At 50.3% G+C, this 286,400-nt stretch overlaps 6 protein-coding genes across 11 annotated transcripts in view; all 6 read right to left on the reverse strand.

The window, feature by feature from the left end:
* Positions 1-10,097, reverse strand: part of LACTBL1 (lactamase beta like 1) — a 15,877-nt gene extending 5,780 nt beyond the window's left edge. The window contains exons 1-5 of the mRNA XM_068415187.1: positions 10,065-10,097; positions 6,654-6,798; positions 4,834-4,943; positions 1,914-2,071; positions 57-304 (exon numbers count right to left, since the gene is read on the reverse strand). Coding sequence (XP_068271288.1) covers positions 57-304; positions 1,914-2,071; positions 4,834-4,943; positions 6,654-6,798; positions 10,065-10,085 — 682 coding nt within the window. The 5' untranslated portion in view covers positions 10,086-10,097. The remainder of the gene's footprint in view (positions 1-56; positions 305-1,913; positions 2,072-4,833; positions 4,944-6,653; positions 6,799-10,064) is intronic.
* A 4,291-nt stretch (positions 10,098-14,388) lies between these two features.
* LOC137671473 (uncharacterized) lies at positions 14,389-16,710 on the reverse strand. The gene is made up of 4 exons (XM_068415073.1): positions 16,420-16,710; positions 15,432-16,378; positions 15,210-15,397; positions 14,389-14,396 (listed from the first exon to the last, which is right to left on the reverse strand). The coding sequence occupies exons 1-4, from the start codon at positions 16,708-16,710 to the stop codon at positions 14,389-14,391; spliced, it is 1,434 nt and encodes a 477-aa protein (XP_068271174.1).
* A 77,070-nt stretch (positions 16,711-93,780) lies between these two features.
* On the reverse strand, positions 93,781-229,442 carry EPHB2 (EPH receptor B2). Of its 5 annotated transcripts, none has more exons than XM_068414792.1 (16): positions 229,358-229,442; positions 190,907-190,971; positions 186,116-186,800; positions 146,050-146,205; positions 145,117-145,452; positions 120,613-120,737; positions 112,521-112,683; positions 111,746-111,854; positions 111,488-111,555; positions 108,530-108,652; positions 107,858-108,105; positions 106,941-107,156; positions 102,454-102,603; positions 98,260-98,453; positions 97,402-97,557; positions 93,781-94,501 (listed from the first exon to the last, which is right to left on the reverse strand). In XM_068414792.1, exons 1-16 carry the CDS (start codon positions 229,440-229,442, stop codon positions 94,393-94,395), a joined length of 2,988 nt encoding a protein of 995 aa, XP_068270893.1. In that variant the 3' UTR covers positions 93,781-94,392. The 5 variants fall into 5 exon arrangements, with proteins under 5 accessions (XP_068270893.1, XP_068270894.1, XP_068270891.1 ...); XM_068414793.1 differs by having other exon boundaries at positions 111,488-111,552; positions 229,358-229,421; XM_068414790.1 differs by having other exon boundaries at positions 111,440-111,555; positions 229,358-229,421.
* Positions 229,443-257,463: 28,021 nt separating this feature from the next.
* On the reverse strand, positions 257,464-260,701 carry C1QB (complement C1q B chain). The gene is made up of 3 exons (XM_068415014.1): positions 260,623-260,701; positions 259,222-259,381; positions 257,464-258,115 (listed from the first exon to the last, which is right to left on the reverse strand). The coding sequence occupies exons 2-3, from the start codon at positions 259,379-259,381 to the stop codon at positions 257,526-257,528; spliced, it is 750 nt and encodes a 249-aa protein (XP_068271115.1). The 5' UTR covers positions 260,623-260,701; the 3' UTR covers positions 257,464-257,525.
* A 1,166-nt stretch (positions 260,702-261,867) lies between these two features.
* C1QC (complement C1q C chain) lies at positions 261,868-263,936 on the reverse strand. 2 transcript variants are annotated; one of them, XM_068414971.1, is made up of 3 exons: positions 263,871-263,936; positions 263,016-263,205; positions 261,868-262,784 (listed from the first exon to the last, which is right to left on the reverse strand). In XM_068414971.1, the coding sequence occupies exons 2-3, from the start codon at positions 263,194-263,196 to the stop codon at positions 262,228-262,230; spliced, it is 738 nt and encodes a 245-aa protein (XP_068271072.1). In that variant the 5' UTR covers positions 263,197-263,205; positions 263,871-263,936; the 3' UTR covers positions 261,868-262,227. The 2 variants fall into 2 exon arrangements, with proteins under 2 accessions (XP_068271072.1, XP_068271070.1); XM_068414969.1 differs by lacking the exon at positions 263,871-263,936 and having other exon boundaries at positions 263,016-263,214.
* Positions 263,937-265,097: 1,161 nt separating this feature from the next.
* On the reverse strand, positions 265,098-267,316 carry C1QA (complement C1q A chain). The gene is made up of 3 exons (XM_068415038.1): positions 267,257-267,316; positions 266,296-266,467; positions 265,098-266,158 (listed from the first exon to the last, which is right to left on the reverse strand). The coding sequence occupies exons 2-3, from the start codon at positions 266,456-266,458 to the stop codon at positions 265,590-265,592; spliced, it is 732 nt and encodes a 243-aa protein (XP_068271139.1). The 5' UTR covers positions 266,459-266,467; positions 267,257-267,316; the 3' UTR covers positions 265,098-265,589.
* Between the last annotated feature and the right edge of the window lie 19,084 nt (positions 267,317-286,400).

The raw sequence follows: 286,400 nt of genomic DNA on the forward strand, positions 1-286,400 counted from the left end.
CTGTGGTCTCTTTCAAGTTGCATAGTGGTGGGCAGAGGGTAGCAGTGTTGCCTCACCTGAGAGTTGGCTGGCCATTCTGCGCAAGGTGACAAGTGATGGCTTAAGTGGCATTGAGCCTTTTTCCGAAAAAATCAGCCCATCTGCTGTGTATCTCTGTTCTGATTCCTTGAGCCTTCCCAGAGGGTTCTTGATAACAAAGTTCTGGGCGTAACGTTCCAATGGGTCATCAAGAGACGTGACTTTTCCTTCTTCCCACAACTTGTACAACATAATGGTCGGAAAGATCTTGGAGACACTGGCAATTCTGTTAAGGAAGAAACATTTATGGAAATTAAGCATTAAGAAACCCATGAATCAAGAGGAAAGATGCTCAGTACATGACATCACCCAACTGACCCACTGCCTGTAGTTTTACATGCAACACCTTTGCTAATTCAGAAGGGAATTGCTAAAATGCAGGTAAGAAGCTTGAATTAATATCCTTAATTCTGGCCTTTATGGACTGCAACATAACCTGCAGTAGTATCTGCCCAATAGTGCAGTGGGCTACAGAACTTCTTCCATTCAGTTAGTATTCATAAGATGACATATTTTGTAAATTATTGCTTAGTAAATACCATAACAAGTTTCAAATAGTTTACTGGAATTTTAAGGTTCAAATGCCATAAAGTTCTACATATCAAATTTAGTGTTGATATTTGGGTGGCTTCAGAACAGAGTCAAATTTACATAAGGTCTTCTTGAATAGACTCCGGTTCTATTTTGTTAGTTTTTGGAAACTGGGCCATCATTAAGAGGGACAGTCGAGGGCATTCATATTGTGCCACTAGAGGTGAAATTCTTGGACTGGCACATGACAGCCTAGAGTGAAAGCATTTGCCAAGAATGTTTTCATTAATCAGGAATGAAAGTCAGAGGTTCGAAGACGATCAAATATTGTCATAGTTTCGACCATAACTTATGCTTACTGGCAATAAATTTTTTGGGGGGAGTCTCTGTGGCGCAATCGTTAGCGCGTTCGGCTGTTAACTGAAAGGTTCGTGGTTTGAGCCCACCCAGGGATGGGTTCCCCTTTCCCTGCCGATGACCTTTAAGGTTCCTTCCAACCCAAACCATTCTATGATTCTGGAAGAAATAGCATGAGGCATCTGTGCAGGTATTTTACCATGATACAGAGGGGAAAAAAACATGTAATCACAGCTGCTGAAACTTTTCAGAATTGTTTATTCTGAGGACAACATTTGATAGTCAGACTGCAGCTCATATGTTTCATATATAGCACAATTACAAATCACTGAAAATAAATCTTTAAATGAAGTTAAAACTGCCTGTTTGTTTTTGTTTTTTAACACATACTAAGAGCTTGATTTTGTCTTCATCTAAAAAATAATGGCCATTATGGCTTTGACTTCACTGGGAGAATGATTAAGCCTATAGGTCTACTTTATATGTTCAGTAGGTACTCTTCCCAAACCCTATTTTTTGCTAGATTGAACTTTATTTTTTTTTAATCCAATGGCACTGCCTCCTTCCTACTCACAAAATCTGTGCTAGCTCTCAGTCTTCAGATTTATGCCCCAGGCCTCCTCAAAGCATGGAGACATTCTTATGTAAGGAGTAGTATGTTTTCAGGATGGTCACTACTATTCCAACTTAAAATACTGTAAGATCAAATTAAAAATTAAAAAAAGCCAAAGTAAACAACTTGGTAAGCCACAAGCATATGATGATTTAGGGACTAGCTGAAGCATTGTCTCACAAAGTTTCAGTGTAACCCAGAAGAGGTTTCTGCACTTGGATGTAAGCCAGTAGAAGATGTCGTTTCTGACAGTGGCGCTATTCCCAGATATCAGACCTTCATATATGTATCTGCTCTTTTTCTAGCTCTCATGCCTGCAATACATCTGTCTCACCTGTAAATAGTGTATTCATTGGGCACCACTGAGGAGGGGTCCGAACCATTCTTCTTTCCGAAGTTGCCTGTCCAGAGCACAGTGTCATTGTAGATAACAATGGCAGACATGGCAGGGAGACCAGAGCTATGAATCTTTTGGCGCAGCATCATATCTACCTGGAGAATGATGGGAAATCAGGAATGTCCAAATGAAGAGTCTTGTAACTCATCTAGTCTGTAATAGGCAGCAGAAGACCCAGATAATCAGCCCTCCTTACTTCTAAGCACTTGAGAGCTATTTTTTCAAATGCATTTTGGCAAAAGAAAATACTTTAACCATACTATTCTTTTGAATTGCTTATGCTGAATTATGCAGCATCTTTCTTCCAGTCTACACATCCACCATGTAGAAGAATGTGGTGTTTATCCTTGTGATACTTGTGATGCTTACATGATTAAAAAAAATGCTAAAACTTAATAATTGTAATTTCTTCCTTTTTAAATTGTACTTTGCACATCTGTTCTTTGTACTAGTATTTTAGGTTCAAAGATGTATGCGAAAAAGATCCAGACTTTTCAAATATCCCATGACACTTTTCCTGCCATGAAGCATGCTAGAGCCAGGACTCCTGTTTAAACTGCAATCTGAGAAACAGCACTGAACAGCTAGAGGGCTGTGATTGCTCTTTGCTCCTTGTTGTGCCAGGGTTGTGTAGACCTAATCAGCCAGCTGTGCTCCACTCACCTCCTGCATTGGTCTTGCTCTTTTATGACTTTTTTCAAAGCCATGACATCATCATGTATAAGTTATCTATCTTTTGCACAGAAACGTTAAGATAAGTAATGGCCTTCCAAGCCCAGAATTTGAGACAAGAAAGGCCAAGCCAAGTCACTTCCTCAGGACCTCTTCACTGGATGGACTGGTGAGGTGCACTGACAGCCAGCAGTGGAAACATCCAACTTACACCAAGTCCTTCTGTAGTGGTCCTTTGCCCTCCTCTCCCCATGTGCCAGTGGTCTATCTAGTATGGTTAACTACATCAGCACCTCCAGAGAACAGACTGGTCTCATGCCAGCAAGCATGGTCCTCCTTAGAGTTTTCTCAGAGAGAGTCTGGCGTGTGGACCTACCTGGACCCGCAGAAAGTTGACAGAAATATGTGATGCTCTTCTAGACTCAAGTGTCTGAATCCAATACTCAGTGTTTGAATTTGGCCACTAGCAAGACTCTTCTGAGGAAAACATAGGCCTTTCTGACAAGCAAAAGTATTCGCCCTTAGAATAGAAATGTTTCCTTAAGCCTCACGCATGAGTGAATGTCACTGTCCTGTTTCAAGCTGCCATGGGCTAGGAAAAAGTCTCTCCTGTATGCAATATAATCACATCTGGTACTGTCCAGAGTCACAGTTCCGGGGCCCCTGGCCTGGCATAGGATTGTAGTTTGTCTCAGGTAGTGCAAGATCTTTAGTGTGGGTTCGAGTGTCCACGGACTTAGGCAGAACCTAAGGGCAATTGAAAATACACTTTTGAGGTGCTGGTGCCTAAGCCCCATTCAAATACCTATGTCTTCCTACGTATCTAGTGTTCAGGTTCTCTGTACCTTATTCCATCTGCAACACAGGAATAATTTCACCAGCCTACTTCAAAAAAGTGCTTGGATACTTCATTTCTGAGGAGCACAAAGAAGGGAGGTTAGATGACTCTCTGATGGACACTCAGTGTTCTGCACATTCCCCCAACTCTCTGACTTATCCTAATTGGATAATAAAATACCTATCTACAGTAACCCCAGAGACAGCAGCAGAGACTTCATAAAAATGAATGCGAAGTGATAGCAATTGAAATTCTGTGTAGATAAAAGTGATGTGTATGCAGGAAAACAACCTTAACTTCACAACACATACACACAGATGGGCAGTGAGCTGGTCATTAGCACTCAGGAACAAGACCTTGGGGCTATGATGGATGCTGCTATGTAAACATTTGCTCAGTGCCCTATGGCAGAAAAAAAAGTATATCAAATATGAGGGATTATTAGAGAAGTAACACAAAATAAACCAGAAAACACCATTTTATCACTGTATAAATCCCTGATTCACTTGCACCTTGAATACTCTACACAGCACTGATTTCCCACACCTCCACAAGAGTATCCCAGAGCTGGAAAAAAATTAAAGAAGGGTAAAAAGAATGATCAGAGCTGTGGGACAGCTTCTAGTATGACTAATTAAGCTACTCATGAGAAAGAGACAAATGAGAGGGTAAATTATATGATAGGGGTCTACAAAATCAGGAGTATCATGTCAGAGCATCACTGTCCTTATGGTCCATACAGTTAAGGCAATGCTGCAATATTTCCTCATTGCAAATATACCCTACCAGAATTTCAGACAGTGCTAAAATTTCAGAGACAGTATATCATATTGAGGAAAACTGGCCTCTCTTTTGTTTCAGATGCAGGTCCCCTTTCTCTTACCCTTCCCCTCCATTCCCTTCCTTGAAGTTACCTCAAGTAGCTTTTTAATTTTTAAATGGCAGCTTGGGGAAAGCCAGCAAAGCAATAAAATAAGGAATTGGCAGTAGGACCTAGTTGCATGAGTCATCTGCTTTCCAGGACATGAGGGCTGCCTAATAGTGGACAACATGCCAAGAGCCATCATTTTGTGCTGATGTGTGCTCACCAGACCTTCTGATGGACAAGCAATAATGTTTCTTCATCATAGCTTACCCTTTGGACAAGATAACTGCTTATTGACCTGCTCTGTATGTACAGTGAAGGGATTTTATATACCCATTTCTAGATTCACATGTTCTTCACCTCCTCGATTCCCCACCTCCTTCCCCAGAGACGCTCAGGGACAAAATACATATTCTCCCCTTTACACCTTCAGAGAAGCAGTCGTGAGCTCTGTCTCACTCTGTTCCCTTCTCCTCACAGACCTTCTCCAATGCATCCTTCAGAATGGGGATTGGGTGGTCCAGCGGTACTGGTTCAGGATAGCGGGGGCACATCTGCACAGCTTCTGATCTCACTGCCATCACAGATGGGCCTGGAAAACATTTCAAAGATAGCATATGTGACTTGAGTAGACACACTAACAAGCTTTGACCTCATCCAGCAGTCAGCACTAGCTTTCTTGCTTGTGTTGTCCAAAGCTGAAGGACACTTCTGCATAGGCAAAGAGACAGAACCACAGAATCCCAGACTGGTTGGGGTTGGAAGGGACCTCTGGAGATCATCTAGTCCAACCCCCTGCCAAAGCAGGTTACCCTAGAGCACATTGCACAGGGTCACATCCAGGTGGGTTTTGAGTATCTCCAGAGAAGGAGACCCCACAACCTCCCTGGGCAGCTTGTTCCAGTGTTCTGTCACCCTCAAAGTAAAGATGTTTTTTCTCCTATTTAGATGGGAATTGACAATGACAATCTTGAATTGTTTCTGTTTCACATAACGATCTTGAATTGTTCCTATCTCACATAAAACAGGACTTGAAGAGGGCACTGTGCTCTGCTATTGCTTATTCCAAGACAGTATAGCACACAGGATGGACAGGAGCTGCAATAGGCTCCAACTGACTCTGCACCCTGGGAGAGTAAGGAACTTGGACTATAGAAGACTCTGTAGGGTACCTGATAGTGGGTTTAGACCCCATGAAAGTGCCCTGCCCATGTCTAGGGAAAAGTATGAGTTGGAGTTCAGGAGGACAGAGTTGTCCTATGCTTATTGTAACCTCAGAAAATGTATGTAGACGTCAATTGTGAGTGCCATCTGAAATCTAACACTGTAACAACAGTTGATAGGCTGCATATCTAGTATATTAGCTGTCTTCTGAATTAGCTGTAGCCTGCATATGCCAGAGACATATCTTAAATTTCTGTGGCAAGCAAAGACCTTGAAACTCAGTGAGAGATGGGAACTTTCTTACTTGGAGGCACTATTTTCCCAGTTGATCACAAGGTGTTCATAAACACAGCTCCTCTGCTCTGTAAGCTGTAACAAAATGTTTATTCATCTTGTCGCTTACCAACTGAGCATGAAGCATTAGAAATACAGATGAGAAGAGAAATAGCAGTATTAAAACTTTGAGATGAGTGGGGATGGATACACAGGAGCCTACAGGCAGCCTCTGATATTCTGTAATAAAAATGTAGGGTCTGAAATCTTTTCAGACATTGGTCTATGAAGTAACTCCAGCACCTTCACCATGGATTTTATGCAACCTTTGGGCTACTTAAAATTCTGATCCAGTTACACTGTATATATTTCATCCTCGCACATACAGTGCCTTGGGTCTATCTGTTGAGTTTTCTATAATCAACATAAGGGAATTCTAGTGTGAACTGGGGGCTCGAGCTGGTTCAAGATCTAAGATTAGGGGAACAGGAAAGGAAGCAAACCCATAAGCTGGAGTACATGGTGAGGTGTAAAACAAAACCAGTTCTAAACTGGAGTTGCTTTTACAACAGAATGCTAAAGAAAAAGATAGAGAATGTAAAATAAAATTTCTCCTTGGTATATCAATTAACCTAGGTTAGCACCAGAAGTAATGTAGCTTCTCTGGACACCAGCAGTTACATGGTACTCCATCAACCCAGTGTTCATCTCCTCTGTGTCCTTGCACCAGCTAGGAGGAGGTAAATTTGTGTGCTGTTTGGGGAAATGCTATTTGGGGAAAAATGTCCACATAGGGAGAAAGGCGTTTATTGGTCTCATAAATTTCTGTGCCAAACCACAGCCAAGCTTAAAGATGACTACTCACTGGTCTCCACCTTGGGGAGGCTGTACTGCCACAGAAAGCAGCCTGTCATTGCAACTGACAACAGGAAGAAGATGATGACCAACACGTGAATCCACTTCACTTCCATAACGCTGAGCTTGAGAAGGCTCCGGCTTTTGGAAGCCTGCTGTAAGCAGAAAAGATATGATCTCAGAGAGTGAAAAACTGCCTCTCATGCATACCAGCTAGGTAAAAGAGGCAAACTACATCACAGAATAAAGTTACTGCAGGGACATGGACTAATACCAGTACTATTGCAGCACCAGAGCTGAGCATACCAGACCACATTGAAAAAACTGGAACCAGAGATGACTCTTGTCTTCCAATGAGGTTTGCAAGATATTACTCTCCTTACCTTGGTGGTCTTGTTTGTTCTTGTAGAAGAAAACCATCCACTCCTTTTGCCTCTTCCTCTCCCTGCAGGTGAACCTCATCAGCCCAGGCTGGCAGGATTCTCTGTTACAGCTCTCATTTCCTCCCTTCCCAACTGTCATGACTTATTCCTGTATATTTTTCCAGCCCCCTTTTTCCAGAGTCCAGCATCTGTTCATCGAAGCCACCAGCCAGATTGTCTGAGCAGATCCACCTTTTACAGATGAATGGTGTTTTTTTTCACCATGTACTGCCCTTACCCTTCTATTTTGTGCCTGTAATTCCCATTATATCATGTACCATCTGTAAGTTCGGCATTTACAGATGCCATGTTTTGGAAAACTGGCTAATATTTTGGGTTTGTGCAGCTCTCAAAACACTGCGAGACCATCCAGGTTGGTGATACTACCATATAAATGTTGAATAAAAACAAAGAACAGATGACATGATTAGGTGCCTAAGGATGAGCTGTGCTCTTTCACTGTCTGTAGGAGGTCAATAGGGTGCTTTTGAAAGTTTGGCAATTGATGTTATAAAACATATGGCCTGCCATTTGCACCCAATATGGTCCACATTCCAAAGCTGTTTCAGGTTGTCTGGACTCACTTGTAGGATAGACAGACTAAAATACTCCCTTTAGATTTCCACAGGGCCCCGTTTTTCTTTTTTGAGATACAGGATAGTTCATGGAAAAGCTTCTGCAAGTCAACTGAGTCTTGTCACTCACAACAAGGGAATCTGCAGATCCACTTCTAGACTTGCACATGGCTCTGTGGCTCTGTAAGGATCCAGCTGGGGAATCTAGCCCCTGCTGAAACTCCAGGTTGCAATTCCACTTTCTGTATAATAACAGAAATAAGTCACAATTCTTTCTGAGGCCCTTTAGACTGTTCAGGCATTCCCACATAAATTTCTGAAGGCAGATTTATTCAGGTTCTTCTATAACATAATTAAGACCTCAGGGATGGCTTAAGACCATGCAGGTGCCTGCAGACCCACTCAGACCTGAGCCTGCCAGTCCACATTCCAGCTATCAGACTAAGTGACACGTGTTCCTAAATAGGGGAATGACATTTTGACATCAAAATCAGCTTGGTTTAGATATACACAACCTCATATGGTGCCTTAGTAGGCAGGAGATCATATCCATACAGGAAGAAGCCTGTGTATTGAGATCCCTTTAATCATCCCCATGCCAGCAGGCTTCAGTTTATGCTGAAGGATGTTGCCTAGAGCTGCAATGAGCTGCAGTTTTCCTGCAGCAAGGAGTGGGATAGGGCCCTCTTTGCCCTGGGGTAGTCATGGGGTGACTTGCTTGGATTTAGTCACATCATAATAAGGTGACTCCCCCACCAGCCTGCAGTCCCTCTGAACATTTTTCTGCCTCTTCCCTTGTTTCACTGAGAAACTCTGATTCCTGGATCCCTAAAAGCAGGGTGAAAGGAAAAGATTTTCTGGTATATGGCTCATCTCATGAACTCCAGACTTCCTAGACCACTAACCGAGGACCCAGACATACCAACACTGAACTCTCATCCTTTAGTCCAAACTCCCCTTTACCTCTTGTGGATGATGAGTGCCCTGAATGTCTCTCTCATTCTCTGACCCATAATCTAGTAGCAATGCAATGAAACTGTGGCAATGATATGAAACTAGAGACATGGATCTCTCTCTCATTGACGGGGCACCAAATATGCAAAAGTGTGAGGAATATTCATCACCCTGCAGAGATGTCTACCCTCTAAGCTTCCTTTCAGGAAAAATACCACTATTTCTCTGTACCTGGGAGACTGTCAGACAAACAGATGGATAGATACCTATAAACAGACTCCTCACAATTCCCACTCCAGGACCTGTCTGGTCTCACCTCCCTTTCAGCTGCTTTCTCCGTCTCATGTACATTGCTCAATGACAGTCACTGCTAACAGCATAAACACAGCAAGGCAGGTGGAGGGAGGCTACCAAGCACTTAGATGCATGCAAATGAATGCAAACACATGCAGGAACAAGTGAACACAGCTTCCCATGGGTAGGTTAGCTATATGCTATTTTTTTTCCCCTGAGCTTTGAAAAATTATGATGGTGGGGGCGGGGGGGGGGGGAAGAAATAGGGATTTCACATAGAACACCTAGGTACATTGTCCTGCCCTCCCCCCCGCCCCCCCATGCTCATCTAGGCAGACTACCACAGACCCTGCAAGACGCTCAGTCAGAGACACATCTCAACACCAGTTAGGGAGAGCCAGAAAGAGCCCCAGTCCCCTGCACATACCATTGCCAGAAGCTGTCTCAGTCCCAGAGGCCATTGTCAGGCACCTCAGCGTGTGCGTGCCATAACAAAACCACACCGTCTGATCTCAGCCCCAGTAAGCAGGGAGCAGAGCACCTTGCCATGCTTCTAAATGCAGCTGCTTATCATGAGCAGGTGCTGCTCAGTCACTCTGGCTGAAGTGGTTGTTTTTATCTCCCTGACAGTCCTGCTCCAGGTTTCCCTGTCCGTTTGACCCATTTAGACCCTCCAGAAAGTGCTGCTGACCTCCCCTGGGCAAGGAGATTAAGTGACAGGGACAGAATGGCATTTGCTCTCAGGAAAGTGCCTAAGCAATTGAATGTTAATTCTTCCTAATGCTTCTCTTCCATGTGTGTGAATCACAGCTGAAACCATGAGGGCTTCACAATCTATTTATAGCAGCTTCATCTCCTCCTGACATCTGAACAGAAGGTGATTAACTCATGAGATGGACAGGCCCTGCATGCCTCCAGCTGCCATCCCTGGACTTGGGAGGGGGCGGGCTGGGCTGTTTGCAGGAAGGGGAGATGGGGAGTTTAAGCCTGATGCTCAGGCACTCTCTGGGCTTAATCCTGAACAGCCTCCTGGAGTTCCCTGCAGTGATAGGCAAGGGAGTCATTTACAGCTAACAGCTCACTAGACATAGATGGAGATGGTAATTTCTTTCCCTTTAGCTGTTGGGGACTCTGAAGGATGGTGGAAGGTTGTGAATTGCGTGAGGCGATCCTTACCCGCAGCTGTAACCCATCCATGGTGGCTCAGAAGTCTCTTATCCCCTGTGCAGCCTGTGTCCACAAACAAAAGGCTCATAAAACCCTGTGATGAAGAGAAACAAAAAGTGCAGGAAAAAAAATGAGTCAAAGCAAGGAGAGAAGCCCAGAGTAACAAAGCCCAGCTCAGATAAGCAGACCAGCAGGGAGGGACATGAGATTATAAGTCTCCAGTAACACCTTCCCTCTCTCTACTTCTGGTTTGACATCACCTTGTGTTTACTGCAAGGTCTGGACCCAAGCTCCGGGATTTGCCAGGGCCGGCTATCCTCATCCCACCTCCCAAGCACAAGGAACTGGAGCTTTGAGACTTTCAGGGCTGACACATTTCCGTTGTGCCTGCTCTGCAGGGTCCTTCCAGCCCTCTCCCTGGCTTCTCAGCCTTGCTCCCTCTACACAGCCAATACCACCCTCCTTAGTCTTGAAAATCACAGACACAGCCAAGAAACTGTATGATAGATTTGGAAGTGCCAAGATAATGGCACGGCTGCCACCTCTCCCATAAAATCTCCCTCTTGTCTTACTACCTGGCAGTGGCAATTCAATAGACAAAACCCCCCAAAAGAGCTCTTACCCGCCTTGCTGCTACCCTCCAGCTTCCAGTGCTGATGAATTTGGGGCTGTCCTGGAGCTGCAGATGTTAAGAGCATCTGAAGCACTAATCCCAACAGTGAGCCTCTCCGAGCACAGATTAATCAGCCATGCCTCACCCCTCCTCAAGCAATGCAGCATCTGTCCAGGGATGCAGCCAAAAAGGAGTATTGCTGGAGATTTCATGTCTCAAACAATACAGCAGAGTGGAAAATAAGGGGCTGGGGAGAAGGGTATCCTTAACACACAGTGAGCTGGAAATGTTAATAATGAATTGCCATTACAGAATCACAGAATCACAGAATGTTAGGGATTGGAAGGGACCTCGAAAGATCATCTAGTCCAATCCCCCTGCCGGGGCAGGATTGCCTAGACCATATCACACAGGAATGCGTCCAGGCGGTTTTTGAATGTCTCCAGAGAAGGAGACTCCACAACCTCTCTGGGCAGCCTGTTCCAGTGTTCAGTCACCCTCACCGTAAAGAAGTTTTTCCTCATATTTAAGTGGAACCTCCTGTGTTCCAGCTTGCACCCATTGCCCCTTGTCCTGTCAAGGGATGTCACTGAGAAGAGCCTGGCTCCATCCTCTTGACACTTGCCCTTTACATATTTATAAACATTAATGAGGTCACCCCTCAGTCTCCTCTTCTCTAAGCTAAAGAGACCCAGCTCCCTCAGCCTCTCCTCAGAAGGGAGATGTTCCACTCCCTTAATCATCTTCGTGGCTCTGCGCTGGACTCTCTCTAGCAGTTCCCTGTCCTTCTTGAACTGAGGGGCCCAGAACTGGACACAATATTCCAGATGCGGCCTCACCAGGGCAGAGTAGAGGGGGAGGAGAACCTCTCTCGACCTGCTGACCACACCCCTTCTAATACACCCCAGGATGCCATTGGCCTTCTTGGCCACAAGGGCACACTGCTGGCTCATGGTCATCCTGTTGTCCACTAGGACCCCCAGGTCCCTTTCCCCTACGCTGGTCTCCAACAGCTCTGCCCCCAACTTGTACTGGTACATGGGGTTGTTCTTGCCCAGATGCAGGACTCTACACTTGCCCTTGTTATATTTCATTAAATTTCTCCCCGCCCAACTCTCCAGCCTGTCCAGGTCTCTCTGAATGGCTGCGCAGCCTTCCGGCGCGTCAGCCACTCCTCCCAGTTTTGTGTCATCAGCGAACTTGCTGACAGCGCACTCTAATCCCTCATCCAAGTCATTAATGAATATATTGAATAGAACTGGTCCCAGAACCGATCCTTGCGGAACTCCGCTAGACACAGACCTCCAACTGGACTCTGTCCCACTGACCACTACTCTCTGGCTTCTTTCCTTCAGCCAGTTCACAATCCACCTCACTACCCGATCATCCAGACCACACTTCCCCAGTTTAGCTGCGAGGATGCTGTGGGAGACCGTGTCAAACGCTTTACTGAAATCGAGATAGACCACATCCACAGCTTTACCATCATCTATCCACCGGGTAACATCCTCATAAAAGGCTATCAAGTTGGTTGAGCAAGACTTCCCGTTGGTGAAGCCATGCTGAGTGCCCCTAATGATCCCCCTGTCCTTGATGTGCCTAGAGACAGCGCCAAGAACAAGTTGCTCCATCACCTTTCCGGGGATGGAGGTGAGGCTGACCGGTCTATAGTTACCCGGGTCCTCCTTCTTGCCCTTTTTGAAGACTGGAGTGACATTCGCATGTAAAGTACACTATTAATGCTCTCCAAAGAGGAGTGCATGGTCATGCTCCAGTTAAGCACCAAGTCCAGGGGAATTATGCATCTCAGGGGTCCTGCCATGCTATTGCCTTCTTCAGATATTCACAGGAAAGGGTATCCTCTTCAAAACCATCCCCTCATTTCAGTATCTCCAGTAGTGGCCCAATCTCTGACAGTGCTCAAAATATTCAAGTGGAGTTTAGGCAGCCATGTGCCTGTGCCCCAGAGTTGGGCCCAAATTTTGGTGAATGGGGCTGCAGATGACCTCCTTATTAATTAGAGTAGAACCATCTCCTCAGTTTTGTTGCTCCTTGTTTCTGGGAGCTTCTATTTCCTTCTGTCCCTGCTACCAGCCTTCCCAGGCTTTCCTTCACAGTCTTTACACTGATCTCCCCTCAAAGACAAAGAGAAGAAGTGCACATGTAGGTAACTCATGCTCTTTACATGTTACACATTGTCATCCCATTCCTTCTTCATTTTCACTCCATTTTTGCAGAGTTCATTACAAAAAATTGAGTTTTTCAGTCTCCAGCTCAATGTGATTTGCAGCAATTCACTCATTATCCCTGTATTTCTTGACCTCTCTGAGCCGTTGGCTCTGTGCTTTCCCTCAAAAAAAGGACCTCCATACCCACAACCATGATGGAGTCTCAGTCTTTGTGTTTCATAAGTGTTTCGTAAGCTTCAGTTCCATGTTTTTCAGTGCCTCCTTGCAAATGAATGGCCTTCCACTGGCTCAGAGAAGGGTCCCATCTTAGAGAAAACTCAAAAGTGGCAGAAGCAGGGTAAGAAGAGCTCGTGCCCGCTCTGTCCTGTGCGGGTTTCCAGGGCAGTCTCTCCCCTCTGTCCTGCTCTCTCAGAGCATCCCTCTGACTCAGAGAGCCACAACCAGGAAGGTAAAGAGCAGTTGTCCTCCCTGCTGCCTGATCGAACACATACTGCACATAAGTGACTGCATACAAAAGATTTTGTGTTTCATAACACCAGACACAGCAAAGCAACACAACCCCAGGCTGCGAAGGTCAATCCATGAAATAGCTTTGACCTGGAAGCACCCAGGAGCCCAGCAGGATAGGGAAGGACCAAAACAGACAGCTGTGAGAGGGCTTCTCTACCCCACCAGCTGCAGATCCATGCAAAGACCTGTGCGTGTCCCGGTCCGCCCTGGCAGACGGTCTGGCTGCATCCCTCTCCGTTTCCAGCTTGTTTGGAGCCAGCCAAGCACCACTGCAATCACAGGCACTTTGCACAGGGCAAGCTGTTCCTGGAGCAGTGAGCCAGAACGCCCAGCAGGCTCTCTGCAGCTGAATCAGTTGGCCATCCCTGCCCAGAAACAATCTTTGTCACTGGCACTAACAGGGCTAACACAAAGACATTGGAAATCAGTAGCGTGAGATATGACCCCCACACACAACCCCTTCCCACCTGCAGCATCCTGCTGGGCACCTGTCAGGGCCCGAGTTAGATTCTGGGCTCTGAGAACGTTCTTTGCAATCCCAGAGAGCGACATTAAGACACAAACGAGGTCAGAAGCTGCCACTCAGACTGCTTTGTTGAACAAGAGGGCAGAGAGAAAACAACAATTTGTCAGACAGAAATAAACTAAAACAAAATTAGTCTTCAGACATTAGTTTAAAATACTGCTTATTGCTTTTTCAAACAGAAAGTTGTAGGCAAACATAGTATTTATCTATCTCTCTCATGAAAGTTAGTATTGAAAAATGTGGCAGCCGTCATATGGAAATTTGTATTTGAACAATAAAGCAAACTTAAAAATACTGTTCCACACAACAAATAAAATAGGACATGCTTACATCACAGGTGGATATCTTCGTCCACCATCTTGATATGTATCTTAACAATCTTGCCAAATATTTAACAATATCTTAACAATCTAAACAATCTAAAAAGAACAGAAACTTAACAATAGCTCAACAATTGAAAGAGAATAGAAACGTATCCCAGGCCATGTTGGGGGCTTATGGCTCTGGGAGATCAGAAGAAGGAGGTGTTTGTCCACAATTGCAAACATAAGGCCAATGACAATTACAGAATAAATCATAACCATAAAAATCCAGAAGGTTAAGTATTCCAATAATGATTAAAGTAATACCTAAAAGGAAGAGTGAGATCAAAAACACAATTGCAGCTACCAGTGCCAACCACATTCTGTCCCTTTTTCAGTTCTTGTGATTCGTTTGGTTATTCGCAGATGAGTTCGCCACCTGCGCTGCGACAGGGAGACTGGTGGCTACGCTGTCCTGGTCTGCTGGAGTTGGTGTCTCCATACGCAGTAGGAAAATGGATTTCCACACCCCCAGCCCAATAAGGAATGTTCCAGCACCTTCTCCTGGAGGGGCTGGAAGGCGCATGTGTGGTTTGGGGAAAAAAATCTGTGCAATGAGACCTAACAGATATATTCTTTAGATTTGTCTTTTATGTCTAGCAATGTTACTTTGATCACCAAGGATACTTGCAAGTAAGTATAGGACCCTGACAATCAGGAGGATCTGTATTTTACTAATGTATTCATTTCACTCAAAGCTGTCAACTTGTGGTGCATTTCTTGGTTGGTTTAGCAACACAACAAACAAAAAAAGAAAAACCAAACAATTTGATGAGGTAGTTGATGTTTTTCATTGGAGAATTAAGCTTCAACATTCACCATTACTAGAAAGTTCAATAATTCCTTGTTTTGATGACAAACTAAAAATTGCCCATAAAGCCGAAGGGTCTTCACAATTATGATGATTCTGCCAATGGTTACAAAGATCCTCTTCTCTTTCAAATAACTGTTTACCTAAGATGCAGTTATAGCCTGCTTTGGTTGCCAGTTTTTTGGGCCACCCTGAGACCAATTCCTCCAGACTGTCTGTGGGTAACCCGTCCATGAGGTCCCTAGGGACACCTTCCTTCTGTCCCAGAGACCATAAGGTGTTTTGCCTATTTGGTATGTTTCTCCCACTAGGAGATCTAGGGGGAGGGAGCCTTGTGCTGCTGCCAGGGGATTTTATCTCAGTACTGCAAGCTCTTTGGTTCCGATCTCGCCAACGAGGTATTAACTGGGCCATATTTCCACCCATAGTTAATTAATTCCTGGGCAACCTCCCCCCATGTCCACACTTTTTGTCTCAGGGTATAGCAATGTGGGCTTACAGCTCTGGTTAAAGCAGCTGTCACCTGTGCAGTCTGAGGGGTATTTCTGATAGTGCCTTGTAATTGAATTCCTAAGGGTTTCAATGAATCAGGCAAACCTCTAATCAGGGGAGTCATCCTCTCAGGATCTACCGGTATCATCATTGGGGATTCCTGCCTAAACTTCAATTCCTGATCATACATCATCTGCAAACAAGCCGCCTTTTGCACATTCTCCACAAGCTGATCCACCGAGCCTGTAAGTGCAAGAGGATCTCCCCTTTCCAAGGGATTTAAACCTCCAGCCCAATAAGTTGCTCGCTGGGTGAGAGACCAAGGGGCTCTATGATCACCAGTAGTCAAGAACACTCCAGGTCCCCAATATCCCTCAGCTTCTCTTTCACTCAACATAATCTGATCTCTGCCAGGTAACGACACTCTCCACACATACTCTGTTTCAGACTCCCTCGGATTGCGTGAATATTCTTTTTTCAACTTAGCCAATTCAGTTGCTGTATACGGCACCTCCTTAGTGACCATTCTAGGGTTATCGTCCTCACTATCCTCATAAGCATATTCTACTTTGACCAGCAGTTGAAGGGGTTGCAGAGGACCCTGCAGTAAATCATATCGCGTCCTTGCTTCCTCTAGTTCCCTGTTGGGATACAAAACATCCCTTTTGTGACAATCACAATGGGACAGGGCTGAGTCAGTTCTCTGTTGACAATTCCATCCCCCCTTGCAGTCACAAACAAGTAACTTTTCTACCAAAGCCTCCTGCAAACACCTTACATTCTCTTGTTCGTTCCCTACTTCACTTTGCAGAGATTTAACCTGTTCCTCCAATTCCCAGTGTTTTTCTTTAAATCTGTCACCTGCTCCTGCAACGACTGCACCAAAAGCTTTAGTGCCTGTGGTGTGTGTGTCAGGTCTTCTAGTTCCTGATTTCTAGTTTCAACAGCCACAGCGAGACTTGCACCCAAGATGGCGCAAATCAGGGCTTCCCCCTTCCCAGACCGACATCTCGCGTCCTTAAACAAGACGTGGATTCGGTCGGTGACCGCCTGCAAATTGCACCAATTCTCGTGCACACACTCGGTACCGGGTACCAAGTGGCGTGCCTCATACCCCTTCAAAAAGTCAAACAATACATTAGTCTCCTCCATGCTTAGCGCGTGGCTCTCGATAACAAAAGGAAAAAAAATCGGTAAGCGGTTTTCCAATACACAAACGGTTTCACTACAAAACCCCAATCCACACGCAAGCTTCCAAAAAAAAATCCTAATGCACAAACAGGTTTCACACAAGATCCTAGTTACCAAGCAATTTTTCCACACAGAATTCGGATGCACAAGTTACAAAGTTCTGATAAAGTTCTGGTCTACAAACACAACAAGCCGGGGCGGGGGGTAATCGTCTCAGGGAGGCGGCATGTAAATCTTCACAAGGCTCTGGTTAAACAGGGATTTTCGTCACACAACCCCCACCCCAATCGTCCCTGAGAGGCACACACAGAAACCAGAACTCTACACACAAGAACTCCCATCCCTTACGTCCCTGAGAGGTGAACACGTGATACAGACACGTGATACAGATCAGACCAACCCAAGGTACACAGGAGAAACGAGGCAAAGTTAAAGCAGATTAGAAGTGTGTAAGCCAAAGTTAAAGCAGGCGAAGGGTGCAAGCTGAAGTCTAATGCGGGCTGGAGGGTGACCGACTACGACATTTAGTGTCAGGGCCCGAGTTAGATTCTGGGCTCTGAGAAGGTTCTTTGCGATCCCAGAGAGCGACATTAAGACACAAATGAGGTCAGATGCTGCCACTCAGACCACTTTGTTGAACAAGAGGGCAGAGAGAAAACGAAGCGATAGGAAAGGTAGGAAGTGAGAGGAGAAAACTAAGCAGGAGAGCGGAGAGAGCAGCAGGGTTAGTCACCACCACGGACCCAGCGGTGTTCCGTCGGTCCTCGTTGACTCTTGACACTCGGGGATGGGCCGCGCGTGGTGGGACAAAACAGCTTCTTTTATAGAGAATTTTTGCAGAATTATGTGACGTGGAGCCGCCAGTCACAGTTCTGGTTCCCGTGCTGTAGGATTGGCCCATTGCCAGGCTGTCGCCCGATATCCCGGATGGGTCTCTCCGGAGGAGGTAGCGGGCTGCAGGGCGGAGATGTCACTCACCCCTAGTCAGCGACTAACTTCTTGCCTCAGAAAATGTCATCAAGGTCAGGTAGTCATGTACACGATTGCAAACTTTGAGACATTCATCTGCCGTTTTGTGGTCCCCCACAAATTCTGGTTCTTCCAGAATCACAATCTTCTCCTCCTTCTTGAGTTCCTCTCCCATCTCCATTTCCCTAGCTGAATTTGGGGGATATAGCTTGACATACTGTATGGGGTATACGCAGAAAGGATTTAGTAGTGAAGGGTTGCAGACATGGTCTCTGGGGGCTGCCTCGTGCTGGTTCCAGTCAGCTCTGTAAGGGATCCACCGCAGGCCAAAGCTGAGCCCATCAATGAAGCTGGTGATGCATTTATGAAAACATATTTAAGAAAGGGCAGAAAACTCCAGAAGGAGAGGAGAAAGGAACAAAGTGAGAAACAAAAGAGAAACAGCAAGGTCAGAGGAGGAGGTGCTCCATGGTAGTGCAGATATTCTCTGCAGCCCATGGAGGACTCACACCAGAGGAGATATTCCCTGCAGCCTGTGGAAGGGACCATGCTGCAGTAGATACTCACACAGCAGCCATGGAGGAACACTCCAGGGCAAATAGATATTCCTGAAGAAAATGCAGCCCATGAAGGTTCCACACTGGAGATGATTTTCCTGGAGGACTGTAGCCTGTGGGGATCCCATGCTGGAGCACAGGAAAGGTGAGGAAGGAACGGCAGGGAGAAACCACTTTGTACTGACCTTAACCCCCTGGCCCCAATCCCCCCTGCCCCACTTTTGGGGGGTGGGTAGGGGAGTTTGGAGTGCAGGAGTGAAATTGAGTCTGGAAAGGAGAGGAGGGGGGGAAGGTGCTGGTTTAATGTTTGTCTTTTTGTTTCCCACTACCATAATTTCTAATTACATTATATTTTAATTTGCATTAAAGAAGTTACTTTTCCCCGAATTGTGTCTGCTTTGCCTGCAACAGTAATTGGTAAGTTTATCTCAACCCATGAGCTTTCTCACTCCTGTTTTTTTTCTATTTTCTCCCCCTTTCCTGCTGAGGGAGGAGAATGGGTGGGCAGCTCGGTGGGAGTTTTGCCGTTAGCCAAGGCTAACTCACTACGTGTGCATAAGGAAAAGCTCTCCCATCTGACGTTCTGCAAGATCTCTGCCTTGAAGGGTATTCCTGACATTTTCCTGCCACAGGCAGGAGAAAAAGATGCACCAAGACGTCTTCAGGAAGGTCCCAGCTGCTGCCCAGGCCACTGGTTCAGAGCAGATCCCTATACAGACAACTTGTCAAGGTTAGGTTTTGCTAGCTAGCAGGAACTGGTGTGAATTTTTGCCCTCAGAGGTGTGCTGGCTCCTAGACTGGGAGAAAAAGCACCTCTGAGCTATTCCTTTATCTACAAAGTAAACAGGCCCAGTGACTAAGTGGTGAATAATCATGTCTCCGTGAAATATGGCAGTGAAATGCACACAGAAGCTTGGGTTTAAGCAGACCCTGTCCCACTCTGGGAATGTATTTTTTCCTGCTTCTTGTGTCTGACCATTCAAAACCAACAGAAGTTGTCTGAGTGAAATTTTACCCAAAATACTTACATAATCTCAAATGAAACAGCCTGAGTGGATGAATCAGGTCCTGATGTGTGAGTAGCTTAAAGAGAAAAGGAATTAGAAAATGAACGGAGGCAGGCTCTTGAATGAATGGTCCGGGCACTTTCTGTGTGCAGGGGAGAGCAGTGAGCATGTTTCAGGGACATGGGCTCAGCCGCACTATCATCTCGTTACTGGGCTGTCAGTCTTTTAGCAGTGACAAAGGGGAAGCCGCAGCAGGAAAAGCAATTGGCAGCTCTAATTGCCTTCCTCTCAATGCCAGCCTTTGAACTAGCGTGGGGGTGAAGGGGGATTTTCCCCCTTCCGCAGTCCCACATTGCAGAGCTCAGCCAGGGACTCTGTTGTCCCCCTGGCTGTCCTTTGTGTCCTACTGGGCACCATTGTCAGCCTTTGTGTCCTGTTACCAGCTGGTTCATTTTCTTGATACGTTTGCATGGTTGAAGAGAGCTTTGAAAGTCAAAAGATAGAGCAGAGTGCCAAATGGGCTCCAGCTGCATATTCCTGTATCCAGGCATGTTAGCAATGGTGCAGACTCAGATAGCGATGGAGGGGGTGGCCCCCACTGCCATTTGCTGGCATTGCCCAACTCAGGAATTCAGAAAGCAAGAGTCAGAAGCCTCTGAAGAGATATTCAATATTGGAGACAGCTGGGACATGTTTTCAAAGGTTTTTCCAAAATAAGTAGTACAGAGGCACACTGTTTTTACTCTTGTTTAACGTGTCATGATCCCATGACCCTAGGATTTGGGAATTTATTGAAAAAATATTTATCAACAGATTTGTGATAAAATCAAACAAAAGTCTACAGAAATGGAGAATGCTACTCCATGCTACAGTATGGGTTATACTACATTATGTTCCATGAGGATTTGTTAGGGCCCTGGAAGCATTAATGGCCCAGACTAACCTCACCTGGAACCTCCACCTACATGCCTTGCCTGTTGGCCCAAAGGGCTGCATTTAAGCTCCAGACCTGAGCCTTTAGTCCTTGACTGAGATATGTTGTAAGACTGATGGTCCCCAGAGCAGCCATGCCCATTCCCATCCCTGGCCATGGACTCCACTGACCCTGATCCTGACCCTGACCCTGACATGTGGATTGACATTGGACCTGCCTCATCAACACCAGCTCCCCTGATGATGGAGAGTCTTGATTGAACCTGACCACAATGTCTGGTGCTGCCCTGGTACTGTGGGGCTGGGTCCTAGCTGGTGAGGTCCCTGCCTTGCTGGCTGGGATCCTGACTCCCTGTCCCCTAGGAAGCAGACAGCCCTCTTACTCCCTGACAGAGTAAACTCCTTTCAATACGTTTGATTTATTTAACTCATTTACAGAAAATGCATTTTTTTCTTCCTCAAATTGCCAAGATGTTGAGGCAAAAATATCCTGCTCCTGGAATTGTACACAGACAGCAAACATACTAGATGTCACAACCTTACTGAGTATCTGCAGGTTGTTAACACACATGAGGCAGTCCAATCTTTCTGCCACTGAAAAATCACAGACTGCCTACTGTGCATTATGAGATTTTTGACAGTTGCCTCAATCTGCAGGTCATGGAGTCATGTGATCAGTATCCACCATTTAAATGAAAACCTGTATTTCTAATCCTCTTGGTTACAACATGAAAATGCCATGCTAAAGGCTGATTCTAGAAAATAAATGAAAAGTCAGAAACTATTACTTCCGACCCCGAAGCGTCATCCATTTCTTTTATGTTTTAGATATGCTGATGGTTAAATTGTTTTTTTAAACGCTGGGAAATTCCCTCCACTTTCTGGAGCATAACTATGGCAACCGGCCACATCCCATTGTCTTCTCTATCTAAAGCTGTACCAAGTTACCCTGCATTTAGACTTTGCAATTCCAGGTATATAAAGAAGTTCAGCATCCCAAGCAGGGATCTTTAGCATGTCTGCTTCAGGGAGAATTTCATGCAGCCAGAAGGACCACTGCTAGCATGGGGTCTGTAATGCACAGTGTGTTTGCACTGTTAGTAGGACCTTGTGTGAGAGTGAGATGCTCAGAGGCATTCATTCACGGTGGCAGTGCCTGTCACAGCCTGTGCAATCCCTCCAGGCTCTGCCAGGAAGAAGCAGAGCCCTGGTGTTTTGGGTTTCCTCTCTTTTTCCCTCATTTACAAAGCAAGATGAAGACTTTCTCATCTCAGAAAAGGAAGGATGAATGTGAATTCCCATCAGTGCTCTCACCACACAAACAGAAAGGAAGAAAAACAGTAAAACTGAAAGCGTGATAGTTGCCTTATTTAATCCAGCTGCTTTGAGCCTCGGAGCAACTGTTTGTCCCTGAGGATTAGGCTTGACCACATGCCTCTGTGCAAGGACCTGTGCTATATCTACTGCAAGTTTAGTTCAGTGGAGAGGAATAGGAGGACCATGGCGTTTCCCTTGCTTCCCTTTTGCAGTCTGGTGAGATGTTTTTGTGCTGCCAAGAGATGCTGGTTGGTGTGTGGGTGTGCAGCTCCTCCATCCAGGCAGCAGCTGCATCCAGCTGGATTTGCTGCTCTCCCAGCTCCTCTCTGCTGCTGGGAAGACATGGTGAAGAGACCAAAACCAAGTAGACTAAAACCAAGCAAGTAGAAGAATGACTCTGTGATGCAAGAACTCCTTCACACCCTGTGCCCCGGCTCTCATGTGTGCTCTCTCATGGCTTAAAGACATCTTTGCATTTTCTTGTCTCAGCAGGATGCTGGTGTTGGCTTAGGCCACAGGGCAGAGCGCCTTGACCTGCCACAGGCCATCAGAGCCCCTAAAGCTCTGCAAAAAGCCTCCTGTGCTGGGTCGGAAAGGGGCTTCTCTCAGTCCATGGAGCAATGGTGAAGCCGCCACCACCCCACGTCTGTGCAGATCACAGCTGGATCCAGCTTTGGCTCTCTTTATTCTTTCATACACGTCTCAGAAATCTGCAGGGAAGCTGGAGTTTTACTGAGCTGTTTCAAAGCTCTCTCATTAACTGCTTGGCAGCAGCCAGTTCTCTGATAATGGGTATCGCCTCTGGAAATTGCAGCCCCATAGCAACAAGGAGTTTAATGGCTATTATTCCTAAATGAAGGACACAGGTCTAGTAATCCACATCTTGCCTCTAGCAAAGTCCCTTAGAAATGATGATTTCCCTTCGCAGGTAAGTCAGAAAAATACACACAATCACAAGTATGTTAAAAAGACACAACCTGGCCTGGCAGTGCAATTTTTAACATTTTGAAATACTGCTTTTTTTTTTTTTTCCAAGGAGTGTCAAGTGAAGCTACAAGAATCCTGCAGGCATTTTGAAAATTGAAAGGTGCTAATCTTCCTTAGGAGAAATGACAGAAAACCTGATTTCAAGGGTAGGACTCATTTCATCTGGTTCCCAACAGATACTTTTGGGACCCTGTTCCAGTGCTTGTCCACTTTCAAGTTGAAGAAATTTTCCTGTATGTCCCATCATACAGCAACATGTGCCCATTGCCACTGTCCTTTCTCTGTGCACCTGAATCTGGCTCTGTCCTTTCTCCAGCCCCTTCAGGCAGTGGAAGATGCTATTAGATCCCCCTCAGCCTCTTCTCCTCCCGTCAGACAAAATCCAGCTCTCAGTTCTCCTCATATGTCCTGTGCTCCAGCTCCAACCATCTCAGAGACCCTCCTCTGGACCCATTATAGTTCATCAACATCTCTCCCATACCAGGGTGTCCCAAAAGTGGACATGGTACTCCAGATGGGTCTTCATGAGTGTTGAGTAAATGGGAAGAATCACTTCTTTTGACTTGCCAACTATGCATGTGTTAATACAGCCCAGCATTAAGTTAGCCTCCAGTGACAGAGGGGCACATTCAAGGCAATGACAGAAAAAGCTGGAAAGATCATGTACAGCTCTTTGGCACCACCTTCATCCAGGCAGGCAGTGATGGGCAGGCAGCATGCATGACAGTGACAAAGATGCTTCGAGGCATCCTGAGGGGCTCTGGGCCTCATCAGGCACTCAGGGTATTTTTCTGTCCTCAGTAAGTCCAAGATGACAACTTCCCTCTCCACAAGACAGACACACAGACCATCCTCCCCTGCTGCAGGGACCCCTGGTGCAACTGTGCTCAACCCTGTCCCCGTGATGTCCATGCCACTGGGTCTCACAGATAAATTCCCTTCCCCATCGATTTCTACCCACACAGCAGCTCCATCACCCCTGACACGGCCAGCAGGGCTTTTTTAGCTTCCTCAGACAAGATAAGACTGAGCTTGGCAAGATGAATATCCTGACTGGCTCCAGCCAGAATGAGTTAAAACCATAGGTGGTCCCAGAAGTCCCTAAAATAGGTAGTGGCCTCACCCTGCACATGCCCAGGACCACTCCATTACCCTCCTTCCATGTGCCACCTTCCCCATTCTGTCACCAATGGGGAGAGAAATCAGAATAGTTTGAAGCTATGGAGAGGGCTGGTAAAATGGGAATATCAGCTTGCTTGGGTGGAGAGGAAGGGTTTGGAGAAGCTACAAGGTGGGAGAGAGTTGGTAGCCTGAACTGAAGGCATGCATGGATAAGCAGCAACCCTGGAGAGGGCTGAGAGCAACCAGCAGAGAAGATACTGGCTGGATGCAGTATCCAGTGTACAGTCTCCAACCAACCTTCTTCATCAACAGGGAAATCACAACACCCCAGGGGCATCCTTTTTCCAAAGTACAACTCCACCAGTGAAAGCACTGTCATCCTGCAGGCTGGGCCTGGCACAGGGGCACCTTGCACACGTGAGTCTCTGCCTGCCTGTGATGCCCCGTGCAGGACTGGGTGCGTGTGGGGATGGAGGAGCAGGTGACTGGAAGTACCTTCATGCAACCCTTGTCCTGAGGTGCACCAGCTCTGGCAGAGAGGACAGGATGCACAGCAGCAGTGCCTGATCCCTGTGGCCACCTGCACTCACCGATGGCACTGCGTGTCCTAAGAAATTTGCAGCTTGGAGGCTTAGAAATATGAATTTTCTAAGAATGTTTCTCTCTGCAGCTGACTTTTGGAGCTCTCAAGATTGCATGGCCTGCCTTTTTTTTCTGTGCCAATGGGGCTGCAAAAGTTTTCCAAATTTTTTAATGAGAGCAGAATTTCTCCCACAGTCATCATGGGACTTCAAGAGCTAGGAAACACTGAATATAAGAGGCATAATAACCTTTTAATATCCTTGTATATCCTCTGTAGGGTGGACAGAAGGCTTGAGCTCTGTGTTTCCCTGAAGAGCAGAGCCTAACCCAGCCAGGCAACTCCTGCTAGGTACCAGTGTGACCCCAGGGAGGGGGTTCATAAAAGCTGTGCATCCCTTCTCAACAGAGCAATATCATGTGGCGTATTACAGGATGCTGGAGCTGGTTTCTGGATGCCTCCAAGACTGACTTTCATGCCAATTAAATACCAGCATATAGTTAACCACTACAGCCAATTTCCATGGTTGTGCAAACCAAGACACTGCAAGTAAGAGGAGTTTATCCAAGTCTTAAAAGCAGAGCTTGAAAAGCTGCAGATTCAGTGGCAGCTAATGCAGGGAAGCTTCCCCTTCCCCAGCCCAATGAGAGTGGCGGGGAACTTGGACAGGTGCTGAGGAAGGATGCGCAGGGCTCCCCATAGCCTGAGTGCGCAGGCTGGGCTCTCTGTGCTGGGGAGCGATCCCCTAGCCTGGGTGCAGCTGGTGGTGGCCGGGCTCATGCAGCCCCATCACTCACCAGGCACTCCATCCTCTGCCAAGCACCACACTCACGGCACAGAGCCTGCCCAGGGGCAGGGGCAGAGCGATGCCGCCAAAAGCACCAGCTTGCCTGCTTGCACTGCTCAGGCTGAGAAGAAGGTGTGGGCATCCTGTTCCCTGATGAAGTGGCACCATGATGCCTTACCTGCAGCCTGACCCTGGCTGCTGCGGGCTGAATCAGCAGTGACCTGCTCTGCCCTGCCTCCGGGTACTTTAAATAGGTCAGCAGCAGGTGACTGGATGAAATTACCCTTCATTTTATTGTAAGGGAGCTGCAGACAAGGTCCTTCCCTGCAGCTAACAGCAGGGTTTTTCAGTGACAATGTAACGATTTTAATACAGCAGTTTTTATTAACTCCTCACATGCTGTGTGACTGTGCCAGTTCAGCCTTGCCCCGAAGCACCACTAGCCAGGTCAGGAAGATGTTGTCACTGCTTGTAAATGTGCACAGGGACACATCATGGTGGGCCACAGTGGTACAAACCCATCACTGGGGAGCTGGTGAAAAGCCTTTCTCTGTGCTCCCCTGGCTCACTGCAGACACCAGCAGCCACTGTGCAGGTCTGTAACAGTGAACTGCCAGTCTAGCCTGGAGATCAAAATTCCTCCATTTCTGCAGGTAAAAAGAGAACAAGACTGGTTTTCATGTGTCACTAGGTGCCAGTAGACTTTCATTACGGCAGAGAGCAAATGGAGCCACAGTAAAGGGCATGACTTGAGCATCAGGGTAGGGACACTGAGGAGGGCAGCAGGACACCAGGGGAGGCAAGGGTAGGGGTTGACTGGTGTACAAAACTAGGTCTGATGGTGGGTGAACATGAGGACAGGGACACCTCGCTGAGGAAAAAGATCAGGATGAGGACTGAGAATGAGCATAGAGCTGGAGCAGGCTTGTGGTGTCAGGTGCTCAGTGAGCTGCATGGGGCAGAAAGACAGTAAATCATGATAGTGTGAATCAAAGAGGATTGACTTGTCTTTATAACCCATGTTCTGATGTTGAATCTGCCTTCTTATTTTCCCAGTCTACTGGAGACCTCTAGGAGAAGCAGGGCTGACTTACCACCTGAGATGAGATAGCCCTGAACAGTGCTGCTGGGAACCATCTCTGGCTGTGGTCTTGGCTGTGGTCACTTCTGCTCCTACAGGAGCTAACACTCCAGTGGGAACCTCTTTCCTTTGCTTTCTCAATAGACCAGGTGATGGCTGAGAAGAATGGGGTCAATGGGGAAGATTCCATGTAGTTTCTTCCAGATATCTGCACCCAGTTGTTTCCACATGGCCTTGTCACTCAAAGTTCCTTTAGCAGCCAGCAGCGATCAAATAAGCAAACCCAGGGGAGTCCAGGGCACCATTTCCATGTTTCAAGGTAGACATTTATAGCAGGCATCTGAGTGATACGTTATGACTGGCCATAGTACTTAGAGGGATGGTCTCAAACTTAAAAACCTGTCTTCCTAAGAAGACAAAGAAGAGGGGCCTGTGGTTCCCACTGTGCCTACCAGGAAGGGTGGAAAGTACCCCTGAGGACAGCAGTGGCAAAGCCTTGAACTGTCAACTCCAGTTTTCGCCTTTGGATTTGTCAGTCAAAAGCAACATAAGTGAAATTCCCAAGGAGGTGCTCCAGCCTCTCATACTGCCCACTGTTGAGGCTGAGATTCATGCAACTCTCATCTCAACATTGAATGCTTGGCCTTGGCAAGTGCAGTCAATAAATGCTGTAAAAACACTCCCTCTCTGCAGCGAACATGTAGGATTTCCAGCAGAGACAGCAACATGAGGATTTCCAGCAGACAGCAACACGAGGGCCCCTGGTTTCGCAAGTGTGGCAAAGAGACAGGAGACTGTCTCTGAGATGGGCAGATCTATAGAGGAGAGTTACGGCATCCAAAAAATTGAGTTTATCGTGTCAGAAGCCGTCCCTGGCAAGATACTTAGAGACCCAGCACAGCTATCCTTTCACAACCATGGGCACAGGAGGCTGAGCTGACTGAAAGGTGAACAAAGAGCACTGTTACTGGTGAAGGTAAAGCCAAACTAGTTGACATGCAGAAGTGACCCTATGGGAGAAGTGCTCTGTTCTGGACAGGTCAGAATCAGCTGGTTTGGCCTGAAGACACTGGGAATGATAATGTCTGGGGCAGCAACTGGCAATTAGAAGGGTTAACTGACATTTTTGTCATCCTCCAGCATGCAGTGCTAAATTGCTCCTCTCATTGGGTTGAGGACCCCCTACACTTCTCCAGAGAAGTGTGGAAGCACCTTCAGCCATGATAGTTTATTTGAGACTAGAAGATATAAAACTGCCCAGGAGTATCTTGGTCATTGAGTGTGTACAGAGGCACAACCTTGTGCCCAGGGGATTTGCTCTGGATCTCACCTTGTACATTGTCTCCCTGAGTACCACCATGGCATGTTTTTACCATAGAAGTTAGCTTCTGGCTACTCTGACACACAACCTTTCAGCCTTGCTCAATTCCCTGGTCTCAGAAGAGGCATCTGCATTTTAATCTTTGATGCTGAGAATAAATAAGGTCCATAGCGACTGTGCAGGGCTACTGTATGGCAGCCCGCCTTGGACTGGAAACAGAAGCAGGCAAAGGAGTGACAGTACCTTCAGCTGAGGTGGCCCCAGTGTCAGACCAGACCATAAGAGCAGCTGTGTTGCGACAGTCCAGCACCTGTTTCTGAAATTGGGACACTCCCAGATCCCAACAGCTAGCCCATGAGACAGAGATGAAAGAGGATGTAACAGGGACAATTCAGCCAGTCTAGTGGCTTCTGCCACCAAAAAGAGGAGGCGTCCTCTCCTCTTGTTCCTCCTTCTGCCTCCCTGACTCTTTCTTGACCCTAGTCCCTCTTCCCTCCCTTGCAGTATCTCATGTGCTTCTCAACCTTTCTGCAAGGGTGTTAAACTCACAAACCTACTCTAGGAGAGCCCAGGACCACTGAGGTGTCTGCTGAGCACCTCTGGAGGAGTGGAAGGTAAAGTAAGACCTCCCCCTTGTGCTGAACTGTCACATCACCACATCTTTTAAAACTGCAGCCTTGGACAAATGCTGTAGATGTCAAATTAATAAAGGAATAGTCTTGCAGAATCCAAAGAAGAAAATTACTTTTGCTTCAACAGTTGGGACAAACTAATTCAGGTCCTGCACCCACTACCTTAGCACGGCTGTCTCCCCTCTGCAAAGACAGTCATGGTGTTGATACCACATCCAAACCTATGGAAACAGCGTATTGAGTGTTAGGTTTAGCCTTAGTAAGACTCCCACTAATTTCTTGTGCTTCACTGGTCAAACAGGTGTGTCAACTTAAAACTGGCGACACTAAGCTGTTTATCATTTGCACATGATAAAAATATTAATCACCAAGCAAACTGGGTGCAGAGGAAACAGGAGCCCAGTCATGGGCTCAATGTGTATTGCAAAATGGCTTTAGCTCTTCTTCAGCAATGGTGGACAGGTCTTAGGTTTTCTGACAACCCTGTGCAAAGTTCAGAGCTGGGACTTACAACTAGGTCTGGCCTGGGATCATTGAATCACAGAACAGTTTGAGTTAGGAGGGACCTTCAAAGATCATCTAGTCCAACCCCCTGCTGTGGACAGGGACATCTTCCACTAGACCAGGTTTCTCAAAGCCCCATCCAACCTGACCTTGAACACTTCCAGGATTTGGCCATCCATAGCTTCTCTGGGCAACCTGCTCCAATGTCTCATATGCCATTTCCAGAATATGGTTTTACTCTTTTTGCAGGATCAATACAGTTAACAGAGAGTTCTGTCTCAGATCAGAGAGATATTCACTCAGCAGGCTACAAAATGAAAGGAGCAGAGAATAAACTCAGAAAGTGAGCTGAGTTCCCTCAGATTAAGGAGGGGGGAAAGGCGGATGTGGGAGGAAATAGCATCCCAGAGGCTACCGGAGGAAAAAATTTGAACAAAGAGTCTTAAATGAAAGCTATGCAATTCTGAACAAAAGCAGCACAGGGGAAGGTGAGGTGAAAGAGCAGGACCCTTTAAAATTACTTTGAAAATAGCTGATACATTAGGAACCCTCTATCATCTAAAAATAGCTTTATCTGGATCATATATATGCAGTGGAGCTGGCTCTGGACTCCGCTTCCACTGCTTGCCTTCTAGGCACAGGTAAGGCATATCTAGATATTCAGGGCCAGGGCAAGAGCAGCAAGGCTTGTCGTTCTTGATTTGGACACTCACATGCATTTCCAAAGATGGGGCAGATTTAAAAATAATTTGGTCCAAGCCAGGTGTGTGCCACCAGAAGAACCTGGCTGACACCTTCTCTTCACATTCTTGCTTGTGTGAGCTGGTAAGCAGCATCAAGTCCCCCTGTACTCGGCACTGGTGAGGCCGCACCTCGAATCCTGTGTTCAGTTTTGGTCCCCTCACTACAAGAAAGACCTTGAGGTGCTGGAGCAAGTCCAGAGGAGGGCAACGAAGCTAGTGAAGGGTCTGGAGCACTAGTCTTATAAGGAGTGACTGAGGGAACTGGGGGTGTTTAGTCTGGAGAAAAGGAGGCTGAGGGGAGACCTTATCGCTCTCTACAACTACCTGAAAGGAGGTTGTAGTGAGGTGGAGGGGTGGGTCTCTTCCAGGTAACAAGCAATAGGACGAGAGGAAATGGCCTCAAGTTGTGCCAGGGGAGGTTTAGATTGGATAGCAGGAAAAATTTTTTCACTGAAAGGGTTGTCAAGCAGTGGAACAGACTGCCCAGGGAAGCGGTGGAGTCACCATCCCTGGAGGTATTTAAAAGCCGTGAAGATGTGGTACTAGAGACACGGTTTAGTGGTGGACTTGGCAGTGTTAGGTTAACAGTTGGACTCGATGATTTTAAAGGTCCTTTCCAAACAAAACAATTCCATGATTCTATTCTATAAATGTGTCTAGAGACACAAGACTGTGGCTCATGCCAGTGCTACCCAATGCAGACATATGCATACACGTGCCCATTGAAGCACAAAGCCTCTGCAAAACCTAGACTTTTACCTTTTGTTGTCCTAGCCCTACTAAGATTTTGGGGTGATTGAGATTTTGGGGTCCATTGGGATTTTTGAAAGTGATTGTCCATTAACTTGTGGCAGAGGAATGTTCTTGTGCCGAGAGCATGGGAGACAGATCTTCAAAACAGACATTGCCATATGCTGAAAGTACAGTTTGCCTGTGGAAACATTCCAATTCACAAATTCATAGGATAATTTGGGTTGGAAGGGACCTCAGGAGGTCTCTGCTTGAGCCTTCTGCTCAAAGCAGGGTCAGCTGTGAGGTCAAACAGGTCTTCTCAGGGCTTTTTCCAGTCAGGTCTTGAAAACCTCCAAGGACAGAGACTGGACAACCTCTCTGGACAACCTCTTTCATCACTTGATTGTACATATAAAAACAGATGCACATTATTCCTTTATCTGTGGAGCTTTTAAATGCATGCCAATCTATTTATTAAAAAAAAAAAAAAAGCCCTTAAAAAAAGTGCTTACTATTTTATAGGCAATTACAAATACTAGTTTCTTCCCCGTGGTGCTTCCAGTCCCTTCTCGTATCCTAACAGACAAAAATCTACACGTGAGAATCACAAGAGGTAAGGATAGGATGGTGAAAGGAATCAGGAAGATGTTCAGATGGTTGCTCAGTCCTCAAAGCTGAGTGTTGGTACTGACATACACTTTCCAAGCAGATGCATCCTGGTGGAGTTTATTGGTGTCCTCAGATGAGTAGCTTTACACATTTTAATACTTTGATCTCCCAGAACAATTCATACAAAGCTGTTTCAACAAACCAGAAGGAAGAAAAAAAATTAAACAAAACAAAACAAAACATCCCAAAACTCACAATAAGTTGCTATACTCCATTATAAGACAGGGAGAGAATTTTGTCCTATTGGATGTCACATGTAAGGACCACTGGTCTCAGGAGATAAGGGTGAAGCCCATAGTGATGAACATTCATAAATGTTTTATTCTGAGAGAATATTTAAAAATAAGTGCTTTGGAAAGAAAAGCAAAGTATAAACAACTATTAGTATTTCTTTATGTGGGTGTAAGGAATTATGTTGACAAATACAAGAGTTGAATCCTTAAATACAGAGAGTCCATAATACAGGAGAAACATGCATGGGAGGGTACAAGCACAGACACTTCTGAACGGGTCTTGGAGAAGCCAAAATATAGAACATCTCTGTTCACACAATGGTAAAACTACTGGAGGAAGAAGGAGTTGTAATGACCAGCAAATTCAACTGTACATATTAGTCCCCTGACTTGTTTCTCTGCCCTGTGTACCTGGCTTTCCCATGCTGTCAGTGGACAAAGTGAGGATATGCTGTTAATTTTGGAGTGAGAAAAGGGCAGCAGAAATATAGCCCCAGCCTTTTCTGTGTAAATGCAGTCTATCAGCTCCTGTCCCAGGGCTGTGGATCTTCACTGTAATGTACTGCAACACTTATATTGTTGCTCACTTTTAACTTCCTACTTAGTCATATACAGTCACTAAGGCACAGAGACATTGGGTAACTTGCCAAGAGACTGATGGTATGTGCTAATTTTCATGTAAATTTACGTGACTTTGCATACATCTCCCTCTCAGTTTGCATTCATTCCCTATGATGCCTTTAAGAACAAGTAAAATATTGTCATCTGAATGAGTCAAAATTTCCACTTCTCTTAACGTTTTCTTTTTTGCTGATACTCATTTTTCAGCTACTAGTTGATTTTCTTCCGTTTATACTGAATTTTCCACCCACCTTCCACCTTTAGCTACCATAGTGATCTATTCTCTTTTTACATTCTATGAATATTTTTATCAAAAATTATTCTATCAGTTGCTCACAAAGTAGGTGTATCCCAAACTGTGGCATTGACTATCTGATTTACACAGCAGATTGTTCGCAGACTAATTTACATATATTGCTTCATTTTTCATTTCCTTTCTTGTATAAGCAGGTCTCAAGTACGTGTCTGAAATTTGCTTGGTGAAATGTTTCAGGTGTGTAGAATTCCACACAAACAAATATTGAAGAAAGTTGATTCTAGTAGGCATTTGCAGATGAGAGTGCCGTATGCAAGATCGTAGACTGGGCATGTCCATTGTGCGTGGAGCAGTGTGGGCCTGGGGAAAAGCAGATGTTTTGGCAAGTGTCTTAGAGCTGGGACCTGACTGAGCAAGAGCTAATGCTATGTTGACATTTTTTCCTCGTATCCTACCTGAACCTTTGTTGTCTCTGTGGCCCTTGTTTTATTGTTTGATATCACTAAGTGTTTGCCTTCACTTGCGCTGTAATTGCCCTTCAAGTACTTGTGGGCTCTGATTACCAGCCCCTCAGCATCCTCTTTGTCTAACAACACAAAACAGCTCTTTCTACCTGTCCTCAGGTGGTGTGTCTGAGACCCCTGACGTCTCAGCCACCCTCTGCTAGACCTTTTCTGTTCTTTTTTTCATACCCTTCTTGTTCTGGGTGGAGGGAGGGGGCTTGGGGTGATGGGCAAACAGAGTATTCAAGACAAAAAAGAAGCACTGAGTAGAGGGATATGATAACTCCTCCCTTCTGGTCGCAGTTCTAATGTAGCCCGGTTTGTGGTTTCCCTTATTTGCCATGAGAGTGCACTGTTGACTCATGTTCAATTTGTCCTCCTCTTGGTCTTTCTCAGCAGGGCTGATCCATTGCTTCCCAGACTGCACTGATGCCTGGGGTTATCCCGCCCCGGGTTCAGAGCTTGGCCCTCCTAGCAGCTGAACTTTGTGAGGTTCCTGGTGGCTCAGGCCTGAAGTTTGTTGAGGTCCCTCTGGACTGAAGATCTGCCATTCATGTGCCAGCTGCTTTCTCATATTTAGTGTTGTCTACAAATTTGGTGTGGGTGCATCTGAATTATTGTCCAGAAAGCATATGAAAATACTGAACTACATCAGTCCGCTGCTTGACCCTGGGATGCTTTGATTGTTACTTGAAGTCAATCATACTTCAGTCTAATTGTACCCACTGATTCCTGCCCTTTGATATCATAGAATCATAGAACGGTTTGAATTGCCAGGGACCTTAAAGACCATCTAGTTCCAACCCCCCTGCCATGGGCAGGGATACCTTCCACTAGATCAGGTTGCTCAAGGCCCCATCAAGCCTGGCCTTGAACACTGCCAGGGAGGGGGCAGACACAGCTTCTCTGCGCAACGTGGGCCAGGGTCTCACCACCCTCACAGGAAAGAATTTCTTCCTAAGATCTCATCTAAATCTACCCTCTTTCAGTTTAAAAGTGTTACCCCTTGTCCTATCACTACTTGCCTTTGTAAAAAGTCCCTTTCCAGCTTTCCTGTAGGCCCCCTTCAGGTACTGGAAGGCTGCTAGAAGATCTCCCCAGAGCCTTCTCCAGGCTGAACAGCACCAACACTCTCAGCCTGTCTTCAAAGGAGAGGGGCTCCAGCCCTCTGATCATCTTTGTGGCCCTCCTCTGGACTCACTTCAACAGCTCCATATCCTTCTTATGTTGGGGGCCCCAGAGCTGGATGCAGTGCTGCAGGTGGGGTCTCACAAGAGCAGAGTAGGGGGGGAGAATCACCTTTCTCAACGTGCTGGTCATGCTTCTTTTGATGCAGCCCAGGATACGGCTGGTCCATTACTGCGGCCTTTAACTCAAGACTTTTCATTGTATTATCTCAAAGGTGTTCAGTCTTTCCTGAAACTAGTCTTCTATCCTACTACCTTCATGCTACCTCCAGTGCCTCCCATCCCACTCCCTCCACTTACCACCTCAGCTAACTCGACACCTGTGGGATGAACCTCTTGGCTTGAGTCTGACTCTTCCTGTCCTGGGATCACTGCCACATTGTCTGCGTCTCCGGGATCACTGCCTCTTCCTGTGATTTGTGATTGTTTGTCCTGGCAGGAGATGATGTTGATAACACCCCCCATAGCCTTCCCTCCTAGGAGCCCCCAGGTACAGTCAGGTTTGGTGAGACATGCATTACCCAGCCATGTTCTGGGGTGCATAGCTGAGGTTTGGGAAGCCTGAATGCATTCCCATGTGGGCCTGTTTTCTCCGGCCAGGTATTATCCCAGCTACTTGCCATCTCAGTGGAGGGTAGCATGTGCCTTACACTACACCTGTGCACTGATTCATATGCTTCAGGGGAAAGGCAGGAGCCTTTACAAAGGTATCTGTACATGGCCTATTTAGCTAATCTTGACAAACAATAAGAGGGAAAATCTATTTCAGTGACCAGGAAGGGACTATTTATACTGAGTGGGACAGAGGAAAAGAGATGGTTATATTCTCAGACTTTTCCCTTTATATAAGATTGTTGTCACGCTAAGAGACAGTCTTTTCCTGTTTTCAAGTCACAGGTGAAATACATGCTTATTTGTACATATACTCACTATTAACTATAAAGCACAAATCTAATCAAGTACCTAAATTGTATAATCAAACCCCTAAGTAAAACCTAAACATTACTTCAAGCTTGGCGTATAAATTGATGCCAACAGAAACAGGTGAGGCCCTCTAAGACAGGACTTCCTTCTGATGCAGGGGACTTTGCACAGGGAGTTTTGCAAAAGGTGTCATCTGGGGAGCTCAGACTCTAGCAGAAGTGAAGTTGTTCCATTGCCACAGAGGGAGAGCAGATTGGGAATGATCCTGAAGGATGTGAAGCTGGAAGAGGACCTCTTTAGCCAACCCCCATGGAGGGGAGTGAACAAGTGCATTTCATCTGTGATTAAAGAATGAGAAGGATATTCTTCAAGTTAACTTTCGTTACTCTCATGGGATAATATCCAGACAAGGGGAACAGTGAGCTTTTACTGACAGTACTAGCAAAGCATATGTTACAGCCAGGACATGATGTTCAGGAAGCCCAGCATCAGCCACCTGTGTGATAAAGAAATATCTTTGACTTTAATTAAACCAACTGAATTGAGAAAGAAAAACAGAGAAATTTGTTAGCATGTAAATACAGCTACACTTAACTATGCAAGCTTCAGCTACAAACAATATTTAACAGATATTTAGAGTTAGTTTTTCAAGCTATGTACCTTTTAATTAGCAATTTGCTCTGCTAACTGGTTTTAAAACTCTAGGAGAGCAAATTCTAAATGTGATCTCTATCTAAGAAGAAAACATTATTTATAGCCCTACTCGGTCCTCAAAATCCATTCCTCCTCCTTGTTTGGAATCAGACTTTTTTGGTTTAGGTCAGTTCACTGCCTTTTTTCCTGTTTCACCTGCAGAATTGCTCAGGTTATTAGCAATTTAGTGTCTTCCCTCATGCATATTATAGCAGGCAATGTACCAAGAAGGGTTGAACAAAGCCTGCAAGTGTGCAGGGAACATGCTTGATTTTCATTACTGGTTATGGCACGTAAGACAGAGAACCCAGCATGTCCTCTTCAAAGCAAAATTGTGTTCCTCTGCCTGCTTTAAGTGTGTCAGCAAACCAGTTGTGAAGGATGCAATTTACTTAGTCTTTCAAAAGCCTTTGTCAAAGTTCCTCACTGAAGTCACAGAGAACCGAAGGCATCTCATAACACTCAGTCATACGACAAACTCCAGCTAGCCAGGGACTACAATCAGGGGGTCCCCTGACGTGGTGCTGTGGACTCACATGTGAACCTAGAAAATGGGAGCCCGCTCTTCAAATCAAATGCTTTCTTCCAAATGCTACTGTCTGTAGTATCCATCCTGCCTTTGCTCACAGAAGAATTGTATGAGTTGTCCTCAGGTACGCACAGACTGATTAAAAGGACATGACTGACAACAGTAAAAGAGAAGAGTGTTGCTTGCACAAAGACCAATGGCTCAGGTGACTTTTCAGCAAAAAGCCTGTCCTCTGGCAGCTCTGGCAGCCATACACCACAATGTATGTGCCATTTCTCCTCCTGTTACCCCAACAAAGAGACCAGATTGACAACAGGCCCAAAATGAGGAAACACAGGCAATGAAATCAATCTCACTTGAGACTTACAGAGGGTGAAGAAAGCAAAATTATAAAGCAAAAGATCAAATTGCAATAAATCTTGACTCAGGGGTCAGAACTACTGTCCGAAAAACACTTTTCCTTGCCAATCAAGAGCATCCAGGGAGGCACTGTAAGGACACAGTAGCTGACATCTTTTGTCCTCATGATGCAAACAGGTGATCTTGTTGAGATCACCTGGGCACAAGTGTCCTGGTGTTTGTAAATATGCATGTGAGGATCCAGGTGGACAGAATCAATTTCTTTGGAAAGATAAATTAAATCAAATCCTTTTCTGCTTCCTTACAATATCTCATTGAGTTTCGGTACACTCACAACATACAGACAGCACCAAGCTCCTTCCTAGGCTCTGCATTAGCTTGCAGGACAGAGCCTTTCTTTTGCATTCCTGCAAAGGTATGATGCTCCTTGGGGCTAGTTTGCATGGCTGAATGGAGATATTTTCTCCACAAAGGTCTCTGTCCCTCTTCCCTGAACCACAGGGTGCTTGTTCCAGCTTGCATGAAATCTCAAGAAAGATGTATTTCTGCAGATGTTTTCTGTGAAAAGCTGAGAGGCGAGCAGGCCCTGTGCCTCCCAAGGGGTTAGGAAAAGGCCAGCCTGTCTAGTCTGAAGATACCTGACAGCACAGGATGAAGTAGTAGGTCTATAGGGAAAAAATAAAGCCTCCTGCTTCCGAACTCCTATTTGCCTTTCTCTGCTTGTAGACAGCAAGCATCTGATGGGAGAGATGAGAGACAAGGACTTGGAGAGCAGGAAGAGAGACAGAGGGCTTGGGTAGGGTTGGAGACACTGCCAAAAATCTGTTTCTCCAGGCAGCAGGAAGGGAGTAGTTTAGGCCTAAGACACATATTTTTCTATGATAAGGTGGCAGATTGTCAGGGGGCCAATCAATGTAAGTCACAGACCCAGTGGTATTTAATTGCACTTCCCAAAGTGCCTGCAGTGTTCACTTCCTCAGAGCACTTGGTCTGCTTACCCCAAGCCACCTAGCACTAGGGGTTTACACGTGCCCTTACCACAAGCTGCACACAGTGTCCATCACTGAAGAAGACTTTTTCTTGGAATTCCATGATGACTAACCGGGGCTGTGGGTATCCACATGACCACTCCATCTGCATCTCTGGACATTTGGACTCTCTTTCCTACAAGATCCTGCATGTTCCGCCTTTGTTTTACTCATATAGAAAGGGCATGGGACCTGTTGCACAGTAAGAAAAGTCAACAGCAGTGATAAGGTTAAATTACTGGTCACATCCAGGTTTGCTTCCTCCTCTCCTCTCCCTTCCTTCAGGCCATCACATGCTTCAAGGTCAGAGGGAACCGAGTCAATGTAGTTCGGCTTTGTACTAGTACAGACTATTGCATTTCACCCAAATGTCATGCCCAGAGGCTTCAGCTATGCCTCATCTTCTCCAGAGAGCAAACTTCTGTGCATCACAGATGGTGAGGGGCAGAGACCAATGTGCAACCAACAGCCAGGCCTTGTTACATCAGAGGGTAGCTAAGAGAGACATTCCTGGTTGAACCCAGTGGCTGCATGGAAAGAGGTAGCCCATGAGGACCTGGCAGGGAAAATACCTTCCTCAGATCAACACTGATTACAAGGAAGTCCTTCCCTCCCTCCCTTCCTCACTGCGGTAGCACTGGCTTATGGAGTAATCCCAGAAGCCAGAACAAGGTACACAGTGCTCTTTGAAGGAGAAGAAAGCTGCTGTCCAAAGCCCCAAACACAACCCTCGTAGGGGATGGTGGTAATTAAAACAGCTGAGCCCCAGTTATCCCTTCAGATCTTCTTCCACTAAATCCTCACACAGTTGTGCAAAGGATGCAGAGCACTGAGGAGGCTGGAGGAGACAATCAGAGATGGTCAGTCATTTTAGTTCTGGCTGCACCCCAGTGCAGTGAATGTCACCTTGAATGTCCCCCCTCATGCTTCAGCACAAAGATAGGCCTTTTCTCATTGCTGGGTAATGTTGTCTTTGGCATACAGTGATGGTTGACCATAGCTGGTCACCAGCTGCTACCCAGTTTACTGGGGAGCTAACGCTGACATTTGTCTTCATGCTGAGCTTCACCACTGACACAGGAAAACACCAGCTTTACCTTTTCACATGGAAATCGGTGCTTTCATCTTGGTCTGACGGAACTAGGAGCTTCAGGACAGGTCATAATACTCTGATAAAGGCCACCTCAGCCTTTCCCTCTGACACAGATACTCTTAATTGTGAAACACTTAACTCTTGTACAATACTGCAGACCCTGCCAAGATGATCCTGCAAGTGCCAGGGGAAGACAAGGAGAAAAAAAGGGTGTAAATTAGTTTGTCTAAACAAGTTCCCATCACGAAATCCTGATCCTTCAATTCAGCACCAGTGGAAAAAAAAAGATACAATTCCCTCCAGAGTAAAAACTGATACGGTGAGCGGCTGCAGCAGAGAGAACAAATCCCTTTAGGGTGGAAGAACAATGGTCAACAGATCAAAATTCAGCAATTACCAAGGATGAGGAGACTCAGAACGATGACCTGCAATTCAGAACAGAGGCACATCTTACCGCGCTGCAATCACTGTTGCCAGAGAGGGCTCAGAAGCAGAGATCAGGAGAGAAAAATCATTCTTATATACAGCAATAAAGAGCTCTGTCTTGAGAAAGTAACTGCATTCATCCACACCGTGGGCTTAAACCAAATGCTCCACTTGGGCCAGCTGACTGCTCAGGTACAGGCGATTTGCTTCCTAGCCAGCCCAGGGAATCTGCTTGGAAATATTTTGATGTGTTCTCAATTACTTTTCAAGTAAGTCATTGAAGACCCTATGTCAGCTCAAAACTTGTGTGAATTTTAACAGCACCACTAAAGACATCAGTGGAGCTGCAGTGATGTGCACCCACAGAGTCTCCACCGTTTGCTAGTGCCTCTGCTCCTCCTGACCCCTTTCTGGTTCACTGTAAGGCTATATTGTCTTTCCACAGGTGTTCAGGAACAGCTTTAGTTTGAGATACTTTTCCTCTGGTATAGGTCCTTTTTAATCTTCATTTAATCCAAAATACCTTTCTGGGCCTGACTCTGCTTCTTACATAGAGTTTGTCTCACCTCAATTGTATACCTGTGCTGCATGGACACTAATATTCATCACAGAGCTTAGAAGTGCCTTTGAGCAACCTGGTCTAGTGGAAAGGTGTCCCTACCCATGGCAGGGGGGTTGGAACTAGATGATCTTTAAGGTCTTTAATGGCCTTCCAACCCAAACTGTTCTATGATTCTATGATTTTATGGCTTAAGAAAATCTGTCTCAGTCAAGGGAAAAGATTTAGACAAGAGCCAGCTCACACAGCAGAGGAAACTGTTCTTCTAAAGCACCAAACTCATCAAGCCATTTCCCATAGGAAACCATTTTCAAAAGCATGTTTGCAAGCAGTAGGCTAAGACAAAAGTAGACCAATTTGTTGGATAAATTGCACACTGTGGACAGTAGGATGACATAATTCTGTGTTTTCTTCTTGTGATAGGCAAATTTAAGACCCAGGTTACTTCAGATCATGTACAAGTATTTGTTAATGAAATAAAGTTTTATCCTGGCTTAATGAGTCCTAAACAACATGGAAAAGGGGAAGGATTCAGTGTCAGATGTCTCAGAGCTGTAAGGAGTTAATATATTTATAAGCACACTCTCTAAAAGGCACTCAGTAAGGATGTGTGAGGTACCTCACGAATAATTCAACGTGTATTCTGAGCCTGAAGCTGCCCAACACATCCATTTCCCCCGAGAAGCACTGAAGACGGTAAGGATGGACGAGGTGGGGGAAGCAATGCTCTCATGGGGAACATGCCGGAGCTATGATAGCTGAGAAGCAGAGATTTAGCCAGCTGATCGACAGCCAGCTAAACATGAGCCAGCAGTGTGCCCAGGTGGCCAAGAAAGCCAATGGCATCCTGGCCTCTATTAAGAATAGTGTAGCCAGCCGGTCCAGGGAAGTGATCGTCCCTCTCTACTCGGCACTGGTGAGGCTGCACCTTGAATCCTGTGTCCAGTTCTGGGCCCCTCACTTCAAGAAAGATGTTGAGGTTTTGGATCGAGTCCGGAGAAGGGTGACCAAGCTGGTGAAGGGTCTGGAGGGTCTGACCTACAAGGAACAGCTGAGGGAGCTGGGGTTGTTTAGCCTGGAGAAGACGAGACTCAGAGGTGACCTTATTGCAGTCTACAACTACCTGAAGGGAGGTTGTAGCACAGTGGGAGTTGGCCTCTTCTCCCAGGCAACCAGCAACAGGACTAGAGGGTACAGCCTCAAGCTTCACCAGGGGAGGTTCAGGTTAGACATTAGGAAGCATTTCTTCTCAGAAAGGGTCATTAGACATTGGAACGTGTTGCCCAGGGAGATGATAGAGTCACCATCTCTGGATGTGTTTAAGAAAAGACTGGACAAGGCACTTAGTGCCATGGTCTAGTTGACATGGTGGTGTCAGGGCAATGATTGGACTCGATGATCCCAGAGAGCTCTTCCAACCTGATTGATTCTGTGATTTTACCAGCACTGGACTTCAGCCCATGTCCTTTGGTAGTTTGTAAAACAGTAATCAAAATTAATGCTTACTGATGCAACACTGCTTTCTGTGAGCAGAGAGAATGATGAACCATCAGACCACTCTGTGGTCCTTCTCATGGCACAGTATAAAGGTCCTGGCTCTGCTTGGTTGGTGCAGAGATTTGCTGTTCATTGGTGAAGCTCAGGACAATTCTGTATTTGGCATAGATTATTTCCTTGATTTTACTTTTACAAAGAGTAAAAGGAATAGATTCACCTTGTTCACTCACAAAGGAGCACCAATGAGTGGGGCTGGCATCTGACATAAACAGTTAACAGCACAATAGTATGAACAAAAATGCAATAAATCCGTGGAAGGTGAGTTTCATGAAAAGAATTCCTTTTAATTGGCTCATGCAAATAATGCTCAATTTGATGAACCTGCCATTAACTCCCCTGTGTAACGCTGTGGCCCGTTGTGTTAACTCCTTGACTGGGACACACAATTCACGATGAGAGTGCAGTTAGTCTCAGATCTGCCTCCCAAGTCATGTGTAAGAAATAAAGTCAAACTTCACAATACTTTGTTTCCAGCCTTGCTGGCCCTCACATAATCAAACTGTAAGTTAAAGTCGCTGCTAGAGGCATCACTGAAGGTCTGCATAAGTACCTGCAAATCAGGCACTTAAATTTCCCTTGTGGATTCCTGCTCCTGATCCACCAGTGAAATCTTCTATGCCTGCATTTCTCTGAAACACTTGCATGCACAGCTTCTGCTACATGCTTTTCCTCTGGAGGTATACCTGCAGGCCCAGAGGACTTTCAGCCCAAAATGACTGAGTAGGGGCGTTTTACTGGAGAGATGGACCTTACAGCCTTGGCTGTCAGTGCTCCTGCTCGCTGCCCTGCTGCCAAACCTGCTCACACAGTCACCAGCACCAGCCTATGCTCAGTGTGTCATTTTAGCAACTGAGGCACTAACAATGGCAGGGTCAGAAATGGTCACTGTAATTAAGGTCTGTATTTTCCAACACGTTTCACTGTCAGGCATGCTCCTGAACTTTTGAACTTCCCTGTCATTGGGCTGGGACTCCTGGGGATATCTTTGCACCACATTTTTATCCTCCTGTTATTTCCACTTGTCCCCATCACCTTGGTGCTAATGGATATCCAAAACCCACAGCTCGCAGCTGTGGGCAGTGAGATGGAAGCTCCGAGACTGATGTCACACACACATTCCTGGAGCTGACTGTGACTGGATGGCTGTGCCTATGACTTCATATTACTGGGGCTGCCCTCAGCTGTAAGTACCTACATGATACACGTTCAATCTAACACACTGTACTTCATCCTTCAGTTTAAATGCCCCCATCACACAGATGGTGGAGTCATCCCTGTGTACACCTGACATTTCTAAACACATTTTTTTCACTAATAGCATCAAGGACTTTGCTGTTTTGACTGAATACCTGACTCTGGCACAGGTTGTCCAGAGAGGTTGTGGAGTCTGCATCCTTGGTGATATCCAAAAGTCATCTGGACATGGTCCTGGGCACCAGCTCTAGGTGGCCCTGCTTTAGCAGTGAGGGTTGGACCAAATGACCTCCAAAGATCCCTTCCAGCCTCAACCAGTCTGTGATTCTGTGATTTTCTGATGGATTCACTAAAACTTGTCAGCCCAACTCAGTGTACAGATGTGCTAGTTGAGACTCACATCAGTAAGCCTGAATGGCCCAGTACAACATGTAATTAAGCTGCAGAAGTAATCACCACAGGGTGCCTTTGATGCTGAAAGTTGTCATGGGTTCAAAAAGCAATTAGATGGATTAATAAAAGCAAAAATACCATCTCTGTTTTTAAAAAATCCATAAGCTGCAGGTGCTGAGAGAATACACTGAGGAAGTTTGAAGAATAATTTAGTTCTATTCTTGCATCTACCCTAAGGTATCCACTACTAGTCTTGGTGGGAGTTGTGTGGCCAGCTGGAGTGTTCCTGCAGAACAGCATGGTTGGAAGCCAGACTGAAGGGTATTTGCATATATGATTCATATTAAAATTAAACTTCTCAGGAAAGGCTAGAAATAAGAGATTACCTTCCAAGTCAAGACTCAAGCTCCAGCAGAGCAAGTTGAAACTTGCAGGTTCTGTTGAGATTACCCAGCACTCCACTTGTTGCCTAGGGGTCTTTTTGGACACTTCTGTTCTTTGACTTGGTCTCACCCTCAGAGCACTGCTCAAGCGGGATGCTCTCAGTTCATCTCATTCATGTTCTGGATTTTCTTCCACCCACCCCCACTTTTTAAAATCAGGTGCACCAAGTTGCATGCAAAAAAAAACAGGAATTGAAGCCCTTACTGGAAAATTATCTCTGCTGATTCAAGGTTTAAAGCAACCATTAAGCAGTGCTTTCCCTTCATCCCAGATCCAAAACAAGATAGGAAGCACCAGAATTTGCATGATCATCTAGGACAGTAAGAAATACAACCAGACATGTCCAGAGGACATTACCTGAATGAACAGTCAGACTGAGGCTCCACCCAGGTCTGCACAGCATCATGGGGTTCACCTATTTTGTTTCAGGTGGAATAACCTGCAGGTGACATTCAGTCTAGAACTGAGGTGGAATCCATGAGCCCATGTGCCAGAAATGGCTTCAGCTGTCCCTGACCCATGGCAGGAGAGGTGGTGGCTTTCCCCCCTGTGGGAGCAGGTCATCATGGGGGGTGTAACAGGTCATTGGTTTCTGCAGTTTCCCCTGTTCCTGATATCACTCCCTTGCCACCCAGCAGTGCAAGTTTCTGTGCTTACCTCTCTGTTCTTAGTCTACTGCATACTCTTCTGTTGCCCTCTATTCCCACTTATTTCACAGCTATGGATATGCCTGGAGACAGACCAGGCTCAAGAGCTCTCCATGGGATCACCTGACTTAAAAGCAGTGCCCAGCTGTGATGGTGGAGGTTGGGCGGGTGCCACTGGATTTCCTGTTTGGCAGGGGCCATCAGTATGGTTCGCAGAGTGAGGATGTACTTGTGGAGTCTGGGGATCTGAGTCAGCAGTGGGAGGAAGGGGAGCAATGATGGGAGGTCATGAGGGTGGGGTGCTGCAAGCGACTGGAGTGTGCTGTATGGGGGTTGAGGTCTGTCACTGTCCTCCAAGCACTCCTGTCTACGGAGACTTCCCCTACCTCCACTCCTGTAAAGCACACACTGCCACCCAAACTAATCCTCATATGGCTCACAGATCCCTCATCTGCTGGAATAAGCTGCCTCTAAGATTGCAATGAGATTAATCTGTGGCTACCACAAGGCTCCCAGCTAAGTTTGTATTTGGCTTGTGAAGACTGTCTTATCTGTCTAACTGGTACCTTCTCCCTGAGTGCTGGTTTCCTGCACCATTAGCCACTAGCAGAGTACATGGTTAGTTTAATCTTCAAAGATTCATGAGTGAGGACTCAAGCCAAGAAAAATGCTTTCCCAAATGGTCTTTGAGACATTTTGTCATGAACCCCTTGCTGGAAGGATTACATTTACTTTCTGGAAATGTTCCCACCTCTCATGTAGGTGAAGCTATCATAAATTGCTGCTGTGATGTGTCAGAGCAAAGACTTCACAGACTTTGTACATCTTCCCCAAGTCTGTGCCCAGAGCTTATTGGAATAGCATGACCTAAAGCTGATGTATCGTAATCATAGAATCACAGAATCACAGAATCATAGAATCACAGACTGGTTGAGGTTGGCAGGGACCTCTGGAGGTCATCTTGTCCAACCCGTCTGCTCAAGCAGGGCCACCTAGGGTTGGTTGCCCAGGAACATGTCCAGATGACTTTTGAGTATCTCCAAGGATGGAGACTCCACAACCTCTCTGGGCAACCTCAGATAATCCTCACAATGAAAAACTGTTTCCTGATGTTCAGACAGAGCCTCCTTTTTTCAGTTTTTTTCCATTGCCTCTTGTTTTGGCACTGGGCACCACTGAGAACAGCCTGGCTATGTCCTCTTTGCAACCTCCTTTTGGGCATTTATATACACTGATAAGATCCCCTCAGAGCCTTCTCTTCTCCAGGCTGGACAGTCCCAGCTCTCTCAGCCTTCCTTCACGTGAGAGATGCTCCAGTCCCTTCATCATCTTCATGGCCCTTTGCTGGACTCTCTCCAGTATGTCCACGTCTCTTTTGGGTTTGTCAGTAAGTAGATGGGCTGAGATGATGTGAAGAAGGGACAGTACTCACCAGGGGATATGATAGTGACCTCTGTTGTTACTCCCTCCTGTGACAGACCCCAGCCACAGGTTTCATACCACACAGCCATCACTGGTTTCAAAGGACCTGGTAATCACCTCTCAGAGCCCCAGTGTTCACCCACAGTGGGTTTCTGCCCTCTCACTGCATGCAGTGCATCCTACAAGCAATGCATCTTAATGCATGCAATGCATCCTGTGAGCAATGCATCCCACTGTGTGCAAGGCATCCTGCAAGCCTGCAGGGCTCTTCAGATGAAGCAGGAGCATTCTCAGCAGCTCCATCGTTAGTGGAGGCTGACTGCAGCCTTGCAAAACCAAGCAGCTCTTCTCTGCCTCTCATGCACACCAGTAATCCAATCCTGATTCCCTGCCAGAAATACACAGTATGAAGAGGGGAGGTGGCTCCTGCAGCTCTCTGCTCCTCACACACCTTGGTGTGCAGAGAAGCAGCAGCCATGCAGCAGCCTCTCCTCCAGCCCGTCCTCCCCGCTTGCTCCAGGCCTCTGACTGGATTGAAATAGGCCTTGAATACAGCCAGTCTGACACTGAGTGTCAGCAAAACCATGTTTGTACCTGGCACCTTCATGTGATTTCAACAGACAGAGACCTGGCTTCGGCATGACAAGTCCTGCTCTTCCCTTTCATCAGGACATGTGTGGGTCAGGGCTGTTTCTCACTGCTCAGGTTTTTCAAAGGCTCTACATCAAAGCCAGCCCTTGGTTTCCTCTGTTTCTTTAATATATCCCACAATGGCCTTGTTAAATCACGGAAACCTTTTCAGCTTTTTTCCTTTCTTTTTTTTTTTTTTCCCAAATAATCTTTTCATTTGGGGTGAAATAGATAAGGGAAAGGGGTTGTTCGGGGAAGGAAATTTCTTCCATGACATTTCTTTAGTGTCTTGCTTATCAAAGCAATGGAAAAGAAGCACCAAAGAAAATGCAAGCAGACGGATGAAATGTTTTCATTTTCTTTTTTTTTTCTTTTTTTTTTTGAATGTAGCTTTGGAGATGCACCTTTGATTTTCTCACTCTCCTGGTATTTGCCCCCATCTTCAATCTTCAAATCTGCAGCTGGGGAACTGGCCAGAATTGCCCCAGTTGCCCATGGAATATCCCTGTCATTTTTCTTGCCTCAAATTCCCAGCTCAGAGAAATTGCTAAAACCAAAAATTTCCCATATTTGTGCCAAGTTCCCTTGAGCCTACAGGAACCTGACGTGGCTCTAAGAAAGCCAAACTATCCTAGTGCTCACACTTCTGGTGTGAAAGCTATGAGTAAGTTGGGCAAAATTGGGCACGTCGGGTTGTGTTAAGTCATCGGGTGCCTATCAATAAATCCCGTCAGCTCCCACCCACTCACGGCAACCCAGCCCAGGACATCTCTCCAGGGTATCACCTGCTTCCAGGCAGCTGTCTTCTGAAATAGCCATCCTTTTTCATTTGGTTCACCTTCTCTGAAGTTTTCTCCCACCTGACACAAAGCTGGAAGTTTTCGCCAGAGTGCTATAACCACTGCACCTTGTACCACCTGAAGTTTCCAGCCTAAACTTAGATGGCCCGTGAATTCATCCCTATCTTTCCTTGAGCCACCACTATCCAAATGCTTAAAACATCTCCTTCCCAGGTAGTCTGGGTCATCCAAAATATCTACAGATAGTGGTCCTATCTCCTTCAGACCACAATTTTGTTTCTGGGTGAAGCATGTCTTCTAGTCTGCTCTCCTAGCAGTCATTCTCCTGTGATAGCCCTCCTAAGGGATGTATCTTAGGTAAGACATGCAGTAGGTGTGCTGATGCACTGGGTAGGTGTCCTCACCACATGCCAATGTAGACCAAAAAGACAGATGGACATGCACCAACGCTGACTCTTTCCCCCGTGTCCCAAATGGCAGCACATCCCCAGCCCAGACAGGGCTGGAGGGATGGAGGAGATGGATTGTTCCCCTCTGCTCAGCAGTCCTGGGACTCCATCTGGAGAACTGTGGACAGTTTGAGGGAATTCCAGTACAAGGGGGATGCCAAAAAAGCCTGCAGAGTCCAGTGGAGGGTCACTAAAATACCCAAGGGTATTGAGTACATGGTGTATGAGAGAACTGTGTCTGTTTGGTTTGGTTGAAGAAGGATCTATAGCAAAGGCATGGTCAAAAATCTCTGGCACTGGAGATTTTCAAAACTTGACTGGACAAGGCCATGAACAATCTGATTTGACTTTGAAGTTAGCCCTGGGGAGGGATCAGGAAGATAGGCTAGAGGCCCCAGAGGGATTTTCCACCTTTCTGTGACTCCATGAAAGTAAAAGCCAAGGTGTAGGGCAGACTGCACTCATTAGCCCATGCAGATGCCATCTTCACAGCTCTTCTTCATAGCTGTTTCAGCTACATTCGTCACCCAGAGCATGCCTGACTGGAGCTGTAACGTCATACTGCTTGAGAGGTTTCTAGTTCGTTACATGTATATTTCCCTGGATTGGTAGGAAATGCTTCCTGTTACACATTGCAAGGATGACACCAGTCTTTCGTGGTCATTTCTCATACAAGTTCAGCCAAATGAAAGCACCAGGTAATCACTCTCTGGGAGCACGATTCACAAATTTCCTACAGGATGTGCTGTTTGTATTCCTCTCCTGAACAGCACCAAGCTGTTCCTGCCAAGGATGACAAAGCTGTGCCAGCAGGAATTGCCATATCATGCAGGGACCATCTCCAGTTCTGCCTACACACCTCACCTCTGCCAGGGGCTCTGCCTGACCCTGTTTTCCTACCTGATAAAGGAGGCCAGGCTGGGAAAAGCATCTGTTTCTTCTTCTGATTCCTATAGGCAAGCCTTTATAGAAATGTAGTCCTAGAGAAGGAGCAGAGTGAAGAGCAAAAATTGGAGGGTGAGATGACAAGAATTTACGGTCTTTCTATGCCACCTCAGCGTTAGAGAACTATTTATCGGATCAGTTTTTGGATCTGCAGGAAAGAAGACAGCTGCTGGGCATTTAGGGCTGTGTAGTTATCAGGATGGGTTGGCTGAAGGAGGTCCTCAGCAGAGTCTGTGTGAAGTAGCTGAGTTTAAGACCTGGAGTACTGCATCCAGCTCTGGGACCCCCAACATAAGAAGGACATGGAGCTGTTGGAGTGAGTCCAGAGGAGGGCCATGAAGATGATCAGAGGGCTGGAGCACCTCTGCTATGGAGACAGGCTGAGAGAGTTGGGGCTGTTCAGCCTGGAGAAGACAAGGCTCTGGGGAGACCTTCTAGCACCTTCCAGTACCTGAAGGGGCTACAGGAAAGCTGGAGAGGGACTTTTTACAAGGACATGGAGTGATAGGACGAGGGGGAAAGGTTTTAAACTGAAAGGGGGTAGATTTAGATTAGATATTAGGAAGAAATTCTTTGCTGTGAGGGTGGTGAGACACTGGCCCAGGTTGCCCAGAGAAGCTGTGGCTGTCCCCTCCCTGGCAGTGTTCAAGGCCAAGTTGGATGGGGCTTGGAGCAACCTGGTCTGGTGGAAGGTGTCCCTGCCTGTGGCACAGGGGGGTGGAACAAGATGGTCTTTAAGGTCCCTTCCAACCCAAACCATTCTGTGATTCTATGATTAAAATCAGGCATATTTCTAAAGCAGTGAGACATTCCTGGATGTAGAGTGATGAGAGAAGAACAGTGTCCAGAATCTTGCAGAGGGCAGGGAGGGTGTTATTGCCTTTTCTGATTGTCGTACCATCACAAACTGCCTCCAGTGTACTGGTATTCTCATCTGCAGGTACACAGTCTCTGGGTCTCCAAGTCCAGCCTCGGAGACTGGCCCAAATCCAGAATGGTTCTGTTTGCTCAAATATGCCCTTCAGCTCAAATATGCCCTTCAGCAATTGCTCAAAACTTGTCTTGGACTGGGATCAAGCTCTGTGACAGTGCATCCTAACCTTACATCTTATCACAGGTTAAACCAGTCCAGGCAGGAAAGATATCTTAGCATTAACAGTCTGCTTCCCTTCCCCATTCAACCACTACCATAAAAGCTGACAACTTCTTTTGATAATCTTTTGGTATCAGAGAAGATCAAATGTTCTCAGATGTACACAGAATATTTCAAAAGTAATAAGCCACTAGAGAGCCTCAGCAGGAATTCCCCAGCCCACACAGACCTCTTCACCAGGTGAGAAGCAAAGCACTGCTTCCCCAGTCCTGCCTTTAGCTGTTGTGGTCCCACGTCTGTTGCCATTTCAAGGTACTCTTAGCCTGTGGGTGCAGCTTACAGTGTCCATGCAATTGTCAGCAAAGTGTTTCCCTAGGCTTAGGCTGAGCCCTTCAAGTGCTGAGTGCTGAGGTCCAGCTCCAGGCTGCCATGCACAGCGTGGAGCAAGGACAGGCACTTTCCCAGCCAGCACCTCAGCGAAAGCAAGTCGCATGGGGTGGGGTTCACAGTAGCCACAGGATGAGTGTAGGCGTGGCACAGCCAGCCAGTAGTAAGCACAAACATGTCTGAAATTCTTTCTTGCCTGGGTTTATGACATCTCTCTGAAGCTAGAGCTCACAGATGCCAGGCTCTTCTGGGGTTGGCTCTGTGACTCATTAAAGTTTAGCTGAAGGTGGGGACAGCATCAGTGTCTTGTAGAAAAGCCTAATGGGAAGAACATGCTTCTGTGAAAAGCCACCAAAAAGGCTGTTTGGGAACCCCAAATCCAGAGCTACCTTTCCTCAGGACAGTGCCCCAGCTACTAGGAGGGTGCTTTGATGGGGGGAGGGGAGGATGTAGCCAACCACTCTGCTGTGAGGGTCACCACAGTGTTCCCAGGAATGTAAATGACATAGGTTCAAAAGGAGAAGAGGCAAGATGTGGCCAGACTGTGTAACCTTGCCTTTAGGGATTTCAGCTAGGAACTGGGGGAAACTGAGGTTTGATAGGCAAACTGCGTATCAGTTGTCAGGTGTCAAGTAAATACTGAGCAGAGTTAGAGACACAGGGACCAGAAGTCAGAACTAATCATGGGTCTGGACAGCACAGCTCCCTTATAACCATGAGACTGAGGAATTTGCAGTCTCACTGTGCAGGATGAGCTATCAATGATACAGGAACACACTCCTGGGATGGGTGAAATATGGGTAAAAGCCAGCATGGCTTGAAACCTTTCAGAAGCAGAAAGAAAACGAAATAGCAGTGTGCTGGCAGCAGGATGGGAGGGTGGAGGGGGCTACCTACGAGTGAATGCATGTATAATTCCCTTCTCCAAAGCTGGAAAACAGGCTCGAGCATGGTCTCTCCCCTGCTCGTTAAGCAGACACAACTGCAGAGCAGAGGACGCTCTCCTGCCCTGAGACGTCTTCCTGGTGAGAGCACTATCAAAAGCATGAGATTTTTGTAGGGCTCAAATAGCATTTCCTGTCCAAAAGGTCTCCTTGATTATGTCCCAGCTAACTGAAAACCTTTGCTGTAGCCCAAACATCACAGGAGGAGACAGAGGACAGCACAGGGCAGCCCCATCTCCTAGATGCTGAGCTGAAATTGTTCCTCTCCCAGCACCAGTCCTCTTGTTAGCCAAAGCTACCGCTGTGGCTGAGCATGGGCCAGAGCACGTGTGCTCTGTGGCGGCTGTATCAAGCACTTGGAAATTACCAAACATCCTCAGCACTCCACCTGTCATCCCCCATCAGATCCAGTTCCTCCTGCTGCCACATGCAGTGTGGACAACACATGCAGTGTGGGCAACACAGTGATAGTTTATGCTATTGTTATGGTCATGGTGCCTCAGTTTCTCACTTTCTTGCATGCTGAGAAACAAATGGGGTAATATCCTGCTCCAGAAGATAAAAAGAAATGTTGCTTAGCACACAGGACTCAAAGTCTCCAAACAAGGCATAATCAAACATGGTGTTTGGCATTGGTACTGTGCTCCAAACCAGGGAACGTAAATTCTCCCCTGCCTTTCTGTCACCTGCTATAGATTCTGTACAGTTTACATCCTTTCTATGGATGCCTTCCATCTAACCAAGTATCAAATGAAGAGTAAACAGGAAATCAGGTGAGATCTTTACAGGCATGTTGGAGAAAAGAAGACATTTCTCACATCACAAACTCTTCCTCCTTTCAGAATACCACTGCTTTCCAGTGTGACTGTAAATATCTGCCCCTCACTCACTCTGTGACTGGCTTTTGACACATCATCAGGCACACCAAAATTAACCATAGGTAGGAGTGCTGGAGAGACATCTGACATGTCAGGATAAAGCAGAAGAACCCATGGTCCTATCATTAATAGCTGTTGTGAAAGGCTGGGGAATGACTGGAAAGTAATTTATTCACTGTTTTTACTTACCATATCTCCTGAAAATTCGCCTGACTAAGCATCTTGCCTGATATTAAACCCCATTCTTTACCTTTATGATGCCTTGTGATGCTTCACTCTGGTGGCTGTAAGGAGCCAGGGATAGAACTGGGTAGCAGTGTACAAAAATGCCATTCCCATAACCTGGCAGGAATTAGGGAACTGGGACAGTGTGGGCAGTGGATCAATAAGTGGTGAAACAGACACATACAAGCAGAGTGAAAGAACGCATAAGGCAAAGTCTCTAGGAAGAAATCCCTAGGAAGGAAGGCAAATCAGGAGACTGAGCTAGAAAACATAATGCCCGGACCAAAAAAATGAGGGGAAAAAAGGAATAATTGGACATGAAAGAAGGAAGGCTCAAAGTAAGGAAAGCTAGCCACATGCAGGGGATCAGAAACACAGATAAATCACTTTAGCTAGGGTCAATATTTCACATATTCTCCTAATCACATCTGCCTAGCTCTTTCAGCAGGAGTCTGGGCCAGAGCACTGAGAATTCAACATTTCTGATAATGGAGGACGCCAGGCTCTTGCCCAGGTTTGGCTTTACAGCTCGTTAGCCATGCAGGGAGAGAGGGAAGTGGAAGATGGACAGGAGTCAGGGAGGTGAGAGCCCCTCTCTTGGAGATGGTATGATGTGCACATCCATATGGGGAGGAATTACCTTGGCCCAGTGAGTGCAAGGTGTTTTCACACTTAATGCATTTCCCCAAGGTCATAGAATCATAGAATGTCCTGAATTGGAAGGGACCTACAAGGATCATTGAGTCCAACTCCTGTCCCAGCATAGGACAGCCCCAGAATTCACACCATGTGTCTGAGGGCATTGTCCATATGCTTCTTGAATGCTGTCAGGCTTGGCGCCATGACTGCTTCCCTGGGGAGCCGGTTCCAGTGCTCCACCACCCTCTGGGTGAAGAACCTTTTCCTAAACCTCCCCTGACATACCTTCATGCCCTTCCCTCGAGTTCTGTCACTGGTCGCCAGGGTGAAGAGGTCAGCGCCTACTCCTCCACTTCCCCTTGTGAGGAAGTTGCAGACCGCAATGAGGTCTCCCCTCAGTCTTCTCTCCTCCAAGCTGAACAGACCCAGTGACTTCAGCCGCTCCTTGTACGGCTTCCCCTCTAAACCCTTCACCATCTTTTTGCCTCTCTTCTGGACACTCTCTAGTATCTTCATATCCTTTTCATACTGTGGCACCTAAAACTGCACACAGTACTCAACATGAGGCCGCATCAGTGCAGAGTAGAGCAGGACAATCACCTCCCTCGACCGGCTAGCAATATTATGTTTGATGCACTCCAGGACATGGTTGGCCCTCTTGGCTGCCAGGGCACACTGTTGGCTCATGTTCAACTTGCCATTGACCAGAACCCCCAGATTCCTTTCTGTGGGGCTGGTCTCCAGCCTCTCGTTCCCCAGTCTGTATGTACATCTAGGGTTGCCATGTCCCAGGTGCAAAATCTGGCAGTTTCCCTTGCTAAACTTCATGTGGTTGGTGTTTGCCCACCTTTCTAATTTATCTAGGTCTCTCTGCAGGGCCTCTCCGCCCTCAGGAGTGTCAACAGCTCCTCCCAATTTTGTGTCATTAGCAAACTTGGATAGTAGTCCTTCAAGTCCTGCGTCCAAATCATTAATGAAGATATTAAAGAGCACTGGCCCCAAGATGGATCCCTGAGGCACCCCACTAGTGACCAGTCACTAGCCCGATGTAACCCCATTTACTATAACTCTTTGAGCCCTACCCATCAGCCAACTGTTCACCCATTGCATTATGTGTTTATCCAGCTGTATGCTGGACATTTTGCCCAGGAGGATACTGTGAGAGACAGTATCGAAAGCTTTACTGAAATCCAAAAAGATTATATCGACTGGCTGCCCTTGGTCAACTAGGTGGGTAACCTTGTCATAGAAAGAAATCAAATTTGTCAAACAGGACTTTTCCCTCATGAACCCATGGTGGCTGGGACCAATGACTGCATTGTCTTTGAGATGTGTTTCAATAACTCCCAGAATAATTTTCTCCATAATTTTGCCAGGCACCGAGGTGAGACTAATAGGCATGTAGTTACTGGCGTCATCCCTGTTGCCCTTCTTTAAGATTGGGAGAACGTTTGCCAACTTCCAGCCAACTGGGACCTCTCCAGATTCCCAAGAGCATTGAAAAATCATTGAAAGAGGTCTCACTATGACCTCAGCCAATTCTTTAAGTACCCTTGGATGAATCCCATCCGGCCCCATTGACTTGTAGGGATCCAGCTGGAGCAGCAAATCCCACACAAGTTTGGGGCTGATTAGGCGTGTATCATTCTCACAGTCATGGATCTCAGGCACAGGGCACTAGCGGTCCCAGTGCCCATCATCGGTGTTGAAAACCGAGGCGAAGAAAGCATTAAACATCTCCACTTTATCTATGGCCCTGTATGTGAGGTGACTATGCTCATTGAGTAACAGGCCAATGTTATTTCTAGCCTGCCTTTTACGACCAGTATATTTTAAAAAGCCCTTTTTTAAACGGTGTCCAGCAAAGGCGTCAAGGTGAATATCAAGCAGACCTCAGGAGCCCCAGGAACTGGGCTAGGGAGGGGGTTGCCATGGTAACAGAGTGGCTTATGGTATATGATATTGAATGATATGTCACATTCATAAACTGACTGAGCTGAGGCAGTGTCTCAGAGGAGCTATTAAAGCAAACCCAAGACGGAGCAGAGAGCGAGCCGGGGCTGGGGCTGACCAAGCGGTGTCAGGGTGTGTGCACAGACACGCGTGTTGTACTGGGGCACTCCACAGAGTGTGTGTGGATTTCCTGCATGTGGGCACGGTTGTGCTGGCGGGGGTGCTTGCAGCCAGGAGGGCCACACAGGGCTGGGCTGTTGCCGTTCCTGTATTTGGTTCTGGTGTGCTAGAAAGCACGTGGCCTGATGCTTTGTACTTTGGCAGAGGAGTGCGATTCTCACACATCAACACCAGTGATGTCCTGAGCTGCAGCCAGAGCTCTGCCACCAAATCACACTTGTATAGGAATGACAAGGTCCTCTGTGCTTCTGGCTCTCATGATCCATCTGAAGTACAGAGTGAGCTCAGGATTGGCCTTTGTTTCAAAAGGGAAATACCTCCAGCCCCATAGGACCTCACCTGCTTGCAGGATTCAAGCAATGCTGCCCAGCCTCAATTATCTCCCTCTCATGCACTCAGTGGAAGCAAGTTTGAGCAAAACACATTTTTAAAAAAAATCTGTTTATTAATAACAAATTAAAGAGATTGCAATTTCCCCCTAACTCTCTGTGTATCCAAGGCAAAAATAATGGAATTATTTTGCCTCAGCACTGTTTTCAGACCAGATTTGTTAAGTCAACTAGCAGACGGTTTCACTCTTGTTCATTCACTATCTTAGTAGAGCACCAGTTTACAGGGGTGATGGAGGAAATTTCCCATCTGTGTGTAGAGACTCGACCCACAAAGCTTTAGCACTGCAGACTATTCATGATTTTGTGGAGAGGGATCTCTCAAACTGAAGTTGTTCTCCTTAGAGCATGGTGACAATATGAGAAGAACCCTGTATCCCACTGATTGAAACTTTATACTTACACAGCATTGTATGCCAGCATTGTATATAAGTGGAAAGAGCAAGAGAAATGTTCTCTCTCACCCTGTTAGCTGACAGCCTGGTAGCTGCCATCTGGTGGCAGACAGCCTGTGGTGGGATATAGGTCCAGAGACTCAGGCAGATGGACATGAACCCAATCTTCCCCCAGTCTGCACCACTGCTGCCTGAGCAGCGCTTTGGATGGCTTCTCTTTCCTGGTTTTGTGGACAGTGTCTAAGTCTGATGGGAAAGAACCAACTGAGGGAGCAGGGAGTGGTGCTTCTCCCTGCAATGGTGCTTATTTCTGGGCTGAGGTGACAAAAGAGCTTCTGCAGAGAAGAGAAAAATTGCCTGAAAGTTGGCATTCTCCATTGTTATCCCACGTGGTATGGGGAGAGGTAGGGAAATTCAAAAGGCAACAGATGGATGCAAACCCCAACATTATATTTTAAATTCACATCATGACCTGCTCAAGATTAACCTTTCAGATAAGCCTTACTAAAGATAGCTGAACAGGGGCATTTCTTTCTGTTAGCAGAAGGTGATACTTTAATGTAGTTACGATGTTTGCATTTCTCCTTCTTTCCTGGAGGGATCAGGTGTTGAGTTCCCTGACACCCACACCCTGGTATTGTTCACAGCACTTGCTGGACACAGCCAGTGATCTAGGGTCACTCTGTACTTTAGCAGCAGCCCAGCACTGAACAAGTGAGCAGCCACATGCCAGAGACATAGATAGAGATCGTGTGGCATGTTTTCAAATCCCAGCGTCCCTAGGCCTAAACTGGGAAGTTGGTGCTGCTGGGCACAGGTCTAGACTATGCAGAATGTGTGTTGCTGTCACTCTATAGCATAAGACTGAGCCAAGATCATCCCAGAGACATGCCATCTAGTCCCTGCTCTTTGGCCGCCTTTTTTTTTTCCTTATCCAATAAATGTCAAATGTAAAGTGCCTAAGCAGTCAGAGCAGAACCTCAAGGCACAGTTTTTCCATCAGGTGCCACACAAGACACTTTGTACCGGCTTGTTCCACACGTGTGGATTTTATGCTCCTTTTCCAGTTTCAAAATAGACACAGTGAAGGGGGCGTGGGAGAGGTACATCAGTTCTCCTTTCCCTAAATAATTGCAGTTATACCTACAGATTTCAGCTGGAATGTAGGATGTCGCCCTTTGTTTCTTGGGCAGGTGCTCTGATTGCAGGATATGACACAGCCGTGTTTTATAAGACAGAGGTCTAAGTGTCTAAACATAGAAATAAGTTTCATGCTCCAAATCCCAATTTCACAAGTTGCCTAAGTGCTGCTCTTGGATAGACACATGAACTCATGTGGAAGAAACTCCGCACAACCTGTGTCATTGTCATCTCCAATGCAGGGCCGCAGACGTTCCTGTGCTCAGCGTCATCGTTGTCACAAATCCTAGTCTCTGATTCTGTTTTTTCAATATTCACTCTAGTGTATGCAGATTCCTCACATTCAGCACTACAAATTCCATTCCTGGTATTCGGCTGTTACTCCTCATGTTTGGTAGTGCTGCACACCGCAGAGTTAAAGTCCATCATTCATTTAGCCAGAAGAACATTGTCATGATGAGGATGGAATATGGACTAAGAAGGGAGTTGAACACTAATAATAGGAGAGAAGACTCTTCTGTGTTGATGGGTGGTTCTAGTACTAGAAAATCTAAGACTGGACTTGAGAAAATTTGTGGACTGGGATCAACCCAATGAACCCAAGAGCACTTTATGTTTCTCTGTGCCCACAAAACAGCATTGAGGAAACATATAAAGGAACATTTTTCCACTCTGATCCCAAATCACTGTTTTGAAAGACAGTCTTTGAAAGTCTTTTAATAGGTGTCTGTACTCAGTATTTGTGGCAAGGTTTTGGTAGCAAGGGGGGATGTGAGGATGGCCACTGTGGTGGACATAGCAATGGACCTACCGTAGGCTGAGCCAATAAGCAAAGTGTGTGGTGCCTCTGTGAAAACATATTTAAGAAAGGGCAGAAAATGTTGGATGGAGAGAGCAGGAGAACAAAAAGTGTGAGAAATAACAGAGAGAACATTAGGATCAGAGGGGTAGGTGCTCCATGGCAGAGCAGGTGTTCCCTGCAGCCTGTGGAGGACCTGTGCTGGAGCAGACAGACATTCTTGTCAGGAACTACAGCCTGTGGAGGACCCATACTGGAGCAGAGGAAAAGAGCAAGAAGAAAAGAGCCGCTATGTACTGTCTGCAACCCTGTCCTGTGTTGCCTGTTTTGCTAATGAAAGGGTTGGGTGTAACCTTCAGTGATAACAACAGGAGAAGAATAGGGGCTTGGAGTGAAGTCAGCCCTGGGAAAGGAGGGAGTAAAGGTGTTTTCCCTATGTGGTTTAGTATTTGTCTTTTTACTTACCAATACCTGAATCTGTAATTAAATATATATATTATTTAGCACTAAATTAAATTCCCTAAGTCGAATCTGTTTTGCCCGCGATGATATTTGGTAAGTGATCTCCTGTCTTTACCTCAACTCACAAGTTTTCTCATTCCTGATCTTCCAAATCTGTCCCTCATCTTGCTGAGGGGAGGAGTGAGTGAGCAGCTGGGTAGGAGTTTGGCTGCTAGCTGGGACCAACCCACCTGTGTCCACTGTTTGTTACCAGATGTGTAAGTGCCTACATGGAAAAATGTTTTTACCAGATTTCCTTTGCCAAATGTTATATACTCCTTTCTGATAGTGGCTGCTCATCATTACATTATTACTGCTCCAACCTGTGTATCACCCACAGCAGGTCTTAGCTATATTGCCAGACTTGGCTTCAGATCTCTAGTCACAGAGCTGAGCCATGCATACATCCAGCAGAAACTCTTACACATTCTCCATTGGAGAAATAGACTTTGAAATGTCAAATAGGTTTAAATCTAATGTTATTTAGATTTTAGTAATATCACATGCTGTAATTTTTTCTGCCACCTAGGCTATTCATTCCAAATCCATTCTCTAAGAACTCTCACATACACACAATTCTCTTTACCACCAAAAAAGTGATCTCATAGACAATGCAGTGTTCATTAACCTGTTTTTCCCAAATACCTACACACATACACACTTACTTCTTGCATCATTATTTCCCAGTGAAGCAATACGCATCTTATATTGGATCTTTGTCATTACTAGGATTTTTATTTCTAAGGTACTTGAAAAACTTCTTAACTCTGTTGATTGCAGCTGTGGATTTTTCTCTGCTGATCTTAACTTCCTTTATTAATTTTGTTCTCTTAAATGTCTGCTTTTCAGAGATCGTTAGGTATCCCCCCCCCCTCCTACTGTTATTTACAGCTTTTCCTTTTTCAATAGTTCAGCCCTAGTCAACTGGAAGGTGGGGAATCAAGCAGCAGGAGCTGCTGTTGCTGAAAAGAAAGGATGGGCCCTGAGGAAACAGGAATGTGGACAGACAGATGGGGCAAGATGAAGAGGGGTGGTTTGACCAGGTTACCTTGAGGGTCTGGGAAGAGAAGAAATGGATGGGTGCCTAAGAGATGAGATTGCTCTTGGCAGCATCACAGCCTACATAATGAAGAACTGCGACAAGCAGTTTAGAAATGTGAGCGATTGATGGTCTCCCGTTGGTCTGCAGCTGTGCTCCATAGCTACTCTGGCCACGTGTGCATCTCAGCAGTTTATGGTGTAAGTGACATGTTGCCACTTCACTGATCAAGGCAACACTGTCCACCCGCAGGGAAGGGAAGCAAGACAAGACACAGGGAAGAAGCAGAGGGAACAGAGAAAGCTGCTCAGTTGTGGATATGCACAAAGAGCAATAAAACCAGTGCTGGACACAAAGAGAGAAGACAGGAAGAAAGAAAACACTCATAAAAATGAGAAATATCCAAAGGTTAAAGAACATAAAGTGAAGGACAAGTGTCATGGTGTGGTACGGTAGGATCTAGGAGAAATCACAGGTCTAGCAATAGTGTCTTTCCCACTCCACAAAACTAATTCAAATTGAGAACAATCAATGCTTCCAGCTGATGGAAGAATGAGGTGAGGGAATGCTGTACAACTCTCTTGTCCCCACTGTGTTTCTGGAGCACATCTCCTACTTTCTCTGCATAACAGAGGGCTCTTCTTGGTACTCCATTGCAGAACATGAAAAGCCACAGTCCAAAGCCAGAGAAGCCATTTGCATAACTTTATGCAAAATGTAGGAGACATCCATGTAGTCCCTACAGCTCCAATCCACCGTGTCCCCCTAATGAAGGTTATTTTTTATGTTCTAAGACCACTGGCTGTCTTCTCCCCTAATATCCTGCATTCTCCTCCTTAAAGAATCATAGAATCATTTTGACTAGAAAAGACCTTTAAGATCATCAAGTCCAACCATTAACCCAGCACTGCCAAGTCCATCACTAAACCATGTCCCTAAGCACCACATCTACACGGCTTTTAAGTAAGTCCAGCAATGATCACTTAACCGCTTCCCTGGGCAGCCTGTTCCAATGGTTGATAACCCTTCTGGTGAAGAAATTTTTCCAAATATCCAATCTAAACCTCCCCTGGCACAACTTGAGGCCGTTTCCTCTTGTCTTATCGCTTGTTACTTGGGAGAAGAGACTGACCCCACCTCGCTACACCCTCCTTTCAGGCAGTTGTAGACAGCGATAAGGTCTCCCCTCAGACTCCTTTTCCCCAGACTAAACACCCCCAGTTCCCTCAGCCATTCCTCATCACACTTGTGCTCCAGACCCTTCACCAGCTCCGTTGCCCTTCTCTGGACTTGCTCCAGCACCTCAATGTCTTTCTTGTAGTGAGGGGCCCAAAACTGAACACAGGATTCGAGATGCTACCTCACGAGTGCCGAGTACAGCGGGACAATCCCTGCCCTAGTACTGCTGGCCACACTGTTGATGATACAAGACAGGATCCTGTAGGCCTTCTTGGCCACCTGGCTCATATTCAGCCAGCCATTGACCAACACCCCCAGGTCCTTTTCTGCCAGGCAGCTTTCCAGCCACTCTTTCCCAAGCCTGTAGTGTTGCATGGGGTTGTTGTGATCCACATACAGGACCCGACACTCCTTGTCCTGATCCTCTCTCCTGCATAGTTCCCCTTCCTTGGTGGACCTGGCTGAGCTCTTTGGTGATATTGTACCCATAATCTGATAAAAAGGCGATATGCCCCTTACCCTTTTCCACGACTGACAGCTATCACCTATCCCTCTCCAATTTTCCTTACAAGAGATTATGAGAGGAAGACCAATGTCTGTGGCTGACAGAGGGAGTGGTGAGCCTCTAATCTAGCAAAGCAGCCTGTCATAGACAGACACCTCTGGCCAGGAAATCCTGCTTGGAAAGTGGTATATAGGAAACCAAGCTAGGAACTGGAACTTGCAACCTAAAGCTGTGGGTTAGAAATTGTTTGAGCTGAACATACGGCCCGCTGTGCTAATCCTGCAGAGTACCACACACAGCGAGTTATGCAAATAATACCTTAAGCTACTTTTTTCATGTTTTCAAACTGTTTATACATAACTATAAGCATAAAAGTATTTGAATGCAAAGGGAAAAGTATCATTCGGTTCGCATAAGGTCTGGGTGTTTCACATATCACTCCGGTCTCCTTTCTTAAGTAGAGGAGGCATCATAAAATACAGAAGCTGGCAAATACGCAAGATAACAAGACTTGCAGATGGGAAAACAGCACACAGAAAGCCACATCCTGTCCACTGACTAGCTGGGTGTGAAGTGGGTTTAGTCTACCAACCTTTTTTTGGTACTTTAGTCCCACAAGTCTTGTGCATTTTGAAAAGTATGACTAGGAAGAGACGTCTGCTAACAAAAGCTGCAGTTGGGGATAAGGAGGGGAAGAAGAACATATAAAAGACAGTTACCCAGTTTACAGGAAGAAAAATACAAAAAGTAATTGTACTTTTCAAGCAGAAGCCTGTTTTTTTTTTAAGTTGGGGGAGGGCTTTGTGTTGCTTGTTTTTTGGGATTTTTTTCAGAAAAGATGATTATGGCCTTGAAAGAAATTGAAATAATTAAAAACAAAGCTATGGAGCTGTTAGAGGAGTTAGATGACCAGGGCCAAAAGATATTTTTGCAAAGGTTTTAAAGGAGTTCCTGAGGCTGTTTTTCCAACATCTTCAGTGGACTTTGCATCAGTCCTTATATCTGTACTAACAGCAATTACCAAGAAGATTGGGAAGTTGCCCATTGGTGTCAGGAACACTAGTCCCAGAGAAACAGTCTAATTAAGAATCAAATAATACAGCATTTAGATAAAAGCAGTGTAGCTTGATAGGGTCAAACCATCCCAGCTTCTGAAGGGAAAAGTATGCCTTGTTAACCTGAAAAAGTTAATAAAATCGGAGAGCAAGGTGACCTAAGTGCATGTAATTTACTTGGATTTTTGAAACACTTTTATTAAGGTTCCTTATAAAAGACTGTTAAGGAAAATACATAGGTATAGGATAAAGGAAAATGATTCATTGGATTAATAACTGATTTCATTAAAAGATATAAAACAAAAAAATGTAATGGAAGGTTTTTCCCTAGAGTAGCAGAGGTAAGAAAAGGGTTTTCTCAGGTAGCCACTGTTGGTTTTTATAGTCTCTAATTAAATATTAAAAGCTCTGTTTATTATATTGTCAATGCAAAACATGCATTTAAAATATAGGAAATAACAGATGTTCAGTTGTCTCTTGTGAAAGGACTCTGAACTGGCCATAACTTTCAGATGGATTTTCTTCATCCTCTTCCATAAACGCTCAAAGAAACTGCTCTTAAAAACAAGAAAAAAAAAAAAAAAAACAACACAGATTTTATCTGAAAAATTATAAGAACAAGGAGGACTTTTTTTTTACAGTCTTCCCTCCAGATACGACAACTTGCTGATATTCTGGGCTGGAATATCTCTGTTCAGGAAAAGTCATGGCAGTCACTATTTCTGATGTCCCCTTCTGTCTTCAGGAGCAAATGTCTGCTCACGCTGAGCATGGTCTCTTGTGGTTCAGAACAGTACCAATGCTGCCATATCATGTCCTTCCTCCTCAAAGCTCCTGGAGGACTTCACCAACATACCAGCCTCCAATGTGTGCATAACCCCTCTGGAGGAAAGACGATTTGGAGGAGAAATGTTCCTTGGAGTTTGACATCTCAGATAGCTTGAAGGGAGGCTTACGAAGAAGTTAGCCACTGTCAGAGCATCCAAGATTGAAGTGTGAGCTAAGGTCAGACAAGGATGAGAGGCTGATGTGTTATATTGATTCTGAGAGCTTTGCACATGTATCACGATGCATAGGTGGTGACCAGAGCCTGCAAAAATCTTCATGGCTGAGATTCGTGTGTATCACCAGTTGTTTTTTGGATGGTCATTTTGGTCTTGCTGCCCACTCTCAGCAAACTACCAACACCAGGTCTGTGATAGAAAGCCCACGTGGTCTTTGGACCCAGAACTGATTTATGTGCATGTATATGAGGCATTGCTCTATATACTCCCCAGTGCATTGAGAAACTGTCCTAAAAGCTTGGAGCACCAACTGCCTGAGGCAGGAAAGTGCCATTGGTGGTGCCAATGGTGCATTTACATCCCCTGCCTTCTTCATGAAGGTTGTCAGCACTGCAATAACCATTACCCAGGTGTCACAGTTATTTCCTGAGACAGGAATAATGCAAAAGGGTCAATCTATTGCAGGTGATTTCATATAATAATAGAAAAATTTAAGGTTGGAAAGGACCTCTGGAGATCTTTCAATCACCCCCATACTCCAAGCAGGTCCATCTTTAAAGACCCGTCATATTGCTCAGGGATTTGTTCAGTCAAGTTTTAAGCACCCTCAGTGATGGAGATCCCATGGCCTCATTGAGCTACTGTGCTGGTGACAGAGTTTGCTTCCTTGTTGGTCCTGGTAGGCTGAAATTACATAGGTTTTGTGAAAACAGAAGCTTATGTGACTGCATGAAGTACCACCATTCTTGCCTCTTTGCAACGGTGTTTTTACTTCAAGTCTCATGTCTGAAATTCATCTGGGAGTTCAGCCTGGCAGACAGCATAACTAATACCAGATACATCACAATATTAGACAATAAAGAGGACAGACTATCAACTTACTGAGAAACCCTCAGGAGAAGTAATACAATTGCAGAACAAAAGACATTCCAAACTAAGTTTAAATTGAGAGGAAACCTAAAGAGCAGAGCAATCTGGAAATGAATAATCAGGGAACGTAGCCTCCTACAGGTTTTCATCTTCTCTTTGTATTGGGCAGTTGGCGATCTGACCTTATTGTTGATCCAGACACGGCTTTGACATTGAGTGTCTTGCTTTACCGCTGCATTAGCCCCTGTTCTTCTCATGTATGGTAAATGTTCTGCTCTCGTGGGATGGACCTAGGAGACATACTCGCTGTGTCTCATGATGTTTGGACAGCAGCTAACTATGTGGCATTATGGGGCTACATCCTGTGAAAAGATGAAATGTCTCAGTACTTTCTGCACAGGGCAATGGATGCCTGCCATCATGTTTCTAATCAAGAAACATGAAGGAGGGATTTTGCTAGATTGCCAGTGACAGTGAAGGAAGCCACAGTTGACATATCAGACTGATTAAAAGGTTATTTTTCTCAGGGCATGGCTAATGATGCAGAGCTAGAGTAGTTTGACTATTGTAATTATACTCACTATCATTGGTATTTGTTTGTAGGATGGTAACGCCTAGGGGTCCTGCTGGAGCCTGGAGCCACGTTTTGCTGGTTGTTGCACAAACACATATCAGAAGCCATTTAAGAGATAGTAATATAAACAGACGAGACAGACAGAGAGTGGGAGGAGAAACAGAGGCACAGAGATAAGAAGAGCTTCCTGTAGATTGTTTAGGGTATTGGCCATGAGCTGAACCCATCCAGGTCTCCAGTGCTCTGCCCACCCAGCTGGGTGAATGGAGAACATCCTAGCTTTGAAAAAATCGTGTTTCTTCTAATTCTTTGGCCACATTTCTGACTTTTTAGGGCTTAGATCTTTTTTCCTAGCTGTGACTGGAAAAGATCAACATTTTTTATATCCATTCTACATCAAAATATCATTTTCATTATCATGTTTGGGTTTTTTTCGACACTACTCATAATTTCTACCCTACACTGGAAGCAAAAATGTAGCATACCATGAAACTGCAAAGATCACAGAAGACTTCAGAGCTTTTGTACAAAGCTGGAGAAGATCCTCCCCTGTTCCAAGCAAGAAGAGTCAGAAAAGACAAAAACTCTCTAACTTTATATTATGTTATAAAGCCAGACAATTGTGGTTTAGGATATGCAAGCTGCCTTTTAGAGAGGATGGATAATGGGCAGGAGGCTAATGGGCAGAGGTAAATGGGCAGGATGAGGCCTCATCACTTCAGACAATGACCAGCTGTATGGACTGAGAAGATATTGGACTACCAGCACAAGAGACAATGCCAATAAGCTAATCCAATACCCAATGTCTGTTAAACGTGACAGAGATGTGACACTTGGTAACAATGTGAGAAAGACTGAAATGTCAAGCGAACTTTGAGATGCCCATGTACAGGACCCAAAACAATAACAGCACATGGAAGGGTGAAACAGAGGCATGAAAGTCACACAGGTACTGAGAAATCTCAGGGATGCTGGAAACTAGTGCGGATGGATGGAATGAGGTGGTGCTTTATGTTAGCAAGAAGCAGAGGGTAGAGTAATTAAATGTTATGGCAGGGGCAAAAGAGTGTTTTGGTGCAAAACACAGCCAGGAGGGATGGCTGGAGAGAGAAAAAAAGTCTCACTAGCCTCCTCTGTGCCCCAGCTCCAGCCTAATCATGATTAGGCTCTGTACAGTTATCATCAAATGCACAAGCATTAATGGGAATTCTGGGAGACTTTAACATCTCAAAAATGTATTGAAAGATAATTACCGCTTATGTTGGCTCAGATATTTTAGGTGATGAATTTCTCCTCAAAAGTAAGTATAAGACCATTTTAGACATAGCTGCTGTATGGGTCTAAATACAGTAAAATTTGAATAAAGTGCAACCGTGAGCTGACTTTTCTCACTTTAAATTTCAAAATGGACAGAAATAGGTCTAGAATGAAGGTTTGGAAGCTTAGAAAGGCAAATTTTGAAATCTAAGGAAATGAATTATTGAGTCTGACTAAGAAGCTCTGGGATCTGTGTGCAGAGAAGGCATAGGTACTTAAAATGCAAAATTCAAAAGGGAGAAAGAGCAGTGAGAAGAGATACGTTTGAGAGGTTATAAACTGCAAAAAGAAAGTAAGAATGACCAAAAACTTACCTCACACAGGAAATTAAAATTAATAACAGTAAATGGTACGTAAGCCACAGAAACCAAGGGGAACAAAGAAAATTAGGACAGTTGACCAGTTGAGGTAAAAATAGATCAAAAGTTACTTATCGCTAAAACTGAAAATCTTATTTATTTCTTGCAGTTAACAGCAGCAACAATGTGATTTCAAGGGCATTAACAGGATTCCCAGTGTAAATGAGGATAGGGCACTAGGCATGACATCATCTGAAGTGAAGCCACTATCTAGCCTGATTCAAGTGAAAAATGAAAAGTTGATTTCTACCTAGACCATTAGCAGCATTGGCTCACAGAATGACAAATCAAGTAGGGATGATGTATAACAATTATGCAAATCAGGGATAGGCCCCAGAATGGGAGGGTAGCAAATATAACACTTCTGTCCAGGAGAGGGTGAAGAATGAGCCAGACAAGTGTAGACCTGTTAGTTTGACATCAAAGTTTTGGAACAAGAACAGATAAAGGCAAGGGAGTAGGGAAAAAATGTATAAATTTCAAGATAATTTACCAAAGCTAAATTGTTTCAGGATAATTTAGCAGCATTTCTTGGTAGGACCAGTGCTCCCTTACACAAGAGACATACATGAACTAAATCTATCTCACTTCCCATGAGCTTCTGATAAATTAGTCCAAATGGGCTCTGGAGGTGAAAGTGAATAAAGGGAGTCCACAACTGTTCACACTGAAGAGGTAATTGCCAGAAAAGGAGAGATTACCAATGGTGACGCTCAGAGACAGTTCTGAAACCACTGCTGAAACAGAAGCATAGACTCATGAAGGAATATAGGCTGGAAGGGACCTCTGGAGATCCAACCTCCTGCTTAGAGCAGAGCCGACTTCAAAGTTAGATCTGTTCAGTATGAGCATGGTGACCAATGATTAAAAATTAGGTATGAGCTTCATGATTTGCAGGTGACAAAAAACTGGGAAGCCTGACCAAAGAATTGGATAACGCTGTTGACTGAAATGGTTCAGACGAGGAGACATTTGATGACACAAAGCAAAGTCATGTCCTTAGAGATTCTCAACAAAGGCTGCCTTTTTTTCATCCTTGCTACAAAACAGGAGTTCAGGAGTTAAGAAATAAAAATGCACGAACTGTTAGCATAAGGAGGATGGAAAAAGTTTTAAGTGTTTATAGGATATATATGGCTACTCATTTTTTCCACTATGAATACACTGGACAGGCCAGCCCTGATGCTCATTTGAGACATGTTCCACAGTTCTGCCACTTGTGTTCATTACTTTAGGAGGAAATGATCATGTGACAGAAGGAATGTATTTCCTGTGTAAATACCAAGGAGAAACAGGAACTGGGTAAGTTGGGAGACAGGTCTGCAACAATGTCTGAAGGTGTATCACAAGCAAGTTTGGACTGGAAATTAGTAGAAACTTTCCATTTAAAGAGTAAAGTGGGTATCAAGTCAGCATTCACCTAAAAATCAGTGGCCAATTCATCATATCCCACACAGGCAAGCAGAGGACAAACCATAACAGTGGCGAACATGTTGAAGTCTAGAATCATAGAGAAGTGCTTAACTCTCACAGCACCTGCAGGTCGTCTGGTTGACAAGACCGGAATAGTAACATCCCATCAGGCAAGTACATGGATATTCTTGCACCATAGTCTTCATCACTGTCACTAAAACATCTTTTTAAGTTCTTCTTTTAGTGAACCTGGCAGCAAATCCAAAATCAGCGTGACTTGTGGAGTATAGGTGGTTTGGTTGCCCCATCCATCTGCATCCATCTGCCCCATCTGCATTGTGTGGAACAATTAGCGGCTTTTTTATGTAGAAGAGTCCTCTGGCTAAGCAGTGATCTACAATACACATGATGCAAAGTTTCAGCCAGGGAAGTGAGCTATTGGTGAAGCTGTTGATAGACATGCTATAAAAAATATTGGTATTGATACCGGAACATTTCCTGAAGCTTTAAAAATCCACCATTCCAATAAAAATACTACTGGACTTGTTACGCTCAACCCGTAGGCCTGGAGAAAACGCATTCCCATCTTCAATTACATTTGGTGTCATGAAGCAGGAGCAAATGTTTGAGTGAAGATGCTCACAATAATAGAGAGTCATTTTATCTACTAGAAAGAGGTAAAATGTGGTTAAGTTATTATCAAGACTTTAATGTAAAATATGCTTTACATAGAAGTAAACTGGTAAAAATGGGAAAAATCTTTTTTAAAATACCAAGATTATCAAATGCTTTCCATTAACTGCATCAACATATGTTTCCTTGTTCTACATAATCTATCAGACTCTAAGGAAGATTTCTTTTAAAGCTAATAAAGCCATTTGTGAAATATTCACTCTTAGCTCATTTGCATTCATTTACAGAAAATTGTGTCTACTGTAAAGACAGCAAAGCAGTAATTATTTAAATTCGTTTGATAGATGTTTAGTAATGCTTTGATTAAAATATCAACTTTAGATACCAATAAGTTTGTGAACAGCAGAGCAGATCATGATTTTTTTTCAAGAAAAAGTTTCATTTTGCACAAATGATTTTGAATGAAAAGCCCTTTTCAAATAAAAATTTCAGACACTCACTCAAACAATGGAGCTGGTGCAGAACTGAGGTTAATATGGTGACCCAAATGCATAATGATAAGATAGAAAAGCAACACATCTCTGTCAGATGAAATATGAATGAATCCACCTCCACAAGGGAATAGTTTTAATATGTGGGTGATGCCCAAGTAGCTCCAACTTGCCTGGAAAATTGTCCTGTAGGACTGACAAAACTTTGGTCAGGAATGAAGCTGAAGGTCGTTGGCAAAAGGTAATGTCAACCTAACAAATTCATACAAACAACGAAGCTCAAAGCCAGCCCTGGGGTTCCTCATTTCAACCTACAAGGTAGCAATCAATCCGGAATCACGGGAAAGGGATTTGTGGAGTTCCCTAGTCTGTTGCTCCACCTCTACAAATGAGGAATCACACATTTATCACTCCTCATAAAAATTTGTCTAATCTCTACTTCAAAATATTCCACAATCTCCCTCATGACTCTGACCTAAATCTTGTCATGCAAATTAAACCCAGTAGTTTCTACCCTATTTGTAATGGATATGGAAGCAAGGCTATTCCCTCATTCTTTTCATATGTACCCTAAATCAGCTCTTCCTCCGGACAAACATCTCAAATCCATTTTTTCCCTCAGAGATCTCTATCAAATTGGTTTACCTCTTTCTCAAAATGTAGTTCCTTAAACTGGCAATAGTACTTCTACTGTGACCCTGCCCATTCTGAGTACAACAAAATGATTACTGCACATGCTTAAAGAATGGCAAATATATATATAAATATGTGTATATATATTTTTTTTTTCTATTTTCTCTCTCAACAGTGATGTGTTATGCCTGACTCATGTTCACCTTGTGACCCATTATTGCCTCCCAGGTCCTCTTCTACAGTATTATCGCCAGGCTAGACTTTTCCTACCCAATACGGGCTGGAATGTTTGTTCTTACCTGGAAGGAACAGCATGTTGCATTGGTGTGTTTCAAACCGCACTGAATTTCTTCAATGCATTTCTCCATGTTGTCAGGATTATGATGAATTTTAAGCTTTTGTCCTTATCACTGACCACCCTCAAATCAAGTGGACGGAGGAAGAAGATACGGTGAAATTTGTTTGATGACAATAGCAGCAGCAAGAAATCCTTGTTTGCAAGATGTGAGGCTTTGGTGGGAGTTTTGAACTGCAATCATTAAAATACGCATCCAGAAGTAGATTTGCTCTTCAGGTCAAAATGGTAAGATTTGTAGTTCGGAAGTGTTGTGAATGACCAACTATGGCTAACCCCCTTCTTCTACCTGGCAATTACTTTCATGTAGAGAAGACATGAGACACTGCCTATTTCAACATTAGCAGTCAACTTGGAAGAAATATATCAGACGTGGAACTGGCCAGAAAAATAGGATTTCTATCTTTTCTCAATAAAAATGTGCTTCTGAAGAAAATAAATTTCTGAGAGAACAGCAACAGTAAAGGTGACGCCAGTGTCTGCTTCATTAATGAGCAAGAACTGTGCCACCATCATGAACCCCAGCAGGAGTGCACCACATCTTCACTGTAGATTTAGTGTAAGTATCAAGTCTCAGATCCTTAAAAAAAACAAAATAAAAACCCATAATGAAAATATTTTGAGCTCAGTAAAAGAGTATTTGCTAACAAGATTTCATTTAATTAGCAAACCTGTGAGCAGGGCTGATCTGCTATGAGAAAATCCTGTTCAGCTTTCGCTGTGCTGATAACTTGCTGTTGAGTAGGAACACACAGGAATTGAAGGAGACACATAGCCAAGCTGCAATAATCTCTGGGAACTGTCTGAAAAACATTCTCTGTTGAATTTCATTTCCTCATCTTTTCTCAGCCAATCACCCAGTGAGGGCTGAGTAATGTTCCACTGTTTGATCCTCAACAACCAGGACATTCAGTATTTCTTTCATTGCACAACTAAACCCAAATTTGTTGCGTGCAGTTTGCATCCAATAATAATATAACTGGAGGAACGGAGGGGAACAGATGGGTGCCAAAATGAAAATAATTCAGCAAATGCAGCAACAGCAGAGACATGTCTTCTCAGAAAAGCCATTCACATTGTCACAAGCTCACCTCTAACCGCTAGAAATTTATCTGCCAAAGAGGCCCCTCCCAGCAGCTCTTATCTACACAGTCCCAAATACAGCAGTGTGAAACGTCAGTGTTATATCGTTATTGCAAATGTCATCATAGAAATGAATAAGAGGATAATCACTAATCGGTGTCTTAGGGAACAATTGCCTCTGAGTTTTTTTTCTAGTGAACAATGCATACCCCAAAAAGATCTGTCTAGATACTCGTATGACTAAATGCATAGTCTTCTTTTGGTTTAGTTGTTGTTTGAAAGAGGCAAACAGGCTTTAGTGGGCTCATTATCACAGCTAAGGAAAGGAAAGAAGGTACAGCTGCAGATGTTGGAACAGACAACGTATCTCATCTTGATCTTCAGCCCCTTTCACCCCTCCACCCTCTGTCCCTGGAAAAATCACCACCCCATCGTGCCATGGTGTGAATCAGCACCTTTCTCTGGAGCTCTCCAATTAAGATGCAGCAGTGCTTGGAAAGCAGCAGTCAGCCCACACTGGACTAATTAATTTTTCCTGCCTGAGTAATTACAGTCCAGAGGTGACCATGAAAGCCAAGCAAATCAATTTGTGTTTTACTGAGATCCTCATCAGTCACGGAGCACTAACCAAGAAGACAAAAAAAATGACCAGAGACAGAGCTGGCCCCTGAGCAACAAGCAACAAAGGTTACTCTAAAACTGCTAAATTTCTATGTCGGAGATAGCAAACACAGTTCACAAAATCTTTTTTTTACTTTGTCCCCGTCAGCCACAGTCACCCTCTTTAAAATGTAAACTTCATCTCCTTCACTGGCACTCACATCCCATGTGACTGATTCATATTCTAGCCAAAAACACTTCAAAGCTCATTTTATAGAGGAGCACGATTGTTTTGCAAATGTCTCAGCAAGTGTTGAGAGTGACTTTCCCACTTTCCAAACAGAGGCAATCTGCTGCTCTGCTGAACCAGTGCATTGCTGTGAGCAGCTCAACCTATTTTCCAGGAAAAACTTTTCCAAATGTGCCAGGGATCCAAGCAGACAGCTGTCTCCACATACCACTTGTTGATACACACATGAAATGTCTCTCAGCCTTAAAAGAGAGCATCCCAGAGAAATATTGTCTCGTGGAATCCAAAGTTTTCTTCCTTCCCCATCTAATTTTTCCATGTAGTTCATGCAATCCTAGATGAAGCAGCAAGTGTTTTTGGCTGGTGGTATGATGGAGACGATCAAGTTTTTCCTACATGGCAAAGAACTGGGACACGTTCTTTCACTCCCAGAAGAGGATGTGAGCATTTGTGGACAGGAGCTGTCTCACTTGAAAGGGTGCAGGTGGGATGGATCTCACTGTAGAAGTGCCATGGCATTGCGCCCAGATAGAAGTGATTCTTCTGCCCAAGTCAAACCAGGTGGAGCAGTCCAACAGGGTGCATGTGTTCCAGAGCCACTAATAAGCATGCATCCAGTCTGAGTTCTGGTGACTAACTGTGGTAAGGAGAATCCTGCTAGCATCATGTGTTTGAGCTTTCCTAAAGTCTGTCTCAGCCTGCCTCATCTCTTAATGGAGTTAAGGAGGGAATAACACTAAATTAGGTAGGGAGAGTCACTGTAGAAGTCAGATGTTTCAGCTCTTCTCCAAGAGATGCAGCACCAGAAAACGTAGTACCACTTTTTTATCCTGAAACACCTGGATACCAGCAGCTACAGACTCTCCACTAGACATTCTTGCAAAAATATTAATATTTGGAGGAGCCATGAAGACCTCTGAGGAGCACAGGGTCTCTGACCAGTCACACATGCGCCCATGCTTCAGCCTACAACCTGTGCCAGAACCAAGTGAACCCTAGAGCACAGAAAGGATTGTGAGGGTAGTCTAAGGAACATCACAAAGAGCACAAATATAGAGAAGATTTCAGGGAGCCACTCTTCACACTGGAGAAGATGTGAGTCTACCTGGCTGCAGAGATGTTCTTCATCTTTCCAGGCAGGACTGTGAGCTGACAGGAACTGAGATGTAGCCCACACAACATTCATGTTGCTGTGATGTTAGTGTCCCTGAATGAATGTTACTGTCACTGAATTAGTTTGTTTGCACATATTATGAACTGGAAGTTCTTGTAGAAATTTAGAAATGTGTTAACTCTAAGCAATTGCACTGTCTATTCATATGCGGACAAGAATACTTACAGGAGGGAGAATGAGTTAGACCACATCAAGGAAGCTGTTGACTTCTCAGTCAGAACAGCTGTGACAGAAAGATGTGGATGACATTGCAGACAGCTGAACAGAAATCACTATTTCTAGTGCAGTGGCTAACGCGTATTTACCCTGGGTCTGGAGTGTACTGCTAGTACATTAAAGAAGATCTGATTGGAAAAATGGGACACAGGCTGCAGAGACAGACAGATTAGAGAAACCACCAGATCTGGGTATCTGAGTAGGATTGCATCTGGGTAGTTAGAAAGAGGAGTACAAAAGAGAAGATGTGATGAAAAGGTAAATTTGGCACAAATGTGGCATTATTGAGTCTTCAAAGACAAAGGTGGTCAACAGAATGGGAGTAAAATTTTTGGAAGCGAGTGGTAGGACAAGGAGATGCTTTGTCACACCAGGTCTTACTAACCCTATCTATGAGTAGTGAAGGGAAGCTTTATATGATCAGATAAAAGTCTTCGGCTGTCATAACGGGTAGTGTGACTCTCTACCTGCAGTGCGATGAGATGAGCTGTCACAGAGATGCACTTCTGCTGATGTCCAAACTGAGTCACCTAATCAGCAATTTTTGTCTATTGTTATATTGTGTAACACCACTCAGAATTTGGGCTCCATCCTCTTTGTAACTGCCTTCAAGTAGCTGCAGCTACTATTAGATCCTCCTTAAAGTCCCTCTTCACCTGGATAACTCAGCTCAACTCTCTTCATGCCTGCTTGTAGGCCTGGAACTTGGGTCTGAGCATTTTTGTCACTGTCTGCTGGCCTCTCTCCTCTTTCTCCGTATCCTTCTTGAAGCAGGAGAGAGGGTCTCCAAAACTGGCCACAATAAGTCACATTTGTCCTCACCAGCACTGACCAGAAAGGCAACTACTTTCCCTTAATCTGCTTGCCACAATCCTCCTATGTTGCCCAGTACATGGTTTACCTTATCTGCAATGAGAGCAAGCTCTTGGCAGACATTCAACCTCGCATCCACAATTTCCTCCAGCAGGATCTGTGTCTTTTCACAAGACTGAAAGCATCCAATGCTGTCAGACAAGGGATCTGGGCTAATTCAGACTGACTCTGGGATGTTACAGTGCATGGATAGACCTGAACAAATGGAGAAGTCTAGTCAAGTACACCTTACTAAACCCTTCTCTTTAAAATATATGTGTATGCACATGAACACATGCATGTCTGTATACATACACATGAGAACACGTGCACGTGTCTGTGATGATGTGGGAGTAAGTCTCACTCCCAGCTGCTTGCTACAAGGGCAAATGGTTGTCTTTGTAAGTTAGTTCAAGGCTTTGAAACTCTTCAGAAGGATGCATTAGCCACATGTTTTATTTGAAGAGGAAGCTGAGTGGCTTTGGAGACACTGTGCACATAGCACAGTACAATTGCTGCCAAGAGCTTTCCAGGATGCTCCTGTCACAATCCTGCTGCCAACCATTTCAGTGAGGACTCATAAAAAGTCAGTGGCAGGGTCCTCAAAGCCAGGATTAGCCAGGAGGAGAACAGGATGGAGTGAGAAGAGCACTTCTGCCCCACCATTGACCTCCACATCCCCTTGTCCAACAGGTGCTCCGCAGCTGAGCAATGTTCCCCTGACAGATACCATTGGTCAACAACACTGTGCTATACCCTGAACATGGACTGATTCATGGAGAAAATGCCATTCTCTGTTGGGGAGTCTGCTGAGGTTTGCTTGACTTTTCTGACCCTGAGGTCCCATAACTGTGCTAAGGAAAGGCTGTGTGACGATCAAGGTGTCCGTCAGTGGTTCTCTGCCCAGTAGCTGAGCAACCTGATGCTCCATTTAAGTCCATGGCCCATCATCCAGAGTAGCCATTTACTATAAAAAGCTGTTCTTATTAACTACAGTGAAGTTGGTGTTTGGGGTTTTTTTGGGTTTTTCTGGGTTTTTTTTCCCCATGCACAGAAGCTGATTAAGTTTTTCTTGGCCACCCAAAATGATGGCCCTTTTCCAAGGTGGACTTTTCTTGCCAACACATTTATTTTTAGACTTAATTGCCTTTGATTCCTCCACATGAGCGTGCTTTGAAGAAACATTGCATTTGGAAAGGCCCAAGCCCTGAGTTCAGTGTAGGACATTGTGGAGAGCGAAGAAATTGTTGGGATTTTTTTGCTTTGCTCTTTCTCCATGTTTCCTTCCCATCATTCCCCGTGCTGTCAAGTGAAAGACCTTGTTTTTTTGACTATACCAACCTCAGCGAAGCGGTGACTGAAGGGACCCTGCGGCGCTATTACTCATTGAATGGCGCGCCAAGAGCTTTTTGTCCTTCAACCTAAGCAGCTCGCAGCGTGGCAAACCCACTCCATTAGGTTGTAGAGGTTAATAAAAAACGCAACAAATAATTTATCAACATGGTGGTTTTAAAGCCAATGTTGGCAACAATTACCAAATTTGCATCCCAGAGTAATTATCCTTTGCTATAAGATAAAAGCCTTCCCAAAATTCTCCCGTCCCTCACGCAATGGTGCCAAGAAGATGATTTCTCTTGACGCGCTGAACTTTTGAACCCGATGAAAAAATATTTTTTTTAGTTATACAAGAGAGTCATCGAAAGTTCATTGCCCTTTCTCACATTTGCACCACCAAAGGGACATAAGGAAAAACATCAAGTGTAATATCCGTCAATGTTAGTGAGGCATTCAGAACACATCACTGATGCATAAATAACCCAAATGAAACTCCAGTGGCAGGAGGAGGTTCTGGAAGAACGGAGATACACAACAATATTTAATTATAAATTGCATCAAAATGATTGTCTTTAATCATCAAAGGACTTCTCATAATCATCCCTTTGGTTCAGATGTGAGCCTGAAATCCTGGGTGCCCCCATCCAAAAGCTCTGGATTTTTCTTGGTTCACTGGCTACTTTTTCCTGCCAAAGCTCATAAAAATCCAGACACCAATTTATTTAACACGAGGGGTGTGAAATCCCCACTTAGAGAAGGTGAAGTTAATTGGAAAAGAAAAAAAATCATAAATCCAGGCCACTGAGCAGTTTGAATTGGTGAGCTCTCCTGTGACTTTGATTTGTTGTGTTTTTATTTTCCTGAAATGTTTTTCCCAACACAAGTTGGAAAAATCTCTCCACTGGAATCACCAAGCATTGGCTTTTCCTACCCTTTAAACAGAGCAACGGGTGTGTGCACTTTGTGTAAGGCAAATGCTGATGAAAAAGGCCTTCTGATAGGACTAGCAGAAGAAAGCAGACATCCAGCTTGCACAGGTAGTCCATCTAATTGGAACCCAGGTCTGTCGAGCAGTTGCGGCTACCAATGCTTGTGCAAATAAAATTCTCTGGAACACTTTCATTTCTATAAGCAGAAATTCGGTCAGGGATGACCCACACATGCACTATGAGGAAGGTCATGCTACACAGTCACAAAGTTGTCTGCTGGTGGGAGACCCTCTGAAGACTCTCAGATGAAAATGCTGCAGCGATATGGCCCACAAGGACATAGACACCCAAGCCTGGCAGAGATCCCAGTTACCAGAGGCAATGCCCGTGAGGCTGTAAAAAGCATAGGAGGATGTAGACCATGGACTGGTCTTGCACTAAGGAAGGGATGATCTTGACAATCTTAAGTCAAAAATAGACTTTGGGAGATGTTAATTTGAAGAAAACTAAAGGTTTTATAGTCTGTAATCCCTAGAGAGGCTCTTATATTCCTTTCTAACATATGTCCATTAATTAATGAGAGCAAGGCACTGTCACATGAAACTTGAAGAAAGCTAAAATTACTGCATCCCCTCCCTTTGTACTACTACTTCTATTTTTTGGTGAGGGACCCCTTCAGTACTTCTATTTACTCATGTTAACCTCTGTGGAAATACAGGTGGAGAGGAAAGAGACTGTCATTGTTGGTGAAAGCACCCACTGGTGCTAACATATGCCTTGTTGTCAGACCCAGCTCTAAGTGGGTCTTACCCACAAGGTATGAATATTCCACTCCAGTGAGTCAACAAGCATTTCTATGGCTTTCAGTGGGACAGTATCTGTAAAGGACGCAGGGAACAGCTACCGGCTCTGTTGCCTGCAGGAGTATCAATATGTTGTTTTGAGGATGTGATCAGAAATAATGTTGGGTCATTAAGAGACTCTCTTTAGCCTGAGCATTGTGTCAGCAATGCCAGACCAGGCAGCTATTACAGTAATCTGCCGTGGGAGAAGGGCAAATAGCATGTTGATGAAATCAGCCTGTGATACCCAGCTGACATTCAGAGAATCATAATAATGATAGATAATGAAAAAGAGGGAATTATAAGAGGATACAATTGCAGGAGAAAGAAAACTGAGCCTCAATGGGGAAAACTGTAAATTATTTCAGAATTATTTAACAGATATTCAACAAGCAAGGTAACCAAATGGAGATGCTGTACTTCAAGAGTCTGAGATAGGGATATATGGCAGATGACACCAGAGAGGGTAGGGACAGAGATCATTGAATAAACTTAATATTGGTGTATGGTATAAAGAGCAAGGATGACAAAGATACTTAAAGTATTATGGCTGATTGAAAGTGGCAGAACAATTGAGCAGGAGTTTTCCAAGAGAGGAAAACCAGTTCCTTTCTGAGCGATGTAGAATGAGACATCTTTTTTTTGATGTTTTGAAAAGTTGCGAAGTAAAAGTCAGGGAGGAAATAAAGTCAGAGCAGTACCTCCTCCAGCCACCAAGTCAGCAGGAAAGGACAGGAGAAAATGTATACAAATAATTATTTTCTATCTTCAGGTATTTTAGACATCTTTTGTTTATTGAAAATCAAGTGCAAATGCAAACTTTCTTCCCATGTACCAGTGAAACGAATGAATGAAGTTTACATCTTTCCAGTGAAAGAAATTAATTATTGATTAATCTTCCTTCTCTTGCCCCCTCCCCTCCGAAAAGTACTGAAAAAAGAGATTTCAACCTGTACAAAAGGGTTTTCCAGTCTTAGTTCATCCTCCCATTTTCACTCCACTAGGCTGTGCTGTCCTTATATATTTATTGTCACGGTAGAGCTCACCAAGACTTGCTGTTTGTTACCAGGGTTCTGAGCATGTTTTCTCTGCAATAATCCATTGCAATTTCATGAAACATTCCTGGATTAATGATGTTATTTATCCTCCATAAAATCACATTGTTTTTTTTCTAATCACAATTTTATCCTTTGTCTTCCTCCAATAATTGCTCACAATTGCTAGCTGTTGGGTGTACATTTGCTGAGTGCTAATTGCCAGTGGAACTGAACAATTATATACACACATACATACACACACATGCAAGCATACGCATACACACATAAGTGTATATTTGTTGCTAATAACAAATTTGCAAAGAAGGAAGAGTTCAGGAAGGGTGGAAATGAGTAAAAAAATCATGTTGTGCTTGGGAAATCTTTTCAAACAGAAAGAATGGGATTTTTTTGAAGTCTAAACATTTCTCCTTAGATCCTTGCATAGAGAATCATCTCCCTGAACAGTCAGACTGTTTACTTGTGAAATTTTCAAAAATGAAACAAATCTTCCTTTGGTTCAGAATAACATCTGTAAACATTTACATTTATAGAGTAAAAAGAAGAAATGATACTTGGAGAGTTTGTGGAACGAAAGAGGAAGCAAAAAAATGTCATTTTAGTCTCATGAAATTCCTCAGGGATTTTGTGTGTGTGTGTTTTGTTTTATTTAATAAAAACAACAAAAATAATTTCATTCTGATTTGAGCATACTGCCCTCTTTCCTTGGTTTGGTAAATTAACAATTGATTATTCAGCTTCCGCTGTAAGATTACTGGCACTATATTTATTTACCTCTCCGCAAATCTTCCCATTCAGAGCATTCACAGCTCCATAACTTCTCATGAATAATGTACTACCCAGCATAAATGTGACACTTTCATATATGTGGCCTGATCTGATTAATTGAGACCCGCAACATCCTATGATCTATGTTGTCTCATCCTGGCAGTTTATATATATTAGATTGACCTGAAATACACTTTTAATTGATTTTTATCAACAAATCCAAAGAACTGTAGTTCGATTTTTTACTGTGCTTGTAGTCAGCCTGGATCTTCACTTAAGCTGCTCTGCATTTCATACTTTGACGAATTTCTCCATCAAGATCACAACAAAGCACCTTATTTATATATTAAAATGTTAAACAAAATATGAGAGTAAAATGCAAAACCACACTGCTTAAAATCTTATTAAAATAGATATACATCAACAATGACAAAAATAAGTTTGATACAGCAGAAAAAAAATAATAATCCAGTACTCAGAACTGTGAAACAGCTTGGATATCAATATAAAAAAAAAAAAGAGTCCAATTTCAGTGCTAATTATCAGTGAACGTTTGGAAGGAAGAGGGTTAATATAAGACTATAATTCTTTATTTGAGTAATCTCTTTAGGTAATCTAAAGAAAGATATGTATCTTATTCTGAAGGCCTGTGGCAAAGGAAGTTGAAGCCTCAGCGGCTCTGGTTGGACAGCAGGAAAACTCCCTTCTCAAGAGGGTGGTGCAACCCTGGCACAGGCCACCAGGGAGGTAAGGGATGTCCACCATTTCGGGTTTCCATGACTCATCTAGACAAAGCCATGGTTGCCCTGATCTAGTGTTGGGGACAGTTCTGCTGTGAGTGGGAGGCTGGACCAGAGACACCAGAGGTTCCTTCCACCATCCCCACTGAGATCTCTAAATAACAGGATGGTTTGGAAGATGAGGGGAGCAAAGATCCACCTTGCTTGCTGGATGGCTTTCCACTGAAGGTTTCTTCTGCTTACCTGTCACCCCAGGCAGACCAAGAACTTGTGCATGGCAAGACACATTTTCTGGCATAGTCTTATCATTGCTGTATGCACAGAACGCACTACTTCCAGGGTCCTTTTAGTATTCCCCCAGGAACACACTCAGGCAGCCTTGGGCTGGTTGATAGCATCCTTGATGGAGGACCACTCATTTGAGTCCAGCATCAGCTGAATCCTTGGTCCCCATTCCTATTCCAGCATTTCTCAGGATACTGTGAAGCCTTGGAAAATATGGGAATCTGCATTGCAAATGTGCCTGGAAAGACCTGAAGAGTCAAAACTTTCATCATGTTCTGCTACTAGAAGTGCATTGGGAAGGAGTTACAGATCCTAAAGCTATTGCAGGGCATAAAATAGGAAATACAAGTGTGCACTAGATCCTGTCCCTGAGCAGATGAATGCAAAAATATAGTGAAAAAGGGTGAGCTCTCAGCAGAAGTGTCCCAACAACGAGCTAGCATGCTTGTTGTATTTGGTTTGGATATTAAATGCCCTGGCAGCAGTTATATAAAGGATAAAGGATAAAAAAAGCCTTGATTAGAACAACCAAGGCCCTCACTTTTTTCTCTTTGTGGCAGAGTTATGAACAAAGCTGGTAAGCACAAGGTAAACAAAGTGGAACAGACACAGAGGTAAATGGAGAAAACTTGAAAATATGAGGCAAAAATGTGTCAAAACTGTGAATAACAAATGAAGAACTATAGAACAGGGGACATAAATATGCAAAGGAGGAACAGTGCAGACAATGAATAAAATGCCTTAAGAAAAATGTTTCACAATGGGCATGTATCTAATAATCACAGGAAGATCAACCATCATGCAAGAATCTGCAGACCAGAAAAAGCCAAGGAAAGAAAGCACAATACCTGGGATACAAGCAGTGCCTCAAAATAACAGATTTTATACACTTTTATGACACTAGCACATTCCAAAATGGCAGAAATATTTTTTTAAAAAGCTCTGACTAGCACCAGATAAGGGAAAAACCTGGCAGAGGCACACAAACAAACAGGAAATTGAATGGGAAGTAGACACCAATGCTTCTGCGAATGAGCAAAGCTACAAAGACTTCCACTGCATTGTGCCAAGGGAGAAAGCAAACTCAGAACTAAGCAAAGAGAAATTAAAATTTCATGCAGGCTCTAAGGCAGTGTAAGACACAAACATATCAGAAAGGATATTCATTCGGCCAGACAACACAGGAATCATTGCTTTCAGCAGTAAATTAAAGGAATCCTGACATGAAATCAGAGAGAAATAATCCATACAAAACCACAGGAGTGAAACGGGTAAGGAAACATAAAATATTCAGAGCAGACAGTATGATACATCTGCTGGCAAGAGAGAAATCCTTTCTGATAACCCAGTACTGCAGATATTGTTGCAACTTCAGAGCTAGCAATTTCAATGTGTGCTGAGCTTCCAACGCAACTGATGTCCTACACACTTTCTTTTGCACAGAGAAGACACGACCATGAATGAGGCTGTGAAGACCTTCACCTGACAGAAATTGATATTGCAGAAAGCATCAGCCACATCAGTTGTTGCACAGGTGTAAGGAGGTCCTAGGAAGCCCGCCAAGTACCATGTCTGTGATCTTTTCAGGGCACCATGCCTCAGACTATCACAAATATTAAGACATGCTGAGGGTTTGTTACTAGCATTGCAGATGAAAGCAGACAGATCACCAGATCCTGATGTATGGGAGGAGAAACTCAGTTGGGAGTACAGGGAAACCATGCTGAAGTTGAAGGCTGTCCTTCAAGGTGGTCTTGATTATGAAAGGTAAAACTGACTCCACAAATGGGTCCCTGGCCATCATGCCTCATACTTGGTGGAGAAGCTGAAGTCAGGCCTTCATTCCAACTGAGACAGGAGGGAATTTAAAGCTGTGCATCCTGTGACTCTGCTCTATCTAGTATGAAGGCATTTAGCATATAAATGTGCTGTCATACTGCCGCCAGAAGTGTACAGACAAAGGGAGGTGAGGCAAGTAGACGGGTTTTGAGCTCTGCTGCAGTTCCTGTGCAGTTCAGCAAATCACAGAGATATCTGCATCTCCTGGGGCAGAAATGTAGGTGCTTAAATGATTATGCACAGTTTTAGAGATTGTGATGTAGCCCTTTGGGGGCTGATCTCACATGTGGGTCTCAACTAGATAGCATCTGCAGGGAGAGCTGAGATGTAGAGATAGATCTCCCTCTAATGTCACTGTTTAGGTCTCTATCAAATTTCTACCCTACACACCCATGATAGATTCTGATTACACAGCAGTTTCCCATCAGTATTTTTCCACTGATGCCCACTGTGTTATGCCTGACTTGCATCAGTGTGATGGGAGAGAAATCTAAACCGCCCAGCAATGACTAGTGTGTCTCCATGGAGTGTAGCAGAGAAGCTTTCGGGGAGATTTTGGGCTGCTGTTTGCTTACCAGCTGGCTTTCAAAGCAGCAAGCAGACCAGTTACTTGAGAATGGATGACTGAGGACAGAAACAGCATTATGCTCTAGACTTCCCTTCCTGGGTCAGGAAAGGAAAAGCTTATAGCCTGGGAAGATCAAGTTTTTACATGAGATCTATATGAGATTCCTTCTTAATGGTTTGCTCTGAAAGCAAGGAAGCAGGCTGGTAGCAGCCCAGGTAAGACCAGTTTCATATTTGGACAGCAGCATCATTCCCCTCCCCAGTGTTGTCCTATAGTGCCAGATATTTCGCCTGTTGCTTATTTATTACCAGCTTTGAGTACAAATGTTCCACCTCCCAGCATATTCTGCAAAATGGCACCTCTATCATGTTCGTCAAGTGGTTACAGGCTCAGGATCTTCCCTTAATTGTTTGCAGGTACTTTATTCAGTGCAGATGGAAGAACCCAGGTAACCAGGGCCTTGCAGCATTGGACATTACGAAGATACTTTGGGAGAATAGGTGACCTGATGCAGAAAACAGGGCTGGCAGCAGAAATGGGGTGCTGAGAGGGCTCTTGTTACAGTAGTTGGTCATGGGAAAGCCAGGAACAGACTGTCTGGCCCGGACTAATGCATCAACCTGGCATCAATATTGCTGAAAATTTGGCTTACTTGGGAAGAATTTCAGGTGTGCCCAAAGAAGTTCTTGGGAGCTGATGCTGGCCCCACCATTTGTTCAATAGGTTTCCAACAGAGATTGGGTCTTGCCCCAAATGGAGACAACACTCTTTGCTAGTAAACTAGGCCAGTGGGGTGGGAGGTGAACTTTCTGGACAGGCAAGGCAGTTAATGCCTTTGCTGCCTTGTCAAGACCCTCCTCCATAGCTGTTCTGCATGTGGGCTGAGGGTCAGCGTCTGGGTGGGCAAGCATCAGCAGCACCCACTTCCATATGGCTCAGAACTACTTGGTGCCTCTCAGTGATCCTGTTTTTTATGGTTCTCCTTCTCCTGTGGCTCTTGGGAAGAGCTGTCACTGCAGGAAATAAGGGTGTCTACCCAAAAACCATTTAGGGGCTTTTCCAGGACCCCACGAAAAGGGGCAGACATGCCTGTTTGGCTACTTCCAGATTTGTAGTGCCAGAAGGAATAATGATGATTAACAGCCTAAGACAAGACTTGCTGGGTTCACTGGTTTCGGTCTGATGTTTCCCATCAGTATTTCTTGTTGACAAGACATTTCAGAAATGTTATGCGTTCATCATATACAGAGAATGGATTTGGCAGGTTCAGGTCTTGACCCAAAGATTCAGATGTGCATCCAGCTCCTGCTCTCTAAATGTAGCTGTACAGAAGTGTCTTATGACTACAGAAATATTTACCTCAGTTAAAAGCAAATGTAAGCTTCTCCTGACAAATGCATGCAGAAATTTATTTTTCCTTTGGAAAAGAAGTAGGAGGGTGACAGAATCAGACATCATAGATTTGTGATTATGAACTAAATTATTGATGTTCTTATTATGAGTCAAATCCTTTATTGCAGCTGAATGTTAGATTATGACAGCTAATGGTCTATGCAGTCTATTTGCTATATTATTTTTATCAATCATCTAAACTACACCTAGTTCTCTCAGTGTGCATGACTTTAAGGGTTGAAAGATTACCGCAGAGAAGAATTCGTGGGGAGTAATTAAAATAAAATCATTGAGTTCATTTCCATAGAACTTGATCCTTTCACTGATTTACAATGATCATTTACGTATGTGATTTTCCTTTTTTTTTTTCATGCAGGGTTGTCAAGGGAGCAGGATTCTCATGAAAACAGCTATGCGTTACTTCCAACATGGGGTTCAAGCTGGGAGGTTGTTGCTTAGACACTGAATTACCTTGAGTTTCCTTCTCCAGTTTACAATTGTTTGTCAATGCATTGGGTAGCTGAAATGTCATAGGACTAAGATATCCCCTCTTGCTCCATGAATAATGAAAACCAAGCAAAATCATCACTGAAGTCATAAGTTCAAATACTCAAACATGTGCACATATAGATTTGTAGCATCTTTTTAACTAAAGAGCAAGTTAATGACAAACGAAGTGTTCTTCTGGATAATTTACAAGTGGAGCAAATGGCTACATTTGTCAATTAATTATTCAGACTAAATGGCTTAAGCAGGGTAACAGTGATATCTGTTTATCTTGAAGTCGTTTCCTAGGCACTAACAAGTTCTGGGCATGTTTTCCTCTCTCTGAGAGATCAGTATGCCTCATGTTTGTCTACCATAATATTTACACCCGAGCAGGATTATTGGGAAGGGCAAAAGTTGGATAAAGCACACAGAAAAGAAAGCCACAAGCAAATGCTTCAAACTTTACAATTCACATTTATTTTGAAAAAATGTTTTGTTAAAAATACTCCTACAAAGGCATTGGAGCAGCGGGTTTCTGTTTCCTTTATAAATACATCTGATTTATTTCTTTCTTTATTTTTCTCAGTAACATCGAAAGACATCTGACGAAGCCAGGGGAAGCCCTGGTCTGAATGGAAGACACATCCCTGTGTAACAAGGACCTGCACACTATCTCCCCATTCACAATTAAAAAAAATACAAATACTGTCATGAAAAGTGTTACATTGTCCACAGGGCCATGGCCAACATACAGGATGACAAAGAGAAGGAAACCAGGGTTGGGGACGCCCCTGGAGCCCAGCTGATGTATCCTTGGACTAGTGTTAGGGGGATGGCAAGATGTAGCATTGACTAGACACGCTTGTCTTTGGGCAGTTGAAGGATACACATAATTTCCCCATCCGATACTGCCAGCCCTTCCAAAGCCATGACAAGGAGGCCAGAGCCCAGCAAAATCTCCTCTCCCTACAAACCTTCCCTATGACATAGGCAGCTCCTCCACAAATCTTCCAGTGAAGGCTGACAGCTTCACACCTTGTTACGGTGGAGGAGCCATACGAGCAAACCACAGTCATCCAACGTCCTGGCAGGCAAGAGGATTTGTTGCCACAGTGCTCAACCACCCTCTTCCCTGCCACATTACTGCCACCTCCCCATCTCACCTTCCAGACCTCAGCATAAGGCTTCCTTCCCTCCAGGACTTTCTTGCTTTCTCCCTTGCATTGCTGACCTGGGATTTAGTCTCTGAGCTAGGAAAAGGTCTTCCCTGCAAGGGCTCTTTTAAAACAGAAACATGGACAGCTATGTTGGCTCTTCAGTTCCTCAGAAGCCCATTGATATAGGGCATCTGGGCTGCAGAGGGCAGTTTGACTATCTGTGCCCAGTTTACTCTGAATGGAGGTCTTTGAGCTCCTAGTTGCAACTCACCTGTGTCCTACACTCCACCACCTCTCAAACCATAGCCTGGCTAAGTGAGTGGGGATCACAGCTTTATTTGGCACAGTGCTTTGAAACACCAAGCTCATTTCTCCAGCAGGAACTGCTACTGCTTCGCTCTGGCTTCAACTGCTTGAACACTCCCACAAAATTTAAAATGGGGCCTCAAAGCACTCCCTGGGTAGGCTGACTTCACAGCCCATCTAAAACCGGCATGGCAAAGCCTTTCCAAAGCAGACCTGGCATAGAAATCGTGTACTCAGACTGACAGGCATGCTCATTTACCTGTCGGTAAGATGCAGGATTGGACCGTTTTCCCTAAACTATTACATGGGAACATTGACCAAGGATCCTGACACATCTGTCTTGGTTTCACGTAACTTTCTACTTCTTTGTCCAGGAAGATCTGGGATGCGAGGTGGCTGATGTTTCCAGGGAGGAAAGAGAGGAAGACAGATAGGCAGAGGAAGGACTTTTTCATGGGAAGAAAGGCAGCTAAAAACAGGTTCCCTGCAGAGACATGCTGAGCCAGCTCCAAGGAAGGGAAGCCTTGGCGATGGCCCAAACCTAAACAAACCACCCAGCCCTCCTAGACTGCAGAAGGGACAGAGGGCAAAAGAAACAATGCAGAGAACAGACAGCTGATGATGGAGGGCACGCAATAAAAAAGAAAAAGCTGCAAGGGTTGCAAGCTGAAAAGTGGATGGAGAAGTCAGTGGAGGAGGGCATCCAACAGAATGCCCCCTGATGCAGGGGTCTATGCTTGGATCCACATGTGAAGGAACAGATGCAAACCCCCAGTCCCTGATTTCTCCCCCTCCAGCTCCATCAGGATGGCAAAGGGTGTGCTATGATGCGTAGTCTTGGTTCAGGAGGGCCATTATGAGGAGGGGAGAAGTGAAGCCAGGACCTCAGCAGGAGAATCTGAATGATCTAGGAGAAGGACCACAGCCTGGCACACTGGAGATGTGTGCACCAGGGATTGCTCGCCTTGCGAAAGGGGCACATGTCAGGGCACCCACAAACTGCAGTTGTCTCAGAGCCCAAGCTCATGTTTAGTCTCTTCAGCTCCCTCACCCTCCAGGGAATCTTTCCTTCCACGCCTGTTCAAGCCAGGTTTTTTGCTTCCCAGATCTTCTCACTGTTTGATGGAACAGGGGTGACCAGACTTGTCTGTCCACTCTGCACACAGCTGATCCTGGGTAGGGTGAGCTGGGATGTCTCACTTGCTTCCACTATTGAACAGCTTGGAAGAAAACACTGGAGCTTGAAAGCAAGATAGTCAGTGCTTCTACTGGCCTGAGGGACCTAGCCACAACCTGACTGTGTGACCCTGAGCAAGTTCTTACTCCAGAAGCACCACAGTATTTTGGGAACTCCTGCAATTTGAACTCAGCTGTTTAAACAGGAATTGTACCCTGACTTCTTTGTGACTGTCAGTCTTTATTTATCTGTACCTCAGTCCTGTGGAAAGCCTTGGCTTGCCTCTAGGACATGCACTTTACAGACTGTGAGGGGCTCAGGTATGGTGGGAACAAATAGAGTGGTCACTAGAAGCTGGGCTGGCCAACATGAAACCCATAATCCTGAAACTTGGTTTCCTCACATGAGAGTTGGGCTGTCCTACAATAAAACCTGTGAATCTCATATGACCTCAGTGCTCCTGGGATCATAAACACAGGAGTTGGGATTTTCAGAGAAAAGAAGAACCATCAGAGAGCTTATAAAATCATCAGCCAGAAATACACTGGTCCTCTCCTGTCCAGTCCTTACTGGAGATCAGAGCCCAGAGGGGCTGCTTTGGGGTGCCTCTGGGATTTCACTGCATGCACCCAGCCCAGCTCTGAATCACTCCATTGCATTGAGAACTCTTTGCTCATTTTAGAAGCTTGTCCTAGGCTCCTTTCCTGCATTTTCATCCTTGAGGCAGCTCTCATGGGTCCATCTGGACTCATGGTTAGATACCCAAGCAACCAGCAGTGACTGCTCACGCAGGCTGAGCCAACCTCCAGTGCAGAGGGACAACAGTCTCACTGTCAGAAACCAAACCATAGCAGAGGAAGGAAAGAAGGAAAGGGACCTCTCCTTACCCCAGCAGTCATCTCTGTTTATCAGGCTCTCTGAATCATAAAAGAAGTTTTGAGGCAAGGATGCTTCCATAGAGACCTTCCACATCCAGAGCATGATGGACCACCAAGACAGAACCCCTTTTTGTGCCGTTACTGCTGTTTGAGGCACTGATGACACGTCACAGCTCTGAGCCCCAGGGACTCCTTGTGTTACACAAGGAATTGGAAGGAGGAAGCAAGTGGTTTCCTCTGACACGGGAAGCCCTCTGGCTCCACACAGAAATCCTTCACCAGAATGAGTGAAGAATGGAAAATCAATGACACTCGATAGAGTGTTTGGGCTTTTAAGAGATTTAAAATATGTCAGTCCCAAGAACAGGATGGTATAAAAGAAGTGCTGTAGGAATTCTCGTATACACCCCATGCCCCCAGGCATCTGTGACCCCGAAAAACCAGAAGAGGCATTTTTGTGTTGAGGAGGCATATAGAGATTTTTTCTTCCACAAATTTGTCCAGTCATCTTTTGAATCCATCTAATGCTTGGTATCAACGTGCTCCAGCAATGAGACCCACCCTTCAGTCACTGTGCTTTTTTTCCATAGAATATTCTGCTTCAACTGCCTTAGTGTTTTTATTGTGAGAAACAGTGACTGCTGCTTATTCGCCTTACTCACATCTTACCTGATTTAATGGCATGAAAATTTTTATCATCGTGGTTTACCTCTGCCAGACCAAGAATCAAAATTTATTTATCTTTTATACCTCCCAAAGACTTCTGGCTGCTCCTGAGGCCTATATCTGTATATTTCTTAGTTTCCATGCATCTCTTTTGAGTTGAGGAGAACAAAAGTATCACCAGCATTTGAGAAGCCAGCACATCAGAGATTTACTGGCTCATAACAGCATTCTTATGTGAAGGCTACTGAGTGTTAATATTTGTTAGCAACTGGAGACTTCACATTTATTCTCCAGTAGCAAAGGCCAAGCAAGGGTGTGGATTTGCCACACTGTCTATCTCGGGCTGGTGTCCACAATGCCTGCAGGGCACTGCTCACTTGGGGTTCTGATGCTTTTGCCAACCTCCATTTCCCAGACTCACGAACCAGCTCACTCACTACAAACTGGAGTCAGTGAGTTGGAAGTGCAAAAGAAAGGCAATTTGGGGAAAAGGGTGATTTGACTGTCAGTTTAAACCTCAGTTTAGAATAAGCTGCTTGCCCCTAGTCCTCCTTGAACCCCTTCCATTAGTTTTTGCTAACATAAGTGTTTGGCTATTAAAGACTCGACAAAGTTTAATCCTTTCCTCCTAGACTTAGTAGGAATCACCAAAGAATACAGCATGACATCTGTGCAGGAACTTTAAGACTGACCTTAGAGGTAGAAGTAGAAGCTACAATTGAGGCAACTGAAAGATTCCTGAAATTTACTGGAATGAAAGAACCAGAAAAGGATCAACCAAACATCTGTTGTTCTTTTTTCATGAAGGCAAAACAGAGTTCCTGAAAAAAAATGAGGCACGCAAGGTCAAGTCTTGTGGCTTGTTTGTAGGAATTGCAATCAGGGGCACTATGAGTATCTAACAGCCTGTGGTTGGAGTGAGCAAGTCAGTGGTCAGACAGTGCTACAGAAGTGGTACTGCTGCTGCACTCCTACAAAGCACAGGACTGCAGAGAAATTTCTTGCAGAATTGAAAAAAAAAGGAGAGAAACTACTGAATCAATTGTAAGACAGCTGAGAATGCAGATTAAGACAAACAAAGATTTGTGGGGAGAGAGGACTTCTTGCTTCCCACATTTCTGCAAATTACATTTGTCAGTGGAGTTGGCAGGAACAACAGGGAGAGCAATAAGGTAAATTCCAGGAAATATTTACAGAGTGCAGGGAGTTTTCTAGGAGAAGTATGGAGGATTGCAACACATATGGAAGCAAACACAGACCAAAGTTGTGTCCTGTCTTTGGGAAGGGCTCAATAGTTACAGGAAGCAAAGTCATGCTGGAGAAGTCTAAAGACAAGGCCAAAATGTGGCTGAAGATAAAAGAAACATGTATATTCTGCATAGTAGGAGGATTCTAGAAGCTCTCAGCTGAAGATGAAATCAGCAATACAGAAGAGAATTTTTTGGTGGGAATTGCTTGTGAGACAGCCAGTGGCAGAACTGCACTGAATTGTGAACATGGTGGAATCAACATGAGGAGTAGACGGGACCAGTGCTCAAGTCTCAAATGAGCTCCAGGACAGAATGTGGTTGTGTTAACTGCAAGCAGGAACAGCTCAGAGCATGCAACTCTAAGGATGTGTCATTTGGCTTAACTGACTGATATAAAGGACTATTGGTCCTAGAGCTGAAAGCATGTCAAACACCAGTTCACTAAGAGATTGCAGTATAAAAGGAGGGGAACAGAGCGAAGATCGTTTTTAGTATGCCTTTAATGGCATTGGACAACTGCCAGCAGAATATGAAAATGAAGTTGGCACTACATTAGTTGTTCATATAACTTTGAAGGAGGAAATGCTGAATCCTGTATGTGAAGACCTTGTAAGTATGTACAATTTTTGAAGATGGAAAAAGACCTACATTAAATCAGCCTCAAGCTAGACATACAGGAAGGAAGATGAAATACAATAAAAAAATAGACTCCACTAAAACAAACTAGACAACAGTGATACTTCCAGACACTCTGGATTCATACATCCAAGGCAGCCACAGATTTATTATATCATCAGAGGATACAACCGTAAATGATGCAGCAGAGTTCAAGCCCTGACTCCAGGTTTCATATAAATCAGCCTGAAAAACATGACAAGAAGTTTTCTCAACTGCTCAAACCCACCAAGATGTTTTCTCTACAGGCCACTGCTAATCTGCAGCCTGTGTAATGATTACTGGGAAAGAACATTTCCTTTAACACCGATTCAAAGAACAACTTCTAGGGGTGTGGGAAAAGCATGATTAGTATAGCCTGCACCTAATACTGATAAAACATCCTCTTTCCTCAGCTCATGACATGCCAGACCAGGAGGCAACTCTGCACTGGATAGTGCTTAAGCAGCCAGTGAAGAGAGCAGGATCCTGCTGTTGTGGCTAGCCAACAGCCCCTTTATGGCAGACCTTCCAAGCCAGAGCTACATGAAGATGTAGCACTGCTTTCTCCCCAGACTTGCACAGGGTAGTATTTTATATGCTTCCCTGCACATGGTTCTTTCCTTGTTAACACTGGTGCATCCTGGTCTAACGATGCTAACAAGATGACTCTGCTATATAATGACTGGCATGGAGTTGTGGGATTAAACTCTACATTTGAATTATAATACTAAATTAATACTGCATAACTGGTAAACACTGTGACAGCCCCATTTACCCAGATCACATGGAAGCCCCATGTGTGGATTACTGCCATTGAAAGCTACTGCTCGGTAGTGAGGATACTACGGAGAGGAGAAGCCAGACTGTAGCAAGCAGGTCCTCAGCTGCTGAAAACCACAAATCTCCATTAAGTTTATGAAAGGCAGTTCTGAGATTTTACTGGGGAGGGGGGAAGATAATTTGGGGAGGAGGAGTGCAGTTCATAGCGCCCTGTTTCTGTGTCCCCACAGCCATCAAGGGCAAGTGATTCCTCATGGCAGTGCTGTATCTCACCAAGTTTGGTTTTCCTTTTGTCTGGCACACCCCTGTGCTGTTAGTTCCAGGTCAAGGGCTGGTGGCAACAGTTGAAAATGACCCACTAAGTATATTTTAACTTTTTACTATACACATATGCTTTGCTTTCTCCGCACTGCTCCATGGTGTTCTGCATGATTTGAACTTCTCACTGGCCAACCAACATAGTATTTTCAACCTAGCATCCTGCTCAGCTCTCCTGCCAGCTGCCATCACGAGACATGGGTGACCCTCAGCAGCAGATGGCAGTGGGAAACACAAGAGGAGAAGGGTATGTCTGGGAGGTAGCTTGAAAGGTGGAGGGGAAATGTGGAAATTGCAACAAGCTGCCTGAAAATCTCATTGTGATAATTTTTAAGTATTCACACATGCACACATGCACATGCACAACAGTATTTCACAGTGTCAGTGTTAGCAAGTGCCTTTCCCCTTGTTACATGTTCTCCCCGTGAAGCTGAATTTCGCCATTAGACTCGTATTTCATAGCAGTACATTTGATATCCATGAAATAAATACATTAAAGTCACTTCAGTGACTCTGCCCTCCACTGGAGCATGCTCCAGAGGCATTTGCAACCAAAGTACTTTACAGGAACTTGGTTCCTCGTGCTCCCAGGAGAGCTTGAGGGATGCAGAAAACTGCAGTGTTTTATGGATCCTTCCTATTTTTGGTCCAGTTCTCCATTAGTCCTACACAGTCAAATACAGACAGATGTCACAGCGATGCCTGATATGAACAGATGGGAACGTGCTGCTTTTAGTACCAACAGCATGTGATTTTTGGTCAGAAGAAGAGACAAGGATGTGCTTTCTCTGTCCTGCAGACAGCTGCCACGGCTTTGGTGAGTTGTGGCACTGAGCTCAGTATGGTCTCATCCTTCACAGTGGGTTGGGTCTGGTAGGTAGATGTGTATAATGCCAGCCAGCGAGGAGATTCAGCGCATTAAGACAAAATGTCTCCAAATGAAGAAGACCTGAAGTGCCCTTCCAAGCCCCATCTAACAATGTCTGGCTCTGAAGGGATGCTGCCTGGCCATCGCTCCTCCTTAGTGTCTGCAGAAATGTGAGACGGCAGAGAACAGTCAAGAATTGTCTGGGAAGGACAACTGAAGGGCATCATGTGCTCCTTCCACACGGCTGCCCCACAGGAATTTGCTGGTGAGTTTTCTAGACAGACAGCTCTCCTTGCAAAGCTCCCTTGTACATAAAGTAGACTGTTGGCTGTGGCTAGACAACTTGGCACAGCACCATGCTTCCCTCACCCTGGACTGCCACCAAACAGCTTCAGACATGCCTTTGGGAAAGACTGACAACTGTTCCTTGTTAAAATACAGCAGCTACAACGTGAGATGGAGACGCATCACGTGAGCAGTTCTCACTGCTGCTCCACACTCCTACAGGACAGGGGAAGTCCTGCATGGAGCAGCTTCTTGTTTCTCCGTGTGCCCTCTGCAAGCACTTCGTGTGGTTTAGATGACACCATCAATTTTTGCGTGCTGCTCTTTAAAAGTTGAGTCCATTTCCTGACCAGAAGCAGTGCTTTTTAAATTAAAGGCATTAAAAGCATCCCTTCACTAGATACACGGGCTAAAACAGGCTGCATATAGGACAGACAGCTGATTATCCAGGCACCAGCTGCATACAAGATGCCTACAGCCCACTCACCCCTCACTCTCCCTACATCATATTCTGCCATCTGAAAGAGATCCAGGGCAATGGCATTGCTGTCGGAGGGGATGCCCTGTGGACACCGAGTGCAGAATATGTCCCTGCATACCCAGCACACACCTGCTACTGATGTTCACATGACTACAGACGAACTTTTGGATGCAAGAACAGGGAAGTACTGTATACAAATGAAAATACAGTCCTGCACTAGAGATTTCATGTGAATAGGGGCTGGAGGGAAAATTCCTTCAGTTAAGGCTTCTGAAGCTGTGCACCAATCATTGGGACACTGAAAGAGCTAAGCAGAGAAGTAACTCTCATTTGTAGGGAATGGTTTGCTGCCACTTATAAGTGCTTCATTGTCAGATCTGGTCTGAAACTGGAAAATGCAAAGCATTTTATAAATGGCCTCATATTTTACAAGCAGCCTAGGGAGATGATGTCTGGCCACAGAGGCCTAGACAGCTTGGGAGTTTCATCCACAGCAGACACATTTCCTCTTGGATTCAGCTCCTGGAAAATACAGCAAACCAGCTCCCAATGAACACACCGTCTACACCCCATGCTGCTGAAAACGAGTGCAGGACCTCATGGATAACAAGCAATGGCAGACAAGGGCTTGTAAACACAAGTTACGCTGGCCATGGCCAGCAGATCTGTGGAAATATGCCACACGTCGCCAGAGGAAGATGAGTGGTGGTAGGCATGTTTAAAAGGATACGATGTGGTGCTGAACAGGGAGAACAAGCCCGATTCTCATTTGTATCCCTCCTGCACTTGGTTGGTGGTTTTTACACATACCAAAGACCTGGTCAGTAACTAAAGTATTTATTTCAATTATTTATAAACCCACTGATTGACCATTCAGCTTCAACCACAGCATTTTGCCTCCAGAGACTTGGGCTACTAGATCAGATTTTTTGCCTTTGCTATCCCAGGCTCACCTCGAGGTGACTGGCTGAGACTGAAGCTGCCTCAGAGTCCCCAGCGCATCGTCTAACGAAGGGACTGGGTCCCCGAAGGGCACAGAGCACATACGCAGAGTTTGGTTACTGTAGTGAACCATCCACAACCTGGCAGCTAACACAATTCAGGCTCCAAGAAACCACATGCCGTGAGCTCCTCTTAGAGGATCGAGCTTACCCTGCCTTTCTGTGGTACGTGCACCAACCTGACACCTTTCTAAGCATTCAGACACTTCCAAAGGGCTCTGACAGCCACCTCTGGAGTCATCATTCCCTCCCACAACCCATCCGCCCTCCCCTGTCTTTCCCTCCCCCCTGCAAACCGCCCCCCCCACCCAAACCCTCTGTGATGCTGCTCACCCCTGCACCAGCAACCCTGAATCGAGCAGGTGGTCATTTCTTCTTGGCGAACAACTGGAAACCCAACAGTTAGAAATATCTGTCAGGCCATGACAAATTGCAAAATAACAAACAAGCAAACAGGAGGAAATGTGCATATAAAAAAATTTTTCTCCTGGCATATTGTCAATAAGCTGCAATTTTTCCTTCCACATGGAAGGGATTTAAGTTCTTGAATGATATGATGCTTGGAGATGTCATTTCTTTTTCATTAAAAAAAAAAACCCAACCAACCAAAAATTTCCAACCCCAAACTCACAAACTGTTGTTAACAAAACAAGGTAAAAGGACAAATCTCCCAACAATGACAACCGAAAAATAAAGGTACACATCAGCATTTGTAATCAAAAACTACTACATACTGTACTTGGGAAGTCTTCTGGGAAAAGATCATTGGCATCTAGTGAGGACATCACTAAAAGTCTTGTGCATATGATATGTATGAGACAATGATGCCATTGGAGGGTGGACGGACGGACCCTTAGGAAACTGTCACTCACAAAACTGTTCCATGACAAGAGAAAATAAGAGATGTAAAAAGGATTGGTTTTCCCCATCCCCACCCACCCAAGCATTACAGATTCCTTCTCATTTGTCGGAAACAGCCTCTTCTAGTCTCAGTTTATTTGTTTTTTAAAAAAAAGTCTTCAGCTTTTGAAGAAGTCCATCAATTTCTGAGATGCACTTGGTTCCACAGCACCAAAGAGCTTCAGCTCTCTGTCCCCTTTGATTTGCTAACAGGGGCTTTTGGGAAGAACTGCTGGCTGCAGGACATTCCCAGAGCAGCCATCCCACATGAGAAAGAGAAGTGCTTCTCGTGACCTTTCTTTGCATTCATCTTCTTGAAAAAGTCTCATTGCTCCAGAGATGTCTGGGCCCAGTTGCAGCAGCCTTGTGCAAGAGGAAATAGATGAAGCTGCTCTTTTCTCTTCCTTTGGAGACTCCCATTGGTCTTGGAGCCCTTTTCAAGAATGCAATTGCTTTATTATTATTTAAAAATATTTCATAGTTTGTTTTTTTTTTTCAAAATAGTTGTCTTTTTTGTTCCCTTTTTCCATTGTTTAGATTCTAGAAGCTCTTGGTGACATGTCATTATTGATGACAGGGCACTTCTTCCTGTTGCCATGATCCTCAGAGCAGCTGCCTGTCTCTCATCCATGCAGAACACTCAAGAACTGGAGCTCAGTCGCACAGGGGCAAAGGGGAGCAGGGCCTCAAGGAAGAGGAGTAGGAGGACATGTAGCTATCAAACCTCCACAGACTGAATTTGGTTCATCTGTGCTCTCATCACCTGGATACTGTTCAGAATTTTCTTCTGGTGTCCTGCTAAAGTGACCCCAACTCGTAGAATATCCCTTTGGGAGGAAAAGAAACAAACACTGCATAAATATCAGAAGGCAAAGAACAAGCCCAGATATGAGCATGGTGTGTAGGGAGATGAAGTCTCCACAGATTTATTCCATGAATGCAACAACTGCATGAAAACCTGGTGAAACCTCTACTCTTTCTCTTTGACTCTTCCTGGCTTATCCTCCCAATCTTTGCGTTTGCTACCTACCTGCAGCACCTCCAGATTAGTGGAACCTCAATAGTGTGAAACCAAGTACCACAGGCTCTGCTCACTGCTTGTAAATCAATTTGCCTTAGGTTTTCTACCCTTGTATCATTTTGTTTCTTTCTCTGCATGTTTGGATTCTCTCTCTCATTTTGTGACACAGTAAAACCCATTTTTTCCATCCCTGGAGACATATGAACAGGATGTGCTACACCCTCACCAGTGTGAATCTCACTCCCCCTGTGCAGATGATGGCTGTTCTTGCTACTTTTGCTTTGATCTGATGAGGCCATGAAGTAATAAACTTTTGCTACTTATCCCCTTCACTAAATCATGACGATCTAATTTTTGCACTGTTTCTGGTTTTTATAGGTATTAGGCATCTGGAAAAAATAAAGGTCATGTCAATGGTATGAGTGTGACTCTGCATTGGACCTACCTGTGATCACTTCAGATGAGCTTGCTATTACCTCCCTCTTGGTGGATAAACCTCAGTCATTAATTCCTCTGATCAGGGAATGGATGGTATTCATGAGATGTGACCCATACCTGACTCTAAGGATTTTCAGTTGCCTTTTCTCCTTAAATGTTAGGAACAGACTTTTAAGAGGAAGTGTGGCAAAACCCTTGCCTGTATTAGAGTGGAAGTCAATGGGCAAAGAAGGGTAAACAGGAGCTCCAAGGAAAGGTGGGAAAAATATCCTCTAGCATGAGTGGCACATGAGCCTGTATGTTTGCTTTAGAGCTTGCTTTAGATCTTGTCTCTTTGTTCAAACAAAAGGAGCATGAAGAATGGAAAGCTGGGAATGGGGCTATGCCATAGATTTACACATTCTGGCTGGTGGTAACTGACTGGGGACCACCATTGGAGCATGCTTCAGCCCGTGCCCTCTGAGATTGGTGTGAGAGTGAACATCCAAGCCACAGCTTTGCTGCTGCCCAGACTCCTGCTCAGCAAAGCAACTGGACACCTGCTAGCACACAACACAACTCTGGCACCCAGGATGGTGTCCTTCACAGTGACTGCTTTTCTGGCTGCAAGGGCTTTCCATTCCCTCCTCTGGCCCAGCCAGATGGGCTGAGCTAGGGAATTTTCCTCCTTGCACAGGTTTGGCACTTGGACTTTTGCTTTTGTTCTGATTGGGAACAAATCCCAAAGTCTTCATTCATGTTTGTAAAGCAGAATAAGACTGTGGCCCTGCACAGCCCTGTGCTTCCTAAGCTTTCTGCCCTGGACATAGGTCCTTTGGTGGCCCAGGTGTCCCAGTCTGTAGACAAACCAGTGAGAAACCTTCCAAGTAGGTCATTGTTAAAACTATGTGGATTTGGTGAGCTAAAGTAGTCTTCAGTAAACACACTTTGCTGGTTATGCAAATTTGAAGAAAAGAGTGTCTCATGACAATTCAGCTCCACTTACATGATTATCTACTTCTGCAAAGAGCAGCAAACATTAGAAGGTCTTTTCAAGTACTGTTGCAGCATGATTTCCCAAGGAAAAAGGACTTGGAGTGTCATTTTCTCTATTATGTCCAGCCAAGCAGGTGAGAAAAGTGGAAGGGAGGTTTGTCAAAACTGGTGGGCACACGAGCTGAGGATACCCTTGTGATTGTGATGAAGGCACTCGGAGAGGACTTGGAAGATATTGTGAGGGACATGGCAAGTAACTGGGAGAAGTGGCATTTAAGGGACACTGAGCATGTCCGTGAAAAAACAAGACTTCGTTTTGCTGGACTGCCTGCAGAACTGTTTGCTGTTATATATAGCACAGCCTAGGCAGGGCTGGGTTGGGGTGCGGGTGTGAAGTCCCACTTTGGTCAAAGTTCTTCTTCCCTATCCTTCAGATTTTACAGACCCTTTCCCTGTTGTATGAACACAGCCTATAGTGTGCCAAAATCGTCCCCAGGGCCTTGGGGTTGTACCACAGATACACTGAAACAGTCAGAATTGCCATGTGAATTTCCTGGCAGCAAATAAGAACAAAAAGCGAGGAAAAGTCAGTCTGGCAGTTTGTGCGAATGGATTCTGATTCATTGGTAGATTTAAAGTCTGGAATTAGGTACCAAATCCAAAACCCCTCCTGGTTACCAGGCACAAAGACATCGTAGCACTTACAGATGGCTTTAATGCTTGGCGCTTTCTTAGGCAGGGTTTCTAAAGCTAACTGCAACCAACCACAAATCTTTCACCAGAGGCATCAAAGCCCCAGCTAGCCCCAAGGGATTTCAAAAACCACCACGAATGGATTTCAGCTGCCTTTGGAGTCAAGTTTGAAAAACTTGCTAAGATTTTGCCACTGAGGATGTTTTTAGTGGATGCAGGACAATTCAGAATAAACTTGAAACCATCTGGACCTTCACAGGCCTTTCTTAGGCAGAAATTTGTTCGCAGTGTGCTTGTCTCCATCACCAATAATCCATATGTCCAAGAGGACTGCAGAGTCTAAAAGTGCTCTTGAGTGGCTGGAGAATTGCCTGATGCCAGCCTGAAATCTCCATTTGTTCCATCTTGGGGTTTTGGAGACCCTCATGGGGGTTTTTGTTTTCATGGTGGGGACATGCAGCGTGATAGTGTGGAAATGAATTCTGCAGATATGGAGCAACAGACAGACACACAGTCTGGAGACAAGACAGAGCCGGCAGAACATTATTAAACTACTAAGACTTTTCCTTGTGCTTTGGGACTAGAAGCCTGGGCACTTACTCTACAGTCATCTGAGATACTACGTCAAAGGTGGTGAAGCCAGCACTGGCAAAGCTCTCCTTGTACTGGCTCATCTTTATGGCATCCAGCCATTCATCCACAGTGTTGAAGCTGGTATAATCCGGGATTGTGCGGTCAAGTAGGGGGAGGTTCATCCTGAAACACAGAAATGGGGAATGAGCAGAACAAATAGCAACAAGCACGTGTATTTCTGCACCCTCCATCAGCTGGAGGGACCTGGACCAGCATCATTCACAGTGCCTGCACTGCACCGTATTAAGAAGTAACACCCAGAAAGCACTCTATTCAATTGAGGGAAGGATTGTTTAAAGCGTCGGAGAACCCCTTCTGGATCAGTTTGTATAGGAGAGGTAGGAGCCATCAAAGACGATGGGATGCAGCTCTCAAATCCTGGCTGCACAAGGGGAGAAACTACATTCTCATAATGGGGCCAGCGCTACCTCCCAGTTGGTGTACCCCACCCAGCCCAGGGAAACATCATACTGCCTGACAAGGCTCTATTTGCCTCCGCTGCGTGCGAGATTGGACTTCCAAAGCAACTACACCCATCCAGCAATCATGAGCACATCAAACCAAGATGCTCCTCTAACTGTGCAGAGTATACTGTCCAACTCAATGAGCTGTCTGTGTTCACCAGACCTAACCTGTTCAAGGTGAGGGACCAGAGTGACCTTGACAACTTTTAATGCCCTTCCTATAAAGGACCAAACAACACAGGCCAAGCTGCCTCTAAAATAGCTGGCCTAGAGAGATTCAAGGATGGTGCCCACCAGGACAAAAAGGAGAGCAGACCTGCAAATAGAAGCCAAAGGACAAGAGGAAGACAGAGATACATACCCAGAGGAGAGAGGTGCCATGGCTTTCAGGCTGTTAGGATTTCGGATCATTTTATCTAAGTTGTTGACAATTTGCCCAAATTTGGGTCTGTGGTTTCGATCCTTCTGCCAACAGTCAAGCATTAGCTGGTGCAGAGCATTTGGACAATCCATAGGTGGTGGCAGCCGATAGTCCTGCTCGATAGCATTTATCACCTGCAAGACGAGAAAGAGAGATCAATACAGTTGCAATAAAACCTATTTAATTCATAATGTTCCTTTTCTTGGATCCTGAGGGTGACTGGCATGGCCAGCCATACTGCAGCGGGGCTGCTCTGCCTACATTTACTGCTGCCTATCATCTCAGCCACCACCATGCACTACTCTTAACTCCCAGCCCTCTGCATGTCATGTTGTCCTGTGAGGTGATGCCAGCCTTGCTCAGCTGACATGCAGCTGACTACTTGAGATGAGCCATCCCCATCAGCCTCCTAATATGGGGAAAGAGACCATCCCCGCTACCTTGACAAGGATGTGTGAGCCCACAGCTCCAGGCATGAGAAAGGTGCGTCAGAGAGAAGGGTTCATGTTTTCAGACAGGTACACAGCACAACACAGCAGCTCACTGGGAGGAGAACACTCCCATCCAGTGAAGGGTCTGCTTGTGAGTTACCACAGGGGAAGATGCCCCTAAGTTTTCCTTCCTCCAGTGGTGCTTTCTACTCCTGCCAACACCCAGCCCTTCCAGACAACAAGGTCATGCCGTGAGACAGGGCTGGGTGTGCTGAGACACCAGTAAGAGCTGTATCTCCCCACAGTCCTGTGAACATGCAAACTGAAGCACACAGTGGGGAGGACCAAGACCTTGGTCAGCAGAGCCAGACACAGGAGAACTTTTCTATAGCATGCAGCCAAGGGCTGCAGCACACCTTGCCTAAGCCATGCTACAGCTCTGTGGGCCAACGCAAGAAGGCTTTGGCTGCTGCCTGTTTGGTCTCTCCTTACTGCACGACACGACCTGGGAAGATGTTTGGTCTTGCAATGTTCAGTGGAAACAGCACATGCACAAGGGCTAGACATCTTCTTCAAGGGGAACCCCACCTCCCTGTCACTCTGCACCTGTAGCCTCCATCCTCTCCTGGCTAATCAAGGAGGATGGAGCTGCACAGCTTCTTCCAGGGGCATATGTTCCTCTGACAGAGGCATGCGACAGGCAGGTTTCTGCTACCTTCTTGGCCTTATCCTATGGCCATACAGCACGGGCAATGAAAGGCAAGCAGAAGGAGCCTTGGACACTAGAAACAGACTTGTGCGTGGCAACAAAAACCCCAAGTGAGGATAAAAACGAGAACTGAGGATACTGCAGTAACTGAAATCAGGGGCGGCATTTTGAAATGACCAACTCTCCGCAGGGATGATAAAAAAGGGGAAGGAGAATGACAGAACCTCCCTCAAGGAACCGGAAGAAGGACCTTGATGTCTTTGGCTATTCTCACCATGTGATCAAGGCTGCCATGACTTTGTCCAGCTGTATCTTGCATTTTTCCACAGACAGAATGCCTGGTTGGCTACCCCAGGGCTGTACCATCCTCTTGGGGTAGGACTAGCCTTACCCATACAGCAGTGTGGTAAACACACTATTGAGCAGGAAGGCTACATACACAGAGAAAATTGAAGATACTGCAGTTGGGACTGGGAGAACAGCAGGCAAGGCTTGGTAGCGAGGAGAAACTGGAGGTGCTGTGGCAGTAGAAGGCTGATGCTCCAAGGGAGGGTAGGTGGCAGATCCATGCCAAGCAATCCAGGGTGTGAGGTGGGGCATCTGGCAGGGTTCAAGATGGACTGTGGCTTCAGGCAGAGAATGGATTGGGAGAGTGCTCCAGACACTGATGTGCGTGGCCAAGGTGCTGGGAAGGCTGACCCGAGACAGCTGGGGACTGGCACTGCTGCTGCCAAAATGTGCCAGATGAAAGGAGTCCTCCCTCCCCTCTGCCCCCCCGGCTGGACATGACAGTGCCTCACTGGGCCTGTGAAGGTCCAACCTGAGGCATTGCTGGTGTGCTTTGTGCAGCTTTTGGCTCCCATTCAGGGATTCTCCCAAGTGGTGCAAGCTGTCCCCTCTCCCAGCTCTCTGGGTGGCAGACCTTTCTGCAACAGAGGGAAGGGGGGGCATGCAGGGAGCAGGGCTGCGGAGGGCCATCACGCAAGCATCAAGCGCTCATCTCCAGCATGGATCGAATGGATTCCCGAGAAGCCGCCTGCCTTGGTGCCATCAGACACATCCCACGAGGGGGCACAGGCTGCACTCTCTGTCTCCTCTCCAACCCCAGCCTCCCCAGGCGCTCACACCCCAGGGTCAGGAGGCTAATCTGCAGCGAATATCCGCCACGTGCTCATTTGCAGGGGGGACCAGCTGCAATTAAGTGGTGACAGCTTCTGGGGCACAATGTCCTGCGGCAGAAGAAGGGGAAGAAGAGGCTGGGGATAGGCGTCATGCAGCAGGCTGTGCCGAGGAAACGGGCACGGGCTCTGCCATCCCCACCACTGAATTGGTGCTGCCACAGCACAGGGGCTGCGGCAGGAGAAACCATTGAGGGAAGAGCTCCAGGGGAGGAGGAGAAGGTAGGGTGATGGCAGAGGGCTATGCATATTGAGGGATGCCGAGGCAGGGAGAAGGGCAGTGACACCTGGCTGCAGGAAATGCTTGAAACTGCAGGCGATAACGAAGCCTTAAGGGAATTGTCCTTTCTGAGAAGGGCATACCCCTAACTCCCTTCCCTTTGGCTCAAACAATTGATGCAAAGACTTTTCTGGTACGCCAGGGGCTGGGGCAAGGCCATGAACAGCTAAAGGTGCTAAGGTATCATGTATCTGCTTCAGGCGGTGGGGACTCACTTGAATAAATTCTCCACCAGGCACTAGGGAGGAAATTGTCCCACCCTGGAGAAACATAACGTGGCATGGATGGAGTTATATTGACTTGAAAAAGGTCTGATTTTCCATCAGGGCGGGAGGAGTTGCAGGAGTCAGGTGGGAGCTTGGCTCTCACTCTATCCCTGTAAGACAGGTTTTTTTCAGGAGCCCACAGGATGATGTGGGGATGATGAGGTGGCAGTCTGAAGGCTTCCAATGGACTACCCAGAGGCAGCTCTGAAAGAAGCTGGAAGCCAGGCAGACGCTGTAACATGAAGGTTTGCAAGACTCAGGCTTGCAGTAGAGGGGGAGGATAAGCCTTCTGTGCACCAAGGGTCTACCTAGGACCCAGGTTAGATCCTGAGGATTCACGAGGTGAAGACCGCATGAAGAAGGGCAGCTCTTCGGAGAGACAATGTTACAAGAGACCTGGGAGCTCCACATCAAAGAGGTCTTCTGGACACACACATGCAGGTGTAGCACTCTGCATGGCACTCATTGCCACTGAACAGATAGGCTTTGGCCATCCAGGTATCAGGTCGAGAGAAAGAGGGAGAATGGCATTGCTACAGTGAATGTGTGGACTGCAGCCACAGGTCATCCTTGCATGAAGGCAAGGACGCATGGAAACTGCCTGTGTCCCAGGGAGCAAGGAGTGCACATAACAGTTCCACCCGAGTCAGAGAAGAGTCATAAAGTATTAAAAATGAAGCATGTTCTGAAATACATTGTGGTTTTGGCTTCTAGCTGCGTACAAGTTGCTTTGCTTCTTACACATCATGGTCCAAGCTTGCCATGGGAGATTCAATGACTATCTAGTGGAAGATGTCCTTGACCATGGCAGCGGGGTTGGACTAGATGACCTTTAAAGGTCACTTCCAACCCAAACCATTCTACAACTCTATAACAGACTTTCACCAAATTTCGCCTGTGGTGTCCTGCAGACGAAGATCTGCCTGCTGCTCCAGGAGGTCTCAGGTCACTGGCAGCATTTCGTTTTCCACCCGCCTGCTCCCTTTCTTCCTGGACATCTGTCTACCACCACTGAGGGTGCTCACATTAACCCTGTCCTACTGCAGCAGGTGTTGTACAGTCCTTAACCTCTGCCACAGCAGCACAATGGGACCAGAACAAAAGCCAAAGTTATCCCCATTACTTCTTCCAAAGGTGTTGACCTTAGACATGTGTCGCACGACAGAGAAGGCTCCGGACATGCCACAGGCTGGGTCTAGCTGTAGCCATGCTTTGGCCTTGCAACGCTCCCAATTTCAGTGTTTCTGCTCCTTCTTTCTTAACAACTCACATCTTGATTGGTCATATCCCAGTAAGGCCGCTCGCCATACGACATCACCTCCCACATGACTATTCCGTAGCTCCACACATCACTGGCTGATGTGAATTTTCGGTACTGGATTGCCTCAGGTGCTGTCCACCGTATTGGGATCTTCCCACCCTGCAGGAAAAAAACAGAGAGGACAGTAACAGAAAGAGCAAGAGTAACTGAAAGAGATGAGCGTCCAAAATATTTGCCTCCAATATGCTGGTAAAATCCTAGAAGGAAGGGACCATGGGACTACCCCTAACACTAGCTCAGGATGGCTATGGCTTGTCTAGCCAAGTCCAGGAAACCTTCAAGGATGATGATTCCCCCCATTTGTCTGGCGACCTGACCCAGGGCTGCACCACCCTCTTGGGGAAGAAGCTTTTCCTGTTATTCACCTTGAACCTCCCAAGCCACGGTTTTGTCTGTTGTCCCTTATTATTTTATCTGGTACCACTGCAAAGAGTTTGGCTCTGGCTTCTTCGTAAGTGCCCTTCAAGTGCTGCAGGTCACTTGTAGGTGTCCCCTCAGCCTTCTCTTCACCATATTAAAGCCCAGCTCCTTCCACCTGCCTACTGCTATAGCAGTCTTCGTCACGACAAATCACCCCTTGTGCTAGTAGGGTCTTTTGTAGAAAAATGAATGGCTATGAATATAGAAAAATCCAAGCTGATCCCCTTTGAATCTCCCTCCAGACTTTTGCTGTCACTTAGCTATTTTCAGAGCAGAATAAAATGAATTAGAACACTATCCTCTTCAGCCTTCTACATCTGTAGACTCTTTGAAGTCAGTGACATATCATCCTCTTGAGCTGAAGTCCCCGTGTGTCAGTCTGTTTGTTGATATATACATGATCCAGCAGGTTTTGATCCTACCCGTTTCTGGAGACAGAGGTGGAGTGAACATCTTGTTTAGAATGGCATGCTTGGTCACTGGTGGGAAATGGGATGGACTGGGTGGGCACTGGGGTCTTCCGTGATCCCTGGGTGGGCACTGGGGTCTTCTGTGATCCTGCTGGGCAACAGCAGCTCTGGAGAAATCAGACGGACTCTCCACTCCCATAGAGGAGTTATGCACAGAGGTGCACGAGAGTGGCGTACACAGAATGCATCCACAGGGATTGCAATGTCCTGTTTAAGCCCTTGCAGCCTCCTGATTTTCCACCAGGGTCTTTGGACTTGAGCCATTCACAACTCAAGGGACCTTCTGAAGGGAAAATCTTCCCCTGTGTTGGAAAATAAGCAAAATTGTCTGCATTTTGTGGCTGTGAGAAGATTAAGGAACAGTATATTTTGTCACTGAATAACTACCATGTCTTATGAAGGGTCTCCTAGGACTTAGGACTCAGGCCCTATACATGCTAGAATAATGAAAAAAAACATAATGTTCCTTCATCTTCTCACAGCCACAAACCTCAGACGAAATATTTTGTTTTCCACAAGAGGGAGAGACCAAGCATTCCATAGCAAACACGATGTCCTCTCCATCAGGCATACTCTTAACAGAGTTCTTGACAAGAAGTGGATTTTAAAATTGGCTAAAAAAGAAGTCCTAAAGTAGAAATTAGAGACTGGGTATATCTGGAGGATCCTCGTGGGAACTCACTTCAGCGAGACCTCCGACCTCTCTGGTGATCTGACCCAGAGCTTCACCACCCTCTTGGAGAAGGAGATTTTCCTAAGGTCCAGCATGAACCTCCCAAGCCATAGCTTGTGGCTGTTGCCCATCCATGGACATAAGGTCTCTGGGATAATTATAATAAAAGCCACTCATGCATCTTGGGATGTTTAAGGATGGTGCATTTTGAAGAGGAAGATATTATTACTTCTGGTACTCTATTACAGTAGGTGCACATATTCTCTCATTATAGATAGTATATGTCCTGCTACAGTGCCCACAGTTCAAGAAGAATAAATTAGAGATGACAGAGAGAAAAGTTACTGGCACAATAACAGGAACAGAAGACAGTAGTAAGCACCAGAAGCTGACATGTATTTAGCTTAACAAAGGGAAAGGTAATTGGATGTAAGGATCATGTTGTGAAAAATAAACGTTGCTAGTGTTTCTAAAAGCCACAGGATGACTGTCTAAGATTGAATGGTTGACATTTTAAGCTACACAAGTTCAGATGGGAATAAAAGCTCACATTTTTAGGTGTTTGTTAGGTATTCAACTACTGTTACAATTCACTAAGAGCTATGCCAGACATCTCATCACTGGCAGCTTCGAAAGATGTGGGAGATATGATTTCCTACAAATAACGCCCCAGCTCTATCAACACTTATTTCCAAGAAGTCCTGTCATAGGCATTGTACGTAGGCATTGATCCTGTAGCATCATTGTAGAGTAATGCTGTATGCCTTTGCAAACAACGGTATTTATGAGAACTCCTGGCTGCAATCTTACTGCACAACAACAGTCTCCAAATTATCCTTTGGTCCCTTTGCACATTCTGTAGCCTGAGACAGGCCATAAGTCCTTGGTGGCACTTGTGTCACTAGCACTGTGGCTTTCCTGGGAAGCTGTTATGTGATCATGAAGCCATTTCTCGGAATGTTTCTTTGTCTAATTAAGAAAGGCTCTCTAGAAGATCAGTACTGCAGGCCTTCACCCAGCATGCATCCACACCATGCCGGAAGGAAGATTTGGGGAACTACAGGCCTGTCAGTCTGACCTCAGTGACGGGGAAGGTTATGGAGCAGATCATCTTGAGTGCCATCACGCAGCACGTACAGGACAACCAGGCGATCAGGCACAGTCGGCATGGGTTTATGAAAGGCAGGTCCTGATTCACTAACTTGATCTCCTTCTATGACAAGGTGACACGCTTAACTGGATGAGGGAAAGGCTGCGGATGTTGTGTACCTGGATTTTAGTAAAGCCTTTGACACCATTTCCCACAGCTTTCTCCTGGAGAAACTGGCTGCTTATGGCTTCGATGGAAGTACACTTCGCTGGGTAAAAAACTGGCTGGATGGCCAGGCGCAAATTGTTGTGGTGGATGGAGTTAAATCCATTTGGCGGCCGGTCACAAGTGGTGCTCCCCAGGGCTCAGTATTGGGGCCAGTTCTTGTTAATATCTTTATCGATTTGGATGAGGGGGTCAAGTGCACCCTCAGTAAGTTCACAGATGACACCATGTTGGCTGGGAGTGTTGATCTGCTGGGGGGTAGGAAGGCTCTGCAGAGGGACCTCGACAGGTTGGATCGATGGGCCAAGGTCAACTGTGTGAGGTTCAACAAGGCCAAGTGTCGGGGGCACAACAACCCCACACACTGCTACAGGCTGGGGGAAGAGTGGCTGGAAAGCTGCCTGGTGGAAAAGGACCTGGGGGTGCTGGTCAACAGCCAACTGAACATGAGCCAGCAGTGTGCCCAGGAGGCCAAGAAGGCCAACAGGATCCTGGCTACTATCAGCAATGGTGTGGCCAGCAGGACTAGGGCAGGGATCGTCCCCCTGTACTCGGCACTGGTGAGTCCACACCTCGAATCCTGTGTTCAGTTTTGGGCCCCTCACTACAAGAAAGACATTGAGGTGCTGGAGTGAGTCCAGAGGAGGGCAACAAAGCTGGTGAAGGGTCTGGAGCACAAGTGTGATGAGGAGTGGCTGAGGGACCTGGGGGTGTTTAGTCTGGAGAAAAGGAGGCTCAGGGGAGACCTTATCGCTGTCTACAACTGCCTGAAGGGAGGTTGTAGCGAGGTGGGGTTGGTCTCTTCTCCCAGGTAACAAGTGATAGGACGAGAGGAAACGTCCTCAAGTGGCACCAGGAAAGGTTTAGATTGGATATTTGGAACAATTTCTTCACTGAAAGGGTTATCAAGCATTGGAACAGGCTGCCCAGGGCAGTGGTGGAGTCCCCATCCCTGGAGGGATTTAAAAGCCGTGTAGATGTGGTGCTGAGGGACATGGTTTAGTGGTGGCCTTGGCAGTGCTGGGTTAACGGTTGGACTCGATGATCTTAAAGGTCCTTTCCAACCAAACTGATTCTATGATTCAGTCTGTCATTCCTGGGGCTGATCCTGTGACATGACATAAAAAAGGATCATGGCCTTCCAGACAGCAGGGCAGCACGATTGGACAGTGATGGTAAAAATAACCCAGACTTGCTACTCTGGCAACAACTCTGTTAGGACCCCCAGCTGGTCCATGCTGGATCGATATAATGCATCATTCCAACTAAGGACTTTATGTGGGACATGTATATGTTTGTACACGTTTGGTAGAGGCTCGGTTATCCTCAAGAATGACTATAGGGCCCATCAACAGCCACTGGACAACTGGACAGGACCTTGCAAGAGAAAATCTTCTTTGGTTCGTTTCATTGGTCTTTCCCATCTGGCACCTTGTTTCCATTGTTGGCACCCTGAAAAAGCACTCCCCACATCAAGGAGGGATCTCCCCCTTTCCCTCTCTCTCCCTGACTCCTTCCTTCACCACCCAACCCGCCCCCTCTGGAAGAGTAACTTTACCAGTGCACTGGTGTAGGTGGGATCAGAGGTGTCATCCTCCAGAAAACGGGAGAGGCCGAAGTCAGACACTTTGCAGACCAGGTTGCTGTTCACCAGGATGTTGCGGGCAGCCAGGTCCCGGTGCACATAGTTCATATCGGCCAGGTACTTCATGCCTGCCGCGATGCCCCGCAACATACCCACCAGCTGAATCACTGTGAACTGCCCATCGTTTTGCTTAGGGGAAGGGAGGGAAAGAGTACACATGAGAGGAGCAAATTCACAGCCCACCATGGTCCAGCAAACAGTCAGTAGCCTCTGTCTACACTGCATGTCAAGACACAGCTATGCCACGAGTACGTAAGTTCCCTCTCAAAACAAGAGGGTAGAGACTGGAGAACTCACAGGGGCTGTAAGTCACCCTCACACACCCCAAGGGCATCACTACCAATGGCTACTGTCATCCAAAGGTGGCAGATCTGCCACACCTTGCACAGGAGGGTTCAGAAGGGGCAATCTATTCCTATTACGCAGGTTAACTCCCTTCAACGCTGAATTATTCATTTCAAACTCAGACCTATAAATATTTAAACAGAGCAGCTGGAGGTGAAGTCCTGCTCTGTTAAAGCTATGTCAGACCGTCCCTCCATGTCCACAGAGGCAGAGTCTGGAAATGCATCTGTGGGCATGCGTACAGGTAGGCACAGCCTTTCGCTAGCATGAGTGGTGGACACACAACACAGATGACAGCCTTGGTGCCACCTCCGCCTCTCTTCCTGAGACACAGACCTCTGGACTATGCAGCAGCTGCCCCAGTGGCAGGGGATGCTGGGCAGTGAAGGGCACTGTTACACTGGTACAGGGAAGGGAACCTTCCCCTCCAGTCGTCCTCTGGCCCAATACAATGTCTGGGGCTGCATGCTCCTGGGACCTCATACCCGCAAGAAAGAGTCCAGTGAGCCATTCTCCATGAACTCAGTAATGATCATGACTGGTGAACTCTTGGTCACCACTCCCTCCAGGTGGATGACGTTGGGGTGATCGAACTGCCCCATGATGCTGGCTTCGCTCAAGAAGTCCCGTCTCTGCTTCTCGGTGTAACCAGACTTCAGGGTCTTGATGGCCACAAAGATCTCTCTTTTGCCAGGAAGCTTGAGATGCCCACTGCACACCTCACCAAACTCCCCTGTGAACAGAGGGAAACAGATAGGGCTTGTCAGCCTCTCAGACCTCTGCCTTTCTCCCCAAGGGACCCTGCTCCCACAGGCTCCAGCCATGCCTGCCCTGCACGCCCCTGAGCCGACCACCCACCATCTGCTTTGTGATTCCTCCCTCACTCCACACCAAAGATCTCTCTTCAGGTGGATTTATCATTGGTGAGGAGCACTGGACACTATATGCACATGGGAATTCCTTGTCTCCAGCACTGGATGTACTTGCTCCTGTAGCACTGAACCACCTTGCTCCTCCTAGTCCAGGCTGGAGCTAAGTGTAAGACCTTACTGACACTTGTCTTCCCAGCACATGTAAGGCTAAATCCTCACCAAAGCCTGCAACCACAAAGGAGACTGTGCTGCTGAGGGCCATCCAGTCATTCTCAATTCACCTACCTGCCCCAATCACCTGCTCGATTTTGACACAAGAGATATCAATTTCTTTTGCAAATTCCCTGACAGCTTCATTGGGATCTTCGTAGGTGAACGGGTCAATATAAATCTTCATGCCTGGAGTCACTGCATAAAGGGGAGGGAGAGAGTCAGATGGACAGATGCAAATAGAACAACCGATGGCTGGCATCGAGGAAAAGAGAAACCTATTTGTGTGAGGGTCTTTTTGACCTCAGCAAGTTGCATAATCAAGGGCATGAAGCAGACACAGCAAAGCAGTTTGAGAAAGAACATGCAGAGCCATGTTTGCACAGGACTATTAAAGCTGGATTACAACGAATATTGGCTCACAAGTCATTGTTGGGGCAGTGGAGGGCTACATCGTTAGCTAGGACTGCAAACTGTGACCACAGAGAACCACACATCCTCTGCAGCAGGATTCAGCTTTAGTAGATCCAGAGACAAGCAAGACAAGCATTTGCTCTCGGGAGATGGTGCATAGGCACACCAGTGTCACACTGTGCTCATCATGCTGCAACACTGCAAGAGGACCATTTGTAGAGACTGCAGCTCTGCCTCACTGGCCTCCTCTGCATGTTGCTTCCACCTCAGCACACCATCCCATCAGAGGCATGGGAAAGTGGAGGAGGAGACCCAGGCTCAGCACTCAGGACAGGAGATGGTGAAGGTCTGCCTTGCGATGTAAATGGAATCATAGAATCACAGACTGGTTTGGGTTGGAAGGGACCTTAAAGAACATCTAGTCCAACCCCTCCTGCCACGGGCAGGGACACCTTCCACTAGACCAGGTTGCTCCAAGCCCCATCCAACCTGGCCTTGAACACTGCCAGGGAGGGGGCAGCCACAGCTTCTCTGGGCAACCTGGGCCAGTGTCTCACCACCCTCACAGGAAAGAATTTCTTCCTAATATCTCATCTAAATCTCCCCTCTTTCAGTTTAAAACCGTTACCCCTCGTCCTACCGCACATGCTGAGGTACATGCTGCTCTTGGTTCTCTACATGGAAATCTATAGGGGAGGCAGTTCTAGGTGCTTGGTACTGCTGACACAGCCACCAAGCCAGTTTGACTCATCCACGGGAGAGTCTGTGACCCTTCCAGGGGCAGTGCAAGCAAGACAGACAGTCCAGGCCCCTGTTCTCCTGACAGGTAACACTGCCTGAGGCTGGGTTCCCTCTTGGTAGCCTCAACACAGCCAAGACAAGCTGTAGGGGACACCAGGGAAATTGCAAAAGCCAAGGTCTTCCTGCTAGGCAGACCAGAAGACACAGCGATATGCTTATGTGAAAGGCAATGGCCATGGGACCTGGTGAGGTTGGACTGCTGATGCTACATCGCATGCTACCTACACCGTGGCACAGCCTTTACCTGCACTCCTGCAGTTCTCCCCTTTCTATACTCATTTTGCTGGCCTCTGGCTTGCTCCAAAATTGGAGATATTTGGAGAGCAGAGCTCACAGCTCACTAAATAAGGAGCCCAACACAGAACCAGAGGCATGACTCCCAGCCCCACATGTAGGATGCTGGTAGGATTTAGGGGAGTTGCTGCAATGCTTATAGGCTCCCTGCACCTTGGCAATTTGCTAACAATAAGCTGTAGCCTCTCCACAGCAATCACTGCTGGGGATCCAAGCAGGGACTGTCCCTTGGACTGGTGTCTTGAGTGATGCTGTGGCTAAAAGACATCCCAAGCCCGTTATCAGTTCATCTGCATCCAGTGGCATCCAGCCTGTTCCCACAGTCGTGGAGGCACAGCTATTAATGCCATCCCTGCCTGAAGCTGTCACGTTACGCACCAGACCCCAGGAGAAAGTGTGAATGTATGTTTACACATGCAGCACAGACTGACAAACAACTGAGAGCTGCATTTACATAATCTTTTCTTGAAGAGTGTCATTTTTCCTAGTAAGTTATAGCAATGCAGCCAGCACGCTGCTGCTCTGGCAGGGAGCTGCAGTTCAGTGCCCAGCCTTTTGGGAAATGTTTCCCAGGTAAATGCAGAATCAATAGTGAGTCCTGTGCTGAAACACTACTGATGTTTTCCATTTTCTGAACAAGGCCAAGGTCTGTACAGGACAGAGGTATAAAAAGGTACAAAAACAAGGTATAAAAAGGACAGAAATCCTGAAGCTGCAAGTATAACACGAGGTAAATAGCAACTGAGATTGGAACAAAGCAGGATTATAGCGACAGGTCTCTAGTGAGGGAGGAGAAAGGCGTTGCAGAGGGCAGGCAGCCAGGGGTTAATGAGGGGAAAGAGGATGTACTGGGGTGAGGCAGGGTGTGCATCAAGGTCTCGAGCAGGAATGCTGGATGTGAGGGAGTGCCCTGCAGTACACAGGGGTGTTGGAAGAGGGATGGTGCAAGAGAGGGCATGTTATGTATTGTGTTATATACCTCTATATATAGATACATCTGATATCTGCTAGGTTTCTGGGAACCCTGGGATGGGCTCTAGGAAAGGCACCATGAGATATGAGGGTTCCTGCAGAAGGACAGCACTCTGCAGGACGTGGGTAACTCAGGAAAGGGGTCTCACTGCTGCCCACAAGCTGGGCAAAGTTCAGGAATCGGAGTGGCAAGACAAGGTGTGGGGCAGGGGCTGTGCTGCAGAAGAGGGTGAGGCTTCAGGGGCACATGGAGGGGCGTGTGTTGGATGTTGCAGGAGTTTGTAGCGCATGCACAGGTGTTCACTGCATGGTTGGCACCCAACAGTATGCAGGTCTGGAGAGCACGGACTGTACGAGGCAGGGCAGGGACCTAGGTCATAGGGGACTGGTGGAGGATCTATACAGCATGGAGGTCCTCCTGTCTGCACATGCACACGCCTGCCCGGTTAGGTGGCCTGAGCCCTCCCCACACGCCACAAGGAATGAGTGAACAGGAACACAAACCGAAGAGAGAGCGGACCCCCAGGCCTGGAGGGGGGCCGCGGTACGTACTGTGGCCACTGGTATAGTGCTGCAGCTTGTCGGTGTACTCGGAGTCAGCACGCTCAAAGCCCCGTCTTCTGGAAAGAAAGGGAGTGCTGAGCCCCCACACAGGTCCATCGGGGCTGAGAGACACACTGCAGGGGCATCTCTTTCCCCCTTCACCTTCCTGTCCCCATCCTCCCCTCACCTACCCCTGCCACCCTCTGTCTCTAGTCACCACCCCATTGCACAGCCCCAGTCCCGGGGCATGCACTCAGGCTGACCTACCTGTTGCACACAATAATGATGACGACCACAGCAATGAGGAACACCAGTCCTGCTGCGGAGGAGCCAATGATGAGCGGCAGCTTCTCCTGGACACTGGTCTGGTACTCAGCTGGCATGTAAAGAAGAGGGAAGGGGTTACTGTGGCACGGAATGGGTCTACACTAAGAAGTTCATCAAGATCAGAGCACGGCCCTGAGCACTTCTCACATTTGCATGGCTATTGCTAATGTGCTTCCTGGCATGGTTTTGGTACGGGACAGCTAGTGTTGTCCCAGGCATGGCTCAGGTTGGCTATGGCAGCGGCTGTGCCCCACTAGGAAGGCTGGGTGGAGCTATCCCTTTTGGGTGTGAAAGTTTAGTCCCACAGATGCATGCATGCTGTGCCTTGCTCCTTGGCCTCAGGGACAGAAAACTGGCTTGGGCTGTTTTATTTAGCAGCACAAATCTAGAAAATAGAGGCACAGGTCTGCATTTGTCATCAACAGCTGTGCACATGAAAATCATAAAATTCATTTCCTCTAAATCCAACTGAGTGAACAGGTCCCCATGCCAGAGAAGCTTGGCAGAAATTGGCCTAGTTATTCCCTGCATGGACCACCAAGCGCCCGTGACTCTCTCCAGGTCTTGCCAGGTTGAATAAATGCATGTGATTTGCCAAGGCACCCCTGAAGGGACTAACAGCAAGAGGACCAGCACTGCTGCCAGTGCATCTCCATCGTGTTCAAGTCTCTCTAGGCCCTGTGTCACCTTCATGCAGAGGCAGCTGAAGACTCACCTTCAGTCATGGTCTGGAAATACATCTTGCCACTATACCGGCCATACCCGGCCACAGTACGTGCCCGCACCTGGAAGACGTAGATGGTGCCAGCTTTGAGGTTTTGCACTGCCACGGTGTTGGTGGGGCTCTTCACTGTTGTCGAATTTAACTCGCTCAGATCCTGCCAAGAAAATTAAAATCCATCATCAGAAAAATGAGTCCAGAATCAAGTGCTGTATTTCTAGAAGGAGGAAGTGCAGGAGACCAGGGTAGCATGGGTGGAGAGACCACCATGGGCCTGAACAAACAGGTCATTCCTCTGAGCCTGCCTCCCAGCAGGGAGACAAAGAAGCAGGAATGGGAGTATGAATATTCCTGGGCTACCCACCACCTCTCAGGAAAGGCTCTGATGAAGGTGTTAGCTAGAAACCTCAGGTCGCTTCTCCAAGCCTTGAATTCAATAGGTATGGGAACTGCTTCCCTCTTCTGTGCCCACCTTCTCTCAGCACTGTCCTTCTTTCTCACCCCCTCCTCCTGTGCCTGATCCAGCCTCAGCACCCTCTCCGTTTGCTCTTTCCTATCTCCCTTTGCCTATGCTGAAGATAAAGTCCACCTGAACACAGGGTTTTGGACCTTGGGAGAAGTACTGCTACCATCCCCCTGCCCATGGTCTGCTTTACCAGGAACCATGGCTAGGTTTTCAAAGCTGGGGAACCGAAGAGCATATTTAGAAGTGACAATGAGACTACTTCCAAATTTCTGTCCCACCACTTGTGTGCAGTTTTTCTAGCTGTGGACTTAAGCAGTCATATCATAACAGTATAGATGGTATTGCACTTGTGTAGGTGATGGATCCATCGCTACCCTTAGTAATTATGCCCTTAGCTGAGCATCCAGAAGCACTAGTGGATGGGCCAGGATCTCCTTGTGGTAGCCACTGTACAAGAGAACAGACAGTCTCAGTCCGCCCCATGGACATGGAGAAACAGGTCAACAGGGGAGGATGAAAGAAGGTACTGAATGTGGTGCTTCCTATGATCAGGGCAAGGTGTCCAGGTGCCTGACAGCCATGAAGTCCTGAAAGCCAGTACAAAGCAGCAATATATGCAAATAGCACGATGTTTCTGGAAAACAGAATAAGCTTGGGAAAGCCAAGCTGTCAGTATGAGCCCCCATAAAAGGAGGCACAGGCACCAATTTTTGAATCAAATTTCTGCAGCTACATTGAAAGTGTTCATCCTTTCTGGTAACACCTCTGATCTGGCAGGTCAGGCTGCCTTGGCAGGATCACTGGTTGGAACAGATAAGCAGCTGACAGCTAAAAATCTGAGCTGGCAATTTTACAAACGAGTCCCTGAGATCTGCTAACTTCAAGTCACTGCAAAGGACTCAGCAAGCCTAAGAACTCCCACCCCACTCAGACTCACCAGCGAGGTGAGATAACCTCATGAGAACTAGGCAGGGACTGGCAGAAAGAAGTCACACATAGTTTGTGCAATCCCATCAAGTGGGACTGAGGCTAATCAAGGGACTGGCCTTTTGTCTCGGCTGTGAAGCTCCACTGGGGGGCATGGAGGGTTTTCTTCTTGTCCCGTGCTACAGTGAGATCAGAATGAAACTCCCAGTGAGGAGCAAAGCATCCAACTTCTTCTGCAGTGGACTTCTGAAGGATAGAGGGTCTCAAAGAGGCAATCAGGCAGAAGGTCCCATCTTGTGATGAACCAAGGTTTCCTCACACAAAGGTGCAAGTTGCACAGGCTGTTGCTCTCATGCTGTTTTGGCTGCCTGCAGGCAACAGTGAAGCAGAAGTCAATGAAGAGTCTTGCACCCATCTTTGCACACCCTTTGCCTAGTGGGGGCTGTCTCCTCAGACTCCTCAGCTGCTGGACACAGGATGAGTTAGAGGTTGTCTTGCCCACCAATAAATGGTGGAGCTTGCCTTTGGGGGCAGCTGGTCTCCTTCCTTTTCCACTAGCCACAGTGCTAGTGATCTGGTGACTTTGCTTTCATGTTCATCCACTTCTGAGAACAGTGCTGGTGCCTTCACTCAGAGGATCCTCTGCACAGCAAGAAGCTGTGGTACCAGCAACAAGAGAGGCCCACAAAGAACAGTCATTCACTATGGGGCTTCGTAAGCAGACCATGTTGAACCAATGTTCTCCTCATGTTCCTGGGAGACCCTGGTGCTTTCTCAATTAGTCATCGTGCTGCAGCAGAATTGCAAGCACAGTGGCATTTGCAAGATGGATTATACTCATGATCCAGGTTTGTGCAGACTATTAGCCTCACAGATGCAAAGCAGCTGAAAGACAACATTCATGGAGTTAATTTCTTCTTGTATTAAGCTTTTGGCTGAGCAGTGCTCTGGTGTGGACTGCTGGTAAGAGTGGTCTGGCAGGAACTTGTTTCGCCAAGTGTGCAGTCAATCTCAGAGGCTTGGAAATGCTGGTGGCACATCATTCTGCAGGGTAATGCAGAGCAGTTCTATGAATGCCCAGAAGACCTCCACTATTAACATTGTTCGGGAACAGTTTTCTCTTCTAAAAACTACAACATCAGTTTTATCCATCTGGACCTGGCACTGAAGGTGCCTGGGTATCATTGGGGTGTTTGGGAATTAGACTAATGGCAAAGAAAAGCTCAAGTACAGGTACACAGACAAGAAAGATCAAGAAAAGATGAGCACGCAGAAGACTGATTGCCTTGTTTGCCTGATCAGGCCTCAGCACTCCTTTGGACCTTTCCCAGGCAGGCTAGAAGTGAAATAGGTCAGGAAGTGTTTACAGTTTTAGTGATCAAGGGCTTGGATGAATCCTCCCAGGCCCTTGAATGGCACTAACAACACAGTTGTTTTAAAATCATTTGTCCAACTGTTTGAGGGAGCCTCATCTCTGCTCCTGGAGGACTTTAAACTGAATGCAATGGGCATGCTTACAAGACAGGTTATAGCCTGGGAAATTGATGTCTGTCTATCGCAGGAAGGTATGCTCATGTCCATGCTCTCCTATAATCCCAGACCACAAGGAAAGAGCATTTACACCTCTCCACCCTCCCTTATCAGACCTATTCCTTCCTCTTGGCATATTGCTCAGACATCACCTCTCCAGCAATTCACTTCAAACACTTCTCCCCTTTCACCCCTCTGGGCTTCTCCACCAGGTACAGGGCATACCAGGTGGTTTAAAGTCCAAATCCCTTTTCTGTTTCTCACAGCTTGTTTTTTTGCAGAGGTTTGGTGGTTGTTTGTTTTTATTTTCCCCTGCTAATTTTGGTTTGACTTTGGAAATCCTAATTCAAAATAACACACTTATTTTCTCACAGGTTTAATTTTGAGTCCTCATGTGGTTTCCCTTCCCCTGAGCCATATTTAACCTGAAACCAAAGTCTGATCAACAAAGAAAGAGTTTCTTGAAACATGGATAGTCTGTGAAACGCTCGAATGATCTGTAAAAATTGTTTCTAAAAAGTCATGTTTTACCAGAAAAAAAAAAAAAGCCAAAGAAAAACGTCAACCGACTTAATTTGGCAGACAGCTCCTCCGCGTCTGCACAGCAGCAATCTGCTGTGGTTCCTGAAGAAAATAGGCCCACACGTACAAAGCTAGTCCAAGGCTGTGTGCCAAATCATCACACACATCTGAATTTCGGCTCCCATGGGATCGAGTACATTAGGAGGGATGCTCAGATGTGGTAACAGGGTCCTGCCGGCCACTCTGGGGGTCGATCCATGAGGTCCACAGCTCCCAGACTCTCATGGGGAACACCACTTGTGGGGAGATCTCAAGAGCATTTGCCCTCCTAGACAGGTATCCAATCAAGTGTGGTGTGGTAAGAGTGTCTGGATGCCTCTCACAAAAAAAACTTGAGCCCCAGACAGAAGCAGTGTGGACCCTGGGCAGGGACTGGGACTGCAGGAAAGCTATAGCAGGGCTCCCTGGCAAGCTTTCCTCTTAATCTTCTTGATCCCACAGTTTTCCACAGACAGAGCCCCCTCCAAGCGTTTGGGGCAGCATGGGGGGAAGGGGCATCCCAGCTCTCACTCCATCCTGGGGACAGCTGGGAAACACCAGGCAGCAGCTTTGGCCCCAGGCTTGGGGATGCTGGTGTCCAGCACTGCAGACTAGAGACCACGAAAGTCCTCTGAGCCAGCCCAGGAGCAGTGCTTCCAGCTGTCCTTGGTACAAACCCTGGTGACATCCAACTCTGGGGATCACAGAATCATAGAATGGTTTGGGTTGGAAAGGACCTTAAAGATCATCTAGTTCCAACCCCCCTGCCAGGGGCAGGGACACCTTCCACTAGACCAGGCTGCTCAAAGCCCCATCCAGTCTGGCCTTGAACACTTCCAGGACGCTGGGTTCCTGCCAGAAGCTCCTGGGCACCACGAAGGCTACAGCCAGCTCTACTCCCACCTCCAACACCAGCTGCCACAGGTCGCCTCTCCCCTACTCTTCAGCCCTCCAGCCAACCCATACCCTTTCCCCAGCGTTGGTTGGAGACATCAAAGGACTGTTGCGCCTCTGAAAACATTTGCTTTGGTGACAGAACTGGGCACAAGGGATGGGCTGAATGTCTTCAAACAATTACAAAATGGGTAACTTAAGGCATACCCTAAACCCAATCATTTTGCATAACAAGGAGAGCTAATTATTCTCTGCAATGCTTTACACTGCAGTGGGTTTCCAGTTCCCACACTCTGGGATGAGTTTGGCAACTTTGGACAAAAACTACTACGCCCTTTCTAAATGAAGACAACACTCACTTTTTTAATAAGACAAACATTGCCAGGTGCCTCTTGGAGGTAAAAAAAAATACATTAAGGAGAGGATCATAGAGAGTAGACACGTCATTCAGTGTTTGCGTAACAGTCTGCACTGATTTGCTCTAACTACATGTGAAAGAAAATCATCATGTTGCCTCTGCACAGGCATTTTTAATAGCATCTAATAATAGCAATGTTATAAATAACCTGTGAAATGGAAACAAAAATATACCTTTGTTTCAGGTATCGTGAACAGCTCTTTTCCGTTAACGCTAAAACACTTATTCCAATTTTGTTAAATTTAATTTATGTCTTTATCTAGAAGAGAATCAATTCAAAATGAAGAGCCAAAACTCTTTTTATACAAGATGCATATGCTGCTATTCTTACATTTGAACTGTTTTCATGCTAATACAATGTAATTTTCTACTGGGAAAAAAAATTCCACCAGAAGCAACTTAACTAGCTCCAGAGATATATTCTGAGCATTCAGAAGCACATGGGACAGTTTGCAATGAAACATTTTGGAAGAAAATTGCCTCTGTACACACTGGCAGTCGAGTGAGAACACACCTGGGATGTGTCACACACCCCATCCAAATTGCAGTATTGATGGGAAGCAGGGGAAGAGCACAGCATATCCAAAGCTGTGCATTTTGGGACTGCGCCCAGGGACCAAGTAAATGGCTTTCAATTGCAAAACTCAGCACTGCAATGAGATTCAGCTCTGCCAAGCAGGCAGAGAAGGATATAGTGTCACTGCATTGTTGAAAATGCAAAGGGCTCTCAACTGGCCAGCCAAAGCATATGAAGACCTTGGCTTGACTACTGATGGATCAGACCTTGAGTGTGCAACTGGGAGTTCAGGGTAAAGGGTAATACACACAGAGGACTTTGGGGAGAGACAAATCCACTGCCATTGGCCAGGCCCTGCCTCTAGCTCTTGGTTATTCCACTTCTTTTTTAACCTGTTTCCAAATCCTCTGCGGTTTGCATGCTGTGGGACTAAGCTTTGACCCAGTGATCCCTTTCTGAGAATGACATACATCTTGGTTGGGGAAGAGACAAAGACATGCCTGTCTTCTTCAACCAAAGCACCAACAGAAGACATACCAAGAGGTTCAAATGATTCTGACCCTCCACTCCGCTCTGGTGAGACCCCACCTGCAGTACTGCATCCAGCTCTGGGGTCCGCGGCACAAGAAAGACATGGACCTGTTGGAGCGGGGCCAGAGGAAGGCCATAAAAATGATCAGAGGGGTGGAACAGCTGGCCTATGAGGAAAGACTGAGAGAGTTGGGGTCGTTCAGCCTGGAGAAGAGAAGGCTCCAGGGAGACCTTCTAGCAGCCTTCCAGTACTTAAAAGGGACTTATAAGAAAGATGGGGACAGACTTTTTAGCAGGGCCTGTAGCAATAGGACAAGGGGCAATGGGTTTAAATTAAAGGAGGGTATCAGACTAGATATAAGGAAGAAATTTTTTACAGTGAGGGTGGTGAAACACTGGAACGAGTTGCCCAGAGAGGCTGTGGATGCCTCATCCCTGGAAACATTCAAGGTCAGGTTGGACGGGTCTCTGAGCAACCTGGTCTAGTTGAAGATGTCTCTGCTTATTGCAGAGGGCTTGGACTAGATGACCTTTAAAAGTCCCTTCCAACACAAACTATTCTATGATTCTATGATCCCATTCTGAGAATGACATACATCTTGGTCAAGGAGGAGATGAAGACTTCCCTTTCTTCTTCAACCAAAGCACCAGCAAAAAAATATAACAAGAGTTTCAAATACCACGACAGAGAGCGCCTCAGCATCAGCTCGTGGGGCTGCTTGTGTTGTCCTCTCTGCCAGGGCTAGTGCTCCACCTGAGAGCCTGCTGCCGTGAAAAGCATTGCCTGAGCGTGACTTGGGCCACTTGTCCCCCTGATCAGGGACACGCTGTGCCCTAAGCTTTGATGATCGGGCAAGCAGATGCTCACCTTGTGGTTGGCTGCAAAGACTGGCCACGAACGGCAACCTCTCCTTTAGACAAAAATTCCCTTTATTTACAGCCTCCCCCAGAAAACAGAGTGGAGGGGGAAGAGAGAAAGAGAAGAGAGAAAGTAAGAGAAGGAGAAGAACTCCCTGAAATCTTCTGTCTCTACTTTGAGGGTCCCCAGGGAAAGGACACCTCTTCCTTTCCAGATCTGTCTTGTTACCTACTCATCCATCTTGCCATATATTCTGGGATCATTTCCAAGGGTCAAATAAATGGCTGTGATTTATGCAATATAGGTCAGGACCTATTTAACAGCTTACAAAGAAGCTCCCCCCCTCCCCATTCTCCCTCTGGCTCTTGGTGATGAGAAAATAGGTCACGGGCAGGCAGTGGGGGGGATTAATCATTTCTTCTGGCAACTGCTGGGAAAAATATTTTCAGTTTCATTTAATCATAAAGCTTTTTAATTAGTTAGTTTGCAATTTTTAATGTATAGTTTATAAGCTCTTGTGTAAGGGGGCAGATTCCTGGAAGGAGAAATCTCCTGCTCCCCACCTCCCCCAGGAAGCACAGATGAAGTTCACCAGCCAGATAGAGCTTGGCAGGTCCTGGACCAACATCAACATGGACTTTGGGTCTCTCAGCAGCCACACAATTCCAGCCCCATGGGATGGACACCCTGGCACAGCCCTGGCTTGCAGTCCCTCTGCTTGCCTGGGCAGGGGGGAGGTGGAAGGGGCAAGATCCTCAGAGATGAAAGAGCCAGAGCTGCAGGACCCCTTCACATCAGCCTGCCCCAACTCCATAGCTCAGTGTGTACCCTCCATGGGAGTATGGGACAGCTTGTCCCTGGTACAACACCTGGGTAAAGCAGTTCAGGCTCCTGCACACAGACGCCAAACTCACCTTTGGTGTAAATGCACTGACAGACAGTATTACACAAAATCTCAAAGACTGGACACTCACCTAGTGTGGTCTAACCTCAGATTAGATGCTCTGTGACATCCCTACCATCCCCATTCCCCACTAATGCCCCAGTAGGGGAAAGGAAAAAATTAGACCCTGGCCCCTGGCTACCCAGCTCTCCCTGTATTGGGTCCACCTGCCACAAGTGCTGGAGAGGTGAGGGGAGGAGAAGTTCCTCCTGAAAGACCAGCAGATTTTCCACACTTGCAGTGTCTATACAGGGTCACTGGAACCACCGCTGAACTCCAAAGGGTTGACAGTCACTGCCACCCACATGGCCAACCACAGCAAGAGAAGTAACCTATTGATCAACCAACTGCTGTAGCCGATGTTGGGCCCTTACGCAAAGCTTTGCACCACCTCCTCTCCCAAAAACCCGCGGCTGAACCCTGCCAAGGTCCCGCAGTACCTTCTCATAATATTGCAGCTCATAATCCAGGATGACTCCGTTGGGTTGGTCAGGCTGAGACCATGAGAGGGTAATGCTGTCCACGGTGCGGCTGACCTGGTGCATGATGGACACAGCTGAAGGAGCTGGAAGAGAGAGCAAGAGAGAGGCCTCAGTCAGACACCTACACGGGCAAGACCCGCATCCCCTAGCTGGAGGCAGGCAGGTGTATTGTTGCTATTTGGAGCTACTGAATTCATTTCCAGCAGTGGCAGGGTTGTCCAGGGGTCAGGAGATCCCACCTCTTGCTGTTTGTAGAGAGCAGTTAGGGAAGAAAAAAATGTTTCCACGGCTCACTAAGAGTTTGTAATTAGAAACCATGTAGGGCAGTGTCTCGAGCAGGAAAACAGATCATTCCCAGGCAAAACGAGACCAGGGTTGGAGGAAACACAGCCTTGTTACCCTAGAAAAAGCACTACCAGCCCAGCAACATGCAATCCTCCCTGCTTGCCATGGGGAAATAGGGGGTTTTGTACTTTGACATTTGCATAGAGAAGCTTCATAAGGCACAGGCAGACGCAGGAAGCAAGCAGCTCCTCTCCGCCTCGGTGTGCTGGGTCTGCAAGTTGCACATGCCAATCAAGGGAGGTGCATACAGCAGCCTGAGCACGCAACGCAAACCTGACCTGACATGCTGACAATGGTGAGTCGCCCGCCTCGGCAGAGTGCCCTGGAAATAGCACACCCACAGACACCACTTGTCCCACTGAGCACAATGGGACCTTCCAGCAGCTCCCTAGACAACCCAGCCAGCTGTCCACCCCTTGTGCTGCCCTGCATTGCCTACGAGGCTTGACACATGGCCAGGTAGGAACAGTGCGGTCTCAGCTGGTGCCACTCCGTGGGAAAACTGTCCTCCAGGGACCTGTGCTAACAAGTCCATGGGGCAGGGACCACAGTGCGGAGCTGTCACCTTCCTGGGAAACTCTGACCAGGTCTGATCCTGCTTGCTGTGGACTGGGGCAGGTGAGCAAGCAGCCTGGACTGCTTTTAATCCGGTTGGCTCAGGTATTGATAGCAGAGATGCCACAGCCTACAGCCCCCCACCCTTGCTGGAGGGGCTGACACTGTTCTACAAGTACCTGAAAGAAGGGTGTAGCGAGGTGGGGTCAGTCTCTTCTCCCAGGTAACAAGCGATAGGACAAGAGGAAACAGCCTCAAGTTGCACCAGGGGAGGTTTAGATTGGATATCAGGAAAAATTTCTTCACTGAAAGGGTTGTCAAGCATTGGAACAGGCTGCCCAGGGAAGTGGTGGAGTCACCATCCCTGGAAGGATTTAAAAGCCGTGTAGATGTGGTGCTGAGGGACATGGTTTAGTGGTGGCCTTGGCACTGTCGGGTTAATGGTTGGACTCGATGATCTCAAAGGTCCTTTCCAACCAAAACGGTTCTATGATTCTATGACACACACAGATGCCCGTGCTGCTTCCTCTTCACTGCCTCCGAGACCCGTGAGCTGAGCACGTGTCCTCGCCCACCCTGTGCCCAGTCTGCTGACGGCACTGCCAGCACAGCCTCCACGGACATCAGTCCTGAGGCCATCCCAGACCTCACTCAGTGCCAGCCCAGCCTTGGAGAGTGCTAACTCCAGCACAGCATTAGCCCTGGCACGCCTGCCAGCACAGACTCACTGCCTCAGCAGCTTCAGGGCAGAGGGGAAGCCTCAAGGGTGGGAGAGGACTGGAAAGTGGTAGCGAGAAAGCTTCCCCATCGCTTGCATGCCAGGCCTGGTTACAAATGGATGCAGAGGCTTGCACTCAGAAGGGCTTTTACCAGGTCCAACCCTTTCAATATTTCATGGAAGAACAACTCATTTGACAGCTCTGAGAAAGAGCTTGGAGGAGCGGCACACAAAGCAAAGCACCTCTCGCCCATCTCCAGTCTGGTTTCCCTTGGCATCACGAGCAGCGACAGAAATCGTGCCAGCTGAGGATTGCAGACACAGCAGTGGTAGGACTGTGCTACTTGGACTAGCATGGCTGCAGCGTGTTCTTGCACATTACAGTAATGAATCACAGCTGAGCAACTCCTCTCAAAGTATACCAACAAAAGCCATTTTCTAACCCATCATCTTTGCCTCCTCACTTCACTACTGGTTTTCTGGATTCAGAACAGTGTAGCTCCCAGGATGTTCAACACCTGTGTGCCGAGGGGAGTAGGGACCGGGTATGGGTAAAGTAAAATCTGCCACCGCACTGCTGCACCATGTCCCTTCATCTCCCTAGGTTTCCCCACCCTTGAAGGAAGGTGCAATGTGGGTCAGCCTCAGCAAAGTGTTGGCGATCTCTGGTTTTGTCCAGCACTTACTAAAATTGAACAAGGGCAGAGAACTTCCATCACTGGAAGTGTTCAAGGTCAGGCTGGACAGGGCTTTGAGCAACCTGATCTAGTGAAAGATGTCCCTGTCCATGGCAGGGGGGTTGGATGATGATCTTTAAAGGTCCCTTCTGACCCAAACCATTCTGTGATTCTAACAGATCCTGAGACCCAAGCCTCACCTCCTCCCAAACACCAATCCCTCCATCCGTTTCTGGTTAAGCCAAGCCCCGTTACCCACCAGTGTGAAACTCTCTGTATCATCTCAGACCTCCCCTTGCTCTGTGGCATACAGCACTGCTTCCCTCCTGCCTTAATGTCCCAGTCCCACCGCTTCAGGGCCTATATATACAAACTTCTGGGATTAGTTTCTTATGCTGGGGTTAGGATAAAACACAGGTAACATTTCTGGAGCCTGTCAGTGCTTGCCAGAGCTTGCTGCTTCCTTGTCAACATAGATTTCATAGGACATCTGCAATCTCTAAGACAAATATTTCTCTGTGGAGAAAGGCCTTGGAAGGAAGATGTGACCAAGCTACAGATGGCCCTGCAGCAGGGATTGGGACTGGACTGAGATGAGTACACAGCCCATGGTCTCTCTGGCACATCTGAGCTGCACATGCTCTGGAAACCAATCCCACACTCATACAGGCTATTCCAGGACAGGGGCTGCATATAAGCAAACCAATACCACCACAAATCTGGGATGTGGCATGGTCCCATGATTTAGACACAGGTTCAATGGCTGACCTTGTAGCTGGAGAAGCTCCTCAGCTCCAGGTCCCTCCAGGTAGCAGTGAGGTCCCTGTGATGCTCTTCTCCCACTTCCATGCACGTGTGAATCATTTGTGATCAGTCATGGCCCAGGCAGCTGGGTACCTGGTGAACCTGCCCTCGTCTGGCCCAGAAAAAAGAATCAACTGGATGAGGTGGCGCTCATCTAATTAGACGTAATGAGGCAAATACGCTGCATGTTGGGGAGGAGGCAGGTGAGATGAATGACTACAGCAACTTCAGCATTTTTCCTACACCTGGGGCAAAGGAGCGTCTCTGGATGGGCAGGAACCTCCACCATTGCGTCTTCTCAGTAACTGCTCTTGTTATCACAGACATCAGGGAAATGAACAATAATAAAATCACAGAAAGGTTTAGGTCAGGAGTGAACTTTGGAGGTTTCTAGTCCAACTGGCTTGCAGAGTAATTTCAAAATCAGATCACTTTGCTTAGGAGCGCGTCTAGTTGAGATCAGAATAAGTTCAGGGATGGGGATCTCACAGGCTCTCGGAGCACCAGTCCCCAGCTGTCTCGCTCTTGTGGGGAAGAAGTTTTTCCTTGCATCCCGTTGGAACTTCCCTTATTGAACCTTGTGGACATTACTACTGTCCTCTCACTGTGCACCTTGGGGAAGTTTGGCTCTGTCTTCTCTTTAAACTCCCTTTTAAGTGGAAGACTGTAGCTAGATGTCCCCCAGCATCCTCCTCTCCAGGCTGGTCAAACCCAGCTCTCTCAACTATCTTCATATGTCTTGTGCTCCAGCCCCTGGCCCATCCTCGTGATCCTCCTGCCAGATCTGCTCCACTTTGTTCACAGAATCACAGACTGGTTTGGGTTGGAGGGGACCTTAAAGACCATCTAGTTCCAACCCCTCTGCCACGGGCAGGGACACCTTCCACTAGACCAGGTTGCTCAGAGCCCACTCCAACCTGGCCTTGAACACTGACAGGGAGGGGGCAGCCACAGCTTCTCTAGGCAACCTGGGACAGCATCTCATCACCCTCACAGGAAAGAATTTCTTCCTAATATCTCAGCTAAATCTAACCTCTATCAGTTTAAAACCGTTCCCCCTTGTCCTATCACTCCATGCCCTTGTAAAAAGCCCCTCTCCAGCTTTCCTGTAGCCCCTTCAGGCACTGGAAGGTGCTAGAAGGTCTCCCCGGAGCCTTCTCTTCTCCAGGCTGAACAGCCCCAACTCTCTCAGCCTGTCTCCATAGGAGAGGAGCTCCAGCCCTCTGAGCATCTTCGTTGCCTCCTCTGGACTTGCTCCAACAGCTCCATGTTCTTCTTCTGTTGGGGGCCCCAGAGCTGGACGCAGCACTGCAGGTAGGGTCTCACGAGAGCAGAGTAGAGGGGCAGAATCCCCTCCCTTGACCTGCTGGCCATGCTGCCTTTGATGCAGCACAGGATATGGTTGATGTCTCTGCAGTACTGAGGAGCCCCAAAGTGGACACATTACCCCAGATGTGGGCTCAAGAGTGCCGAGCAGATGGGAACACTCTCCTCAATTTTTTGCCTGTGCTCTTGCTAATGGAGCACAGCATGCTGCAATGCTACAAAACATGGTCCTCCCCACACATCTTTACCACAGGTGAGGGCAACAGCTTGTACAGAGAGAGGCTCCCAACTCTGTGAATAAGGGATGGGTTGAGACTGGATGCCTGAGTTTGAAAGCAGTTTAGTGGGGTCAGCCAGACCTTAGAGTGGCTTTCTGAAGTCTAGTCAGAGGGAAAAGCTTCTAGCCATATAGCGCCACAAGCACTCAGGCAGCTGGTATCTGGCAGCTCCTGTCCCCTGGAGCAAACGGTTCCTTCACAGTCAGCTGCAAAGCTCGTGAAGACCCATTAGTTTCTGACTCCTCAGGACTTCGAAGGCTGGAAGGTCCCAGTTGCAGTTCTCTGCTCTGCCCCTAAGTCCATATGGGCAACCTTGTACGAATCCACATGATCCCTCTGCACTGCCATCTTCTACCTGGAAAATGAGGCTAGCCATCCTGTCTCATTTTCACTCCCTGCCTGTCTTATCTATTTTTACTGAGCACTTTCAGAGGCAGAGATTGTGCTTAGGAGCTAGGTCTCCCAGCAGTATTTAATGCATGTAATATAATAGCTAAAAAGGAAGGAGATGAAAACAGTTGAAGTGAACACAAAGAGCATCCAATCTGGGATAGTGCTACCTGGTGATACTGTCATCACAAGGTGTGCTTCAGCTCTGACAGAAGCATCAAGCACCTTGTGACCAGCCTGAACTACGATGTAGAAAGAGCTTTTCTGCCATGGGACATGGTGAAGTGACAAACACAACAGAACAGACTATGAGAGATATACACTTTCTGACACGTGGTGAACTCAGCTGAGCAAAGATGGTAAAAGTCTCAAAATATCTAAGCTGACTTTCCTGAACTGTTACTTCTGAACAAACTACACATAGGTTCCCTCCATTGAGTTTCTGAGTATTTCAAAGCAAAGATTTAACAAACTGCAAAAAGGACCAAAATAATAACAAAAAAAAAATAGGTCTTTGTTCTTCCAGCCTGCTTTGTGCCAACCCCTTTCCAGGGCTGGCCAGAGTACAGCTGGGAAGCTAACGCCAAAGATTCGCCGGCAGCATTTAACCTGGCCCTGTGGGATCGGTCACCTTGTTCCACGAACTGTGACTCCTCTTTGTTCCCTTGTGACAAAAGAAACAGAGCTTTAGGGACCATTTCCAGGTTGGAAAAAATTGGTCTTTTTTTCATTTCCAGGTTGGAAATGGTCACTAAGTTGGTGACAATTGCCCAATGGCACAAATTGACCAGTGCCAAAGACACTCCCTCAGCTGTTGGCTCGCCTGGTTGTCCCTTACTCATGGAAAGCGTTTGAGTCACTGTGCACAGGGAAAATGGGTGCTGGAAATGGGACCTGCCCTGTGACACATAAAGGAGATCAAATTTGGAGCATCCCAGCTCTCAGAGCCACTATCACTTTGAGATGTCACCCCCATGAATGTGTAAGCAGAGGCAGATTTATCCTGATGGTGTCTCCAGGTGCATGTGTGCAGCAATGATGCAAAAAAATAAACAGCTTCATTTCCACAACGGACAGAAAGTTACTTTTTATGACTGAAACCCTTGAGCCCTACGTCACGTGGAGACAAAATGAATCATTCGAATCCTTGAAAGGCACTTTTCTACATCCTCTTTATCTGTGACAGCCTCAGATTCTTTGGATTCCTCTTAGTGGAGCCCCATGGCTTCTCCAAATTGCTGGAGAAATAAACCAAGCCAAAACCACCACTGGAGTGTAAAACAAGCTTAATGAAAATCCACTGATGTAAAAAGGCAGATGACCTGTCCCCTGCTGCAACAAAATCTGCAGCGCATGGGGAGGGGAGGCAGCCGACATCTCTCACGTGATGACCCCTCTGGGGCAGAAGCACCAGGGCGATGGGAGGGATGCTTCCACAGTCATCACCCCAAGCCTCTGCACGGCCGCACAACACTGATCACAGCCAGACCCTTGTCTAGGCTGGCGCTTGGGGCTTTGGCAGTTTACCTTAAACCACCAGGAGCTGAGCAGACTTCCCTGGCTCGGGGGCAGCTCTGCAGGATAAATCTCTGTGGGTGTCGACAGCTCTTCTTGTCCAGCTTTTCTGCGGCCCACACAGGGTGCAAGAAGCTGCCTGAGCAGCACATGGGAAGGCTGGGGCTCAAAATGTACCCTATTCTCAGGTCTTGCCAGCAGAGCCACATACCCACAACCTCACCGAAGAACACACAGGTATTACCACTGAGTTTTGCCAAGGCCGTAATGACAGCTAAAACAGCAGTGTCCTCAAAAACCACGGTGGCTCAATGCCACAAGGTGGACACATCTAGGCAAGAAGGTCTCAAATCATAGAATAGAATCATAGAATCATAGAACAGTTTGGGTTGGAAGGGACCTTAAAGACCATCTAGTTCCAACCCCCTGCCACAGGCAGGGACACCTTCCACTAGACAGGTTGCTCAGAGCCCCATCCAACCTGCCTTGAACACTGACAGGGAGGGGCAGCCACAGCTTCTCTAGGCAACCTGGGACAGCATCTCATCACCCTCACAGGAAAGAATTTCTTCCTAATATCTCATCTAAATCTAACCTCTATCAGTTTAAAACCATTACCCCTTGTCCTATCACTCCATGCCCTTGTAAAAAGTCCCTCTCCAGCTTTCCTGTAGCCCCTTCAGGTACTGGAAGGTGCTAGAAGGTCCCCCCGGAGCCTTCTCTTCTCCAGGCTAAACAGCCCCAATTCTCTCAGCCTGTCTCCAGAGCAGAGGGGCTTCAGCCCTCTGATCATGTTCGCGGCCTCCTCTGGACTCGCTCCAACAGGTCCATGTCCTTCTTATGTTGGGGGCCCCAGAGCTGGACGCAGCACTGCAGGTAGGATCTCACGAGAGCGGAGCAGAGGGGCAGAACATGCAGACTAATACCTCTGTGGGCAAGGAACCGGAGAGCTCCATACCCACCAGCCCCACGGGCTACTTAAGCAGTCTCTGCCAAGAGAAACTGAAATCTCAGGTGGCACAGATCCATCACAGCAGAGGCAGCTTAACCATTGCTGATCCCTCCACAAGAGGCTTTGGATTCTTTAACTGAAGATTTGCTTGATCTCAGGTACAGACAAAGGGGCATGTTGGTAGCATTGCTAAGCCACAGGCTTGCTATAGCCAGTATTTTACTTCCATACCAAGTAGTTACTTCTTTTGGCTTGCCCTGCTGAAAATGATAAAAAAGATTAAGGGAAAGAAGGACAGGGAAGAAGACAAGAAGGAAAGAAATCTGAGTTTTCCAGGAGAAACAGGCACTTTCTAATCGCAGCAATACCTGAAAGAAGGTCACGCCAACTGGAAAACCGGGCAGCTTGATGAGACAGCGCAAGAACATGTGAATTTTGAAGAAAATTGGGAAAAGCTACTGTAACAACCAGGTTTGAACATCTGCACGAGACTGGCAACAGAACCCAGGCAGTGAGTTAAATATAGCTGAAATGCTTGCGGTTGACCCTGTGCATATGTTATAGACAGACATCCAGTTTTCTTTGAGGACTGCAAATTATGGCGAGCCCACCATGCCTCTTGGGAGGTTTTCCTCATGGTTATTTGCTCTGTTCTAAAATGCACATATTATTTTCAGGTTGAAATTTATGGACTTCAGCTTCCAAGTGCTGGAACTTTTCTGATTTTGATAGCTAAATTAAGGAGGAGTCTAGAAACAGAATTTTGTCCTTGTGGAAGAACTGAAAGATCATGAAAATATTTTCTTTTATCTTCTTTTCTATTATCTAAGTAGACTGAGTTTCTTAAGCTCTTCACAGATTTATCAGCCCACATATCAATCTGATGACTCTCTTCTGAACCTTTTCCAATTTTTTGTTAACCTCCTTTTCAAATACAAACCTCAAGGCTGATCTTAGTAGCCAGTAACCATCTCTCTTTAACTACAGATACAGCATCCACCTCCTCACTCAGGTTTGATATTCCTCTGAGTGTGACCAACATGACAGTTCTCTGACTCAGTCCATCCTCAGACAGCTTGTGCAGAGCTGCTGTTCCCTCTCTGTTGTGCAGGTTCAATGTTTTTTTTCACTGTGCCCCTCAGCTCAGGGAAGGGAGGAGATAACTGCTGCCTCCTTCACTCCTTGTATCTCCCTCTGATGCAGGGTCGGACCAAACGCCTCAAGACCCAGGCTGTTTCTGCGTCTCCTATAAGCCCCTGTGTCCTGCTGGGAGTGGGGTGAGAGACCCTAGATACATCTGGAATTAGTGTAATTGGTGAAACTGCTATGTAAAGCTTAGGGCAATTCATTATGATAAATCTGACAAAATGCAGCAGGGGGGCATCACACAATGAAGAACTGTGTAGGGTGAATGAGAAATAAATAGGCACATTTTCCTCCTTGGTTTTATGTCCCTGAGCTGTGCTGTTTAGAGCTGTTCTTAGGAAGCTCATGTGTTTCCCTCCCCAACCTATCTCAACGACATCAGGCTTTCTCAATCTGGCCAAACAAGACCAGGAGACCTCAGGACATCTGCTGTGGCACCTTCCTCTTTTATTCAGAGAGCAAGAGCATCCATCCAGGAGCTGTTACCTTTCTACCAGCCCTGCTTTTTCAATACCCTACAGTGACCTCCCTCCTATCCCACCTCTACCTTTTCAATACACAGAGACCAAGAATAAAGACATGAGAGTGCATCAGAACTCACTTAACAGGAGAACAAGCAGGCATCTTCCTCACAGACATTGAGCAACATAACCTGACACCCCATGACACTGTCTGGTCCCTCATGCATGCTGGCTCATCTCATTCCAAGGGACTCATCAGGGCTACAAGCATCCTATTTCAAATAGGCTTTGATAACAGAGGCTGATTTTCTGTGTCAGGTCCTGACTCTCAGGCCACCACAACCGCCAGGGGCTGCTGCTACTGGTTTTTAGTAGGTCTGACTCCCAGTGATGTGATGCTGTGAAACAAGCCCACCTCCAGCTACACACCAGATAATACCCACAGCACTTCAGGGCCACTTCAGAGCCTCTAGAGCCTTCGTGCTGCTGTGAAGCCATGGAAGGTCATACTGCACAGTCGGGAAGCTGGACTGCTTCTGTAAAGGGAATTAATCACAGAATCATAGAATGTCCTGAGTTGGAAGGGACCCACAAGGATCATTGAGTCCAACTCCTGTCCCAGCATAGGACAACCCCAGAATTCACACCATGTGTCTGAGGGCATTGTCCAAATGCTTCTTGAATGCTGTCAGGCTTGGCGCCATGACTGCTTCCCTGGGGAGCCTGTTCCCGTGCTCCACCACCCTCTGGGTGAAGAACCTTTTCCTAATATCCAACCTAAACCTCCCCTGGCATATCTTCCTGCCATTCCCTCAAGTTCTGTCACTGGTCGCCAGGGTGAAGAGGTCAGTGCCTACTCCTCCACTTCCCCTTGTGAGGAAGTTGCAGACCACAATGAGGTCTCCCCTCAGTCTTCTCTCCTCCAAGCTGAACAGACCCAGTGACTTCAGCCGCTCCTTGTACGGCTTCCCCTCTAAACCCTTCGCCATCTTTGTGCCTCTCTTCTGGACACTCTCTAGTATCTTCATATCCTTTTCATACTGTGGCACCCAAAACTGCACACAGTACTCAACACGAGGCCGCATCAGTGCAGAGTAGAGCAGGACAATCACCTCCCTCGACCGGCTAGCAATACTATGCTTGATGCACCCCAGGACATGGTTGGCCCTCTTGGCTGTCAGGGCACACTGTTGGCTCATGTTCAACTTGCCGTTGACCAGAACCCCCAGATCCCCTTCCACAGGGCTGCTCTCCAGCCTCTCGTTCCCCAGTCTGTATGTACATCTAGGGTTGCCATGTCCCAGGTGCAAAATCCGTCAGTTTCCCTTGCTAAACTTCATGTGGTTGGTGACCATCCACCTTTCTAATTTATCTAGGTCTCTCTGCAGGGCCTCTCTGCCCTCAGGAGTGTCAACAGCTCCTCCCAATTTAGTCTCATTGGCGAATTTGGATAGTAGTCCTTCAAGTCCTGTGTCCAAATCATTAATGAAGATATTGAAGAGCACTGGCCCCAAGATGGATCCAATAAAATTGGACAAGACACTGCCACCAGCCAGAGCAACACTACAGGGAGCAGCCCAGGGTCTCGGACTCCCCAGGCAGTATCTTCTGCATAACTGCCTGGACGTTTGATGGGAGAGTTTGGTAGGACTGTGTGGCTCCAGACTCTGGACTGGCTGCCAGGGGACACCAGAATCTTTCTGCAGCTTCTCTTCCATGTTCTTTACATAGGATCATAGAATGGTTTGGGTTTGGGTTGGAAAGGACCTTAAAGACCATCTAGTTCCAACCCCTCTGCCACAGGCAGGGACACCTTCCACTAGACCAGGTTGCTCAGAGCCCCATCCAACCTGGCCTTGAACACTGACAGGGAGGGGGCAGCCACAGCTTCTCTGGGCAACCTGGGACAGCATCTCATCACCCTCACAGGAAAGAATTTCTTCCTAATATCTAATATAAACCTAACCTCTATCAGTTTAAAACCATTCCCCCTTGTCCTATCACTCCATGCCCTTGTAAAAAGTCCCTCTCCAGCTTTCCTGTAGCCCCTTCAGGGACGAGAAGGTACTATAAGGTCTCCCTGGAGCCTTCTCTTCTCCAGGCTGAACAGCCCCAACTCTCTCAGTCTGTCTCCAGAGCAGAGGGGCTCCAGCCCTCTGAGCATCTCCGTGGCCTCCTCTGGACTTGCTCCAACAGGTCCATGTCCTTCTTATGTTGGGGACCCCAGAGCTGGACGCAGTACTGCAGGGGGCGTCTCACGAAAATTTGAAATGCTACCAGTTGAACCCATTTGAAATGCTACCAGTTGCAATCTGCCCCCCATATTGCAGCCAGCCCCTGCCCCCTTCACCTGCCAGCCCTGCAAGGCTCAGCCCGTCACTCCTTGCCAGCCAGTGGGTCAGCGCTATGGAGATCCCGGTATAATCAAAGCGTCTCTGTTCCTCTGCTGGCTTAGCTGGAAGAGTCAGATTACTGGCAGCAAAACCCCTATCTCTGATCACTTTAATACCAGTAACCCATGTCATGTCAGACAGAGTCAACATTTGCTCTGGAAAACACTCACGAAAGAGAGAGAGCAAAGCCAACCCAGCCTGTGGCCTCTCCTGAGCAACACTTTGAAATTACTCAGGGGAAAAAAAAAAATAGGTGAACAGCTGGGAGTTTTCCAGCATCTCCTCGGAGCCCTCCTGACAGATCCTGGTCCCTGGAGTGTCAGGTTACTGGACGGGGAGAACTGCTTTTATTATAGGAGGGTCAGCAGGGAATTCTGGCATTTTCAATTACCCACATGCAGAAGCGGCTGTGATCCGGGGTCAGGATTAACTGCGTGACCCCCGGCTGAAGACAGAGCGGCAGGGAAATGCACCATGATGCTGTAAGGCACCAGCTAGTCCAGCGGCCACAGGACAGGGCAGTAAATGGGGAGATGTGGGGGAGAAAGTTGCTGACAGAGCATCTGGCAGTGGACGCCTGCAACCGCCCCGCAAACGTGGCAGAGAGAGACTTGGAAAACCTTGGGCTAAGTGCGCAAGCTCCTCTCCCACTGTCTTCACCCAGGGACTCAGACTCACTGCGTGACCCAGGCAGCTCCAACACGTGGGAACTACGTGGGGAACAGGATTACCCATGAGACCAGAGCAGGGTGCTCCTCAGTACAGGGCTCCCTGGAGGTCCCAGACCTCCTTCTGCACTTCAAACCCTGCACAACACCAGCAGCTCGCTCTGGCGAGACTAAAGGGTGATGCTGTGCAGCAGCAAGAATGGTGCTGTGATCAGTCACGGAGCAAGGGCTTCCCTGACCTTGAAGCCACGGGGCCTGGAGACATATAGGCTGGGATCCAGGCTCCAGCAGCACCTGAAAAACAGTGTTTGAAATGGCAGAAGCACACAGGGCCTCCGTGCAAGGCTGCAGGCAGGTGAAACAGGCACGTGGGGCTGAGGTGACCTCTGTTTCTCAAGCACGGGCAGAGTGGAAAGCCAGGACAACTCACTCTGCACTGCCCCACAGATGGGGAAGTCTTGTGCCAGTATCTCACTCAAGGGATGTCTAACCCAAATCAGCCCTCCCTCCTTGCCCCAAGGCATCCCAGTCCCACAGGGTCCCCAGCAGGTGACTGTCACTGTGCAATGGTCCAGCTGTCCCCAGTCCAGGTCCCATCACTGACCTCAAGGCCCTAGCTCTTACTCAGCTCAGAGTCCAAATGCATCTAGGTATCTAACTGAAAATTGACTCCTTTGGTTAAAACCTTCTCCATTTTTCACTTCTCCAGGTAAAGCTCTCTCCTGCCATTTAAGCATCGCAGGCTTTCAGGCCACAGGCCCTCCTGGAGAATAGATTTGAATTTGGGATGCCTTCCTCCCACGTGAGCACTGAAAGCACCACAGTAAGGAATACCTGGATGAGGAAGGGAAGATTTTCCTGACCTGTCCTCAATGGCAACCCTGGTGACCCTGCTCTTCATGGGAGGTTGGGCTGGAGACCTCCAGAAGCCCCTCCACCAGCACTTCTGTGTGTGTGACTCTCCTGGTAAAAGGGTGCACTATTGCTTGGACTATTAAAATGTTTGTCCACCTATTTTCTTTCCCAGTGTCCTCCCCTATGATGGCATGTTCAGGAGCCACATACTTTTGAAATCAATTACCTCCAGCAGAAGCTGAGGAAAGCAACGCAATGTAACAACAGGGATGACAGCACTAGGGCTCTTTAATAAACAACATTCGCCCTCAAAGCATCAAAAGCCTCAGGTCTGGGGTATTCAGCGGACTTGCTAGAGCTTTAGAAGACTGATATTTCACAGCCTGTGAGGTTTTTGTTTCCGAGGCTCCTGGCAAGGTGGCTCCACCAGGCTGCTACCCATGCTGTTTGTGTGTGTCGAGTGTCTGGAAAATTTCCCAGTGGGCCCAGCCTCCGGCCCCTTGAGTGTGTAACTACAAATGCTGGAAAATCTTAAAAACACAGCAATGCAGTCCAAAGCTGGTCCTGGCTCCCGCCCCATTTGAATCAACGAAGGCTTTGGTGTAGATTACAGCCTTTAAAGCAGTTTCTAATGCCACAAGCCCAGTGACTTGGCCTGGGCAGACGAAGGCTTTTGGCTGTCTTTATGCTCTTTGTTTAATTGAGTTTGCAGCCATCATTTGCATGCTGCCATCCTGCCCGCGGAGGAGGGCAGGACTTTGTTCTCAGCACTGAGAGGAGGTGCTCCAGAGGATCCATCCTGTCATGCATCCCGCTGGAGCGGGTTTGGGGTCGCTCAGAGCCAAGGTCGTCCCCACCTCCTGGCACCTTCCTCTCCACGTGGAAACCTCATCTGCTCCAGATCAAGGCAATGTCATCAGAAAAAGGCTGGCGGAAAGCAGGAACACTGGCAGGAGCTAGCCCTCCAACTTGCCCCCCAGATTTTCAATAAAACGGTACTTTCCCAGAAAGTAAGTGCTCATTAATTGCAACAAAAACTGCTCTTAGGAACATACTGGTTTTGAAATTTCAAACACAGAAAACTTAGACCAGAGAAATATTCCTTGAAAGAATGACGCCTGCTTCAGGGCACTCCCTTGGACCCACTGGGTCTTGCTAACTTGAGACTGAACTTGTTCCCTTGCTCTCTTTCACAGTAGACTCCACCAGGCTGGCCTCCCTCTGTGTGTGGGGAAATTTTGGAAATATCAGGGTTTTTTTCTTGGAAAGAGCATTTCCTGCCCAGGCCTACCAACGCAGCAGCCTCCTGCACCCTGGCCAGCGGCAGCAATGAACACTGACCAGGCTGTGGTGAGACAGGCACAGCGAGGATCTTCCTGCCTGAGCCAAGTCAGACAGAGGCTTATCATTTTACACACAGATAGAGGGGACTGGGCCTAGTAAATCACAGGGACTCTGAGATGGACCAAGGGACAACCGGCCAGCTGACTGCATTAACCCGATTTGCTACAACCATCTATTATGGTCCACATAAACGCACCACTGAGTAGCATCACCCCCCCCAGTGTATGCTCAGCTGTTCGAGCACTGTGACCCTGAAACTGGCCTCCTGTGTGCCTGCAGCCTTGCCTACCTGCCTCCAGCACCTCCACCTGCCTGAGCGCTGGCACTCGGCGCCTCGTGCGCAAGCAAGGCAATTAGCACTGCGGGCTGTGTTTGCCAAGTGCAGCAGTAAAGATAAATCACCCCTCCTGAACACAGAAGCAAAAGGTGAGCTCCCAAGCCACTTCATCAGCTCCCAGCACTCACACGCAGCGGGGACGGCGGCATGTTGTGGGGAGAGGGGGAGGCGCTGGTTCACCAGAAGGGACTTTCCACCCCATCCATCACGGATGGGCTTTTGTTTTCTGCCCAAAGTCAGCTCCAGATGCTTTGGAACAGGCTTCTGAAGCCCCAGGCAGGTGTGGGAAAAATTATCCTCAAATTCACGGAGTAATTTATGCAAGAGGGAAGCCTGGGAGTCAGCAGGTGGAGGAGACCACAGAGCTGGTAGTGGGCGGAGAAGAGCATCTGCTAGGAAAGCTCTAGCAGAGCAGCCCATACCCTGCTCTGCCAACATCCCCCCAACTGCCCACTGCAGGAGAGGGAACAGGAGTCCTGAAGAGCCAGCAGCTGGCAAAGCTCCTACCATCTGGGAGCCCTGGCTGCGGATGGTCTCCAGTGGGCAGAGGAAAAAGGACCTGGGCATGGCAGGGTCCCTCCTGGGCACTCACCGCCGGCTGCTGCAAGCAGGGGGCATGCGGCGAAGGCAACAGGCTGGGCCACCAAGTAAGAGGAGGAGGGCAGAACGTCAAGCTGCATCATGTTTTGGTGGCAAGGGCCCTATGTATGAGGCAGCCAGGGTGACGGTGAGAGCTGGGGATGAAGGAAAGAGAAGAAGGGAGAGAAGAAGGGCTGCAGAGCCAGAATGGTTACGTGGGTTACTACAGATGGTTACGTGGGTCTTTGTGGAGGGTAAGGTCTGGCTGTTGATGATGGATAAGAGAAGCAGCCATGGGGATGTCAAGGTTTCAGGAGGTTTTGGAGAATGGGAGCAGGCCAAATTGTCACAGAAACACAACCAGTGAAGTCCCCCAAAGAAGAAACCTGGGATTTAAGGGACCTCGGGAACAGTCCTACAGTAGCTCAGCAGACACATTCTTGCCTTCTCACACAGGCAAACAGGCTTTGCCCTTGCTCCTCCACGTGGGAGATGGCTCCACAGCTCAGAAAATTTCTGCTTTTCCACCTAAATGCTATCACCAGCCACTCTGTACCATCTGCTCTTGTCCTTCTGCTTTAATAACTCTTCTCCCTTTCTGGTCCCCCTCCAGCCCAGCGCATCATTACAGGCAGCAAATAAATCCCCCTCACCAAGGCTGAACACACAGTGACTTTCTGGTCTCCTCTCTGTAACGTGTGCTCTCCTGTGTTCCACTCACCTTACCAGCTTTTGTCTCTACCTGCTACCATCACAGTTCAGCTCTCTTGAATGTGGGTAACCAGGTGCACACACAATGACTATATGAAGCTCCACCCAAGCTTTGTGCAATGGTAGTGAGACTTTGCTACAGCTGGTGAACATACTTTGCTCGATACAGTGCACGTGTTTTTTCCACAAGGCTTTGTACTGGAGAGCTGTCCCCTTCCCATGGTCTGCCACCAGGTCCTGCTGAGCTGCCTTTCGTTGTTGAATTTCACCATGATTCTGTTATTCCACCTCTCAGTGTCTTCCTGGAGGTATCAGAGTCATCCTCTATCCTAACAATGTTTGCGTCAGTTTTCTGCACAAGAAATACCCTACCAGATTTTGAAACATCAAGAAGTATGAGAATACTTCTCATGGACCTCAGTTAGTCACCTCAGTTCAGCCTCATGCTTCTCCATTTGGGTATCAGCGGCCTACCATTTAGGCAGTTCCCGCCAGACTTCCAACTTTACTAGTAGTTTTCCAAATCAAATGTTTTACTGGTGTCCAGACAGGCAGAGCCTACTGCATTTCCTTAGAAAATCAGCGATCTCATTGGGAAAAAAAAACAAAACCAAGAACTAGCTACACAGACTCATGTACAAGGAGCTGATGGGCCCTCTGTCTCCTGTTGTCTCAAGTCAAGACGGGTTGCCTTTCTGAAAGATGCTTTAGCCACAGACAGGACTGAATGTGAGGATAATTGACACGCAGGCTGATCTAAAGTATCTCTTGGTTTGAACCTTTGAAACTTAGTATAACAAAGAGCAATGGCGATAAATCATAGCTTTGGATATTCCAGTTGGACGTCAGGAAAAGTTCCCTCTCCAGGGGGGTGGTGCAGCTCTGGGACAAGTCACTGGAAACGTGGGGAGATCTCTGCCTTTGGGGATTACCAATAAATGTCTACCCAAAGCCATGGCTGCCCTGATGTAGTGCTGGCAGCAGTCCTGCCATAGGTGGGAGGTTGGATGAGAAATCCGAGATGCTGGGATGCTACAATCTCCTGCCTTTTACTTGTATACTGGAAGGCAACAAGAAATTCATAGCTTTTAAGGTCTGGAAAGCTCATTCCAGCTCTTCAAGGTGATTTCTGCATGCACTTTCCCAGGTGGTTGTTTCACAGACAAATAATTCCTGACTGCAGCCAGCTCAGGGCAAGGCTGACAGCAGCACAAGAGAGAACCAGAGATGCCATGACTCCCTGCTTGTGTCCAGAGCAGCACAGGCCACTGCTGTGCACCCCTCTGAAGGAAGGAGCCAGCCAGATCTTCTGATGCAAAATGAAAGTGAGAAGATAAAAGCAAGAGTCCACGTGCCCCAGGCAATACAGTTCTCCTCTCTCTGTCTAGCCTGCAGCATAACTAATGTGACAAGCAAATAGCAACCGGGATGGCTGGAGAGAAGTGCTAGTCCCTAGCAACCTTATACCTTCACCTTGTCTGCTACCCTGACTCCACTCCTCTCTCTCCTCACCCTTCCTCCCCTAACCGCTCCATGCTCCCTGTTGCATTTGGCAGTGAAGCTCATGGACCATGGCTGCAAGGGATTTTTTTTTTTTTTTTTGGTTGAAGGTGACGGAAAAATCCTCCCTTCTGCTGGTTTGCACTTCCCAGGATCTGTCTCACCTGTGCTTCATCCCTCACGGCTGAACTCCCCAGCCTTTGCATAAGCTTTGGCTGTGACTCAGTCCTGTCACAGGACATCACAGCAGAGCAGAGCCATGGCCCGCACGCTTGCTTTGGACCACTGAAGCATTCAGCTGTCCCTGAGCTCACAGGCACCTCTGAGTTCTGTCAGGACAGCCCTGTCCAAAAGACACTGCCTAGCTGGGATGCAAGTGGGCTGTGACATTCACCGCGAAGCAGAAATTCAAACCCTAATTGACGTCTGGCATGAACCTGGTGCACAGGTGTGAGCCGCACATCTCCCCAGCCAAAGGACCCATGTCGCGACATACTGCTGTAAAATGCTACCCAGAATAATAATGCAAATAATCACCACAAGTTATCTGGATCCACAGAGAAGGAGAAATTGTGCCAGTAAACTCCGCCGCTGCGGATGCTGCTCCTGATTTATCAGAAAAGTGCATAGGTTTCCTCTGTCACACACTAGCTGGTATTCACACTGTATTAGCTGTTCATGGCTCTTTTTGCTCTGTTTGCAGCCAAGAGCCTCTGACATCAGAGTTAATCCTCCCTTCTTATCCCGTGTGACACCAGAGTCGCTCACAAAAGGGACACATTCCCAAAAAACTGGATGTTCTCTTTCCCCCATCACTGGGAGGTCTTGAATTTGTCTCTGGATACTCGCGAGCCCAGGGCTTTTTCCTCCCTTCTCAGATCACAGAAGCCACAGTCTGTTATCAAGACATGCCCTTCCCATGTGCTATTTAAGTCACCCCTGCCCAAGCAGCCCTTTCCCTCGGCGACTTGCCCAGGGCACTCAGCCTGCCCACGGTGCGGATGGAGCCTGCAAATCCTCGCAGCACCAAGACTCCGCACCCACCCCGATCCTCCCCAAAGAATGGCCACAAATTAGCAAGCAGGGGCTGCGTGTTGTCACCAGCAAGAGGGCTGACGCCTGGCATGGCTTTCAATTAGTCAAGTGTCATTATCCCAAGCACTGGGCTATGCTCAGCTCCTTGACCCCTGGCTTCCCTCCTACACCTTCCCTCTTGGGATGCTGGCATGGCTCTCAACCACCCTCTTGGCACAGACCTTTTGTTCTGGCATGGCTGAGAAAAAGCTTTCGGTGGCACCCGGTCTCTGTGGGATGGGCTTGTTTTCTTTGGCCACATCATGGTCCCTTAAGACAGGACTCGCTGTGTCAGATGGCAAGTCCTGGATCTCCTTCCTTGGAGAGCTGCTGAGCTTTGGGGAAGAAGTGCCACTCAGCTGCAGGGTGTGACAGGCAGGCAAGAGGAGGGTGAGTTGGGAGATGTACAGCATGGAGCTGGAGGTCAAGAAGCAGCCTGCTGAGAAGAGCACAGAGAAAACACAACTTGGTCTCAGAGGCGACAGAATATTTCCTAGGAAGGCAGTGGGGATCATGCAGATTTTGCTGGAAGGGGTAAATTCCAGTTGGCTGAAGACCAACCGGGAAGCAAGGATGTGGTGGGAAGGGGATGTTTATTCCAAGCTCTTTTTATTTGTATTCTGCTGGTCCTGGTCCTTTCTAATTTTCTATACTTTGAAAAGGGAAGCATCACACCTCCTGTTGTAACAAAACCTGCTCTTCTGGAGGTTAAACACCTTTGGTCTTTTTAGGACACTCACTGTAAAAGAAAGGTCCAGGAAACCACCTCCAAGCATGGGCTGGTGTTGGCTGCTCTCTTTTGACCAACCTTCTCCTAAGAAGAGAGGTGGCCTGTCCCTTGGGGCTCCTCTCTGCACTGTGGTGTCTGGACTGCTGGTCGTTTTGTTGGTAGGACTGAAAAGATGACAATGCTACAGTGAAATGCAAAAGGTAAATATGGGTGGTCTAAGGTTAGCATCAACCTGGGTAGTCTAAGGCCAGCATCAACTTGGCCAATGCAGAACACGAGGCCATGGGTCCAGGAGGAACTGCAGAGGATCCAGCCAAGGGTGACCGAGGCAGCCTGGGGTACAGGGCTTACAAGATGTGGAAAGAGCTGGGGTGGCTGAGCCTGCTAATGAAGACATTAAGAGTGAATTTAATTGCAGCTACAACTGCTCTGTTAAAAGAGGGTGGAAACTCAGTCTTCCCAGCAGGGTTAGGTGATGCATCAAGGGGCACACGCCACAAATCAGGCTAGAAATCATGAAAAGCATCTTTCCCAGGGAGTGTGACATAGTCCTGGGACAGGTTAGCGGAGAGGTGTTTTCCAAGACTCAGCTAGAAAAAGCCACAGCAGATCTACTTTTGGTGACAGTCCTGCTGCAAACAGGAGGGAGAATCAGAGACCCCCAGATGACCCTTCCACAAACCCTGATGGGATCCTATGGCCCAAATCAGGCATGGCAGCATGACTTTGTGGAAGTAGTTCTTGTCAAACTGTCTCGATTTTTTTCCTGAACTCAGGAGTTCAGCAGAGTGCACAGACTTGACACTGGGCTCAGCACCAACATCATCTGCAACACATGAAATTAGTTTTAAACAAGGCTGGCACTCAATGGGACTCATACTGTGTCCAGCACAGTGGAGGCAGCACCTCTCCTAAAAATTATTAGAGATCTGGGAGACGATATAAAAACATTGCTGGCAAATCGTTCATAAAGTGTCCAAACTGGCAGCGTTGGGAATGACAACTTCTATGCAGAGCAATGATCATGGCTTGATGGCTGAGCCCATGAGAACAATTATAAGGTTGTGTTTGGGTCTGGAAAACAAAATGCAGGTCTTGCCTGAAGAATGGGAGACTGCATCAAGGGAAGCAGCGTCTGAAGGGACCAAGACAGAAGCCACCAGGGAGGTAAGAGCTGCCCGCATGGCTGAGTGAGGTAGCACTTTACACTTGGATGTGTAAAGGGAACAGCGAGACCAGCAAGGAAAGTAGTTTATCTGCAGCAGAGCTGCTACTGGGTACAATATGTTGTTCAAAAAATTATGGTGAAGAATATAGAAGTTTCCACAAAGAGCTGCGGGAAGATCCACATTCTGGAAAGCCACCTCATAGCAAGAAAGGATGATTCAGCTTGGTCTAATTACCTCTTATTTTTCCTTGAGAGAAGCTATCTGCTGCCTGTGTCTACATGAGGAGAAATGTCCTACTACCATAACACAACAGCAAAATAAGTTATGTTGATGTGAAGGCCAATGTTAGTAGAATCCAGACCTTGTTGGAGAGAGCTACAACAGTAATGATCACAGTCATCTTTCTCTGGGAGAACAAGAAGGTGAATGGTGGGTCACCTTCTTTGATCTCAAGTTTCCCTCTTGGGATGACAGTCACCATCCCATCACGCCCCCCAGTGCCACTCCTCCGGCCACACCCAGTACCTACCCCCTGGATGCTCTACGGGGATCATTTTCTTACCCTCTCACAGCAGCTTTTTCCTGGGATGCTTTTTCCTGGGATGCTGAAGAATTTATGATACCTGAAGATTAAAGATGCTGCTGGTGACATGGCATCTCTCCTCAGTCCCAAAAGCACCAAGCACAGGTGTCCCCCAACAGTGGTCCGCTTATCCCTGGGTGAACCAGGGCGATTTTGCTTTGCTTTCTTCGGGGCTAAGAGGTCCCCAAAGGCCAGCGTAGTGGGCACTTTGCAGGGAGGCCATTGTCCAGCTGTGGCAGGAGCACAACCCCATCACGTATTCGGTCCTCTGCTCTGCCTGAGATGGAGCCCCAGCTGGCTGCTCAACCCAGAGCAATGGCAGAGGGAGGCTGTAGTCGCCGCTTCCCCAGGCTCATCCCTCCCCTCCCTCTGCACGCTCTCCTCTCCACACAACACCCTCCATTCTCCTGTCCCAGCTCTGCCTTTGTGTCTGCAGCTTCTGTTACCAACTGCTAATGATCTACATCAAGGCTGCCAAGCAGTGCTGAGTGTAAGCAGAAGAATTCAGAGCCTCTAATTACAGAGGAATTAGCAAGCAGACAGTTACTGTTTAGTGCTAATGAATAGATACATTAAGAGAGACATCACACAGGCTGAGAAGTGTGGGCCCTGATAATAAAGGAGTGTCAAACAAGGAAAACACAAGGAGGAGGATCCAGGGGACTGAAAAGGATTCGCCTGCAACTCGGCTCTCTGGTTTTGCTAAGGTGGAAGTAGCCACAGGCAGTATATGAAGGTAACAAGCACACCATACAACTGCAGAGTGCAGAATCTGAGCATTAAATAATTCATCGATAGTGTGGGACCACGCTGGGGGTGTGCAGAGCCCCTTCCCAGCCCCAGGCAGCATCGCACCCACCCTGTCTCCATCAGCCATCTCTGTAAAGGAAGCTGCAACAGGTCACCGTCCCAGAGCAGCTCCTCTCTCCTCATCACGTGTGGACATGTTCCTGCTCACGGTCAAACCACGGTTCAACGCTGTGCTAAACCTGCCTTCCGGGCTTCTCATACGGTATTGACAACACTGTGACCCCGCGGCTCTTAAGATCAGAGGTCACTGCTGGTTCATGTGCGACCAAGACATTTTTGCAGGTTATCTCTGTCTCGGCACTCTGCATGCCCAACCAAGTGATGCCCACCTGCACCGATGCTGCTTTACCCCAGACCAAACACCTCCTGTCCCCTGCAGCCAGCACACACCATGGTCTCCAGGGAATTCAGTGGAAATGCAATCATCCATGACTGTCATATTCAGTCTTGAAGGTCAGGTGGTGTCCAGGGCAGCCTGGGGCATGTTCGCACAACCCCACACATTTGCTGCAGCGCTCAGAGGGGCCGCAGAAACTCGCTGGCTCCCACACATGCTTGTACCTTATTGGCATGCTTCCACCGTGCAATCAGATTAAGTGAAGCCCCAGCCCCGGTCTGTGCTCCAGCTCCAGATGGCTTCCAGGTGGGCTGGGGAGAGCAGCCCCTGACCAGCAGCTCTGCGGGGCATCCTGCCACCAGCGCAGCTGCTGCCCAGGGGCTGCTAGTGAGTCTCCCAGGAGCAGCACTACCAGCCACCCTGACACATCCCTTCCCCCAGCAAAACCAGCCTGCACTGGGGGAGGGTTGAAAACCCCCAGGCCAGCACAGAGCTGGAGACCCCGAATGAAACCCTCCAGCTCTGCTGCTTGGTCTTCTTCACCCAGGTGACTTTGGAGCAGCACAGCACCTGGAGCAGACTTACAGATGGTCATCCCATGTATCCGTCTCCCAGCCCCTCTTCTGTGCAGCTTTACTTCGCTGTCACGGCCTGTCCTGGCTTTCTCTGCAGGCAGAGAGGAGGTTGCAGCTTGTGTCAAAATGCCGGCGCTAATCTTACCTCCCCTCCTCAGGAACCAGGAGCAGTAGCAGGGGCTGCAGCAAGGCTGCCAACAGTGGTGAGTGCTGCTGCTGTGTCTGCAACACACCGACGGCATGTGCGACTGATGCTCTGAGGCCAACAGCCTCAGGAACAGTCACACGCCCAGCGCCAGAGATGCTGAGACACCCAGGGACCGTGACATGAGCTGTTCTGCTGTGGTGATGGGGAAGGCAGCTCTGCCTTGGGGCACAGTCCAGCTTTTCACTGAAATAAGGGATATTTTTCACACCCAAGGCTTGGGATTCATCCAGAAATTGCCAGGCCTATGCACTTCAATCATCATCAGAGTTACGGAGCAAGTGACACCATGCCACATCTCACCCCACCTCTTCTCCACTTCAAGCCCTGCTCACCCCACGGGGTTTCCCCCAGCACCTCTTGACCGGGAGATCTCTGCCCACCACCTCCCCTTCCTGGAGAGGTCTGCTGGGAGACATAGAATCAGAGAATCGTTTTGGTTGGAAAGGACCTTTAAGATCATCATGTCCAACCATTAACCCAGCACTGCCAAGCCCACCACTAAACCATGTCCCTCAGCACCACTTCTACACGGCTTTTAAATCCCTCCAGGGATGGGGACTCCACCACTGCCCTGGGCAGACTGTTCCAATGCTTGACAACCCTTTCAGCGAAGAAATTTTTCCTGATATCCAATCTAAACCTCCCCTAGCACAACCCGAGGCCATTTCCTCTCATCCTATCGCTTGTTACATGGGAGAAGAGACCGACCCCACCTCGCTACACCCTCCTTTCAGGCAGTTGTAGACAGCGAGAACAACTCCCCTCAGACTCCTTTTCCCCAGACTTAACACCCGCAGGTCCCTCACCCACTCCTCATCAGATGTGTGCCCAGGACCCTTCTCCAGCTTCATTGCCCTTCTTTGAACTCTCTCCAGCACCTCAAGGTCTTTCTTGTAGTGAGGGGCCCAAAACTGAACACAGGATTCAAGGTGCGGCCTCACCAGTGCCGAGTACAGGGGGACAATCCCTGCCCTAGTCCTGCTGGCCACACCATTGCTCATACAAGCCAGGATGCTGGTGGCCTTCCTGGGCACCTGAGCACACTGCTGGCTCATATCCAGCCGCCAACGACCAACACCCCCAGGTCCTTTTCCACCAGGCAGCTTTCCAGGCACTCTTCCCCCAGCCTGTAGCAGTGAATGGGATTGTTGTGACCCAAGTGCAGGACCCGACACTTGGCCTTGTTGAACCTCATAAAGTTGGCCTCGGCCCATCGATCCAACTTGTCGAGGTCCCTCTGCAGAACCTTCCCACCCTCCAGGAGATCAACACTCCCACCCAACGTGGTGTCGTCTGTGAACTTCCTGACGGTGCACTCGACCCCCTTGTCCAGATCATTGAGTAAGATATTAAAGAGAATTATCCCCAATACTGAGCCCTGGGGAACACCACTTGTGTGGTGGACATGGGTCTGCATCTTACCAGCCTGGTTGGTGGTGATGTTCACTGACGCAAACTGCGGGGAGAAGGGGCTCTGGTCGGTGACACCGTTCACCGCCTGGATCTCGAAGGTGTACTGGGTGTGGGCCAGCAGATCGCTGATGTAGATGCGGGGCTCCGTCAGGCCCAGCTGGCGCGGGGCGAACTGCACGTTGTCCCCACAGCGCGTGCACGCCCCACGGCCGGAGCCGCAGCTCTTGCAGATGATGTTGTACACCAGGTCCTCCCGGCCCCCCGAGTCCCGCGGTGGGCTCCACTCCAGCATCAGAGAGGTCTCGTTCACGCTGGAGATGACGGCCTGGGGGGCAGATGGGATGGCTGTAAAGGGAATAAACAGGAAGGTGTAAGAGACAGAGCTCTGCTCGTCGCTACAGGACTAGCTGCACCCCATCATTTCTCCATCCCTGCAGGACTCTGCAGCAGGCATACGCTGAGCCAGGTGCTTCTCTTGGTGTTAGGGATGTGCGGAGCAAGCTGGACAGCCAAAGGCAGGAGTGGGAACAAAACCTGCCCTCTTAACCCAGGCTCATTTGATTACGTGGCATCGCTCGCAAAATTCACCAGATATTTTTTGTACTGTTTCTTGTTCCTGGCCTTTGCACTAATCTCCCATGTGCCAACACACAGGTCTTCTCATCTGGGTACAGCCCCAGAGTGAAGTCATCCCACTGCCCAGAACAGCACAGAGCAACCCGAATTTCTGCCCTCTCCGCACATGCAACGTTTACAAGCGCAGACTGGCCCAGGGTAAGAGAGACCCACACCTGCAAGGATGAGGTGCTCTGAGCCCCCAGCTTCCTCCAAAATCCCACTGAGACAGATGCCTTTGTTAAGCATCCCTCAGTGCTTTGACTGATGCGTGTCTCCTTTCCCAGCCGCATGCAGTCCCTCCCCAGTTGCCCAGAGCCCACATACTGGTGCATGGCATGTCGACAGGATCAGCATCTGCCCGGTAGTATCCGTTTCGGCACACGCAGTTAGTGGCCCCTTCTGAAGTCGTCCGGCTGTTAATCGGGCAGTGGACACATCCTTCATCTCCTTGGCTGGCCTTGAACGTCCCCGACGGGCAGCCTGGAAGAGAACCAAGAGCAGCGGTAAGTGGAGAGGACAGGGGCTGGCAGGGACGCCCGGAGCCTGGCAGCAGTGCCAGAAAACACTTTTCAGGGCTTTGCAGAGTCTGAAGCCAAAACCTGACAATTTGAAGGGAACAAAGTGGAGAAGGAGTAGCTGGTTTGAAGGCTCTGAGGAGGTAGGTGCTGCTGCTCGTGTCGCTTCTCAGTGGTGCCCAGCGACAGGACAAGGGGCAACCGGCACAAACTGAAACACGGGAAGTTCCACCTGAAAGTGAGGAGAAACTTCTTTGCTGTGAGGGTGCCAGAGCATGGGAACAGGCTGCCCAAGGAGGGTGGGGAGTCTCCTTCTCTGGAGATACTCAAACCCGCCTGGACACAACCCTGTGCAACGTGCCGTGGGTGACCCTGCTTTGGCAGGGGCTTGGACTGGATGATCTCCAGAGATGCCTTCCAACCCCAGCCACTCTGTGATTCTGTGATTCTGTGACCAGAAGTAGTGTGCTGGGGGTCTACCTCCACTGGGGCTCTGACCTCTAAGCCACTCACAGATGAAGAAGATTCTCCATTAGCCACAGCTGCTCAAAAAAATGCATCTTCAGCCAGGCAGGGTGGGCGAGGGTGGCACAGGGGGGTGCATGGTGCCTACAGCAGATGAGTGGTGAAGGCTGGACCACAGTGTGAAATACAGTATTAACAGACACGACACAGGTGGGTAAAAATATCCCTGCAAAGCTTTAAACACCACAAAGTCTTTTCCAAGTCAGGTGATCACCAATGCCAAAGCACAAGCTTGGCTATAAGCATATATCGGCGTGGCTCTCGGTGATTACTCTTGGTTGCGACTTTCCGCCGCTGTTAATTCCTTGTGCAGCACAAAGAGCCTGGGGGGTGGCAGGTGGTTTCAGCACTGAAACGAGTTAAACAAACTTCTACTTCAGTTCACTGCCAAGGCTTTCAGGAATGAGGCAGATCAGAAAAACAGCCTGGGAAAAAAATACGCTCGGGGTTGCTGTAAGCAAGAGCTATTACTGAGAAGCACCTATTTTTTTTTCTTTGAAAAAAAAAGAGGGTTTTTTTCTCAGTTTTCATCTCCCTTCCTTCAAAATTATCTGGAGATTCCAATGAGAAAAGCTCTACAGAAAAATACCGTCAGCCTTTCTGCTTGCAGTGTCCCTCCTGCTTCCTACAGTCAAAGGATCTGTTGAAAAACTGGCTTCTCCTCGTGTTCCCGGATCTTTCCACCCTCACTGTCCCCTATCCCCAAGCATTTGACTCCATTTCTGACCCTATTTCCAGCATGTCCCTCTGTACAAACTCATCTGAGAGGCTGTTAGGTTGTGATGGCTGCGTAGTTCTCCGTTATAGAGACATGATGGTGGCTCTGCAGCTGAAATGATAATAGTGTCCCTGTACTAATACCAATTTTTGAAATACAGTAAGACCAACACAAAAAATTTCTCTAGTCTGACATCCAGGGTGAAATACAGGGTCAGTTGATCAAAGGCATTTTAAGACATGAGCCTCTTTCACCTTCCTGAGGCTTATTTTAAAAATAACAACTTTCCTGTAAGGCTGCTTCTGCATCAGAATAGAGATACACCACAAAAATGCCTACGCTGCTGAGATTTAGCAACTGGCCCCAAGAGACAAAAAACATTCCCCAGGTTTGGCCCGGCACAGGCTGACGGCTGCAATTAATACTTCTGCGTGCGCTGCTCTTAGAGCCGGGCAAAAATTGGGGGCTGAATGATTGTTCACCAAAAATACCAAGCTGGGATGCTAAAACTCTTTGCATGTGCCATCAAAACATGGCCAGAAGTTTTGGCAACTTTCTTCCTCCCCAGGAGGTCCTGCATACCAACATGGGATAAAATAATCCTGGAAAATCATAACTTCTCCAAAGATAAATGCACTGAAATCATGCTGAAAGACAGGAAAATCACTGAAATTTGATGCAAAGTCTTTTTTTTTTTTTCCCTCAAGTAATGACAACCTCTAGAAGTAAAATAAACGAACATTGTGTTTAAAACTGTTCTGTTCCCTCCAGGTCTTCCTCTGGGTGAGAAAACAGCTTTTAATTTGGAATCCACCCAATTTCTTGTTTCCAGAGTAAACAGCAAATCAAAACTGAAATCTTCACCCAGGGGCTAAACCCCCTCCTGTTTGATGTTCTCACCACTTGCTGGAAGACACAATGACACCCCAGTTTTCTGTCCCAGGTGGTGACAGCAGCTCTGGGACATGTTGCTTCCCCTTAATAAGCTTAAAACGAGGGTAGGGGCAGAGCATCCCTAGAAACTCCTTCTTGGAAAGAGGGAATTGAAACATTGAAACTACAGAATTTTCTACTTTATCAGAGCATCCTTCATCTCAGGAGGGCGATTACCGTGACAGCAGCTCTGGCCCCATCACTGAAGCAGGGGCTGTTTGCAGCTTCCCACGTGGTGGGTTCCTGCATCTCCAGAAGGATGCTAATAGGGGTTCACGGGAAATATATGGACCTTTAATTGCCTCACTGATGCACGTAGGCATGGACGGCTGCCTTGTTAGGGTATGGCTCAAGACAGCAGCAGGTTTGCTAGGAGTACTGGCTGTAGCTCTCTCAAACAAGGTTGGGAACGCCTGAGCAGTGCCAGGTGTCCTCATGTCCCATCCCCCCATTCCCAGGGCATGGAAAGGTGGTCATGCCTGGGAAGGCAGGTGTTCTGGGAAGGGAATGCCGTGGAGGAGGAGCCATGAGCGGCCCTGCCCTCCCCTGCAGGAGGACCACGCCAGGGATTTGGGAAGGAAGGCCACTTCTGCAGCATCTGCTGCTGGAGGCAGCACTGGCAGGAGGCTTCCAGCCCTCCCTGTCTGTAGCGGTGCCTGCCCTGGGGCAGCTCGGCAGAGAAAGGCATCCCGTGGCTCAGCCTGAAGGAAAAGCCTTTGGTCAAGCATGCAGGAGGGGCCGCAGCGGGCTTCCTGTTTGCTGGCCCCGTGTCTCACTGCCTCTCTCTAACCAACTTTTTAATTAATCCAGTGTGAGCTGAGCAGGCTCCAAACAGGCTCCTCTGCATAAAAACTGCCCTGGCCTTCAGAGCCCACCCCAGACCACTTCCATGAACAGCTCAGAGTGAACAGCTCTCTCTTGCAATAAACGTTTCCAAAATGGCACCTTCAGCCCATGCTAACGGCTCCGAGGAAGGGTCCTCCTCGGCTCCCTTTGCTTGGCTTTGTTTCTCCTGGCAGCAAGGCTCCTTCCACTCGAGCGAGGCATTTTTAATGGCTGATGGAAAACAGGCAGCCCTGGCTCTGTCAGTTAGGATCTGCCAAGAGTCTTAAATCCCCAGCCTTATCTCCCAGCTGCCTCTCTTCTCCCTCCGGGGCCGGAGGCGGGGGGCAGGCAGGCTGGCTCTGCAGCCCGACATCATCAGCATCCCCAGTCACCTTGGCCACATCCTGCCTCTCATCCTCCCCTGTGCTTTTGGAGCCCTCTCCCTCGGCCCTCCCCACTCCCACTGGCATCCTAATCACCCCACAAACCCTACGCAAGCGTCTGGCTCCCTTGGCCATGAACCATGGGACTGCCCCCGCACCAACCCCACGGCAAACAGGTGACAGCAATTTGCTCTTATGGAGAATAAAGAAAACAATATTCTGGGCCATACCAGGAAAAGCATGGCCAGCACATCACGGGAGGTATTTTGCCCCAGGCATTGAGGGTGCTCCCGTGGCTAGTTTGGGGTTGCCCAGTTCAAAGGTGATACAGAGGAACAGAAGAGTCCAGTGGAGGGTCACCAAGATAGCCAGCCCTGGGGCACAGGGCATACGAGGAGAGGTAGAAAGAGCTGGGATGGGTTAACCAGGGTAAAGGGGGCGGGGAGATCTAACTTCAGATGCAGCTATTCGGGGGCAGATGCAAAGAAGGCAGACCCAAACACTTCTCAGAGTGCCAGACTGTAACAAGGGACAAGGACCACTAGCTCAGACTGGACGGAGAAGGAAAAGCTCCTTCTCCGAAGGATGGTGCAGCCCTGGGACAGGTCACAGAGGGGTGGTCGATCTCTTTCCTTGGGGGAGATTCAGCTAAACTCTGTGGCTGCCTTGAGCTAATGCTGGTGGCAGCCCTGCTGCAAGTGGGAGGCTGGACCCCAGATCCCACAGCCTCCTCCACCAGCACTCCTAGGTCTCTACTGCTCATGGTGTGTGGGGGATTATTTATGACGTTGTCCTGTGCAGAAGACTATTATGTCCAACCAGCTCTGAATTTACTCCTTTTTCCTTTCATCAACCGTGCCCTTCTTGAAAGATGAGGTGGGTGTTGTAATGACATTGTCACTTTTCCCGTATTCTTCCCCACTCTGCCCCTCGAGCCCTGACCCTTGTTTTTAGTTCTGCAGGCAAATGGGTCTCACTTTGTCTCTCCTGCAAAAGTTGCCCATTCTCTGCTTGTTCCTGTCCCCAGGCCCTCACACGATGGTGTTTGTCACCTTAGTGAAAGGCTGGCCTCTGGACCACCCAAAGGAGCAATGCTGCCTGTTGCCTTTGGATCTGCTTATACTTCTGTCATGGCCTCTCTGGCATGGATGTTTTCATGCTGGAGGGAAGAGGACACAATCCTGCCTTGCAGGGCTGCAGTGCAGGTGGTGACACCCAAGGCCCTTGGACTTGGCATTGGAGTTGCCTGCCAGCTCTGAAAGAGAGAGCATCTTGGACCTCTAGGTGCCAGCTCTCTGCATTCATCCTTCCCGGGGCCGCACAGGTCCTCCACTTTCCCTCCTGATAAATTTAATTAGCAGCCTACACTGTTACCTCATACTTGAGATAAGCAATTAATCCCATTGCCAGGTCCTGTCACTGCCAACAACTCTGACAGCATTTGGAGAGCAGAGGATAGAAATACAGAAGGGAAAACAGGGTTAAATGAGATTAACTGAAGGGGAATGTGGTGCTCAGCCGACTTCTGTGATGTGGATTAAAGAGTTGTCAATAAAGGAAGAAGTCACAATGCAAATGTTTGTGTTTAACCCTGTCATTCTCCACAGGACAGAAATAGAAGCAGACGGCACAGGCCTACAAAAGCTTTCTCCCATTGCTAGTGGCTGTTAGACAGGTCCCTATGCCATTGACTGGACCAGCATCCTGCATCTCACCAGCACCTCAAGGAGATCAGCTGGGTCACATCATTGCTCCACCATACAGACACCACTGCTCCAGCCTCACAGCTGGGGGTGCCAGGACTTCAAAACCCACATCCACTAGAACAGTGCTCCTCAGAGGTGCCCCCCAAGCCACCTCATCTGCCTCCCAGCTTCAGCCCAGGGCTCCTTCAGACACAATCCCCTTGGAAGTGCCCCTGGCAAGGACTTCCATGCTGCACCTTGACTGTCTGCACCTCACCACCAGCTGCTTGCTTTAAGAGCTTATGTCTTATTCTCACCATCATCCACCCATGGGCAGGTGCAGGGGGGCAGCACTGGGTAAGTGTGGGGCTGTGACAGGACCTTAGTACTGGAGTGTCACAGAGATCTGGAGAGGACCGGGCAGGGTAGAGTGATGCCCTGTTTTGGGAGCTCCCCAAAAGAGCACACTGAGAGGTCCTGCAATGGACAAATAGTCAGAGAATCACAGAATGGTTTGGGTTGGAAGGGACCTTAAAGAACATCTAGTCCAACCCCCCCTGCCATGGGTAGGGACACCTTCCACTGGACCAGGCTGCTCCAAGCCCCATCCAACCTGGCCTTGAACACTGCCAGGGAGGGGACAGCCACAGCTGCTCTGGGCAACCTGGGCCAGTGTCTCACCATAAAGAATTTCTTCCTAATCCTCGACCTTCTAGCCAGGCTATCCACAACACAGCCCAAACAAGCTCTAAAGACCAGGAAAACTGCATGGGCCAGGGATTCAGCCCTTTGGTCACCATGGTCCAAACTGACAGTGGTCATCACACACCAACTCTGCGGCACAGCTTGGGCCAAAACCAGGCAGTTACAGTGCCCTGCTCTCCTGCAAGAGCATCACGAGCCTGCTAGCCAGGGCAGCCTTAGGCAGGGAGGACCCTCACCCAAACCCTCACAGCCCTCTCCCAGTGCCCACGCACCAGCAGTAGGGCTGAGCCCTCGCCTGGGAGAGGCTTCGTGCCAGCAAATCCATCCAGCAGCCTCTGTGGGGTTCGCAAGGTCATCTCCCTGCTAGCACCGCTCTGAAGTTCAAGCATCTGGCAAGGCTGCTACACCTGTGGGCATGCACACCTGCAAGCCCCCCCGCAGACCTGCTCTGGGCGGCACATCCATCAGCGCTGACGGGATTCGGCTGTCAAGGAGAAACGCCTGGAATTTCTTACCTGCCCGGTCAGCCTGGTTCAGCCTCCCTGAGCTGTCACGGGGGTTCTTAAAGAAAAATGGAAAGATTTCTGTCCCTGCCTGAGCATGGGGGACTGGGGTACTGCCGGCATCATCAGAGGACGGACGGTGAGGACCATAATCTCTCCCAGGAGAGCCGTTCAGCGAACACCCGAGGGGAGAGGACTTCCCTATCCAGAGGAGACAGAGCTGTATGTTCATCATGCTTCTGCAGACCGCGGGTGACTGCAGCCCCAAAGGCACGGGTCAAAGCTCATTTCCAGCAGCCAGCATCCTTGGGTGAAGCCGAAACCAGATGGCGAGTTCACAGGTCACGAGTGCAGCTCTGGTGGCAGCAGATGCTTCGGACCTCCTCGCTCCTGCAGACCCCCAAAGAGCACTCTAGAATGAAGCCCCAAGACCAAGCTCAGCAGTGCTCTCCTGAAGCACGGTATCCACCACGCTGGGGATGCTGGGCGCTGCCAGTCTAGAGCAATCCCATCCGAGCACACGGGGTGATGAGGACGCTGCCAGCACCTGCGCAGGTTCAACCCCAAAACCCTGTCCCGGTGGCTTGGCACGCACGTAAGGACCTAGATCTTCAGGTGCTGGAAAACAGCATTGCCCCAGGAGCCCCGGGGCGACCCGCATGGAGCGATGCCAGCCTACGCCAGACGAGGTGCCGAGCCACAGGGTTATTTCTGTACAGTTACACGCTAGAAGATACACCAAACGTCACACTCTCCTTATTCAGCCTCTCATTTTCTTCTGGTGCGGAGGATGGACTGATGTGTTTTCCAGCCTCTGACTGAAACACTGCAGGGTTTTTTTGTTTCTGCTTTAGATTCTTTACAATATAATAATTTATTTTATTTCCTTATTTTAAAAAATGTTTTTCAGGCAAGCAGCGTGTCCTTTTTCAATAGATGTAAACACTACAGTGCTTCATACTGAAAGAGTGGTTGTTTAAACAGCAAGCCAGCTTTCTCCAAGTGGTCTCCAGAAGAATTTAGGACTTTCACATTTTGTTACTTTGTTTGGTCTTGTTTAAATGTTTCCCAAAGCTTCTGCCTGGGAGAGCTCTGCCTCCAGAGGGTGGTATGTTAACCATTACAGGAACGGCTCCCAACCCTTTAACACAGGGAAAGAAGCGAACCGAGCAAGCAAGTGGTGACATCAAAGTTGCATTGATGGAAAAACCCTAATCCTATAAACCCTTCCTGCTTTAATTGGTGTTAAAACAAAGATAATCTTATCTCATCCCTATAAAAGAAGGGATAGGATGTACTCTCTAAAAGCCTCTCTAAAAGCCTTCATAAACTTGACAAACATTCCATGTTTCCAGCCCGAGGAGAATGGCTTTAATCCTAAAGGAAACATGAAAGTAAAAAGGGAGCTTTTCCTGGACAAGAACCCTTCAAGTGGACGGTCTCCCCAGCCCTCTCGGTCCTGGTGCAAATTCGGAGTCAATCCTCCAGCCCCGTGGGGCTGCTGGGGTTGAGCATGCACGTCCATCCACCAAGACCAGACAGAGACATGGGGGACTGCAGCAGCCAGGGACCACCCGATGTCTGCATGTCTCCAGGCGTGAGCAGAGCCAGGGTCAGGCCCCCAAGCAGATTTGTGACTCCACCTCCAGGGACTCCAAGTGCATCTGTGGCTGCTCCATGTTTTTATCTGCCAACCGCCTGTCTCAAGACATCTCTCTTATCCCAGATGTTGGAGGAGCAAGTTTCAGGGTCAGGGGTGCAGATTCTGACAGCGGCTCTCTGAAGGACATCCCTACCTGACCCAAGAGCCCCAACAGCCAGCGTGCAGAAGTGTTGATGGCACTATTCCCAAATCGCTCTGCCTTGACCTCCCGTAGTGTGAGGACCAGCACGAGGACCAGTGCCCTCCCACCCCATGCTCTCCTCTGCATCTCGACCAGGCACTCTGCAGACCCCCTCTAGGTGCCATTCCCAAGGGAGCCTTTCCAGGGCATAAGCAGCTTTTCCAGGTGGAGGTGGGGGTGGCCAGTAAAACTTGGAATGGGCATGTTTAATCATTACATTTTAATGCTGCTTAGCACCCAGTTTAGACAAGTTTAAAACACGCCAGCTGGTTAAGTGCCAGCAGCCGCTTTCCAGATGACAACATTGTTCTTTGTCAGCACTAGGTGCTGAGTGGAGCTGGCATAAGGGCTGATTAAAAATGGTTAGTTACGGTGGTTTAAATCACTGGAGGTGTAGTTGCACAGTAACTTTCCTTCCCAGCCTGCAGTGAGCGGAGAAGCTGTAGGCAGGCAGCACCGCATGGGAAGGCAGGTCACACACTGCCCAGGGCGGTTGCACACTGTCCACCTCCACTTTCCAAAATGCCCTGAAATCTGCTTACGTACTTATGAAGGGCAAAACCCAAGGAGAACCAGCCGTCCTCCAAAACAAGCTCACAAGTGCACTGGCACTTGTGAGATCTGCATGGAGCACCATGTCCAGTTTGGGGCTCTCCAGTGCAAGGAAGACACTGGAGTGACTCCAGGGGAGGCCACCAGGATGGATGGGGGCTGGAGCACATGGTGGGCGAGAAGAGGCTGAGGGTCGGACCTGAGCCTGGAGAAGAGAAGGCAAAGGAGAGATCTCACTGCTCCCTTCAGCGACACAACGAGAGGCTGTAAGGAAGATGCAGCCAGACCCTTAGAAGTAGGACAAGGCTCAAGGAGGCACATGGGAAATTCCAGCTTGACATAAGGAAAACGTTTTTCACCACGAGGGAGGTCAAGTATTGGAAGGAGGGCTCAGAGATGTGCAGGGATCTACATACTCAGAGACAGTCAAAGCCTCTCCCAAGGGACTGGCATGTATTCTGGTCACTCCATCCACTCATCACCAACAGAGCTTCCGCTTCTCAAGCTTTTGGATGCCTAGCCTGCCCCTTGCTCGGTGGACCACCGCTTCCCGGCTGCAGGGCTACAAGCACAGCAAACGGGGTTAAGCAAACGCACTGCTGGCCTGAAGGCAAAAAAGAGCCACTTACACCAAGAGTGCAAAGGTCAAGCAGTTGTTTGTAAGAGCATCTTGGGGAAAAAAACCTCACTGTTTTACTTTGATTAAATCCATCGACTTTGCTAAATCAATCACACTTGAAAGCCACAGTCCCCTTCCCCAAAGCAGAGTCCCTTGGTGCTGTCACCACGCACACCTCACGCACCACGGCGCCAACCTGCGACTCCAGCTCCGTTTCTGAAGTCCACCTGTCCCTTCACTCACATCTGAACAGGCACACTTCTGGCCCTCAAATGTCCTCAAGGCTTCCCCAACAACCTGAGTTGAGGTAGCTTCATCTGGCAAAGAGCAGCCACGGCAACATGGTGCAACTGGCTTTGAACCACTGGGTTTTGAGCCTGCAAAGGGAACTGCAAGAAGAAACCAAAATCACTGTGCCTCCAGCCAGCTGATCTGCTGAAAAGCTGGGGCTCCTTTGAAACCCAGAGGAGGGGAGGATATACAGACAGCTCCCGAGATGTCCATCCCCACAGGGGCAACATCAGCATTAAGCCAGGGTTGGAGAAGGAGTGTTAGGACTGCAAGGCTGACTGGGAGCCACGTCTCCTACTCTAGAGAGGGCATAGCCAGAGCACCGGTGTCTGTCACTGCACTCATCCTCATTATGTGGTCTGTCTGCAGCGTTATTTAGGAGCAGTCAGCTTGCTATCTCAGAGCTGCTGATGACATAAAACACACAAAGTATTGTAATCGGAAGGATTCGCAATGCGGAGATAAGGTTTTTTAAGCATGACAACCTGAGTGCTAGGAATTTTGGAAACAGCAAGAATAAAGCCATTTGAGCAGCCCCCTCCCCAGCCTCTCCAGCCCCCAAGCTCTCGTGTGTGTGTGCATGATCACAGCATTTGCAGTATGCAGCCATGTGCCATTTTTGCCCCCCCGTACATGGGACAGACAGGACTTGGGAGCGTGCTGGCTTCTGCAGTAACAGGCAGCTGTGCACACCGGGGCTATCGCCCAGCGCACCATCATCAGGAGAGAGGGAAGCAGGAAGAAAGATAAAAGCAGGGCAAACAAAAACCTTTCTAGAATCATAGAATCATAAAACAGTTTGGGTTGGAAGGGACCTTAAAGACCATCCAGTCCCACCCCCCTGCCACGGGCAGGGACACCTTCCACTAGACCAGGTTGTTCCAAGCCCCATCCAGCCTGGTCTTGAACACTGCCAGGGAGGGGGCACCCACAGCTTCTCTGGGCAACCTGGGCCAGGGTCTCACCACCCTCACAGCAAAGAATTTCTTCCTAATATCTAATCTAAATCTCCCCTCTTTCAGTTTAAAACTGTTCCCCCTCATCCCATCACTCCATGCCCTTGTAAAAAGCCCCTCTCCAGCTTTCCTGTAGCCCCTTCAGGTACTGGAAGGCTGCTAGAAGGTCTCCCTGGAGCCTTCTCTTCTCCAGGCTGAACAGCCCCATCTCTCTCAGCCTGTCTCCATAGGAGAGGTGCTCCAACCCTCTGATCATCTTCATGGCCTGCTCTGGACTCGTTTAGACAAAAAGAGCTCATCATTCCCCTTATTTGATAGATTTTTTTGGAAAACGTGGATGGCTGTGTGGTAGGGTCATCCCCTGCTGACATTGCCACCCCGTTCAGGGTCCCTGGATGCCCAGGACCTGATTTGGACATCCAGGCTGCTGTGCATCCACAACTTAATCTGAAGTCAACCTGTCCCATGGCATCACCAATCCAGGGGACAGCAAGATCTTAACCTGACTCTGCTGCGGCTTCACCCCAGACATGTTCAACCTTTCTTTCTACTGACATGAGCCAGGCACGTATAGGCTGAGCAGAGAGCACAGAAATCCAAGGAAGGAGGCCACGGCTCTGTAATCAACACACGTATTTTTGATAGAGAGCAGAAAATATGATGCAGTGCTGCACAATGAACTATAAGTACAGAAAACTACCAAAACCCCCAACTGCTTCCAAACAGCAGGTCCGACCATCCTGAACACTGAGAAAGAGCAGAGTGGCCATACCAAGATCACCATGTGCCAGCGATGTGTATGTAAGGAGAGTTCAAGTAGGGATTTTATATATTATTTTCTAGGAAATCTTGTATAAAGCCTCCCTATTTTGCACAACTGTAACAACTTCTGCAATTCGTGGCTGAATAAATACCCAGGAGCAATTTCCACTGTCAGCATTCCCTCTAAACCCAGCGTGTCAATTTGGTAGTGGTGTTTGTGCAGTACCGAGGGTTGCGAGGGATCAACATCAGAAGGAGAAGGTTGAACCCTAGGTCCCCTGGTTCTCATTTCACTGATAACTTTCTCCAAAAAGATGCTCTGCTGAGGGAAAAGGAGCAGCAAATAATTATCTGTCTATATTCATCAGGAGCAGTGCTGTATGGCAGGACCTGAGAGCCAAGCATGCACTGTCAGAAAACACAGATGGGAAAACACAATTTTCAACAGCTCGTAATTCCCCTTATTCGCGCGGGTTTTGCCTGCATCCATCAAAATGCACCTTCCACACCTGAAAGCTTTCTTTCACCAGATTTCATACTTCCATGCTCCCAGATTTTCATACTCCCACTGGAAAGCAGAGAGGCCTTGGAAAGGTGTCGCAAGCAACTTGAGACAGAAAAAATGGGAGGTTGCTCAAACACAAGGTCAGGAGCACGCTGGCGGGTTTCAGCTGCATGCAAGTTGAACTCAGCTTCTGCCTCTGTGCATTTAAAAGTAATTCTCGGTAAATCAGGGGTCTTCCCCAGTTTCCCAGACTGCCAGGGCTCTTCCACCACGCTCAGGGACTTGCTGCCAGCGCCGGGCATACAGCATGAGCACTGAACAGATTCCCAGAGATGCCAGCAAAGCCACCAAGGACAGAAAGTACAAATAAAACACCGTGAATAATAACCAAAATTGCCTCAAAAAAAGTTGTTGTTGCCCCCAGGAAAATGCCATTAATATTTTTGAGTAAAAATTAATTCTGGCCAAGAAATTACAACGAAGGAGAAAAAAATGCATCTTAAAAAGTCATGAACTAGCAGCAGTGGCTTTAAATCAGTAAGCAGAAAAAACAAGTGGTTGATAAGAGCAGCTAAGCTGGGCAGAGGAAAAAACAGGGCCTGTAAGATTAACAGCAACAAGATGGATATCAAGAATGCAAGAAAAATGAAGCCATAGTGAAGATATGTGCCTTTGTCATATCAAATTGTCCATTGTGACACAGAAAGAAAGGGATATATAATAGAGTGTATGCATAGAGAAGGATTGTTTCATAACCAACACTTCCTTAAAATTTTCCATTCCCCCTGAAAGTAGGAAAAATATCAGCAATTGGCTCCCAGCGCCAGGCAGTATTAGATAACTTGTACCCAAGAGCTTTAAGAGTCAGCCAAGGAAAACTCCGCGATGCGAGTGCTGGTGTTTATGAAATCAGCCGTTGTGAGACCATTTCAGGGACCAGACACACCGATAACACTGCAGCATATGATTTTCAAGGGTAAGAGATGTTTAGCTCTCTTGGCCAAGCTGATGGCATCACTGCCAGGGGTACAGAGTGACAAGTGACATCAAATAAAGTCCCCTGATATATTTTCTCTGTGTTGTAGGGTTTCGTTAGTTTACTGGTCACTTTGCAGAGTGGGATCAGAGGCACTTGGTGCACTGGTGAGGTTGAGCATCCTCCCAGCCCCATTCTGCAAAAAGGGATCCTCAGCACCACACGCCACGTAGGAAAAAACAGGCTGAAAAGCAGAGAGATTGCTGCAGAGAACGGGTTGAGGGTGACAACCTGGCGTGAAGCTGCAGCAACAGATCAGCGACATCCTCAGACGGAGAAGGCAGAATGTGCCAACACGTTGGGTCAGACTTGGACATGGTGTATAACTGCGCACAGGCAGCATGGTACAACCAACAATTTCCTGGTCCCTCAGCAGCCACATAAAAATATAGATAGACTTGGGCTTCTTAACCCACAGACTGCCCAACCATTGAGCTTATTTGGCTGCAAGGGGTCCCAAAAGTCCTTCTCCAGGGACCTTCACTGCATTTCCCCAAGGTCAGCCGCTCCTGAAGCCCATAGCACAGCTGTGGCTGACACAAGGATTTCCTCCGCCTGCAGAGGAGAAGGGGAAAGCAACCACGCTTGCCTAGGTGGGAAGCAGCTGGGTTATTCGGAGCAGGGGCCATGGTCGGAGAAGGGTTTTCTTCAAAGCGCGCGGTGCCTGGAGCAGTTCCAGCCAGGGCTGGGAGCAGGACAGATGGCAGAGCCCCGCTAATCCAGACGGGCAAGCCAAGCCCCAGACTGTGCAGCTCCCTGGGACGCTGCCAAGCGTGAACTCCCACTTTAAAGGCCCCACTTGCTCTTACAGATTAACACAGCCCCCCGAGAAGGTCCCACGGGGAGACGCTTGTGTTTGAGAAGATTTGTGCCCTGCCTGATGAAGGACGCTGTACCGGAGCGGAGAGAGGAAAGCAGAGCCGAGCTGGAGCACAGGGTGCGCGTCCCAGCCTGCTCCTGCTGCAGTCCTCGCTAATGGAGTGCAAAACCCCAAACTTCCCGACCCTGACACGTCTGCGTCCCTCATCCTAGCAGACCACATGCTGCAGCATAGGGACATTAGCAAGGAATTGCATTATTATTAGAGCTGCGTGAGCAAAACTCAGGCTGCCATGCTCCTCAAGAGGAGGCCTGTCTTCTCCTGTCTCCCACTCCCTTTTGGCTCCGTCTGTGACACACAGCCTGATTTTCCATGGAAAGGCAATGTTGGGGGCAAGGGCACGTAGACTGACTGCGGTCAGCTTGCAAGGCAGAGCTCTGCTTGGCAGGACAAGGACCGTAGACCCTCTTGTGCAAACAGCAACTCTGTCAGGACTAAAGACAAGCTCCTCACAGCATCTCTCGGTTGCTAAGGCTCTTCCTGCCTGGTGACTTCTTCTCCTCCTCTCTCTCTGGGGTACCTCTCCCCGCTGCTTTTGTTCCTGTGTTTTCATCTGTTCCCATGGGAAACGATCATTAAGTGTCTCCCCAGCTTGTTCTCTGCCCATCCTCCCACACAAGGATCTCAGCAGCCCTCATAATCATCACAGTGGGACGGGGAGCTCGCTCTCCAGCGCTCTCCTGCTGGTGCTCCTGCTGGTCCCCAGCGCTCTCCTGCTGGCGCTGCTGCCCAGCTCTTGGGCCTCCGTCTGGTCTAACACAAGGTGCAGGGGATGTCCCCTGCAGGGGGGAGGTACTGAAAAAGCTATGAGGAGGAAAGAGCTCAGTGGCTGCTCTGCACCGGGAGCTTCCAGTACTGAAATGCCTGAAGCTAAATGAAGAGATATCCAGTAGCATGAGGGCCATGGGCCCTCCAAACCTGTTGGCCAAGTAAGGAGCAGTGACCACCTTCTTGTGTCCCTGTCTCACAGAGACCTCGCACAATGCAGCGCATCCCTGGTTATGGACTCCTCCGGGAGATGAAGGGTACACCCGAGCAGGCACAGACACTACAGACAACGCCATGCTCTCCCCCTGCACCAAAACAAGGAAGGGATGGCAGCTCGCTATGGCATGAAACACGGCTGATGCAGGCCAAGCAGCAGTATGAAAGAGCATGGGGGCAGCTAATGATGTGACTCGCAGCTCGTCTGCAGTCGCCTGTCCAGCCAACATAGCCTGTCTTGGAGGTGGCAACATGCCTGGGTAGGGCTGGGGTCATGCAGGGGTGGTCACTCGTCCCCGGGAAAGCACAAGCAGACAGTGCACAGCAGCCTTGCTTCTCGCCTGTGCCAGGATGCCCGGCTGGCCACCACTGCCCCACCATCCTGTCCCAGTACAGACATTGCCATGGTACTGGAACCCAGATGCTCACAGGACTGCTCTCTCTGGTCTAGAGATGAAAATTAAATTAAAACCGCGACAGGGACAGTTAATTAAAGCAGATTAGTGCGAGACTAATTAGGGACACTGACACTGCAACCATCAAGCCCTGCGATGTTAATTAGCTGTTCATTAATGTCAGCTCCCTGTTCAGTACAGAAATATGAACTGCCTATCTCCTGGGCTTCATGCACAGCAGAGTACATAGCACCAATCAGTCACCTCCTCCGAGGGCACACCCAGCATCCCTGTCACCTCCCAGCAGAGACACCGTCACCACCAACAGTGAGACCCTCACCACCACCAACAGTGAGATCTTCACCACCACCCAACACAGAGATATGGCCACCACCACCTGCAATACGCTGTCACCATCCTGAACCACTACAGCCACCAACAGCCAGGAGGTCCCCATCCCCACCCAGCAGCAAGACCCTGCTATCACGAACAGCGAGACACCCCAGCACCACCTGTAAGCATCTGCCATGTCCCTCATTACGGGACACCATCCCCTTGCCACCAACAGGGAGCCGAGTGGTGCCCAGCACCCACCCATAGCACTCCCTGGGAGATAGAATCAGATGAGGTTGGAAAAGACCCTTAAGTTCATCAGTCCAACCATTAACCCAGCACTGCCAAGCCCACCACTAAACCATGTCCCTCAGCACCACATCTACACGGCTTTTAAATCCCTCCAGGGATGGTGTCCCCACCACTGCCCTGGGCAGCCTGCTCCAATGCTTGACAACCCTTTCGGGGAAGAAATTGTCCCTGATCTCCAATCTAAACCTCCCCTGGCACAACTTGAGGCCGTTTCCTCTCATCCTATCACTTGTTACCTGGGAGAAGAGACCAACACCCGCCTTGCTACAACCTCCTTTCAGGTAGTTGTAGAGAGCGATAAGGTCTTCCCTCAGCCTCCTTTTCTCCAGACTAAACACTCCCAGGTCCCTCGGCTGCTCCTCGTAAGACTTGTGCTCTAGACCCTTCACCAGCTCTGTTGCTCTTCTTTGGACTTGATCCCATCCCACCACCATGCCCATAGCTGGGACACAAAAAAGAAGGCTGGAGGACTCTGGAGAGATAAAAGCAAAGGAAAGGAAATCCTCCAATCTCCTTGGTGTGACTTTCCATCACCGCACAAACCTCTGTCCTGCCTGGTCTGGGAAAGGCAAAGAAAAACCAACCAGCTGTTCCTCAGGAGGCCAAGAGCACGCACAGGGCTATAGGGAGCACACAGCGATTGTAGGGAGCACAGACGGGCTGTGGGGAGCTCACGGGGACCGCAGGGAGCACACACGGGCTGTAGAGAGAAACACGTGGCTGGTGGAAGCAGACACGGGGTTACACGGGGCACATGCAGAGCTGCATGTAGCATGAACAAAGGCTGCAGGGAGCACGCACACAGGATTCAGGGAGCACACAGGTGCTGCAGAGAGCAGACACTGGCTGTAGGAAGCCCACACGTGGTTGTAGGGAGCCCAAACAGCCACTGTAGGGAGCACACACAGGTCTGAAGGGAGCAGATATAGGCTGTAAGGAGCCCAAACACAGGCTGTAGGGAGCACACAGCAGCTCTATGGAGCACACACCAGCTGGACAAACCACACACAGGGCTGTATGAGCGCACAGAGGCTGCAGGGAGCACACAGGGCTGGAGCACCTCTGCTATGGAGACAGGCTGAGAGAGTTGGGGCTGTTCAGCCTGGACTGTAGCAGTGCACATGGGGCTGCAGGGAGCACACACAGGGTGCAGGGAGTACATACAGACTGTATAGAGTAAATACAAGCTGTAGGGAGTAAATACAGGCTGTAAGGAGCACACACAGGGGTGTAGGGAGCACAGAGGGGGCTGTAGGGAGCCCATCAGCGGCTCTTGGGCTGAGCCACTGGTACCGTGCGTGGGGCCCGACCCGATCCTCAGATAACGCTTGCCCCAGCTCACACGCAGCCCACCTGGGAGCCCTACAGATGCCTGCCTTCAGCCCAAACAGAGCACCTCCCTGCCCCACACATCCCCCAGCAGAGTCCTGGGGACACCACAGTCCTCCTGTGTTTGGTGACAGTCACAGCGCTGAGTTTTCTCACCCAGAGGAAACGCTCCTGCAATAGAGCATCTCCTAAATGCATCGCAGCTGCTAGGCTGAACCAGCCCAAAAAAACATGTATGCTCCTCGAACACAGGCACACTTTCTGCCACTCAAGCCTGCACTGATTCCCTCCAGAACCAAGCTGTGTTGTCACATCCCTCCCTGGAAAACCAGTGAGGAAGCCCACACCTTCTCCTCTAACCCGCATCCTGACCCAGCACTGCAAAAGCCTCTTTGTGTGATGCATCCACCACCTTTAGCTGGCTCTGGAGAAAAAAAGTGTCTGTGCCTGGTGCAAACTGGTGATGGGGTGGGAGCTAAGTGACGATATCCTAATGGGAAGCAATCAGACTCCACTGCTTCTCCTCCCCCAGAGCATATTTAGAGCTTTCAGAAGGAAACAAAACTTGTTTATCTTAACGCTAATCAATTTATAGCAATCAAAATAAAACCCATTAGGAGCCATTCCCCATTTGAGTTTCAAAGAGGCTTCTGACCCCAGGAGGCTCTGAGCTGATTGATTAGAAATTTCTGACACTAATGTGTGTCTTCGGAGGGTCCAGTGTGGCTTTAATTCCTCTCTCCCGAGACACTGATCGTGTGTTAACATCTGTCAGCCCTTCCTGCACTTAGGGGAGGGGAAATTCATGAGCGTACTGAGTTGCATGGCACAGCTGGGGAGAAGGCAGCATTTGCTGGCTTAAACAGCTTCCAGAAATCCCTTGGGGCAAATCATTTGCATGATCCTTTTCTCCTTGGGCAAAAAGCTGGAGTGCACCAAGAAATAAAAAGCACCAATGCAGAGCAGAGGCAGCAGGTGGAGCGGTTAGAGCTCAGAGACGGGATTTTGGCTTTTGCATCCCAACTTTGTCCCTGACTCCTCGTGTCCCTGGGCAAGCGCACTCCCCCCCCCTCCATGCAAGGGTAACAGCAGAGCACAAATGGCAAAGAAACACACAGGAAAGATTGTTTTTATTTGCAGTTGGAGACAGATACAGGGAGGGGCCTTCATCCCTCAAGATGGAGCTCGCTTGGTCCGTCAGTGTTTTGTATCATGGTGAAGACTACATTTGTCTTCCATCGAGGACAGAGTTAAAGCACAGAAACCACCAGCCCTGGCACGGGGTTCTGCATGGCTGGGGGAGAGGAGCTGCATGTGCAGGCACAGACAATGCCCTGAGAGACATGCTGGCTTGAGGGCATCACCCCTCATGACCACAGACCATTTGCTGGAGCTGGACAAACACGGCTGGGTAAGAAAATGCATTTTTTGGCAGGGAAGTTGAAATCCCAGTGATGGAGGGATTCTACCCACTTGCTGCCACATTTCTTTATCCAATGCAAAAAAGTTGAGGGTGGCCATACATGTATGCAAACGTGTTTAGGCTAAGGGTATAAGCATGGTCACCTGCATGGGGGTGATCGATGAGGGGACAGCACGGGAACAGCGTAATCCCTTGCACACTCTTCTATCTGTACAGAGAAAAGGGTTGGAGAGAGATGGGGTAAATCTGTCCATGCAAAGGGGACACAGCTTCCACCTCCCCCCTGCAGCTTGTCCTCCAGTAACGTTCACGAGCGGGACCAACCGCCTCTCACTTTCAGCAGATTAAATAAACTAATCTAGTTAATGAAAGCAAATCAGCCCAAACGAGCCACTCTCCCCTGCAGCAGGGCGGTGGGTCACCAGGAGCAAAGCTCTCCGCCCCTGCCTGATGCCTGGAGCTCCGAGCGAGGATGCTGAGTCGCTGTTGCTGCAGCAACTCAGCGTGCAAGGGTGCACCTGGAACGCGGGGGGAGCCTTCGGCCTCTGCCCCCACCTCATCCAGGAGGCAATCAGCCAGGTTCATCACACTGGCCCCGGGTGCAGGATGCTGAACCTGCGGGACATGGAAAATTGGTCTGCGGCGGCAGGGTGAGCTGGTGCGAAGGTCCCTGGGAGGGAGCAGGATGCAGCTGTGGGGCTCAGTGGGGGCAGTGATGGGTGTCTTGGGGTTCTCTGGTGGATGCTGTTGGCTTGGCTCGGGGCAACCCATTACAGACCTTACATCCAAAGGATGCTGTGACAGAGACCTGCTATCCTCCAGGTCCTTCAGCAACACAGGAGGCCGAGGAAGAGCAGTCTCTCTGCTTCTGACACCAGAGGGAGGAACCGCTGCCTGCCAAGCTGCTGGACTCAGTCATTGCAGGGGTTTCATGACCCTTTGAACGCCTCCCTCCTTCTCTACCAGTATCTCCAGACGGACAGCCCAGTGCCCACAGCTCTGGTATCCAATGCCCACAATGCCAGCACGGGACGGGAGGCAGGGGATGGGCAGTTGGCAATGCCTGCATGACAGTGCCCTCGGTGGGTGCTGCCTGCGGGGACCAGGGTTCAGCTGCCGAGCTGACACTGCCCACAACTCTCACAGGCACTGCTGGGTCTTCTCAGCCCCCCCCCGGGCTGGCTGGTCCCTCCACAGCCTTGCACAGATCTGACGGCTCTGAACCTCGGGGTCCCACACTTTATCCAGGTGCCCTCTGCTGAGCCTGATGGCTGGTCCTCAGCTAAAGCCCCATGCCCAGCAATGAACCATCTTGCTTTACACACTCCAAAACATGGAGAAGTCCCTCTTCTCTCATTAGCTTGCTCTAGTAGTTAATCACTTAGAAACACACGCCTAATGTTTTTAATTTGTCTAGCATCAGTTTAACCCTACTGGTTCTCGTTATCCTCTGCCAGATTAAAAAGCCCTTTAGAGGCTGGTGTTTCCTCTTGGTAATCATTTCACCTCTTAATCTTTTTGAGAAGCTAAGCATATTGAGCTCTTTCAGTCCCTCGTGGAAGGGCATTTTCCATGGCTCTTGGGACCGTGTTTGTGTTTCTCTGCAGCACCCTCCAGATTTATTTTTCATATCCCTCTGGAACCATGGGGAGCAGGGCGGTCTGCTCACATGGAGGCATTTTTCTGACTTCAGTCTACAGGACAGTCAAATTTTGCATTTAACTTCATACGAGAAGCGGCTTAGCACAACTTCCCAGACCTCCTCACTTACCGGTCATGGTTTCACAGGTTTTCTCAGCAGAGATTTTCAGCTCCCTGATAGATGCAGTTATAGCAGGTCTGGCTCTGAGCACTGCTGACCCGTGGTGGGGTCTCCTGTTCCCCCGTGCCACACTACCTCCCAAGGAACGTATTTACACCCCAAGCTGGCTTCAGCACCAAGCCAAGGTTTCTCTATCCATCTCCAGTGCAGAGGTGGTGGTGGGGTCCAGCTGGCTCCATGGTCCTGGCACATGATTTTTCATGGCATCCCAGCAGGGTTGGTGAGAAGAGACCTCTGGGGTCTCCAGCCCAGCGCCTTCCTCACAGGCTGGCTATGCCCAGCCCTAAATCAGGGCAGCTGTGGCTGCATGCAGCCAAGCCTTGAAAATCCCTGAGGACAGTGACGCTCAACCTCTCTCGGGAATTTCAGCTTTTCCAAAGCCCGTCCTGAGCTTCTCAGGCTGCAGCTGTCCTTTCCTATACGATCTGGCACCACTGATGGGGGTTTGGCTCCATCCTCTTTTAATTGCCCCGCACAGAGCTGCAGCTGTGCTTAGATCCCTTCTGGGGTTCCTCTTCACTGGGTTCCCTCCACATCACTGAAATCTCCTCATTCCAAGCTTCAGCCAAGGTCTGAGCAACCCAGCTAGTCAAAGCTGCGTCCCTCCGCCGTTCTGCACAGCACATGATGCAATCCTCCTCTGCCGGCTGCTCCGATGTTGTGAAAGAGCCTCCTGAGACAAGAGATAAAGTGGCTTTGCTAACCTCATAGTGGTTGAAGAAACCACACTGAGATCTGGAACAGAGCTCGACATGTCCAAAAACACACCACGCAGACAGAAAATACCAGGAACGTGACGTCTTTCCTAGTGGCATCCAGAGGTCAAGCCCACCAAGGGTGACCAGCCGCTGCATAATGCATGAATAACATCCCCACGAACGCACACATTCATGCAGATACTGACGATGTCGATCATCGTGGTGCCGGAACAAGAGCCACCCCTGAGCACCCACCTTCAGGCTGGAGCAGGGGGTGACGAGTGACACGGCGAAGCCTCCTGATGTCCCCAAATTAGCTGGGTTTATCAGAGCTAAAGCCACTCGCAAAGAGTGACAGCAAGATCTCAGGGTGCTGAGTGAGCGGGCAATAACATGGCAAATGAAATTCAGCAGTGACAAAAGGAAACTAATGCACTTGGGGGAAAAGAGCCCTAATTATACAAACACAATGATGGGCACTAAATTAGCTATTAACATGCAGGGAGGAGATTTCGGCAGTACTAGAGATAATTCTCTGAAAACATCAGTTCAAAGCTCATCCATCATCAAAAAAAATGAGAAAAGGTAAGGAATTATTAAGAAAGGAAGCCAGCACAAAACAGGAATGTTATTAAGCCATTGCATGGAGCCATGTTTGGAACAGTGTTTGCAGTGGTGGTCACCCTTAGACAAGGTCACGAGGTAGATGATAGAGATGATTAGGGATACAGAGCAGCTTCTATATGGAGAGTCAATCAACTGAGGACACTCCACTGGAAAAGAGACAACTCAGGGAGGTATATGAAGCCATCAGGAATGTAGGAGAATGGGAATAGATAGCTTGCAATTTCTTACAGTATACAAGGACATTTTTTTTTAACATGGTGCATAATTAAATTGCATAACTTACTGCCACAAGACACCGTGGGCACTGAAAATATAAACAGCATGTCACAAGACAGGAGGAATCAGCACTCTGTCCATATCTTATTTCTCCTACTGTCTAGCCAGTACAGACATTTGCAAACAAATAAACACCAAGGTGTTTCTGGAAAGGTCACTTTTTCCATCACACAGAGTGATGCTCAGCACATGGGAAACTCTCTTGGACACCTCCTGGATGTGTTTCTGGGTCTATCTGGACCAACTGGTCAGTACCAATGGAACCTCCAGCTACCAAGAGCTGCAGCCAACAGCTTCCCAAGCGACATAACCTGGAGGATGTCCACTTCTAAAGCACACTCCAGCCCCATATACGTACCTTTTGGTGACCAAGTTAACAATGCCAACACCTAGAACACAAACAGGAAGGGTTGCCAAACGAAGGTACCTTGCTCTACTGAGCTGGCTGTGAGTAGAGTACCCTAGTCGATGGGCTAAGGACAGTCACAGTCTCCCACGAGAGCAGCACGACCTGCAGTATAATGTCACACTAAGGACTGTGGACTGTGTCCCCAGAGCCCCAGCAGCCCATGATGTTGCACTAAGGACTGTGGACTGTGTCCCCAGAGCCCCAGCAGCCCATGATGTTGCACTAAGGACCACAGACTGTGTCCCCAGAGACCCAGCGCCCCATGATGTCGCACTAAGGACCGTGGACTGTGTCCCCGGAGCCCCAGCATCCCACAGACATGAACACTGCAGCCTGGTCTTTGCGCTTGTAACAGGTTTCCGACCCTGCCCATCCACTGCCCATGCTAAATCTGCAGCACAGCACCTGCACTTGCATTTAAAACTGTTCTCAGAGGCTGCTCCAACTCTTCTGCTGGCCTCCAAGAACCTTCTGTGGAATAAGAAACCATCCCAAAACAGATCAAAGATGTCCACAGAGAAGCTGTTTAAGGGAAAAGAGCTTCTGGGCTTCGCATTTGAGGGGTATGTTTCCCTTCATGCTCAACTCAGTGATTAGTGCTCGCCAGGGAATCAGAGCTGCAAAATGAATTTGAGAAGACAGAGCAGTGTCAGGCTGTTAGTAGCTCAAAAAGGATCTTGGCTCCCCCGAGCCTGAAGGCTGAGCACTTACCATTCAGATTTAACAACCTAACGCTTCCAAGGCAGGCAGTGGCCTGCCTGCTCAGCTCTCTTGCCCCGACTCCTCCCAGAGGAGACCATTAGCACCTGAAAACGGAGAAGCCATGGCCTGGGCTGCAGCATCTGGGGTTGGACGCAGGGCTGCAGAGCAAGTCTGGATCCATACGAGAGCCAGGGCTAAGAGACAGCTTCACGCGCCGCTGCTGCGCGGCGGCTCGTATTTTTGGAAACAGCATCCCAGAGGGCTGCAGTGGATGCTGCTTGTTCTCGCGCCAGCCCTGTTTTGGAAAGTTTGGTTAAGCTCCATTTGGCTGCCTCTGAGTTATTCAAGCACAGAGAGCGGGGTTATTGATTACAGGAGGTTTAAGATTTTTTTTTTCTTCTGAGCACAGTTTGGTCGAGAAAGCACAGAGCTGGCCTGCCTGGTGCGGCTCCTGCAGCGAGGCGAAGCCACCGCTGTACACAAGCATGCAAAGTCACGGCTAACTCAGCAGAGCCTTATTTAAAAGGACGTATTCAGAGCTCGCAGCCCGGGTCTGCTCAGTCCTGTGTAGCTGGGGGCAAGAGCCACCTTCTCTGCAGCCCAAACGCCTCTGTTACCGTTCACAGAATCAACCAGGTTGGAAGAGACCTCAGGGATCATCGAGTCCAACCGTTGCCCTTACACCACCCTGTCAACTAGACCATGGCACTAAGTGCCATGTCTTGTCTTTTCTTAAACACATCCAGAGATGGTGACTCCACCACCTCCCTGGGCAGCCCATTCCAATGTCTAACAACCCTTTCTGTAAAGAAATTCTTCCTGATGTACAACCTGAACCTCCCCTGGCGAAGCTTGAGGCTGTGCCCTCTTGTCCTATCACTAGTTGCCCAGGAGAAGAGGCCAACTCCCACTTCACTACAACCTCCCTTCGTTCCTCCTCATGCCTACGGCAAGAGCCGCTCTCCCCGCGCAGCGCAGCACCGTGTGCTGCTGCACCAGGCAGAGGGTTTGCAGGGAAGGCCGGACACGGGCAGGCAGGGTTGCTCCAGGCTGCCCCGCAGACTCAGCGCTGCACCTCAAAACACCCCGGTTCGCCCCCTCCTCCTCCTCAGCTGCTCGCTAGCTGTAACGCCGATAATAAAGAAACCTCTGTGCGTCTCCAGGGAAGCAGGACTCAGAGAGGGGCACAAAGACTCCCGCAGCTGTGTGTTTGCAAACAACCCAGCTGAGCTGTGAAGAGGGGCTGAAAGCAGTAATTGTCTTTAATTAAAGGAGGTTGGAGGCATCTCAGGCTTTGACAAAAGACATTTCCAGTCTGCTAGCAGCTCCAGCACTCATCGCTGCTGCAGCCGCAACCCGGCCACAGGTTCGAAGGCGGCGTGTGACAGCGGGGACACGGGCACGCCAGTGCGAGGGTGCAGATGCAGCGGTGCCAGGGCAGTGCCACGCACCCGCAGGGCACGAGAGACATGCGCACCTGCACTCCAGAGAGGATCCCGCGAGTCAGCTCACAGCAGGACGGAATACCTGGGACCCCTGCAAGCCTCGCACGTTGCACCAGATCTGAGCGAGGTGTGCCTGTGTCGGGATCCAGCAGCTGTCTGAAGGCGTCCCACCCTCCTGCTTGACCTGGCTGCACACTTCTCTATCCAGGGGTGTCACCTCCACCCCGGCTGGTGTCTCACCCCTGTCCTGCTCTGCCCTCATCACCCTCCTGAGCAGCACCCGCACCCCCACGGTGCCTCGCCGGGGAAGCTGTGGTGCACACAGAGGTGATGCACACAGGCAGAGACTACAGACCAAACACCAAGAGCGCTATTGCTGCGGTTCCTCCCAGGTTAATTAATTAATCCTGCTCATTAGCATGCTACCCGGGCTGATGTGGAGCTCTGTCATGATGCTGCATCCTTGCAAGCTCACGTTGGGCTAAGCAGCCCTCACCACTGCAGGAGCACACGCCACGATAGACCCCCGCAGGTATGGATGCTGCCTCCCGGAGCCCTCTGCCTGGGCTGGCCCTTGCTCCTGGCCATGCTCAGAGCTTCAGGGAGACGGCAAGCAAGCTCAGGGTACCGAAATGTCCTCCTTCCCTCCTCACCTCCATGCTCAGGGATGAAGTATCCCAGGGAGGGCATATTGACCACTGTACGCTGCTTCCTCCCTCCCACCTGCATTTGCTTTTGGCCTTCCAGCACATCAGCGTGCAGGAAATCACGGCTCTGGTTTCCATGGAAACCCCATCTTGGGGGTGCCCCCCAGGCGTTACATACACGGTCAGGCTGGCACAGCAGCGGTGGTCCCACGTGTCCTGCTATCCCATGCCCAGCTCAGGAACCTCCTCCTGGTTTCCACCAAGGCCTTTCTGACCCCCTTCTCATGGCAGTGACCAAGGCAGCCCTGGTGTCAGGCACCTGGTCTGGAGGGAGGACTTCTGCTGCCAGAGAAATGTGCCGTGCTAACCTGTCTTCTTTAGGCAGGACTGAGCAGCAAAACTGCACTTGCATCCAGGCTGAACTCTCTGTGCAGCTTTGCACATTACGCTTTTACTGCTTTCCCATGCGTACCCCCTCTTCCCACACTCCGCTCGATATCTGCCTTGCAGCTGGGAACACCAGAAGATCAGCCCTTGCACACGGGCAAAGCCCCGCCGTGGCCCCTGCAGAGGTGCAGAGAGCCCAATGCACCCAAAATCATTAAGGATGTCAAGCACGCAGAGGCTGCGTGTGAAGTGCATGTGCATCGGGCTCGACATGTCCTAGAGGAACCACCATGCGTGTTGGGCAGGTCCCCATGCGCATATTTTTGCCTGGGAAATCCTGGAAAGAGCAGCCGCGCTCTAATTCAAGAGAAACAAAAACAAACTGGGATCGCTTCCATCTGAGCCAGACAGCAAAAACCTTTCCAGAAGCAAAAAAAAAAAAAAAGACCAGTTCTAATTATAGGGTATCCTGAAGATACACACACTTAGATTTGTCACTGTATTTGCAAATTAAGCACACTCATGGTGGCAACGCGAGTAAGCAGTGGGCATGATGAAGTTCCTCTTCTGGCTTCCTAATCGTCTTTAGAAAGCAGAACAATCAACGTGAGCTGTAACCGGGGCAGAACCGGTGCACCCTGCCATTTCCAGCATCGCAGACCTCCTGCAGGTCCTACGGCTAGGATTGCACGGCCGCAGCTGGAAGACTGAGCTTGAGAAAGCCCGGAGATCATTCTTCCTACAACAGCTACCCCGTCTCTTATTCTTCAGTCAGTGCCACAGGTCCACTCCCAGGGTGTAAATTGAGAGTAAAACACCAACATTATTGCTTGGATCAATGTCCGAGCTGATGTAGGTGACGGTAACGGCACAACCACTGTACTTGTGAAGGTGACTGGAAATTACAGCATCGCTCGCCTCCTCCAAAGGAGAGGAAGGCTGGCGAGGCACCACGTGCTAGGAAGCGTGCTGTGGACTGCTAGTAGCAATGCAACAGCAAATTGAAGCAATTTTTAATCCATCATTGGGGTTCACAGCAGGGAAAGGTGAATAAGAAGCTTCTCTGGGTGCGAGTCATTCCCTGATTGTTTCTCCTAATCCTGTTTGACACACTTTTACTCTTTCTGTTTTATTAACCTGGGCTGCACGTACACACCGAAAGGCTCAGAATTAATTTTGCTCGCCGTGTTGCAAGGAAAGGCCTGCAGCAGTGGCGTTTCCACTGCAGTAAACCCTCCTAAGTTTCATGCCTTCAGCTACGGGAATCCTCTGGGTGATGGCTGGCATGAGAGACCAGCTCCAGCACCCTGCTGCCTGGGCAGCCCGAGGCATCGCTTCCCCCATCACAGCTCCCTGCAAGCCAAACACGGTGCTGTAGGATCCCGAGCCACTTAGGTGGGGATGCATGGGGAGGTTATCTGCCAAAACTATGTTCTTGATCGTGGTTACAGCAATATGGACGTCTGGAGAAGTGCCACTGGCACACAAGATTGGAAGGAAAAAGGGAGGGGAGGGGAGGGAAAGGGGCAGAGGAAGGCTCATGAAAAAACTGTTGGTTTCCACTGAAATGCCTAAAGAGAGAGATTAGCACCTTAGAAACCCCCGGTTAAGGGTCTGATGACCAGCACTGTCCTGCATCCCGCCTGTCCCTTGATGCTCCCCACGTGTGGGCACTTCAGGCCGCTGCATGGGGCACCGGCCTGCACCCGTCTGCTCTGCACGCCCCAGGAGGATGTGGACGCCGTGCTCAAGAACGGCTCTCCTGAAAGGCAGCGAGAAAGGTGGAGCAGCATGATGGAAACCACCCGCTGTCTGAGAGCAAACATGCCCCTGACGCTGCACAGGCCCTTCCCGCATCTCCGCAGAAAGCCTCCTGGAGAGCCGATGCCGTAAAAAGGCAGATATCGTGCATTTAATGGAGTGGGCTGTTTGCTGTTTGACAAATATTATCTCTTACTACAGCCGCTTCAGAAGTCGCTACGATCTTTTCAAAAGCCATCCAGGCTGGGAGAGATGCCATTTGGAGCAAAGCATCCACGTTACTCTACTTTATGGTCTCCACTCCAGGCTGCACTTTAATTCCTACTAATCTTGAGGGTTTGGGCATTTTGATAGCTTGAAAGGAATAAAGCCTTTATCACGTGTCCGTTTATTGTTCACTCTGCTCCTGTCTCCTGTCACAGCTGCAGGTGTAACAACCGTGGTACTCCTGGGATCATAATGTTTTGAAAGGAAATTGCTAGCTTTGGTTTCAGACTTAAAAATTGTCTTCTTGAACGCAGGGTCTCCATGAGCTCTGAAGGTGACAAGAGTCTGAAAGTGCAAAAAGACTGCAAGCAGGAGCTTGTCGTCCTTGAAAACTGTCAGCGCCCAAATACTGAAGAACCAGATATTCTCTCAAAATGCATTTTGAATTTGCCCCATTAGTCATAGGAGTTATTTCTAGCCATTGCCCACCAAACCTGTGGACCTCCAACAGGTCCCTCACCTCATGGTCCAGGCATGCCCATTGCCTCCCCGGCTGCTGCTGCAGCATCACTGCGGTACCCACAGCCCACCGCGGAGGGGTGAGCCAGCCCAAGTGCTTGGGATGTGCTTGAGCGCAGAACCGTACACTCAAGCATCAAGAGCCCCGTTGGCCCACTGAAACCACAAGACGGGTTTTTTGCAAAGGTCTCTCTAGTTTCTGACACAAGGAGCAAAGCCAATATCCCCAGTTTACCTCCAAGGACTCCAGGAAGATGCTAACACCTTGGCAAGTGACATTTCAACCTGCTGAAGTGAAGAAGAGCTCTCTGTCTTTGAAGACCTTGCTTCAGAGACCTGGAAAGGATTCACAGGAGTCACCTACCTGCAGAACACATTGTGTTCACACAGGTCCCACTTTCAGGTGCCTTTCAAAACAAAGGATGCGAGAGGAGCAATGCACTGAGTTGGTAGCTCCAGATCTCAGTAGAACTTTTTTCCATCTCCCCTTAACAGGGTGCTTTCCAAGACCCAATGACTTAGTTGCCTGCTCACGCTATACCTTGTTGCCCATTTTACAGCCTGTAAGACCTGCCATTCTGCAAATTACTAGTTTCTCATGTACTACAACCAGTTTCTCCACTTCCTGGGCAGATGCTGGGCACCAGCAAAGGCATCCGAGCTGGTGGGCACAGGACTGCCGCTCACTTGGAGGAAGACTCCAGCTGAACCTTGCGCATAGGGAGGAAGTCAAGGATGCTGGTTCAGAGCCTCTTCTGCTTGTAAATGTATTTCCAGTGTGGCCACAGCCCACCCAACGCACGGTAGCGCTCTGCAGCCCTGCCTTAAACCAGCTGCCGGCCACGTCCTACAGTCTGCCAGGCTGTGTCCCTTACTTCACATCTCTTCTCTTTTTAATACCTAACAACATTTTTTGGTTTTTTATTTTCTAAGACACCAGTTCCCCAAATGCCAAGAAATGAAGGCGACAAGGGGATGCCTCAGACTCACCGGATGGCACTCCACCGCATTTCTGCCTGGTTTTGCTCCGCATCCTTCAGGCAACTCCTTCCCTGCGGTGTTTAGGTTACAACACCCGCCCACGGAAGGACTGGGTATTGTGGATTGGTGTCACTGAACTTAAGGTCTCCTTCAAAATGTGAAAAATGTTGTGTATTTTGCTTGGCCAAACCTAATTTAACGTTGTTTGAAGGTTGGTCTATGTAAACATAGCCATTGTATGAGCTATGAAACACTCTGATTCCATTTCCTAACCTTTATGGGGACTTTTATGTACACTTTCCAGTGATATACTATGTTTCTAAGGCATATGGGGAACAATAAAGAGTTTCTCTGGAGCTAATTAAGCTAATCATGGCTTCTAGATGAAATTTTCTGTAAGATTTTTACCTCGTATCGCTAAAATAAAATAACTGTTCTCTTACAGAGTGATCATCTGACATCAGACTAACTTTAAATTGCCGTCTCTCTCCCCAGAGAATTGTCTGAGGGTATTTCCCAAAATTAAGCGTTAAAAATAATCTCTTGGTTTTGGCCCGACGCACAGAAAATATCTCAAATGAAAAAAAGAAATCCTCAAAAGCAGCCTTTTCTCCAATTTTCCTCAAGTTACACAGGACGAAGAATATTCTCCTCTTGCCCCACAAAGATGCAGCACCCTGATGAGCTCAGGGAAAAACCCTCCTTGCCTCCCAGGTCTCTGAGAGCCTTGCTTCAAAGGAAAAACTAATGGTAAAAAACATGTTCCCTTCATTTTACGGCAATAATGAGTTAAAGTCCTGGAAGCCTGGGCCTGGATCCCAGCTATTCATTCCAGTTCCTATTAATGTTTACCACTTTTCTCAGAAAAAAAAAAAAGGGGGAGGCCTATGAAGGAGAGAGAGGAAAAGCAGGAATACATGCTGCTCTCCTGCCGGCGTCAGCATGGGATGCTGCGAGAGCTCCTATTCCCCCCTCACAGGGGTGTAGCAAGACCAGGAATGTGTTATTTGATCTGTTTCATCTGTAAAAATAAGCCGGGAGAGGAGGATGTTCTTATCAGTACAGACGTCAGCTCCATGAAAGCACCCGTGTTACAATGGGGCTCCCGTCCCTGCACCCAGGGCACAGTCAGTGCACGTGCGGAGTCAGAGGGGACGTCACTCCTTCTCCAGTGGAGAACCTCCGGGTCTGCTCTCACCCACCTCCTCCCATCTCCTCACTGATGCCAGCACAATGAAATGCCTGGCGAGCAAGGATGGGGGAAGGAACCTTTCCCAAAGCAGGAAGGGGAGCAGAGACCTTCCATGCAGCTTTGCTGGGGAAGACCTTGAGCAGAGGGAAGAAAGGGCTCATGCAGAGGGACTGGGAAACACCAGCTATGGCAGATAGTTGCAATGCACAAGTCCACCATGTCTCTCTGAGAAATCCTGGGGATGGCCATCACTCCATCAGGAAACTCCCAGTGGGTTTTGCTCGACCTGATATCTCCATCCCTTCTTCCAACTCAAGGAACTCATGACCTGTCCATACTAATAAATAAGAATATGCTGTTCCACTTCACGCTTCCAGCGGGCTGCTCTCAGGTTATCATCTGCATCTGGCTGGGGTCTTTCCTACACCTTCACAACAGGGTTGGGAGTGCTCTGCAATGCTCCTGCTGTTCAAAAATCAGCTCAGGGCCTGAAAAACCTCATGTCCTCCCCTTCTCTACAGAGAAAAGACTTTTGTGGGAGATCTCAGCCCATCCCTTGTCTTGAAAGCAAAATGAGAAATCAGTTCTCATTTCACAGAACCACAGACTGGTTTGGGTTGGAAGGGACCTTAAAGACCATCCAGTTCCAACCCCCCTTCCATGGGCAGGGACACCTTCCACCAGACCAGATTGTTCCAAGCCCCATCCAACCTGGCCTTGAACACTGCCAGGGAGGGGGCACCCACAGCTGCTCTGGGCAGCCTGGGCCAGGGTCTCACCACCCTCACAGAAAAGAATTTCTTCCTAATATCTAATCTCAATCTCCCCTCTTTCAGTTTAAAACCATTCCCCCTCATCCTATCACTCCATGCCCTTGTAAAAAGCCCCTTTCCCACTTTCCTGTAGCCCCTTCAGGTACTGGAAGGTGCTAGAAGGTCTCCCCGGAGCCTTCTCTTCTCCAGGTTGAACAGCCCCAACTCTCTCAGCCTGTCTCCATAGCAGAGGTGCTCCAGCCCTCTGAGCATCTTCGTGGCCTCCTCTGGACTCGCTCCAACAGCTCCATGTCCTTCTGTTGGGGGCCCCAGAGCTGGACGCAGCACTGCAGGGGGGGTCTCACGAGAGCGGAGCAAAGGGGCAGAATCCCCTCCCTTGACCTGCTGGCCACGCTGCTGGGGATGCAGCCCAGGACACGGGTGGCTTTCTGGGCTGCGAGCGCACATTGCCAGCTCATGGTGAGCTTCTCATCGACCATCACCCCCAAGTCCTTCTCCTCAGGGCTGCTCTCAGTCCTTTCTCCGCCCAGCCTGTGTTTGTGCTTGGGATTGCCCTGACCCACGTGCAGGACCTTGCACTTGGCCTTGTTGAACTTCATGCTGTTCGCATGGGCCCAGCTCTCAAGCCTGTCCAGATCGCTCTGGATGGCATCCCTTCCCTCCAGCGTGTCGACCGCACCACACAGCTTGGTGTCATCGGCAAACTTGCTGAGAGTGCACTCAATCCCACTGTCCGTGTTGCCGACAAAGATGTTGAACAGGACCGGTCCCAATACCGACCCCTGAGGAAAGCCACTTGTCACTGGTGTCCACTTGGACATTGAGCCGTTGACCGTAACTCTGAGTGTGACCATTCAGCCAATTCCTTATCCTCCGAGTAGTCCATCTGTCAAGTCCGTGTCTCTCCAATTTAGAGACAAGGATGTTGTGGGGGACTGTGTCAAATGCTTTGCACAAGTCCAGGTAGATGGCATCAGTCACTCTTCCCTTATCCACCAGCGCTGTAACCTTGTCCTAGAAGGCCACGAAATTTGTCAGGCATGATTTGTCCTTAGTGAAGCCATGCTGGCTGTCACCAATGACCTCCTTAATTTCCATGTGCCTCAGTATAGTTTCCAGGAGGATCTGCTCCATGATCTTGCCACGCACAGAGGTGAGACTGACTGGCTTGTAGTTCCCTGGGTCTTCCTTTTTCCCCTTATTGAAGATGGGGGTTACGTTTTCCCTTTTCCAGTCACTGAGAACGTCCCCAGACTGCCACGACTTCTCAAAAATGATGGATAGCAGCTTAGCAACTTCATCCGCCAGTTCCCTCAGGACCCGTGGATGCACCTCATCCAGTCCCATGGACTTGTGCACCTTCAGGTTCCCTAGATGGTCTCGAGCCCAGTCTTCTCCTACAGTGGGCAGTTCTTCATCCTTCCAGTCCCTGCCTCTGCCTTCTGAGACTTCAGTGGTGAGGCTAGAGCACTTGCCAGTGAAGACTGAGGCAAAAAAGTCATTGAGTACCTCAGCGTTCTCCGTATCTCAGGTAACCAGGTCTCTTGTTTCCTTCTGGAGAGGGCTCACATTTTCGTTAGCCTTCCTTGTATCACTGATGTACCTATAGAAGCTTTTCTTGTCGTCCTTGACATCCCTGGCCAGATTTAATTCTATCAGGGCTTTAGCTTTCCTAACCTGGTCCCTGGCTGCTCGGACAATTTCCCTGTATTCCTCCCAGGCTACCTGCCCTTGCTTCCACCCTCTGTAGCCTTCCTTCTTGTGCCTGAGTTTATCCAGGAGCTCCTTGTTCATCCATGCAGGCCTCCTGGCGTTTTTGCCTGCCTTCCTCTTTGTTGGGACGCATCGCTCCTGAGCCTGAAGGAGGTGGTCCTTGAATACTAACCAGCTTTCTTGGGCCCCTCTTCCCTCCAGGGCTTTATCCCATGGTACTCTACCAAGCAGGTCCCTGAAGAGGCCAAAGTCTGCTCTCCTGAAGTCCAGGGTGGTGAGCTGGTTGCGCACCCTCCTTGCTGCCCTATGGATCTTGAACTCCACCATTTCATGGTCGCTGCAGCCAAGGCTGCCCTTGAGCTTCACGTCCCCCACCAGCCCCTCCTTGTTGGTGAGAACAAGGTCTAGCATGGCATCTCTCCTCGTCAGCTCCTCTATAACTTGGAGAAGGAAGTTGCCATCCACGCACTCCAGGAACCTCCTGGATTGCTTGTGCCCAGCTGTGTTGTCCTTCTAACAGATATCAGGATATATCTCCTTTGACTGCTTTTGGCCATGAAGGTCTAGTCCCTCCGAAGCAGCATTTCCTATTCTGAGGTGAGTCGTCCATCTCCCTCCTTCAGCATCAGAAGTCTTGGAAATAGGAAGAGATAGGAATGAAAGAGGATGAGAGGAAACGGCCTCAAGTTGCGCCAGGGGAGGTTTAGATTGGATATTAGGAAAAATTTCTTCACTGAAAGCGTTATCAAGCATTGGAACAGTCTGCCCAGGGAAGTGGTGGAGTCACCATTCCTGGAGGGATTTAAAAGACGAGTAGATGTGGTGCTGAGGGACATGGTTTAGTGGTTGACTTGGTAGTGTTGGGTTAACGGTTGGACTCGATGATCTTAAAGGTATTTTCCAGACATAACGATTCTTGTATGATTCTATGATGCTATGAAATAAATGCCTCAACCTCCCCATCTGACACCCCATTGCTCTGCTAGGCTCCCCCTGGTCCTACTCCCACCTCCAGATGGCCAAATCCTACCCAGGAATGTGCAGAGAACAGGCTGACATCTCCTCCGACTCCAGAGCGCACCAAGCAGCCTTGGAGTGGTTAATATCGAGCAGCTGCAATCCCCACCACAGCCCTAATTGGATTCACAACATGGAGAGGTCAGCAAGAAGCAGGAGGGAGAAGAATCAAAGCAATGGAAAGAAAGACATTGTATTCTTGCTTCCCAGACAGAGAGGGAGGAGAGGGAAAAGCCCAAAGAGCAGCATCCACAATGACATCGAGCCACGGCCGGCTGGGAGCATTCAAATTGTCAACAACCCTGTAGAAAAGGCAGACAAATTCCTGTTTTGTACTTGGGAAGAAGCCAGGTGATGTAATCAACTTATAGGATGATGGTGAAATACTTTCCATTCCAGCAGTAACTCAAGATGTTAAATAGCAGCTACTAAAGTTAAACATTGTTAAATCAGTATGTCAGGATAGCATCTACCTAAGAGTTGTTAAAGAGATGGCTGATGAACCAGTGGACAGTTAATGTTCACTTTCCACACGCTGTGAAGAAGCAGGATGTTTCAGAGATGGAGGAAAAAGCTATTTGTTAAATGAGGCAGTCTTGGCTATTTTAGGCCTGCCTCTGCAACATCAGTACCAGTCAAATAAGGATGTGTCAGCTACAGGATTCGGCCAGCGAAGGCTTAAAGAAGGTAGTAATAGTAGTGCCAACCTACGTACACTTATGGAAAACAGATTAAGGCAAATTAGCCTCGTATGGTTTTTGATGCAATTACAAGATTGGCTGGGTGAGGTAACAGCGTTAATGCAACGCACCCAAACTTCTGCAGAGCATTTCCCTCGGTAACACATGATATTTTGATTCAGAAATTAGAGGGTCCACAGACACCGTGGGACATATTCAATGCATTAAAACTTGGCGAGCTGATACCGCTATGGTCTGAGATCTAAGCGGGGACCGTGCAGACAGCAGGTCTGTTTCTACTAGAGCCAACAAATTTCATTCGTGCCTCTGGGTTATTTAACATTTTTATCAATGACCCAGGAGAAAGCCCAAAGCGCTCCCAATAAAGTTAGCTGATGACATGGAAGTTGTAGTGTGGTAAATACTGAAGATGATGGGTTCCTGATACACGGCAATCCAGATGCCTCAGTGGACGAAGCACAAGCAAGGAATGTGCGTTTCAGTCCAAACACATGTCAAATCACACCGCCAGGGACAAGGATGCAGGCCGCAGCGGTTATCTGCTCCCAGTCCTGCTGGGGTGGACATGGATCCTGCAAAAGCACCCAGTGAAACGCCATTGCCAAAATGGAAATCTCTGGCACTCAGCTGATCACTGTGAGTATCCAGTACGTGGGATGGTGGATCTGCCAACGCTAAAGCAGCGCCAAGGGCTGGGAAGAGCCAAAACAGCTGGCCAAAAACTTCACCAGAGGACTGGGGGCCAAGGATTACTCTTAACCAGGCACACAGAAAGCAGAGGTGTGGTGATGGACAAAGCTCACTGAGGTCCAAGTGCCAGGCGCAGGTGGGGGTAAGAAGGCAGGAGCGACCGCTGGAAGTGTTTAACAGGCAGTTCTCCATCTCTGGAAACATTTACATCATGATTGGCTGTATCAGCTCCAGCTCAACAGGAATGCTTCCGGCAAGAACTTAATTACCCCTAGGGCCTTACAATTTATTGGCCGGGTCCAGCAGTATCAGTGGAGGCCCAGAACAGGCATGGAGCCAAAAATAGCCTCCTATCTTCAAAACATCACGTATTTATGGGACGTGACTGTAGAACAGCTAGGACATACCCTTCTCCAGCACCTCAGAAAGCTGCACACCCCTCCAGGCCCTTAGCACATACTTGCCCCGCTCTGAAACCCAAGCACAGCACAGCTGGGACAGACCCCCACTGCTTCCCACACCTCTGTGATGGATGAATAGCTCTGGGTCCTCAACACACGCATACGTGCACATCACTGCCCCTGCACCCGCATCCCCAGCACATGGCGGTGGCAGATCTGCTGCGCTGGACCTCAAAATAACATGTCAGCACAGGAAGGGAAGCCCACCTGTAGGGTACACATCTGTGAGGGCACACTCCTACCAAAACGTACCAGCCAGCCCTATACAGCCCCAGGCTGGGACACCCCAGGTACCAGCCCGCTACAGCAATAACCCCGGAGGTCACACTTCTCCCTTCAGAGATGGACTTGGGCTGGGTCAGCACTGGAGCTGACCAGCTGGGAGTATCCAGCTGGGTCAGTGGTGGAACCAGGCTGTGGTGTTGATGGGGCTGGACAGCACCAACACCGGGCTGGGTACTGGAGCTGGAGCTGGGTCAGGACCCCCACATCCTCCCTTCTGGCTCTGTCCCCCAGCGAAGGAGCAGGAGGAAGGCAATGCAGGCTCCCCTCCTGCCTCCCCTTCGTGGTGGGACACACCGTTGACCCCTCAGGCTCCCCACAGGGGTGGCCCAGCTCCACCTTGAGCTGGAGAAGACAGGTGGCAGCCTGGTTCTTCTACACACCACCAAGGTGACCAGGTTTCTCCTTTTCCCAGCACATCACCAGCTCCTCTCCTCCTCAGAAACCCCTGTGACGCCAAGGGATGATGCCAAGTGTCTCTGATAGCAAGAGAGTGTCACCACCAGCTTCTGCAGGGTAAAACCATCCCTTGTTACCACGGCAAGACCAGGACTCCCCACACTCGGTGCTGTACGACTGCAGCAAAGAAGAGGCCGCCCGCTGCAAATGCAGTGACCAGACACATGGGCAGACGTCCTCCAAAGATGGAGAGGAGCTGGAGATGAACGCGGGGTTCAATAGCCAGGACCTGCAGCCAGCGACTGCCATCCCCGAGCAGGCAGAGACCCTTACAGGCAGCCTGTCCAGCCCAAACAGAGAGAGAGCAGGCAGCACAACAGCTCTGCCTCCGCCGTTGCAGAGGGGAGCCAATGAATAAGGGAGGCAGAGAGAGAAATGCGCTTAATATGCTGCATGGGAGGGACGGGCGGGGGAGAAGGGGGGAGGCGGCAGACAAAGAACAGGGAGATGGAGAAAAAAAGACGCAGGCAGGGAGCAGGAGAAGGTGAAGCAGGGAGGACGGGTTGGGCATACCGGGCTGGGGGGGAGGCGGTGCGGGGAGGGCTGTGCACCAAGCCCCTCGCCTGAAACGAGATGGGATGTGAGCAGAGGAGCGGAGAGGAGCGGGCAGCCGGCCCCTCTCAGGGCCCTGCGGGATCAGCGAGCAAGGCCCAGCAAAATGAAAATCTCTTAACCACACAGAATTGTTAACTGCCCCCAAATCCTTTTGTGCTGGGGCTGCAAGCTTAGAAGAGCTTAAGCTGTTAGATGCATGAACTTCCTCCATAAATATCCCTTGTGTACACTGCCGTGCGCAGGCTTGCGCTGTATTAGCCAGATGAAAAGCCCAGCGGAGAAAATGAACAACTCCTTCCAGCGCCTCGCAGCTGCACAGAGGGGCCGTCCACTGCTCGGGATGCCCTTTCCCACCGGGAGCCCTTAGCTGGGCAGGACCAGTGAGCCATGTCCCCCACGCTCCCCACCACATCACATTTGGGCGACTGAGCCGTGTGAGAGCACTTCACCCCAAAAGCCAGCTCGGATTCGCTTTTGTTTTGCTTCTGGAAAGGGGCCCAGATTCCCTCCCACCCCTCGAAACACGAGAAAACCTGCCGGCCACATGTATGAGTGAGTGCCCCAAACCAGGCGGCTCGTACACTGCCTCGGTGGGGACCAGGGGCAAGGACGCAGCGGGAGGTGGGCAGGGATGCAGGACTGCATCCCGCAGGTCTTTCCTGAGTTGATCTGGGGAGCAGAGCCCTTCCTCTGCCTGACCAAGCCAGGGTGACCAGACCCTTCCCCAGTCCTCTGTGCGGCTCACTGGGGGTGCTGGGAGAGGATGGAGATTCTATGGCTGTCCTGCCAGCTCCATGGCTGTCTCTCCTTCCAGTCCCCACTCTTCTTCTTGGGGCTGCTGGGGGAAAAGGGAGGGGGTGTTCCAGTCTGGCACAGCCCTGGGGTCCCATCCAGCCCCGATCATGCAGATCACGCAGCCCCACACGGGAAGGGGAGGGGGAAGGGAAGGGGAAGGGGAAGGGGAAGGGGAAGGGGAAGGGGAAGGGGAAGGGGAAGGGGAAGGGGAAGGGGAAGGGGAAGGGGAAGGGGAAGGCAGCCCTGGAGCCAGCTGCCCCACGGAGACGGCAGGCTGCTGGCCACTGCGTGATTAATGACGGTGGGGAGTGTGGGGCCGGGCGCACGCCAGCGCCGGCTGGAGAAACAGCTGCCGAGGTACCGGACCTCCCAAAATCCTGCTGCTACGCAGACAAAAAGGAGACCCGGCCTCTCCCTCCTGCTCGCTCTCTCCACCTTGGTCCCTGCTCCTGCCTGCTCTGCCTCCCCTCCCAGCTCCACCAGGCAGAGCTGCAGGGACAGGGCTCTGCGTTAAAGAGGTCCTGGGAGCCCTGGGGCTTGCAAAGGGACCACCGTCCCTTGGCTGGACTGGCAGCGGGACCGAGGAGCCCCGAGAAACCATATCTGCATCAGAGCAAAGGGCTGTGCAGGGCTGGGTCCGCTCAGGAAAAAAAACAGGCTGAGATGGAAAAGCTGACATGAATCATTTTGGCTTGCTGGTGTTGCTACGAATGGTTCACCCAGGCATCGTAAAACACCCGTCCTCCCTCCGAGGCTGGGATTGGCCAGGCTCCCTTTCCATACCGCCTTGCAGCAGCACTTCCTAGCTGTCCCTGTTCCCAGCACCATCCCTGCTACAGCTGGAGGACACTTGATCACCCTGAGCTCAGCGGCAAGAGACATACAGTGGCTCAGTGAGGAGCAGCTCAAAGCACAGATATTAAATGACATCCCCAGCACACCAGGATGCTGGACACATGAGCAGCCCAGCCACCAGCAGAAGACGCGGTGCCCTCTCCAAGGGGACTATCCAACCTGCAGTCCCAACCAAGCATGTCCAGAGACTGTCCATCCCCCTCCCCAGCGTGTCCATCTCCCCACGTACCAGCACATTCCCCATGCTGGCTTGGTGCTACCTGGCCACCCCTTCCCGCAGCAAGAAGAGAGGAGACGCAGCCCCTTCCTTGCGCTCTGCAATTCCCACTGTTGTATCTATAACTGACCTCAGAGAAACCCCAGCTCTGCTCGGAGTGTGCCGATACTGTCAAAACTGTAATGGGATTTTGACGTTCAGCCGGGACATGGCGGAGAAGAGTCCATTTGCCAAATGCCGTGGTTAGCTCTGGGCATGGTACAGCCACAGATGTCCATTAAACATGCAGCTCTCGGGTCCCCATCTCTCTCCCGATAACCCCAGCAGCTCCTTTCTCAACCTCCCCAAGCCCACGGGTGACTGGGGAGGAGCACGGAGACGGGTTTGGGCATGGTGCTTTCAGGGAGGGTGGTGCAGAGCCTCTTGATCACCCGGGATCACGCTGGCTCTGTGATGCTCAGCTGACCTGAGCAGGTGCTCCTGGAGTCTGCTTTGAACATCCGCAGGGCAGGAGAACATCTACAGCGCAGGAGAACATCTACAAGGGCAGGAGACCTCTGGCTACCGAGGGAGATCAGGGGCCAGGCTCGGAGGTGCCCAGGTTGGAGAGGTGAGCCTGGCCCTGAACAACCCATGACCATGTCCCATGCTGGGCCATTTGCACCTCACTAGGAAAATGCTGCAGACAACTTGGTCCCTCCCAACGCATCACCTTTGGGTGCCTGCACTCCCGCTCTCCTCACCCCAGAAGCATTTCAGCCCATGCCAAGGCACAGGGAGCAAACCAAAGTGAAAACAGCACCAGTAATTTGAGAGGTGACTGCAGTTGGTGGCACGCACCACGGCTACACACACGTGAGTCCCTCCAAGACCTGGAGAGCACTGAGGGCACCAGCAACAGGCTGGCACCCCTGGACTCGGTGGCTCTGAGGACGCAGAGGTAACGCAGAGCCTCTGCATCGGATGGATGAGCCTGGGGCAGGAATTGAGGAGCTGGGGAAGGAGTCAGCGTCCACACACACGTTCCTCTCCCACGTCCCCACATGCTCCTCTCCCACCCCTGCCCAAGGAGGTCACTCCCAGGTGGCTCATGCAGATCCCAGCTGCAAATCCCGACTGCCACCACCGGCACAGCCCACTGGCAGCAAGGCGAGCACGCGGAGCAAGACCGAAGGTGAGCGGTTACCTCTGCAGACTGTCCCATTTTCCACTGACTCGTAGCCCGCCCGGCACATGCAGCGGCCGATGGGCACCAGCCACTCGCCATCCCCGTTGCAGTACAGCTTGATCGGCACGTCCACCTCCTCTGCGTTGGTGATGCATGTCCCCCGGGCTGCCACCAGCGAGGTGCTCTCCGCTCCCGAGAGGGTTTCTTGGAAGACAGCCCCATTCTGGATCACACGGGGACACTTGCGGTAGAAGACACGGACAGCAATCAAGGACATGCAGCCTCCGTAGTCCTGGAAGGCCAGGTAGAAACCATTCTTGGAGACAGGCCCAAAACTGCGTACCTCGGTGTTAATCTTCATCACCCGTCCACCTAGGTCCACCTGCGAGAAGCTCTCGTCAGCAGCGATCGTGTCCACCTTCATCCAAGGATTCTCCATCCAGTTAGGAAAAGTCTTGGTGGCCGAGTCAAAGTCTGACTCGAAATAGTAGAGGTTAAAAGTCTCCTTACAGGAGCCTGGGACATTAGGGATGCTGCTGCAGTCCCGGACAGAAAATTTCATCTCCACGTGGATGCGGTGCGCTCCTCGCCTCCGGATGTACTTGGTCCGGAGCCAGTTGTTTTGGCTGGATTCAAAGACATTGCACACTTGGTAGGTGCGGATCGTGTTCATGTTCTCGTCGTACCCGCTCACCTCTTCCCACTGGGGATAGGACACAGAAAGTCAAGGGGCCGCACTGCACTGGCATTCCCCACCCACCTTGCCTCCTCCCAGCCCCATCTGTGTGCCAAGAGGGCAGGCTCTGCCAGTACCACCACCCCATGCCCACCCCACCCGCAGGCAGCCCCATGGGTGCCCAACACCTCGCCCCAGCACAGCTCCAGCACCACCCTACAAGCACCCCGTACCTACGCGCCTCCGACCCGCTCCAGCAGGGTTTGACCCACGCTGCACGCCAGGCAGGCTCCATGCCTTGGGGACAAGGTGGCCCAAGCCCCCAGCAGAGCTCAGGGCCATGTCACCACCAGCAGCACTGTCCTCCATGCCCGCGTTTATGGTACAGCACCTCTGCCGGGTGGCAGGGCACAGTGGGGTCATGCACCTCCTCTGCAAGCAGTAATGTCTTTAGCAGGGCTCCTGCCCGCCGGCTGCACTGTGCTGTGGAGCCTCCGGCAAAGCAACACGATGACTTTAGCAGATGTATTCCCACCGGTGCCACTACGGTTACAGACGTGGCAGACAGGACCCACCTTCTCAGGAGCACGTAATGCGGATGTAAAACCTCCTCGCCGACTGCAGCCTGAGCACCGGTGTGAGGGGCAGCTGGCTAGTGGCCCAACAGGGCAGTAGCCAGCGGCCTCTCCCCAGAGAAAGGTTTATGGGAGCCTGGCTGATCCTGCTGTGTACCCAGAAAGGGAGATGCTGGGCTAGATCCTGCTGGTCGCCCTCATCCCTCCCCCTTCAAGGCCCAACATGCTTCGGGGTCCCTCCCGCAGGTGCGCACAGGACCCAGCCCCAGCTGTCCTAAACCAGACTTGTGGGACGTCCTACAAGCTGCGGCCTGACAGTAACATCCTTCTCAGCAAGACAGCTCAGAGACGACATATTTCCCCATGGGAAGCTCAGCCAAGCTCCAGCTGACTTACAGCTGACTCTGCTGAGCTCTGGAGGACTCTCCACAGAGCTCGGGGCTGTTGTGACACCTCCTGGCTCTGTCCCGCTCCCTGACCTTTCCCCAGGCTGTTTTTTTCCAAATCCTTCAGTGCTTGTTGTTGTCTCCATCCTTTGTAGGATGCGGAGACTTCAGGCCACGTGATGCACCAGGCAAGGGCAGAGCTACAGCCTGTAACCGGCCACCACTCCTCTGCAGTGAGGACAGATGGGAAGGAGTCTTTGTGGGAGGAGAACCTTTCACTTGGCTCACCAGAGCATCTTCCCCAGCTCAGACCTTGCTGGAGTGCAGAGCATCTCCCTGTGCTGCCCCCGGCCCACCCGCAGCACCCTCATGATGCTGGCAGTGGGGACCATGGTCCAGCTAGAGTGTGACAGTCCCAGCCAGCTGGAACAGCTTCTCATGAACTTGTCCATAAACCTGCTCCAGTGGAAGCCAAGCTATTTCCCATGGATGTGAAACCCTGAGCACAACCCTGCCCTGGATGCGGGACCATGAGACCCAGGGCAGGGCGGCAGCACAGCCAGCGCTTCCAGCCCGGATCCAGCACCAGTGCCAGGACTGAGGTCCACAGGGAAAATCCTGCAGGAGCAGAGCACCGCCAGCCCCTCAGCCTGAAAACAGCCTCACAAGGGCATGCAGGACTGCAGAGACAGGCTCACGAGATGGGAGACAGATTGCTCCTCACACATCAAGGCTAACAGCCCAGCAGAAGGCTGTCAGGGAAGATCCCCAAACAGCTCCAACCACTTCTGATTGGCAGTGGCTGCAAATCTGCTGCCATCGCTGCGGGGGGGAGGAGAGCATCCTCACAAAACACGGGGGGAGCGTTTGCTTTATTTTCCAGAAATAAATTTGGTGTGGCAGTGGAAAATTGCAGGATCTCCCTGTTTTTTAGAGCACTGGTTGAGAGGGGGGGGTGAAGGACTCAAGGACAAGCAATTGCTTCCCCGCCCTGCCCCTGACATGGCTCTCCCTCGCCTGGACCACTCCTGACACCCACTCCACAACAGAATGTCAGCCACCAAGACCCAGGGATGCCCAGCACCTGCCCCATCCCCAACCCCACCTGCACGGCCCCCTGGGAGGGCTCAGGACATGAGCCTGAAGAGCTCAGCCCTGGCCAGGCAGAAGCAGGTGGAAAGGAAGTTTCTCCAGCTTGGGGATGAACAGTAGATGGTGGTGGCTGGGCATGGGGGGACCTACAAGCAGCATGGGAACTCCACAGACGGCGAAAAAGCAACTTTTTGGGCTTTTGGCTCGCTAATAATCACCAATGAGGCATTAAACAGGAAAAGCACCCAGCAGCTTTTGTCCTCCAGGTGATGCTGGCTGCACCCAGCCTTGCCGAAGCCAAGCCACCCATGGGTAGGATGCCCTGCCTCGTCCTCGTCCCATCGGTGGGCACAAGGCCGCACTGGGAGAAGCCATGAAGGCATCGCAGCATCGTCACCCATGACATGCACAGCACAGGGCAGGACCCGCACCACGTCCCCCCCAGGGACCTGCCCGGAGGTGGGGACGGGAGGCAATTCCCACCAGCATTGGTGGTACTGCACTGGACTTTCCAGACAGGTATCTCCATCCCACTGCGAATGGGGAACCTGGGAGCACCCCGGGGGCCAGGCTCAGGAGCCCCAGCATCCTCCCACATCCCCGCAGCAGTGAGCGGGGGGCTCCCGAGCTCCTTTCCTCAGCTGGGAGAGAAAGTCACCCCTGTGCACCAGCCCCTGCGCTTCCTCGATGCTTAATTAGAAGCCTCTCCCTTTCTCCTCACTCTCTAATTAACATGCCGGGAGCTCAAAAGAAGAAGGCAGCACAATAATACGGGGAGACGGCTTCCAGCAGGCCTAGGCCTCATTACGGCGGGGCTGGGGAGCCGGGAGCAAGGCGTGCTTTACATATGGAAACACCGCAAACAAGAAAGGCTGGGCAAGGAGAGAAAAAGATTTGACCTCTGCTCCCTCCTATTGTGCGCCCGTCATCCCCCTTCGGCGGCCAGGCCGGTGCTGGCGGGGCGGCCGGGATGGCGGGCGGGCACGGGGCTTTATCATGGTGATGGGGGACCTGTGCCGGCAGCGCCCGCGCCCCAGCGTGGCAGGGTGACCAGGCTGCTCGGGAGCCCGGTTTAATCTCTCTGAGGCTTTTCTTGGCTGTTTCTTTTCTTCTGCCAAGTCAGCTCGGGGAGGGGGCTTGCTGTCAGCCCCGGGGTGAGGTCCACAGAAACGTCTTCATCCAGCCCCCACGGAGGGTGGATGGAGGGCAGGATGGAGCCTGAGCTGCCACCTCCACGCACGAGGATGGGAAGCATCTCCAGGGTCTGGGAGGCTGGATCGGGCCACCCGAACCCGAGGGAGCAGGTTGGGGGGTGTCGGGTGCTGGGGTTCAACACTGCTGCCAGCCACCACAGCCAGAGCAGGGTGGGACGCTCTGAAGCACCTTGATGCCCCATGCAAACCCTGTGGGACAGGGAGGTGGCTGGGGCTGCTCTGGTTCTGTGTCGTGAGCGGAAGGGTACAGAGATGCACTGCCTTGTCCAAGCTCTTCTTTAAAGGAGCTTGTTCTGGGCGGTCTTGGGATGTGGCTCAGGGGACACTTGGCATCAGTAAAGCGGAGAGACAGTCGCTGCTGAGACAGCAAATGTCCCTCCATGAGATGCCAGGGATGCTGGACAGTCATTTCAGGGCTTGATCAAACGGCTGCTGTGGGTGCAACCTCACAGGCCAATGCCCTCATCCTTTCCTGTTACAAATGACAGGCAGTGGGATAACAAGTGAGACACTGGGGATAAACAACAGTGGCCTCGGCATTTCGTTTCTCCCCCTCCTTGATTTTTAACTGGTTGCAGGCCAGCTTTATGGTGAGTATGATTTCTCCAACACCATGTTGGCCTGATGCTGTAGGGTGAGAATTACACACTGCCAGCACTGGGGTATTTTGGAAGCATCATCTCCTAGCAAACTACTGGAAATCTCAATTGTCATCCTCTTTTGTGCTCTTCCCACTAGACCTTTTCACGTGGTCAAGGCACTTTGCTTCATGGCTGACTTTTGTTGAGCCATCCCACCTACATTCACGTGCAGCAGGAGACCCAGGACCGGGCTCCGGGCCCCTGTAAAGCGACAGGATAACTTACCCCTGAAGGAGGATGCACCGTCCAGCCCAGCTCTGCCGTTGCCGTTGTGGAGTCCATCAGCGTCTCTGGAGGAAGAAGGTGAAAGAAGGAGTCAGTGGCCATCCGGTGAATGGCCTGAGGCTGGCGAAGGGGAAAGAGGTGGAGAGGAGCCAGTCTGGGACTGCAGCCATCAAGCCCAGCCTGTGCCGGGCCCTCTGGACAGCTCTCAGCCGGGGAGGAGCCCGGCATCAGTCCCTCCACCCATTTACTTTCCCATCCATTGCCCGTTGCTCCCTGGCCCCCTTGTCTTCTGCAATGCATGGGGGCACGTGTTCTGCCACCCCACCAGCCCAGCTGGACTTTCCTCCCCAAAATCCAGAATCAAGGTACCACAGCTCTGGAGCAGCTCTGCTGCTGCAGATGAGGAGCCCGGCCTGAGCAGGTTTCCTGCATGACCTTCCGATTTCTTTTCCAAAAGCAGGGTATTTTTTTTCTCAGTGTTTTGCTTGATAGGCAGAATCCTCAGCGATGCGGTAGCACATGGGAAGGAGCAGCATTTTTAAGACTTAAAAGTACTAAAAAATTAAACCAACATTAAAGCTGGTTTTCCAAGCGATTTGGGTTGAAATAGGTCAGGCGATGCTATCGCCGACCAGCGCAGAGGAGAAGTCTGCCTCAGCCACGCCAGCAGCAAAGCCTCCTCATCCTTTCTACAGCTCGTCACGCTTCCAGCACTGAAGTTTTTCTCATCCCAAATAGCTATAGGTTGGCCTAACTACACTGATGGCATGAGAAGGGATGCTCAGGTTATGGCACCCCAATACTTGGGCTAATGTGTGTAGGTGTTCCCCATCCAGCATTGCAAGGGGCCAGACAACCCCATCAGAAATACATTGGACAGATGCTTCCATGAGTGGTTTCCACAATCAAGGTAACTGTCCATCCCCCAAGTCTGAAGTCGCATGCTTGTTGCAACACGGGAACTTTTCTGCACAGTGCCCACTGCTGACATTTTAAGAAAATAGGACAAAATTCCGGGGTTTAGGAAATGGACTTTAGAAATCACGCCCAAAGGCTTCATCACACCGAGGCTGGGCATGGGAAAAGCGTGATGCTTGTGGGACAGACTGTGCAGGCCAGCATACGGCCAGTGATTCTGTGGCTGAGGCCAAGGTGATGCCCACAGAAGATATTATATCCCTCTGCTCTGTAGGGAGAATGCGAATCTGCCCCCGATTTCAGCGCATGCACTTGGGATGCCAACTGCATTTGCAGGGATGCTGGAAAGCATCCATCGCACACACACGCAAGACACAAACACAAAATCTGGCTTGCAGCTTCACTTTCCCTGCCCTCACAGTTAATGCAGGACAGGCAGGGAAATAGTCCAGCTTTAGGGCTCTGCAGCTCTCAAGAAAAAGCATTTTATGCACAAGGTGTACACCCACCACCACGTCAGCTCACTGACAGCAATCAACCAGGAGAACCCCTATAGAGTCGAGATCTCCAGCCACCATCCTATAACCTAATAAATGGTGTCAGTTCCCATGGCCGCAACAGGGATGGAGAGTTACCGGCTGTAACCATGTCCTGTTGCTGCTCCTCACCGCCAAAAAAACAAGCATCCTGCCACGAATCCCCAGAAATCATCTCCACCTTCTCCACTTTCGCCACGTTGAATAAAAACAAAGGAAGAAAAGCTCAGCCTTGAGCACACCCATCATTTAAGAGACAAGCGTGCAGAAATGGCTGCCCAACAGTGCACGTGAACTCCCCTTTTCCCATCAGCAAGCCAAAAAGTTCCTCAGCACAGATATGCTCCTTGCACCTACTTCTGGCAGTAAATCATTTTCAGACTGTGGGTTGTTCGTTACTCCTAGTTAGAGCCAGCGGTTTCCAGTTCACAGGAAACCAGGATTTCAAAATTTGGTTTTATTCCAAGAGTAAAAAGCAAAAATAGTTCTTTTCAAATTTTCCCACTAGGAAGAGTTCTGGAAAACAACTAGTCCAGAAATGCTGTCATTCAGATTGATGAAATTTCTTTTTAAACTGAATATTTGCTTACATAGTTCAATAATACTGTTTATTTTATCAGAGTATCTGGCTTTTTCATTAAAACACCAGTGGCACTTTGATCTAAAAGGAAAACAACATTTTTCACCCAGTGCCTGCTAGAAGCTGCACTACGTTAAAAAAAACCTTAAATTTGTTACTTTACCTTAACTATCAATGACAGTGGCGCATAGTAAGCCTATTAATAGCAGTGACTATAATGTAAAAGAAGACACACTCTAAAACAATATAAATAATTCCTCAAATAAAAATAGTATTTTGAAGCATTTTTCATTTTTAAAAGCTTTTTATTTAATGAAAACTCGGTGCAATGGCAATGCTGTGCTTGGTGCATTACTCCGGAGTGCGCTGCCCACAGTCCTCGCTGCTGCCCCTTATCCTCAGCTGAAGAATTGCACGTCTCCTCGGAGCCATGCATCTACCTCAGCTGGCCCAAGGCCATCTTGTTTTGACCCAAGACAAGGAGAAGTAGAAATTTACAGGTTTTAAGCAGGTTTTTCCAATGGTCAATTATCTTCTCGTAAAAAAAAAAAATATATGTTCCATTAATTTTAGTCCGAATTTACACTGTTTGGCTGCCAGCTATTAGATTTCCCTTTACTTGTACAAAGAGTCTGCTATCCAAAACCTCCTTTCCCTCTTGTGGTGCCTAAAGGTGGCAAAGGAATCCTCTCCAAGGTAACTAAATTAGCTGAGCTTTCTTGTTCTTCCACCCTAAAACAGGTTCCTTTCCTTGAGGCTCCTCTTTACCAGCCTTCTTTGTGGAGGGTGGAACCCCAGACTGGGGTCCCCAGTGTACACAGCTGTAATGTCCCTTTGCACCCTTTTTTTGCACAGTTTTTCTACCAAATTTCTGCCCTGTCTGAAGTCCGTTTGGAGATGGATTGGCATGTTAGCACTTGGCAGCAGTTGCCTGAATTACAGAAAATTGTGACTCACTGGTCCCCACAAATCAGGGCGAACCTGGTCAGCCACACTGACTGCAGAAGTGGATGTGAAGCCAGGATGGGTTTCAATGGTGGTGGTGGGTTTGCTCCATCATCCATTGATTGCTAACTTCAAAACACCTTATTGCCCAAATAACGGCCTGTCACAGAGTTATCTTGCCCATATACCTGGTGAGGAGCACCCCTCACCCTCCACCTGAGGTCGAGGAGGCCACATGGTCCTCCAGGCAAGATCCCTGTCTCATCCCTGAAAAGTTTCTTACATCCAAACAAAGGAAGCACATTAATTAATTTCTCTAGAAAACAAAATCAGAAGCCACGTCCAATGAACCAACACAGCCCTCATCTGCAGGGGCTTCTCTCTGCCTCTCTCCCAGGCTCGGACGTGCTTAGATCTCCACAGCAGCAGGCAGTGAAGGGCAGACCGCGGTGGGAGAAAGGCCCCATGAAGACGCAGCCAAGCTCTGCTCTGACATCCCATCCTGAAAGTGCTGGCACAGAGTCCAAACTAGCAACCAATAAACCAGGAAGGTTTAAGTAAGCAAGACAAGGCCTTACCACCCACCTCAGCCACGCAAAAGAAAGGCTGAGATTCCCCCGGGGTCTGTTCCTCCTTCAGCTGGATGGGTTTTTATTGCTGCAGGGGGACTGCGGAAACTCATCAAAGAGGAGTTTGCGAGATGATTGATTGCGGTTTGCAAGGATCTACACCAGGAGAAAGCAGCAGCAAACAGAGCTCCTTAGCCTGTGAGGGAAATTGCAGCTACAGCTTTGCCTGGGAGCCAAACTCAGTAAGACACATGGAAAACAAGATTCAATTTCACCCATCTCTGAAAAGCAATTGCCAAGAGATGCAGATCTTGCACCATTTGCATCCTTTCCCATCCCTGGTGAGCCAGGAGCTGGAGAAGCACATGTTGCAGGAGCACACGCTGGGCAGGAGGTCACCATGGTTCCTTCTGGCCATCGAGGTATGATGACCTAGGAGATACTCATGGACATCTGAGTGGATGGGTGACTCCAGGCACCAAGACGTCAGTTGTACAGAGATCTGCTACAGGTGCAAGCCCCACACGACGTGTGATAAGCCCCAAGGAATAAGAATCCACTATCCTCCAGAGGCAGCTCCTCCACCCACCGTAGTCCTAATGGGGCTGCCCTCAGTTCACTCAGTCCCTTGCAACTTCTGCACCCACGGTGACCCGTGGTGGGCTGCCATGGCCATATCTCACCCAGCAGGTCTCCTGATCCTACCTGTGGGCTGCCCCATCATCTCACCCTGCTCCAGGCACCCAACAGGACCAACTCCTGCACTGAGGACAACAAAGATGGACCAATTTCTGGATGGGCAACCCCAAGCCCAGCTGTTAGCAGCCTGCCAACCATAGAGAGGAGAAGGTGCCTGCTTCAACAAGCAAACTCGGCAGCTTTTCTCACTGTCACAGCCAATGCTTTCACGGTGCCATCCTGTTGGTTTGGCAGTGCCAAATAATAGGGTGAGGGGCTGGTACCTCAGCTGGTGCCTTTATAGACCCCCCCGGCACCCAGGACAGAGCAAACCCCCCGAAATTACAGTGATGACAAGAAGCAAAGCCACGCAGGAGAGGCAGGGGTGGGTGTCTGGCCCCTGGCCCATCTCTGGTGGCTGGCGATAGCTGCAGCTCAGTGAAATGCTCTCTCCGGAGCCACATTTTCTCAATATTGTTGTTTGTGTTCTTCCCTCCCGTGTGTTTATCTGCAGATTCACATGCTACCCACGGCATTATAAATAAATCTGCAGCTGCTCGAAAGCAGCAGACGCAACTCTGGCCTGCTTCCCACCAGAAACCGCACTGCTCCCCACGGGACGGTTAGGAGATAAGTGCCTGTCCTTTTCACTTTGAAGATGCTTTCAATAAGCAACTTTCTGCCAGCGCTGGGGCCCGTCACCAGCTCCACTGCTTGCTGCGAGGGCATGCCAGGGCTCCAGCTCGAGCACTTTGCGTCTAAAGATGCGTCATCACCACCATACCACCACCTCCAGATGCTCAACAGCTACGCTAAGACGCCATCAAGATGATGATCTGCTATGACCTGGGTAGGGAGCTCCTACGTTTCTGCATGGCCTTCTTGCTGCTTAGCCACAAGTGAGATGAGCGTGGGGATCTCAGCTGCACCAGCTTTTCCCATCTGGCCAGGTCAGGACTGAGACTGGTGGGCAGACCTGGGAGGGGAAGACAAGACTGGGATCATGCTGGGTGCTGCTGGTGATTGGGGACACCAGCACGGGATGGCCAGGTCTGGGGATGGAGAGTGACAGGACCAAGGGACAGTGGCAGAGAGGCTGGAGGGGCAAGGGAGGAGCTTTGCACATTGCAGGCACACTTCTCTGTGTCCGGAAAAATAACTTCCATGGAGTTTTGCCAACTTAGACCAATTTAGAGCATCTGGCCCCGAGTTTCTCAGAAGTCCTGGCAAATCCTTCACATTCACAGGCTCCAAACTCATCCAGATAAAGAAACAGCTGGACAAATAAATAGCCCCACAGATAGCTGGAGCCTCCACCCTCATTTTTCCACCCACAACTTTTTCCCTTCCCCTTTCACTTCTCACACCAGCTCCTCCCTCACGGTAGGAAACTTGCCAGCATTTTAATCCTGGTACAATATTATTAACACAGGGAACGAGTGTCTCAGTTGACCCAGGATCGCGTCAGCTGGGGCCAGTGCTGGACGTGCAAAGGAGGCAAGAAGTTGCCCAGATGTTTCTGATGGGCTGGGAGCAAAGTCACCCCAGGCAGACATGGAGGGGAGACCATGTCACCATCTCCCAGACGTGACCTGGAAGCCCACCTAACCCACCTCATCAGATCAGTCCAGGCTGGAGGATACTGCAGAGCGGGCTCAGTGCCGGAGCCCAGACGGGTGGAGCAAGACCGGGATCCGCGCCGGAGACACCGCAGCTTGGGACAAACTCCTCCGCGCAGGCACACGTGCTCCTGAAACTGCGTTTCCAGCCTGGCCTCACGCGTGGCCACCACATCCCCGTGCGGGGGGGGTGCGGCTAATGAGAAACCCGTCTGTTCCCCGCCCCGAGGAGCCCTCGACACAGATCTATTTACCCTTCCAGAAGTTGAAAGGCCCCTCTCTGCCTCCTGCGCTTTACTGGAGCCTTATTATAATATTTTTGCCAGCGAGAGCTGAGAGGGGCTGAGCAAACCCAGTGGCCCTTCACTGCAGCCCCAAGCTTTGCTTTGCCTGGCCGATGGCCAGCGGAACAAACTGAAACCCAATCCCCCCCCGGCCGACCCGCTGGCGCAGGAACAGCACGCTGCATTGTGAGCCGGCGGCTACAGGATATTTTGGATACTTCACTCAGGGATCCACTTAAACTCCAAGAGGGAGAGTGATTGATAGGGAGTGAGAAGAGGGAGCTGACTGAGCTGGGATGGGGATCACTGGCATCCCAGAGCCCCAAAGGCCACCCCAAGGGCAGCCATAACGGGTCGCACCAGCGGTCCCGGTGCTGCAAGAAACCCAGCAGACAGGTACGTGGTCATTCAACCCCTTTCCCTGGAAAATTAGGTCCAGTCAGACTCAGAGACCTAAGATTAAGGGTGATGTCCAGCATCTCCATCATCCAGAGCACCTCTGACCTGTCACCCAGGCCCCCAGGCTAATAGTCGTGGGGGCTAGCAAGGCATGGAGCAGGGACGCCTGACCCCAAAGATACCACATAGGTAAGGGAAAGATGTCACCACTTTTGGGGAGCCACAGAGCCTTCCTGGCTCCTCAGTTCACCAGGATGTCACCCAAGCCCGTCTGCAAGCCCTATGAAACAGGAGCCAGCGCCAGAGCCAGCAGGGGAGCAGGGGATGGTGCTGGAAGCTGGTGGGGCTCAGTAGTGCCTGCTGGGATGTCTTCACCCATCTACTGGGTGATGCTCAGCTGCTGGTGACACTCGGAGACAGGCCCCAGTTTCCCGACATCATCTGCCCCAGAGGTCAGCAGAAACATGGCCACCCCAACAGAGACCCCAGAAAGCTGCTTCAGCAGCACCAGGGACCTACAGTCCCTGCTGGCAGCATCTGTCCCAAAAGGAGTCGGGACTTGTAGGTGGTCCGAGTTCAGCCGAGGGCAGGCTGCCGGGAAGAGACAATGCAGATGCTAAATGCCAGCGAGCAGGGGCCTCCTGCTGCTGCTGGGAATGCGGTAGCCCCACAGAGAAGACACAGATGCAGACGTTTAACAGCCATTGCTACTGTCAGCACTAATGACTCGGTCCCTGCAGTGGCACCGACCCCACCGTCTGCAAGCCACCTTGCAGAAGGGAATCCCAGGGTTAAGCAAGCGTTGTCCTCACCTGCATCCAGCCTCATCCACCCCACCAGGACAGCCCCGCAAAGATTAAATTCCCCATCGAGACCTCTCTCAGGAGGATGGAGCGAGGCCATGTCGCTAGCAACAGCCTCCAGGTCCCTTTTCCTCTCCAGGGGGGGCAGGGATACCCTGGGACGCTGGAGACCCCATGCCCATGAGCTCCTTCTGCAGATGCTCCAGCCCCAAAGGAGCCACAGCCTCCACCATGCACTGTCCCGGTCCAGCTGTCAGTGTGGCACAGCCACTGTACAGGGCTGACCCCGCTGCATGGGTGGACACACGGCCATCACCGCTGGAGGCAAGCACAGCGCCACTACCAATGGTGTGCAGCAGCAGATCATAGAATCATCATAGAATCACAGAATGGTTTGGGTTGGAAGGGACCTTAAAGACCATCTAGTTCCAACCCCCCTGACACGGGCAGGGACACCTTCCACTAGACCAGGCTGCTCTAAGCCCCATCCAACCTGGCCTTGATGCCACGTACGGCTCCTGGCTGCAGCATCCAGGGGAAAGAGTTGCTTTATAACATAATAACCTGCTCCGACCACCACGGTTGGGGCCAACTGGTACAAGGTGTAATGCCCAGGGTTCATGGCCGCACTGCCTAGCCCCTTCTATACCCCAGATCCACTCTCCTGTATCCCAGACGCAGCATCCTGTATCCCCAGACCTACTTTTCTGTATCCCCAGGCACAGGGACAGGCAACCTGAGGAGCTTTGGGATGCAGCAGGAAGCTGCAGAGCATCACTGGGTAAGGAGCACGTGCTGGGCTCTCGCACGACATCCATCCCTTTTCCTCACTAAGCCCTGCCCATCATACGATGCGATCTGATGAGACCAGGAGGAGTGAAAAGAGCCCAGGGTATGGGGTTTTGGCCAGCTCTGCTTCCCCTTTCCCCTGGGGCCAGTGCCACCAGCCACCCCCAACCGGAGTGGGGACAGTGTGCGCAGCGAGCCCCCGTCCCACCTCCCACCACCGCTGGCACTAAATGAGGTTTTGTCACCCTGCATGGTGGCGCGGGCTGCAAGTAACTTGCTCCCAGCAGGCTCCGGAGCCCTGCTCAGCATCCCAATTGAGCTATCCTTAATGGGCTTCAATTTTAATTTGCTTTTATTGGAAAACACAGATGGTGACCCCCTCTTCGCCCCCCCCCCCCGCCCGAACATATACAGGGTAATAACATTTACGGGGGAAAGATATTATCTCCAAACACAGCCAAAGCTCCAGCAAAAGCCCCACCACCACGCAGCCACACAGCCCTGCGCCTGGCTCGTAAAGGCAGGGCCACACAGAGCCACCGACCCGGGTCCAGCAAAGCAGATTTAAAGACCAGGACTAGTCCTTGGTGCAGCCGAGCAAGCCTGGCAGATAAATCTGGTTCACTTCTTCCATGACCGGGTCTTTGCAAAGCAACATGGGGAGCTGTGCGGAGCGGAGGGATGCCCGAAGCTGCTGCCCAGGGCTGGAGGGCTGTGCTGGTGCACCCACCCCACCAGAGCCAGCCCCTACCTGCAGCCCGGACGGCTGCTTCGGTCATCCTCGGCTCCAGCCAGTCCCCTGCAACAAGCTCACGTTGGAGCTCAGGGCGGCTGCAGGGAGGTGACGGCAGCGCAGGGACACACAGGGACAGGCAGGGACGGGCAGGCACTGCTGCATGGGCAGTCAGGGTGGGGAGTCCCCCACCAACGAATAAGCATCGAGAATAACTATGTGACTTGTGCCACACGCACCCAGGCACCCAAACGCTGGTGCCTGCGGATGCTCCTGCACCTCCAGCGCTGCCGGTGCTGCCGCGCAGAGCCCTGTACCCCCTTCCACACACCCCCCACATGGTTGAGCGGGGATGCCCTCCGCCGCGCATGTCTGGCTCCATGCATCTACCTGACAGCCAAGTACTCCTGCTTTTCACTGTTTTTACTGACAGGCTGTAAATTTGCTTCTGGTTGGCAGCTCCAAGTGGGAACAGCTTGGGAGGAACTGCGGGGCCAGCTGCAGGCTTGTTTGTGCCAAGGTACACCCGTGCCCTGGGCTGACTGTGGCGGCGAGGGGCTGTGGATCAGGCTCCCGGTCACGGGAAGCTTCTCCCTAGGACAGACACAGGAAATCCCAAAATCCCTACAAGGAGCTTGGCTTCCTTCTAGCATCTCCTGAGGTCAGAGCATCTCTCCATCGCCATCCCTTTGGTATCTCTGGGGGTTTCATAGAATCACAGAATCGTTTTGGTTGGAAAGGACCTTTAAGATCATCAAGTCCAACCATTAACCCAGCACTGCCAAGCCCACCGCTAACCCATGTCCCTCAGCACCACATCTACACGGCTTTTAAATCCCTCCAGGGATGGTGACTTCACCACTGCCCTGGGCAGCCTGTGCCAGTGCTTGACAACCCTTTTGGTGAAGAAAACCTTCCCGATATCCAATCTAAACCTCCTCTGGCACAACTTGAGGCCGTCTCCTCTCATCCTATCGCTTATTACCTGGGAGAAGAGACGGACCCCACCTCGCTGCTGGAGGGTAGTTGTAGAGAGGTCTCCCCTCAGCCACCTCTTCTCCAGACTAAACACCCCCAGGTCCCTCAGCCGCTCCTCATCACACTTGTGCTCCAGATCCTTCACCAGCTCCGTTGCCCTTCTCTGGACTCACTCCAGCACCTCAAGGTCTTTCTTGTAGTGAGGGGCCCACAACTGCACCCAGGATTCGAGGTGTGGCCTCACGAGTGCCGAGTACAGGGGGACGATCTCTGCCCTGGTCCTGCTGGCCACACTAGTGCTGATAGAAGCCAGGATGGTGTTGGCCTTCTTGGCCACCTGGGCACACTGCTGGCTCTTATTCAGCTGCCATCGACCAACACCCCCAGGTCCTTTTCTGCCAGGCAGCTTTCCAGCCACTCTTCCCCCAGCCTGTAGCGGTGCGTGGGGCTGTTGTTGTTTCCTCTCAGCCACGCCAGGAACACAAACCCTGCATCCCCTCCGGGTCCCCCTACTGCACATAAAGCCGCAGTGGAGCCAGCAGCTGCGGGCGGTGGGTTTTTTTTAGTGAGCTGCAAACGTTCCCTTCCTTGGGAAAACCCCACCTTCAATACCTCACCACGGAGAGGGTTCCTCATTCACTCCCCAGTAATTCATTACCCACTAATGCAACCTCCCCAGGCAGCAAGTTGAACCAAGGGGATTCTCCATCGGTGGATACCGCGAGGCTCCTGCTCGCTTGTGGCCCTGCCCGGGCGAGGGATGTGCTCCGTCCATCCATCACAGCGCTGCCCATCAAGCAGGAGCCAGCCAGCCACCCTCCATCGGGAAAGAGCATCCCCGAAGCAGGCAGGAGATGGGCTGTGGGACCGCAAGACAAGAGAACCCCCTCCAGGGCTAAAATCTTGGGTACAACTTGCATCTGCACTGCAGCAGAGCTGCCACCACCTGTGAGGGCTGCATGGAGGAGCTGGGGGACCAGGAACCAGCACTGGACTGGGGAACGTCCACGCCGGGACGTACCTGTAGGTCTGCAGATCAGCCTGGAGAAGGTGGCAGCAGCCTATGAACCAGCTCTGCTGCTCATGGGGCTGGAGGAGAGCAGACGCCAGAGCTCAGGCTGACACTGGGATGGGCTCCTGGACACCCCAACACTTGTGGGGACTTCATTTCCATCACAAAACTAACACAGCCGATGTGGGCAATGGCAGAGCAAACCTTGTTTTGTCAGCGCATCAATGAACCGAGGATGAGCAGTCGCATAGGTAGAGACAACCATAACCTGGTTATGTGGGAAGAGATTTGTGCACCCACCAAAGAGAAACACACCCAGAGGTGGAAAAGGGGCACCTTCCAAAAGCTGAAAGGGATTATTAGCAAAAATTGATTAGGAGGGAAATGTAAACAAAAACAATGAAGAGTAATTACAGCTAGCTTAAGAAGGCTTTGCCAAAAAACTCATAAATCTTCTCATAAAAGAAGGCGTCTTTAGCTAAAAATTATCTTGGCTTGGAATAAAAGAAAAAAATTGCAGCAAAAATAAACATATTGTATAAATTAAAACCAGGGGAAGTTGGCAGCAGTAAATTAGCAGTTATAAGATGCAGACAGTTGTGAAAGGATGTATCAATGAAAAAATCAACTGCCAGCAAACACGAAGGAGAGAAAAAGAGGAATTTTTGAATACAGCAAAAGCAAACACAACCAGAGCTGTGGAAAGGTGAGTCCACAGGGACACTCCAGTGTGAAGTCAGGCAGCAAAGGCAGACGTCCTACCGCACCGGGCAAAACCAAGGGGAAAGCCAGGAGGGACGAGCAGACACGGCGGCTCCAGGCTGAGCCCCCGCTGCAGACGGCAACCAGCAGTGACGGGGGGATGCTGAGAGCCACAGACATGCCTGAGACCCCTTGCTGGCAGCATCCCACCGCCCCGGGTGGCTGCTCACCCTGCCCCATTCAGGAGCGACAACTATTTGCTCTCAAGCAGCTCCTTCGTGCCGTCAGCGGAGCTCCTACAGACCTGCGGGGCACTGAGCCCCAGGGCCATCAGCTCTCCTCTCTCCTTCCACCACCTTTTGCCATGCACCACGCAGGGACAGTGCAGTCCAAGCATGAGGAATGATTTTGTAGCATCGCACAGGGCTGGTGGAAAGGAGCTCGGGGGTCTTGGTTCAACCCCATCCCCACCACGAGACCAGTGCAGCGGGGGCTTTGCCCAGCTGAGCCTGGTAGAGCTCCAGGGATGGAGATGCCCCAGCACTCCAGGGACCTGCTGCAAAGCAATGCAGAGATTTCCAGCCGCTCATCAAGCCCTTCCTGGACCAGGAGGATGCCCAGAGCACGTGGTCCAGGTGCTGCCTGCAGAGAGGCCATGGTGGCTCTACAAGTGTTGCTGCAGGCTCCATCCCGGCCCCCCAGGCATGATCACCAAACCCTGGGAGCAGAAACAACCCATCAGTTCTGCAAAAGCGGCAGCAATCGCCCAGACAATTCAGCCAGCATCTTGGCAGGAGTCAAACCAGAGAGATGCCCGGGGCGATAGCTGAGCAGTCGGGATATAGGACAACATGGCCAGTGTCAGTGAGGGCGAACCGAGTACCGAGGGCTCTCCAGACTAAGAACCAGGCAGTTCAGCCCCACGCTGCACTGTTACGTCCTTGCTCTGCACCACAGATCATAGACTCATAGAATGGTTTGGGTTGGAAGGAACCTTAAAGACCATCTAGTTCCAACCCCCCATGCCAAAGGCAGGGACACCTTCCACCAGACCAGGTTGCTCCAAGCCCCATCCAACCTGGCCTTGAACACTGCCAGGGAGGGTGCAGCCACAGCTTCTCTGGGCAACCTGGGCCAGGGTCTCACCACCCTCACAGGAAAGAATTTCTTCCTAATATCTAATCTAAATCTCCCCTCTTTCAGTTTAAAACCATTATCCCTCGTCCTGTCACTCCATGCCCTTGTAAAAATCCCCTCTCCAGCTTTCCTGTAGCCCCTTCAGGCACTGGAAGGTGCTAGAAGGTCTCCCCGGAGCCTTCTCTTCTCCAGGCTGAACAGCCCCAACTCTCTCAGCCTGTCTCCACAGGAGAGGTGCTCCAGCCCTCTGAGCATCTTCATGGCCTCCTCTGGACTCGCTCCAGATGCTTTGTCAAGGAAGTGCAGCAACAGGGACACCCCCCCGAGCATGCTTTGAGGACAAAAGCCGCAGAGCTATCAGCGTGGATATTGGCTGGAGGTAACTATGAGCTCACAGCTCCTCTGCACCCCTCTGCACGGCCCGTGCCACCCCCAGCCAGCACAGACACTGCCCAGCTACCATGCACTCCAGAAGGGGCAAGCACAAGCCATCTGGAGTTGAGGTGGGGAAGGACAATCCACTGCCGCCATGTTTCTGCAGTGGGGAAGGTCCCCGTTTCACTGCCTTTTCTCACTGTGGTTAAATGCCCCTTGCACATATCGCAGCAATGTCGGAGCACACCTGTGCAAGGAGAAGGTATTGTTCATCCCTACTGGCTGGGAGGGAAACTGAGGCAGAGAGCCCTCCCCACCGCCTGCCCCAGGAGAGGCTGAGGAGATCAGCGAGGATGGAGCACCTTGTCCCCTTGCAACGCACGGTTTTGGCTTGGCACTGATCAGCACCCCCGGACCCTTCCAGCACGTGGCACTGAAGTGACACGACGGTGCTGGCACTGCCCATGCAAACCCAGAGACATGCACCCAGCAGCAAACTCGTCCACAGGCACCTGCAGACCCTGCAGGGATGACATGCCCTTGAGACAGGCTATGTCTGCACCCTCTCCCTGGCACCCCAGACCTCCAGTGCTCTTTGCATGGGTGCACGTTGGGGACTGTGGAAGGACACACCGGCTGCATCCCTGGTCCCTCACCATGTGAAAAACCACCCTGCCAAGAAGAGAACAGCCCCGCATCCTCCGAGCACCACGGGATGCACAGACAAACTCCTACAGCTTCGCAGGGTTTAGGGCTTCCTCCCTGAGCCTCATAAAAATACCATACTTCCAAAATTTAGTGTACAGGGTGATCGAGGTGTTACCTGACAACCTCCTCAGCCTTGACATGGGAAATCAGGCGAAAAGTCTTGTGCAGGGAATGCACCATCCCCCAAATTCCCTACTCAGCATGAAGCAGCCTTTATAAATCAATGTCTGCAGGACGAAAACATGTGAGGGAGCAGCAAGTTCATCCTCCCCTTGCTGCCGCACTCCCCGTAATCCTCGAATCCCACAAGTGTGATGGGAAGGGATCTCTGGAAGGCTCAAGTCCCATCCCCTGCTCAGGGAGGGACTCTGATCTATGGGATGTGCTTGAGCACCCAGGGATGCACCCAAACCCCTGGGAGCCCTAAAAGAAGAGGACACCACTCAACACTGCGCTCGGTCCTCTGCCATCACGGCACCCCTCTCCTCGCCCCGCTTTCAGGAGGTGGAGCCCCCCGAGAGCATCCCGGCAGGTCTTGCTGCTGCTGTACAAGAGCCTGGGCCAGCCAGTGGCCACGATGGCCAAGCCATGGGAAACACTAGCACCCTGCATAGCCGTCAGCGACGCTGGAGCACACAGGCTGCTGGCTCTGGGATGCACGAGGAATTTATGGCAGGCAACATAAGTAGCCTAAGCCGAGGGTGGTCACACAGATGTCCTCAAGACCAGACTTGCCTGCCAGGCAGAGCGCAAGCTTGCACGCACAGCCTTGTGCGTGGCCAGCGAGTCTCCTCCAGAGCACCTGGGACCATGGCATGTCTCGACAGGCTTGATGAGCTTGAGTGCCATGGAGAGCCCAGAGACTGCGATGCCACCACAGCCCAGACGTGACCCTGTCCCCGAGGCAGGCTGCTTCCAAGCAGAGGGTAAGCACAGCCCAGGGCTCTGCAGCAGTGCTGCTCCTCAAAAGGAGAAAGCTGGAGCAAACCTGGCTGATTTGATCTGAGCGGGTGCAGAGCCTGCCTGCGGGAGAGGTGTCCGACACCCCTCACCAACCACGGGGCAGCAGGGCTGATGCAACGAGGTGGGAGATTGGCTGACACCCCGGGCAGCCTCGCAGGGCACCAGGGCTCTCCCCATCCTGCTGGAAACCCTCCCCTGAAAATGCTGCTGGGCTCTGCTGGCTTCAGGAAGTCCCTCTTGCCGTAACACATACCTGGCTGCTCACCGAGAGCACCTGGAGCACGAACGCTGCACAAGGCAAGTCTCTCCAAAAACCACATCCCGGTGGGCAGTGAAGGTGGGGACCGGCTGGTCCCAGCCCTGCCAGGAGCGTGTCCGTGCCCCACTACACCCCAGCAGTCCAGGCAGTGGAAAACATCTCCTCGGTGTGAAAATACCTCCTCGATTCACGGAGGTACCTCTCCTGCCCGCGGAGGGTGCAGCACTCCTCCGTGTCTGCTGATTTATCCTGCCTGGAGAGCAGAGGTGCTGGGGCCGGCTGCCTCGGCACAGCCGCCCCCCGCGGGATGCACAGGGCTGCCGGCCCCATCCATCCGCTCACGCTGCCGGGGATTTATAGATGAATAAAAACCCGTTGGCTGAGCCTTTGTTTACTCCTCTTGGAGAAAATAATTAACTCTTGACGCAGTTCTGACTCACGGGACGTGGATTTAAAGAACTTGGTAAAAACGTCCTTAAAGCTGCCCCGCTCCAAGTACGACAAAAAGCAAATTATAATATTTTTTGTATCACACCAGGACAGTGCTGAGCCTGGTCTCGCCGGCTCCACACACCCACTTGTCCCCATGCCATGATGCCCTCAGGCCGGGACTGATCCCCAGGGAGAATCCGCAAGGAGCAAAGCCCTGCACTGGGGAGACTGGGAAAGAAGACACAGAGGGATGGGAGAGGTGGGGGACAGGCAGGGGCATCCCTGCAGGGACATGTTGTGCCAGCCAGGGAGGTGACGGCTGCTGACACCCAGCTGGTTTCCACTGCAGAGGAGCTGGGCGAGTGTGAAACAAGATGACAGGAGGGGGCACCCAAACGGCTCGGCCACCACCAAATGTGGCTCGGTGACATGCCGGGGAGCAGAGCCCTCACCAGCATTCGCTACAGGGATGGCACAAGGTTTGCAAATGCTCGCTCAGCACTTGGGGGCAGCGCTCGGCTTTGGCTGCCCCCCTAAAAATAAAAAGGTATTTCAGAGAAACATCAGACCCCAGAAAACAAAACACTGAGCACCCAAAACCCGAATGCATGAACAAAACAGCTTCAACCCCATTTTGCTGCAGGAGAGGGGGCAGCGAAGCACCCCGGGAGCTGACACCCCCACCAGCCTGGGGGCACAAGGGACCCCCATCCCTGTGGCCAGGGGCTGTCTGCAGAGGGGCCAGTTGTCACGGACGTGGCAGCGGGTGTCCAAGCAGAAGGACGGGCAAACAAAGGACAGTTCATGGCTCCATCGATCCGGAGGTCAGACGGGTGAAGCGCGAACATCTGGTCCGACACTCTGCCCAGCACTGGCCAAAGGACTTCCCCGGGTTCATTTAGACAAGGGCGAGTCTTTCAGAAGGAAGCATCTGATATTCCCAGGATGGGAAGCCCTCCCCAGCCCCAATTCGTGCCTGCGGGCAGGGACCTCGAGCAGCACAGAGTAAGTGGCAGCTGATGCTGCAGCAGCCGTGATGCAGGCAGCTGGGAGATGCCCCATGTAACCCTGATCAGCAGCTTGTGTCCAGGAATCTTTGCATTTATCAGCATATCCCTTGAAACTGAAGCTTTACTAAGATGCATGTGATCAGGGAAATGTTCGCTCCGTGGTACCCGCAGGGGATGGGGTGAGCAGAGCCAGCCCAGCATCCTCCTGTGTCGGGCAGTGGGAGCAGGGCTTTAGCATGAGGCGTTGGCGTCCGCCGCAGCCCGATGCAGGCTCGCACGTTTCTAAGCCAGCAAACAGCCTGGCCAGGCTGCCCGGCCATCCCTCCAGCCCAGCACGTGCCCAGGGATGGCTGGAGACAGAGGGGTATTAGCTGGAGGGAAGAGCCCCAGGGGTCAAAACCGGTTTATGAGAAATCAGTCACCTTTGATCTACAGATTAAGAGCAATAGCGAATCGACTACATCCCTGGGTGAGCTGCTCCACAGTTAATTAGACACGTTATTAAAAACATGCTCCTCTACCAGCCTGAATTAGTCCAGCTTCCAAGCCACAGAGTCCTGCCCTGCTAAATTAAACAGACCTTCACCATAAACAACCGTTCCTCCAGGCCGGTACCAGCAGACGAGGCAGAAGACACTCCTTAATCTGCTGGATAAAGCAAATGATGGGCAGGTTTTCCACACCTTGAGTCATGACCGTAGCTGGTTTATTTCCATTTTGATTCTCCTTCAGCTGCAGCCACCAGAAACAGATATGGAGGCATCCAGGGCTGGCCTCTGTATCACAAGGAAAGGATAAACTGGTCTGTCCTGGCTCACCAAGCAAGGACCTGATTAGCTCTTTCACTCCAGGGAAATGCATTTCCAAGGTATTTTCAGGGCCAGAGATCTCCCGGTTAGCATCTCCTGTCCCATACCCATGGAGCACACTTCCTGCTCCCAGACACAGCGTGGCTGTGCTCAGACCCACTTTTGTTGCCCTGATGCACCAAATTGTCTCAGGTATAACCAACCCATCCTCTCCCATCTTTATTACTCTCCCAACACTGGCATTTGCTGCAGACAGGGATCTTGTTAGCAATGCTGCCCCAAAAGTGGCAATGACACACTTAGAGTATTTTCCTGTGACCAATTTTAAGCCCCTTCAATGCATGCCTATAAATCCATTTTTTGCTGGAGCATGGTGGGAACCGTCGTCCCCTCCCCCAAATATTCCTAATGCTGCTGAATTGCACGTAAAAGGCTTGAAACCCCTGGTTACCTCTGCAACAACTCTTAGGGTGACTCATCCGCCACCCAGTTTGAAAGCACCAAGTGCTGCCCACGTGCTTTTCCCCCACTGCGTAGTGCACATCTCCACGATCTGCCCATCGTTACAGCCAGCCTGAGCAAGAGGGTATGTCCTCAGGGGTAGCTTTGTGTCCCATGATAATGCAAAGCAAGTCCTGCTCCTGCCCTGTCCCCCAGAACCCCACATCCTCACCCCACACCTCCAGCGGCAGAGCACAGAACGGACAACCCTGCTGGAAGAGCATCACTGTGAGCTTGGGTTTTTCCCTCAGTACACCTCCTCCGTGGGGTTTTGTAGCTGGCTGTTTCATCTTACAAGAGCCACCCCGGCTGCCCGTGAGCCTCATGGGGACCACGCGTGCCGGCTGCGGGACCCAGCCCTCCCCAGCATCCCGACCCCTCGCCGGCGAGCTTCCACATCACTCCCAGAGGCTTTTATTAGAAACACACCATCATGAAACGTTGCAAGTGGAATCCATTACACAGCATTTAGTACATATCATTTGTATTTCACAGCCGGCAATCTTTCCAATTTCACAGGGAAACAGCTATTAAAAAACCTGCTGCGGCCGAGGGGAAGGGAGTGGTGCGTCAGGTGGGAGCGGGGATGGAGGGAGCATTTCCAGGTCTGGGATGGACCCACTCCCACATCTGGACATCTTTCACAGCCACAGCCTCTCCCGCCGCATCCTCCCCTTGCAAGATGCTGTTGGCGTGCAGGAGGAGGCAGCTCTGCTGTCCGCAAATAATTCACCCCCATCTGACTCAGGTGCTTTTTGAAGCTGGGATATGATTGCAAATTATTACTGCAAGGAAAGAGAAACTCTGAAGCACTCCAGCGTTTAGATTAGCAGCGCTCCTGCGAGGTATTCTGGATGTCTGCAGACACTTCTAGTTTGTGCACAGCAGGAGTGTTGTGAACCGTGCCTTAGAGATAAATCAGCTCCTGGATTAGCTCCTCTCCCACCTTCTCCTCAGTGTTTCATTCCCCAGACCTCCAGGACTGGATCTCCGGGGCAGTGGGGATCCACGGTCTAATGGCATCATCACCATTGGGGCAAGGCTATTCATGTAGCACCAACATTTGGGGCAGAGTAAGAAGAGAACAAAAAACAAAGACATGGTTTAAACCCTGAACTTGGCCATTCCCAGGAAGATGAAATTTCCTAAAGAAAAGGCTGAAAGCAATGAAGGGAAAACAGAACTTTCACCCGTGCCCAGCTAAGCAGAAAGCATCTCATCCCACAAAACAAGAACAGCAAGTGACTCCAGGATGGGCATCTTGACCTAGGAGAGACATTTTCAAAATATAAATTGTGACTTGGGAGGTTCAAGTCAGATGTTAAAAGATTCTTTAGGATATCGCTTCCTCAGGAGGGCTGTACAGCCTTGAGGCAGGCCACTAGACAGGTGGAGGATCTCCAACAATGGGGGTTTGCAGGACTTGACTAGGCAAATCCACAGCCACCCTGATCACTGCTACAACTGGGGCAGGGGGACTTTGGGACAGGGACACCAGAGCTGGACATCTGCTCTGATGGAAGATGGAGATGCCTTGTACTACTGAGGGAGTTGAAAAATCTTCTTCTTCTAGAAGCTGAATCGACATAGCAGGACCACAATCACTTCCCCAGTACAACGTGTCCTGTATGAAGACACAAGCCACTATCTCATCCAGACCCATTTGCCCCTCCAATGTTCCCTTCTTCTGGCCAGTGGAGCTACAACACACAGCTCTGAATTTTGCCCACAGGAAGTTTGGCTGGAAAAACAGGCTGGGAAACACTCTCATACATCATCCAGACCCACCTCCACATTAACCATCCAAGGAAGTAGGAGCCACCCCATCTCACTGACAACACAACCCCTTCAGCCTACTCCAGGATGCCCATCTGTTTAGTATCATAACTTATTTGGTGGGGGGGAAAAAATAGCATTGCTTTCTCTTTATTGGGTTTTGGAGCAAAAATAAAGCAGATGCACAAAGACAGCAAGACACGGGTAAGGCAGAGTGTCCCTGGTCTAACACCAGGCTCACCGATAGGAGTGAGTCTCTGCACGTTGGCATCCATCCTGCAAATTCAGAGGCTCACCCACCTTTCAGTGGATGCCAAAATGGACTCTTCTTCCTTAACCAGCAGCAACGCATCAGCTGAACTTGCACAGCCCAAAACCCAACAGAGATACCAGCAAATGTCTAGCAGTGGCCACCTTCTCAGGTGAATGCTGATTTTGGCAGGGTGGCAGGTCCCTCTCCGGCAGCAAAGAAGGGCACGTCACCTGCTCACAAAGGCTATTGTCATTGCATGTCCTCTCAAATCCAGCCATCAGTGGTCTTTCTTCACTCCTAAAACATCCCATTCAACTCACCTGACACTGTGCCTAACCAACGTTGAGGCAGTCTTGGCCTCCCCTCTCCATTTCAGCAAGAAACCTGACCAGGGCTCCTGAGGAACAGGATGGTGAGATCCAAGGAGAGGTGAGTGCAAGGTGACCAGCATGCCTGAACTGAGCTGCCACAGCAGACTCTGCTGTCACCTCTCCAAACCATGTCTCCTCCAGCTTGTCTACAAAGGAGAGGGTCCAACCAAGCCATCACTGGCCTGACAACCCACCAGAGCTGGAACTAGGACTAGTCTACACTGCAAACTCATCACAGGGCAGTTAATCCAAAGAGGATACTGGAGAAGACACCACAGTTTGCACTGGTTCAGCTGAGCCACCATTGCACCAATATAAATCAGAATCGTGCTCAGGGTATGAAATGGTGCAACGACACACGTGATGGAAAGCCAACATGTGATGGACACGGAGCTAACGAACCAGCTGTCACCACCAGATTTCTGCTTCTCACACTGCCTGGAGACACTGGTGCCCTGTGCCCATCAATATCCGTCATCGTTACGCTATATCATACCCTGTGATTGGTGAGGACAGGCTCATTACATAATTTTAATGCACAAAGTGCATTAAGGACCCTGAGGTCTACAATTTCGGACCTCATAATGACACAGAAAGAGGGCTGAATCACTGGACTGGAAGCATGTAATTGCCCCAGCACTGATGATCACAGCCTGTGTTGGCCAAAGGGAGGACAGGCCAAACCTGAAATGGCTTTGCCTGTTTCTCCAAATGCATTAATTTCCCAAATCTCAGAAAATTCACAAGCAGAGTCAATGAGGAAACAGAAACAGTACAAATGAAAATCAGAGGAGTTTTGGACTACATGATCCTGGAAGGTCCCTTCCAACCCAAATCATTCTATGACTCTGTGACTCAAAGAAATGTTTAAACAACTTTTTTTTAAAGGCTAAAATTTGACAATCTAGGAAGACAACAACTGCAAACAAAACCAACCTCAGAGTAACAAAGTACTGGTGACAACCACGCATACAAAGGCAATGCATGAGAAATGGAAGGAGAGTAAACAGGCAACCTATATTTTACTGTGACTGGCACAAAGTGAAACAACTTGATAAGGGAAATCTATGGAAAAGCCACGTCTGGCATGGCTGAAGACAAGGAAGTTGTGGTGGTGGTGTTCATTTAAGCATATAGACAAAATGCTAAGTAAAAATGTTAAAATTCATAGAAACAGAAAAAATCATTGACAATGCCCAGCAATGGAGATCTGAAGATCCTGCCACCTTTCTGGGCCCTGCTTCACCGCTGAACCACTTTCAGGGCAATTTTTTTGTTTGTTTTTTGAGGTTTTTTTTGCTTTTTTGCCCTACATGCAACCAGAGCTTCCCTTGCTGCAGTTCCTTGTAACAGTTTGTGAAGGATGGCCATGGTCAGCCAGTCTGTGTCTTTATTAGGAAAGTAGGATGTTATTTCCACAGCCCTCAGGAGGACAGGGCTTCTTCCTCCCATTAGTAATGCAGGATTCCTTAGCTCACACATCACTAACGACCCAGAGGCCGTCTGACTGTAATTCTCTTAAAAATCACACACGCCGTTTGCAAGTGTCTAGACAATAACTTTGGCCACAGCTGGAACAGATGTGTCTAGACCACGCAGTGACCAAACAGTTCAGCTCATTTCTGACACAGTCAATGGCCTCACAGAGCTGGGAGAAGCCACAGCCACCGTTTATCTTCATTTCTGGGCTTTTCAGTTATGACACTTTCATAAACAAGCCCAAGGAACCATGGCCACATGAAATTCTTGTACAACACCTCCACAATAGGTTGAAAAATCAAATTCTGGGACTAGCCATTAACACCAAATTGGAAGAAAACCACAAGAAAGCTCCACAGACTTGTTGCAGTACTGGCCAATATTTGCATGAATAACTGGGCAGTGGAGCAAACCTACATAGCTCTTTGCGTCACTATGTTTCCAGAGAGCATCCCCTTTGCGCAGGAGGGAAGAGATGAGGCCAGAAGCACTTTGGAAGGCAGGAGGAGACTTCAAAAAGATCTTTATCACTTGCAACATCAGCCTGAGGAAAAGACGGTGCAGATCCATGAGCCCCACCAGCCAGCAGAGACCACGAGGCAGGGAACAACTTCTGACTGAGAAGTATCAGAGCTCATAACACTTCAGGGACTGGGACGGGGAGAGGGAGAACTAAGAAAATCAAACACATTTCCCAGTGACAGACTCAACAGACTTCAAGAATTAGCAAGCAGGAGGCCACGAGGGGACGCCTGGGAGAAGAAGAAAGTGGTAAGTCCTTGAAGACGTTAACGCAGAAGTATCTCAGTGCAGAAGAAGGATCACGTTTAGTGGATGCACTAGGATTATATCGCAATGAAATGGTAGGCATTCAAGGTCTCGCTCCGCCTGAAATCACTTCTGGGAAAATAATGGAAATGCTGATGTAATTCAAATCATAAAGAATTAAAGAACAGGAGTATAATTAGCACCAGTCAACATACTTCTACAGGAAACGGGTCTTGTCAAACAAATTTGATTTCATTCTTCACTGAGATTACAAGTTTGATTGGTGAGAGTAGCCGTGTACAAGGCAGGAGGCTTTCTGACTACCGAAACCAGGAGGCGTGACGGCAGCACAGGGGGGGCACAGCCAACCGTGCCAGCGGCAGCCCAGCCGTTGCCTGGGCGTACAACCCCGTATCGCCGAAAACATGCTAAAGGGATTAAGAGCTGATTAGCTGGCAGGTTTCAAGTAATAGTTCCCAGCGCTGGACCTCAGTGGGCTCTGCAGGAACCAGCCCCAGGTTCATTTTTTGTCGTACACTCAGCATGATGGATGAAGGAAACTGATGCTGAAGTATCTAATGCTCTTCCAGGCTCGCAGAGCATCCTCAGGTAAAGGATGTGGGATTCACCTCCCTTGGCGTTCGCCATATGAAAAAATAATGCTTCCACTTTAATGCAGTTGTTAATTTTCTACAGATAGTAATGACAGAGAGAAAAGGGCCTCCGAGGACAAGGCAGATGATCTAAAACAGCCATCCCAGGCAGGTGGACTGAATTGCCCTCTGCAGGATACTAAGGGAGGGGGTCTTGCTAACTGATTACATTAGAAACCCCACGTTTGTGCTAGTGATTAAATTGATCAAATCACCTTCAAAGGAAATTGGGGGGGGGGACACAATCTTTAAAATAATTTAAACTCTGTTGGGAAAAGCACTGGAAAGACTGGTCTCCTCCAGCAAATGCCCCTCAAGCTGGTGTGGCTCAGCAGACGCAAGCGCCAGCCAGGAAAGCTCCAGATGCTCCCAGTGACACTGTGGCACTGACTGGGGATACCTCCTGCGCCCAGCTCTGGCACCGCAGCTCGGACGCTGTTCCCACCCAACAGACATTTGCTGTGCTTGAAACTACGGGACAGCTTCAGTCCTCTTCCAAGCGGGCAGGTGTCACCGACAGGACTGTCATCACAGCCAGGGACCTCCCTGGGAGCCAGGCAGATTAGGGCTACGTCTGGGCGGGCAAACAAATGCTGAGTTTGCTCTTCCTTCCCCTTCATTGCTGGGAGAGCAGGAGCATAACCACGCTTTTAAGCTTTTCAGGAGAGAGATTACTGTCCCGGCAGGAGCATCTACAAGGTCCCATAGGCAAGCTGCCCCGGGACACAACCGAGGTGTGCACAGACCTGCCTCAAGGATGCAGCAGCCAAGACAGGGAACACCCTCAGCACCACCCGCATCCATCTGTTCCCTGTCCCATGGCTCCCCAAAGGCTGGACGACAAAACTCAAAGCACTCCAAGAAAGTTCCACGGATGTTATTAAAGCAGGGGCTCTTCCATGACAGGCATCACAGGTGAAGGTGAAGGTGCAGGTGGAGCTGGAGGTGGAGGTGAAGGTGAAGGTGAAGGTGAAGGTGAAGGTGAAGGTGAAGGTGAAGGTGGGAGCGCACCCATGGCTAGAAAGAGACCACTTGGTGCCCAGCCTGAGCTTTAGGATTTTCAACAGCCTTTGGGAACTTGCTTAAGCTGCAGCAGAGACAAGACAGGTCTGAGGTGTGCTGGAAGATGGAAGAGGGAGATTCCCAGGTCTTTGCCCACCCCAAGGTTAGGGAAAACTCTCCAGCACCCCAGCAAACGGCAAATCCATACAGAAAAAGCCCTCAGCAACAGGGATGGAGCAGCTGCTGTTGTCAGTGCTTCCTACCCCCTGCCTCCCCAGCCAGATCCGCTGACATCCAACACTGCCTCTGCCAAGCCAGCCCAGTTGGGTTCCCCCACTAATGCAAGCAGAAAAGCCATCCTTTGGGGGCTCCTTTAAAGCAGTGCCTCCCCCCACTCCAAAAAAAGACTTAGTCGAAGCAAACGCCAGACCCATTAAGAGCAAAGGACCTCGCAGCCAACAGAGGAATGCTTGGGCTTGATGGACTGTTTATAGAGTCTTTTATAGGAAGGATGGGTAACCTAATCCCAACTACAACATTTTTTATGCTGCTCTATGAGGGTTCAGCTGTGATTAAACTGTTGGCACAGTCCCATGGCACATAAAACCATGGAGACCAGCAAGTCTCATCCCCGCCAGAGCCCTGCAAATGCAAGCGGCAAAACTATTCCAAGCATTAAAGGCCGGCGAGCCCCGCTGCGGGCCATCCCCGCTCACACCTCCAACGGGCCTCGCTACCTTCAGAGACCAAAATAAAAGCAACTCAGCAGTCACTGCGCTGATCTCTACTGAATATCTACCCCTGCTGCAGTCCAGAGCAGGGCAAAGGACAACCACCCCTCCCGGACTCGGTTTGGGTCCCAGAAGCTGGGTGCAGGAGACGCAACTGCTCTTGCAAAAATGTGCTCTCAGCAGTGGGCTTCAACGTCCTTCTTTCCTAGAAGCAGTCCCAGGACCAGCACGGGGCCCTTCAGCATCCTCCTAAGACACTGGATAAATCCCATAGTAACGTTTTCTGAATGGTTAAAACACTTGATTTTGAGCCAACCTCACTAAATTGAGATGATCAGAGTTGCATGTCCCTGATGTATCTACCAGGCTGCCACCCCACAGCTGGAGTGGAGACTGGCCTCCAGCATGGGCGAAGTCCCCCCAGGAGCCAGCCTCCAGGGAGAGGACATCTGAACACCTCCACTCGGCTCAGGCAGATGTTGACCCAGGAAACCATGCCCACCAGGACACACCATCCCCAGGGTACTCTGATTTGACTGTCTGAGAAGGGAAAAAAGAGTCGGAGGGGGAGAGATTGGAAGAGCAGGTACCTCCAAGCCCAGACTTGGCACAGGGTTGCACCAAACCCCCCCTCCAGACCCTCAGCTTAGCTGGAAAGGAGAAAACAGTGGTGGGGCTGGGGCAGGAACCCCCTCTGCTAATACGCATCAACAGGGATTGTACCTGGGACCTGCATCCTTGGGGAGTGGGACGGCTCGATGTCAGACCAGCAGGGTCTCCGTCGGTGCCACTGGTGGGTGGGATTTCTTCAGGCAATTTGAACACGATGTTTGTTTCGTTTTATTGTTATAGAATTGGATCAGAACCAAGGCTTTGCTTTTTTTTATTTTTTCTTTTTTGGCTTTGTTGATTCATCCATCAGTTTGTCTGGCTGGCCTCATGATACTCCCTGGCATGATGGGGCCACCACACACCCATTCCAGGTGGGCTCCCAACGCTCCTCTTAGCCCACGGCCATGCAGGGTGGCCTCTCGGAGTTAAAGCTTTGGAGCACATTGAGCACAAGTGCCATCAATTTCAAACCCTTCTTCTGCATCAAATAAAAGACACCACCACCTCAGAAACCCTGTGCTGAGCATCCCCAGCCACAGCATACAGGAGAGGGACGTGTCCCTCAGCGCACAGCCAGGCTCTTTATGTGGGATGGGACTTTGCCAGCAGTTTTTTTTTTAGCCCTGCACAAGAATACAGCACATTCCTGCTGCTGAAGGGAAGGAGACCCTGCAGCGCTTCCGGATGCTGTCACCTGAGCCCGTGCACCCATGGGGTTTCTCCTTCCAGCACAGCCCCTGATGCACCACGTGCAGGGCGATGGGCGCCTTGATGGAAACACAAGGGGGTGGGCACGCCGCCGTGGCTCGATGAGCTGCCAGCACCCCCGGGAGACCCACAGCAGGGGCCAAGCCCTTCTCCACCCCTCTTGCCACCCAGCAATTCGAGGCTGGTGGACGACACACCCAGGGCTGACCTCACAAATCCCATTTTTTTTTTCCCTTTTCCCTCTGTAGCCCACACACCGAGGACCTCCGAAACGCACGGTAAAACCCCAGGTCAAGATTTCCAAGGGCTCAGCACCCACAGGCGGGAGCTCAGGTCATATTTAGGCCACCCAAATTACAGGACAAGACTTCTCCTTGAGGGTGACCTGCTTCGCTTCCCCCAGCACGAGCCCACGTGGGCAGCCCCTGCCACCCCATCCAGCACGCCACGGGGTCGCGTGGGCTCCACCGGTCCCTCCTGTTGGTCCCCAAACCTGCCACTCCCAAACTGGCCGCAGCCGCTGGCAGTGTCCCCTACACATCCCTTACTTTCCAGCCCAAAATTCAAGTTCCCCCCCACGCAGCCCCAGCTTGTCTTACGCAGAGACGTATGGAAACAGGGAGCAGCAAAGCAGCGCTGTGGGACGCAGCCCGCAGGGGTTGTGCTTCACCCTCAGCCCCGCAGATAAGCAAGGACGGGCTCCGGCAGTGCCGAGGGATGAAAGCAAACACCGGGGAAGAGCCGGTTCGCTCAGCTTTTGGCCTGTGCCCCACGTGCACACCCACGAGCTGTGTCCCACCAGGATGGGGACAGCCGCGTGCTCAGCCCCGGTGCCATAAACCAGTGGAGCCCAGGAGACCTCCCCAGCCACCGCTCGACCCAAGGAGGAACATCGGCAACCTCCTGGAGTGGTGCAAGGTTTAGCCAAACCCAGGAACAGAGACCAGACAACAAATGGGAGCAGCTGCCAGCAAGTTCAGCGTTTCCAGAGGATTCCAGCTGTCACTCTCCAGCCAGAACAGGTGTCAGTCACAGCAAAACCTCGTGGCAGCTATTCAACCCGAAGGCACAAGAGTTTCACATCAGATCAAAAAAAAATGCGTCGTTAGCAACTTCTCTGCTCTCCATCTCACCTACAGCCTTGGAAAAAGAAAAGTGAAGAGGCAAAAGGAGGAGAAACGCAGGTGTATGATGTGGTGGCTCTGTGCAGCAGCAGTGCAGCCACCCAAAGCAGCACCTCCCCATCACTAGGCGATGCTCAGAGCAGATCTGCCCCCCCATGACAAAGCCACACCATCGACCATCACCCAGCTGCCACAGGTGCCCTCAAAGCAGCACCCACCTACCCCAGGCCGGCTCCGTCGCACATCCGAGCTGGCCCCATCCCACTCGCAGGCTCGCTGCCTGCTGCCTGGAGATTTACACCGAGCACGACACAGAGCAGACCTGTTCAACACTTCCCACTGGCCAGACAACAACCCCTACCAATGCTGCCAACGTCCTCATTAGCACCTTTCCCATGCCTGCCTTGCTCCCGACTGCTCTGCATCTGGTCGAGGACTCTCTTTAAGGTTCCTCAAAGGTAGAGCAGACGAATGGGGACAAGTCCTGGAGGTGCTTGGCACCCCTTCCCCTCCAGAGCAGCTGGCACAGCCCGCTCCTCCAGCCTGCGCCAGCGCCCCGCTGCTCTGCTACTTCTCTGCTGTCAAGGGATTTCCACTCGGCATCATGCACACTTCTGTGTTCATCCTTTCCGAGCCCCCAGTGCGGTGTTAACATGCGGCGAGGACAGGAGAAGCCCAGGAGGGTCCTTGTTACATGGGGACTAACCATCCCTCACCAGGCGGGTAAAACGAGTGGGGCTTTGTCTCAGTTTCAGCATGGACAGGGCAGCTCCAGGCACTGCCCGGGGAATGCATTTTAAACTGAAAGAGGGGAGATTTAGATTAGATATTAGGAAAAAATTCTTTGCTGTGAGGGTGGTGAGACACTGGCCCAGGTTGCCCAGAGAAGCTGTGGCTGCACCCTCCCTGGCAGTGTTCAAGGCCAGGTTGGATGGGGCTTGGAGCAACCTGGTCTGGTGGAAGGTGTCCCTGCCCGTGGCAGGGGGGTTGGAACTAGATGGTCTTTAAGGTCCCTTCCAACCCAAACCATTCTATGATTCTATGAATGCATTTGCCCAACCTGAATGGAAACTGTCTGCGGTGGGGCTGCTCTGCTCTGCCTGCCTCGATGCACCCCCTCGCTGCCACAGCATCGCACCCCATGACAGGCAGGAGCAAGCTCGGAGGGGCAGACATCTCCATCCCACCACCCAGCACCGGCAATTAATTCCCTGCCACTGGCCATTCCCCATGTCCAGGCACCGGCCGCTCTCTGCTCCTCAGGGAAAGAAAAAACCCACGTTACCAGCTTGCTTTCCCTCCCAGAGCTGTGCCCGTTTCTACACCACTGCAGCGAGGAAGCCACGCTCCCGCTCGCATTTAACACGCAGGTGCTCTCGGTGCATGCAGGCAGCTTGCGTGCCGGGGCACGCACACAAGGGCTGGGGATGAGCACACAAACCCAGTGCTCAGCCACCTGCAAGGGCCCTCCGCAAGCAACCTTGGAGGTGTCGGGGATCCCGCAGGAGAAACCCGCAGGAGATGCTTTCCCCAAAGCTGGCAAGCCGCAATTAACCCTCAGCAGCCCGGCGGCCCCCCTCCCTGCAGGCAACACCCTCAGTCCACTCATACACCTTGTTTTATTTCATCCGTGCTGCCCCCCAGTTCATGCATTTCTCCTGCTCGCTTCGTCCCCTGATACCAGACAGGCTTAAAAGTAAAACAAGGCAAAGATTTATTAAGTGAAGCTCACCGTAAAGGGTTCCGAGTCGCAGCTGTGGAGCCTGGAAACAGGATTACCAGCAAAGCAAATCATGAAACGCGCCCGTACCCTCTGCGCGGCGAGACGCGACCCCTCACGTGCTCCAGCCTACCTCGCACCCAAGCACGCAGCTAGCACCGGCTAGGGCGGCCGCCCGGCCACCTCACAGCCCCTCACCACCTCATGAGCCTCTCCGGGATGGCCCGGGGCTTCTTCAACCTCCCCTCTGCTGCACCCAACTCGTTTAGCTGGCCCAATCATGATCTTCAGCAGACCTTCTACCCTACCTTGCCTCAAACCAGCTGCACATGTATTTGTCAGTCCAGAGCACTCTTAGCTCTTATTCAAGACCACAAACAGCTTCTTCAGACACACCTTCAGAATAGGTGGTAGATATGGGATAAAGGCATCATCCCCATGCATGTCCTGGGACCAAGCCTTCCTCCTTGGTCAGGCTGATGAGCCCCATCACCCGTGTCCAACAGCTCAAACACTGGCCGTACAAAAAGCTGAGCTTGAAGGAAGAGATGCATCTCATGAGAAAAAGGCTTGAAGCCAAATTCCAGGAGGCAGCACCTTGTCCATACCCAGTGGGAATGAGCTGCACAGTCACGGGAGCCAGTGGCAGGGAAGGATGCTGCCAGCTCACCGGCCCGTGCCTGGAGTGAGTGGAGAACAGTGGATGCAGGCAGATATGGCTCCTGGTAGGACACACACATCAATCTCTTGGGTGAAAGTAACCACACACCTGGAGGCATCTGAACAGCCTGTTCCTGCCCAGTTTGTCCTCAGACACATCATGCCCAACCCTTTAGTCTCAGCAAGTAACCCAAGCAAAGCACTTGGGTTCAGTGGCCACCCCACATGGACAAGTGGCCTCCTGGGAGGCTCAGAAAAGCAGGGCCTCCTCTGGAGACTGAAGATCACCCAAGGACTCCTGTCCCTGCTCCAAGACAGAGTGCTCCAATCGGTCCTCCTTTGCCCTGAGAGACTCTGGGATGGGAAGAACCTGCACTGCCACACCACGGTGCATGGCATGCTTCTCATCCACAGCCTCCCACGACCCCCGTGCACCAGGGCTGGGAGGGTGGAGATGCCTTCTCTCTCCTCCACCCCTCTGCTGAAGTTGTCCAGGCTCACAGAGGGTCTGGACAGAGGGTTCAGAGAGTCCAGCCCTTGTTTGACTCTCCTGTCCCTCCCTGGCTCTCCCCCTCCTCTGCCTCGCAGCAGCAGAGCAGCGCTGCACCAACCACCCAACAAGGGTCCCTGCAAGCCATGGCAAGAACATGCAACCAAAGCTCACCACGCTCCAGCAAGACCCCCCACGCTTTGGGGACGTGTTTCGGGAGCTGGGGTGACCCTTCGCATGGAGCAGGGCTCGTTGCAGCCCGCTGCCGGGCAGACGGACCCCAAATAAGTTCACAGGCAGTGAGCTGCTCGGTGTGGGATAACCATCGCCCGGGACAGAGTTTGTCCCTCAGTCTGCTGCGGACCAGGTGTCCCCGGGACCCCCAAAGCCTGGGTGGGAGAAGAGGAGAGCCGAGCCCTTCGCAGCCAGCCCGCCCGCCTCCCCCTCCTCTCCCACGGCGGGGGCTCGGCAGCCGGCCGCAGGCTGCCCAGGAGCCCGGCCGCGGAGCCCATTGTTCCTTTTGTCTGGCCTTTTGAGCACGAGCCCGCGCGGCTCGAGGCGTCCCCTCCGCCGCCGGGACGTTCACACGCCTAGCCGCCCTCGCCACCCCCCGACCCTCCCCTAAACCCAGCCTCTGCCCCCGCAAGATGAACCCAGGGCTGAGGGGAGCTCCTCTCCTCCCCCAGCTCCAGCCAGAAGCTCTCGCCCTCCGAAACGCCGAGGAGGGCAAAGGCGAGCGCCAACGGGCGTTGTCCAGGGGGCCTTCCCCTTGCTCGGCCACCCTGCCAAAATCAAGAGCCTGCGTAAGGCTGGAAGGTGTTCCCACCACCACGGCCAAGGCAATGAGGGCCTGGAGCGATGTGGACCCCTGCCAGCGCTTTGCCTCGAAAGATGTAGGTGGTCTTGAAAGCCAAGCTGGGACCTGGGGGGAGATGGAGCCCCCACTGAGCTTGGGCATCCAGCATCAGAGCCTGGAGAAGACGCCCTTCCCTTTGGGACAGACCTCAAGTGCTGCATCGGCCAAAGGAGGCTGAGCCAAGGGGATTCCTGGCTTCCCTCCCACCTCCAGCAGCGCACCAGGGGGATGCTCAGGGAGGAGGTGCAGAAAGCACCCCCCTTTCTGCAGCCCAGCATCAAGGGCTTCCTGATGCCCCTGGGACTCAGGACGGGCAAGGGTGGGCTTCACCCTGCCCAACGCACTCCATCGCTCCTGGTTTTACACCTTCCGCTTGAGAACTCAAGAGCGAGTGAAAAAATATAAAATAATGACTCGTCACCCCTTCATCACCCTCTTTTTCACACCTCCTGTAGTCCGACGCACCTCTGTGCCCCCCTCCAGCTGCATCTTTCCTGAAGCCCCCCCACCCACATACCTCTCCTGTACAAGCATCTTCGCCCTCCTTTCCCAGCCTTTCCCAGTTCTGAGTTGACGCTTTCAAAGCGCCATCCACAATGACTTTAAGATCTCTTTCTTAAAATGCTAATAAGTAATTTAAAGACTGCCACTGTGCATGCATGGGTTTAGGGTAATTTTTTCCATGTGAATCCCTTCTCATTCATCACTGACTACATTTAATCTGCCACTTTATAGCCTGGTTATCCAGTGTCATGAGATCCTTTTACAATATTTTAAAGACAACTGTTGTTTTTATCGTCCTGAATAATTTTGTATAATCTGCAAACTTTTCTTGCCTTCGAGTTCCCACCCCTTTCTAGTGCATTTATAAATACGTCGCAAGTGCAAGACTCACGCTGACCCCCATCCAGTGGGAAAACTGACTCTTTGTTTCCCACTCTTTGAGCAGATTTTAATCCATAAGAGAGCCCTTCCTCTAAAATTACTGGTCTGGAGTCTCCTGGATCACCCAGGGAGATCTTCTTAAAGGATGCTCATCCCATTTGCTCTGGCCCCAATATTCGTTTTACCAATTTATTCTAAAATATAAGCTCTTCTGCCATCACCTCAGGGCAGTCTCTCTGCCCTGCCCTGGGAAGGAAAGCTCCTTGGAAGGAGTCCCCTTGGCCACGGACATTTGGGGGGACACTGAAGTTGTCCCTCATCTCCCCACGTGCTCCATCCTGGTTGGGTTTAACCTCCTGATTCTCATTTCTTGGGGGACGCTGGGAGGGGATAATTCATTTCTTCTCACAAGTTATTTTTCAAACTCCTCTCAGGCTGCCATATATGGTTTTGCATTCACCACGCCACAGTTTCTGATTTTTTTTTTGTTTTCCCCTTTTAGACACCACGTCCACTTTCTGAAGAACATCTTTTTACCTCCGGTGACCTCCTTCAATTTGCCATTTAATCAAGATTTATTTTCTTTTTTTAAAACTCATACGTTAACCGGCTGCAATGCATTTATCCGGAGCTTTAATATCATTTCCCACATCACGTGCAAGTATTTTGCTATTTTAGCTGCTCCCTTTGGCTAGCTGCTTCATTTTGCCTGACTTAAAAGATGTTACTGTGCAGTATTTTTAAGTGCTGGTCATTTTACGGATGCAATGGTCTGCCTCTAAGAGAGATAAGGTGGAAAGAACATCATTTATTAGACCAACTGATAAAGCTTCACCAACTTTTGGAGCTCACCAGTCCCTTCTCGTGCCCGCCAGGAGACTGAACCTGCTCCCACGGAGCCGGCCCCGTGCCTTGCACGGCATCGTACTTGATGCTCGGGTCTAAATCAAGAGATCCTCCTCTCGTGGGCTCTCCAAAGAGCTGTGATTATTGACAGCCACTAACACTGTAATTTCTGAATAACGCCCCTTTGTGACACTTACGGAGGCAAGGACCATCCACAATTACAGTTGTGTTTTCTGCCCTCGTGGCCCATTTCACCTCCCTTGAGTCGGGTCAGAGGGGCAGCAGAGACCTAACACTGCTCCCTTCATCCCCGAGCACGGACATTCAGAGAGGGGCGGACGGCACAGCACGATCCTCGCTCGCTCCTTCGCCTCCATCCTGCTTTGCCTGGCGTGGGGTGGCACACCCCACGCAGCCACCCCTGCGCCTGCACCCTGGCACTAACTGCCATCCGTCCAGCACGTTCCTGAGACACCCAATATCGATATAAACTCGATATCGATATAAAGTTGGTATCAATATATCCCCGCACAGCTCCCTGCGGCACCTCTCCTTCCTCGCACCCTCCCCGGCCCCGAGGGGTCCCTGCCCACCTGCAGCATCCCCAGCGATACCCCCTGCCCTGTGCTCCCTGCATCCCTGGGTACCAGCCAGGGCGGAGCCCCCTCCCGAGCCCCCCCCGGGGTGCTGTCTCTCCCTCCCGCCTGCGCCACACGTCAGCGCCTTATCGCGGGAGGCCCCATCGTTACCCCCTTATCTAACGGCTGAACTTTTGCCTCCGAGCATCTCCCCGCTACCCCCATCCCGACGCGATCCAACAGGCAGCCGCGCTTCGCTCCGGCGTCTCTGCAAACCAGAAGACAGGTTTGGGAGGGATTGCAAACCAGGAGAGGAGCTGACGGGGGACTTTCTCGGTAAAAAAGGACTTTCTGTGGGATGGGAACCCCGCACCCGCTCCCGGACAGACCCGCACACAAGCACCCATCTCAGCAGGGACGGTCTGTCCGGGAGCGGGTGCGTGTTGGGGCAGGAGCGGTGGGCTCTCGTTTATCATGGCTCCGGCTGCGCTTGCACAAAAGTGCTCGGGACTCGGGAGGTATCTCAGCATCCAGTATTTACCCAGCTCCTCAGGCAGGTTTTGCAGCCCCGCTGGTGCCCACCCCTCTTTACAGCCAGCTCAGGTATGTGTACACAAACGGCCGCCAACTAGTGCAGGCAGATCCTCAGCCCGTCTGCAAAGGCGACTGCTGCTCCCATCTTTGGGGGACAAAACGCCTTGGCAGCATCCCCAAGGCACAGCCACGTCCCCTTCACACTCCCAGATCCCTCTGTAGGGTGTCCCGAGGAGCTGTGGGACGTCAGTAGCCACGGAGCCCCAAGCCCTCATCCCCTACAGCCCTGCCCCCTTGGCATCTCCCTCCAGCATCTGCTCCCTCAGCTTTTATGACCCAGCGAAGCTGGAAATGCAGCAGGGATCGGGAGTAACTGCTGCTCCCTCCCGGGAAAAGCCGAGGAGCAGAGCTGCAACAGCGGCTACACGGACGTTTAAATTGGGACCTCGTTTGGTCTCCAAAAGGAGTTTCCTCCCCGGTCGCTGGCCCGGTAATGCGAAGGGCAGGCGGGTGCAAGGAATGCACCTTGTCAAAAATTAACCCAGGACACAGGGACGGGGAGGGGAGGAAGCAGCAGGGAGACGGGCAGCACAGGGCTGGCCCGAAACCACAGTCTCTGCTCTGCACCTCAATCCCATCTGTCAAAAATTTGTTTCCAGCCCGGACTCAGGACAGCGTTTGCAGATCTGGGGTTCAAACACGTGGGATGGATCGGCTTCTTGACAGATGCTGTGTTTTTCCCTGGACCTGCTGCTCCGCCGCATCCCTCCGGGGTGTGCCGGGCTCCCCGGGATGCTCCCGCAGCTCCTACGGTCCAGCACACCCCACCTCCCTGGAGCACCGAGATCAAAACAACTGCCCTGGTGTGACCCGTAACCCCGAAGAGGTGGCTAAAAAGCCTTCCTCCACTGAGACCATGAAGTCGGACACAACAAGGCACAGACCGAGCCCTGTGTTCGCTGGCATCCCCCTGCACCACCCCTGGGCCTGGAGGAGGTTGCGGAGGTGCTCAGCAGCGGGTCAGGACCATGTGTACAAGAGAGGTGAACCATATTTTAACACTAAAATATGTTACAGTGTACATAAAATACAATATATTGCATATTACATACATGTATGCAATACAATAAAAGCATAATGTATATTGTATTGTGTACATTACAATACATTATTAATTATGCAGAAACACAAAGGTCCTCTCTCCAGCTTGCTCGGAGGATGGGCACGGGTGTTCGTGTCCAGCACCTCAGCATGCCCCGAGGACGCCCATCTGGGTAGAGGATACGGCCCTCCCGCCCCAGCATCCCTCTCCAAGCCCAAGGTCGGGCTCAGGATCACAACCGCACAGGAGGATGCTCAGCATCGAGTCCCCTCGCCTGCGATGCTGCTTCCCAGCAAAACTCACGCCGGGCGATTCTCCCTCGCCCATCACCACTGCCTCCGCGCTGCCGGCTCCCCGGCTGCCTGCACCCTCACAGATATTGGGGCCATCTCGTCTCTTCTTTCGCATTTTTTGGCACACGGCTGGCTTTCCTCCAGCCCTCAGGAAACTCGCCAGCGCCGCAAGGTTTATGAAAAGTTAACTCCAACGGGGTGAAGAGCGCCTTCGGGTTTCTTTCCCCCCCTTGCACGTGAGTTAGCCGGGCTGTTGATTTTAAAATACCTAAGTGCCCTTCCCAGCTCCCCCTCAACAACACCTCGGCAGTATCAGTACTCCAGATACACTCGCAGCGTACGCCAGCAGGAATACAAAGAGGAGCCGTCGGTGATAGCGGCACTGTTACCAGCCGGTGTGGGATCCAGACCCTTCCAGGACTCCTTTGTTCTTGACTTGCTGGTTTTGGGGTTTTTTTTTAAAAAAAAAAAAAACACACAAAAAAACTTTCCTTTTATAAGCCTGAACTTTCTCAGCTGCAGATACGTTACCTTCAACTGCCTTAACAACTGTACGCAATTCTTAACCTCTGCTTTATGTACGTTGTCATCCACCTCCCTGTTTTCCATATTGATTTATGTTTTACGTTCTTTTCACATTTCCTTTTAACAGAGCCAGTTTTAACCAAACAGCCTTTCCTCCTGAGCCCGAGACACGCATTCTGCTGGCCAGTGAGTAATCAACTTCCAATTTTCATGCACACTCCTGTTTATATTTCCTTCCCTATCGGCTTTGTTTCTAATTAAGGTTTGTTAAATGCAAGTGAATATATAGTGTACAGAGAAATATAAAGCATGTAGATAAATAAACACCCCACACACACGCGCACTGACTAAGGCTGCACTTTCAACCACGGATCCCAAAGCACTTTGTCATGTTCATTAACAAAACCTCACGGCTCCCTTGGGAAAGACGCTTGTATTATTTTACGCCTTGTAATTAGGAAAACTGAGGCACAGAGGAGACAAGTGAAATTACCAGCATTACGGCAAAGCTCTGTAGCAGAGCTGAAAACAGGACTCAAGAGGCAGGATCCCCGGGCAAATCACCAGAACGCGTTTTTTCCCCTCAATGAGCCTTTTTTCCTCCCGTTTTGGCCCTGGGAATTTGCCAGAGCTGGTGATGGCAGCGCGGAGGGCATCACCACCGAGGAGGTGCCCTGCGGCCGCGGGGATGCGGTGGGGTCCAGCCACCATCTCCTTGGCCAGCAGCCGCCGTTGGGTCAGCCTGCCCACGCCGACGGGGCCCAGAGAATCCGGAGATGCAGAAGGACATTGCGTCCAAGCACCCCGGGGAGCCCCACGAAGAGGCAGCTCCCACAGGGAGGAAGGAGCAGAGGCGCAGCCGGGGAGCTGCATCCCGCACGCGTGCCTCTCGCCAGTCCTCCATCACAAGGAGGGAAAGGCTGGGACACCGTAGCTGGTTGCCGCACACGGCGAGCCACCATTGCAACCCCACGACACACACACAACAGGGCAGGAGGCAACAGCTGGGGCACAGGGGGACCCCACCAAACACAAATCAACGTGTTCAGCCCCAGACAGGGACGGGCGTTGGAAGCATGGTGCAGGGCCCCCATCGACCATCTCCCTGGGAGCGTCTCCATCCACGGAGGAGCACACCTTATGGCGATCATCTCGGGTGGGTGAAACGCCCCGCCAGCGCTGGCCATCCCCTCATCCCCAGATGTATATTCCCCGTCCCTTGGGATGAGCCCCGGTGCTCATGTATCCAGTCCCCGCTGCTCCCGACATGATGGTGGGAAGGTCACCCACATCTTCTAGCAAGCGGCAAAAGCCCCGGGAGCCAGTCACTGACCCCCCGGCACCACCCGGCAGCTCCTCTGGGCGTGCGGGAAGGGCAGGGAGGGGTGGAGGTGTCACCCGTCCCTGCCAGGGCACCTGGCTCCCTCCCCTGCCATAGTCAGCAGCGTCGGCTCTGCACGGCCAAGCCCGCTTGGGCCCCGCTGGCCCAGCACAAGCACCGTTGTAAGTGTCAGCACCGCCGACTGATCAGGCCAGACGTCCCACAAGGACATGTACGCTCCCACAAACACGCTCATCACCTCCCCCCCCCCATAATTAAAAACATACTGGGCTCATTTGAATAGCATAGCTGGCTAGCGCTCTCCACTGCAACGTAAATAGTCCTATTTATGCCAAGCTCCCATATTGTAAATATCACGATGTATAGCCGGCCAACCCATGAGTCATCTCCCAAAACTCCAACTTAATAAATGGTGCCTCATCCATGTTCCAGACAAACACCGTCCGTGCGGCTCCCACCGCCCAGTGCCTCCACGCCCAAGGCCGGCGGTGGCCGCCCAGCCTGCCCACCAGCCCAGCGAAGCCAGGGACACAGTGCAGCCACCCGGCCCCCCGCCAGCTCGGACATGGCCCTCCTGTGACGGGCAGACACCCGTGGACCACCCTGCTCCGGGATGAGCTTGTTTTTGGCCTCACACCTTGCCCTCGCCCCTGCCCAGCCCAGTTCTCCGGCGCTTCTCAGGGTGCCCGTGCGGCGGGCGGGCAGGAGGCACACGGGCATGGCTGAGAGGGGCTGGGGAGAGGGAACACGAGTCCCCCCCTTGCCCAGACCCCACCACCGGGCTACCACCCGGCGCAGCCCAGGAGCTCCCCACCTGCCGCCCGGCTCTGCTTTGTCTGAGCACCGGGGGGAACTCGGCGGGGAGCCCAGATCCTCCCGGGGACGCCGGGAAAGCCACGCCGCCAGCGGGGAGCCGGCCATGAGCTCCAGGATGCCGGCAAGGCCTTGCTGAGGTGCGCCCCAAAGCCTCTCCCAGCCGGCAGCAGCAGCGGGCACGGCGCGGCCGAGCCCGGGCATCCCTCGGAGAGAGGCTCCGCGGTACCCAGCCAGCACCCCGGGACCTGCTGCGGGGGTGCCGGCCAGGGATGCCCACCCCGGAGAAGGGGTGGCGGAGAGAAGGGGCAACGTAGCGATCGGGAGGGTCTGGGGACGGCGGGGCGTGGAGGGAAACACACACGCGGGGCCCCCAGCTCCGCACCGGGCTCCGGCGGCGACACCTCCAGCTGGGGCAGCACTTCCCCAAAACTTCGCCTCCCCTCCAGCGCTGCGGAGGGGGTGCGGCGGGGAGCGGGGGGACACAAAGTGCCACCCACCCCCCCCAAAAAAAAAAACAAGGAAAAAAGCCCGAAGGGGGGGGCTCGCCCTGCCCCAGCAGGGCCCCCGCCCCCCGCGGCCCCCCCTTACCTTCCACGGCGGCGAGCAGGGGCAGGAGGGCGAGAGGCAGGCAGCAGAGCCACAGCGGCCCCATGGTGCGCGCCGGGCCGGGCATCAGAGGCGGCGCGGCCGGCGCTCCATGGAGGCGGGGGAGCGCAGAGCCGAGCCCCTCGCTGGGGCCGCCGCCGGCGCGGGCACGGCCGCGGGCACGGAGCGCTCCGCCGGCCCCGCCGCCGCGGCCGGGCCGAGCCACCGCCGCCGCCGCGCGGGGGAGCGCCCCGCGCCGCCCGCCCCGCCCCGAGGCGCCGCTCTGCCGGCGGGGGCGGCGGGCGGCGGCGGCGGCGGGGCCGCGGCGGCGGCGGCGGGGCGGGGGGGGGAGCGGCGGGGGGCCGGCGGCGCGGCGGGGGGTTGCGGCGGGCGGGCGGCGGAGGGCGGCTCCCCCCGGCCGCCGATGGTTTCTCCCGGAGCTGTCGATCACCCAGAGAAAGCCGTGATTTCAGCCCGAATCCTCCTCGCCGGGGCTGGCCGCGCGCCGCCGAAACCGGGGAGGGGGTTCCCGGGGGGAGGCCCCGCCGCCCCCGCCCCGCCTCCGCTCCTTCCCACCGCCCGCGGCCCCGCTCCGGCCCGGCGGTCCCGGGGCTCAGCATCCCTCCAACCGGGGCTGCGCCCGCCCGGCCCTCGCCCCCCGCCGCTGCCCACCGGGGCGGGCGGGGGTCCCGGGGCGGGGGAGGGTGTCGGAGGGGGTGTGGGGGCTGCGGGCAGGGCCCGGCGGGACAAAGGGACACGTCCAGCGGGACAAAAATAACCAGGAGGTGGCAAAATCCGTGGCCTGTCGCTGGCCGGCTCCGGGCAGCCCCGGCCCCTCCAGACCCCCCGGAGCCAGCCCAGGTGGGGCGGGAGCAGGAGTTCCCTCACGTCCCGTGAGAAGTCGCCTTGACCCATCACAAGTGACTCATTTCGTTCCCAGTTGTGAGGGGGTGACAAGCCCCACTCGCACCGAAGGGGGTCAAGAAGGACTTTCCCAGAAGGTGCAAGCTGAGACCCAGCTCCACCTCTCCCCCACACCACCCAGCAGCCCCGACTTCCCCACATGCCTGGGAGCCAAATCTGCCCTTGGGGCACCTCATGAGCCAAACCCTCTTCAGGACATGTGTGACTGTTACCAGGACTGTTTGCCCCAGGAGGTCCCCTCTGCCACCACCCTGACATCTTCTCCTCACCCCATCCAGCCTGCTGGCATCTACTTTGTACCCCGTAGTGCCCCTCTGCTCACCTCTTGTAGCTGTGCCCCTGTTTCTTCTGGACAGGAGGGGGATCAAATGCATGTCACAGAAAGCACACCTGTGTCCTGGAGGATCTTCTCAGGGAAGGTCACATCCTGCACATGAAGCTCTATACGAGCTGTGCAAGGCTCACAGGCCAAGAGCTGAAGAGCCACTGAACTGCCAGGATGGATCCCTGCCCCTCAGCTCACCAAAGTGTCTAAGATGTTGCAAAAACAGTCTTGGCTCACTGTGCTCTTCCTTGTTCCTTTGCTGCACCAGCAGCTTAAACATGTTGGGTTCTCTGCTTTGACCCATTGCAAGCAACTCATTTCTTTCCAACCACAAGTGTGTTTGGAGGACATCAAGGCTCCCTGACGGTGTTGGCCATATGCGTGAGCCAAATGGGCTTTCCCAAGCCAGTGTGGCCAGCTGCAGGCTCTGATCCGCTTTGGGAGCTCCGACCACTGCAGATGTTGCTGGCCATACAGGTTGGCCCCAGCCACATTCAATGCAGCAGCCTCCAGAGAGTCCTGTGGCCCAGCTCCACAGTGTGTGGAGAAGCTTTCGTCTTCAGTGCCTCACTGGGGTTCACCCTCTCACAGAGAGTGCTCAGTTCATTACAGAAGGAGGCAGAAAGGCCAAGGACAGCCAGTGGTCTTGCTGCTCCTGCCTCCAGATGTGTTCCTCTGCAGGGCAAGGAGCCCAAGCATCCCTGCAGTTACCCACCATCCCAGCGCTCTCCCTGGGCACCCCTATTTCCCAGGCTCTGTAATGGTCCCCTCACTCCCCGCTGCTCTGGAGCACCCAGCATTTCCCATCAGATGTTAGAAAGCGCTCACCGTTTCCAATCTCCTCAAACCATTACTTCAATTCTTCTGGTTCCCAGGGCTGTTGTGTCCTGCAATGCCCTGGACAGGTATGTCCCAGCAGATCCACCCAGTTCTCCAAAGTGAGAGCAAGCAGCAGCCCTGTCTGTTTGCCAGTGTCCACCCAGACCCTCAGGATTTTCTTGCAGCTCTCCAGGGCTGCACTGCCAGACACAGTGGGAATTTTGTCCCGAGGAAACAGTCACTGGAGACCTTTTCTCTTCTTCATCTCCTTTGAGCATCCCCTTAAGCTGTTGCTGCTGGAGATGGGACCTTGAACTATGCAGACTTATTGTCTGACTGCTGCAGTGACTTTGAAGCTCTTATGTACTCCTTGGAGTCTAGTTTGTCCCCTGAAGATGCTCTTCAGAGTCAGTCATGAACTGTGAGCTCTGGTCCCATCTCATGCCTTCACTCTGCTCCCAGGAAGGACTTTCTATGACTGTTGTATCCCTTTGGCATCCACGGGAAGGCCTGCCAAGGCCCCACAGCTACCCTCACAAACTTGCTGTTGCCAGTGCAGGGGGTGCCACCAGCCTCCATCTTGTGCCCTGAAGCCCACAAGCTTCTCTGGTCACCAAGCCAGCAGCTTCGAGCAGACTACCAAGTGCCACAAAGCACCACGCCTTTATGAGTGATGCCAGACCTCCTCCAATGTCCTTTTCTGCATCTTCCTCTTATTCTGCACCAGAATTAGTGGCCTCTGTGGAGGATGGTCGTGGACCAGGGAGCACTGTATATCCTCACTGCTGTCCTCAGCCAGCCACCACAATGTGAGCTGACGCTCTCCTTGCTGCCATCTGGTGACAAGTGGCCGCAGCACTAAGTCACATGGACCTGACCACCATCGGGCAGCTGGTCCCCCCTCGGGAGCCAAGGTATAATGGTTATACTGGCAGTTGCTGCCTGCATCTAACCTTTGGGCAGCACTGTCACAGGACGCTCAAACCCTGCTGCAAAGTGTTAGATAAAGCCTTGTCTGGGAAAAGCAGCAGCACAGGGGTTACAAAAATGGGACAGCCACCACTTCAGTTGTACCTGCGTGTTGTTAGTTTGCATCAAAAGATGGTTCCCAGGCAGACGGAGCCAAGAGAGATGACATCTAGGGGACATTAAAATGGGTTTGATGGTGATGCATTTAATGTAGCATTTTCAGTTCCTGGTGCAGGAAGAACAGGTTTCATTTGCACATGAAGCCCTTGGCTCATCACACCTGGAAGACGTGGCTTCCTCTCGCTCTCTGCAAGGTTAAAGAGGTGCAGCGGGCAACAGCCAGGAGTCAGGGGAGACAAGAAGGGAAGTAGCATGAATGAAGCAGCATCTGTTCAATTGGGGATACAGAGCTGTCATGCGCAGACTCGAGGCTCAGAGCAGCCATCCCGGGGCCAGGAGTGAGAGGGAGCATCATCCAAGGAGCCCCAGCTACCAGAAGGATCCAGGAGAGGCTTCTTCTTCCTGGGTCCAGGGAAGCTTCATCCCCTGGAGCCGCTTGATCATGCTCAGTTCCCCCGTCGAGGGAGAGGGCAGTTAATTGTGGGTGGGAGGGACAGGGATTGAGTCCCTTGGTGGCACCTAGAGCAGTAAATCTGCCTGTAAAGACCCGCGGAGAGCAGGCAGGCAGCCGGTCGGGGCTGTGGAGAGACGCTCTGCGGGAAATCAGCACCCTTGCTCACGTCTCTGCATGCGAAAGGAAAGCTTTTCAGCTCCTGGCTGAATCCCTCGGGCTCCGAGGAGCCTCGAGCTTCCAGGGGCAGGTTGGGAGGAGGAAAACACGAGCATATTTTTACAGAAATCGGAGTCTCCCTGCAGCAGCAAATCCCGTAAAAGCAAAACCCAAGTGAAAAGCAGCTTCAGCTGTTCTGGCTCTGGCTGTGACGGGCTTGGCCCCAGGCCAGTGAGTTAATTCTGCCTATTAACTAATAGTATAGTATTGTCGGCAAAGATTCATTGCTAAACTTATGTTTTTAAGATATCACTTATCATTCAAACACTTAACTCTTGATCCCCGAACATGTACAGGCACCATGTAGCCCTGCAGCCATGCTGCAGATAACCAAAGCCACCACTGGCTGGGGAGGCCGGGCAGCGTTTAACCCTTTTTCCCCTCTTTGTCTGAATGATAAATTGTCTTGAGTAGCACTTTCCAAAGGAGAGCAGGCCCTCCTGCTCAGGGACCGCTTATTATCACCTACTTACTGTTCCCGAGCTCAGCAGGGATTGAGGAACTGTTCCCAATAGCGGGTTTTTCTATCCTCTGTGAGGGGTGTGTGAACAGCAAGAAACCCCGTGGATATAAGTGATTGCAGCCTGTCACCGCGAACGGCCTCCTTCTGTCCCTCCTTGCCTTTCCCCATCACCACAAATACTCTGCACTCTGGTGGAGAAGCAGGTCTGGTCCTTCAGGAGGAAGGGTGGGAGCATCAGGGGCTCCCCACCCTCCAGGGCTCAGCCCTGGGTGCTCCCCAAGTGCCTCGCAGCTCGAGACCCTCAGTCCCTGATCCGTATGATAAAGAGGCATTTTTCGGGGACCTCAGAGCTCTCACCCCCATCCCACCCACCTTCCCAGAGCAGACCAGCATCTTTACCAGTTGTACTGGTCTCCAGCCACCACCCAAGCAGGCGTTGGCTGCAACCCACTACCCTCCCCACCCCACTGGGGACATTGTGGTGAGGTTTCTCTGTGTAGAGTTAAATCAAGATAAGGCTTTTAAATCCCTTTACGCTTTGTGAGGGTACCTGGCCCTGGATGGCTTCTGCTGAAACGTGACACTGGAGAGCCGTCCTCGCTCAACCCGTTTAGCTTGTTGCAGGGTCCTGCCTAGGGAGGAACCAGCAGCTCCCTCTCCCCTTCAGCTCTTTCCTCCGGCATTTCTGAGCTCATCTATTGCCGAGTGAAAGGTTCATGCATGTTACCAACTCTGACGCTACCTGGTACCAGGAGCGGGGATGAGACAGAGAGGAAAGGAGGAAGGTAAGAGGATGGCACAGGTCAACCAAGCATCGTTCTGTGCTGGGACCCCAAGGAACGCAGCAGAGCCCCAGAAAATCTTCAGGGGAGGATTTAATCTCTTCGGGGAGACAAGGGTGGGTGCAGACAGGAGCAAGGAGTGGAAGGTAGCCCGATTTCTGTTGCCGTTGCAGTGTCTGAGGTCTTAGGTTTTCGAGCATTCAGCTAAATTAGGAAGCAAAAGTCAACTGGTAGATTGCATTAAAGATTTGAAGAGTATTGCGCTCCTAAAATGAATGAAACTTTTGAAAGGTATCCATGGGAACAAATTAAAGACAAGAGGCACTTTTGAAGCATTTAAAATAGATCTAGAACTGTAGAACTGGGCAGGAAATTTTGGATATTTTCTTCAACAGCTAATTTGAGTCCAGCTTATGATGACAGTTCGAGGTGAACTCAGGCAGGTAAACCTTAGATGAGACAGGTAAACCTTAGATTAGACACTGCAGAAATTTTCCAGTCGTGGCTCTATGTTTACTGGCTGTAGAGTTAAAAGAAATTTTTGGAAAAGTAAAGTTTATAAAGGTATCTCCTTTGGGACTGCAAACATGTCAGGTCTTCTTGAAAAAGTTGATACTGTAAATAAGCAGGACCTTATGGAGATAGAAAGAAAAAAAATAGATAAAGAGAAGATAATTTTAAATAAAAGCATATAAATAACAAGGAACTCCCCATTTCCCAGAATGCAGAGAAATGCAACCATCAAGAATTTAAGTTATTGCTCTATGTTTTAAAAATAACATAAAGAAAAAAAAAAGGGATTTAGATATACAGCAAAGAATAGGTGGAATGATCACCAGAATATCATGTTATGTATGTAAATCTAATCCAGAAAACTTTACAGCCATGAGGCATGACTGGCAGAAGATGGAGTTTGTGTTCTGGAAAATATTTTCATTTTAGTCCTTGATTATTTTACAGTAAGCCAAAAATAACAATGTTAGAGAATAAAACTGCCCAGTAGGTAACCTCTGATGAAAAACTGCCAGACATAGTGACAGAGGTAATGACATAAAAGGATGCACAATTTAATTGCTGTCATTTTTAAAGGTTTGCAAAAGAAAAGGATGTAACCCAGGCTGTTTTGTGGCAGGGCATCCACAGCAGAGAAGTCTTCTGGAAAATAGTTTTAAAGTTGTTCAAAGGAATCTAGAAAAGCTGAAAAGTCAAACTCGGGTCTCTGTTTAATACTATAAAATTACAAGGTGGCATCCTTGAAATTGAGAATGCTGAAATGGCATTTAACAGGAAACTGGGGAGAAAACTACCTGTTTTTTGTCAACGCTGGTGTTAAAAATAGGAGTTTTACAAATACTTATAAACACTATGAAAAAACGCAACTTTATGTGTTATGTTCAAGGCACTCACGAGCAAAATCCTCTCGTGCCCTGAGACGGCGTAGGTTTACGAGAAAGCAAATATAGGATCAAAGGCAACGGCATGTTGTGAAATTGCTCTTTTCTCCTAAGGGGTGATTACTGTAAAAAGACAGACCTGAAGGAGGAAACCACATCTCCTTCGACAGCAGAAAGGGAAAAGAGACAGGTTGTCTGGGTCTTTCCGAAGAGGAGCAAGCTAAGGGAGATGCAGTGGCGTGGAGAAAGCAGAGTGGTGTGTGGACAAAAACCCTCCAAGGTCTGGAGAGAAAAGGTCAGGAGTCAGAGGGAATGGTGCTCATGCTGTATAACAGGCATTTCACATGGGTGGAATTTCTTTGGGTGTGGGAACATCCACTCTGTTAAGGTTTAGGCTAAAACGTGACTGAGCTGGAACAAGTCCTGCAAAGGGAGAGAGCTGCCGGAGGCTGGCGAATGCGTGCACAAGCTCTTCATGCTAATATTTATTTATTTACCTTTTTTTTTTATTGAAGACTCATCAGAGTGATAAGCTCTACCACCGAGTTATCCTCTACTGCCCAGGGAGAGCTGGGTGATGAACATGGAGGGTGTGCAGGGAGAAATGCTCAGGGTTCAGAGGCAGGAGAGTGGCAGGATGGGACAGGGCAGCATTAACAATGCACGAGCGCCATGGAGGTGGTGGGCAGCGAGGATACATCTTCGAGGAAGGAGAGGCAGGGACTCGCACCAACAATGCAAGCAGGAATAAGGGGGTTGGTTTGGGGCTGGGCAGAGGGCAAGGAGGCATCCCTGAAGGGCTCGAGGAGTGTTGGCCATGGTGCAGGAGCAGAGACCTGCTCTGTGTTTGCCCGCCAGCAGGAGGTGGGTCTGGCAGGCAGTGGGAGGAAAGGCTGCCCCATTAGCCAAGACAGATGGAGTGCAGCTACCCCTGGAACAGCCTGTCCATCTGCTTTTTGGGTTGCTGCCCTGGTGACAAGAGGGACCTGCCAGCAAAAAAGCGCTCAGGTGACTCCCATCCCTTGACAGGCCGCCACGGCACCACCGGGACGAAGCAGAGCTGGTAAAGAGGCTGTTGCGCAGCTCCCTGCCGTGCACACCAAGCACAGGGTGCTGCAGTGGTCAGAAAGGTCATGGTTTCATCCTTTCATTGAGCCCTTCAGCATTGCCTATGGGGGAGGCTCTTTGCATTTTTCCACACAAGACTTGGTCCTTGCAGCTACTGGGACCCCTTTGGCATGTTGGCATCAACATCTTGGATGGTCTCTGAGAAACATCTCCTTCTCGAGCGCTCTTTCGGGGGACTCTCTTGAGCACCTGGGGCTGCTGACTCCTCCTGCACCCGCCAGAGATGGATGTCTGTGTTCCTGCCCTGCTGCAGCATGAGGGCTAAAGCCCCTTGCCACCCTTTCCTGGCACCAGGAGGGGACTGATTGTCTTGAGGGGTGCTGTGGTGGCCAACGTGACACCAGCGTGTACGGAAAGTCCCAGGAAGACACAGAGCACTACAGAGCCGCAGCCTGAGGCTGCTCATACGAGGCAGAGGGTGTGGAGTTAAAGACACCAAGACACCTCTGTCTTGGACAGAGTTAAAGACACCTGGGTAAGTGCCGTCTGCTAGGGGACAGTCCATGGGGCTTCTGCAAAGGGGAGTCCTGCTCCACAACCCGTTGGAGCCCTTCAGAGTGGCCAAACACATGCGGATCGGTGCAATTTATTCACGTCGTCTGCTGGGGTTTCCAAAGGCTTTCCATTAAGTCTCTTGTCAAAATTTTTTTAAGGAAAGCAAGCAGCCAGGGGGTACAAGGGAAATTCCCTGTCTTTTTAATTGCTTAAGAGATGGTAGCAGCAGAGGAGTAAGCAGCAGGTGCTGCAAGCAGGAGGAGGTCACCAGTCAGTCCTGCGGGGTCTGAGCTGGGACCCATCCTCTTCAACAGACCCAGAAGTGGCAGGAATAGTGATGAGCAGGGAGGTGACTGAGGATAAGCAATGTGCGTGGGGAAAACAACCATAACCTCAGTTGCACAGCAACAAGCTGGCTGCTCTCTGTCTTTTCCCATAAACAAACAAAGGCCATCAAATTAAACTTGTGTGAGGTTCAGGGCCAAGTTCAAAAAGATTGGGGTTCAGGAGTAAAGGAGGTGATTCTTCATGTGGATGGGACATGAACTGTGGAGCTCCTTGGCAGAGGATGCAGTGGATACACAAAACTCACAGAGATTCAAGTGGAAACTGGACAAGTTCCTGGAAGAGAGATCCAGGAATATATAACACACAGGGAAACCCGTGGAAGTGAAAATAATTGGGAAGTCTTCAATACAGATCTTTCTCAGCTCATGCAGCCCCCCAGCCTGTCTCCTTTCTCCATTAAAACCCTTCCTGGGCCCACAGGAGCTGTTGTAGATGCTGGAGGGGAGCAGCAGGGAGCTGTAAGGGGACCATGGGTGCTTGCTCCATGCCCTGGAGGCACAGTCATCACAGAGGCCTCCAACCTTGGGATAGGGAGGCAGGGATGTGTCAGGCTGGCTCTGTGCTGAATACATTGCTCAGCAGGCAGAATAGAGAGGAAATAAATCAGGCTCTGATTTACCTGGGAGGACAGATACTTCTTCTCAACTGGTTTTTAATTTGGAGTCAATTTCCAGGACAGCAGTTCAGATGTCTTTGAGATAAGTGGTCTGTGTTGCTCTTGAGTCAAACAGGATTTTCCTTCTTTTCAGACCAGCAAAACTGTGCTCTGTAAGTAGATGTTCCAGCTAATGAGGTGTTAAGTGCAGAGAGAATCACAAGTACTTGAGGGCAGATCCAGCTGCTAGTAAAATCAACAACCAACACCAAGATTGTCCTCAACTTCCAGGAACAACTTCAGACAAAGAAACTGTCCTAGGAGCAGGATCAAGAAAAAATTGGGAAACACAACCACAAAAATAGGGCCATATGTCATGCTACAGCTGCATTATGTGGCTACATATGTTCCCTTTCCTCGGGCCAATGGAGGAGTCTGATGACAAGGGGCATGCTTGGAGTAGACACAAACAGTGGCTTTTAGCTTGCAGAGCATGACAAGGGATCTACTGGAAACAGTCTCCAGAGCCCTGAAGTACCACTGCTTGCTGAAGAAATAGCCAAGATGTAGTGGATTATGTCAGGGAGGTTTAGCACAGGTATCTGCTCGCCAGGGAGAAGAGACGCTATTTGGGCTTGAGCTACGTACCTTGTTTTGTCATCAACCAGGAGTCCTTAGTCTGCAGTGCTGCAGAGGAACATCTCCAGGGCTAGCCTTGAAGCCAAATTTATCATCTGCCCACTTTGCCTTTGGAGCAACCCAAAAGACCAGCTGCACCCGCGCTCAACAGCACTGTACTCCGTCCCTCAACAGCGGAGGGCCCCGCCATCTCCGTCTGTCCTCTCCCCATTGCAGCAGCGCTCCCCGTTTGCCTCTGTGCAGAACAGGCAGACCAGGAACAGCAGGGTCTGGCACCACCTGGCACAAGGACAGAGGGCATGCACAGGCAAGGGGAATGCCGGTGCGACATGCTGGGCTTTGCAGTGACCTGGTCTTCAGGACACTTCCACATCACAGAATCAAAAAATCGTGAGCGTATTTTCTGAAAGGGGCCTCCTTAGACTTACACCATGGACACAGGCTCAGCTGGCACGTCAGATGGACGTCAAGGTTAGAGAGAAAGTCCGTGAGGAGGCTGAAGGTGACCAGATGGGGCAGAGCAGTGTGAATGTTCTACAAATACAATGTCAGGACACAGGGATGTCTTAGCATGGGACCCAAGCATGGTGGATGGAGGATCAGAAACAAGTACAAGAAACACAGCAGGTCCCCTCAAAACAACAACCTTTGGCAGATATTTTACTGGCTGGACATCACTGAGTGATGCTCAGAGGCCCACAGGACCCTCAGGGAAGATGGTAGGACACCATCAGCTCCAAGAGTCATACAAGGGCTGCAGGAATGTAAGGAAACCTGGGGTTGCAGGAAATCCTCTGGAGGGTTTCCAGGGCTTGGCCAGACACAGCCATGTCCACCCTGATCGAGTGTTGATGACAGTCCTGCTGCAATGGGGAGGCTGGACTGGAGCCCCCGCATGCGTTCCCACCACCACCTCCAGGATTTATGCGTATCTGATGAGCTGACCTTCTCTGGGACACAGATGCCGGGTTTGCAGCAGGAAAGGGAGCAGGGATTCTTGCGGCACCTAAACCTATTGCTGTCCCACTGCTGCAGGTGGGTAAAGACATTTCCCCTGAGCAGGGCAGCCCCCCCAGGCAGCAGGAATGCAAGACCTGGGGAAAAGCCTCCAGCAGCAGGACCCTCATTGCCGTCACAGCACGGGAGAGCACTTGGAATCGGTTGAGAGAGTTCACCGGTGGATGGAGCCCTGGAAATAACACAAAACTGGCAGAAAGCCAGCGTCTCTTGCAGCACAGGAGTTTATCTTTAAAAAATAACAACGACAACAGCCCCACTTTGCTGGAAAATACCTTCCCGGTGCTGGGATCCTGCATCCTTAGGTGCCTAACTGACAGAACTGGGCATCCTGCGGGAGTTGAGCTGCATTATCTGATGAGGGGGGATTATGCTGTGAAAACTGCTCGTTGGGGATTGTATATTAACAGGATACGCTCGGCTAGCTGACAGGAAGCAATAAAGTAATTTGAAGGAGACTGGGAGAGAGTGTGTGAGTTCCTGCGCCTGTGTTAAATCACGGCACTAGATAAGCAAACAGCGCAGCCCCGGAGCGGGGAGGAGCGCTGCCAAGAGGGAGCTGGCCGGTGCCAGAAACCTCCAGGAGCTGCCGTGAGTCCAGCTCAAACGCGGCGTGGAAACCAGTGGGATGGGAATTGCAACCTTCCCAGCCCCTGCGCGGGGCTCTGGTCTTGCAGCGGGCAGGTTGTCAGGTCCTGTCACTTCTCACCCCAGCTCCGCACGCGTGCATGAGTGGAAAGAGCATCGCTCAGCAGCCGAGAGACCCCGGCGCTTGCTTGCAGGAGCCCAGCCCACCGGCTTTTCGGGGGCTCCACGAAGGAGCTGCTCCTCCCAGCAGATCCAGGCCTGGAGGAGGAAGGGGAGGAGAGCCAGGATGAGAAATACATGTGTGACTGCAAGAAACAAGGCTGCGAGAGCTGCCGAGTGAAGGGCGAGCCAGGGACTGCCTGCAACGACGAGGGGAGAGAGGGGGCTGTCGAAAGATATCAGGCACTTCACGTTCAGCAGCTGGCGCATATTTAAGCGCCCTGTTCGGATGCTGCCTGGGGGAAGCAGTGCCTGCCGCGTGTGTGTCAGCAAGCACAGCACCTGGCACGCCGTCCCTTGCTCAGCCTCCCACATCCTGCTGGAATCAAATATAGCGAAAAATCAGTGGCGTTTTTCGCTCTCGTAGAGGCTTTGCTGGCCTCCAGGAGGGGATGTTTGCAGGCCTTCTGGTGCAATCTCCGATCCTTTTCTACAGCGATATACTTTCACGCCCTGTGTGATTGCCCAGGGAGCTTGCTATCATGGGGTATGAGCTCCACAGGATCTACAAAAGTGTGTCTGCATTTGGTGGAGGCTGAAGACACTCAAAGTGCTCTCTTCAAAATAACAGAAGTAAAAAAACCCACATATGCTGCCTTCCACCATAGGCAAAGAAACCCAACCCTGACTCTCAATGAGTGTTGAACCTTTTTTCCCATGTGTTAAGGGCTCCTAACTCGGCTGACGGTCAGGAAACTTCCTTGGCAATGGATTATGCCAGAAACTGTATCTCCCTCTGAAGCACCTAACGCTGCCCTTCTCAGAGAGGGTCTCCTGGTGCACATAGCACCAGTCCAGTGGGCATTAGGCACTTGTGAGTCTGATCAACGTGTTCTCCAGGGGATGAGCACCAGTGAAGTACTCACAGTCCTGCAGCTCGGCTATGAGGAGCTTCCCTGGAAGCTGAGAGCATGATTCAGGTAGACATCCACATGCATTGGAAAATAAGTCCCTGACAGTGCTGTTCACGAGTACGTTGGTTGCATCACATGGAGCATCACAAGTCCTCCCTGCTGAGGAGGCAGTGGTGAAGGGGACAAGGGTGGTAGATTGCTGGAGGCAGAAATGCTCAGACAGATACAGTGAGGTAGGGCCACATCCACATGTTTCATCATTCCCTCCCTCATCAGCACTTGTTGATCTGGTCCAGCAGACAATCAGCACCTTCACATGACCCTGGCCCTGGGCAGTGGTCACAACTGTTGGCATTTGTAAGCCCCCAGGATGGTGCAGCTCCTTCCTGTGGAGCTGGCTTCCTCATTTCGAGCCTAAGTCTTGAGAAAACATAAATTCTGCCTCGTGTTCAGTGACTTCCAGCAACTCTGGTCCTCAAAAGAGAGCTCCTCCCCAAGAGATGCTAGGCACCATGCAGACCAGCATGTCAGGGTGATGTGGAGATGTTAATGTGTAAATGTTCTTGAACTTAAGGCAAGTGCAGGCACAGAAGGTGGGATGGAGAAAGTCTCTCCTGTACTGTCCAGGAGATCAGAAGGAGTGGTTGCAAGTACAGAGGGAAGCCCAGGGGCTGGATGGCAGCAGTGGGGCAGGAGGAGTGGAGAGTTGTGGGGTGGTCAATGCTGACCTGCCTTGAACTCTCATGAACTCTCAGTCTGACTGTTAAGGGCATTAGTGCAGCTCAAGAGTTCATTTACATCAGAGATGGGTGCTGTGGTGTGTGAGCATGGAGGGCTTTAAAGCCACTTGCTGGTACTCGAACAGCAGCTGCATGATATCCAGAGCTCAGTTCTCAGTCCGTCAGCATGGTTCTTCACTCACGTGAGCTGCCTGAGCTTCAGCAGAGCGATGGGCATGCAAAAGAGTCAGAGGGCAGCAGAGGTGGTGGAGTCACCGCCTCCCTGCTCATCCCCCAGGACCCCTGGTTCAATGGACATTTATCTGCTAGGTCTCTCTCATCTTTGCTGAGAGCTGGAAAAGAGAAAACACTTCCTTTCTCTGTCTGCAGCTCTTAATGCCCTTGTTATGGTTGAACGCATCGGTCATAGCACACCCGTCTGTACAGCTCTCCATGGGAAAGAGAAGAACAGGGTGTGTGCATAGCAGGAGGAGAAACATAGTGAAGCCAGCTCTTGGAGAGGAGATGCTTTGCTGTACGATTGGGGAAGCACTCTTCCACCGCCAGCAGACAGACTCTGCAGGAGGAACGAATTGCATGGGAAGTGAAGTGAGTTGAGCTGAAGTGAAACAGTTTGTCTGTTTCTCAGCTTTAGGGGCTATTGGGCCACCTGTAGGGAGCAAGGAGGTCTGGGACTCTAGGTGGGAATGTACAGCCTTTGCTGGCTTATTTAGCTTTGCAAAGTGCAGATTTAGCTGGGGCAAGAGGAACTGCCTAGGGCTAAGCCAGCTCCTTTCTCTGAGAGCAATGGCAGGAGAGCAAGCTGGGGGGTGAGTACCCAGAGGTGTCTAACCTCTCCCTTCAGATATGAGGTGTTGTCATGCATTCAGAGAGCATCCACAGCCCTGAAGTGGAAATCAGGACTGACACCTCCTCCTGTGATGGGTCGTGGCATAGGGGAGCCCTCAGGGTTGTTGACTGCAAAGAGATAGGTGGGCACCTTCCATAGGTCATGTTCGGTGCGTGGGGAGGAGGCACCCTGCACAAGCTGAGGGCTTTGCTCTCTAACTTCACTCACTTCACTTCACTGGTCCTATTGCACTGAGGCTGGATCCTCAGTAGAAAGAGTCACCAACGATGTTCTTGCACCCCTCCTTCCTCCCACGCACCTCACACAATTGTTGGAATAGCCAGGCGGGACAAACGCAACTTGTTCTCCCACCTGTGGGAGAACTGCTCCAGCTGGCTCTTCCAAATGCATCCAGGGCAGCCACAGCTCAAAGTTATCTGATGGTCATGTTCAGCAGCTAAATTGAGCTTACCTGTGAGTCCTTCTCACAGACCTTTCCTTCCACAATTTGAATGGACCAAGCTGTGCCGTTGAACCAGCTGGCTAGCTGGGTGGACACATAGGTAATCCCCAGGGTCTGAGAGATTACACTGCAAGCTCAGGTTATGCATTGTGCAGCCCTTCACATCAGCGTCACTCATCAGGCTGGTGTGGGCGGCATGTGGTGCCCTACAGAGAGGCTGTTTATCCTTCATCTTCCTTATCTCCTTGAGTCTGTCACTGTTTGTGTCTCTCACTGTCTCACCCTGGAGACCCATGCACAGACTGTCTGACCTTCATCACCAGCTTGGCACCAGGAGTTACCCAACCTGCTCATGAGTCATCTCTTCATGCAGTAGAGAACAGCATCCTTCAGATAATGGACATACCCGTTGCTATCCACCTCTGATCACAGGGCTTTGGAGCTTCCCAGGTGGGAAGTAGCTGCCACGACTTCAGCCCTGCACACTTTCCTCAACCACATGCTTGAAAGCCTCAGGGACCCTGATGGGACTGCCCAAAGCAGCCACATCCCAACCTCAGCCCCACTTCTGCTCAAATCTCTGCTCCACTGCCTCCCGAAGAGACCTAACACAGCCTGGGGCACCCTGATCCTCTTTGATTCTCCAGCATCTTGTCCTCTTGCCCTGACATTCCCACCCAGCTGCAGGAAAGAGAAGTTCTCCCAGTGCATGACCCAACCACATCACATCAGAATTGGATGGGCTCCTGGAGCACTGGCTCCAGGCCACCAGAGAGGAAGGAAGACTCCCTGGACTGGACTGGAGCCAGGATAGAAAGAGACACAAGCTGCTTTAGTTGCAGTAATTAAACCCCCAGCCCATACGAGAGACAACATCATGTCTTCCCCGCTCTCTCCATACTGCTGCAGTATGTGCAAGTCACTGTAGCACTAGACAAGCACATCAGTCCTCCCCATGAGAGGCAGGAGACTTAGGCTGGGCTTAGGTTACTTGGGCTTTGTTCCCTGCTCTGCTTTCCAAAAGCATCCACATTGGCCTAACCTTCATCATCTGCTCACCCATGTCCGAGTACCGCAGAGTGGCTGCCCTGAGTCTGGGGAAGCAGAGGGCAAGTCTGTAGTGTAGACTGACTCAGTGTAGACACATTCTCACCAACACACAGTGCAAAGAGAGTTGAGGCTGCAGGACAGGCAGGAAAAAGAAGAGGTCTAACGAGTGCAAACCCATGGGAGACAGGATGTTTTCTGTCCTGCAGCACCTAGAAGTGGGTATCAACATGTGTCATTTACTGAGTCACCTTCATTTTCTGCTTCTGGGAAGGGACGGATGGTTTCTTCAGACCCGACTAAAAGTATCCCTGGCTTTCTCCTGGCTTGGAGAGAAACACAAGTCCTGTTAGCTATGCTGGGTCTCCATGGGAGCTGAAAGCCCCAGTGAACTAAACTGCTGCCTTGACAGACGTGGGGATTTCCTTCCCCTGCCTGGATGCCCAGCTCCAGGCTCTGGAAGCTGCTGTCCACCTTCTGCTGGGGCCCCACACACAGTTCCTCTCGTCCTGACAAGTGCTGGCTTCGAAGAAGCATCAGGCAGCTGCTCTCACTGATGGTAGGATGGCAGATAGATAGGATCCCATCCTTCTGACCTCATTCACATGAAATGTGCCATTACTCTGGCTTCTGAGGCTGTGTGATGCCGGATGCCCGTGAGCCTGCCCAGAGCCCCACGAGGCTCCATAATCCCCTGGGAGCTGTGCAGCAGGGCTGCAATGCCCCAGCATGGCTCGGCTCACCTGGACCGAGCAGCATCACGAGCACGTTGGCTTCCCAGGGGGACAGTCACCTCCATCCCGCTGCGTCCCACCAGTCCCCACCAGTTCCCACCAGCCAAGGCACCACTAAACCCATGGAGGGTGTTCCTCTGTGCCAGGGGAACCAGCATCACTTATGCCCAGAGGCACCAGGCTCTCACCCTGCTCATCTTACTCCCCCCAGGAATGCTCCCCTCATCTCATCCCTGGGGTCCAAAGGGGGGCCAGCGCTCACACAGCCCCCGCCAAAGCTGCCTCCTCCCCCATAAGCGAGACCCCCTCCCCGCAGCGTCGGCAGAGCTGCATTTACCACCGGGCTCTGCACCGGCGTTGCACGGCCTTTCTTCCCTTTCATCCCTTTCTCACTCCCTGAATGCGCTTTGCTTGCTTTGGCGGCGCGGGGCAGGGAGAGCCCCTCTCCCCCCCGCCGCTCCCGGGGATCCCCCCCCGGCAGATGGGGCCGGGGTATGAATGTGCACACAGCGAAGCCCCTAAGAGGATTTGCTGGCGCCCCTTTCATTGCGAGCCTTTGTGTGCTGCTCCGCTGCGGCGGGACGCCCCCGAGTTCTCCCCCGGCTTCTCTCCCTTCCACTCCAGAAGAAAAGAAAGTGCCTATAAAGGCCTTGTTTGTCCGACTTGTTTGAGGCGACCATATTGCTGTAGGTGCTGCGGGTCCCGGCGTGGCAGCGTCGCCCCTTTGAGAAAGGGTGGTGTGCGGCTCCCTCCTGGGAGGGTCCGAGCGGGCGGCTTAGCCAGGCTCTGGGAAAAAAAGGTTTCAGATGCATTTCAATGTCTATTGAACCCTGAATCCCCAGCGATGGTTTTTCCAGGGGCTCTGCAGACAGACAAAGCCCTGCAAGGGCCACCGAGGCGGCGGCTGGGAAGATGCTGCGTGTCTGGCCGTGGGAGGAGGATCTGCTAGCCCCCGAAAATCCCATCCGGGAGAGCCGAACAGGGCCGGCAATGTTGCTTTTCCTATGACATCTAGCGGTAAAGCCAGGGAAGGAGGAAAATGTCGGCTGGGTTTTCCTGGCCTGAGCACCACCGTCTCCTGCTGCGGCATTTTGCCCTTTGTATTGCAGCAGACAGTCCTCGGTTAAGAGGGAAGCAAAAACGAGCTGCACAATAGCCTGAGCAGCTCGGAGATGTCAAACAGTCCACCCTGAAACGTGCGCTTGCTCCTGTGCCTTGTCGTGGGTTTTCAGGGCATACAACAGGGCCCCAAAGCTTATGCCTGGGCTGGAAACGGAAGTATGCACGAGCACACCTACCGCCCTTCTCGCTCTGGTCTGTGCTCCAACACGTCCCCTTGTTTGCTTGCCAGCTGCTCAAAGGCAGTTATACGACATATATGTCAGGCTTGGGAAAATTTCCAGTCGAGTGTAGTGCATGCACTGTGTCTCACAAAGCAGCGCAACATTTGCAGCAGCCAGAGGTGCTGGAGCAAGCCCAGAGAAGGGCAACAAAGCTGGTGAAGGGTCTGGAGGGTATGTCCTATGAGGAGAAGCTGAGGGAACTGGGATTGTGTAGCCTGGAGAAAAGGAGGCTGAGGGGAGACCTTATCACTGTCTACAACTACCTGAAAGGAGGTCGTAGTGAGGTGGTGGTTGGCCTCTTCTCCCAAGCAACTAGCAACAGGACTAGAGGGCATAGCCTCAAGCTGCACCAGGGGAGGTTCAGGTTAGACATCAGGAAAAATTTCATCACAGAAAAGGTTATTAGGCATTGGAATGGGCTACCCAGGGAGGTGATGGAGTCACCATCCCTGGAGGTGTTTAAGAAAAGGCTAGATGTGGCACTTAGTGCCATGGTCTAGTTGACACAGTGGTGTTAGGTCAAAGGCTGGACTGGATGATCCTAGAGGTTTCTTCCAAGCTGATTGCAAGAGGAAACCAGGAGGGGCATTGCTTGTCTCCTGTGACATTTACTTCAGTCCCTCTGAGCACTCCTAGACACAAGTTGATTCTGTGATTCTGTGATTCTGTGATGCTTGCAGGGCAACTTGCTCCAGCTAAGGTGGCCTCCGAGCTTGCATGGTACTGGCAGGGGGGTGGCGAGATGGCTGAGACACTGAATAACAGCCTGGGCTGCTCACTGTTTAACCAAACCATGTTAAGGTGTTGGCAAGAGCTACAATACCTTACTAGACACTGGAAAATCCGCTCTGGAGAGCACACGCTTAAGAGGTTAATCATTAACGTTTCCACTACAGGGTTTCAGTGCAACTTCTGACTGCTTACTACACACCAGAGGATCCACGTTGCTGGATCATGAGCAGCCTATGGCTGCTGGATGTTGTCACAGGGACTGCCATCTTAAATCCTCTTTTGCACCGCCCATCTCCCACAGCAGATCACCTCGACTTGGCAAACAGGGCATGCAGGAAGGACGCGCCTGCAGATGCATCGGGGCATGAGGACTTCAGGACCACACTGACAGTGAGACTAAGAGACCAGACGTAAGGATGAAGGAGGGTGCTTCGGTGGTCCTGCGCAGAGGCAGAGCAGCTGTAACCTCCGCTGAAGCTCACAGGTTGTGCCAATAGTTGTGCCACACCGCAAGCAGCCAGACATGCAGGTGAACCCGGCTCGTTGGGCTGGAGGTTGATCTTCCATGGCTGAAAATTGCAAGAGGAAACCTGGAGGGGCATTGCTTGTCTCCTGTGACATTTACTTCAGTCCCTCTGAGCACTCCTAGACACAAGTGATGTTGCAGCAAAACTAGAGTCAAGAAAATAAACTTGGATACGCAATAAGACATGCAACTTGGGGAAATAGTAGTTATTTGACAGCACCCACATTTTAATGCTGGGAGGGAAAAAATGAGCAAAACCCAGAACAGTACAAGCTGCCTTTAAAGATTAAGTACATTGAATCCAGAATCAGAAACCAAAGTGTGTTAATAATAAATGGGTGATGCTTCTGTCTGCCTGGGCTCAGGGTGCTCGAATGCTCTGGTAGAGGTCCTTGGAGTCATGAATGCACAATATTCAGATACACACAATGTTCCTGTAATGCATTTTACTAGAGGAAAAAGAAAACAAGAAAAAAGACTGAAAATGGAGACAGAACCACACAAAACCCTGATGGGAGCCGTAGGATGACGAGGGCGCCTGCTTGAAGGAGAACGACAAGCCTCCTGGATAACCCCCAGCCCACCTTTCCATTTTCACTCATGCTCTGCATTCTCCCCTGAGGTCCCAGCCTGGCAAATGACAGAAGCATCTGTCTCCATTCCTTTTGGGACAATCGTTAGTGGCTGCACTTTGAGGCTGTGAAGGCAGAGGGTGATGCACTATTTCACAAACTCCCCTGACATTTTTTTCTTAAAAAAAGCTTTTCTTTCCCTTTTTTCTCTGCTCAGTGAGGACACAGGTCCTCCTCTGAATCAAAACAAAAAGCATGAAATGCTGTTAGTAAAACACTGTTTGGCCTATAGCTTGAGCTCCTCGGACTTGCTTTTCAGCAAGCCTGAGGGACAAGCATGATGGAGGTGGAGACCAAAGGACCAAAGAACTGCCAGAACTCATCCTGAGCATGGGGACAGAGTTGGAGCAGTTGTGGTGGATCCACACAGTGTTAGAAAGAGAGAAGACCACTTACTCTTGGTCACCCAACCTGCTCCAGGAGACCATCTGGGACTGGGAAGGGCCAGCTGATCCATGCCTTTCTCCAGGGAGATCTTCTACATGCAGAGCCAGCACGCAGGGTGGGGAGGAGGCAGGGAGCACTGCACCCAGAGTGGCCCATGCTCTCCCCCTGCATCCCGAGGGACCGTGCTCCACTGCAGGCTGCTGCTTGGTACTGTTGGCTGGGCGGTCTCCAGGAGCCAAAACTCTGTGTAGATCCCTCACGCTCACAGAATCACAGACTGGTTGGGGTTGGAAGGGACCTCTAGAGATCATCTAGTCCAACCTCCTGCCAAAGCAGGGTCACCCAGAGCACATCGCACAGGGTCGTGTCCAGGCGGGTTTTGAATATCTCCAGAGAAGGAGACTCCCCACCCTCCCTGGGCAGCCTGTGCCAGGGCTCTGGCACCCTCAAAGTAAAGAAGTTTTTCCTCATATTGAGATGGAACTTCCCGTGTTTCAGTTTGTGCCCGTTGCCCCTTGTCCTGTCGCTGGGCACCACTGAGAAGAGTTTGGCCCCATCCCCTTGACACCCACCCCTAAGGTATTTGTAAGCATTGATAAGATCCCCCCTCAGTCTTCTCCAGCTGAACAGCCCCAGCTCCCTCAGCCTCTCCCCATAAGAGATATGCTCCAGCCCTCTGACCATCTCCGTACCCTCCGCTGGACTCTTTCCAGTAGTTCCTTGTCTTTCTTGAACTGGGGGACCCAGAACTGCACACAGTTACTCCAGGTGTGGCCTCACCAGGGCAGTGTAGAGGGGGAGGAGAACCTCCCTCGACCTGCTGGCCATACTCTTCCTCATGCACCCCAGGACACCATTGGCCTTCCTGGCCCCAAGGGCACACTGTTGGCTCACGGTGAACTTCTCGTCCCCCAGAACTCCCAGGTCCTTCTCTGCAGAGCTTCTTCCCAGCAGGTCAACCCCCAACCTGTACTGGTGCATGGGGTTATTCCTCCCTAGGTGCAGGACCCTACACTGGCCTTTGTTCCCAGGGTCTGACTCTCCGCCAGCCCTCATGGGCATCCTCAGGCTGCAGGGATGGATCCATGACACAGGGTCACCTCGCAGAGCAGAGGACACTGGGCCGTGCAGTCCATGGCATGTGTGCAGCTCCAGCCCAGCACTGCTGGCAGGAGCCGCTCGCTCACTCGGGGATGTGCGGGGCTGTCCGGCTCCCTCACGGCTTGTCTGGAAGTGCCGCTGATGACCCGCCGCTGTTCCCGTCTCCTTGGTGACTGCACATGCCAGCATCCCCAGACAAAAGCTCTCCTGGCACATAATGGGAACAGAAGGCAGCACTGGGCAGCGGCATTCAGCCCTTGGGGGCTGCTTCCCCAGCGCTCACCCTCGGGCTCCAGCCCCTGCTCTTTCCGACTCAGACAGGACTGCAGATAATCCCTGTGCAAAAACCAGATGGGTATTTCAGGTATGTGTCCATGCGCGCTGCACGCATTTCCCCAGGGACCCTTCTTCGGCGTAGCAGCCCTCTCGAGGCTGCACATGGCAGCATCTCGCTGCGCTGTGGGCTTCTAGCTCTCTTACTCGATTTTTTCCCCCCCCGCACGTAAATGCAAGATTTAGGGCAGTGGGAGGCTGTTGAGAGCAACCCTGGACTCTTCCACCGCGGTGCTGACTGCCCAGCCTGCTCGTGCATTGCTCTCGCGCTGCGTGCTGGAAGTGTGTTGTGCTTTGCACGGCGTTTGTGTGGTTTGTATTTGGTGCGTACGCCTGCAACGTGCCCTGTGTATTAATGCACGTGAGCCTCTGACTCGTGTCATGTGAGGCACACGGCTACATGTGTGACAAGGATGAGGCTTGGGGCTTGTCTCACAGCCTCACACAGGCTGAGATCATGGCTCACCTTCCCGGTGTGTACTGCAAAACGAGGGCTGAAACCCACATACCTCTCCAGTGAGGATGGTAGGACAGGGCATGTAACATAGCAGGGTCTGTTCCTCCCTGTGGGGAAACTGAGGCATTCAGGGGTGTCACTGATTTGTCCCCAGTCACCCCCAGGAGCCAGCAGTGGAGGAAAAAAAACAGTCTGCCTTTCCTTTTTCTTCCAAAACACGGAAAACCTCTGGAGAGGAGAGCAGGGCTACGTGGGGCTCTCGGGCTCTCCCAGACCCGTGTTGTCATGTCTCCAGCGCTGGTTTCGGGGTTTCGCCAACAGCCCGGTCCCACATCACGACAGAGAGGATCCTCAGCACGGCACCCAGTCTCACCACTCTGGGACCACAGGGGAGTCTGTATGCACGGGGTGGGGGGCCAAACCCGACCTCGTTGAGATGCACCCTCCAAGGGATTAAGGACACACACTGGGACAGGCAGGACGAAGCCATGCTCTCACCAGGCTCTCCTTCATCCCCTTCTGCTGCTGCTCCAGCATGGGTGGAGGCCGGGGGAGATGCTCGGCTGCAGGCAGGAGGGCGGGAGGCAGCGGGAAGCGGAGCGGAAGGAGCCGAACCCGACGTTGAGGAGAGCCGTGCCTGGAGCTGAACACGGGCCAGGCTTCCCATCCCCTCACGTCCCCATGGAAACCTTGGTCCCGCCACCCTGCCTCACACCCGCGACGGATTGTAGGTCACCCATGGCCGCGCTGGTCCAAGCAGCCTCCCACGGGGGCAAAGCGGCTCTCTGACACCCAGGGCCGTGGCTGCAAAAGCTGCAAAGGGGTGAGGGACTGAGCCCCTCCCACCCCCCCACTGCCCGCATGCACCCCACGCCGAAGAGTTAGGGATGCCTGAGCATCCCTGGCTGCATCCCCGCCTCCTCGGTCCAGCCCCAGGGTTGCGTGGGGTGCTGTGCCGTGGGGTGCTGCAGCCGCAGGATCGCACTCACCCCACAACCCGGCTCTGCTGGTCTTTCCCCTCCTGCCCTCCCTTCCCATTCCCGTCCCCTGAATGCTCCATTTGAAGCTAATTTCGGCTGAAATCTGGTTTGCTTTCCAACGTTGCTGCTTTAAATTGGAGAGATTGACCTTGTAGCGGGAGGTGACATGCAGATGCACATCAGCAGCCCGTCAGAGCGGGCGGCGGGGGCTGGGAGGGTTGCGGAGCCGCCTCGGGGACAGGCCAACTATTTTATGAGTAATTTAATATCTGGAACACAGACTTTTCATTCCCAGAGATCTGCTGGGGAAAGAAAGAGCCTTTCTGCAGCCCCGCGAAGGCTGTTCCTCATAAGGAGGCAGAGCAAAAAAAAAAAAGGGCTGGGACTTAACCCCTTGGTGGCCAGCCCAGAGCAGAGCCTCTGCAGCTCCCAGTCCTTGCAGAGGGCCCAGGAAAAGCAGGAATTCCCTGTGCAGCTCAAAATGGGAGACAAGCCAGTCTGCGCTGCTCCAGGCAAAATAAGCAATTCCTCATTCCCGTTCAAATTCAAACCCAAGCCTGAGTGAGGATGGGAGAAACAAACTTATCTGAAGCCCTGAGGTTAGATTTGGGATAGGAGGTGTTGTCTGAACTCCCTTCCCCATCTCACACTGGTTCCTGCTGTATCAAACTCCACTGAGGTTGCAACCAGTCCCATCCTCCAGTGGAGCCAGTGCACCCAGGGCATCCATGCGGGGAGCTGCTGCCCTGCTGACCATGAAGGAACCGTGTGGGGCCTCAGTCTTCACCTAACCTGAGCTGGTCCTGCTGTGTTCCATTGGTGTCTGCAACCCTCACAGGAGGCACAGTCCGGTGCACTGCCCCCATAACGCCTCTGCCCAGAGCACACCAGCATCATGGCACTGAACCCATGCAGGGTTTCCCATATGCCTCCTGCTTGATATTACTGTTTGGGGAAGGGGAGGGAAGGAAGAACACCGAAAAAATGCACTGTCTCACCACACAGCCCTGTCCAAGGGCAGAGGAAAAGGTGGAGAGCAACCGCCAGCTTGGCAGCAGCGACTGTGCCTTTGTGCTGGGAGGCTGACGGGAAGGAAACACTTGTGGGCTGTTCAAGAGGGAGCTGCTGGCTGGGGAAAAGCATCCCTGCATCTAGGAGCAACACCATGAGCTACGTGGGAGGACAGCTGTCAGGCAGGGCTTGCATGGGAGGCTGCACTATGTGACCTCCAGAAGACCTGCCGGGCAGTGTGTCTGTGGCTGTATGGTGTTGCCAGCAAGGACCGAGTCCAGTCAAGGATGGTTTAGGAAGGTCTCTTCCTTGGGTGGCAGGTACTGGGGACTGACCAGGCTCAGCACAAATAGATCAACACCTTTGAAAGTGCCACAGTGTTTGCTAGTGATGTTAGACCAGACCATGGGATCAGTGTCCCTGGCTCAATCTTACTGACAAACAGCGTGACCGTGTTTTGATCTCTCCAGTTCAGCTTTACTTTCCATGAATATTGATAGGCACTTAGTGTGCTCCACTGCCTCAGATCCTGCCAGAGTCCTGCTTACGCCTGGACTGCAGCTTTGACATAGAGAAAATCCACCAAACCCCAGCAAGACAGTGCAGGGGAAACCTCCATGTGATATTCTTGCTGATCTGTGTTGCCACGTGCCTTGAAATAAGATTTTATTCTAAAATCCTGTCAGCTCTCTACCAGTGTCTTTGCACACCAGTGAATTTGCTCCAATCGAGCTTTGGACCAAACCAGTGCCTGGTTGCAGGGAGTCCCCAGAAAGTGACCTTCCCACCTGCTGCTTTTGGATGTCACTGGACACCTTCATGGGGCAGGGTGACACGTCTGTGCTCCACGATAGCTCTCTGTCCTGCTCAGCTCACCGAGTCTGTGTGACCTCCAGCAGTGAGAGACCAGAGCACGCCTTAGCTGCTGCTTGGCAAAACACTTACAACCCTAAAACTCCTGCTCTGAAGTCACCTCGAAACACCACCTGCCTCAACTTGTACCACAGCATCTGCTGAGCATCTGGTGGCCTCTGTCTGGGCACATCCCAGACCTTGGTGGAGGCCTGACTCCACAGACGAGGTTCACAGCACCACCTGGTGAAGCTCTACAGCTTAGCCCTGGGTTGACCATGAGGAAGTGCTGCTGCTCCAGTTTCACTTGTGATGCCATTAAAATAAAAAGAAAAATCAAAAGGGAGAGAAAAGGAGCAGGACACGCGGGTCAGGGCAGATCTGCAGAGAACACGCAGAGAGCGGGGTGAGTGTGCGGGCTGAGTGTGCTCAGAGCAGTGAGAATGTGCACAGAGTGGGCTGAGCGTGCACCCTGTGAGCGTGCACAGAGCAGCGAGTAGGTGCACAAAGGAAGGTGAGCGTGCACATACACACAGTGCAAGGGTGCACAGAGCAGGGTCAGTGTGCACAGTGTGAGCGTGCACAGAGTGGTGTGAGCGAGCACAAGGAGAGCGCACGCAGGGCAGAGCAAGGGTGCACAGAGCACTGGGATGGCTCTGTCAGGTCCCAGGTGAGAACAAATCCTGCACATCTATTCAGTGGGTGCAGATGTGGCCAGGTTAAAATTTGGTGGGTGACAGGTGCTCATAGGTAAGACATAAAGGATTAACTAAACATGCAAATCGGTCCTTTCCCTGAGAGATGGTGAATGTGGAGCTTCCCCTGTCCGGCATCCTCACCACCAGGCTGCACCTGACCCTGCAACAGGTTTCTCTCCAACTAACGGTTGTGTTGTTCCAAGGTTGCTTTGTTTTGCGTGGGATAATTAATTACGTGCCACAGTGCAGGGTGGGGGCGGTTTGAGAGCAGGGCTGTGGCAGTCCTGCCCTGCCTGGGTGCCATCAAGCAGGCAATGTGTGACTGGCAGTGCAGCTCCTAGCTTCCCAGATTGGTTTTAATCCTTCTTGCTGTGGCCCTGAGCGACACTGAGGATCTTGCAGAGGAATTGTTGGTGATCCAGGGTCCTGCTGTGGGTGGTCCCGTGGGAGGGGGCACCTGCATTTCGGCTCTGGCCTCAGTGAGTGCTGTAACAGCACGAGAGGAGGGGGTCCTCTCCAGCTGCCCTGGGGTGGAGGCCTGGGGCTTTAGGGCTTCCTGCAAGGTCACAAACACACTGCCCACACCGAGTGTCTCTGGAAGATCTGAACATGATGTTGCATGGACCACCACCTGCCCGAGCTGCTCGTGGCCCTCTGGCCCCCTTTTCTTACCCATTTTGGGTACCTGAGGGGTGTGCTGCTCTATGGCCCGTGCTGTGGCAGCTTCAGGGGAGCAAACAGCTCCATCCCAGCTAATGCCTGAGGTGGCATTGCCAGGTCCTGGCTGAGACCCACATGAGGAAGCAATGCCCTGTGCACCTCTGTTTTCAGGCTGTGTAAGCACAGTGAGCTGAGCTTTAGAGACAGTCGGTACCTGCACTGCCCTCTGACTCCCTCCAGGTACAGCCACGGCCATAGAAACCCTTTGGCTTGTCCTGGTGTTAGGTCAGATATTACTTTTGAAGATAAAACCAGCTCCACTCCAGAGAGGTCCTGACAAAGACCTTTTCAAAAGTCCAAAATTATTATATCAATTATTCAGAAAAGCAGAAAGCTTCAACTTGCTGCCCACCAGCATCCCAGACCCCTTCCTGCGAAGCTGCCTCCTGCCCCCACCTGTCCTATGGCGTGGGGTTATCCCATGCCAGAGGAAGGACTTTGCATTTGTCTCCATTAAATGTCAGTAGGTTCCTGCCAGCTCATTTCTCCAGCCTGTCTTTGAATGCAGCCTGTCTCTTTGAATGGCAGCCCTGTCCTCTGGTGTATCGACTGCTCCTTGATTTGGTATCTCCTGCCTACCTGCTGAGGGTTCAGGAGGCTTAGCTGGTGTATGCTGCCCAGACGTTGTTTTGGAGCTCAAATACCTGCTCTTTTCCTCCACCTGTCCTGCTGACCCGATTTTATTTGGGATGCTCCGTCTCCATCTGCAAAATGGCATGAGTGTTGGAGCTGCATTTTGGAAGCAGCCCAGTGTTCCTGCACGGGGAGAGCTTTGGGATGCAACACCAAACATCTCTGCCCTGACGTTCTGATAGGAGGTAGAGGTCTGGGGACGTGGGGTGGCTGCACCCCTGGGGACAGAAGCCACAGACGTTGCTGGGGGAAGGACAAGGTGGTGAGGACGAGGGATTAACCTGGGGCCACAAGAGTCAGCACTAATCCTGCCCGGTGCCTCCTCCCAGACTTTACAGGCAAGGCAGAGCTGAGCCTCACCCTTCTGCCCGGTCCCTGCAAGCTTTGCCCTCCCAGCCTGAGGAACAAGGGTGCTCCCGCTGGTGAAGTGGGGACTGGTCCAGTCTCCAGTGCCACCTGCCGGCAAATCACCCCGGACAGAAACCGGAGCCTTCAAGTGCCGGTCACTGTCCTGCCCTGGGGCTGGGAGGCAAGCGCAGCCCAGAGCAGTGGTGCCCTGGACCACAAGCAGACCCCGAGAACTCAGTGGCAATGCTCCATAAAAGCCAGTCCATATCCCCGCCCCCCCCAAGACCCTTTATCATCATCCCCTTCATCCAGCCCCTTTCAAATCCCAGACCTTCACAAAAATTCTCCTGTTCTATGTCCTGAGCTCCCCGTGTACACCCCAATGGGCTTCACACCCTGCAGCTGTCACAGCTGGGGGCTGCAGGCAACCCGCCCACCCAGGTACAATGCTGGATTGTCACCTGCCCCAGGGACAGGGAGATCCTTGGGGTCCTCAGCTCTTATTCATCTGCAGATCCTTGGGTCCATCAGCTCTACTATTAATAAAGACATCTCTGGGAGGGCTTGGCTGTGCTATAGGACTTGCATGTGTCGGTCCTCTCCTGGGGTTATGGGGCTGTTCTGGACCCTGCCCAGCTGCGCCAGGGGATAGCCATGTGCCCAGCACCTCTTCTGTCATGGCATCAAGCTCTGACTTCCCCACTTACACCTGGCTCATCTTGTCATGAGCTCTGACAAGCTTCTGTGAATATTATTGTCACCATCACCCCAAAAAAAAGTCTAAGAGACATTGGTGTCCCCAGGACTCTCCAGTACAGCACCATCTCCAGCATCTCCCCATTTACCACCAGTACCCAGTGGTCCCATTTTTCCCACTATGTCATGTGTCCTGCCCCCTGCTAGAGTCCAGGCTTCCTCTCCATGTTTTACTCACTGTGAGCTGGGACTTACTCTGGTGGCTCTGGAAGGAGATACTCAGCATGGTCTGCAGCAGGAACTGCATTAATTGTCTGACTCTGCTCAGCAGTAATGAGATGCTAACGAGCCTAGGCTGCACCAGGGGTGCATGCGGCAATGCCCCGGGTGTCTGAGCATTATTTGGGGTGGAAGGAGGGAAATCCTAGGCAGGAAGGAACCAGCAGCGCAAGGAGCTGTTATTTAATGTGCAAGACTGGCAGCAATGCGCGTAGGGCACCAAATCGGGAGTGAAGAGTCATTTCCAGGGGAGTCCTCAGCCCTTCAGGAGCCAGCCAGCATCAGGGGAAGGGCTGCAGAGCCTCGGGGAAGATGAGGAAGCCGGAGAAGATGCTGTCAGACCCTTCGATCCCCACCAGGGAGTTCTTCTCCGTTGGCTCCAGCCAGACGGATTCGTTCGCTGCCATCTTGAGGACCACACCACCTGTGGTCACCTGGTAGCTGCTGTGCACATAGTCGCAGAAGGTCACCACCTTCTCGCCCCTGCTGCCACCCCGGCCCTTTTTCACGTTGAGGCACAGGTTGCCCCTGGAGGTGACGTGGTAGGTGAAGTAGTAGATGCCCGGGACCTGGCAGATGAAGCGGCCGTACCTGTTCTCGTAGTGGCCCTTCTGGTTGGTGATGATGCGGTCAAAGCGGATAGGCTGGTCCCGGCGTGGGTAGGAGCTGACGGTCCTGGCAGCAGAGAAGGCGGACTTGAGGGTGGCCTTGTAGTCACCCGAGTCCCCCTGAGGGCCGGGGGGTCCCATGGGCCCTGGTAATCCCTTTGAACCCGGGGGGCCCCTGGGGCCGATCTTCCCTGGGTGCCCTGGCTCTCCTGGGTCTCCCTTTTCCCCCATGTCGCCTTCATGCTCCACCTGGCCAGGGGGACCTAGAAACCAGGAGGAAGAGTCATTGTGGTCACACCCAAGCTCCATGGGTCTGCAGAGGGGTCACTGGGGAGGAAACCGGCGGTGCCTATGCTGGGGTGCAGGTCAGCAGAGACCTCTGCCCATCCAGCAGGCGTGACACCCCTTACTCTTGTGCACCCTCCCTCCCCAGGTTTTTCGGGGTGCTTCGGTCTGTCCAATCCCTTCTGTCCCTGAGCATCACCCCCACCTAATAACACCCCAAATGGACTGGTGGACAATGGATTGCTTTCACAGAGCCATGCACCTGGCACTGCCTGGTCCTGCACGTGGATTGGGACAGCCGCCGGTATCAATACAGGCTGGGGAATGAAGGGATCGAGAGCAGCCCTGCCAAGAAGGACTTGAGGGTACTGGTGGATGAAAAGCTGCACAGGAGCCGGCACTGTGTGCTCGCAGCCCAGAAGGCCAACCGTATCCTGGGCTGCACCACAAGCAGTGTGTCCAGCAGGTCGAGGGAGGGGATTCTGCCCCTCTGCTCCACTCTCGTGAGACCCCCCTGCAGTGCTGCGTCCAGCTCTGGGGCCCCAACATAAGAAGGACACGGAGCTGTTGGAGCGAGTCCAGAGGAGGCCACAAAGATGCTCAGAGGGCTGGAGCCCCTCTGCTCTGGAGACAGGCTGAGAGAGTTGGGGCTGTTCAGCCTGGAGAAGAGAAGGCTCCGGGGAGACCTTCTAGCAGCCTTCCAGCACCTGAAGGGGGCTTATAAGAAAGATTGGGACAAACTTTTTAGCAGGGCCTATTGTGATAGGACAAGAGGGTTTAAACTAATAGAGGGTAGATTTAGATGAGATATAAGGAAGAAATTTTTACAATGAGGGTGGTGAAACACTGGCGCAGGTTGCCCAGAGAGGTGGTAGATGTCCCATCCTTGGAAACATTCAAGGTCAGGTTGGATGGGGCTTGAAGCAACCTGATCTAGTTGAAGATGTCCCTGCTCTTTGCAGGGGGGTTGGACTAGATGACCTTTAAAGGTCCCTTCCAACCCCAACTATTCTATGATTCTATGATTTTCCTGCTTTTGGTATTCACAAGACGATGTTTCCCCCACCTGCAGCCCCCTCCTTACCTTGCTCTCCCTTTAGGCCGTTCTTCCCGTCTCTGCCGTTGCTGCCAGGCTGTCCTGGTGACCCTGGGATGCCTGGGATGGTGCCATAGGTCTTGCAGAGTGTGGCACTTGCAAGCTGCCCTCCAGCCAGGCAGATCAGCATCGCCCACACGGTCTGCATCTGCTGGAGCACAGAAGGATGTCGAGGGGCTTGCCTTGGGCAGTGGGAGGGATGAGGAAGGCACCCTGTGCTGCTCTGGAGGGCAATGACTAGAAGCACATCTGGATAATACCATCAGGGAGGGAAAACATCCTGCTGCAGAGCCAAATCCCCTCTCCTGATGGCCTTGGAGGGACCAAGCCCTTTGGGCATGGGAGGGCTTGTCAGTCTCTTCTCACTCGTAAATTACCGGTTTACAAGTGCCCAGAGCTTCAGCCACATGAGTATCTGGGGACAGGTTAACCTGTCCCAGAGGTCTGATGTCCAGCCTGGCTGTGTTGCTGCCAGGGGCATGTGCTGCAGGTCCCTACTGCTCTGAGTCCTCACTGCTCCCTCAGAGAGGAAACTCTTCAACCCATCTTAGGACCACACCTGCAGGGTAAAATCCTTCCCCAGGCCAGAGCAGTTTCATCATCTGCAAAGGGAAAGCTCTTGCTTTCCACCAGCGTATCTGAGGGCCAGCTTCAGTCCTTGCAGATGGCAATGAAATCCCCAAACCTGCCCTCCTAACCCCTGCGGGTTCCCGTTGTGTCCTGCCACATGCCTGCTTCAGCCCAGGAGCATTTCTGTATCTAACCGACGTTACTGGGACAGTCATCTGGGCTTCCAGTCCCAGGGGTTCCACCTTCCTTCTGCCCTCCCTGCAGCCCACAGCTCAGCTCCTTCCCCCAGCTCCTGGTGCAGGTACATGTGTGGTAAGCACCAGGCATTTGGGGGCTGTATCTGGACATCACATCACCCCAGCCGCACTCTCTGGCCTCAGGTGGACCTTCCCAGCACTGAAACTCTGGTGTCAGCAGGAAAAGAGGTTGGTGAGTTGGATCCTCAGCCACAGCAACTCCAGTTCAGTTAAGGCAGATACAAGGACCTCTCCGCAGGCTCCCAGTCCAGGTCCAGACAGACAAGAGCATCTCAGGGCAGGATAGCACCCCCAGGGCTCTTTTCAGACTGATGCTCAGTCCCTGATCACCCCTCTGGGCCTTTGCCATCTCCCTTTTCCATCTGCCCCTGCCCCCAGGTGGAGCAGGAGGGGTCGGGGTCTAATCAGGGATCTCCACCACCCCCAGCCCAGCAGTCCCCTTTCTCATCTTCACCAAGCTGCAGCAAAGTGCCAGTGATGCAGGGGGTGACTGTCACCCTGGTGCTGCCAGGTTCCCCACGTGCTCCTACCTGCAGGGAGGTTGCCGACGTCTTGCTCTTACCTTGAGATTCTTGTTGCACGGATGGGGAGAAGGAGTGGGACACACCAGCGTCCTGCTTGGAAATGACCTTGAGGAGAAGCAGAAGTTTGCTGCAAGGGTGTTGTGAAAGGATCCGGGCCACAACCCTTTTTTATCTTTAGCTCCTACCCTTTCTTCAGTGGCACTTTCACATCCACCACGAATGCTTGTCTGTCAGCTCAGCAGAACATGCTGTCCCCACACAGCACCCTGGGGCCCCTCAGGCGTGCAGCTCTGGCCCCGGGGAGCAGAGGGATGTCCGCTCTGCCCTGCAGTGTCCCTGCGTCCTGCTCGCGTTTGCTTGCTACAGGGAATGCTGCCGTGAGCATCAGACAAGTTTGGGGTAACCCCTCAGGACTGCAGAAATGTGCATGCACTTAGCTAGCGTCCCTCAGGCTTCTCCACATACACCCAGCTCTGCTGGGAGGTACCAGCAGGCCCAGAGGTACTACAGAGGTACTACAGGGTCTCAGCATCCTTGAATCTGTCCCCAGGCTCTCCTAAATGTTGCGGATGGGAAGTGATTTCACCCTGCAGTAAAAGCATTTTTAGTCCTGCTTCCTGCTGATGCCTTGTGGAGATGAAGCACAGGATGTTCAGGGGAGATGACCGCCTATACAATGTGTCCCACCAGGAGGAATCTCAGTTGGGTTTTTGGTGGGCTCTGTAGGCTCCACAGCCATGAGCACCTTCGATCTGGCTTTGGGAAGCCAGTGCTTCCCCTGCCGTGTCCTTGGTGAGTCTGGGACATCCTCAGGGTCCCACTGGAGGCATGGCTATAAGGTATGCTGGGTGGTCTCTGGCCCTCTGCAACTGAATTGCATCCACTTGGAGGGGAAGGGGAGTATCAGGGTCCCTGCTTGGAGGAGTCTTGGTCCCCCCTTAGGTGGGAGCTGCGTGCATGGGCACAGGAACCATCCCCTTCCTGCAGTCAGTGCAGCTGGGGGCCCTACCTCACTGAGCAAAGCCGGGTTGTGAATGGTGTGTGATGCTCACTGATGCTGAGCACAGCCAAGCCAGCGAGGGCTTGGGGATGTTCTGATGCCACACAGACATCCAGATGTCGTGCACACATGCACACATGCACACATGCACACATGCACACCACATCCATATGGCCATACACGGGCTCCACCTGCAGAAAGGCAAGTCATGGAGGAGAAACCACACCGAGCCAGGCACACTGGGGAAGGCTTTATTCACATTTTCCACAGCTGGGTCATGGCAAAGGTGCTGCTGCAAGCCTGCTCCAAGACACCTGGCTGTCCCTGGTGCAACAGGGCAGCAGAAGGTAACGTGGGGTTATCAGCGTGGACACACATGGAAGTGCCAGCAAGACACCGGGGGCTTGGCACCATCACTCTGGGTGCAGATGCATCCAGACGTGCCTGTTGACCCTGTTCAGCAGCTGCCTGTGCTCAGTCCCCAGGCCAGGGGGTTGTGGCTGGAGGCTGGGGCTGATCCCCTCACTGGGGCTTCCCACCCAACAGAGAAACCTGGAGCATCAGCAACAGCCTGGCAGTGAGCATCAGTGTATGCAGGGCAGGGCGAAGAGGTCGGCGTGGTGGGGTGGGGTCTAGTGGTCCTCTAGTCCGGGAAGAGCAGGAACCCAGAGAAGATGCTGTCGGAGTTGCCGATGCCCACCATGCCATTGTAGTCATTCACCTCCAGCCAAACCTGGTTCCCAGCACCCAGGTGGAGGAGGATCCCACCAGAGCTGACCTGCATAGTGTTGGTCTTGTGGTCACAGAAGCTGGCCATCTTGCTCCCATTCTTGTACAGGATGACACAGAGGTTGGCTGTCTGCGAGGTGTGGAAGACAAAGTAGTAGAGGCCGGGGAGCTTGCAGGTGAACTTGCCCGTGGTGGTATTGTAGTCATGGTTGGTGTTGGTGATGACATGATTAAACACCACAGGGACGTTCTTCAAGGGGTGCTCACCCATCTGCCTCGTCACTGAAAATGCTGACTGATGCTTCTGCTTGTAGCTGCCTGGCATACCTGGCTCTCCGGGGACGCCCATCATCCCAGGGTCTCCAGGGGGACCAGAGGGACCTGTGGGGCCAGTCTTGCCTGGCAAGCCAGGGCTGCCTGGTTCCCCTTTCACGCCCTTGGGCCCTCGGGTTGAAAGAGTGGCTGGGATGCCTGTGGGGTAGTGGGGAGTGAAAGTCAGCGTCAATAGCAGGGTGTGGGGAGAGGCTCCTCCAGCCCCTTCCCTCGGGCAGGAGAGGGTTGTTGCCTCTCTCCAGCCTCCTCTCCTCCTGCCCTGTCCACAGAGGATGCTCTCCATGGCCTGCAAACCAAGGCAGACAGGCCACGGAGGACTCAGTGCCCCCCCTTCATCAGCCTGTGTGGTTCCCCTCCTTGCTCACTTACCTGGCTCGCCTTTGGCTCCCTTCAGCCCATCCCGGCCATCCTTGCCAGGCACACCTGGCATGCCTGGCAGGCCTGGAGCCCCATAGCAGCTGTGAGGGGCGTCTCCGGTCACAGCAGACCCCAGATTCAGGAGCAGGAGGGTGAGGGCCAGACGGAGCTGCTCCCAGAAGCTCTGCCCCATTTTGGTGCTCTGGAACATGGAAAGTGAAAGAAAGTGATGGGGTGAGGGGCCACAACAGGGTGGCTTCCAGGCCATGGGGCAAAGAAGGTACTGTGCTGTGAGGCTGACTGCACCAGGAGACCTGGCTGCGATAGCTGTGCCCTCAGGGTTCCCCCCATACCAATTGCCAGATGGTGGGGAGGTGGATATGTGGAGACGGACACTGCTCATCACCAACACCAGGACAGTCCCTGAAGACACAAGGAGGGGTTGGTCTTTCAGTCTGGATGGAGCCATGAGATCTTGCAGTACCCATGGCCAGCCCAAAGCTCTCCCAGTCCAGTGTCCCAAGCCCCCTGCAGACGTGTACGCCACTGCAGACCGTTGCACTGAAACTGGAGCTCCCTGGACCCAGTAGGTCTCACCCCTTCTCCAGCAGCAGCCTAACTTTCCCAGATCAGCCCATCAGGATCAAGCCCCCCACCAGCTGGGGATCTCTCTGCCTGGCCCAGAGGACTGGGTCTTCTCCCAGCAAGGACAAGCGTGCATCCCACCCCATGAAATGTGTGCAGCCTGGTAGTGCTCCCATCTCCTTCTCCTCCTCCTCTCACACAGCCCAGCACTGTGCCATGCTGCTGGACCCCCAGTCCCCATGCAGCCCACCCCAAAGAAATGGACCCTGCAGCACCTCTTACCTCTGGTGGGGTGAGCAGGGCACAGGGTCCTGCGCTGCTGAGCCCTCGGGCTGCTGCGGGCACTGCCTGCCGACACAGCACAGCGTGGGCGACTTTTCGTGACACCCTCCCAGAGGAAGTCGCAGAGATAGGAAAGGGCCCTTGGGGACCCAGAACCTCAACTGGCCCCCAGCCGAGTTTCACATCCTCCTGCCTGTCTGTTTCCTCTGAGCAAGCACTTTCCACTACAGCAGCAGGTGCTGGAAGCACAGAAGTGGGACAAGCCACTGGCAAGAGATGTGTCACAAACCCTCCATCCACCATGGGGACTATCACTCCACAAATCACCTGCCATTCCCCCACCCTTAACTCATTTCTGAGCAGAAGGGCAGCAAGCAGATGGGGACCAGACCCTCACACCAGCTTTGTGGAGGCAGAGTCGTCTGTGCCTGGCTCTGAAGGGAGATGCTGCACCCTAGGCAATGGGACTGAAGGACGTTTCTCTCTGAGGGTTTCTGACCTGCAGGATGGCTGTCCTCTCTGCACTCTGCCCTGTGCTTCACCAGCTTGACTCAGTGCTGAATGCACTGGGGCCCCACCATCTCCGGTTGGGGTGTTGGTCCTCACAGGTGGCCTGGCCTCCTCCTCACTGCTCCAGGAATGGAGTCATTTGACTGCCCGGCATATGTGGAGCAGCTCCTCCGAGCAGCAGTCCCAGGATATGACACCTGTGTGGCTTCCCTGATGCTTTCTGGCTGCCTGATACCTGCCCAGCCTGCCCTACTTCCCACTAGTCTCACCCCGAGCTGAAGGGAGAAGAGCATCACCCCACAACCCCACCACCATCACCTCACAACCGTATCAGTCACCCTGATGTCCCTGCCCTTCTTTCCTGAAAGGCTGGAGGACCACAGCTGCCTTTCCTCTTCCTGGGAGAGTCTGGGTACCAAGAGAGGACCATGTGGGTAAGGTGGATGATCTGCTGCCTGTATTTACCCTTGTACAGGACAGATAGCTTGGACTCATCAGGGAAAGGACACACATAGGCCAGTCCCAGAGATTTCCCATTCCTGTAAGTGCCAGCTCTGCTTGTACACTCAGCTTCCTCCTGTCCTCCTGCCTTTGCAGTTGGGGGTCTGTGCTTGTCCAGGGGTGACCTGGGATAGCTTCTCTCCCTGGGCAGCTTGGGAAGGGGCCCAGGACATTGATGATTTGGGGAAGATTCATGAATAGGAAAGAAAACCCAAGTGGCTGTCTTGGAAGAAGAGTTTATTTATACTGATGGGTAGGATGTGAGAGGCAGTAGTGGCCTGGCACCAGAAAGGCAGTTGCAATGGTTAGTGTAGCAGAAGCAGTGGCACATGGTGATCTCCCACTCAGGAGCAAAGACCCACAGCTGGTGAATGGCCCCAGTGACAACTGGTCCCCTCCGGTGCGGGGTTTGAGTGCCCAGGAGCAGAAAGGGCTGCTGGGGCCCAGAGTCCTCCGCCTCCAGGATGGAGTGGACAGGCTCAGCATGGAGGTAACTGCTAGCAGGGGTCTCACTGCTGCAGTGGTGACCCACAGCCTGGCCACTTTGTGACATTGGTGGAAGCACAGGACCCATCTGGTGGCTCAATTTGGGGCCATCCCCGTTTGCTGGGGTACTAAAACATCCCACACACTCACAGGGGGAAAACAGGCAGACACACACACACACCACGACGCTCTGGTGCTAAGCAGGTCCAGACCGGTGCTCCATCAGCCCGTCTGCGGGAAGAGCATGAAGCCGCTGAAGACGCTGTCTGCCTCAGAGCCACTGTAAATCATGCTGCCCTTGGCAGGGTCGGTGTTCACGGAGACCCGGTCGCCCACGGCCAGGCTGAGCACGCTGCTGCCTGAGTTCACCTGCAGGATGTCGCGGCTGTTGTAGTCGCAGAAGCTGACCACGCGCTCCCTGTTCTTGGTGATGCTCAAGCAGAGGTCCCCGCTGGAGACCACCTGGTAGGCAAAGTAGTAGAGCCCGGGGGTGCGGCAGGTGAACTCCCCGGTCTGGGGGCTGTAGGAGCTCTCCTGGTTGGTGATGATGTTGTCGAACACCACCGTCCTGCCCATGGATGGTGGGGATCTCCGCGAGGCAGAGAAGGCAGGACGTGGCTGCTCCAGGATATTGCCGGCTTTCCCCTTGTTCCCCTTCGGCCCCGGCTGGCCTGGGAGCCCGGGGGGGCCATGCAGGCCATGGTAGCCCCGGTTCCCTGGGATGCCAGGAGTCCCAGGCTCACCTGCATCCCCTTTGAGTCCCTTGATGCCTGTCCTCTGTGCTGATTTCCCTGGGGAGGGATGGTGAGGAGGAGCAGTTCATGCACATCTGGCATCGCCCAAGCTGCTCCCACAGCCTGTGATGCTCCTACTAGGAGGCTTGAGGCTCCCAGACCACCCGTACCATGCATCCCCGGCTCCCACTTACCTGGCTCTCCCATGTCACCCTTCTGCCCTGGCCTCCCATCGAGGCCAGGTACTCCCGGGAAGCCATCCTTGCCGTCTGGTGCCCGGCACACGCTGTCCTCCAGCAGGGCCATGCCCAGCACTGCTGCCAGGGTGCTGGTCGCCAGCCAAACCCCGGGTTGCATCCTGCCTCCCTACAGGCACAGTGGTGGGGGAATTGGGGATGGAGACAAGCACACAGATGCACCTTGAACACAGACATGCCAGCGCTCACATCAGATGCATGCACAGGTCTACCACGCCACCCGCATGTTGTCCAATACAAGTAGCCGGACACCACATGCAATGGTGAAAATAACTTCACAGAAATATTTTGAGACTGTTTCCTTGTGTGATCTGAAATCATTGATGTTACTCAAAAATCTCTGATGTGTGCCCATGGCAGGGCTGTGGGACTGGAAAGCCCAGGACGTGGAGCACGGCATGAACCCTTTGGTGCATGTCCTGGGGATGGGTGGTTGCACATCAGATGTGTGCAGAGGGTGCTTCTTCCAGTGCTGGGGGAGCAAGCTCTGATGTACGGGGCAGTGGTCCCACAGGATAGAGAGCACAAGTGAGGAAGGGGTGCAGAGACATGACAGAGCGGGGATAAATAGGAAAGGGATAAACAGGCAAAAAGGATCCAGATCTTCAACACCAAGAGCTGGGAGAGAGGAGGGATGTCCTGAGTACACAGACTTACCCCAGAACCTGAGGTACTCAGCCTGGGACAAGCCTGCAGAGCCCAGTGATGTCCACCACCACATGGAGCAAGGACAGACTCCTGCAGCCCCCTTCCCCCCCACCCCACATCATCTTCTCCCCCTTTTCCTATTTTAAACCCTTGTGGAGGGGGGAAGTGAAGGAAGAAGGGGGACAGGGAGCAAGGACGGGAGAGAGGTGTCAGAGGAGGCATGTGTCCCCAACTATGTGGGGTGACTTACCTCCTTGCTAGGGGTGAAAACAGACCAGCCTGAGCAGCAGCTCTGTTTGCTGGAAGCTCTTCCCTGGGAGCAGGGAGGAAGAGGAGCAGGGTGGGGGGGATGTACTTGCATGCACAGTGGTTTGATGGTTGGGGAAGAGAAGTGCCAAGTTTCGCTTTCTCTGCATGAGAGAAAAACTTGTTCCCCTTTCCAAGCTCGAGCCCGGCTGTGCTGGTCACAGTCACGGAACAGCTTGGTCAGCAAAAGTTCAGGACTGTGGGGTTTCCAGCCTGGCCCAGCAGCATAGACCCCGCAGCAGGGACCGGTGGTGACTGGGCACAAAGCAACACAAAGACGGGGGGTGCCCAAAGGCATGGCACAGCTCAGTCACTGCAGGAGGGGACAGGCGGCACGACCCTCCAAGGGATGTTTGGTGGGTCTCAGGGAGCACCCTTGATGGCTCCTGGTCTGGGCGATGGGCAGAGCGTGGCTGCCACTGGTACCCAGCCTTGTTGACCCCTCCAGATGCCCACCTTGGTGCTGCACCCTGACGGAGCAGGGCTCCAGCAAAGGGATCGTCAGTGCCTGTGTGGCTCAGCAGGGCCTCGAACGTCCTCGATGAGACATCTCCTTGCCACTGCCCTCATTTCAGTGGTTTGGGGACCTTATCTCTGTAGTAGAGCGGGAGAAGATGGGGGTCTCTGGCACACGGGTTGATCCCTGTCCGCTTTGAGTGGCTGTGCCTTGCACCAGCCAGATCTGGGCAACCCCAGCAGCTGTATGTGGCCTCACTCAGACCTGCAAAAATGAAAAAAAAATTAAAAAGCCAATGCCTCACACCACCAAGCCCAGGGAAGGTGACCAGGGATGCGCATTCAGCTCTGCCACAAAAGAGCCTGAAAATGCCACAAGTACCCAAGCCCCACCTCATCAGGAAGCAAAGGGATGAGACGTGCCGCAATGACCCCAGTAGATGAACATCCTTGGGACCCTGGGGACCTGTCAGACCACCCCATGGGTACTCAGTGGGTGGCTAGGAGAGCCTTTCTGATCCATATCCACCTGGAGTCTCCTTTCAGAAGCCCTGTGGCAGCTGCACTGACCTTCATGAGAAAGAGGCGTTGGGGTCCCCAAAACAAATGCAGCAGCAGCTGGAGCTCAGGGGATGATGTTCAAGGGAACAGGACGGTGTGCAGGCCTGAGATCAGGGTGGTCCGAAGCCAAGGATGGCTTGCAAACCCTCTATTCCTCCTGTCCGCCCCCTCTAGTGGTCCCAAAGAAGGTGTTGCATTGTTTCCAAAACAGCTGAAAAATGGAATGCCTACTGTGAAACCAAAAATCAGCCCAGAGACCCTTGCCAGACAAAACTTTGCTCGTCAGTGCATCTCCATTAATAATCACCTTTGGAGATCTGTCACTGAGCTGGTCTTTAATTCATTGAATATATGCCCTTTTAATGTAATATAATACACATTTTAAATCAAAATGTCACCCTGTAATAAATCAGATGTCCAGAAGAAATGCAATTTTATTTTATCAGCAGAGTTCCTCTATCAAACAGACCTGTAATCGTGTCAAGGAAAGATGACAGGTGAGTTTGAAAAGACCTACCTTCCACAAAACGGTGTTTCTGGACAGTAATTGTATTTCTGCCCTATTGCCCTTTGTTAATATACAGCCAAAATGAGACCACTCCATCATTTCATCCAGGATTGATCGATGGCTGTGTCCTAGTGCTCCTGTGTCCTTTGTCCCTGGCTGTCCCCTTAACCCCATTTAAATGCTGAATTACAGGGTTGCAGGTTTCCAGCATCTCCTGGAAGCTGGTGTTGGTCCAGGCAGCACCTCCTCTAGGTCCCTGAGACACCTGAGCAGTGCTTAGCCCCACTCTTCAGTGTTGCTGCATTCAAGCCAAGCCTCCTTCTCCCATCCTCTGAGCATCTCCTCCTCCTTCTCCTGATCTGCAGCCGGGACATCTGCAACTTCAGAGGATGGCTGGCTGCAGGGAGCCATGGATGAGCACCGCACAGTACCACCCTAGCGGCTTCTGCAGACCACATCTGCCAGCACAACAACACCTCCAGCCTGGGGCTCTCCTCCTTCCCGTTCCCATCAGGGTGTCTCTGGGAGCGGGTGGTGGCCGAAGGACACGGTGAGGCCGCCGTGCCCAGCGTGGCCTAGGCAGCGATGTGGAACACCACGAGGTGACACGCCACGAGGTGGCAGTGCTGCCTCAGCCATGGTGTCCCCTGACCATCAGGGCTCCCCTTCCTCCTCCAACAACAGGGCTTGGGGCCACCCCCGGGGATCCCCGTGTCCCCAGAGGCCACACCGCAGGATGTCCAGCTGCAGAGCGAGCACACGGGTGTCTCTGCCTCGGCACCTCGCGGTCACACGTCGGGAGCCAGAACAACCCAGTTCCCTCTGGCAAACACAGCCCCAGTGGGGCCACGGACGTGATTTCCCCCAAGGTGGAAGCACTGTGGCACCCCCTGAGACCAGGAGAGAAGTGGTGTTTCCTCAGTGAGGGCCAAGCTGTGGTGGAAGGCGCAAGGAGTCACAAAGCCCTGGCAGGTTATCCCTGCTGATACACGCTGAGCAGTGTCCCACCAGTACCACCACCTGCAGGCTCCAGCATGAAGAATGGGTGAGGAGGATAGAGGGGACCCCCAGGTGACATGAAATGGGTCTAAGCCCACGGCAGAGGGAAAGGTGGGTGTTCACTGGAGTAGTCAGAGGGTGTAGGTGCTCTGCACCTGGTTTTGGGGCTGCTCTCCTGGGCAGCCCCAAAACCATCCCCAAAGAGGACAGCCCTGGGCCCGAGGAGACCCAACCGCTCTGGTGAGCGTCTCCATCAGCAGGGTACCTGACGCTGCCTTCTGGCTTTGCTGCAGACCCAGGAACAATCTTGCTCCAGATGGATTTTTACCCTGAGCAACCCTCCTCCTCCTTTCAGGATGGGCAATGGGGCAGCTTCTTCACCTCCTTGCTGCCCTCTCACCTGGTGGTGCCAGGCAAGATAGGTCAGTGTCATCCCAGCCTTGCACCCCTTCATGGAAGAAAAGTGACCCCTGCAAAGCCTTCTTCCTGCGTCCCCAGTGCCTGCAGCCACACACGAGCTGCCTGACAGGAAGAGACGCTCCTCTGCTGCCTTCCCTGCTGGGAGTCCCCTGGGTTGCTGAGCAGTGACAGGCAGGAGCTGCCAGAGGAGGATAAATCAGGTAGCTAGCACCTACCTGTCACTGTACAGGAGACAGCGACAAAGGCAGGTGGTGGCAGATCAGCAGTGCTGGCAGGTACTGCACACACATCTGCTGCCAGTCACCAGCATCCCAGTCTGCCACCCGCACTCACTGGGAGGCCAGGACAGCTCAGAGCATCCGTGATTCTGCAGTCACTAGTGGCTTAATGATGCCCAAATAACCACGCAAACTGATCTTGCAGCAGTTGAGCTGACCGGTCCCCAAATGGTCAACCCATGCTGCTGACCGCCAGATAAACTTCCTGCACAATGCAACAGTTTTTGCATGAATTCTGAAGTCTCCCATGCTTTGACCAATGAAACAAGAACCTGGGATGGTTCAGGTGCCCTGGAAGGATTTCTTGAGATGTCAGCTGAAAATCAGGCTGCAAGGCCACTTGCCACGCAATGTCTAAAATATTTTAATTGCTGTCGCAGGGGATGTGTTCTTCCTCTGACAGACGCTTACACAGAGCAGGTGCGAGGAGCAAAGGCAGGCATGGGGTTTGAAAGCCAGGATTTCATGCTCCAGCCCTTGCTCACTGTCTCCTGGCATTGATGCCCATCCCTACGGGTTCATGGGATGAGAAGAGATAGAGGAGTGCTGAGCAGCCCTGGGCAATGCTGGGAAAGCTTGTCCCATCCCCGCTCCTCTTGTTCTCTGTTAAGGATGACAGGACTTGTCGTTATTTGACATCTATTGGTTAATTTCCCTGATTATTTCCCATTCTTTAATGTATCCGTTATTTATTTATTCACTTGTGTAATTTGCAGTTCTGGATTGATCACTTTGGCATGTAAATGAGCTGCTCTCGTGCTTGTCACTGAAAATTGTAGATTGGGAGAGTTTGCAATCAAACACAGACAGAATCTAAATTACAACATTTCAGGCAATAATAGCAGAGAGAAGACAGGAAGGATGTGCCATAAATAAGATGGGATCAGAGCAGGATGCCCAGAGCTATGCTGACAACACGCCAGGAGCCCCAAGGCATGCAACAGGAGTCCCTGCTGTGCAGTGCCGAGGTGTGCCTGGGCGGGCTGGCGTTGCTCTGCAGCTGGTTCCCCTGGGAAGAAGGGCAAACAGAGGAAGCAAATGCTTTTGGGGAATGGTAGGATAGCCAAGGGCTACTCGAACTAGTCTCTTAAGAGGGCTCGTTAGCCTAACACGGTGAAAAGTATGCAGACACAGGACTATGGGCTGCAAGGAGCATCTGGCCTGTTGTATGGGATACTGACTTGCTTGCCACTGTGGCTCATCTTTGGCTTCTTCCCACCACTCAGGACTCCATCAAAAGTCAATGGACTCATCCAGGACAGATTTCTGCCCATCTCAAGGTCAGCGAGAGAGGTGACTCAAGATAAGGGATCAAAACGCTGTAAGTCTTCCTGCGGGCAACAGGCACTGTGGCTGGGCTGAGGAGCAAGGAGCCAACCAGGACCTCTACAAAGCCAGGGGAGAAGTTCCTGCACTACCCTGTGGCAGGGCATCCCTGGACTGAAGTCCAGCCAGGAGAAAAGTGATGTTCAGCAGGCACAATGCTGTGAAACCCAGCAGGGCTGGTGAAAGGACATCTGTGATCTCCTGTCCAGCTGCTTGCTCATGGCAGGACTATTCCCAACACTAGATCAGGGTGGCCATATCTTTGCCTACCTAAGTCTTGAAACTCCCCAGGGACAGAGATCTCCCACTACTCTGGGGACCTGTCTCAGGGCTGCACCACACTCAGGTGAAGAAGCATTTCCTAATGTCTATCCATCTTTGAAAGTCCAATGTGTGACCACTGCCCCTTGTTAACATTGTTTGGCACTAGTGAGATGGGTTTGGATCTACCTTCCTTGCAATTGCTCCCAAGTAGCTGCAGCTGTGTTTAGATGCCACCTCACCCTTCTCCTCACCTGGCTAACCACAGCCCAGTAGGATGGCCTCCCCACTGCTGATCGTAAGGATGAATAATTTCACTTGACCTGCTGGCCATAATCTTCCTAATGTATCCTGAGGTACAGTTTCTCTCATCTGTGGTTTGCTCACATTCAGCCTGATGTCCACTGCTCCCAACCCTTTCCCTACTCCAGCAGTGAGTCCCCAGCCTGTTCACCCCATGCGCAGAAGATGGTGCTTCTTGCAGGTCAAGAAAAGAGCGCCCAAAATATCTCTTAAAAAATGGCTTGAAAACTGCAAGGTAACTGAAAAAAAGACAAATCCTGGTCATTCCTTCCTTTACCTCTTGGCTTCATGCTATGGGCTCAGGAGACGAGGCTCTAAGAGACACCCTGGACAGCATGAGATTCCCTTCCAGATCCAAAGTGATGGCCATATTGGGGGAGGAAAGGCACAAGGTCCTCCTCTCTGGGCTTTGTGTTTTGACTCCTCAGTCCTGGGTGCGTGAGGTTTGCACTCCTTGGGCCCATGAGGCCATGGCAAGGCCATCACGAATCCCAACACCAGAAAGGGATGTGCTCATCCCAGTGGAGTGGGGATAGCCGTGCACCCATTTGTAGCAATGTTGTGCTTTCCACAAGGCTGAGATGACCAGCACGGACCCTTCCTTCACCCTGTGCATGGCCAGATCCTGACGGCTGCGAGAGCATCGTGTGCCCTTCCCAGGCTACTCTCCATGCCATGGTCTGGTTTCCCTGACATAAAGCCTCAAAAATGGAGTGGAAGTTTCCTGCAGGCGAGTTAGTGTTAACTGGGTCAGCGGCAGATGGAGGTCCGTGCTGGCTGGAGACAATTACAACTTATTTCTATTACAAGTGGCTTTCCACAGTGGCTTCTCCGGGAACTCGGCTTCCCTCTAGCTGACCTTGGCTGCCAGATCGATCCGAAGTTGCAAACTCACTTCTCATGTCTGCGCAATTTGGAGAGTGTCTGATTGCTGCTTCAGAGGCTTTGATTACCTTTGCTTCTGGCCAGCAGGACCCCGGCAGGTGCCTTGCAGGCACCATTAGCCAACCTCTGGCTTAGCGGATTTGCCAACAAATATTCCAGCCAAGCTGCAGCAATGTCGTGCAGAGCCAGGCCTGGTATTTTCAAGGCAGAGATGTATTCAGCCTGCGGTGGGCTGGAGGTCATGATGCCTCCTTGTCCCTCTGGCCAGTGCTTGAGCTCCTTGGCAGCACCGGTATCCTCAGCACTCGAGTGGTCCACACGTGTGCAGCATCTTCTCAGATGCTTTCATTAGCTCAATATCTCATTATCCTCCATGGGCAGATCCCAACCTCTCTGCTTCTGCTGTGCACCCTTGGAGTTTACCCTCCTCTTCCCAACCACCCCTATTGCTTTCCAACGAGGAGACAGTCCCTTCCCAGCTCGGGTGGGCGCTTTTCCACTTGCAGTGGCATTAACTGCTTAGGATCCTCTCCCACAGGCACTGCCTGAAGTCCTCTCCCTCCTCTCCGCAGGAGGTCAAACCTGTGTCCTTGCTGCCAACTCAAAAGCAAATCGATCAACATCTAGGAGGCAATTGCAGTCCTCAGCAAGTCTCTGTGTGGGGGGCAATTGCGTGGCAGCCCCAGCACTGATTCCCTGGCCTGGAAGTTATTCTTCACTCCGACTTTTAATTTTAGAGCTACACTGAGGGATGGGAAGACTCCTGGCTTCTAATTAATTACTGAGTTCCCTGTAATTGATGCAATTTACTGCCAGTGTATCTGTTTTATTGCACTGTGGGGAAGGTCATCCTGTAACGCTATTTTCTCAAACTCCCTGGTGAGTGGCCATAAGCCATGCCCTGAAAGTCATCTCCAAACTCCAAATCCAGGGGAGAAGTTTGCACCAGGAGGCAGAAGAGGACTGTGGTCCTGTGCCCTGTGCCTGTCACTAGAGATGTTCACCCAGGAGGTCCCTGGGGAACCACACATGGCACCAGAGGAGCCATGGTGAGGGGTGGCTGCCTCTGGACAGTGGGTCCTGGTCCTCTGGATCTGGTGAATGCAGATGTCCTAGCATGAGGATGAGCACAAGCTGACACATGCAGGACCCTGCAGCTGGGCTTCATGCGGCATTTCACGTTACACAGACCGGGCGGTTTTATTTCCAGTTCAGATTCATCCTGTAATGGGACATATTTGTTTATGTTACTTTTCATGAGGATGTTTCAGGAGCCTCAGGATGAGCAGATCAGGCAGTGGGATTTCTAGGGAGCTCTAATCCTTCCAGTAATCCCTGAGCTTTTCAAATTAATTTATTTGGGGAAGCCAAATGGACCCTCTCATTTGCCACAACGGTACAAGAAGATTAGCAGGTTGTGTCTCCCGTTCTCGGTCCTGAGCTGGATGGACCTCCCTAATCCCCTAAAAGCCCATTTTGTTGGGACTGTGCGTCTGTCTCTCTTCTCAGGTGTCACCTATCCTGCTCTGGTGTAGCATCCCCTGTGTAGGGCCATATCCTTCCACTTGGAGCTGTGCTGATGTGCCTCACTGGGGCTTAAGAGGGGATTTTACTGAGCCCTTCAGATTGTCTCATTCACTAATTAATGACCAGGTTCCAGTTTCAGAACATGCACTTAGATAAACTGCAAAAACGCATTTCATTAATCTTAATTAATGATTTAAATACTCAGAAGCCTCTGCTAAGGCCCTGTGATTGATGGCAGCTAGCTGGCTGTCTCACCATGCTTTGGTCCCTTTGCATCCTTGACTGTACAGTGGGGATACAGGCACTGACCCTCCTTGCTTCCCCCTTGCCTGCTGCCTTCAGATCCAGGGTGGTCACCTTTCTGGAAGGTTTTAGCTAGGTGCTTGATCAGAAAGTGAATGAGTGACAGTTCATACCTTGCGCTAGACAGGGCGTCTTCCCTGAATTTAAACTCTCTGTGTCTGTGTGTGTGCAGCTGCAGCATCAGTGCATGCCAATAGCTAGGGCTGGTGGAAAACAGGCTCTGCAGACCACTGATTGGAAGAGGTGTGCAAACCTGTCAAGGAATTGCACTTCAGGCCCCTGCAAAGCACCGTCCACACCCCTGTAGGGCTGAGGCAGCCCGTGGGGCACAAAGCGTGTTGTGTGCTATGCTACCGGACGTGGTGCCAAGAGCATTTCCCAATGCTCGGACACTGCGGAAAGACCTTCTGTTAGATGCACACAGGCAGCTGTGCAATTGCTCATGGACACATGAATTAAGGGGGGAAAGGACCTTTCTGCACTGCCAAAAACCTGCTGCTGAGCCTGAACTTGGAGACAGCACCTGCCTGCACCCTGGATCTGCACCCTGCCTGCACTCTGTGTGCGGGAAGGGTTCTGCCCAAGGTGGTCCCTCTCACACTCCTGGCTTCTGGAGGGGTTAAGATAGATAGAGGTATATGTCACACTTAAAGATGAGAGTATGTTATAAAAGCTCATCTGCACACTGACAAAGGAGCAGAAAGAAAAGATGGCAGGAGAGGGAGCCCACACAGTACCCTGGGGGTACTCCCAGGCTCATCACAGGAGAGACATAAGCCCATCAAAGGGCCCAGAGGAGCACAGGTACACAGTGCCAGGTGGGAACCCAGATTAGGACTGCTGAAGAGTAACCACCTTTTCTGGGGCCTCTTCCAGGGCTGTCCCTGCAGAGCCGTCAGCCTCAGTGTCAAGGTGTGAAATCCATCACCATGAGTCACTGGGAGCAGCTCTCAAGGCCACCTTTTGGACCAAGGGGTTGCTGCCTAGGGGTGTGAGACCATCATGGGATACAGGGGAAGAGCATTTTTGGATTTATTATGAGCAAACTGGGTGAGCCCAGCTTCTGGAGGCATCCACCTTGCACATATACGTGTGCATATATATATATGGAGAATATATATATATATATATATTTTCTCATTAGTGGACCTCCATCCTACTCAGCCACAGTTGGAGCTGTTGATGTTCATGTGGGTGCTCAGAGTGTCTGTCTGTGGCCGGCCAGGTATATAGGTATCTAAGTATATAGGTATATATGAAGTACATGTGTGCTTTGCACATCTGTGCTTGCTGGGAATACACATCTTCAGCCTCACTACTGGCTGGGCCTGGGGACATGGAGCTGCAGCAGCCTCACCTCTCTTAGCTGTTGGATCCAGCATAATATGATTCCCACTAACAATAAATACTGAAACCAGCAATATTTCATGATGACGAGATTGGGAATCAGCATAGGAACCACCTGCACTTGTGTCTGCTGTGGTTACACTGCAGACCCTGAGTGCTGCATATGCTGGATATACAGACAGGGAGAGAAAAAAAAACCTTTTTGGAGAGAAGACCAAGAGACTCAGCCCATGATGTTCTTTCAGGAGATGAGCATCCTCCTGCTCCTCTGGGATCTTGCTAGCTCAGTGCATGACACGCAAAGCCTCTCTTTCAGCATCCCAGTTGCTTTGGGGTTTGGATCTGGAGGTGAGAGACTTGTCTGCAGCCCTGCACTGACATCTGCTTGACTTTTCATTGAGACCTGGCTCCCCAACAGCAAAATCATCGTTCCCTCTCTGGCCATTCTCAGAGGAGAATCAGGAAGGGATACTCCCTTCCTTTCAGGTTCTCTGATAAAGGTGTATATTTTAAAGCCTCACTTCCTCGAGTCATAAGATTAAGCATTGTCACGGTTTAAAGCTGGGCTGGCGATTAAACCTGCAGCAGACGCTCTCTGTTAACCCTCCCCCCCCCCCCCCGAAGGGAAAGGGAAAGGGAAAAGGGAGAGAGACTTACGGGTTGGAAAGTTAAAACAGTTTTAATAAACCTATAATAATGAAAAAGAGTATAATAATAATATTGGAATAATCAAATATATACAAATATGTATACAAAACCAAGATCGAGCTCCCCCGATGTCGGCAACGTCACCACCAGCACTGCAGGGCAGGCTCCGGGAAGGCCCAGGCTGGGCCTAGCGACGGTCGAGAGCTGGATTCAGGGATGCAGATCAGAATCGGGGGCAGCAGGAAAACAGTCGGAGTCCTCCTTGGACACTGGCCATAGCAGAAAGAGCAAGAGCGAGCCAGAGGAGCGAGACCCTCGTGATCCCCCCGCTTTATACCGAGAATGACGTGTATGGGATGGAATACCCTCGTTGGTCAATTTTGGGTCACCTGCCCTGTCTGCTCCCCGCTGCAGCTGCGACCCCCCTTCGGCTTTTCACTTGTAAGCAGTGAGGAATTCAGCGGTGACCTTGGTTTCTCTAAGAAAAAAAGTACAGCAAGAGCCTTACTGCACAACATCCCTACCGGTGCCTCAGCGATAACTACAAACTTCGAGCGTTATCAGTCCTGGAAGCAGACACTGTCTGCAAAAACATGCAGTTAGTTTCAGAAAGTGCAGTTATTTAGAGGAGACTTAGCTGAAAGTAAAAATCACTGAAAGGAAAATCGGCCTGGTTTAGGCCAAACCAGGACAAGCATAAAACTGAGTTTCCACCTAAAACAAGTACATTTTTGCCCATCTAGTGATGGAAGAGCCCAAAACCGTTATCAAAAGTCTGCTGTCAGTTTAGACATAAAAAGCTGAAGATGAGAATCCAAAATCAATGTTTTTTAAGCCAGGACTTATTTGGATGTCTGGAATAGGTTTGGGGCAGAGCAGGGGGTCCACCAGCACCCCCAGGGTGACACTGAAGAACATTTCTAAATTTCTGGGAAACTTAGGGACACAGACTATAGCTGTCACTTGGGGTGGCAGCATTTCCCCTGTGCCTCTGAGCTCCAGATATGTGTTGAGTGGCAGCTATGACCTTCAGTATGCCCTGTGTGCCTGGGGCTGTGCCAGGGATGGGGAGCCTTCCCTCGTGCTACACCTTAGGTCTCGGGGCTGCAGAGCTGACAGCCTGGCTCTCGAGCTGCTCCGCGTCTCCTCACCCTTTATTAAATATGACACTTTGCTTTGGATGCTGCTTAATTTCTAATCAAAACTGTTTGCCAGTGGTTGTCCCCAGACCCCCAGGGCTGTACTGCTGAGGGCTCCTGTGTTTCTGGCAACTCCAAGGCAGCATTTCTCCTGTGCCCTTCTGCCTCAGCAGTACTCTCAGCAGAGCCGTTCCTGCTCCTTTCTCATCCAACTCTACACGGTTTTTGCACGGGAGGAACAGATGGGAACCACCAGCAGGGCATCCACCCCAAGGGAGAGCTGGCAGGACTGCAAGCTGGAGAGAAGCACTCCAGGGCATCCATCGTAACCAGACATGTCCCTCTTCACAAGTGCTAGTGATAAATTTGCACTGGTGCACTTCACCGTGCCCTCTGATGGCTCAGCCCTGCTGTCTGGGCAACCCCAGAGCCCTACAGGGATGCTCTGGTCTGCAACTAGTCCTAAATGGTCCTTCACGGGGTGAGTGCAAACTCTCACTGCAGTGACCTAAAACTAGGCTCTGGGAGGAGGAGCTGTTGCTGTCTGATTGTGCTTAGGGGGCTGTTATTTGGATCAGACTGAGGACAACTAAATAATCTGCATGCAAAGTGCTTTTCTCGTGCACAGCTGGCTCACATGACAGATACAGGAATCGGGGAACTGGGGAAGGTTTATTATACCTGGGATTATAGAAGTGTCTGACAACTGCTTACTGTAAGCCGACCAGCAGTAAAGGATGCTCTGCATTTTGATGAGACCCCTGCGTGAGCAAGCAGCAGCAGTAGCCGGGGAAAGGCACCGCTGGGACTCGCTTTTCTTTGTGGACCCCAGGGCTTGACAGCATCAACGGGCCAGCCCGCTGAGCGGCCAGGGAGGAGTGTGGGAGGATGCTGGAGGATGGAGACGGTGCCTGCACACACCTCCCAGCCTGGATGGGCTGTGCTGGGGATGCTCTTTGGTGACCACGGTGGACATAGCTGTGTCCCCTGTCTGTGTCTGGTGCACGAACACTGAGGCACCTGGCTATAGCCCCTTTTCTGGCTCTCCCACACCTTCTCAGCGAGCTGCTGCCTGCGTTCCTCCCTGCCTCCTTTCTCTGGGCAGTAACACTCCTGCGACAGATGCAGATGCATCCTCTGCGATGCCAACAGACAGGGAGGAGAGCGAGCTCCAGCTGGGTGGAGTAGCTGGAAATAGCCTTTTGTGAACCACTTTTAACAGTTCATTTGGTGTTGTGTTTTGCCAGCAAAACTTCCACACGATGTCTATCTCTCTTAGCGGAAGGCTGTTATTATTGCAGCATGTATGCAGTTCCTCAGCAGCACAGAGCCGGTCATGCAGCAGGAGGGATGCAGGCAAGCACAGAGAGCAGCTTCAAAGTGCCATTATTAATTCATGCTCACATTCATTGTAATAACACCTTGAATCGTGGCAAATTCAGCTGGTGTTAACTACTCGGTGCAAGCAAGGGGCTTTCCAGGGGAAGAGGCTTGTGCAAAGGAGCACGCTGGCTTTGCAAGCGCAGCTCCAGGCTTGCTCAGCAAAGCAAGAGTGGAGTAGTACTGGTTTAACTGGCAGTGATAGTGGCTTTGCTTATCATCCCACAGGGTTTCCAGTTAGTGGGCATAGAGGTGGAGTCATTACAATCCTGTAGACAGGGATGGCCTGTGGACATGGATCTTCACTGAACATCTCAGCCTTCGAGTTTCCCTCAGCTCTCATTTCAGAGACTGCACCAGAGGCATAGTTTTATTTTGGGAAAGGAAAGGGTTATTTAACACACCAGTTTTCCCGGTTTGGACTAAAACAGAACCAATTTTCCTTTCAGTGATTTTTACTTTCAGCTAAATCTCTTCTAAGTAACTGCACTTTCTGAAACTGCCTGCATGTTTTGCAGACAGTGTCTGCTTCTAGGACTGATGATAACGCTCGAAGTTTGTAGCTATCACTGAGGCACCGGTAGGGATGTTGTGCAGAAAGGCTCCTGCTGTCCTTATTCTTAGAGAAACCAAGGTCACTGCTAAATTCCTCACTGCTTACGAGTGAAGAGCCGCAGGGGGAGCCGCACCTGCAGGAGAAGCGGACAGGGCAGGTGACCCAAAATTGACCAACGAAGGTATTCCATCCCATACACGTCATTCTCAGAATAAAGCGGGGGGATCATGAGGGTCTCACTCTCTTTCTCACCCTTCTGCTCTGGCCGGTGTCCAAAGAGGACTCTGTCTGTTTTCCTGCTGCCCCCGATCCCGATCCTTGCGTTCCTGAATCCAGTTCCCGTCCTTCCCTGGGCCCAGCCTGGGCCTTCCCAGAGCCTGCCCTGCAGTGCCGGTGGGGACATGACCGACATGGGGGGAGCTCGATCTTGGTTTTCTATATATTTGTATACATTTAATTATTTCCATTATTATTATTATACTTTTATATTGTAACAGTTCATTAAAACTGTTTTAACTTTCCAACCCATAAGTCTCTCTCCCTCTTCTCTTTTCCTTCCCCTTCTGGGGTGGGGGGGGAGGAGGGTTAATAGAGAGCATCTGCCACCGGTTTAATAGCCGGCCCAGCTTTAAACTGTGACACCAGCGCGCTTCGCCTCAGCCCCTCATCCTGTGGAGCCTGCAAGGAGGTTTACTCTCCTTAGGCAGGGCGACCCTTGGTACCCAGTTTGCAGGGCAGCATGCCCAGCCCAGTAGTTTATGAGGAAAGACGGATGGGTCGTGGTCCTGTGCTGACCCCAAACCGCTTGTGCCTTGCCTAAGGGATTGAAAGACACTGGTAATTTGAAAAGCAGGGGAAGCAAGAGTTGTTTTTCAAGCTGTCAATGGACTTTTAAGCTCAACTCCCTACTGTGGGTCTGGTGGGAGAATGGACATGGATTGCAGTGGGAAGAGCTGTCTGCAGAGCACGTGCACGTGCATTGCACACACACGCAGGGTGCAGCAGGCTCTGTCACGCACGGCACACGTGCCAGGTGCGTGCAAACACAGAGGGAGTCAAACACACCACCCCCACGTGTGAACGGTTTGTACACCCTGTAAACACAGACGCTGTCACCATCACTGGTGCATGGGGCACTACTCATACACCCCTGGTGCAGGGCACAGCTGGAAGGGTTGCACGCATGTGCGCTGTGTGTGGGCATGCATGTGTTGGAAACATGAAGCATGGCAGGAGCTGTGGCATGCAGACACACATGGATGCATACACATGCTATATAAATACAGGTACAGCAAGGACAGCCACACACCCATGCATACGTGGGTTTCTCTGGATCTATTTCACCAAGCTTATAACTCAAAATAGAGTTGCTGGGTTTTTTTTAAAGTGTTACACCAGGGGAAAATGCACCGTGACAGTGGGTGTGTTTGGCACTGGTATTTCTGCAGCCAACCCACAGCTCATCCTCCTGCCTGATTTCTGTCTGCTCAGGCTGAGGAGAGCAAGTCTTGATGGCTGCTGACAAGTCTTGGAGAGAAAATTTAATGGTGGTCCCAGGAGCCAGGCTCGCCAGCACTGGGAGCATCTCTTGCCTGCCACTGGAACAGGATGATGGATAGTAGCAGCAAGGTGTTCATGCCCACCCTCTCCAGGCCAGCTGCGGAGGACATCTCCCGTGCATGCTTTGCTCTTTTTGCCCGGGGTATCACCCCAGCAGCAATGGGGATGGCCTGGCCTGCTGTCCCATTATCAGCAGCAACATCAGCATAGCAAATGGAAAGGGAGCAGTTTCTAGAAGGAGATTTTTCCAAACTGGTGGTGCCCAACAGGACCAAGATTGGCAATCCGGCCACAGCTGTCACAGGGAAGGGACATCCCAGCCAGGAGAACAGGGGTGCAGCTTAGGAAAAGGGATGCAGGAGAAGAAGGAGGGAGTGGGAAGAATCCTACAGTCCCTGAGGATGGATGCAAGGATGTAGCAGTCTGGGAGCATACATGGACCACATCAGGGGGGTTTCAAAAGTGGGGGCAACTGGACAGAGAGTGCCCCAGAAAGGCTCAGACATGAGGCTGCAGCAGAGCTGGGTGCAGGGAGATGCTCTGGACCTGGCACAGCCAGCCGGGGACAGCAAATCCTTCCGAAAGCAGTGGCTGATCAGAATATTTGTGTTGTTTTTCTGGCCTTTTCTGATATACTAATGAAGTGCTTTGAGGCATAGCAGGAGCAAATGTGCTTCCTCAGCACGGCTACTCCGGGCAATGTCTGTCAAAGGAAGCCTGCTCTGCGTGCTTAGTTATTGAGATACATTATTTACTGGGAGGCAGAGAGAAAGCAAGACGTGGGATCAGTAATGACGGTGTAATGATGCTGCATCCCAGCTAAGGTGAGCTCATTTCAGAAACATGCATTTTAACAAGGCCAGAGGGAAGGTCACACATCAAAGGAAGAGGAGGGGAGGTCACACTTACTGAACGGAGGCTGCTTCCCAGAAAGCAGTGCCCTTGACAGGGGATGGCAGGTTGCTGCAGGCAAAGGCGCTGTTAGCTGTGGCTAATGGGGCAAACGCAGGGCTTGTGTGAGCAAGTGGTGCCACAGAGGTAGATGACCTCCCTGTCCACACGTCCAAGCCCTTGCAAAGAAGTGGTGTGGCCACTGCCTCGCAGCATCGAGGAGAGGGTGTTCATGGTGTGGGAGAGCAAGGTGATGCCTATGTTGGGGTGCTGTATGCAGACATGTTGGTGAAGGTCAGGCATGACTGGCTTTGTCAAGGGAAGGCAGAGACCAACGCTCCAGACCAGGGCAGATGCCTTGCATCATCTGAAGTGTCACTTAGACAACAGGTCCATAGAGGTCCATCTGAGACCCACTGCCCCAGCATAGTCCCGTCACCACATCACCTCACCCCACAGCACAACCAGAGCATTTCTGTGTAAGGCAAAGCAGATGCTAATTAATCAAAACTTGTAGCAAGTCAGACAGAAAGAGGCACAAGGACCAGGAACTAAAACGTGCCCAGGGGAACAAAACATACATCACAAATGCAGATATACTTATCTTTAGATACATTTGCTCATACAAACCACTGTGTGCTGGTCACCGACTGCCACAGGTGGATGTGCTCTCCTGCTTCTGGTCCCACCACTCCCGCTCCACATGCTGCCACCATAATGGCTCAGCCTCCTGCTCCAGGTCAAAGCACAGGGTGGACAGGATGGCTGAGGGGAGACCGAAGACACAGGAGCTAGGGCAGGGAATGAAGGCAGGGGACAGCATCACTTGATCCCCATGGCTTGATAGATGCAGGGGTGCAAGGCATGCTCCTTCCTAATCCTTTATCTTCCCTGTGCACATGGAGGCCACGAAATCTGCAGAGGTCCAGGTCTAGCTGTACAGTGAGATGGCAGAGCTCCGCTGCTGCACAAGTGCTGGCTTTCATGGCGAGCTAATTCTGGAGTCACTAATTTAATGATGATTAATGACAGATACACCACCCTTTCCTTCCTCCTTTTATCGATTGGGAAAAAAAACCTGGAGCAGAGCCGGAGATTAATTAATTCTCACAAGCGGAGGGGAAAGTAATCAGACTGAAATCAGATCGAATTTAGGACTTGCAGGCGAGCAGGAGGATGTGCGGAGCGACATGTAAATGAGAGATGCCTCAGCCCATGTCGGGTCGGGAGGGACACAGCTGCTGAGCAGTTTCCCCAGGAAGGGCTGGCAAAAGTGTTTGCAAATGTAGCAGGCAGGGCTACAAGGGGCACGGCATCCAGGTTGGACCCGGGCATGCAGCCAGGCTCCCGCATCGGACCCGAGTGGGGATGTCGGCAATTTGGTGCAAAGCCTACAGACTGCGCTGCAACATCACCAGAAGTGGTTAAGAGCTGCCACAGGGAGTTGCATCCTGCAAATCTCTATGACGGTAGATTGTTTTCTTTGTGGTTTTTATGTTTGCTTCACCTTGGAATCCCAGTGTAGGGCTAATCAAGGCTGTGGCAGTTAATCTGCCAGGTATCTAACCATACTAAAACCACATATCCCCCAAGGTGAACATCTATTTCACCTTGAGAAAATATCTCCTCCCCTCTTTTCCTGCAAATCAGTTCACTAGCAGGGCAGAATTGAGTCTTATAGCTTGCTGAGGCTCAGGGCTCCAGCAATCTCACAAGTATTTAAGCATGACTAATTGGCTTTTGCTTACCATACCAGGGATTTAAAACCTGTATCCTATTCAAGTACTGGTCAGGCCCACAACTGCTTAATTTCTAATAGCATGCACACTCAGACATCAGCAAGTGAGATATTGCAGAGTGCCTTTCCCTTCGTAGTCCAGAGCAATGTCGCCTCATATTAAGAATGGGAACATGAATCCTAAACCTGTGACCTCAGTGAAGCAGTCAGTGATACCATGTCAAAATCTTGACACGATGATTCAAAAAAGAATCTTAAAGAAACTGAACTATCTTAAATAAATGCAAATAAAGAGTCATCTTTCATCACGAAGAGAGGTTACTGACTGGGTCCATTCTGGGATGTGAGCAATCAACATGTTCTTAAAGGACTGGAGAAAGCTTTCTAATGACACAGAAATCTGTGGTTTGTCAAAGTTTTATGGGTCAGGTCATGTCAGCCTGAGCCAGCAATGCACCTTTCAGTGATGGAGGCTGTCCTCAGATGGGCTACATTAGAAAAAGCAAACCCAGCATGTCAAGGAAAGTCATCATTCCCTCTACTCAGTGCTCAAGGAGCCACAACGGAGCACTGTGCCCAGTTTTGGCAACCCTATTGCATGAGAGATGCCAAGTCCAATGGAGGCCACCAGGATGGTCAAGGGCTGGAGCACAGGACATATAAAAAGAGACCAAAGGAACTACAGCTGTTCAGCCTCAAGAAGGGAGAGATGTGTGAGATCTAACTGCATCTTTCACTGCCTTAAGTAGAGGTTTTAAAGGAGGCAGAGCCAGAGGTGTAGAGTGAAAGCGCAGGAGGACACAAGGAAAGCATTCAGCTTGATGGGACATAATAAAAAAACTTCTTCCCTGTGAGAGTGGTGCAGTCCCAGGACAGGTGCTCAGGGAGCTTGTGGGATCTCTGTCCTTGGAGGTTTTCAAAACTCAACTGGACAAGACCCTCAGCAATGTACTTTGACACTGGGAGGCAATAACACCGACTGTACAGCCCCAATGACTCTTGGAGTTAGCTGTTAGCGGGATAAAGGTGAGGTCTTGTGGACAACCCTTGGACAACTCCGGCTCTGAGGGGGAGCTCAAAGGCAAACACAGTCTTGGGAACTGTTGGAAAGAGAGTCAAGAGCAAACCAGCAATCTAGTTACTGCTCCCACACAATCAGCAGAGACTCATTACACACTCGCAGTGGTAAATGCCCTGGAGGCAAAGATGTGGGAGTTCACTGGAAGGCTGTGGGGAGACCTCGAGGGCAGGACAGGGAGGGGACAGCAGGCAGGTGGGAGCACTTTCACTAGCTAGGAGACAGGCATGAAGACGAGAAGAGAGGCACAGCATTTTGTAGGCTCCTACGGCTGCAAACAGGTCCAAGCCAGACCCTTTATATCACATCATTTGGTCTACCACCCTCAGAGAATTATGCAATATTTAACACATCATTTTCTCACGTGTTTGTGGAAAGAGCAGAGAGGGATCAGCCTCTGAGTCAGATCAGCCTCTGAGTCAGTACTCCCCGGCACCCAGACTGGCTCTGGGGGATGCTCACCACTGTGTGCCACAGGGGCAGTGAGTGACAGAGAATTGCCCCAGCATCCCTGACCTGCTCACTGCTGGCACACCGGCTACTGACACAGGAGCGGCAACCAGCTTTGAGTTACGGTGCTCTCTGAGAAGCCTCACCAAGGTTGTGCTGTCTGCTAGGTGACTCCAGCTGTAGTGGTGCAGAGGGTCTCTGCAGAGGTGCAGAGCATTCCCCAAGCTGGACTCGGGTCAGGACGTGCAGAGGAGGCAGCAGAGGGGAGGGTGGGATGAAGCTGGGCAGGTGGAGAGAAGGAACGGGGGGACCATCCCTTGTTCCTACCTGACATCCAAGCCTCCTCTCAAGGTCAGTGGAGCCATGGTGCTGAGGGGCAGAAGTACCAGCCCTCCTGGCTGCCTCCTGCAGCCCTGCCCTGATCAGAGGTAATGCACATCTTGGCAAGGCTAGCAGGGGCGATGTGTCCCTGAG

This window comes from Nyctibius grandis, chromosome 17 (genome assembly GCF_013368605.1).
Source record: "Nyctibius grandis isolate bNycGra1 chromosome 17, bNycGra1.pri, whole genome shotgun sequence".
Lineage (NCBI taxonomy): Eukaryota > Metazoa > Chordata > Aves > Nyctibiiformes > Nyctibiidae > Nyctibius > Nyctibius grandis.

Coding starts and splice junctions, on each gene's coding strand:
- LOC137671473 (XM_068415073.1), bottom strand. CDS start 16,710: ATGGAGGAGACTAATGTATTGTTTGACTTTTTGAAGGGGTATGAGGCA. Junction 16,379..16,419: donor TGCAGTCGTTGCAGGAGCAG/GTGACAGATTTA, acceptor TTGGAGGAACAG/GTTAAATCTCTGCAAAGTGA. Junction 15,398..15,431: donor TCGGAACCAAAGAGCTTGCA/GTACTGAGATAA, acceptor CAGCAGCACAAG/GCTCCCTCCCCCTAGATCTC.
- EPHB2 (XM_068414790.1), bottom strand. CDS start 229,421: ATGGGGCCGCTGTGGCTCTGCTGCCTGCCTCTCGCCCTCCTGCCCCTG. Junction 112,684..120,612: donor AGCTGCAATATTATGAGAAG/GTACTGCGGGAC, acceptor TTTTCTTGGCAG/GATCTGAGCGAGTTAAATTC. Junction 98,454..102,453: donor GGGATATGACCAATCAAGAT/GTGAGTTGTTAA, acceptor CTCGTCTTGCAG/GTGATAAATGCTATCGAGCA.
- C1QB (XM_068415014.1), bottom strand. CDS start 259,381: ATGCAGACCGTGTGGGCGATGCTGATCTGCCTGGCTGGAGGGCAGCTT. Junction 258,116..259,221: donor CGGCCTAAAGGGAGAGCAAG/GTAAGGAGGGGG, acceptor CCTGGTTTCTAG/GTCCCCCTGGCCAGGTGGAG.
- C1QC (XM_068414969.1), bottom strand. CDS start 263,214: ATGTTCCAGAGCACCAAAATGGGGCAGAGCTTCTGGGAGCAGCTCCGT. Junction 262,785..263,015: donor GGGAGCCAAAGGCGAGCCAG/GTAAGTGAGCAA, acceptor ACTACCCCACAG/GCATCCCAGCCACTCTTTCA.
- C1QA (XM_068415038.1), bottom strand. CDS start 266,458: ATGCAACCCGGGGTTTGGCTGGCGACCAGCACCCTGGCAGCAGTGCTG. Junction 266,159..266,295: donor GGGTGACATGGGAGAGCCAG/GTAAGTGGGAGC, acceptor ATCCCTCCCCAG/GGAAATCAGCACAGAGGACA.